Source organism: Siphateles boraxobius, unplaced genomic scaffold, assembly GCF_051911475.1.
Source record: "Siphateles boraxobius isolate OS27281-9 unplaced genomic scaffold, OSU_SipBor_1 6, whole genome shotgun sequence".
NCBI lineage: Eukaryota > Metazoa > Chordata > Actinopteri > Cypriniformes > Leuciscidae > Siphateles > Siphateles boraxobius.
The window spans coordinates 33,352,642-33,640,999 of NW_027509186.1; the positions used below are offsets into that span (position 1 = coordinate 33,352,642).

Sequence of the window (288,358 nt, forward strand, 5' to 3'; positions counted from 1 at the left end):
CCATTTGCCCTCATAATCTTTAATCAAAATAACTTTCCCTCCCTTCTCTTCTCTGTTTACTGGCAAGAGGGGGCGGGGCAACCTGTCACTCACATGAGATCGACCAATAGCAAACCGCAACCATCTAATCAGTTGCCCATTGACAAAATCAAGTCACGTCCTCCATTTTTTCTTGTTTGAGAAGCTGTTTCCCCTGCACATACATCACAATAGAGAAGAAAAGACTATGCCGAATCACATTTACCAGTGCTATTACGAAAGCCAACAAGTCTGTGTTTTTTTCCTCCGCTCGCTCAGCAGCAAAGTAATACAAATGTTTCCTCATGCTGTAGAAATAGTGAGCGTAAGTCTACAGCCACGACACAAAATTATAAAAAATTATATGTATTTGCTTTTACAAACTATTGACTTACGAGCCAAAACGTTTTTACCACTCAGGTGAAGCAAATTTCATTGATTATCTCCTACAGCCACATGTAAAGATCTGGGCAGATTAGATGGTAAGCGAACACTATTTTTTTTTTTTGGAAGCATGTTGGATGCAGGAGAAATGGGCAGGAATAAAGATCTGAGCGACTTTGACATGGGCAAAATAGTTATGGCAGGGCGACTGGGTCAGAGTATCTCTGAAACAGAAAGGCTTGTGAGTTTGTCCTGGTCAGCATCAGTGGTGAGAATTTACAAACAGTGATCCGAGGAGGGACAAACTACTAACTGACGACAGGGTGTTGGACGCCGAAGGCTCATTGATGCACGAGGGTGATGAAGGCTATCCTGTCTGGACCGAGCCAACAGAAGGTCTCCTGTGCCACAAGTCACACAAAATGTTAATAATGGTTATGAGAGGAATGTGTCACAACAAACTGCTGTGTAGCCGCAGAACAAACAGTGCCAAGATGACCCCTGTCCCGCTGAAAGCGTCTACAATGGGCAGGTGAGCGTCAGAACTGGACCTTGGAACAGTGGAAGAAGATGGCCTGGTCTGACGAGTCCCATTTTCTTTTACATCACGTGGACGGCTGTGTACGTGTGCGCTGGAGAAAGTGATGACAGCAGAATGCACTGTGGGAAGACGACAAGCCGGTGGAGGGAGTGTGAGGCTCTGAGCATGTTCTTCTGGGAAACTCTGTGTTCGGCCATTCATGTGGACATACATTTAACAAGTGCAACGCATGAATTCAGACCAGGTATCAATTTGACACGTGCCACCTACCTAAACATTTTTGCAGAGCACACAGCCCTTCATGGCAATGGTGTAACTGAAGTGTCTCTTTCAGCCGGATAAAGCACCTGCAACACTGCACACATTCTTCAGGAATGGTTTGAGGAACATGATAAAGAGTTCAAGGTGTTGCGCTGGCCTCCAAATTCCCCAGATCTCAATCCAGTCAAGCATCTGTGGGATGTGCTGGACCAACAAGATCAATCCACGGCGGCTACACCTCCTAACATACAGGACTTGAAGGATCTGCTGCTAATGTGCCAGATACAGACCTAGGACACCTTCAGGCGTCTTGTAGAGTCCTACCTCGGCGGGTCGGCACTGTTTTGGCAGCACAAGGAGGACCAACAGGTGGTCATAATGTTTTTGCTAATACACAACATGTATTTTGTGGCTATTTATGTTGTTTTATTTACACACCATTATCATATTCTGGCAGCTTTTATTGGGTGGACCAGTCATCATTCATTGGATGGAGGGTAACACAATCATTGGATGGAGGGAAATTTTTTAGATGTAAGATTTAAAAACGAATCCAATTACAGATCAAAACAACAACTTCTATATCAGCATTTCATTTCTCATTGCATTGCATAAATATGCTGCTGTGGTTTCATCAATGATTATATGCGGAGTATCCCTTGCTGTCACTGTATGGCATATTGGCTACACCACTGGAATATTTCTAAGCACTCACCTCATTAAAGACCTTTGAGAGGAAAACAAAACCAAATAAATTTGGAGATCTTTAGTATGCATGGAGGAGGTAAACAAATGGGCTCACCTTGAAAGGACAATTAAGAACTAAGCTAAGAACCTGTCGGGCCACACAGAGTAATTACAACTTAAAAGATAAATGATTGAGTTTTTAATGGTGTTCTGAATCTAGTTAGTTTCAACAAAACAAGGTAAGATCAATACACTCACAGAAGACCACAAACATAGCCAATTGGCAAAGTTTAGCTTTAGAATGACGGAGTCTGAAATGTCAATGACAACTGGCATGGCGACCTTGAACAGATGGACCAAAAGAAAAGGGTTTTTTCTAAAAACCAATGTTCCCTAGACATGGAAGTTTATTTAAATTCAGTGCAGGAGGGCAAACCAAACACAACTTTATCTTTATCTTAATAGGGAGCTTTAAAACAAATTCACTAAGACAAGGTTGCTCAAGATAGAGATTGATCTTCCTGCAAAGAACCAAATTGATTTTAAAGGTTTGGCTCTTTCTAGCAAGCTAAAAACTCCAACCCGATTTTATGCAAAAACTTACAAGGTGGCAAATTCAAACGCATTTCTATGATTGATTTGTATGAAAACATGTAAGATGTAGCCTATATAGTTTAACTGTATGATTTTTAGGGGGAAAGCATGAAGGTTTACCCCTAAAACTTACTGGGCCGTAAGCAGATCATATAAAAAAGCATAATTGAGATTATAAATATTCAAACGAATTTGATTAGTGGAAACAGAATTAGGCTAAGAAGTTGTTGGAGATTCATATCTGTGATGTGGTCTCCAACGCATTTTTTAACAACCCCCCCCCCATATTGTGTCATATGGTAAATGTTGGTTACAGGGAGAGAAGATGTGGAAGCTGACTAACCTGGACTCTACTACCACTTGTTGATGCCAAAAACCCTGGCCCTGTCAGTGGCAGAGAGAAAGGTAGCAACATCTCTGGTCTTCCCATGTTGTTTATTGGATCAGAGTATTTAAACTTGTGTGTGCGTGTGTGAATGTGCTATACATGATTATTCTGACCTCTTGTGGTGAAGTTACTCAACTGCTGACAACCACTGGACTCCATCACATCTTGAGAAATGTTCCATTTGGGATTTTTATTCTGAATTTGGTCGACTCTTTTAAAAACATAAGCATTTGTTATGTCAAAACTGGTTCACTATTGCACAATTTCTCTTATTCGGAAACTGATCATTTGAAACAGGGCTCTGGGGAAAACAGTAAGAGCTTGAGAGGATGGGGAAATCAGTGTGTTTACGGAACCTTACCGTGATCTCACTCAATTATATGCATCAACATTCACCTCTTCAATAGGGACCCTTTCTAAAAACCAAGCTATTCTTTTCCTTAGACAAACTGTGCTTACATGTAGCCTACAGCTATTTCATGCATTAACATTTTGAAAAGGTTCATTTATTTGTTCAGTCTCTGTTAGCACATACTTTTAGAAAGCACCACTGCATTCACACATTTAGTGAAAAAAATTAGTATTGACATTTTATTTGCTGCTATTTGTTAAATATGAATCAAATAGTGGATCATACAGTGCATTCTAGGCTTACATGACAGTATTAATTTGTTTGATTACAGGGTTAAAACAAAAGAAAACACAAATAATAGAACATTTCATTGACGCTACACTGACAAAATGAACAAGTTATATTTTTTAGACTAATCCAGGAATTAAAGTCAACATGAAATGGCATTCACATCCATTTTACTTCCATAATGTGGCGTACAGTTAAACTGCGTTCACACTACACGCGACACGATACCATTCATTTTCAATTCTGAGCGGGCGACTTCCGGCGACACGCGCGGTCGCGACCGTTGGCTACAGGATGGGGCGTGTCTGGCGACGCGACAAAGTTGAGATCAGTTTAACTTTATGCAAATTAAGGGCGACTTTCGGAAGCGACAACCAATAGGAGCGGAGCGCGCATGACCCTTCTCCACATCATTGGATGTCATTGATAAAGGCAACCAGTAGTGGGAACGCCCACTAGAGACCTCATCGCGAGCCACTGGCGACATGCAGCGACAAAGTCGCTTGTAGTGTGAACGGGGCTTTAAACGGTATTTGACAAAAAAAAAAAAACTAGGTCAGAAATTTATTTTATCCTCAGTACATGAAAAGTGAGCATTCTGTACAACAACGTGAGTTAACAATGCCTGAATCTCCATTTGTGATCCGACAGCAATAGGCTGCGCAACCTAGATGACATCAGCTGAAAATGGTATTTGAAATATTACAATACAAACTTTTCATTGAAGTAATGTGGAATGAAGAATCATCATGCACAATAAGACCATAAACATGTATTAAAGTAAATAGGATTAATTGTGATTTTATGTTGGCCTTTTTCAAACTCAGTCCACTTTAGCAAGCAAAAAGTGAACAGTATCTAATTTTTTTTTTTTTTTTTGCCTTACCTCAGAGAGACTATGGATTCTATGTATTTTTCACAAATCCTACATGATATGCATGAAAAAGTACATGGCAGTTATTTAAAATGTTATTATATCTATGACATATGCATATACGGATACTTAAAAAACACAGATGCATTAATATAGAATTCTCATGCCGATAATGATAAAGACGTATTAGGCTAGACTGGAATGTACTTGTATGCTCTACATCGCATAACAAAATCATAAACCATTAACATAATAAAGAGAATTACTATGATTGTCCATAGTGGCAGTGTAAGTGAAATTAATGCTAGCACTGGAAATTAATCCATGAGTCATTCCTGTTATGTGGTACATTTTCAAGTCTCCGTTATATATACACAAATACTGTACATAAGTTTATATTTGGATAAAATATAAAATTGAAGTCATATTAGTTTGTTTTCTTTAATCACAATATTACAATGAATGCCCTAAAAAGCATAAAAAGTCATTAATTAAGAAATTCTCCAGATGTTTTTCTTTCTTTTAATCAAAATGCTAAATTTGGGGATGTTGTTTTAACTGTTCATCTTAGATATTTCCTGTGTCCTTAATATCACTTTCCACCCTGTTAGTCTTTTGAAAAATCCCTTTTAACTAAAATAAAAGCCTGTTCCTTAATAACATTATTGTCCAGGAAGTGACATAATTTTGGGTGGGAAAACAACAGCATAAACATGAGAAAGTATTAGCAGTTAATTTTATAAATTAATTGATGCATTGAGCTTTACCTGTTTATCTTACTTTCCATCCTGTTGGCCAAAAAGAAAATGGTATGACTGAATCAAAATATCAAAAGATGGTTTAAAACAATATCAATATTAATTTGAGTTAACTATCAATCCATAATAAAACAAACCATGTATTTCAACCCTGTTATGTTCCATTCTGTAATTCATCTTTCATCTTCATCCAGACCCTATTTCTGAAATACTTTGAATTACAACACAAGGGTGAATTCATTTTTAAAGTTTAAGAGTTCAAAATGTTCAAAAGTTCAAAATGTGTGCCGTAACAGGAATGACCCCTATGCAAGGAATCAAAGACATAGTAGCATTTCCATATGAAACTCCTGGTAATAGTGCAAATTTAGTCACATCCATACTTAGAAACATTAAGAAAGTGCTCCTAATAAGAAAGTCATGCTCAAAAGTGTAACTGACGGCAGCAGAAAGGTAAGCTCCTGAGTAAAACTGAAATATCAGACCATTCCAAGCGGCTTTACTCTGTTGTACATCATGGAGCTGGATCTGTAACAGTGCTCTGAACGGTGTCTTGCAGGAAGGCAGCGGGCGACCTGAGTGCTACTGTGTCTCCTTCAGGACTAGTGTCTGGAAGAAAGGTGCTCGCAGGGACATCCCGGTCTGGGCCAGCCAGGCTAGGAGAAGCCATGGGGGTCAGGAGGATGGAGGTGGGACAGTCGGAGGAGACGTACCTGGCCAGCGCTTGCAGCTGCTCCGACTGTGGCGAGGGGTCCGTACAGAGGTTCTGGCACAGGCCCGAGAGGTTCTGACGCACATCCTCCAAGCTGAGCTTCAGCTGTTTGCGATCTTGCAGTAATTTCTCCTTCTCGCTCCTCTGATAAATGTGGAAACAAAAGAAGATCCATTTTAGGATTGTATTCTGTACTTTGCATTCCTAAAGGTGGAAAGCATAACACATGCTACTGATTTTCTTAATGTGTGGAAAACATTACATGCTCACAAAAACTGTGTTGATTGAGTAAACCAATCTCCATTTGAACAAAAGGGACAATAGAAGAAACATAATTGTACACTGTATGGCCATACACAATGTGGTAATGGAAGGGTCAATTTAATTATTCTTGTTTCTAATTGATCCCAGTAATATACTTTAAAGACAAAACCCAACTGTATATGCCTACTAAACTCTGATATTAATAAATTATATTTTGAAAACAGTTTTACAACAAGAATATATTTTATGCATATTTGTACATATTTAGTATACAGATGTATATTTTCTTAACATTTAACATTTTTATTACATGGTCATTTTATTTTTACAATGAAAGTATCATCTATTATACAAAACTGTAACCTTATTTTAATTATCAAGGTGATTCCAGGCATCACCGCTTTTATAGTCATATTGTGAAATTTTTGGGTCCCAGTGAGTGTGTAGTGAAAATCTGATGTCTATCTAATCTGTAAATAAAGCAAAACAACAGAGAACAAAGATAACAAAATAATCCTTAGATGCCAAGTTTGCCATTAATTTGAATTCTCTAACAAATTAGTTAGCTGAAGCTATTACTCCACCATCGGTGTGATGTTATTAACAGCTTTTTATTGTTGCCCCAAAGCGGTTCAAATGACGGATGTGAGACAGTTACTACTTTTTTCAGGAAACAGTCGTGACAAGCTAGTTCATTCCTCCAATTAAGCATTATACTATGGTAGTTATGCAGAGCTGCGTATGGAAAACAAGTCAACCTTGAACCATAACAGATTCAAAGCCATTAATTTGACAGCTCAAGACTGAATCTTTTGATTAACTCACTCTCATTTATCTCCGTAAGTAACTCTCATTTATCATTCCTAGACTACAATAATCCTGCTGCATGCGCTAAACTATCAATATATATTCAATACTACATGTATATATAATGTCTGTATATAAGGTGTTTATTGTGTTTAAACTTGTTTTGAGGATGGCACTTGTGACATTGGTCGAGGATCTTGTTGTGTGTGCGCTCAGGCGAGAACGCGTCTTTGTGCCTGGTACACATTGTACGATTTTGTGCTCTCCCAGACGAAAGATGACCAATAATGGAAATTTCTGTGGTCGTGGCTCCTGAACGGTGGTCCTATGTCGTACAGTGATAGAGGTTTAAAGACGACCGTTGTCACGGTCCAAAGAGAGCCTGCGATAATTTTCTGACAGTGTAAGAAATTTAGCATGATCTTCTCACAGTGTGTTTGCTGCTACGACCTACGTCTACGGACTAAAAATGCAACTTGAAATGACGTATTGATCAACACGACATGGCGCTAAAGCTTAAAACTATCAACTTGAGCTCAATTTACAAAATTGGCATGCCAAGTTGGCCTCTTTTCCCTAGCCATGCACCGCATCCATATTCTCCTCTTTTGCTTCCTCCTTTTTTTTTTCAGTGCACATAAAAAACAATTGCCAAACTGCGATTCACCTTACTTATTCGTTTAGATGATAAATATACTTTAATCATCCATTAAGGAAATTCTGGTTTCCAGTAGCAGCAAGTAAAATGTTTACCTAGTGCATGCTGCAGATGAAGTTTTATTCTTCTATACTAACTTGCGTCATAGCCTACGATTCAATAGGTGTCATCATCGTAGAGTCTGGATACATGTCATACCCAAGTTTATCAGATCCATGTCACTCAAATAACATTCGGAGGACATTCACAAAACGTTGATATAAAAATAGATATACCAGTTTCTTGATGTCTCCCTCCAGCCAGTAGATACAGTCTAGCTTTCTCTTTCGGCAGCGCTGTGCAGCCACGCGGTTCTTACTGCGTCGTCTCACATCCTGAACAAACTCCAGCTGTTCCGGGGTTAGTTTCTCACGTTTCAACATCTGCAGGAATGCCCTCCTGGTCATGCTGGAAATTTGCTCCACAGGGAATGGCAAATCCACCTGGGAAGAAAACCTTGACGTCAACACTGCATTATGGAGGGGGTTTAGCCTAGAGGTTGGTTAAATTTTTTTAGTAGAGCCTGAAGCTTTTATTGGAAGCATGTCTGGGAATCTCAACAGAGTACAAAATATTGGTGAAGTTTGCAATTTGGCACAAAACTCCACCTCTAACTTCATGAAGTTTTACAACGTGAGTGCTAGCATGCTCACCTCCTGCACTGGTTCACTGCTACCACATTGCGCACAGTCTCCATCCGATTCACACTCAGAGTTTTCCCTTGAGTTAATTGGGGACATGCAGGAACTGTCTCCAGTGTCTTCATTGGACAGAGTGTGTCCCCCGGAGGTCTGTCTGTCAGTGGAGCTCAGGTCCCTCAGGAAGGGACAATCGTCGGGCGCAGCTCCCAGATCCAGATGCTTCAACCAGTGGAAGTCTGAGCCGTTTCCAGCAGACGACTGGTCGATAGAGTCCAAAGGTAGCGGCTCATTTAACGTGGAGCTCAAATCCGGCCAAAAGCCCTTCGCGAGATGCTCAGCCACTTCCCTTTCCACTCTGCTTCGTTCGGTGAAGCCATCTTTGGGGGACAGTTCAGAGAACGTTTGTTTGTTGGAATCAAAGACCTGGTTGTCGTCGGTGCCAATGCTACTGATGTCTGGAGCGCTGGAAATCCCATCCAAAACCCCGCTTGACTCCACAGAATTCAGAGGACATAGTTGGCTGCAGTTGGTGGGCGGCATTAGAGACCCTTCAAGTTGGTCAAAGTGGCCATCGGTGATACTGGCTATGTTCAGGTCTTTATCAGTAGGTCGTTCACAACGTACCTCCATTGCTAGTTCCTTCTGGAATTGTTCCTCCATTGCTAAAATGTCCCCACCACAGCCAGCTACAGCCGAATGCAGTTTCTCATCACTGGTGCTCGAAGAGGACAGGAAAGGACAAACTTCACCGGCCACCACAGAAGAGGAAGGCAACTGTGGGCCACAGTTCTGCAGGCAAAACTGGTCTTGGCCATCACCCATGTGGTATGAAGAGCTTCTTGCGTACAGAGGGGATAAATCTAACTGCATTTCTTTGCCATTGGAGATCGGTGGACAATCTTTAGGACTTTCTGCAGAGGATGTTGCAGATGCAGCCTGCATGACTGTTCCTGCATCCTGAGGTTCAAGATCTCCTGCAGTTTTAGGGTTTTGGTCACTAGGACTGCAGATGGCTTGGGATTTCTTACTGGATTCTTGGTTCTTGTTTTTCCCCTTCACTTTTTTTGAAGTTCCACCACCATCAGAAAACTTTGGGATGAGGAATTCAAAGCAGGCTTTATCGAGGTTTTGAAATCCAAGAAATTCGGCGCATCTGTGGATCTCCAGGATGTTTTCTTTCGTGAAGTGAAGTTTTGCAGTGTAGGCAAACTGCAGAAGAGGCTCAAATCCCTCCACAGTGACCTTGGGAGATTAATGATCTAGTCATGATTACTGCATGAATAAATTATTTACAAATCACATTATTGGGTTATAGCTGTAACATTGTTTGTTTAATTTAATCTCAATGTCTAAGGCCTGATTTGACAGCAATACACTATAAACCATTTTCCAAGGAATAGTTAACGCAATAATGAGCACTATGTCATCGTTTGCTCACCCACATGTCGTGCAAAACTGGTATGACTTCCATCGTACACTCGAGGAAATGTTACTTAGACTTTTCTATATAATGAAATTGAATCAGGATACTTGGGATTATGAAAAGTAGCAAAAAAAATGTCAGAAAGAAATGTAAAACTTTTAAACCATGTTTAAGAAATTAAAATTGTTTTGTTTTTTACAATGCAAAAAATATTATCATTATTAACAAATATCATGAATTAGCCTATCAATTCATAAATATCTTTTTATTTGGGGGAGTCACACGACATTTAACAGCCTGCATTATCATAAAAAGGTCAAATTATCTGTAATTTTAAGAAACTTACTGATCTTGAGAGAAGTCCTCGCTATGATATAATTTCCTGTTTTATATATACTTTTTCATGCACGTTGGTCAGACCGCATGACATTGGTTTTGTAAAAATATTTTTCCTGACAAATAATAATAATAATAATAATAATAATAACATTAATTTAAATCATTTACTTATTTTAATAAGGCTTTTCTTCTTTATGATTTTAGGACAGTTGCATCAGTATTACATTTTTTTTACTTTTTGCCCCCCAAATATATCAAAATCCATTTTAATTCAGAAATAATAAACATGGCCATCACAGAAGTATGTATGTGTGAATTTTTTATGTATTTCTGGATAAATATAGCCGTGCTCATAAATAAAAATATGCGTCATGTTACTAACCCTCATGGGTTCAATATTTATACATATGTAAATGAGTAAATGATGACATAATTTTCACTTTGGTTTGAATTGTTTGTTTTAGAGTTTGCTCTGATCGTTTTTTTACAGTTATATATATATGTGTGTGTGTGTGTGTGTGTGTGTGTGTGTGTGTGTGTGTGTGTGTGTGTGTGTGTGTGTGTGTGTGTGTGTGTGTGTGTGTGTGTGTGTGCGTGTGTGTGTGTGTGTGTCTGTTAAAAATAACAACAAATCATAAAGAGAAGACTTAAACACAGGTTTCTGAAAACCTCCAGGTTCAACCCATCCATCCACCATATCAAGCATTACCTCATCCGGTAAGCTGACAGTGAGGTTTGGTCGGCTGTGGTTTGTCAGTCTGGTGTAAAAATAGTGGCTGCAGGAAGCCAGCACAGAAGAGTGTGCTCGAAAGCTCCTGCACTCCACTTCAACAGTCACATCACACAAGAGCTCTTTCTGTCTCAGTTCCTCCAGCGAGCGAAGAACATGATGGCTGTGAACAGCGGACTGAAAGGTGAAAACAGAGGTCCGGGGGCCATCCACAGACATGACGCAGGGGTTTAGCTACAAAATAACAGATACATAGACGCAACTGTGTAACAAGGTGGAAATACAGAAAGAGATGCATCAAGTTACACTTGGGTGGAGTGGTTTCCAGCTCAATACATGGTGATGAGGGGCACATACACAGTATGCATTTACAAATATGCCATATAGATAACAAAAAGTCATATATATATATATATATATATATATATATATATATATTATGGTATGTATATATATATATATATATATATATATATATAGCCACCATAATCTTACTTTTCAATGTTTAAACATTTGAGTAACCATTAAGATCAGTAAACAGAGTGACTGAGCATGACTCTGCAAAATAAGTATACATTAAAAGCATGTTTTCAGTTCCCGGCTAGACCAAAGATAGCTAATCTTTCTATATATAATTATTTGTCTATATATGTGTGTGTGTGTGTGTGTGTGTGTGTGTGTTTGTCAATCATATAGCCTAGTTACCGGAATCGTTTTCACTAGTGTGAGTGTTAACTTAGCTGTTCAAACATTTGTTTATGAGCTGGCAAAAATGCTCATTGCTTAACTATCATACCGGGAAGTTCCGACTTGTCAAAATGGCATAATATTTAAGATGATAAAACAAAAATAGGAACTAGCCAGTGGTTTAAAATGTAACGTTAACTGACGTTGTTTAACCTGTCTTAACACACAATAATGTTTTAAAACGCGGGGCTTGTATGTCTGTAAAGGAAAATAAAACTGACCTGACATATCACTGGAGATCAGAAGCTGTCAAAAATCCCGCTCTGTCCATCGCTTTTCTAGTCTAAAAGTAAAAACGGATTAAAGTTTGACAGCGAACGAGCTCCATAATGTCTGTCATGTGACTGTACAGTGCGGCAGTGAGCGCGCGTCACGGTCACACGCACAGAACGTACTGCGTCATAAATCTAATAACCACGCCCATCAAGAGCCACGTCCACTTTTAGGTTATGATAGATAGATAGATAGATAGATAGATAGATAGATAGATAGATAGATAGATAGATAGATAGATAGATAGATAGATAGATAGATAGATAGATAGATAGATAGATAGATAGATAGATAGATAGATAGATCCTGAGGAAAATGTATAAGATTATTCATTAACAAAAATATTCTGACAATTATATATATATATATATATATATATATATATATATATATATATATATATATATATATATATATATATATATATATACATACAGGTCCTTCTAAAAAAATTAGCATATTGTGATAAAGTTAATTATTTTCCATAATGTAATGATAAAAATTAAACTTTCATATATTTTAGATTCATTGCACACCAACTGAAATATTTCAGGTGTTTTATTGTTTTAATACTGATGATTTTGGCATACAGCTCATGAAAACCAAAATTCCTGTCTCAAAAAATTAGCATATCATGAAAAGGGTCTCTAAACAAGCTATTAACCTAATCATCTGAATCAACTAATTAACTCTAAACACCTGCAAAAGATTCCTGAGGCTTTTAAAAACTCCCAGCCTGTTTCATTACTCAAAACCGCAATCATGGGTAAGACTGCCGACCTGACTGCTGTCCAGAAGGCCATCATTGACACCCTCAAGCAAGAGCGTAAGACACAGAAGGAAATTTCTGAACAAATAGGCTGTTCCCAGAGTGCTGTATCAAGGCACCCCAGTGGGAAGTCTGTGGGAAGGAAAAAGTGTGGCAAAAAACGCTGCACAACGAGAAGAGGTGACCGGACCCTGAGGAAGATTGTGGAGAAGGACCGATTCCAGACCTTGGGGGACCTGCGGAAGCAGTGGACTGAGTCAGGAGTAGAAACATCCAGAGCCACCATGCACAGGCGTGTGCAGGAAATGGGCTACAGGTGCCGCATTCTCCAGGTCAAGCCACTTTTGAACCAGAAACAGCGGCAGAAGCGCCTGACCTGGGCTACAGAGAAGCAGCACTGGACTGTTGCTCAGTTTTGCATGTCATTCGGAAATCAAGGTGCCAGAGTCTGGAGGAAGACTGGGGAGAAGGAAATGCCAAAATGCCTGAAGTCCAGTGTCAAGTACCCACAGTCAGTGATGGTCTGGGGTGCCATGTCAGCCGCTGGTGTTAGTGCACTGTGTTTTATCAAGGGCAGGGTCAATGCAGCTAGCTATCAGGAGATTTTGGAGCACTTCATGCTTCCATCTGCTGAAAAGCTTTATGGAGATGAAGATTTCATTTTTCAGCACGACCTGGCACCTGCTCACAGTGCCAAAACCACTGGTAAATGGTTTACTAACCATGGTATTACTGTGCTCAATTGGCCTGCCAACTCTCCTGACCTGAACCCCATAGAGAATCTGTGGGATATTGAGGAGAGAAGAGAAAGTTGAGAGACGCAAGACCCAACACTCTGGATGAGCTTAAGGCCGCTATCGAAGCATCCTGGGCCTCCATAACACCTCAGCAGTGCCACAGGCTGATTGCCTCCATGCCACGCCGCATTGAAGCAGTCATTTCTGCAAAAGGATTCCCGACCAAGTATTGACTATTGTGTGCATAACTGAACATAATTATTTGAAGGTTGACTTTTTTTTTTGTATTAAAAACACTTATTTTATTGGTCGGATAAAATATGCTAATTTTTTGAGACAGGAATTTTGGGTTTTCATGAGCTGTATGCCAAAATCATCAGTATTAAAACAATAAAACACCTGAAATATTTCAGTTGGTGTGCAATGAATCTAAAATATATGAAAGTTTAATTTTTATCATTACATTATGGAAAATAATGAACTTTATCACAATATGCTAATTTTTTGAGAAAGACCTGTATATATATATATATATATATATATATATAAAGAGAGACTAGTAGTAATAGTAAATATATATATATATATATATATATATATATATATATATATATATAATTGTATTACTACTAGTCTCTCTTATTTAAATCTAAGTGTTCAAATTGATGTTTAACAATTATGTGAAATAATAACAATAAAAACAATAAACAATATAGTAAACATTATAATAAACAATAATAACTACTATTATTATGATTATTATTATATACAGAGAACTGTTGCTAAATCAATCAGTTGAATGTTTGATTTTGAAATACAGGAGAACAGGAGATGAAAATCGTAGATTTTGATTTTATTTTATTATTATTTACAAGTATTATTATAAACTGTTGCTAAGTCATATATCCAGCAGCTTATTATGTTCAGATAATGAACTTTTATTTTGAAATACCAGAGATGATTCGCTTAATTTTTACTTGCTGTTTTAACTCACTGTGACATCTTTGGATATATCTTGTAAATAATCAGACCACAGCTGTATTCATTAAAAAATCAAGCTTGATTTTTAAGTTCTTAAATAGTAAAATATGATTTTAGAAATTCTCACGAATTTATTTACGTGTCGAAAGTGCTTCTGTAATATCAAAGTGCTGCTCACTGTCATTGGAAGGAGCATTTCACAACCAACTGCACTGCTTTTCCGTTTGTTGGGGTTGTTCAATCTAGTTAGTTTAGCTGTCTGTTGTTCTGGCTGTGAAGAGTGAATTGAGTGTGGTTGTAGAGTCGCATGTTGACTGTCATCATCTGTAATGTCCGCGTACAGACCGCTGCTGTGTTTGCTCAGGCGCGGGACAGCAGCGCGTGTCTGTAGGACAGTCACCACCTGGTCTCCTGTAGGAGCTGCTTTCAATGCTAAAGTCCACAGGAGACTAGAGCTCTACCAACAAAATGTGGTACGCTCTGTATCTATGTCTAATTTTAATTGCTGTTTGATTGACCTTTAATATCCCAAAGCACTAAACGTTAACTGTGCATGTGTGTGTGTGACAGGGGTTGTTTGGTGTCCCAGAGCTCGGCTCTGTTGAGGGTTTTGAGGTGGTCCAGGACAGAGCCCTGCAGGAGACAGAGCAGCTGGTGGAGAAAGCCTGCCTCTGCCCCCCTGGAGTCCACACTGTGGAGATATTTGACAAACTGTCAGACAGCCTGTGCAGAGTGGCAGACATGGTAAACAAGTTGAATTGCTAACAATACAAATAATTATAATAGTTGAAGATGATAAATGCGAACTTTAGCGTACTACTCTCCTCAGTTGAAATTTCTGTCACAATTTAAATGGAGATATTTTTGTGGAAACTGTGGTACTTTTTTCTCCAGCATTGTTTGATGAATAGACATTTCCAAAGAACAGCATTCATGTGAAATAGAAATCTTTTGTAACATTATAAATGTATGTATTGTCACTTTTGATCAATTTATTGTATCCGTGCGGAAATAAAGTATTAATATCTTTTTATTTTTTTATCTTTGAATGGTAGTGTACCACTGTTTTCTCAAAATATGTTCACAAAAAGATTTCATAACATATGCAGTGAAAACTGTTTTCAAAATTGATCATCATAATAATAATAAATGTGTCTTGAGCAGCAAATCATCATATTAGAATGATTTCTGAAGGACCATGTGACACTGAAGACTGGAGTAACGATGCTGAAAATTCAGCTTTGACATCACCTGAATAAATTACAATTTAAATATATTGGAATAAAAAATATTTATATATTAAAAATACATCTCACATATATTAATATAAATTTTTTTGTAGGCAGACTTTATTAAAGTGGCACATCCCGACCCGTCTTACCGTGAGGCTGCAGAGAGGACTTGTATAAACCTTGGTACTATGGTGGAGAGGTGGGCCTGGATGTATATCCACTTTAATATATATATATATATTTTTTTTTTTCTTGACAGCGATATTTATGGTTTTTATTTTGTCCTACAGACTCAATACCAATGTTGAATTGTGTAAGAGCTTAAAGGACCTGTTGGATAACAAAGAGATCTTTGCCAAACTGGACCCAGAAACAAGGTATAAATCAGATCGTCTGTTTTATTGTATGATAAATGTCAAAGCATGCGTTCAAAGACAAATTCCAATCAAATTGATCTTGTTACTTCATTAATGGAGGTTTGTGGTGTTACTGTGTTTTCTTTGTTTAAAAAAAGTACTTTGTAATATTTAATATAATGTTTTATTGTTGCAGAAGAGTGGCTGAACTGTTCATGTTTGACTTCGAAATAAGTGGAATCCATCTGGATAAAAAACAGGTTTGAATTATTACATTTTTTTGTATTAAATATACTTTTTTGACTCATCTCAGTTAGAGCTGCACAATTAATCATTAAAAAGATTGCAGTCTCGATTCAAACACCCTGTGATCTTATTCCTAAATGACAATGTTTCGGCCATTAAACTTGATCTTGACTTGATCGACTAGATCTCAGCAAACATTCAGATCTGCATTGGCACTGCCGCTGACTCAGAGAGAGCAGTTATCATGTTTAGGTATGAAACAGCTTCACAAACAGTCTTCAGCAACACAGTTTCATTATTTCTGTCTTACAATAATTCAGAGGATCACAGAAGTACTGGGATAAAAGTTTATAGTTCGGATATAAACACTGATGTCAAAACTGAGTAAATCACCTTTTGATAGTATCTTGACAAAATTAAGATTGTATCAATTACTGTACATTGTTACACCAGTATGTGGCGACAAGTGATTGTTAAAAATGAATTTGTCATTGAATCATTCATTCAAGAGATTTGTTCAAAAACACTGATTCATCCAGTAAAGTCTTTTTGAGTGAGTCATTGAATCATTCATTCAAACCGATTTTAAAAAATAATAATAATTCATTCAAATGAATTAAATATATGTTATTTTTGTTCAGTTTAAGCAAACAACTGAGTAAATCTGAGTTCATGACTGAGTTCTTGATGAAAACTGAGTTCATGATTCTCAGTTTATCCAGGATTGTGCAGCTCTAATCTCACTTTACTGGACAGTAGGGTTGTCAAACGTATCGGTAGGGTATATTCGATACCCGCTGATAGACACTGCTGTCAAGCGCTCTCGTTCGTGTTTGTTTGTCAAAGATTTATATTTACAGCATGTGTTTACAACCGTTGAGCATTGTAGCCAATCACAATCATATCTGTTGAGCGCGTGAACGAAATGGCCAATCAGAGCCACTTTTGAGCGAGGATCCACTTAACAGCGCCGAAAAGATTTTTGTTCAATCAATGCACACATTGTGCGCACACTAACACATCCGTTTACTATAACCAACAAAGTGTAAACACAATGTCAAAAAGAGATTCATCGTACAATTAAGACCGAGACAGTGAGAGTGCAGAATTCAGTGAGCTTGCGCTTTAGAGATTGACAGACTTGTTGAATATAAAGGTAGGCTCTTGCTTTTCTGTTTATTACACATTCTGGATTGACAGCCATATTTAAATGCGTGATTGAATCGGAAACTGCGATGATTGACAGTGATAACCAATGGAGGAGACAATATTATTTAAAGTACTTGATACAGTTTTTGCTCTGGTACCAAAATTGGTACAGAGAACTGCAAATTTGACTGGTATTGGTACCGGCTGCTGAAGTTTTGGTACCGTGACAACTATACTGGACAGTAAGTGTGTAAGACACTGCTATGCATCTCTCAGATTACCCTTCCCCTTTTTCACAGAGGAAAGAGGCTGTGAACTTGAATGTGAAGCTGCTGGATCTGAGCCATCAGTTTCTCATGAGCTGCCACATGCCCAACAGAATAGAGAAGAGAGCTCTTCCTGAACACATTCACCAGCACTTCAGTAAAGACGGAAAGCACGTTCAGATCAGCGGCCTGCATGCGGACGCTCCTGATGATCTGGTACGTCACCTTTCCTGAATTACTACAGACTGTTTTGATGTTGTATACATATTGATTGAAATAGTTACAAACTCGTATAATACTGTCATTTTTCCTTTAGACCCTCGGGTGACTTTGTTGTGGTGTAACTAGTGTTTTTTTATGTTTTTTTTTTTTTGTCTGTGCACATATTTTTCAGGTCAGGGAAGTTGCGTATAAAATTTTCCTCTACCCGAACGCAGATGTGATGCACATACTTGAGGAACTGCTGGCCTGTAGAGATAAACTGGCTTGCTTGGTTGGTTATGAATCTTATGCGCACAGAGCATTAAAGGGAACCATGGCCAAAAGCCCAGGTAGAAGACTTTTTTGGAAAATGTGTATATATATATATACAGTATATTCCCTTTAAACTTGAAGTGTGTAATTTCTGCACCAGTAGCTGAACCAAGCAGAACTGCAAGAATAATGATTATTTCTAAACACAGTGCTTATCAAACTTCATGTTCATTTTTTAAATAAATAATTTAATAGTTATATTATATTATGTTTAATGTTATTAATAGTATTTAAATCCAAGTTTATGACCCGGTCTGTTTCTCTACAGAGGCAGTTATGAGCTTCTTACAGCAGATCACAGACAAGCTCTCAGACAGGTTCAGTTTGCTCTCTTCAAAATTTTGTTAGTTGCATTAAGCCACAGGTGCATAATAATTCATATATTATGTGCAAAAGTTACTGTCTGATTTTTTTAAGAAAGAATAAACCTAATCTATCCATTACAGTATTGTCGTTGTCTTTGCAAGGATGTGCCACTAGGTGTCACTGTCTACAACATTATAATGACAACATATAATGAACAACATCGAAGACACTACTACAGTGTATTGTATTGGTTGCATGCATGCGTATTGAAACATATTTTTAATTTGTATATGTATGTATAGTATATCATTTTATAATGTTTATATATGTTATATAATTTAAACAAATTATATTTCTGTAAACTTTAGGACTAAAAGGGATTTTGAAATGATGAAGGATATGAAGACAAAACTCAACCCCAAAAATTCTGTAAGCGCTGCTCAATTATCTTTGATATATAGCTGCAACTTAATAATAGCTGCAAGTTTGTTTAAGTGAGAAATAGTTCATTGTTCTATGCATGCAAGAATTAAAACAGAATGAAATCTTCCTTTGTAGGAATTAATGCCATGGGACCATCCTTACTTCAGTGGTGTGATACGTGCAGAAAGGTAAGTGACCTGAGCTTGAGGCGGAAAAAAATTCTTTTCTTACATCTAAGAATTTCCTCCTAAAGTAATACACTACTGTCAAACATTCAATTATTTTAGTTAAAACATTCTCTTTTGTCAAACTTTGACACACAAAACCTAACAAATACACAGACTACTTTTCTGAAAACTAGTGAGGTCAATTCAAAACAGTGTTACAAAAACCTCTGATTGGGAATACTTTTTCAGATCATCGTCCATTACAGTTTACAACGTAAATGAAAGAGTGCAGGTACAGTAAAACACAACAATGAGCTTTAGGAAAAATGACACTACAGTAAAGTGATGATGAAAGGCACTAGTAAAGCCAAATACCAAAGAATTGATTGTGAGCTCAATATGCAACACAATACAGTATACTGTCAATTACAGTAAAAAAAACAGGTCAGCATCTGCACTTTCGGTCAAATTTCTTTACAGTATAGAGTACTACAGCAGTTTTGGTGTGTTCTGACAAAAGACTTTTTTTAGACAGTCATTTCTGAGTTCTGCAGAAATACTGTAAATGAAAAAAATAGCTAAAAAAATAAAAATGCCTGAGTTTGAGGGTGTATAACGTGCAATAGTTTACTGTACAAAGAATAGTGAAATTAAAGTACTGTTACAGTGTAATTATACTTTATGTGTAAGTAGCATAAAAACCCTGTAGATGATTCTTCTCTGTTGTTAAGATGCATTTTCGAAAACACAATCACAATCTCCTATTTATATTATCCCGAGATTGATTGGTGTGTCATCAGTTGTAAACGTAATGTTGATTCAAGGATAAATGTGTGCTATTTGAGTTCACATTGTGATGCTTGGGTTAATTATGTGTTTGTTTTTTCTGAAGGAGAACATGGTTAATCCTGTGTATTTTTGTGTAGTGTTTTGCAGAAATAACTAAGAAAATTGGAATGTGTGTGAAAACAGGTGAAATGTGATAAACATTTTGAGAAATGTGTCTTTGTTATGAGAACTGAATGAATTGTTGTGGAAAGTGGGCCAACTGAATCCGTTATAGTGCGTTAGCAATCGAGGAAAAAAACTGTTCAACATTAATAATAAGAAGAAAAAGACATTTCTTTTTACGTTCTTGTAATTTCTCTTTTGTAGTCTGTGGTTTTTGTGAAAAAAATGTGAAATGGACAACACTCAGCCTTTAATAACATGGCATGTTTATGTTTTGTCTCCACAGATTCAACATCGAGCCAAGCCTGTACAGTCCATACTTCTCGCTGGGAGCGTGTATGGAAGGTCTGAATGGTCTTTTCACACAGCTGTTTGGTGTATCACTGCTGGCTGAGCAGCCCAGTGTGGGGGAGGTCTGGAGCGAAGATGTGCGCAAGCTGGTGAGATCATGCTTCTGTGCTTGATTATCTTACCCAACAGGCTTAAATGAGAGCTCATCTTCAGGTCTAGTCAACTTCTTTCTTTTTTTTATGTCACTTGCCATTTTTAACTGTTCCCTCAGGCTGTGGTGCATGAAACAGAGGGACTGCTAGGATATATCTACTGTGACTTCTTCTACAGACCTGAGAAACCTTACCAGGTAAAGAACTCAGATAAGCCATCTACGCTTGTTGTCCTTAGCTTGTCCATCTCAAATTAGTATCTGTTATACAATATTATACAACAATAAGTTCCAATCCTCAAATTTGATAAGCTGAGTGGTGGGTCATACTGATATTCATTTACATCATTACACCAGTAGGTGGCAACAAGTGAGTAAGTGTCTTTATGAGTGAGTCAATCACTGCATTTGAAATTGAATTCTTCCCTGCTATAGACCTTATGTAGCCCCGCCCCTTTTCAGCGCTGCACTCGTTGTCTTTTGTCTTCCGGTCTGTATTTTCACAGCGATCTCGCGTATTTATGAATGAACGGCTTGTTTTTAAATCTTCCCGGTCGACTGACATTTGTTAAGACATCTGCTTTAAACATTACAATCCTCATGATAACTTTCGTTACTTTTACATTAAGTAAATCCACTTCAAAAGCTCCTAGACAGCAATGCCATAGAAATATTTTTTTTGCCTGGTGTTTGAGAACGCAATCATGTGAGATACTCCTGGGAGGTTATTATACCAAATCATTCTGATTCAATCATTCAATCAACCAAGTCATATAAAATCGATTAATTGATGAAAAAATCATGATTTATTCACTCAAGCGATTCATTCAGTCAAATGTTGGCTGATTTATTCAACATCAAAATTAAACCAAAGTTGTTTTTTTTAATGCTCAGCCAATCAGTATTGGTTAGTCCAGCTTGTTTGTGTCCCGCTCAGGACTGTCACTTTACCATTCGTGGCGGGAGGCGTCTGGATGATGGCCAGTATCAGCTGCCAATGGTGGTCCTGATGCTAAACCTGCCCCATCCCACACAGTCCGCTCCCACGTTGCTCAGCCCGGGCATGATGGAAAATCTCTTCCATGAGATGGGCCATGCCATGCACTCCATGCTGGGACGTACCCACTACCAACACGTGACGGGTACGGGATGATCACTACAGAAATCGCTTGTTCACATTTGTGGCCTTCAACTTTTACAACGTCCTCAGAGCAGCATGATCATGCGACCTTGTTTCTCTCTTCAGGAACCCGATGTGCCACTGATTTCGCAGAGGTGCCCTCTATTCTCATGGAATACTTTGCCACAGATTATCGCGTGATCAGTCAGTTCGCTCGCCACTACCAGACTGGACAGGTACATTGCAATGTTCATGTTGGTCTTTATTTCAAAAATGATTTTAAAGGGGTCTTATTATGTTTGTGTACTGTTGCTGTTTGAGCATGAAACCGGTCTGCAAAGCAAAAAATGTCCACTCCAAAGGAAATTATTCTTTATATCAGTAAGTACTGTTTCTGAAATCCTTGAAATGCCTCTATTGTAGTCTTTGGTTTTCTTCAGGGAACGTACACATCACAATATGCGCAATTCCTAGTTTAAATCATTTTCTATCAAGGCATGCATAAGAAAGGGGACGAGGTTGAGTTTAGTTAGGGTGCGTCTTGTCCAAGAGATTCTGTTTTTCCACCCCGAATCTAAACCCCCTTTTTCAGCCTTCCTTAGACCAATAAACTTAGGAAACAGTGGTTAAAATGTATTTTTCACACTATTACTTAGCAGTATACAACCACAATCCTTTGTTTTGTAACAACTGTTTTCTGAAACATGCCGTTCGAAGCAGGTCAGTTGTTATAAATAACACAGATATAACATCACATTTGAAATGTAAGAGAGGTATACAAATAAATTAAATTAAATAAATAAAGATACCACTGTGAAAGATCCTGCACAAGTCGTGCCATTGAAGGTGGTTTGGGTTGATCAGCTTGTTCATCTTGACTATCGTTATCGGACTCGGGCTTGAAGTAAAATGGCAAAACTGGCACCACAGTTTGTGTTGTTACAGTAGTGTTTACAGCGCCTCAGGAACCCTCTCTGGTGTGTACTCATCGGTTATGGTAAGGGACGTTAGAAGATTTTCGACACGCTCTAAGTGGTAGAAAAATCACAACAGGCCGGCTGACCAGTCAGAGCAACATCGAAAACTAAAACAGAGATTTCAGACAGAGGGTGAAAACAGGTGCTGCAACAACATACATTTTTAAGAATTTTTTTTTTTTTAACATTAAATGATGTAAACACATTCTAGTAAACTCAATAAATAAAAATAAAGAACTTGTAAATGAGCATAATAGGACCCCTTTAAATTCTTTTCCATGCAACTACAATAAATAAGAATTTATGGTTCTTGTTTTAAACAGGAGGCAAAAGCACCATAAAAGTAGTAAATATAACTCCCAATTCATCTGAAATAAAAAAAAAATTCTGCTCCTTTCTTCCCATAGCCTTTGCCGCAGAGCATGGTGGCCCGTCTTTGTGAGTCCAAGAAGGTCTGTGGTGCGGCTGACACTCAACTTCAGGTACCAGATCTTCTCATTCAACAACAAGGTTTCGAACAAAACCTTTTATTATGGCCCATAACTAATGTGGTGACCTGTTACATAAAAAATAAAACATTTTTTAAATTTCAATTCAATTCATTTTAAATCATTTAGGTAATAATTTTGTTTAATAAAAATATTTAAAAATATGTATTAATTGGAAAAAATACTAGATATAAATCTAATATTGACGATATATAATGCAACATTTTCATAAATGGTTTGGTATCTGTACTAAAAATTTCTGTAAATGTTTCTCTTTAGGTTTTCTATGCAATCCTGGATCAAGTTTATCATGGAAAACCACAAAATCGATCAACGACAGATATCATGATAGACATGCAGAAGAAGTATTATGGCCTGCCATATGTCACCAACACTGTAAGTGTGTTTCATTTGAATTAAAAAAATATAATGGTTGCAATGTGTATTTTTTTCCCCCCAATGTTAAAACATTTTTTGAATGTCAAAGGACATATATGTTGACACATTTTAAATGTTGAAGCCACCATTTTCTGCTTTTTTCTGACAATCCATTAAGTAGAACTGGCAACAAAAAAAAAACTCCCTGTATTTTCAAAACCAGGTTTAGGAAATCTTAAAACAACAAAATACATGATCTTAAGGATAACTTTGAATGATTTATTTAATGCCTCCTAGAAGTTGCTGCACAAAAAGCACATCTCTCAAATGTAGGTGGTCTGTTGCCCTGAAATGAAGTGATCCATTGGCGTTATTGAAGTTAATGAATGTTTGGGAATCGTTCCTTGACTAATCCTTAATAACATCTTATACTCCCCTTCTGAAGTACAAAAACAGATCAACACACCAAGGTAGTTTAGTTTTGGCCCCTTTCCTGCCCTGTGGTTTTCTACACAGACACTGCACGGTTAAAGGATTAAAATGCTTTTCTCCGCTCTCCGGCCCTTTTCGGGGCCCTTTTTTTTTCAATAACAAAGCAGAGATATACTTTGAAGAAGCTCTCCCTGGGGGAAATATTTGAAACTCTTCTTTCAAGAGTCTATTTGGAAGGGAAAACATAGTTTGAATTGCTTTTCTTAGCTCTTCAGCAGCTGTAGAGATGGCCGCCTGAGAACTGGGGCGATCTAAAACACATATTTTATTTTGGAATGGCCTTCATAAACCGTTCATCCTGGGCTGTAATTATGTGGAGCCACTGGGAATCAGGCTTCCCCCCAACTCTAAATATTCCTCTCTCTCTTTAATTGCTTCAGCCGTAATGTCTTTACCATCGTCTAAATCACCCAGCTTCCCCCTTTCTTATCCGTTATTACTGCCTCACGGGAACGCAGCTAATAATATGCGTGTCTTTCATTCCTGTAGGATGCATGTTTTATTGACTATTAAAGGACAAATGAAAGCTTACCTCAGTCCACATATGGCTGTAAAACCCTCGGCATGCAACTCTATTGAAGGATCACAGCTGTTTTGACAAATTATATTGTTGCAGTAAAGATATAAAATTAGATTTTTACCTGACAAAGTTTTGGCCCGACATTTTAGTGGTCCCACCTACAATGTACACTAACCCTTCAAAAGTTTGCGGTCAGTAAGATTTTTTAAAAAGGTTTTAAAAGAAGTCTCTTATGTTCACTAAGACGGCATTTATTTGAACAAAAATACAGTAAAAACAGCAATGTCAAATATTATCTCTGTGATGTGAAAGCTGGATTTTCAGCATCATTACTCCAGTGTCACGTGATCCTTCAGAAATCATTCTAATATGCCGATATGCTGCTATTGATAAAATTATTATCAATGTTGAAAACAGAAGTTGTGTTGTGTGTTTGGCAACATTCACACATTGTTACATTCCTCTGGCCACTGAGATACATGATGGGATGCAAAGAGCGTACATGTCCGGTATTACCGTATTAGATTTAATTAGCTCACGGCCTTTATGCAAAGTACTGTAATTGTGAAATTCTTATCAATGTAGATTTTGAAGTATCTGGTGGCCAGCAGCCTGACAGAACCCATCTCCAGTGAAAATATTTCCACAACCTAATACAGATTTTAGGCAAGTGTTGATAGTCAAGTAGCTGTTCTGTTTTGCTAATGTTTAGCTTTCAGATTTTACATCTCTGCAGGAGTGCGTTTGGGCTTACTGAAGTCATTAGAGGCCATATGGGATATGTCTTGCTGATACTCTGGGGCTTAAGTCTGTGTTCTACAGCGGTTTCACCTTTCTCAACCATAATGTGTCTCTCATAGTGCTGTTTACACAACCCTGGCTCTCTTCATCAACCTCGCAGTGAAACACTTACACACATTCTGCGTAAGAACAGACTGTCCAGCATGTCCCTTACTAATCATTACAGCCAGATGTCTTTGTGGAGTCCTTTATAATCTGTAGTATGATAGGAATGCTTTTATTATGTACCAACTACAAAAGTATATAGTTATATAACACATGTATCTGGACTCCTATGTTCAGGAGGTTGTAACACTGTGACATAAATAATGTATTTAGCGTATAGCAAATAAGTCTAATGTGCCTGATATTGCCCTGGGCCCTGTGATTGGAGAGGAATGTCGTCTATGGTATAAAGCCTTCTTTGTTTTGTTTGTTTCTTGGTTTGTTGATTTGTTTGTTTCCTGCTTTGAATTATTTTGTTTCTTGGTTTGTTTGTTTTTGTTGTTTGTTTTTTTCTCATTTGTTTGGTTTTGTTTCTTGGTTCGTTGTTTTGTTTATTTTTTGGTTTGTTTAGCTTGTTTTGTTGTTTTTTTTGGTTTGGATTTTTTTGTTGTTGCTTGGTTTCTTATATTGTTTTCGTATTCTTTTTTTGTTTCTTGGTATGTTGTTTTTGTTTTGTTTTTTGTTGTTTTCATTTTTTGTTTCTCTTGGTTTGTTTTTTGTTTTTTTCCCGTTTGGTTTGTTGGTGTGGATTTTTTGTTTTGTTTGTTTCTTGGTTTTATTTGACAGATACAGTTGTCACAGGATTTTGGGCAGTCGGGGCAAATCCATGTATGCGTGAGACCCACCGAACAACAGTGCCTTGTTGTACAACAATACATTAAGTTCCTTGAAACGTGCAGCATTATTCAATGTGTTGACGTAATTTCCACTAAAACAGGAAGAGAGGGACATATCGAGCAGCTCCTCCCCTTTTTTTAAATAGCCAATAGGGTTTTGTTTATATCACAGACAGCTCGGCCAGAGCCGATGAGCTCGGTAAAGCTGCAGTTTCCTCCTAATCTCAAATCGTTTCTCCTCCTAATCTCCTCCATATCGCTTTAAATATAGAATTCTGTGCAGAATTCAGATGGGTCCGATACGTTTTCTGGTCTGCGCCGAATCGCACATATGATCCCGACTAGAGCATATGCTCTTGTGTCTTTGGATTGAAGCAGACTGTGTGCATGCTGCTGTGCTCATGTGACACTAGCTTGAAACCAGACTTCATTCGACACAATGGAAAGCATATTAACACTGTCTGAATCGTTACCTATCCCCTATATAGTGCAAGTGCACTATGTGCTATTTACCATGTAGAAAATAGTAAATGTGTGAACGTGACCAATATCAGCCGCAGCTTGAGCGTCTATTTGCAATGCAGGGGCCGGGACGCTTTAGATTCTAAAGAGCATTTTATTGGACAGAAAATCTGATGAGGAGCTGAAGTGCAGAGTGATGTCATCAAAATCATTGATTCATATGATTCATAAACTAGTGAGAGACTAAGTTTTGAATGCTTATATTTAGACTTATAGTTTTGGAGCACACTAGCTTATAGATAACAGAAAGGCTAAAATATTCATAATAGCAGTTACAGTCTGATCATCCTACTTGTTGACTTTTTGAACCCAGCTACAGCTATAAACTGATTTTATCATATACCAACAGGATTGTTGCCCCTATTCACTGCCATATCAAGCATAAGTTAGTGAGCTCGGTTCATTTCCTGCAGGGATAATGGTAACAGCGGGTGTCTAAGCACGTCTCCATCCCTGAGCGATGCGTTTGCACTACTGAGCTTTTTCAACACAAATCTAGCCTGTGTTTTTATGGCCAAATACTTCCACACCTTGCTCTCACCCAAAACATTATCACTGTCTTTAATTTGCCTTGGAGTAAAGTAGCCATGGAAGAAGGCTTTGTGCCATTTGTGCACTGAGAATGTAAATATTTAGTAATGAATTTGGTCCTGAAGGCATTATGTGGCAATACCTTACCTTGACTGTTCCATTTAACTGGGTCAGATATTAAGTGATGTGAGCATCAGCATTTTTCCAGGTTAGGAAATAACTTGGCAGGTGTTTACAGAGATGTAACAGGAATATTCCTACGGCAGCTTGTGATTAGTTCAGCTGCATCTGTCTCTGCAGGCCTGGCAGCTGAGGTTCAGTCATCTCATCGGCTATGGGGCGAAGTACTACTCGTACCTGATGTCACGGGCCGTGGCCTCCATGGTGTGGAAACAGTGTTTCTATAAAGACCCCCTCAACAGGTTTGTGAAAGATTCATTAGTTAAATCACCCTTGTATTACATCTAGTTTGATTTTTTTTTTACCCTAACGTTTAAAAAATAAAGGTTCCAAAAAGTCGTTTTTGCAGTGATGTCATAGAAGAACCGTTTTTGATTCCTCAATGAACCTTTCAATGAAAGTTAATTTGTTTTTGTTTTTTTGGAAGTGCATAGGGTTACATATACCCTATATATATATAGTTATTGGGAACTATATATCCCAATAATAAAAATATAAAGTGTATGCAAGCATGAAAATCATTAAATTTGATTTCGTGAAATGTGTGATAAATGTGTTAACATATAAGAGTGCACTAACATAAAGATGGCCTTACAGTTAACAGGCACGGACTGAAAACCACAAAACTCCTGTTTTCATTTCATGGGGTCTTTCAAAATACCAGGATATCTTAACTACTCCACTGTGGTTTTGTTCTTTAGCACTTCCTTTTGTTGGACAGTTTTGGACATGTCTGGCAGTTAGAGAGGGAACATAAGGGTTTATGGGCTTGGATTGTGGGAAGGATGCTGGTAGTGTGAAGTAAACCTCTGTCTGCTCACGTTGTTGCAGGGAAACTGGAGAACGTTACCGTAGAGAGATGCTGGCTCATGGAGGAGCGAAGGAACCCATGCTGATGGTGGAAGGTAAGGGAAAAAGTCTGCACTTGAGAAAAGAGTTAGTTCAGTCACTGCTATTTCTTTGTCCCTTATAGAGTCAACATCCAAACTGACATCAGTTTCTGGTGTTATAGTGAATAATTATTCAGTGCATGGTAATTACAAAGAAATCATCCCAATGTCAAAATGTCATTACATAATAAAAGCAGACAAACAGATTAAGTTGCTATCAAGGTTGAATATACCACTGTAATGACAGAATAGCAGGATCTCTACTAGATGACAAGTTTCCCAGCCCTGGTATTGCCCCATGTGAGCACCAAATTAATTATCAATATTTGTATGATGCCCCTTATGCCAATATCATAGTCCAATATCTCTGATGCACATTTTTATGGATTTTGATGGTTTTACAGTTACAAATCAGTAAGATTTGACAGTTTTTTTTATGTCATTCATTTCTTAAAAAGCTTGTTTACAAAAGAGTATAGCTCATTAAAGACTGCAATTAGTAAGGAATTAATAAATCCAGTCACTCTGATGCACATTTTGTTGGACTGTGATGATTTTAACTCTTCTAGGACTCTCTTTACTTTTTGGTTGGTTCTTATGAAAATATTTTTTAATAAAGTGAGGATCCAGATTTAGTTTTAGAATCTTATATCAAAAATAAACCTTTTATAAAAACATTTTTTTAATTTGTATGTCATATAGCTTTATTTATATTATATATTATATTTATTTAAACTCGTCATGATTTTTATTTTAATTTATTTTAACTTGATGCGCTAGAATAACTCAAACTGAAAGAAAAAAATTCAAAAATACTGTATTGACATTTATATAAAAACTATTAAAATAACAAAACCACAACAAAATTACTAGCATTTTAACTGAAATTAAAATGAAAATGGAAAATATTAAAATGAAAATGGAAAATATTGAAATAAAAACTGATTCAAAATATTAATAAAAACTATAATAGTATTGCAAATGATACTTAAATAACACTGGTTCACATCATGTTGGAAATACCATAATATACGTTTCCACATAGTAAAAAAAACGTATTAAAAAAACGTATTAAAAAATATATTTAGAAAAATAAATGATTTAATTTTTTTTTATAAATTAAAATAATATAAATATCTATAATATTAGTTGTTAATTAATTTATAACATTGCTTATTTTCCGATTCCTTAACCACATGTATTTTTCATTATTAACGGTCCGGTTCAGAGAGGTCCTCCTCAGTTCTCCACCGCCCCCTCCTTTGTGCCGGATCACAGTGGAACAAGAGCCACCCTAGAGAGAGTCTGTAGCCCGGGCCGTTTTTATCTGCCGGGCTCCTCGCTCCTCGCTGGCCGGATCCCAGGCCTCTGGTGCTGAAAAGTCCAGGCTGGATTAGATGGCATAGCAGAGAGAGGAAAGTGACGGACTGACGGCCATGCTGACTGAAGCCCTGTGTTCTCCAGCCATGGGCGGCACAGAGGTGTCTTTCATGGCCCTCAGCTTTCCCAGGGACCTCTATTTTAGTGGCGAAGGACGGCCTGAAAGAACAATAGCACAGTCGAGCACCTGGGCTGGGATATGTTGTAGCGCTGTAGCACACAGATGGTGACATGCATGAGTTTTAGACACAGGATCACAGGAAGGTCGGGTTCACCTTACTTTAAGACGTTCTTTGATGGGGTTTCAATTCAAATAGTTTTTGGGCTTTACAGCCAAGTACACATTGCATTCATATACATCAATATGCAATCACAATCACATAAATAACTTTAGAGACACTGGATTAGACGGTGAAGGAAATATAGTGGTATACTGTAAGTATACTGAGAGCCACTTAATCATTATCAAGACGCTTAATACGCTAATACACATATCGTCTTCTCAGTCTACTGTGACTGCACAAAAGAATCAGCACATTATCACACGTGCAGTATGCAAGGAAGACCAGACAAATCACAATTTCGTATGCAGATTTTGTGATGAACATTGATGTTGAGTTTTTAACGCTGAGCATTCTTAATTAATGGAGTGGTATAAATTTCTTAAAATATGTTTAGAAAAAAATAAGATGGCACATGTAAAATTTTAATTTTCTACAAAAATTTAAGAAAATAAAGTGCATGATGTCACTTTGTTCTGGCTTAAAGGGATAGTTCACCCAAAAATGACAATTCAGTCATCATTTACTCACCCTCATGTTTTTCCAAACCTGGATGAATTTCTTACTTCTGTTGAAGATTATTTTGAAGAATATGGGTAATCAACCCATCCAACGTTTTCATGCAGACAATAAGCCACATGATTCATGTGCAACAGTGGCATAATCCTTGAAACTTGAGCTTTATTTTTATTCTTTGACAAAGCTTTGAGACCTCCAGTTTTAATTACAGAGTCAATGATGAAGTAATTTCAGCCTTCAGGTAGATCATGAGCTTATTGCTTTCAACTCGTGACATGTTTCAAATAGTTACGAACATCAAAGCCGTGGAGAAACCAGAAAATCTCTTCATCTGCTGGGAGGGAGGCTGTAATTATCTTCTTAGTCTTTAAACATTGCTCAATCTGAGTCTAAGCAGTGCGCATGGAGACCAGGACTACTGGAACTCTTTCAGGAACGCATAACGAAACATTCAACTCAAGAGGTTTGGTTGCATAATTCAGAGTTCATATCGTATCTTGTGTCAAGTCCTCATTTGACCTCTTGATAACCCTTGCCTCTTTCATATGCAATCCAAACCAGCGCTACCTGAGTCATGTTCCACCATGTCCCGCTGTGCCCACGTAACTGCACAACCTCAAGGTGTGGCGTACGGCACAGGTGCCAAAGAACAGCGTTTAGACGGGGATTAATTGAGGAGAGATGAGTCTGCCTCACTTTGATGTGTTTTTAGTTTCATCATCCTCCAATCCCAGTCATGAGTTCTTCTGACCAATCAGACAGAGCCTCCTCATCCTCTTGTTCTCTATGGATGAATGAAGCTCTCTGTGAAGGGAATGTGTTTGAAAAGGCATGTCGGACATTCGTTCTGTGGTTGGACTCCATTTCAAACAAAGAAAGTCCGTTTGATTCATAATAAAACACACAATATGCACCTGCACTGATAAATATGGTGACTTTACTCCATCCATCCCTGCAAATGTTTGATCCTGTTAACCATGTAATCATGTTCCCACGAAAAAATATAAATTATTCCTCCGTGGTAGGGTTGAACATTAGTATACTTTTTTTAATATGTTTTTAAAATAATATTTTTGTGTGTGTATGCATATGTGTATGTATATATATATATATATATATATATATATATATATATATATATATATATATATATACTGTATATATATATATATATATATATATATATATATACTGTATATATATATATATATATATATACTGTATATATATATATATATATATATATATATATACACACACACACACAATAAATAAGATGATGAAATGTTTTATTTTTACTACCAACCAAGGCTTTATAAGGGCAAACATTCTCACATTTTAATTGCTCTAATTTGTTTTGAATGGATAATTCAAGAGCTCAGGAAAAAAAACAAATAATGTAGCCCAACTCTTTAACATCAGAAATATGAAGCTCATTCCTTCACATTTATCTGATATCTTTATTCTCACTGGATATGGGTCTTAATTTGTATATTTTTGGTTTTGAAATCGAAAAATAATGTGAGTCTGGATAGACTTGTAGTCTGAATCCCCTCTAGAGTGAACTTAGGAAATAAACATCATTACAGAAAGTGGCATTAAAGCTGGAGACGTCTAGTCCTAGTGTGATCCATTCCGAGATTAAATAAATAGTCTGTTACATCTTTAGCTCTCTGAACAGCATCTGTGGCTGTAGCATTCAGCTGGAAACGATATGAGGACAGTTAGGTGTACATATTGAGGTGGGACTACTTACTGTAACAGTCATAATGCCAGCATTCCTATGTTTTATTTCTTCGTTTTTTTAGCAGTACTTGTCTCTCTTTATCCTTCATGTCCAGTCCAGCTTGTGCTTAAAAATCCACCAAATTCAGATCACAAGTCTATGGAATCTCCAAAGCGGACATGGTGATGAAAAACTATTTAATTGAAGGAAAAGTTCACAAAACGTTTATGGAAATAAAATGAGGTTGGAGAAAAAAATATATTTCAAAGCTTTTGTGAATGAATGCAAAGTTTATTGGGGGAACGCAACAGTTTTGCGAGAGAAGCAAATGTTTTTCGAGAGAATGCAAAGTTTCTCGTGGAATGCAAAAGTCTTGTGAAAACGCAACGGAATGTAAATGTTTTGAAGAAAACGCAAAATTTCTCGGTGGAACGCAAAGTTTCTCGTTGGAGCGCAAATGTTTTGCAGAGAACGCAAATTTTCTCAGTGGAACACAAATGTTTTGAAGAAAACGCAAAATTTCTCGGTGGAACGCAAAGTTTCTCGTTGGAGCGCAAATGTTTTGAAGAGAACGCAAAGTATCTCAGGGGAACACAAATGTTTTGAAGAGAACGCAAAGTATCTCAGGGGAACACAAATGTTTTGAAGAGAACGCAAAGTTTCTCGGTGGAACGCAAATGTTTTGAAGAAAACGCAAATTTTCTCGTTGCAACGCAAATGTTTTGAAGAGAACGCAAAGTTTCTCGGTGGAACGCAAATGTTTTGAAGAGAACGCAAAGTTTCTCAGGGGAACACAAATGTTTTGAAGAGAACGCAAAGTTTCTCAGGGGAACACAAATGTTTTGAAGAGAACGCAAAGTTTCTCAGTGGAACACAAATGTTTTGAAGAGAACGCAAAGTTTCTCGGTGGAACACAAATGTTTTGAAAAGAACGCAAAGTTTCTCAGGGGAACGCAGATGTTTTGAAGAGAACGCAAAGTTTCTCAGTGGAACACAAATGTTTTTAAAAGAACGCAAAGTTTCTCAGTGGAACGCAAATGTTTTGAAGAGAACGCAAAGTTTCTCGGTGGAACGCAAATGTTTTGAAGAGAACGCAAAGTTTCTCAGGGGAACACAAATGTTTTTAAAAGAACGCAAAGTTTCTCAGTGGAACGCAAATGTTTTGAAGAGAACGCAAAGTTTCTCAGGGGAACACAAATGTTTTGAAGAGAACGCAAAGTTTCTCAGGGGAACACAAATGTTTTGAAAAGAACGCAAAGTTTCTCAGGGGAACACAAATGTTTTGAAGAGAACGCAAAGTTTCTCAGTGGAACACAAATGTTTTGAAGAGAACGCAAAGTTTCTCAGTGGAACGCAGATGTTTTGAAGAGAACGCAAAGTTTCTCAGTGGAACGCAGATGTTTTGAAGAGAACGCAAAGTTTCTCAGTGGAACGCAGATGTTTTGAAGAGAACGCAAAGTTTCTCAGGGGAACACAAATGTTTTGAAGAGAACGCAAAGTTTCTCGGTGGAACGCAAATGTTTTGAAGAGAACGCAAAGTTTCTCAGTGGAACGCAGATGTTTTGAAGAGAACGCAAAGTTTCTCAGTGGAACGCAGATGTTTTGAAGAGAACGCAAAGTTTCTCAGTGGAACACAAATGTTTTGAAGAGAACGCAAAGTTTCTCAGTGGAACGCAGATGTTTTGAAGAGAACGCAAAGTTTCTCAGTGGAACGCAGATGTTTTGAAGAGAACGCAAAGTTTCTCAGTGGAACGCAGATGTTTTGAAGAGAACGCAAAGTTTCTCAGTGGAACACAAATGTTTTGAAGAGAACGCAAAGTTTCTCAGTGGAACGCAGATGTTTTGAAGAGAACGCAAAGTTTCTCAGTGGAACGCAAATGTTTTGAAGAGAACGCAAAGTTTCTCAGGGGAACACAAATGTTTTGAAGAGAACGCAAAGTTTCTCAGTGGAACACAAATGTTTTGAAAAGAACGCAAAGTTTCTCAGTGGAACGCAGATGTTTTGAAGAGAACGCAAAGTTTCTCAGGGGAACACAAATGTTTTGAAAAGAACGCAAAGTTTCTCAGGGGAACACAAATGTTTTGAAGAGAACGCAAAGTTTCTCAGGGGAACACAAATGTTTTGAAGAGAACGCAAAGTTTCTCGGTGGAACGCAAATGTTTTGAAGAGAACGCAAAGTTTCTCGGTGGAACGCAAATGTTTTGAAGAGAACGCAAAGTTTCTCGGTGGAACGCAGATGTTTTGAAGAGAACGCAAAGTTTCTCAGTGGAACGCAAATGTTTTGAAGAGAACGCAAAGTTTCTCAGGGGAACACAAATGTTTTGAAGAGAACGCAAAGTTTCTCAGGGGAACGCAGATGTTTTGAAGAGAACGCAAAGTTTCTCAGGGGAACACAAATGTTTTGAAGAGAACGCAAAGTTTCTCGGTGGAACGCAAATGTTTTGAAGAGAACGCAAAGTTTCTCGGTGGAACGCAAATGTTTTGAAGAGAACGCAAAGTTTCTCGGTGGAACGCAAATGTTTTGAAGAGAACGCAAAGTTTCTCGTTGGAAATCAAATGTTTTGAAGAGAACGCAAAGTTTCTCAGTGGAACGCAGATGTTTTGAAGAGAACGCAAAGTTTCTCAGTGGAACGCAAATGTTTTGAAGAGAACGCAAAGTTTCTCAGGGGAACAAATGTTTTGAAGAGAACGCAAAGTTTCTCAGTGGAACGCAGATGTTTTGAAGAGAACGCAAAGTTTCTCAGTGGAACGCAAATGTTTTGAAGAGAACGCAAAGTTTCTCAGTGGAACACAAATGTTTTGAAAAGAACGCAAAGTTTCTCAGGGGAACACAAATGTTTTGAAGAGAACGCAAAGTTTCTCAGGGGAACACAAATGTTTTGAAGAGAACGCAAAGTTTCTCGGTGGAACGCAAATGTTTTGAAGAGAACGCAAAGTTTCTCGGTGGAACGCAAATGTTTTGAAGAGAACGCAAAGTTTCTCGGTGGAACGCAAATGTTTTGAAGAGAACGCAAAGTTTCTCGTTGGAAATCAAATGTTTTGAAAAGAACGCAAAGTTTCTCGTTGGAAATCAAATGTTTTGAAGAGAACGCAAAGTTTCTCGGTGGAACACAAATGTTTTTAGAGAACGCAAAGTTTCTCGGTGGAACAAATGTTTTGAAGAGAACACAAAGTTTCTCGGTGGAACACAAATGTTTTGAAGAGAACGCAAAGTTTCTCGGTGGAACAAATGTTTTGAAGAGAACGCAAAGTTTCGTAGTGGGATGCAAATGTTTTGTAGAGAAGGGCAATAAAACACTTTTGCAGAAGAACGCAAATGTTCTTAGGGAACTCAATACCATTGTGAGAGAATGCATAATTTCTCGGGGGAACACAACAGTTCTGCAAGAGAACACAAATTTTGTGAGCAAATGCAAAAACATTAAAAACATTTTTGCATCACCATGTTCCCTTAGGAGCTCTGTACAAATCTATATCCAGTGTATAAGTCTGAAGAAAATTGAATTAAATAAAGCCATATTGTGAAGTGATTGTTACCAGATTTCAGATTATCATCTTATAATTTAGTACAGAATCACAATCAATTGATTGTCAGTAAAAATATTAACAGTACTAATTATTCATTGTGAAAGATGTATATACAGGGTTTGAGGGTCAGAGTTGCATGAGATTTTGGCGCAGCCTTTTGCAGTGTGGACTTGCTGTGTTTGTATGTGTTTTAGAGGTGACCTGTGCAGGAAAGAGGGGGAAGGGAGGAGGGCCTATTTACATTGGCAGCTTTACAAGGGGAAATGAGCAGACTTCAAAGCGCCAGCAGAGAGGAATTGTAAATCGAGTGTGCACAGTTTAGCAGGACGGCTCTCTGTAATTGGCTGCACTGTTCACTGAGCAGGGCAGAAGTGCGTCAACCTGTGGAAGACGATATTCTCATAATGTAGCACAGGGAAGATAAAACCTCTGCCCTTTTAGTTACCGCTTTTCTGCTGTAGTAAATGCTGCTCAGATTTACCGTGCTTCTTTGAAGTTAACATTACTCAATGCAAAGTACATGGAAAACATTTACCTAAACAAGTTATTAATGCAGGAAGATCGTGCTGGGTTACTGAGGGAACTGAGTGTACGTAATTGGAATTTGCCCCTCTTGTTTCATGTCCAGGCATGTTGCAGAAAAGACCCTCCATCCAGGACTTTGTGAACGCCCTCGTGTCTGATCTGGACCCTGACTTTGAAACCTTCATCATGGACTCAGAGGGCTGAGGGATGAGCATGTTTCGTGTGGAGTTAAGCAGTGGTTCTTTATCTCCCCTGCTGTAATCAGACTTTAAAACTGGCTGAACAATCAGTTTTAATGTTAGAGAAGGGATGAAATTCATGTAACAAAACTGAATGATTTCACAACTGTGCATTGTGGGATATATGCCAGGGAATTTCACAAAACCTGGCACGTATTTAACCAGAAAGAAAGTCTATTTTGTTTCAAGCAAATATTCCTTTTGTTTGTGTTTTTTTACGCAAGAAATACAGAATAAAATGTAATTTGTGAAGTATTTACACATCATGCAACATTGGTGGTACTACATTTAATTATAATAATTTGAATAAAACGTGATTATTTAATATGTGATTTATATATATATATATATATATATATATATATATAAATGTAAATTCAGTAAAGGTTTTGCTTTTGATATTTTTCTATTAGTGCAATAAAAAAAGTAAATCCTTTCCTGAATTTGGTGTGTCTGTGTGTGTATAAGATATGTATATTGGGATTTTTTTTTTGCATTTTGTTCTATTTGTGCATATTTTATTGAATATAACTATGAAAATGTTATATTCACCTATTCATATGTGATATAAAAGAGGATTAATATAGTTCTCAAAGGATCATGTGAATTTACTCGGGCCTCATACATCTAAAAACACAGTGCTTTGTATATTAGACTTTGTATACTTTTCTTATAATCGTTGCATTGTTGGCATTTGAATGCCATAACATTTTCATTAAAACACAAGCAAATCTTGTAAAGTTTTATTTACAAATTTGACGAGCCACAAAATTCATATGTTTTTTTTTTAAAGTTCACCAACCATCAATATGAAAAGCAAGAGTGAAGGCACAAGATGGGTATCTACATTATAAAAAATATTGTCCTCCTATTTCCTATAATACAATATCTACAATTCACCACACTGGAGATCACACACACACACACACACACAAACACACGCAGTTTGATCTATGGAACTGGAATGTACAGCAAAAGAGTCTGCAAACCATTCAGGTCGACTGCAACTAATACCTGCAGACAAATCTTAACTTCAGCCCTCCTGAACAAGTCATCAGTGCTGGGGTAAAAAACTAAAGGTCTAGTGATTCCTTTACAAAAGAGAGAATCTTTCATCGTATGTGGTTTTGTGTAGACATTAATAAAGTCTCTTTAGGCCGCTGTTGACGTGGTCACACACTGCTGGAGAAAGACGGTGAAACACACGTTCTCAGTGTGTGTGTGGCCTGATGTAATCTGAGCTGGGATCTTCTTTTGCTCTTTCTACCTCCAGAGTGGCTCTCAGAGGCCAACAACAGGTGAGATAAGAGTAGGTCATCCTGGAACAAGACAAAAAGAGCGCAAGAACACACTTGTTAATCGCTTGGCACTGAATCAGTCAAAGTAAATTAAAGCTTGTCTTATGACGTCACTTAATTTATGTGAATTAGCACAGAGGTGCAAGATTCGGCCTGGTCTCTTAAAGGGATAGTTGTCCTAATTTTTATTTTGAACGGAAGTGAATGGGGACTGTGACTTTCAGCTACAAAAGTAGTCTATATGACTTGTGTGCTACATTCCAAGTGTTTAGACAGATTCATTTACAGTTTCGGTTCCCATTCTTTCATTATATGGCTAAAAAACAACGGTATACAACTGTATATCTTCGATTGTGTTCCACAGAAGAGAGACCGCCATACGGATTTGGAACAACTAGAGTTAAGAAAGTAATTTTTAAGTGAATTATCCCTTTAAGGTAAATTTTGACAATGTTGTACTAATTCATTCCCTTGTATTAGGCTTGAACTAAATTAAAACAAGGGAACAAATCAGCACAATGTGGCAACAATTTAGCTAAAATGTGGGAATTTATTAATCAAGTCATGGGAAGGAATTTTTAATTTAGACTATACATTCAAACTACTTTTTATTTTTATTTCGGAGCTTGACAGCCCCAGTTCCCATTTAATTATACAGAAAACAACAGCCATAACTTTGGAATGAGCCAAAATTGTTAATTCCAAAAAAAGTTTGGAACAAGTTGACAGAACTTTTTTTTTAACTATTGTCAGTTTCCTTTTCTCTTCATACTCACGTCAAGAGGCGCTTTTCCACTGCAGTTTAATACCGCTTCAAAGTGGGTGGGATTATAGACTGATCGTTATAGCTGCGCCGCCTCTCCTGCCGTGACATCATCGTAAATGTGACACAAAACAAACACGCGACACAAACGCACAACACAGGAGCAATGGAGCATATCGATGCAATGGTTTTCTTGATTCTCGGCATATGGATATTTTTCACTGCAAGACGAATAAGTCTTGTGTCGCAAACCCAATGACGCTGGTAGTGGCGATTCTCCCTGACCAATCAGTGATCTGCAGTGTTTACATGTCACATTTTAACATTGGTAGTACGGCTTGCTTGGAACCTCAACCGATGTGGTACTAAAAAAACTGAACCCCCCCCCCCCCCCCCCCCCCAAAACTGAGCCGTACCGAGTCGTACCATGCAGTGGAAAAGCGCCAAAGGTTAACCTGAAACAAAAACAGAAATCTATGTAACCATATAATTCCAAACATCTTAATTCATCTAGTTTCAAATTCAATACTATCTGGTGTCACTTTGAAGGGTAACAAAGTAGGAAAGGCATGACTTCACGTGTTACACACCAGCGTGTTGTTTGACAGTCAAAGGGCCCTTTTATGTGTTTCAAAGGAAATTGAATAATTTGTTTCTTTCATGTTGAGCTTTTCTCCATAAGGCTTTTGTTTCCTGCGATCGCAAGTGTTTACACACACCACCTTCGGCTCTTGACGGCATAGACAGTTTGTCAGTCGCTCATTTACTTTGGCTCTCATAAACGAACACAGAAGCGAAGTGTTTCAACATCTCAGTTTCCATTCGGCTCACGTCTTGAATTCTGTCTAAATTCTGTTGCGAAATCATAAGTATGTTAATATAGTTCAGTTTATGAAGCCAATGATTAATCCCTCTATTGCAGACCTCCCTGGATTTTATTGATTTATTTATTTATTAATATTTTGATTTCAGCAATAAGGTTAAATTTGTTTACATTAATGTGTAGGTGTCACGATCTAACAATGAATAATACTTACAGCGATTATTAATCTTGGCTAATGTTAATTTCTACATAAACACTCCCATGTGAAAATGAAAAAAAAAATACAGTAAAAAAAGTGATATTGTAATACATTTTTCGGGATTCTTTGATAAATATAATTTTTTTAACATTATAAATGTTTTTACTGTCACTTCTGATCAAATGAATGTATCCTTGCATGCTAAATACAAGTAATATTTTTTTTTAAACAATACTGACCTAAAATTTTTGAATGGTAGAATCATTTCTTAATTATATAATAAATTAACTTAGAAATAGAATAGAATAATTAATTTGAATAAATTAACATTAGTAATTCCAAGGGGGGGAGGGGGGAGGGGGGGGGCTGGTTTGGGTCCCGAATTTTCTTTTTTCAGCCAATGAGCAGCCGGCGGGGGCTGGCTGCAGGACGACTCAACCTCCACGGACAGTTTTTAACGTTTTATCAGACAATAACTACTCACAATTTTGCTTTAGTATAATTTTCTGGACAATTAGGGCCGGATTTGGGATTCGGGACAACAGCTTAGATTTCGGGACTGTCCCGAATTTTTCGGGACGTCTGGTCACTGTTAAACATCATGGTCTACTTTGTGGCAGCATGAGAATATGATATCAATTTGCCCAGCAATAGACCCAAAACACTTTAAACGTCATAATTATGACTTCCAAACTATTAAATAGAAACTTCCCAGGAATCGAAATGCAGCATTGATTCACAAAGAGTTTGTCCCTGTAATAACTTTTCTGTAAGTCACTCCAGACTAATATAATGCGTTTCACCCCGTAGCATCACTCACCTTCCGTTGTAGACAGCTGTTGCAGTAGAGGCCGACTGTTTGACTCAGCTGGGCTCAGACCTGAGATCTGCGGCTCTCGCTCCTCGTCCTCTTCACACGAGGAACATGTCTCTGGCTGGAGATCGTCTGTGGTTGGCCAGGCCTCATCTGGTGCACCTCCCACATCTGTCAGGCTGGCTCCCAGAGATGGGTTCATCAGTCTGTGACGGGACAAAAAAAGCTTATTGGAGGGATAGTTCGGCCTAAAATGAAAATGAAGTCATCATTTAATCAACCTGGTTTGGTGAAAAACATCACGTTTTTATTCATCTTAATTTATCACGACTTATGTGTGTTTTCCAGATGAGTGGGAGTGAACTGAGGCGCTAATTGGGTTTCATGAACACACACTCTGTACAGAAGATCAACAGCCAAGGTTAGGATTTTCTTTAAATAATACACTAAATTTCCGTTTGTTGTACGAAAATGAAAAAGAAGGGCATACTGCACTAGAACAACACCAGGGTGAGTAAATGATGCCATCATTTTCATTTTAGTGAAATTTTTTGATGGCTTCTTAAAGAAACAATTATCATAAAATACCAAATTATGCAGGTGGAACACAAGAATATGAAAGTCTAATAGCTACCCGGACAGCAACATGGCGTCGGCCCAGATCCGGGCCACATCTGGTACATATGGATTCAACGCGTGCCAGATGTGGCACGGATCTGGGCCGACGCTATAACCCCGTTCAGACTGCAGGCAAAAGTGGCCCAAATCCGATATTTTTGGGGTCAAGTGACCAGGTCACACTTTTTCAGAAGTAGTGTGAGCACTCAAATCCTCCCCAGATCTGATTTTTTCAAATCAGATTTAGGCTACGTTGACACTGCAGGCTGAAACGATCCAATTTTTTTTTTGCCCCTATGCGTCCTGTATCTGATCTTTTAATGACGGTCTGAACGACACAGATCCGATCTTTTCAAATGCGACCCAGGCCACTTGGGTATGTGGTCCAAATCCGATATGTATCCGATCTTTTGGAATTCGACTTCAATCTGATCGGCCAGGTCACATGTATCCAACCCGCACGTCATTGATATGCGACAAACGTCATAATTCTGCGTTGAAGTAGGCGGGAATGAGAAGATAAACAACAACTATGGCGGACGATGCTGAGACCAGTCAATGGAAGGGAAGCGAGGTTTCTGATTTAATTAATATTTGGGGGGACAGCTCTATTCAGGCCAAGCTCGAGGGCTCTTAATGGAACCGAACTCTTCTGCGCATGCGGGTCACTTCTGGGTCATTTCACGATCACGTTCACACAGGAGATCACAAAAGGTCGCATTTAATTGGAAATGTGAACGGCCTTGCAAAAAAATCGATTTTTTTCCAAAAATCGGAATTGAGCATTAAGCCCCTGCAGTTTGAATGCAGCCTTAGACCACTTCCATATGTGGTCCCTATTCTGTTCTTTTAAAATTTCTCATCATCAAAGAATCCTGGGGGAAGGGGGGGGGATATATATTTCGGGTAATCTGACGCATTTGGCTGCCGCTCCTCTCTCCCGTTTGTTTAATTTTTGACTACTTTGAGTTGCCGTGAGGGTTTTGGAGCTTGTGAAGGCTGTTTTTGTTATTTTCTGGTCTTTTAACTGTCCCGCCAACTCGTTTAAGATCTATTGGATCTATAACTTTGGAACTCTCTGCCGTCTGAGATTAAGCAAATGGAAAAGTGTTTTTAAAGCATCTGTCAAAACGTACCTCTTTAGGGTAGCTTTTATTTGATTTATTTGACTATTATTGCTTTAACTATTTTTACTTCTTTTAAAAAGAGTTTAATTTAAAATATATTTAAAGGAGTAAAAAGAGTGTACTACTTTTAGCTAAAGAAGATATTTCTCTTTTATTTATTTATTATTTTTGTGAAGCGCTTTGAGATGTAATTTTTAAAGGCACTATAGAAAATGAAATGTATATTATTTCCACAAAAATAGTAAGCAGGAAAACTGTCTTCAACATTCATAATAATAATAACTTGAACAGCAAATCAGCATATTAGAATGATTTCTGAAGGATCATGTGACACTGAAGACTGGAGTAATCATGCTGAAAATTCAGCTTTGATCACATGATTTTTTTATTAAAATGTATTAAAATAGAAAATACTTATTTTTAATTGTAAAAAATATTTCATAATATTACAGTTAAACTGTATTTTGGATCAAATAAATACTGACCCCAAACTTTTGAATGGTAGTGTATGTTGAAAACCAAGAGAAGTTTGTCAGAATTGGAAAATGAATCTGTTGAATATGACCCAAATCGCCCAGAGCTCCTTTAACTTCATGTAAATGATGAAGAACCCACCCTTCATTGAGACTGCTCTGCGAGGGAAAGGGCCGACACTCAGGGCCACGGCTCTGGCTCCAGGTGTCATCGCAGCACAGAGATGGGATCAGGTGTACAGGACCTGGTAAACAAACCGCACATCAAATATCAAGATGACAATCAACATTCCCAGGACTCTCCAGAACTGTGTGGGATTAATAAAATGCTCATCTGACAGATAATTACTGGCTAACTCACATGTTTGGACTCGTCCAAGAGAAAGCTGTGTGAAACTCACCGCAGGACTGTCCTGATCCGGGACGGCAGTGACAACAAGGCCGCTGGGAAAACTCCAGAACTCGCCGGTCCAGACACGACAACTCTGAACCCACATAAGGACCTTCATGGGACCTCAACGAAACTGAGGCATCGGCACATGAAACAACAGCAAAAAACAGATATAGTATATAAAACTATATAGTTTAAAGGATAACAATTAACTACTTTAAAATAAAAAGCATTAAAACAGTCAAAATCGTGGTCTAAAACCATTTATAAAAACTTTATAAAATAGCAGAAACAGTGACATGGTAAAATACACCAATATTTAATCGATTATTGATATAAATACTGCTCAAATGTCTGAGGTCGGTAAGATTTTTTTAAAGAAATTGATACTTTCATACAGCAAGGATGCATCAAAAGTGACAGTAAAGACTGTTATGTTGTCTGGTGAACTTTCTATTCATCAATTCAGCTTTGCATCACAGGAATAAATTACATTTTAAAACATATTATTAAAAAACTATAATAAACTAAAGCCGTTTCCCAAATGACGCACTTTACAATATGCACTCATACACTATGTACGTATGCACTAACAGTGTAGTGTATGAACTTTATAAGGTTATTTTGTCATTCATCATTGGAGTCTGATGCCCCTCCCCTTCCGCTACGTAATTAAAGCTGCGACAGTCGAGTGCATGAAGTGCACAACATTACACACTTCATTGTTTCGCTTCATTAAGTGCATCATCCAGGGTATTTAAAGTGCTCTTTTTCTTTTTTTGGAATTTTCAGTGTGAACACACACTACTCGCACTATGTATACTACAATGCAGTATAGTACGCGAATTGGGACGCACATATAGTTTTGTTTTTTTTACATCAGAATTTAAGTCAGATCTGTCAGCATCATTGCAATGTCAGCTGATGTATCAACATGGTACAATAGCAGATAAATAAAAATAAAATCCTTTAAAATTTAGAATGGTAACCACCGCTTACAGTAAAATGTAGTTGAAGCACCACTGCTATCAAATAAGTAAATTTGTATGGAGTGATTAGAAATACTTTCTATTATATAGCTATACTGTAATTATAAAATGATACAATTATTGCACATGTCTCTAATCACCTGGTTTCTTCTCCAGCAGTTGTCTCTTACAGTAGATGACACACAGGATGAAGAGTGCGAGCAGGACTGTGGCCAGCGCACTGCAGATCACCGCTGCTAGAGCCATGTCTCTGGGACTGGTCACTGGAGGCTGGAGCGGGACAAGATTCACTCGTCCCATACCTGAAAGATACACACACGAGACAGGAAGTGAGGTCACTGAGCGTCTCCAGTTCCGTTTTTACTCTACTCACCCTTATATTGGAGTTTTTTTCTTCTTCTGTGCAACACAAAAGGCACAAAAAAATATAAAAAAGTAAAACTGTACAACCTCAAATAAAAATAAACATATTATTACTTTTTTTTTAAGCCAAAACTAATATAAACTAAAAATTGCCAGAAAATTAAAATGAAAACGGAAACAATAAAATTAAGGATGTACCCGAAGACGATACCTTATTCGGAAAGGTACGGATAATGAATAACGCTTTCAATGGAGCCCTAGGCCTAGAGGGACATGGTGATGGAGAAAAATATATATTTCAATGATTTTGCATTTGCTCCATAACATTTGCAGACTCTCGCAATTTTCTCAGGGAATGCAAACGATTGCGAAAAAACGCAAAAAAAATTGCAATATAATTTTGCCTTGACTCTCATATTTTTTCACCATGTCTTTTAACTATTATATTATATACATAATACTAAAATAACATTGCCCAGAAGGCTAAAGGCCCCAATATCCTTATATAAACTGCCATAGTTTGAATACGTATGAATACGTAATCGGTGGGTGTGGTCTGAGGCTCCACCTTCTTTGACACGGAAATCTATTCAAGTAAATCTTTTCTGCTCAGTTTGTTCAAAGCATACTGTATTCATCCAAACGCCACTCCTTGTCAGAATGTTTGCAAACAGCAAGTTGATCAGCAAATCTTTAACCCTGAGCAAAGAACAAAGAAGAACTTTGCTGTGAGTATACCGTGGCCTCAATTTGCCATTAGTTTCATATAGGTTTTTATACTAGTGTTATAAAATCCATAAGAGATTTTCATGTTCTACTACACTTTCCTTTTTAACACCATAATGTGACCCAGTCTGTTTCATCTTCCACTGAACTGTGTGTGTGTGTGTGTGTGTGTGTGTGTGTGTGTGTGTGTGTGTGTGTGTGTGTGTGTGTGTGTGTGTGTGTGTGTGTGTGTGTGTGTGTGTGTGTGTGTGTGTGTGTGTGTGTGTGTGTGTGTGTGTGTGTGTGTGTGTGTGTGTGTGTGTGTGTGTGTCACATGTCTCCTCTCGCTGTGGCTGCGGCTGGGAATGTGCTCCAAAGAAAACGGGGTTTAAATAGCAGAAATGTCCTGGAGGTGAAGGGCACATTCCCAGCCTGCCGATAATTTTTCACCCCTTTACCCCGGGCCAGTCGGGCCTTCACTTGCCAGTCTAGCGAGCCCATTATTAAGAGGCAGATCAAGGCCATTGGCAGTCACTGCTATATGTTTGAAGTCGGTTGGGGAATGTGTAATCAGCCTGAGAAAACAGCTGCCACAGTCTGAAGGCACCACAGGATCTCTGATGTCACCGTCTACAGAGCCTTCCCTACCCTGAAGACAACAGCCATCTGAGAAAAAGCTTGGGACTATCAAGTGACTGATCTAGCCTGAAGAAGGGGTTTTACTCTCAGTGTTCTACTGACACCGACTATTAAATCATCGAGATAATTGGGGTTATCATGTTATCTGGTGTGTACATCAATGTATCCATCACTTAGGACTTGGAAAATGGTTGAGTGGTGAGCTTTAAAGTGTGTACGTTCACATAAATGGTTATTTCGCTAGTAGGAGTTAATCAAGTAACAGCTATAGTTAGCTACTAGCCAGAAACACTTCGCAATGCGCTAATAACTACTTCATGTGAAGTGCACAGGAGACTCTGTATTCACAATAGACCATTCATTTTCTTCAAAGGGAAACTGATTTTTCACGATAACTTATAAACATTTAAAGACAGACCTACTGTGAGTTCAGAGGTTGCTAATCGATGGTATATGCTTTTGTTGAAACCTTCAGCCCGCATTATTTCCATTAAGATGTTTTAATTATCATGTTTACCAATGGAATTCCTAGTGAAAAACTACATTACCCATGATGCTGTACAGAAAATTCCAGTCGCCTTCACCTTCAGAACTGCCTTAATTCTATGTGGCATTGATTCAACAAGGAGCTGAAAGCATTCTTTAGAAATGTTGGCCCATATTGATAGGATAGCATCTTGCAGTTGATGGAGATTTGTGGGATTCACATCCAGGGCACGAAGCTCCCGTTCCACTACATCCCAAAGATGCTCTATTGGGTTGAGATCTGGTGACTGTGGGGGCCATTTTAGTACAGTGAACTCATTGTCATGTTCAAGAAAACAATTTGAAATGATTCGAGCTTTGTGACATGGTGCATTGTCCTACTGGAAGTAGCCATAAGAGGATGGGTACATGGTGGCCATAAAGGGATGGACATGGTCAGAAACAATGCTCAGGTAGGCCGTGGCTATTAAACGATGCCCAATTGGCACTAAGTGTGCCAAGAAAACATCCCCCACACCATTAAACCACCACCACCAGCCTGCACAGTGGTAACAAGGCATGATGGATCCATGTTCTCATTCTGTTTACACCCAATTCTGATTCTACCATCTGAATGTCTCAACAGAAATCGAGACTCATCAGACCAGGCAACATTTTTCCAGTCTTCAACTGTCCAATTTTGGTGAGCTCTTGCAAATTGTAGCCTCTTTTTCCTATTTGTAGTGGAGATGAGCGGCACCCGGTGGGGTCTTCTGCTGTTGTAGCCCATCCGCCTCAAGGTTGTGCGTGTTGTGGCTTCACAAATGCTTTGCTGCATACCTCGGTTGTAACGAGTGGTTATTTCAGTCAAAGTTGCTCTTCTATCAGCTTGAATCAGTCGGCCCATTCTCCTCTGACCTCTAGCATCAACAAGGCATTTTCACCCACAGGACTCCCCCATACTGGATGTTTTTCCCTTTTCACACCATTCTTTGTAAACCCTAGAAATGGTTGTGCGTGAAAATCCCAGAAACTGAGCAGATTGTGAAATACTCAGACCGGCCCATCTGGCACCAACAACCATGCCATGCTCAAAATTGCTTAAATCACCTTTCTTTCCCATTCTGACATTCAGTTTGGAGTTCAGGAGATTGTCTTGACCAGGACCACACCCCTAAATGCATTGAAGCAACTGCCATGTGATTGGTTGATTAGATATTTGCATTAATGAGAAATTGAACAGGTGTTCCTAATAATACTTTGGGTGAGTGTATATACATAGATTCATTTTTAGCCCTGGTTTCTATGTTCTATGTGGTTTCTGTTAAAAAATTTTTTTTTTAAAGATTTACAAAGTGGCTGCCTTAAATTTTTAATTAGAATAAACTTGGATGTTTAAGTCATTTCAACTTAAATTTACATTAAACAGATTTAAACAATTGAGCTGGATCTTATATAACTTGCTTTTGTAATCTAGTGCAACTTATTTTGATGAGTTAAAGCAATGTAAAAATATATATTGTCCTAACTCATTGCCCATATAATTTTTACAGTGTATATGTAAGTTATCTGTCATATTGGAAGAGTCAAAGCCTGTCCATGAACACCCGAGAGCAAGTTGACTGTGCGTCTGCAACCGTAGTTTGATCAATATCTACAATAGACTTGGTGATTTTCATAGAATTTAGTTTCTCATTAATACAATACAACAAGATGAAGATAGCTAACACGACATTAAAATGTTACCATTTTTAAACACTTGTAGTATTGAGTTAATACATAGAAAAACACAAGCCAACACATTCTCACCTGTGCAAGGGTATCCCATTTGTTAAATCTTGGCGTTTTTAAAAAACTGCGCAATGTTGTGGCATCTTGGAAAACTCATCTTGAAAAATAAACTGATTTTTACTGTGGGTGACGACAGTATCGGACTGAAATGTTTTGCCAAGCAAGACATGTTCTTGGAACAACATCTTTTGTTGATCCTGGAACAACATTCTTGTCCGAAAACATAGTCCTAACACTATCCCTACCCCTAGACCTTACCCTACCTATAACATATCCCTAAAATCATAGGGAAATGATAGGTGAATAACACTGATGTAGAAACACCTACCCCTGGTTTAAGCTAAACTTGACATAAACTATGAACTTGTCCCTCAAATCCGAGAGGTTGATTGGAATGTTGTTCCAGGACCAACAAAAATGTTTATCCAGAAACATGATTTTCCTGGATTGGTGGAACAAATTCCACTAATCAGTGAACCTTAAATTGGGCCAAAAGAAAACTTTAGTGTTGCCCATATAAAATATTCAATATATTGCTTTTTTATGAAACTTACCCACATTCAATTGTTGATGAAAACATGAATTTATATATTTATTTATTTTTAAGCAGAGGCTTAATTTTTTTTTCTTTTGATATATTGCATGTTCAGATATTCCTAAAACAAAATATTCTGGAGGCCATGAAAATTTTGTGAAAATTATAAAATATACTGCCGCTGGCAACTTTTTTTTTTTTTAACCGCTGGCAGGGAAAGAGTTAAAGCCGTTTAGAAAAATGTTTTTTTGTAATTTTGTCTGTAATGTTTCGACAAAACAAAAGTTTGTCATGTTGCAGCTGGATGGTTTGGTTCATGACTTATAACTCTTAAACAAAGACTTTTTAAAAATGGCTACGGGGAAAATGAATGGGAAAAATACTTCCAGAAACATAGGTCTCTGAAAAAGAGGGAGGGCACTACTACACTATATTGATTTCAGTAGAGACTGATGTTTGCTTGTTGCTAAGCTAACTGCACAATAGTCAAAAATACATAGCAAACAAGTTTTGCACAGACTTCAAAGACTACTACGTGAAAATGCCAAACCGTAGTTTAATGTAAAAGAGTTTTTGTGTTGTTTTTGTTTTTGTAGACTACATCAAAATAAATAGTTAAGTACAGACATGCCTATTGCAAATCCTAGACAGTCAGATTTTGGAACAAAGGCAAAAATACGCAGAAATAAAGCCTGTGGACTTCTTTATGCCGAAGTATTATTTTGCTGTAATGAAGTTAAATATGAACCAGATCTTTGTTTAACATCTTTTCATTGGATGAACACAAGCGTTCATTATTTGCTCTACGGTAAATTAATCATTAAGTAAACATGGGCTTGGCCTTCACAGATACAAGTGCTCTTTGTGAGACAATGTCAACATCAGTTGAGCCCTCAAAAGAAGTTTCTTTGTTGAAGATGTGAGCCTTTGTTCACTTTGTTTGAAGACATAATCAAAACTATAGGTGCAGAGCTCATCATTTAGTCCTATAGTGACAATGTTGAGCAATATTTAGCATTGTTGTTATGCAGCCGCTCAGGTGTTACTATAGTGTTCTGGGTGGCTGCTAGATTTGCTAAGCTGTTATTTTCTGATCCCACCAAGTCTCTATGACTGAGTTTAAATAGTGAATGTGATTCTACCAAGTACAGCATGTTTCTGAATCAACATCTTTGTTTATCCTGGAACAACATTCCAATCAACCAATCAGATTTGAGGGACAAGTTTACAGTTTATGTCAAGTTTAGTATTACAACCAGGGTTAGGTGCTTCTACATCAGTGTTATTCACCTATCACTTCCCTCTGATTTTAGGGAGAAGTGCTCCTGATTTCGAAATGGCGTCATACCAGTTCATTCTTCTACTTTGATTGAATTATATCATCATTTTTTAGATGTTTGCATCAAAACGGAGGAATACTTTGGGCGCTATTGAATATTTTGAACGATTTTATCGTCTGCCAGGAAAAAAAATTATTTGCTTAAGTAACATCACGCATCTCCTCAACAATCCACATGGTTTGAGGAATGATTCAGGATGATTAACATGCTGAGGTCTAATACTTAGGGTTATTGGTTTTTGAAAGCCATGATGGTCAGCACACATTGTGCTTTGGTGCTCATACAGGTTATGCAGTTTCAAGTCCAACCTGCATCATGTCCTGATCCCGTTTCCCAAATCAAAAAATTGCATGTGTATAGAAAGAGAAAATAAGAGAAAGATATGTGAATGAGCAGAATCCCATAAAGAACAAAAACTGCATGAACTTCAGAGTTTGCTCAGAGTTGTACTTCTATCTACACTGTCATGTCTCAGTGCCAGCAAATCTGGCCCAGCTGTGTGTTGTCCTCCATCCCTTCACCTCCCCCCAAAACCAAAGCGTTTCCCCTCTTATCAGCGGCCCACAGCTGCAGCAAACACAGACAAAGGGCGGCCCTTGAAAAGATCTCACCTGCTGATACTATCACAGCACTGCGCTCTGTGAGCCAATAGACTGCTCTCTTTGATGTGTGCGGCTGTTGACTTTAGAGAATGCCACACTGAAACACATGGCCTTGAGTCCGACACAACTGTGGGGCAGGTAACATGGAGGATTGTGTTGATCTAGATCCCGAACTTCCAAGCAGGTTGCTTATTAAACGCTTCATAAAAGAGCGTTATTCATTTCATTAGTTGCCAAGCTTGGGGCATTTAAGCGGAAGGGTAAAATTGAATTCAGTTCTAAAACCTAGAGAGTGACCCTGCGGTCTACCACACAGCCAGCATCATAACCTAAATGGAACCACATAAGTGAAAAAATAAAAGAAAAACTTTTTATGTGAAATGCACAGGACACTCGATTCGCAAGTGATTTGAGTAGAGTTTGAGCAGCACAATAATCGAAAAATAGCACCCTAGCACACACACATATTGAGTCAAATTGTCAAATTGTAAAAAAAATACAATTTTTTGACTATTGTAATTTTAAAATGTTTACTATTGTTATAATAATATTAATAGGGCTGGGAAAAGATTAATCGCGATTAATCACATCCAAAATAAAAGTTTACATAATAAATATTTTTATAATTGTGTTTACATAATATATGTGTGTGCCCTGTGTATAATTATTTTGTATATATATAAATACTTGTGATGGTGATGGAATAGATATGAGCATTGTAAAAAAAACTATAGATTGCATACTTCAACCTCTAACTTATATTTTCAATCTTTCTTTTAGTTCAGGTGTTTTCCCTCAAAAGATGAAGACTGCTAAGATAATACCTATTTTTAAAAAAGGAGATAAACATGAGTTTAATAATTATCGACCTGTTTCAATACTTTCGCAGTTTTCTAAAATAATAGAAAAATGGTTTACTCATAAATTAGATTTATTTTTGGAAAAAAATGATTTACTTTTTGACTATCAATACGGATTTCGATCCAATAGATCAACTGCCCTTGCACTAATTCATTTAACTGAAGAAATTCTTGCTGCAATGGACAAAAAACAGTATTTTGTAAGTATATTCCTGGATTTACAAAAAGCGTTTGACACTGTCAACCACAACTTATTGTTGACAAAACTACAACACTATGGATTAAGGGGTCAGACATATAAATGGCTTGAAAGCTATTTAAGTAATAGAAGCCAATATGTTCAATTTAAAAACTATAACTCGGACTGTAAAACTGTTGTATGCGGAATTCCCCAGGGTTCAGTAATTGGCCCTAAACTTTTTATATCATTTATTAATGATATATTTGAGGCTTCCAAAGACATGAATTTTTTGTTGTTTGCTGATGACACAACTGTGTTTAAGACTGGGACAGATTTAAATGAATTAATGGCCACTAAATTGTTATAATAAATTGTTTCTAAATTGGGATAAGACAAATTATATGGTTTTTGGAAAAAAGGGAAAACAGGGATGCACAAAATTAGTTATTGAGAATGTAAATATTGAATGTGTCTCAGAAATCAAATTTTTGGGAGTTATCCTAGACAGCAAACTTAGCTGGAAGCCTCATATTGAGCATATCAAAGGTAAAGTTAGTAAAAATATTGGTATTCTTTATAAAGTTAAACACATATTGGATGAAGCTTCATTACAGCTTCTATATATAACCTTAATTGTTCCATATTTAACATATTGTATCGAAGTGTGGGGTAATGCTTGCACCAGTTATACAGAAAGGCTTTTCTTACTTCAGAAGAAAGCGATAAGAATTGTGACTTATAAAGGTTTACGAGACCACACAAACAAACTGTTTATAAAATTGCAGACCTTGAAATTAAAAGAGTTGGTCAAATTTAAAATACTACAAATTATGTGGAAGGTGAAAAATAATTTGGTGCCAATACATATTCAAAACAAATTCATGCTAATTACAGACAGTAACAACAAAAGAAAAGGTAATTTTTGTGTACCATATTCACGCACCTCACAAAAACAAAAAGGGTTCCTTGCAATTGGGATCAATTTATGGAACTCTTTGGACATTGTGCAAAAAACAAGTAACACGATTGTTCAATTCAAAAAAATGTATTAAAAAAATGCTCTTAGAAAATACGAAGGCAGTGAAGCATAAGAACCAATGTTTGACAAATTTGAAATTGTTAATTATTTAGATGTGAAGTAATATCGTAGCCTACCTAGATTAAAAAATAAAATTAAAAAAAACGGCGAGCCATCTGTTTTGTGTCAACTAAGATTATTGAAAAAAGGGGCTTGAAATTATAAGACTAGGTCTTCCTCATGCTCCTATTCAGCATTGAATGTTATTATTTGTTGTTGATGTGATTAATATTGTGTCTGTAATAACATCATGACTGAATAAAGAACTTGAACTGAACTGAACTGAAATACACACACATGCATGTATATATTTAAAAAATATTTGCATGTATATACTGTATATATTTATTTATAATTTATATTATATATAAATATAAATTTTTTATATATAAAAATTTTTTTTTTCTTATATGTATACATGCATGTGTGTGTATTTATATATACAAAATAATTATGCACAGTGCACACACATATATTATGTAAACACAAACTTTTATTTTGGAAGCGATTAATCTCGATTGATCTTTTCCCAGCCCAATAATAATTTTATTACTGTTATATTATATCTAATTTAAAAATGTTATATATTGTGTGTGTGTGTGTGTGTGTGTGTGTGTGTGTGTGTGTGTGTGTGTGTGTGTGTGTGTGTGTGTATGTGTGTGTGTGTGTGTGTGTGTGTGTGTAGAGAGAGAGAGTCCAGTATAATATTGTGTAATATACTTATGTATCATTCATTATAATATTAATAATTTGCAATGAATAATTTATTTTAACAATTTAAAAATAATTACAACTAGTATATATATATATACACATATATATACATACACACACACAGTATTATATACTTGTGTATATTTAAATTTTTTATTATATTATATTATTGAATACTTATTTACCATTAAAAATAATAACAATTAGAATTAGTATTATATACTGTATAATATACTTGTGTATTTCATATTTTTATTAAATATATTACATTGAATACTTGTGTATATTTTTATTGTTGTTGTTATTATTACTACCACTTGCACTACTTTTACAATCATTTTTGCCCAACACTTGAATGCAGCTCACCAGTTTTTCACCTATTCTCGTGTGTACTGTTATATTAAGTTATTATCTGCATTTAATCACAGGATTGTCTTTTATGTAGTTCTCGATCAAACTAATCAAATGAGTCCATCAGTGACCCACAACAAGACATGAGACCATACCTGTCAACATTTGGTTTTCAAAATCCGGGTGTACTATACTGCACGTGTTAAGTGTATTATTTACATTGCAATAACCATAAATTATTAATTTAGTAATATTTCTTTATATTTTTTATTTGTAAATAGATGTTAGTAAGCATGTGATGAGGTCAAATGTCCAGTTTGGGACATAATAACTTGTAATAAGTGATAGAAAATATGTTCAATCTCAAAGGTAAAGTGCAACATTGCCCAAAACGTCACCTGCCATCATGTCCATCGGCTCGGTTTCGGGTTACACTTGACCTATAACTGGGTTATTGCCAGGTTGAGGTGACAAACAGGTTGAAATTTTAAATGGTCTGTGGATTGTGTGAATATAATGCATCAAACATTAGACAAACATATTGGTCCGATTATTCATAAAGGAGTTTGGGCCATGCAAATTACGGGAGTTTCCCAGGAAAAATAACAAACCGGGGGGGGTCCGGGAGATAAGGCTAAAAAAACGGGAGAAACCCGGGAAAAACGGGAGTGTTGACAGGTATGCATGACACTCCAAGATGAAAGCCATCGCTAATTATGATCTATGGTTAATTATGATCTGAGCCAATGTGAAGAAATCCCCTTCAGGTCAAAATACCAAACCACTCGTTTTCTATCACACTCTTGCGGTTCAAGCTTTCTTCAATATGTTCAGTACAAAAAAATGGTCGCTTTTCATGCCGGGCTGCTTCAGAGACTCCAAATTGAGTAGCTTTGTGATTGAATCCTAGTAAGAGTTAAATCAGAGGTGTTTCGCAAAAGCAAAAATGCCAGCTTATATTACTCTCACCCATTACCGGCCCAGCAGCCGCCCGGCTCTCATGTGACCCCTTCGTAAATTGGCTTCACATCAGTTCAGATGCTTAGATGGGACAGCTGTGAGGGGCTTAGCCAAATATTTAGAGCTATCCCATGACAAGAAAAGACAGCAGCAGATGAAACACATTAAAGAAGCTAGAGGAACCCATAAAATGCTCTGTTTTCTTCCGTTCGCTCTCAGGATGGGCCAAGGAGACCAGAGTGTTTCTGGATTTATGGTCCTCTCTAAAGACAGACTTCCTCGTGCAGCTGCGTGTTTGCCCCGGGCCGACGTGGGGGCTATTAAAACCATCGGGCCTTTGAGTTTTCACCACCCTCTGTCAGATAATGCCAGAGGACAGGAACGCTCTGGAGTCTTTCACCCGTTTGCACGCACAATGGGTCAGAGCAGCTTTGAGTTCCTGCATCAGGTTCAGTTATGGTCCTGAAGTAAAGCTACAGAAGTGCAAAGAAGTTTCTGATCTTAGCGCATCATAAACAAAGGAGAGTATACAGTAACTAAATACCTTCTTCCCAAGTCCAAAAGGAGCATTTTTGATATCTGCAGATTTTTCACAATTTTTTTTCCAACACATAAAAACCTACAATTACATGTCAACTATATGGCATTCAGACACTTGCTGCTTTGTAAAATGCTGGGGAAAATTTTTTTATTACATTTTTGATAGTTTTAAAACAATAAAAACAATTCTCGATAAACAAAAAATATTTTTAATTTCTCTATGAAGCCAAGAAATCTTTTTTTTTTTTTTTTTTGAATGCCAATGCTCATTGTTTCATTTTAAATTATTTTTTTAAAGAAAATTTTATTTTATTTTATAATTTATGATAGTTATTGAAACAATTCTCAATAACCAAAAAATCTTTTTATTTTCTCTATGAAGCCAAAGCTCTTTGTTTATTTTTAAAATGTGTATTTATTTTTTATAATTTAATGCAGTTTTTAAAAGAAATTGTTATAAACGAGAAGTCATTATTCACTGTATAAAGCCAAAATTATTATTTCTATTCTATTCTATTATTTTATTTTACTTTATAAGTTATGACGGTTATTAAAAACAATTATCAATAACCAATAAATCTTTTTTATTTTTAGTATGATACCTTTTTCATTTTATTTTATTTTATTTATTTATTTTAACCGAGAAATGATTTTCTGTATGGAGAAAAAACCACAAGGAATTTCTTTCATACTTTTCTATTATGGAAAAACATTCCTGAAAAAAAAGCAGCTGCAAACATCTTAAACCTCTGGAAGTCCCACTTCTTTTTATAAGGTATAAGTTCTCTCCCTGTGTAACTGCCAAAGACACAAGCTTCCGTACAATGGCCCTCACCGGTGGGTAAAATGAGCCCAATTAAAGCCACAGACTGCAGGAGAACAATACACTGCTTTGTGAAGCGCTGCTTGTTTAACATACCCATTTGTGTATTTGCAGAAGAGAGCCATGCAGTTTCCAGCAGTTACACAGAGAGTTGTGTTTATTACCTACGCCTATGTTCTGACTTTAAAAAAAGGCATTTATTTGATTGTAAAATATTGCTGTATGAATCACCAAGACTGAGTGGATCGTCATCTCACAGATTATTATTAATGCAACTGTTTGTATGATGGACCCTTTTAAAGGATTACCCTAAAAAAATCTGTCATCACGTACTCACCCGGATTATGTTTTTGATTGTTTTTGATTTCATTCTAAGTGGATTTGATTCACTGATAATCTTGCCCTTCACATTAGCTCTCATTTGCATTTTTTTAAACTATGTGATGCTATGGGATGTGGAATATAGAGCATAAGTCATGTGGAACATTTGTGGAGCGTTTTTGTCCTTTTATGAGGCTCAATGGTCACTTTAATGGTATGGAAAAGAGTGGCTATAGGACATTCTGTAAAATATTTTATTTTATGTTCCATGGTTTAGAATGACAAGAGAGCAGGATTATTATAGTTAACTAAAACTATAACCATAAAAAATGTTAGTTGAAATAATATAACTCAAAATATGTCAACTTAATTGTAAACTTAAACTTAAAACCTGTAAACTTAAACTTAATCTCATTTTCATTTTGTTTAATTTGATGTGAAAAAATGTAATTGAGAATAATTGATGACATAATTTTCATTTTTGCATGAAGAAACCCTTTGAAGACATTATCATTGACATTTAAATCAAACTGTGATCTGATCCTGATTTGGTTTTTTTTCCTGAGTAAATGAATGCACTGGGCATTTTCCTCAAGGACTGAAATACCTTCAAAAACTTTTGTATTTAACATTAATTAATAAATGTGCTTACAGTGCGGTTCATATGGTGGCGGGGGGTCTCCACATGGGATGCACTCCATATCCTGAAATCCACTTAACTTCGTCTTTCTGTAAAATCTGTAAGAATAAAATGCATATTAATTTAAATAAAATAAAAAATAATGCATTTTATTTATTATTTTTATTATATTATTATATTGTATTAATAATTTTGGAGTTGTAAATCAACTCGTTCCGGGTCATTTTGTCAGTTAACTTTTATTTAGCAAAGATACATTATGTTGATTAAAAAAAAATGCCAGTAAAGACATTTATAATGTTACAAAAAGATCTCAATTTCAAATAACTGTGGTTCTTTTGATCAAAGAATCTTAAAAAAAATGTTTCATGATTTCCACAAAAATATGAAGCAGCACAACTGTTTTCAACATTGATGATAATAATAATAAATGTTTCTTGAGCAGCCAATCAGCATATTAGAATGATTTCTGAAGGATCATGTGACACTAAAGACTGGAGTAAAGATGCTGAAAATTCAGCTTTGATCACATGAATACATTAATTTATTAGTGTTTACAAACAGTTATTTTAAATTGTAATAATATTTTAAAATATTACTTTTACTGTATTTTTTATTAAATAAATGCAGCCTTTTTGATCATAAGAGATTTCTTTCAAAAACATAAAACAAAAATCTTACTGAACCGGAATCTATATCAATATTTGCCGAGAAAAGCCACCAACTGCATATAATTCAAAGACATCCCATTCATTATTGTTGCAGATTATTAAACAAGTGGATAGACAAAATCTGGCTTTAGAAGTCAAATACAATTTAAAGCAATCCAATTTACAATCTTACAGGTTGTTTAGCTTACACAGTTCACACACTCTTGTCTGAGATGTGTTTTAGTTGTTGGATTATGTACACATGCATTTGTCTAGCTGTTTTTTAATTTAATGTCTCTGAAAAATCCCTTATTAGAAAATTGGATTAATAATTACTTGACAGCCCTAATTAATTAATCAACTTTAAAGGAAATCTATCCATTACAATGTGAGAAATATTCAACCATTAGTAACAGTCCTAAGAATACATTTTTCTAAAACGACGTGGATGAAGGTAATGTGAAGAGTTGCCTTCAGCATGTCTTACTGTGCCAAAGCACTTAATTATGGGTAATCAAAAGTTATTAAAAACGTATCTGGTGAGAGCAGGATGCTGCTGTGGGGAAACTAGTAACTCTTGCAGCGATAGTGAAACGCAGCTCTTCATAAACCTGACATGTTTCAGCTTCTAGGGCATGTCTGGGCCCAACCGAAGGCCTGGAGTTGATTTCCCTGACCTGGACTTTAAACTGAGCTTCACTTGGGGCTGGAGGGCTAAAGTGTGTGTAACTCATGTCAGTCGAGTTTAAAAAGCTGAGTTACAGCTGCACGTAAATACAGTTTGGGTTTCATGACTGTATGCTCTCAAAAATAAAGGTTCTTCATAGAGTGTATTAGTGACAGCCCACTTTTTCAGCAGTGTTGGTTCCGGAAGTATTTGTTCCATTTATTTTTCCCATAGGGATTTTTAAAAAAGTATTTGCTAAAGCGGTATAAGCCGTGAACCAAATCAATCCGCTACAAGATGAATGACAACATTACAAACTTGTAGCTATTTGAGGCAAAAAAAGTATTTGAAAATTTGACAAAAAAACAAAGGTACAAGACTGCACTTTACGGCTTTAGTGAGGAAAAGAACTACAATCCCATAAAGCACTGCAAATGACATAATGGATTAAAAACGATGGAGAAATATAAAACTATTCATTCAAAGTTGATTATATTTTTAGGAACAATACATTTAAAAAAAAAATTAAATACGCATATACCAAATCTTTAAGTATTTTGAGAGAGTAGGGAGACTGACTTTATTACATCATTTGCGGTGCTTCATGGGAGTGAAGAGCCTTGCAGAAATCTTTTGATACAATTTTGCGTACAGCATCATGGGTAATGTAGTTTTTAACAATGGATTCTGCTGCTATACACAATTTTTTTGAATAAATGGAAAAAATGCAAACAGATGGATTCAACAAAAGCTTATACCAAGTCTGTCTTTAAATGTTTATAAGTTATCGTTAAAAAATGAATTACCCTATGGAGAAAAAGTTTTAATTCCGGAACACGATTGTATTTATGGTTTCATGAAGAACCTTTCTGTCCCTCCATTGACAGCTACACGACTACCACTTTGAAGCTTCAAAAAGACTCAATCGCTTTATATGGTGAACTAACAGATTGAATTTAGGCTTTTATTCACATATAAACATTCATCAACTCACACATCAGATATGGTAAACAGAAGTTCAAGCATGTTCGCTTGATGTGTAAGAACCAATGAGGTTCATTCTTGTGTGTTCGAAAGTCTTACGGTTTTAATGACATTAATGACAGAATTTTTATTTTTGAGTGAACTAACCGTTTAAGGTTTTAGTTTTTAATCGTTTTTTTTTTCTTCGATTTTTCGAACTAAGGAAAAGTATTTATGTTTTACTTGGGGAACAAAATATTCTTCTTCTACGGCATCACTGCGAAAACCCCTCTTTTGGAACCTTTATTTGTGACCCTGGATCACAAAACCAGTCTTAAGTAGCACGGGTATATTTGTGGGAATATGGGTCAAAATTATCAATTTTTATTTTATGCCAAAAATCATTAGGATATTAAGTAAAGATCATGTTCCATGAAGATATTTTGTAAATTTCCTATGTAAATATATAAAACATTTATATTTGTGAGTGAATGCAGCACAATCGCGAACATAAATGGACAACTTTAAAGGCGATTTTCTCAATGTTTCGATTTTTTTGCACCCTCAGATTCCATATTTACAAATAGCTGTATCTCGGCCAAATATTGTCCTTTCCAAATACAGCTTTCATGTGATGTATAAATCTCAATTTCAAAAAAATGACCCATAAGACTGGTTTTGTCATCCAGGGTCACATTTATAAGAGTGTATTATAGATGGAGTTGGTGTAGGAAAACGCCCATCATTATTTATTGTATATAATTGTGCTCATGGCTGACTCACCCGGGCAGGCAGTCTCCGCAGACGGCGTTGTTCGTGGTGGAGCAGTTCCCCTTCTGGAAGCGGTTGAGTAGAGAACAGTCCAGACAGGGCTTGCATTTCTGCAGGCTGCGGTCTTCTTTGAAGCGACTGGCTCTGCAGGGCACACACTGGGCATCCTCCCCATAGCCAAAGCCACATTCCTGTGAGGATTAACAGAAGATATCTCACTGCCGAGGAAGGGAAGGGCGAGGGAGAGCCGTGCTAAAGAAAAGCGCCAATGTGGACTAACAAGAAGCCGAGATGACATAATGTTCACAGTGAGTGTGTTTGTGTGTGTGTGTGTGTGTGTGTGTGTGTGTGTGTGTGTGTGTGTGTGTGTGTGTGTGTGTGTGTGTGTGTGTGTGTGTGTGTGTGTGTGTGTGTGTGTGTGTGTGTGTGTGTGTGTGTGTGTGTGTGATCTCCCAGCTGAACAAAGGCCAAGCTTCTTTTGAGAGAGTCTATCTTACACAGGCAATAATCTCCCTGACTCTCACGGGATCAATGGACAGCCTTCTGCTCCGGGCCCCTGAAGGGCTCCTCATTTGAATCAGAAAGGCCCACGGGGACGCCCATTGTTGGTTTATTGGGAGTTTATTGCAGAGGTTTTGTCAGGCCTGTCTTCGGCTAAAGTGTGTCTGAGAAATATTGATATTGAGAGGTATTGGTATGTGGAACGCAGAAAAAGAAAGCCCTTTAAAATAAAAGATTTACAAAGCATTTTTAACGATTTTTAATAATGCAATCACATGCACATTAAAGTGTTTCTAACCACAGAATTAGGAATGCACACAATATTCTTTTTAAATAAAAAATATATAATTTTTTTTTTTCAATTTAATATTAATTTTTTTTTATAATTTGTATATATATATATATATATATATATATATATATATGTTGTTATATATATAATGTATATTACCATTCAAAAGTTTGGGGTCATGCTTTATGTTCTTTAAGCACATTATAATTGCAAATTATTTTCTTTTGATTTTGGAGTGAAATATAACCCAGACATGTTCTTGACAGGTTTGATGAGATTCACCCAGATAAGCGATCTGTTTTAGGCAAATCCAAATCTCAAAGGAAACTTGAGGAGAGGTCTCAATGTCAAGTTGTGTGGTCATGGAGAATACTCAGCGCTCTTGAATTATACGAGACAACACCCTTTGCATTGTTCCCTAAATACAGGCCTATTTTATTTCAATAAAAGATCTAAAACTGTGCAGTTTGCGTAATAATATAAGGCTGATTTTACTGTACTCATGCCGGCCTAAGAAAACATAACAAAGAGACCACAGAGAAAGTGTCTACATGAACAAAATGAGCAAGCTTGCCATTTTAGCCGATTGAATGAGCAATATAACAATGGAAAAAAATACAGTTGCCTTTAGCTTAGCAACTAGTAACTAAACACCAGAATCTTGCACACAAAAGAGAGAAAATTAAGTTGGGAAGATTTTCTAATGGGTTGGGAACGGTTTTTCTTTGAACGGTGACGAACAATGTTTGTTGGGCATGTTTCTGTACAACATGTTGGACTTTGACATTTTGCCACATTAAGTTTGACATTAAGAAGTGAAATGTAAGCAAACTTTTTTTTCCAGGCTCCAGGATCTAAACTGAAATCTTAAGCGCCGCTTAATTAGCATTACTCAGAAGAGCCTTTTGCCCCTCCAGGTCCACCCACTTCAATAAACAATGCCACAGTCTTTTCAAACCTCTACTGACAGTAATCAATCTGGAATATGCTTGTTTGTTTTTAATCCTTTCCACATTGATATAATTCTTGGGAATCTTGCAGGGATATATTCAGCTTTCACAGAGCCAGATTTCTCAAACCATAATTGAAGCAGAGCTGCATGGAATTCAAATGATGTCTTATGCAGCCATCCAACCCAACAGAAATCATCAATCAAGCAATTTATCAATGGAACCCACCAGCATTATGACACTAATTTAAAACACACAGTTTTGCTTTGCGCTTTAAGTAGTTCTGGCTAAAAATCTTGTGTCCTTTGTTCATACGTGTCAGCTACATGAACAATAGATCACCCAAAAACTAAAATTTTGTCATCATCAACTCACCTTTTTGCATATTCAAACTTGAAGCATTGTGATTCATTATGAGAAGTGCAAGAACCAAAGCAGCATATCTAGATTTTTGGAGAATGACTTAAATTAGAGTTTGTTTCTCATACATAGCAATTCTAAGGCATCAGAAGACTTGGAGTATAGTGCACACAAGTCTTCTTGACCACTTTATGATCTTATATTTCACAATTTGGTTCGATGTAAATTTTCCAAAACGTCTCTTTTTGGGTTTGCAAAGAATAAATATAACAGAACACTTACTTTGTGTTGAACTATTGCTTTGGTGTAGATGCTGACTGGAATATTCATTTCATGTGTGTGTGCAACATATTTCTCAAAAGTGCTATTTTCTTCTTCATGTGTACAACGTTTAATTAACAAAAAGGTGAATGAGTACACCTTTAAAGTGTTAGTTCACCCAAAGTTGAGTTCACTCAAGCCATACAAGCTGTATATGACTTTGGTAACACTTTATTTCGATAGTCCACTTTAGACATTCTACTAACTATAAGTAACTTTGCAGCTACATGTCAACTAAATAAACTGTCTGCTTAATATTTGCTAACACTTTATTTTGTTGGTCTCCCAACAGATGTTCTACTGACTGTAAGTAACTAGCTACTACAAGTCAACTTGTTCTCCTAACCCGAACCCTAACACCTAACCATAACCTAACAGTCTACTCACAGTCTACTACAGCCTACTAATACTCTAATGACAGTTAGTTGACATGTAGTTTAAAAGTTACTTATAGTTAGTAGAATGTCTAAAGTGACTATCGAAATAAAGCGTAACCTGACTTTCTTCTTTCACCCCAACACATCAGAGATATTTTAAAAATATCCTGGCTCTTCCCGGCTTTATAATAGGAGTCAGTGGTACCCTAGATTTTAAAGCCTAAAAAATCTCATCCATCTAACAAAAAAGTTACCAGAAGGCAATGATTATAGGTTATAAAGTTATCAATATGGATATTTTCTTACAAAAACGCATCGATTTGGTTTGCTTGAGAATTGTGTTCATCTGAAAGAAAGTCATAAACCCCTGGGATGGCTTGAGGGTGAGTAAATAATGGGATAATTTCCATTTTTGGGTGAACTAACCTTTTAAGACTTTTTAAATCAGCAAAACTACTTTACAACCACACCTCCTCTAAAAATCACTTTCCTACCAGTCCCATTCCAGCAGAGGAGCGTAATGCAGAGAAAAGTGAGAGGACCTTTGTGGTTTGATATCACCCTGCACTATTGTTGTTGTTTTTTTGCTGCCCCTTCCCTAGTCAGGTCGCTGTTATTCCAGCACACTGAGCTGGATTAGAGAAGAGGCTCATATATCATTAACGTGGAGACCGGCTTCAAACAGGGGACTTCTTTCTACACCACGATCCAGTTTCCCAGCTCCAGCACACATGGATTACTGAGAGGGCCAATGACAAGAGCTCTCCACAAAGCCTGGCCCCGGTTTCAGCCAATGTTGGAGAAGACTGATTTGGCTCTCTCAACACAGGCCCTCTAAAGTCTGTGCCTGAACAGAATGACAGCTGTTGTTGCCTACCCGCAGCCCATATAAGACCTTTCTCTCCAGCAGGGCATGAAGGATTGGGGGAGCGGTGAATAAAAGAGGTATGGTCACTCCGTTTGAAGACATGATTCCATTTCTGGAGAGATAATCAACAGCAGAGCAAAGGGGGAACGAGAAATCTAAGGAGCTCTGGAACCCCCTGTGGTTTTTCTGTTGGAGTTTGCTCCTGGAATCCTCCAGCATTTAGAAGCTCAAACAGAAAGATGAACATCATATAATAGCCAATGAGGCTCCCGAATATGGCATAGCAGATATCACTTTGAGCTGAGGTCTTCATTTAGGCAACATTTACATTAATGCATTTGGCAGATGCTTTTATCTAAAGCAACTTACATTGCATTTCAAGGTACACATTTACATTCTTATCAGTCCTTGCTTTCCCTGGGAATTGAACCCATGACCTTTGCGGTGCAAGCGCCAACACTCTACTGTTTGAGCTACTGTTTGAATCTTACTAGCAACATTTCCTAATTCTAACTGGATGCCAGATGGATACAAATAAGGATTCAGACTCCAAGATAAGGCTCGGACTGTGTCTGCATGTCAGAGCTGTGGCTAGGTAGCTATTACTATGGGCTGGGTGCTCATATGTGCAACAGGAGTTCAAATCGTACTAGCAACATTTCTGAATCTTAGCTGGACACCATGAACACAAAAAAGGATTCAGGCTCAAAGATATGGCTCAGAATGTGTCTACATGTATAAATTGTTATTACCCTAAGCTGTGGTGCTTATATATGAGTTAGAATCTTGCTCACAGCATTTCTTAATCTTTGTGTTTCATTTCTTAAAAAGCCTATGTGGATTCAGGCATCAGAATTTGTCCACACTACTGGTCAAAAGTTTAGAATAATTAATTTTTTTTTTTTAATATGTCTCTTATGATCACCAAGGCTGTATATATTTGATCAAAATCACAGTCAAAACAGTTATGGTGTGAAATTTTATTACAATATAAAATAATTGTTTACTGTTTTAATACATTTTAAAATGTAATTTATTCCTGTCATGTCAAAGCTGCCATTACTCCAGTCTTCAGTATCACATGAATCTTAAGAAATCATTGTAATATGTCTCAGAGCTGTGACTTAGCAGTTATCACTGTGGTGCTCAAAAGGGCAACTGGAGTTCAATCATTCAATCTGGCTCACAACATTTCCTAATCCTGTTTCCCCCTTCATTTCCTGTTATTAAAGTCAAATGGTCATAAAGACATGTTACAGTGATCATTGAGCAGTCATGATTTTTTACATGTTGGGGAACCTCAATGACAGATATGTCAGATTATTACTATAAAATGAGGAGTCAATAGTGCAGCAAAGCAGCCAACTCTATTCTCTATTACAAAAGCCTGTTTTCACAGTCCAGAATCATCCAGGAACATTCTTGCCTAAAAGAACTCACCAAACCAGTACCTGCAAGTACCTTTTTTCCACAATCTCCAGATCAGATTTGAGTGAGAATGCCAAGCAAAACAGCAGGATGGATGTGATAGAGGAGAAAGCTGGATGAATGCATGTTCAGACACCACAAGTGTTTTGAAGTCATCTTATTCAAAAAACCTAAAAACACTCCATTCAACTAAATTACCCTGAACTCTCTAGCTCATAAATACTTCCTATCAAAGCAAATCTTGAACTTCTCACTTAACCCAAAAGGCAAGCTTGAAGGGTGAAGCAAGGGTGAATCTTACAAAACCTGTCAAGAAGATGTCTTAGTGACATTTTACCCAAAAACCAAAAGAAAGAAATGTCATGACAACTCGCTGAGTGGATTATTTCAACCGGCATTTATTGGCATGGGGCATGGAATATACATAGCTTGATTTTGGCGGACGATGATCCAGTCGTATGGTTTACAGCACACTGGATTTAACTGCATCTAAAATTCTTCTATTATATTTCACAGAAGACATCATACAGTTTCTGAACAACCTGAGGGTGAGCAAATGATGACAGAACTTTCATTTTTGGGTGAACTATCCCTTTAACAATTACAAAATGCCTATCAACAAAGCTGTTATCGGCCTTTTCAGGTGAAAGACTGTGTAGGTGGGGATTTTACTTGCTGTTTGACTAGTCATGGATCTTTGAAAAACAGTAAAAGGGCGTCATGTGAACTGTTCTACTCTTGCAAAAACAAACCGTCTGGAAGAGCTTCTGAAGTGTTACACATTAAAACAACAAAAATGTTAAGTTGTTGGTTATGTTAAAACAGCTATTCTAAGTTTAAGTGTAATTTCTATAGAAAAAAAATGACGTTTAAAAAAGAAAACATATTGCCCAAACACACATCCCATCTACCATTGGTCACAACAAATGGAAAGCTACGCCATTGGTTGAGCCACTTTTGCTGTTGTCGGGCAGGTCAGGATGCTCAAACAAACAAAGTAATGTTTTGATAGGGCCACAGAGATAAAGTGTTTATACTTTTTGGGAAATAAACCTACTCATACTATAGTATCTGCATATTAATCTGGGATCAAATAAAACATTTTATCATTGAAATACTGTTTTTTTCCGCATGATATGGTCCTTGCTCCAAAGAATATGGTAAACCACAAGTGTTTGAATGGAAAAAGCAGGCAATCATTCACTACCTCCTCAGGCCCCAAAGCATTAATTGGCCGAAAACATCTGAGGCACTGAGGCGTACAACCAATAAGTGTGTGTTCATGTGTACCAACATGAAAGTCATGTGGTTAAAAAAGCTTCTGCACTACATTTGTATGCATCCTACAGCCTGATGTACCTGCATTTCCCCGAGCATAAACTGTGTAATGATTTCCACACTTCGGAAATATCCCAGACCACCGTTGAGATTAGTTGGATTGTACAAAACCACTTAATTTCTTCACGCCATGTTTACAAGGCCTTGAAATTCTCAGAGGTGGCAATGACATTAAAAGGCTTGAAGAAAAAAAAAACACAGAAGATTGTGAGCAGGAGAGGATAAGAAGTGTGGGTGTAACTGATTAAAGCGTGGCCAGCGCTCTGCAAAGTAGAACAGCGGTTTACCCATTCTCTTCATAAAAAGGAGGAAGCAATAAATAATTGGTCAGGACAAGCTATTCAAAACATTGGCATCCTCTCTCTATTGGTGAACTCTTTGCTTTAGGCCTGTTTGTTCTGGAAGTCTTTCATGAACTCTGTGAAACTGATGGGAACGTGTCTCTCCATCACAGATTTGATCGCATGCATGGATGAAACGGGGTTTGAAGTAGAAGCTAAATATATTTGCACATTAATCTGACTGTGGTAGGTCAACTGAAAGGAAAGAATTCCAGAATAAAGCTCAATGGGAACCAATTCAAAGGAACAGAGTGCTTCGGATATTATTTCTTGATTTAAGATGTAATCTTTTCAGGAAATTAAAAATACAAGTTTTATATGTGCGCCAATGTTGCAAATTAGGCGGAAAGAAAAAAATAATAATTTACTGCAGAACTGGCAAACCTTAGATAGCTCTTGTCCAGCATCGCACTGCCGACAGGGAATACAGCTCCCAAACTTATCCTTGTATTCCTGTTCCCTGCAATCTCTTCTCTCCTCTGCCATAACTGCAAGCTGTGAGGGACATGAGACCAGCACGGTTAATATTACATCATTTTATTTGACGTTTACCAAAGTGGAGTGCACCAAAATGTGGAGATAAATATAATAATAATGACGATTACACTTGTGTTCTCAAGAACAAACAAATACACTGACGTTCAAAAGTTTGGGGTTAGTGAGTTTTTAGTTTAGTTTTTTTATTTTTATTTTAAGAAAGTAATACTTTATTCAGTAATGATGGATTAAATTGATCAAAAGTGATAGTAAAGACATAATGTTACAAAAGATTTCTATTCCAAAAAATGCTGTTCTTTTGAACTTTTTATTCATCAAAAAATCCTGAAAAAACAAAAAAATCTTACCAACCCGAAAATTTTGAACAGTATACTGTAAAAAATATGATCAATAAGTTATGAAAACATATGTTTTTACATTGCTTTAACTCATCAAAATGAATGAACTTTTTTTCAGTCAGTTCAATGTAATTTAAGTTGAAATGAGTTAAACAACCAAGTTGATTGTACTTAAAAAGTTAAAGCAGCAATTTTTTTTTTTACTGAGAGCACATCTCGGGGTAAAAAACAAGTCAAGTATTCATTTGTTACTTCTTAAAGTTTAATAGTAAGCAAAAGGCATTAATATGAACCAAACGTACCATAACACACAGTGGAAGGACGAGTATCCTGTGAAGAGTGAACGCGGAGAGGATCGGTGCCCGAGGCATTCTGAAAGGTCTTTCCCACATACACTGTGAAAGCAGAAATCCTTTGATGAATGATTAATGGAGGACGCTATTTGCCATTATCTCTCAAAACTGTGTGAACGCTAAGAAAACAATGATTATTTTAAACCCATAACCTTTTTTTATATAAATCTCCAGTCTAGAACAATGTGTGTTAAAATCAGACAAGAATAAAAGTCCCACTCTTATTGCTTGTGTATTGAATTAAAATAATTAACAACTCACAGATACTTATAAATCATACTAAGAGATGCTTTTCAACTTATAAAAATGCAGAAAGTTTTCAGTGATGGGTGGGATTAGAGGTATAGGGAATAGAATATACACTGTATAAAAATCATTATGTCTATGGAAAGTCCCCATAAAACATGAAAACTCAATGTGTGTGTGTGTGTAGTTACATATATTGATTCATAACTGTTTATTGTTAATGGTTGAATCAGAAAAAAGACTTAACCCCCTTTAAAAAACACTAATATTGGCCAATAATGATTCATTTATATGCTGGTTAGGTTTATAATATAGGATATTATAGATTATATAGGCAATTCCATGGGTAAATCCATATATGAAGATCTATGGATTTATACATTGCGTTGTGTTACATGTCTTCAAAACATTATAACGTATATAAAATATGGATAACTTTTTTCTGTTACTTTTTGTCCTGGCATAGAACAAGGTTGTAGGCTATACTGAATGAATTAAACATATGCCCCTTATATAGATAGGCACTATGTGTGTGTGTTCTGTAATTAGTTTTCTGAAGATATTGATTTTTGGATTCATATGCGGTCAAAGCAGCTCGGCAAATGTCTTTCTTACCGATAACGCGTCGCTCGTGAGATCCCGGTCTCCTACGGAAAGCTGTTCAGGATGCAGTCTGAGCTCTGAGCCCGTGAACCCGTCCCGTCCCGTCCCGAGACCAGCACTGGAGTTAAAGTTCAGATCAAACACTGCTGTCTGATGATGCTTGCAATCTAATCTCCCATCAGCATGTAGCCTACATCAAAGCTTCAAACACGTCCTGGACCAGAAGCGCTTTTAATCGAGCCTGTTTACTCACTCACACCCCTCCATAATCCGAATACCTGCAAAAAGCACAGGCTATCTGCATGATCCCGAGCCGGACGTAAAGCGGCCAGCAACAGCGAGTGTGTGATCTGATCTCTCTCTTCTTCAGTCTTCTCTGCTGCCTGCGAGTGTTTGATGCAGAATTCCCTTTCATCTCCGTGACGTCACTTGCCTCGCAGCGATTGGCTGCATTGTCTACCGAGGAAACTTTTCACACATCGAGTTTGAATCTTTTGCACTCTTGTGGCTACAAACACGTATTTGAAGACTTAAGTCACACTTAAATAGTAATGTTATTAAGTTAGATAACAGAATATCAAACCAAGTGTCATTTGTTTAAGATTTTTTTTAAGATAAACATTTCACAGAAATAAGGTTGAGTGAAAACGCTGTTACCGTTTGTTTGGATCCGCTGAGTGTTCAATTCAACGCTGTTGTAATATTTAATGTTCGAAGATGTACAAGTACTGGATGCCTTCTGCTGGTCATTTCAGAGAATTACACTCAAATCTTATGCCACTTGTGGCATTTATGCTCTCTGTTTGTAATCTTTTAGATGCAACTGACACCCCATTTTTTTCTGCAATGTTTTGCAATATTTTCAAAACTGGGTTTTAACAGTCTGTGGAAGGAACATAGTCTATTGACACAAGGAAAGCCCTTGTGCAGCATATTCATGCCAACAGAGGCATCGCTGGACATTGCTTAATAAATTGCTTAGTTTTCAAGGTCGCCATGTCTTCATCTGTGCAATGACTTATTGTCTCAGATAGAGGGGCCAGTTTAAACTCACAGATCCATGAATCTGAGATTCAATTTAACTGCTGTTTAAAAACATGAGAGAGTAAAACACATTGTGTCATACATTGAGTCATGCACATAGGATAAAATATTTATAAAAATATGGCTCTTTACTGTCCTCTTTGTTGCTTCTTGCTGTAGCTTCTAATTGTTAAAGTTCTGCACAACATAATGTGTTCACTTGTAAACACAAAGCTAATGTGGTGCACCAGACCATAATCTCACAAACAATGTAACTCCTTGGGGTGAACTTGCAGCAGCGCTACCCAAATGCTCCATGGGACAAAATCCCCATGGCAGACCTGCCCATGCACTGCATCTGAGCTATGAACCCATCTAATGAAAAATCAAATGACAAGCATTAGCAACCGGCAGTGAAATGAAAGGAACAGTAGCGATTTGGTTCCTTGGGGCTCAAACCCTCTGATTACTGTCTCTGAGCTCAAGACATGCACCCACATAACATTTCTGTTAATCATTTTAATGCCATTATAATTATTCATCCTCTTCTGAACATCTATTCTTATCCGTTAACATATAACAAGAATTTCAGATGAGGTTTAAAACTTGTTTTTATGTAGTATTAAACTGTACAACTTGACAGGAAAAAAACACAGAGAGAGAGAGAGAGAGAGAGAGAGAGAGAGAGAGAGAGAGAGAGAGAGAGAGAGAGAGAGAGAGAGAGAGAGAGAGAGAGAGACATTCTCCATCAGCAAGAAGTTCATATTCAGAACAGAGGCATGCCGTGCAAGATGAGTCCTGCTGTACAGTCTGATTTCTTTAGGTGTCATTAAGTTGTATGATATCTATGTGCATAAAAAATAACATAAAGTGGTCTTTTTTTTTTTAGTGAGTAGCTCACAGTGGAATTCAGCTAAAAGCATAATGCATACTGCATGTTTGTCTATCATAGACCTTCTTGGTGTTGTTAATTAATACTGTCCTCTTGTGGATATTAGATGCCAATGACCCCAAATATGGTCATCCTTGTGCGAGGGACCCCCATCCTAAAATTTAAATAGTTACTTGTATAAAGACCGTTTATACTGAATGACATAATATTATTGAAATACATGATTTGGAAAATATTTAGTTTCTATTAAGTTGCATTATCGTGTATTTTTTGTAATGTACTAATACTGTACTGTAAGATGTATTATTTATTTAATTTTGTTTTAACAAATTTTATTTTACTCATTTATTTGATTGTTTTAACTCTTTCATACAATTGGACTACAGTTGACAGCTTTTCAGAAAGCCATTTCTTTCTTATGCATGTGATTGCACAGTTGCACATGTGGAAACGAGTGCATCAGACTGCCACCTATTGGCAAACCATTGTATGTGAAATGTTTTTTTCTCCAAACCAAGATTGCCAACGGCCAGTCGGAAGATGCTGGAATATCCATGCATTCCTACTATCCCAGGAGTCCTCATGGGCGTAGGTTTGGTCTCAGCTTTGGTGGGGACACCCCCCCCCCCCCACCCCCCCCCCCACCCCCCCCCCCCACCTTGTGTAATGCTGAACAACCAAACATTTTATTTAACATAAATTAATATGCACATTAGTATTTACACTAACAAAAAATACTGTCACAAGGAAGTACTTTCAGAACTTGTGGAGCAAAACAAATCTAAATAAATAAATATAATAACCTTTTTCTATTATAAACACTTTTTTACCTCTAACAAATACTCACACTCACGTTAATACCTGGGAATGTGAAATGCTGAACAACCATACGGTTTAACAAACAAACATAATTTACTATGTACGTCAGTAGCCTATTTATACTTACAAAAAACACTGTTGCAAGAGGTAGACTTTGAGAACTTTTGAAGCATAATAATAAACCAAAAAACAAAGCAAAAAAACATCTTTATTCTACTATTTGGCACCCAAAATTATAACTGCATTATGGCTACTTTCCACAATTTACTGCATTTTCTTGATTCCTTCCTTTTATCTAAACTTTCCAAACAGATGCCTACGTCTGTCATTTACAGACACAAACTGTTGGCCTACATCGTTAAGGTCCACTGTGTCAAGGGCCTCTTGATGTACATGACATACAGTCACATTATTAAGGCGCTGCTGAGACATGGTAGATCGTAACCAAGTTTTCAGTCTCGTCAGTGCACTGAAGCTTCGTTCAGCTTCAGCTGAGGCCACAGGGACGACCAACAACAAACTAACAAGCTTCTCAACCTCATCAAATAAGCCTCTCACCTCACTTGGCATTGCTTTCAGAATGCATGCAGCTTCATCACTTGATGTGATTGTATACTTTGAAAGAAACATTGGTAGCTGAACCTTCAGAATATCCCTAAATATCCCTTCAAAATATTATTTCTGGATACTGTACAATCACATCATCCATCTGCCCAGTGAGGAGAACATTCTCGATCTGTTTCAGTTTCTGTAAGTCTGGTTGGTTAAACCGTTCCTTGAACTGAGTGCCCAAACTGTCCAACACCTTGAAAAATTCTATTCTATAGTATTCCTCTGATGTTTTTGGCTTATGCTGACTAGCCCCGCCAGTGAATCTTTTGTGGGGATTTCTTTGATGAGGGAGTTGAATAGGTTCAATTCCCATGGAGTCTACCATTGACACTGCCTTCTCAAACACTTCTGCAAACTTTTCCTCACTCCTTTTTTCTTGAAGAGTTGAACTAACATAGTCAACAGCAGTTTGCATGCCTTCAACTGTTTGGGACTGTTTTTGCAAAGATTTGTTTAAAGGGTTAGTTCACCCAAAAATGAAAATTATGTCATTAATGACTCACTCTCATGTCGTTCCAAGCCCGTAAGACCTCCGTTCATCTTCGGAAAACAGTTAAAGATATTTTAGATGTAGTCCGAGAGTTTTCTGTCCCTCAATTGAATACATAGGTATTCTATGTACGGTATACTGTCCTTGTCCAGAAAGGCAATAAAGAAATCCTCAAAGTAGTCCACGTGACCTCAAGGGGTTAGTTAGAATTTTTTTAAGCATCGAAAATACATTTTGTTCCAAAAATAACAAAAACGATGACTTTATTCAGCATTGTATTCTCTTCCGGTTCTGTTGTCGAAAGCCGGTCTTTAGTCTGGGACTGTGAAAATCCTTTGGTGTACACCCGGCATAAGGAGTCATAACAAATTCAATGTTAAATTTTACAAGTATTGATTTTAGATTGGTAGGAAATTCTAATTCATCATCTGTCAACTAATGCCGGGTGTACACCAAAGGATTTTCACAGTCCCAGACTAAAGACCGGCAGTCTTTAGGAATCTTACTGGAGTCTCGGCGCGCTCCCGTCGTCTCGATCGTTAAATGTGAGGTGATAATCTGCAGTCGGCGACCCGATTTATGCCAGTCTTTCTCTAGTCTTTCATATCAAACATGTTTGATATTATCGCAAGTCTTTAGTCTGCGACTAAAAACTGTGAACCCAAGTCTTTAGATGTGAGCTGATAATTTTATAAAGTCTTTTCTAAATCTTTTCAAAGTCTTTAGGTGTACAGAAAGCATTAATTGTACTCATCACTAGCTATATTTAATATCTATCTTAAATTCATACTATTACTGTGACTGTTGTTCTTGAAAATACATAATCTGCATTAACTTTTTTGTAGTAAATAAATGTATTTGTGTTATTAGAATGTAATTTACAGTTACGTCAAAAATGCACGTTACTTGTAATGTTACTTTACTCGTAATATCAAAAAAGTAAACTGATTGCATAACGCATGTTACTTTTAATGTGTTACTTTACTCTTTGCATCAAAAAAGTAATCTGATTACACAATGCATATTACTTGTAATACATTGCTTTACTCGTTACATCAAAAAGTAATCTGATTACATAATACATGTTACTTGTAATGTGTTAATTTACTCATTACATCAAAAAAGTAATCTGATTACGCAATGCATGTCACTTGTAATGCATTGTTTTACTTGTTAGATCAAAAAAGTAATCTGATTACACAATGCATGTTACTAACTTGTAATGCAATACTTTACTCGTTACATCAAAAAGTAACATGATTACACAATGCATGTTACTAACTTGTAATGCAATACTTTACTCGTTACATCAAAAAGTCATATGATTACACAATGCATGTTACTAACTTATACAAACATATACTCTGGACTGGAGGGAGCATCAGCGTTTTCTACAGAGTTGTACCTTCAACAGATCTTTGATGGAATCACATCCTCATGTTCTGATAAGTGCAATAAAAACACATAAAGGGAAAAAATCCCGACTGAGGTTTTCATAATTCATGCATGAAAGGGTTAATGTCATTTTTACCTTTTTAATCTTATTTTTATTTATGAAATGTTTTTCTCTAAACTATATATATATATTGCATTTCAAACTGGGAAAAGAGCTACACTTTCACAAGCAGTTTAATGTGCTTAAAGGCTAATGCAAATAACAAAAAATATTAATAAGATGTATTAAAATTATATTCCAACTTAACGGTTGAGTGAAAATGTAGACGTGCATCCTGCACTCTTCAGCGTCCAGCTGCAAGAGAGCCATGACCTTGGCATTGGTTTTGTATCCCACTATAACAGCTTGAAGATAAGTGCGTGTCAGAAAACAGGCAAACAAACAATATAATGACATGTCCTTCATATCTGTTTGCTTCACCATGACCATGTCTTTTATTAGCATGAACAAACTTGAAAACAGATAATATGCCCAATAGACCAAATCATAACCAATAAAAGCATTTAGACAGTTATCAATGAAAAGTATAGCTAACTTAAAGTTTACTACTTAAAATGTCTGAAAATGCCCATATGTTTTTTTGTTTTTTTTTAGAAATGTATGATATTTTAGCTACTGTTATAGTTAAGTGCACATCTCTTTCGTCTGTTGCGTATACATGGATTTTAATAATTTGTTTCTATTGCTTCCAGGCTGTTTATTCTGTTTTACTGTTTACCAATATGACCAATTACATAACAACATTTGATAAAAGGGTTTGTTCTTGGAGTTTATATTTATATCTCAAACACTCTAGAGAGAGTGATGATGACCTGCATTGGTGGGTGGGTGTGTGTGTGTGTGTGTGTGTGTGTGTGTGTGTGTGTGTGTGTGTGTGTGTGTGTGTGTGTGTGTGTGTGTGTGTGTGTGTGTGTGTGTGTGTGTGTGTGTGTGTGTGTGTTTTGTTTTTCATAATGCCTATAACTGCTTTTCAGACTTGACGAACTTGGTGAGCTTTTACAGTTGAGCAAGTGCAACGTGCAATATGGCGGAAAAAGTCCCGCCTTCTAAATAAAAGAGCCAATCACCAATTAGTAAAGTCATTGCGTCACTGCAGCTGCTGTTCGAAGCTCCGGTTGTTGCACATGTACATTGGCTGGTCCAGCCTGAAAAATGCCGGGGGATTTTGTGATGATTTAAGCGTATAGAAAGTAAATGCCTTAAACAGTTGTGTGTATTAATTGGTGATTTCAAATATGAAATTTAATCATAAGCTTGGTGAACACCTTTGGAGAATTTGATGTTTCCCCATTCAAAGAGATAGGAGCTGTACTTGCGTGACTGAAACGGCTGCCAGAGAGGCGTTTCAAATATGGCCGCCGAGTTAAATTTCTTGCCTTAAAGAGACTTTAATATGGCACACAAAATTGGAAACACTTCGGAATTTTGAAAATGTCATCTGACACGTGTGTTGCGTTCTTTTATGGCCGTTGTGACACCAAAACCCCTCATGGAAGAAGAAAGCCATTGTGTTCACAACTTTGACTATGAATGCTTATCATTATCAACTAAATGCTGGATTTTCAGAAGTATGTGAAGCTCACGACTCTTTAAAATACGTCCAAGAGTTTTACAAGTTATGGACATCGACTTTACATTTCAATGCCCTAAAAGAATAGACTTAAAATAAATAAATAAATAAAAAAATTAAAAAAATAAAAGGGGGACATAACATTGTCCAAATAAATGTCCATAAACTAATGCTCCATGATAATAATTCAAACAGAAATTGTTATAATTTATCCTCTATACAAATAATAATTTCATACTTATTGCGGCTATATGTCCATTTATCGATTTACACAATTATGAGCCACTGTTGTTATTGTGGAGCTCAGGGTCACGTGATGCGAATGTGCGCACGTGTAAGTGACAGAGCGGCTCATGGAGAGAGTGAAGGCGAGGGAGGGGCGCGCTATCACACCCGGAAACGAGTTTACTAATCCTACTATGGCGAAAACTTGGACCATGAATATTAATTAGGTTGCCTGATTGGATGCTTCAAGAGCATCGTAAATTAATATTAATTAGTCAGGTTTCGGCCATAGTAGATTGTGTAATTTCGCTACCCGCACAGTGTTAAATCAGATACGAAGCCTACTTACTCTTTGTTCAGCAAGGATTGTATGGGCAGAAATTACAGTGTTGTCTGTGAAAACGTTGGTTTAATTATTTGTATCATCTGAAATGAGCTTATGTTTGATATGGACGAGAGAACACCGGAAATTCATTACAATCGCGGCTGGTCTATAGTGACTTTATCATTTAGAGGTAAGTAGTCTAAAATATCCTACGCCTATTTTTCATTTTCGTTTCAGCCTTTGTATTTAAGGTCTTGATTGATAACTTTATGAACAGACGGCTTATATATTTAACAGCTTTGATTGGTGGTATATAGACTACAAGCTTACATATTTAAGTATTAAACTAATGAATTGGATGCCCGATCATTTCCCTGGTTTAATATTCTTTTCACTTACAGCTGAAAAATAGTTTTTATTATTATTATTTTGGTTAAAACTATATTGTAGAGCGTTATATTAAGCTTTTGGCGTTTAAACTTTGTCGCCATTTGTCCGTTTATTCAGTAGCCTGAATAGTGTATAATAAAATAAAGATTTACAGGCTATATGAGCCATATTTTAAAGAACACTACTTAGAGTAGATTTTATCCTGTTTTTCATCTATACATTTATTTCATTAAATTGTATTAAACCATTTTAATCATATCTTGTTTAGCCTATAATTATTTTAGTATTTTTCATTTGTAGTAGGCTAGCCAATTATATAGTCTACACGTCATTATTTAATTGATCGCTTTTATTTTAGGTAAGTTTATGAAGAATGTCTGGACTTTGTTCTGAAGATAAATGGATTTCTGTTCATTCGAATACTTCAACCGAATTAATTGTATTCATTGTTTCATTAAGCTATAGCCTACCACGTTTAATTTTTCCATAATACATGTGGTTGACATATAGCTAGGCCTAACCATTAAAATTATAGAGTGTGACTGGGCAGATTTACGATATACAGTCCGTTTTAACGTGTCTATAAATGTTTAAGTGATTTGACCATTGTTAATCTCTGTCTTCAGACGCTCATAACCCCGTGTTCTGGGAATAAACAGCCATGGAAAATAGTTAATGGTCCATTCTGTATTAAACAACTAAGGAAAGCACCGTATTCGTGTTGAACTGTGGACGTTTAAAACAGCGCCACTAGGCAGGCATGAACAGAGCCGATTCTGCAGAAAATGAGGATTGGACGTGAGCTACGTGAGCATCCAGGAGTAGACGTCATGACATGGAGAGACTGGAAAACACGGACCTTTTAAAAGCACACGGGCGCGAGAGTATCTGTTCACCGCAAGAGAGAGTCACCAGTAGCTGTTGTGAGTCTCGCGCTGTAAATATAATGGGTCTGAACGCGACCACTGCGGAGGAACTGCTGGCTGGACATGCGTCTAGATCTGGATCCAGGGTCACGCTTTTGAAGGAGTTAAAGAGTGGGTTACCTTTATATAATGGTGGAGGAGCGGTGTCCCCTTCACCTACAGCTGAAGGAAGTTATAATGATGTCCCTGCTCAGAAGCAAAGCGGGTGTTTACATCTGAATGGACTGGTGGAGACTCCCAATGGGGGCCTCGCTTCTCACAGGGACACGCTTTTGAAGGAGTTAAAGAGTGGGTTGCCTTTCTATAATGGTGGAGGAGCGGTGTCCCCTTCACCTACAGCTGAAGGAAGTTATAATGATGTCCCTGCGCAGAAGCAAAGCGGGTGTTTGCATCTGAATGGACTGGTGGAGACCCCCCATGGGGGCCTCGCTTCTCACGGGGATAGGACTTTGGACAGGACTTCAAAAAGACCTTTTGGAGATGTGCGATTCAGACAACTCCATCACCAGAGGAGAAAAGATGAGGAAAACAGAGACTTCGGGGCCCATAGTGGTTGTCCCGGAACGGGCTCCTCGGAAACACCCAATGGATTGGACTCTCCTTCACTTGAATGCAAAAGGAGGAGGTTTGAAATGGGCCTTAGAACAGACTCAAGTAAAAGCACACAGGCTGTTGCTCCCCTTGCAGCCAATCACCAACACAACAACAGCTCCCTGTCATCCCCCAGTTGGGTCCATCACAACGGGCAGAAAGCTGTAATGAACCATGCGGCCCCGGGGCAGGCCGAGTTTCGATTGGTGCCACCTGTGGTGGCCACCAGTGCAGGCTGGTCCCCAGAGCACATGGCTCAGCAGTACATAGTTCCCTGTATGAAGTACTACGGCATTTGCGTCAAAGATGCCTTCCTGGGCGATCGACTGGGCGGTAGGGTTCTGGAGGAAGTGGTGACACTAAATCACAGCGGAAAGTTCAGAGGTGGCCAGTTAGTCAGCCAAAAGAGCATCCCCTCTAAGAACATCCGTGGAGACCAGATTGCCTGGGTCGAAGGCAACGAGCCGGGCTGCGAGAACATCGGAGTCCTCATGGCTCACATCGATGAGGCCATCATGCGCAGTGCGGCCAGTGGGCAGCTGGGGGATTATGTCATCAATGGCCGCACAAAGGTGAGTGCTTGCAAATTTGTACTCGCACACTTTATGTTTTTAATTATGTTTGCATCTACTCACCCTAATGTCGTTTCCAAAACTGTATGACTTTCTGTCTTCACTCTTTAAATAGAGGTTCCTTATTTGGAATGGTTCCATGAATTGGAACTGCAATTCATTGCACGAAAGATTCTTTGCAGTGGAAAAGGGTTATTCAGATTATTGAAATATTCTTCTTACTAAGACAACGTGGTTATTTTCAGAACTGTTAACAGAAACATTCTTTGGGGAACTCAAAATGTTTCTTGTATTACATCGCTATGGAACCTTAGCGCCTTTTTTGGATCCCTTTTTGTAACCTTTTTTTTATATAGTGTTTTGTGGAACATTAAAGATTTTTTTTAAGTCAATGGTAACCAAAACAGAATATTCCAAAAATATGTCTTCAGCAGAATAAATAAACTCATACAGGTTTGGAATTACACAAGGGTGAGTAAATGATGGCAGAACTTTCATTTTTGGGTTTGTTTGGACCTGTATGGTACCAGTGAAATTTCGGAATGTCAAAATCCGTATAGGCAGCACAAACCTTAAAGGAGAACTCCGGCGCAAAATGAACCTGGGGTGTAAAAACACAGCGGTACCGAGTCGACTGTTCTCTGGGATTTGTTTTCATGATAATCGAGTGTAAAGAGTTTTATCTCTAAAAACTGTTTAGCTTATAACGCTAGTATATGGGGCATATAATAAGTAAAAAGAGATCGCTAGTTAATACCACTAACAAGGCTCAAAATAGCCCCACACTAACACGGTAGCTTAATGAGGGTCTCTACATACAAACCGAAGCACTGAGAACTTTGTAAGTGTACAGAGAATTTAATAATAATAAACTTTATAAAGACAGTACTTCAGTAATGACTTCTGTGTGAACGGTTCTTCGTGCACCACTGCACACTATTGACAAGGAACCTTTTTTGCTGGATGAAATTTCATTGAAATTCCGCTATGCGTTCATAGTTACTGAAATCTAGTCAACATCAACGTGTGACAACTTTCCCCGGTTTCCCCTTTTTCAATATGTTAGTATCAGTAGGCCTATATGCTATAGCTTTAAGGTCCAAACTGGCAAGCACTGTCACCAGCAATGCAAACCTGCATTCAGGAAGTTGTGGTTGGGTGTATCAGACAAAATATTTTCTGTCTGTTTTGTGTTTCTCACATTGCCACTGTTCTCAACTAGCAGCCTGAGAAATGCCGTTTTATCAGATACCAGATCAGTGTTTCTCTGGCTTTGAAGACTCCTCCGTCAGTCTCTATCTCCAGCCCATATACAAACAACATATTCTTACTGTCACTATAAGGTGCAGTGCTTGTGTGCGTGCTTGTATACCGAGTGTTCATTGTGTGCGTGAGACAGTATCAGAGCTTATCAGACGTATTTACGTATTTATTTACAAAACCAGACCCTGGATCTTAAAAATGTATTGCCAGGTTGGTCTGAGAAAAAGTATGACTTTCTGATATTACAGACATGTAAGGAATAATGTCATTGCTCAGTTAGTGTGAACATTGACCCGTATCTGAGCAGGGTGCCACATCAGTCCTGTCAGCGCGTCAGAGCAAAGCGGCCCATATGACGCAGGTTTGGTTATTTGAGCTTGCCAGGTCAAACCAGAGTCCAATAGTATGAGATCGTCCCGCTGTGGTATTTTCCACACAACGAAATCATGTACACTCCCGTTTTAGAAATAAGTCTCTCATCAACAAGACTGCTTTTATTGGATCAAAAATACAGTACAAACAGTAATATTGTGAAATACGATTGCAATTTAAAAGAACTGTTGTCTATTTGAATATAATTTAAAATGTAATTTAATCCTGTGATGGTAAAGCTGAATTTCCATCATTGTTACTCCAGTCTTCAGTGTCACATGATTCTCCAGTCTAAATGATTTGCTGCTCAAGAGACATTTTCTAATTATCATCCATGTTGAAAACAGTGCTGCTTCATACTTCTGTGGAAAATATGATACAGTACCATTCAAAAGTTTGTGGTAAGTATAAGATACAAAAGAGAAAACAGAAATGCGGTTCTTTTGAACTTCCTATTCAATTTAAAATCTGAATAGAAATTCAATTCTATTCAAATCAAATCCTGAAAAAGTCACAGATTCCACATAATTAAACAGCAAAAACCATGTTTCCAACACTGATGATAATAATAAGAAACATTATTAATAATTGAGCTCCAATAATAACTGATAGCAATTAAGCAGCAAATCATCATATTAGAATGATTTCTGAAGGATCATGTGACACTGAAGACTGGAGTAATAATGCTGAAAATTCAGCTTTGCGTCACAGGTATAAATTACATTTTAACATATAATAAAATAGAAAACTGAAACAGTGAGCATTCAGAAGAGATTCTTTCAAAAACATTTCAAAATTTGCATTATTCCAAACTTTTGACCAGTAATATTCTCCATTCTAGCTGAACTTTTTCAAATAATTTAGCTATTAAGTCATTTAATCATTAATAATTTAAATGAAGTCTTGTATGTAGCTTATTGAGTCTCTGAATGCACATTAGTTTTCTTGCTGCTGGAGTGTCAAGACTACAGCTCAGGACCATGTGGACATTCTTATTGTAATCACAGCCTGTCCATTGCTATAGTGGTCAGAAACCAGATGACCTTTTAGTGAATCTCCGGACAGGACAGTGTTAGCATGGCTTTACTGCAGTGTGATTGAGTGAGGAGAGGCTTCTGTTCAGTGGGTCAGATCGGTCACACTGCAGTCACTGTCCTCACGCCAGCCTTAATCTGCAGGGAATAGTTTTTAATCTGCGGCGAGGGGAACACTGGATTAGTTTTGAGTCTTTTCCTCTCATTGCGGCTTTTAAGACATTATGTACATTATGACATATAGGAAACCGTTTGCCGTTTATGAAGTCCATGTGTTGACGTGCGACTTTACACGTGTTCAGTCATATGTTTACGTCTGAAGGATAAATGTCGTAGCTCAACCCGTGGAATGGGAACGCAAGCACTGCGGTGTTCACATACTTTTGCAAGTGGGTCATGAAAACATCTTGCAAGAACGGTTGAGGTTTGAGATTTAGTGGTGCTGCAACTTCTGATAATCGGTTGATCTTTTGTTTATTTGTTTGTTTGTTTGTTCATCTTGTTCAATGCTATCCTTCAAACAATGATTCAATGTGTAATTTCGTGCAATGATTTGTGAAATAGGCATTTACAGAAACATCTTAGCAATGTTTGAGGTTTCAAATGATTAATTTCTCCATCTGTTCGATTAGATCAAATAAAGTGGTGGGGGGAAAAAAGATTTGTAATGTTTTTGAAAGATGTCACTTATGCTCACCAAGGCTGTATTTATTTGATAAAAAGTAGTGTAGAAACAGTAACAGTTCTGTGAAATATTACAATTTCTTTTCTATTTTAATATATTTTAAAATGCCATTAATTTCTGTGTCACAAAGCTCAAATGTCACATGATCCTTCAGAAATCATTCTAATATGCTGATTTTCTGCTCAAGAAACATTTATCAATGCAGAGAACAGTTGTGCTGCTTAGTATTTTTGTGGTAATCGTGATGCTTATTTATAAATGTTTTTACGGTCACTTCTGATCATATTAATGTGTCCTTGCTAAATGAAAATATTAATTTCTTGGGGAAAAAATCTTACTGACTCCAATCCTTTGAACGGTAGTGGAAATAAACTAAATTCCATCATTGATCAAAATCATGTTATTCCACAAAACAAAATACATAAATATGCAATGTACATTTTGTGAAAGTAATGTTTAATATATAAACATTACAATATAAACCCCAAGTACATACCTGACTAATCAATTAACTGATCTAAAAACTCTTTACATTATGTTTTGTTATTATCTTTCAATTTTAGATCCATGCTTACGTTGGTTATTGTCTCATATGTTTTATGATTACTGTCTGTCTGCCTGTTCATCTTGTTGTATCCTGACTGTATATCTGTATCTCTTAACATAATGTATGGTGTCATTGGGTTCTTGAAAGGCGCTATATAAATAAAACATTAATATTAATGAACGTGTTTACAATTTAGTGTTTATACACAATAACACCAGGTTTAAGGTCATGAAAATGCCTTAAACGTTTTTTTAATCGTGCAAAGGTCACACATACAGTAGCTTTTAGGCCAAAACCATGAATAAAGTCTTAATTCTAGTGGCTATTTCAGTGTGTACATGTTTAGGGTTTTGACATCAAAACCGGATAAAATATGCATGTAAACACAGATTACCTGTATTATGGTGTCTTTATTATAAGCTGATAGTTATCAGCGTGTTGCTATATATCTGAATGCACTCAAAACTGATATTAATTATTTATTATGTTTATTATCATTATTAATTAGTTGTTGCAGCCCTAATATTTAGGTAATTTTAGAGTGAGAGCACTATTAGGATTTTTTTAGAAATACGTCGAACCAGTTACAGCAAGGTGATGTAAATTTAAAGTGATGAAGCCAGTTTAAAAAAAAAAGTTGCAGCATTTCCCATTGCATTAGAATGAGTCTTGTCTCACGACTCTATTCCACAGTGGACACACAACTCCCTCCTCTTCTCGCTAGTGCTTTTATTGTCCTTAATCAACCCTCCCATTAGTTATTTTTCCTCTCCGTCTCCTCTCCCGAGCTTTATCAGACCCTTTACTTTTTAGTTGGCCAAAATATTTCTCTCACTGTTGCCCTGGAAACAAGACACGTAGCATGTTAATACTGCAGGAGAGAGAGTGTGGGTATCCATGCCCAGCTTTCTCTCTATCTCTAAACCAGTGCTTTCAGAGACGGACCTTGGTTTCATTCTCGTACGCATAGAAACCATTCGATCTCGGCACAACGTGGCAGATGATAAAGCAGAGGGAACAGCGTGTTCCAGCCACATGGCATCTCTCATGCCCCTCCCGGAGAGAGTAGCGCGTGCTCGTACCAGACAAACACAATATCACCAGCACAGAGTATTGCCTCTTATGCATTCATCCACTTTATAGGTACTGACATGAGGTCAGGGTCAGACATTATGGGGAGCTTGAGGCAAAGACGCCACAGCAAGTGAAAAACTGATAGATAGATAGATAGATAGATAGATAGATAGATAGATGTATTTTTGGTAACGCTTTACAATATGGGTGCATTAATGGCTTGTTTCCACCGAGTGGTACAGTACAGTACAGTATACAGTAAAGTATGATTCGGGACGGTAAACCCTGATCATCCGGCTTGCGTTTCCACCACCAACAGTTCCCTTTTTGATAGGCGTGGTGTATGCCGGAAAGTAGCGATCAATGTCATTCTCATGCGAAGAAGAAAGCGACACAGTAAACAACAATGGAGGACATACAGCAGATCTTGTTCTTGCTTCTCGGCATGTGGCCGACAAAAGGCAAAAAAAAACATTGTGTTGCAACGGTATATTAAAATTCAACTGTATATTAAAAAAATGGCGCCTCTTGTGTTGTCATTCCCATAAACATAATAAATAAATACCCGAGACCTGTTTTCAATTGTGTGGCGATTTGTACAGCCCCAAGCAGCACACGAAGCAGGCATTTTTCTCAATTCCCGTAATGAGAGGTATGGCAAAAGTTGCCCTCCGCAATATGGCGGCGCCGTTGACGTACGCTCCAGCGGCCAATAGGGCGTCTATGTATTTATTATGTCTATGGTCATTCCCCTTTAGCACGCGCAAATGACGAATCTCTGTCAACCAATCAACGCTATGCAGGGAGTCTAGCTCCACCCTTTAGGGGCCGGACTACTGTGCTAGGTTCCCCAACAGAAGGGTCCCAAAAAAGTGGTACAGTTCAGTATTTTTGTGCCAACTTCTGACAATCGAAACGGAAATAATTGCGTAACATAGCATTCGGTGGAAACGAGCCATAACTTAGCTTTTAACTAATGCACAGATAAACATGAGTCAATGTATGACTCATGAAGAACTAAACCATTCATTAATGATTACCACATCAGCAACTAATAAAGTCTATCAGATTAATAGATTAAGGAATCACTATTATTTGTGTCATCATTAGTAATTCCTTAATAGTGTTAACTTATAGTGTTTATTAACTCTTTCCCCTCCAGCATTTTTTTTTAAAGTTGGCAGCCAGCGCCAGGATTTTTGATCATTTTCACAAAAATGTATTTTGTTGTATGAATATCTGAACATGCAAGATATCACAAAAAAGAACTAAGCCTCTGCTTTTAAAAAACAAACAAAAAACGTTTTATTCTAGCTTCATGCATTCCTTCCTTATCAAAATGAATTGAATGTGGGTAAGTTTGAATGTGGGTGAAGAAAAAGCTGAAAAAATGGAGTATGTCAACCATAACCATTACCGTAATGACATATTACCTATCAAGGAGTTATTAGTCATATGCCTCAACAAGTAAATGTATAGTATAATGATATATTTGCAAATCGTTTGCTAATGATTAATTAAATCAGACAACTGAAAGTTGAAATACATATATTCTACCCATTGTGGTAATTAACACATTAATTTACACTATTAGTTAATACTATATGTTCTTATTGAATTAATACATGATGACACATTTAATTAATAGCGATTCATATATTCCTTAATCTATTAATCTGATAGACTTTATTAGTTGCTGATGTGGTAATAATAAATGAATGGTTTAGTTCTTCATGAGTCATACATTAACTCATGTTTATCTGTGCATTAGTTAAGCATATATTAATGCATATTAGTGCACCCGCATTGTAAAGTGTTACTGTATTTTTATAATATAATAATAGATCATTCTCGATTCTCTAAGCCTGTCATTATGTAAGGGATAATTTAGAGCGAGGCGGTTGTTATAGTGAATACAGCCTGAAGGGAGTTGTATTCGATAGAACAACCGTCTCGCTCTACATTATCCCGCTTATTACATGGCTACCTACCAAAGAAATCAATAATTTGACACAACATATTGATTTAAAAAGGAGTTTATTGATTTAAAAACAATTGTATTGCTCCAGAGTGAACAGAACTGTGTCCATGGCAACGCTCTGTTTTTCATGGCAACGGTGTGTTATACTTAGCAGCGGTCTGTTATCAAGAAATAACAGACCGCATTCTACATTCGAAGAATTCAACCAAACCATGTAATAATGCAAAATAAACTGTCAAGATGAGTAACCGACCACCCACCTAACCATATAGCAAAAATCTGGAAACTACTGTGCCTTAGCAACTGCATAGCAGTGCCCTAGCAACCATCCACAACACTCTAGAATTGTAGTTATGAGTCTTGCATGAGCAAACAAACACTCCTCTTTTAAAAAAAAAAAAAGATATTTCACCCAAAAATTTAAATTTTTTCATTTACTCACCCATATGTCTTACGAAACGTTTCTTTATTCTGTGGAACACAAAAGATTTGATTAATAGCCAAAAGTTTAGTGACATCTGACTTTCATTGTATGGGCAAAAAAATTTCTTCTTTTGTTTTCCTCTGAAGTAAGAATGTCATGTTTTGAGTACATGATGACAAGTTTTGATTGAAATATCGATTTAAGAAAATGTTAAAATCATACTGTTTGTATGTAATAACAGTGTATTCATTTCAGTGATTTGATTCAGTTGACCTGTTTGACATAAGTGGGCGCATTTAGATGTTAGAAAAAAAAAATAGAAAAACATTTTTAGACAAAAAAATGGCCTTGAAAACTCCAGCATGGAATTATTGCCTCAGCAACATGAGGTATGATTCACAAACTCTTGTATAGACTCAAATATGAAATGTTTGCTATTGAGCAATGGAATTATTTCTCACTTTTGTTAAGATACTACTTAGTCTTTGGCTGGGAAAAATTGCAGGTTAATAGAAGAGGTGTACAGAGAAAATGAGGTATCAACATTGTATCAGCACTTTCTGCAGTGAAGTATGCAATTCCAACATTTCCTTCCACACAACACTGACATAAATTGCAGATGGAAATATTTTGGAAATTGTAGGTACAGATGACACCAATATTCTGGTGACAAATGCATGTATTAATCAGAATTTGGTAATATGCTGATTATGTAAGTATAATATAAATGCATTAACCCGAATGACACTGCTAGATTAATTCAATATTCTGGTTTCTAGAAATCTGAATAAGACAACTGGCATATGACTGCATTAATCAGAATTTTGAATATTACGTTCATGTAGACATCTCTATATTAAACAAGTACACTTTAATATACTTTAAGTGTACTTTTCTGAAATAATATATTTTAAAAGGATATACTTAAGTGTGAAGGAATGTAATGTTTTTGGATGCTAAATTGGAATAAAATTAAAATGTTTTATATAAATTTATATTAAATGCATTTAGCTGAACTTGTGCTTTTCTGACCCACTTTTGTAGTAGTCCATATTAAATTATTAATGCAGTTTTATAATTCCATTGTCTATGAAATATGGTTAAAGTGTACTACTGAATATACTGACAGACATTTATGGTAAAATAGTGAATATTTTAATGTAATTTCTACTGAAACATTTACAATATATTAACTTTAAATGCAATATTTAATAACACACTGAAGTAAAAATTATAATCAAGTACTTTACATATATGCTTTATTATAGTCGTATAACATCCTAACAAGTGTACTTCTTTAAAGCACGTCAAAGGATTATTAAAACAATGATTTAAACTGTACTTTAAAGGAAAAGTTTTAATTTGTCATTATTTCAAAATGTACTTTTAAAAAGTGTACTGTTTGTTGAGAAACAGTCATGAAAGTGCAGTTTTTAAAAAATCTACTTTTAAAATTGAAAGTACACTAAAAGTGCACATTCAATACAATGAACTGCTCTTCTTTTACACAAGGGTGAATATTCATTTCTACCTGCGCATGTCCAGACTGAGAAGGAGATTCTATTGAGAAGGAGAGTTTTATAAACATTGGGTTCTATTCATGACCAGCAGAATGAATTTGAAAATCATTCATAAATCTTTTTTCTTCTTCTTTTTTCTTCGGAGTCTTGTGACCTACATTATGTAATTCATCACACTCTTATGTGTTATTAATTTGGCACTAGTTTATTGAGAATATGCCAATTACCTGGATTACACAGAAGCATTTCAATCGCTTTTTTTAAATTAGAATATGAACCTGAATTGGATAATAATGTGCATGTAAAACATGGTCAATAAGTTCCAAGTCAAAATCCATTTTAATTTCTTCTAGCTTGTATTCTGAATTTGTTGTTGTAGTCCTGATGTCCTGGTGTGTGTGTGTGTGTGTGAGTTCTGGAGTGTGTGTGTCCTTATCTAACCCCCATGTCCTACTTATCCTCCACCCTCTCATCATCATATTTACACTCATTTATCTCAGCACACTCTGTGCTCAATATCTACCTGACTATCAAGGCATGAAAGAACCTTACATGATCAAAACAATATTGTTTTAAAGGAACCGTTGCCTGTTTATCATAAAACAACCAAAGAATATAAAATAGCTCATAAAATAGGACATCGTGACATCAGTTAATTTGATATTTTTTGTTTTAGATTGTCTTGACCCTAAATCTCTTGTGGGAATTGTGCATCTTGTTAGCTAGAACTTGCGTAACACTGAGTGTGTGTGGTTTTTTTTTTGCATTGCATTGGCTTATGTGAGTCAGTGAATTGGGAAACAATTTATTTACATGAATCATCAGAATCAATCATTTGACTAGAATGAATCAGACTTCGTAATGCTAAATAAGTTGAGAAACAGACACTTTAATTGAGTGTGTTTGAATGTTGGCTGTAAAGCTGCTTGCACAATGCACTGGTACACTGATGAGAGTGCTTGTGTTTTGGGGCATTTAGCTGTTCCTCCTAATTGGATAATTTGATTATGTCTCTGCACAGTAACTTTAATGTGGGTGTCATACTAGTTGGCTTCCTGTGAACCCTTCGGTCTGCCGGTGGCGGTCATGTCCTCTATTCTGTTATGAGAGAAGCCAAGTTATAATCTAGTCAAATCAGCTCTAGACTGCGATCTGTGGTCATCAAATTTACAAACGATAAACCTTCTAATCAACATGTCAAAAGTATGATGTTTTTAAACTTCTGCTGTTTTAGGCCAAATGTTGCGCATTCTTGAAAAGATTCCACACATAGACCTTTTTGACTAAAGTATTATGCATGTAGTCAGATGTAGTCATCTATCTCTAGAACATAAAATATGCTAAAAACCTAAAATGTACTTTATTTTTTAAGTGGGGCCAGTGGATTTTTTTTTTATCAGTGCAAGGAAAAATCTAAATTACTGGCCAAAATAGGAAAAAGTACTTAAAATAAAATGCAATATGTAACAAAATTGGGCAGATTTACTAAACGGCAAATTAGCGTGAGAGTACAATTGTAAAGCAGCCTTGATGGGAGTGGAAAGTTCTGTGTGTGATCTACTTACAACGCGCACATTAAAGAAAACAGACACAGCGGATCATTTCCATAATGACCAATGCAATCTACCAGGTGGCATCTGGTTTAAGATTTGCTTTTTGGTTGGTAAATAATGGCGCAAATACCAGTAAATTGACTAGCGCAAACCTTAGTAAACCACCTTGTGTGATTCATTTAAAAACTCTCCTCCCATAAATTTTGCATCTGAAAAGGAAACTCCTACAAATGCATATTCAATAAGGTCATCCGCAAAATTGACTGTCCATGCCTTTTCAGCGATAATTTTTCACTGTGCATCTTTAGTAAATCCTGACAGTATTTTTTAACGCCAAAAGAGGGTTTGCGCTGGAGCGAGCAGTTAGTAAATTTGGTTATTGCATATTTCCACTGCCAATTTAATAATTTAGTGTAATCACCAAAAACATTTCATAGAAATAGTTATTTAAAAAAAAAAATAAAGGCTAGTTTAAAATTTGCATTGTCATTTATGCCAAACAAATAGTCATCATTTACTAATTTCGTTCCCTAACTGTTTGACTTTCTCTTTTTCTGTGGAACATAAAATAATTTTTTTTGTCTCAGTCTCAGAAATGTCTCAGTGTTAATTTGTCCATACTCCATACAATGGTCACCAAAACTAACTTTGGTTCCCAACATTCTTCAGACTATCTTATGTTGTATTCTGCTGAAGAAAGAAAGTCATGCAGGTTTGGAACGACATGAGGGTGAGTAAACACTGACAGAATGATCATTTTGGGTGAACCATCCCTTTAAGAAAAGTGCACAATCACTATTGTGGATCGTCAAACAAACCTGGTGCCGGAGTGCATGCTGGCTGTGAAAGAAGGTGAGCTGAAGAAGCCCCTTCTGCCGCCCACCCACGTGCTCCTGTTTAACCCATGTGACACACGCTGTGTTTACTGCTACACTGTGATGCAGTGATAAGAGTCAGGGGGAGGTTTCTCTCTGGGGCTTGATAAAGTACTGACCATATCATAGTGCCGGCAGCTAACAGTGCACCCTGATGACTCGCACGCTGAAACCGACCCGTTACCATCTCCCCCATCATCATCCAGGCCCAGGAATGCCTCGAATCATCCACAGCAGCAACTGTGCCAAAACTGAGCTCTACAGAAGGCAAGCCAGATGCTGTCGGTGGTTGGTTGGCCTTTTTATCAGGCATGACAGTCAAAAGAGGATGGGAAGTGATTGAGGGTGGGGATCAGGAAATAGTAGAGCCAAATTCGAACTGGCGTTGCCCGTATGAGTGCCGCAGCTCAACATGTCAAAGCATGTGAACTAAACTACACTCTTTCAAAAATATATTCGTATAATCTAATTATAATCTTATTTATATACACTACCACTCAAAAGTTTGGTTTGATTTTGTATTTTTAATAAGTTATTATTCTCATCTTATTCTCAATAAGCATGTGTTGTTTGATCAAAAATATAGAAAAACAGTAATATTGCGAACTATTATTACAATTTAAAATAGGGGTTTTAATGTATTTTTAAACTTAAGTGTAATTTATTCCTGTGATGCAAAGCTGAATTTTCAGTATCACAACTCCAGTCTTCAGAGTCACATGATCCTTCAGAAATCATTCTAATATGGTGATTTGCTGCTTATGAAACATTCATTATTGCCCCGAAGGTGTGTTGGAACCTTTTGTATCTGTACAATACAAAACCTATTGCAACCCATGGCAGTCCATAGAACCGCTTGCGGGGAAATTATGAATTTTGGCAAGCAAATAGAGCATAATCTCATCATTAACCACAGCAATTTTGGAGTCTCTAATTCAATCCCTATAACTGTCTAAAGTTGCACTACGTTTAACATTATGCTAATAACTTTTGAACCGTAAAGACTAGAAACAAAATTATTTTCCCCCTGATTCCTTTCCTCAAGACAATTGAGCCTGAAAATGTTCTTCCACTTATATATATAAAAAAACTACTTTTTCAAACTAGTGTTCATCCGATTTCACCAAAATTGGCTCAGATCCTCTTCAGACTGTGATGGCAAAAACTTTTTCATAAACTCAACTATTCTCGAATAACGCACAAACAGATTTGACAAAGAACTAGGGGTGGGCCGTTATCGGCGTTAACGTGCTGCGTTAACGTGAGACTCTTATCGGGCGATAAAAAAATATTGCCGTTAATCTATTCTCAAAGTTGGGTTGGGAGCTGAGCTGGGTCTATAGGCCCTCGACGTTAACGATTCCTCTTATCGATGCTCCTGCTCCGAGTCCCAGCCTTAATATACACTACAGACCGCGAACTCAACTTTCCCTTTTGTCCTTTATTGGGCACCATAGCGTGACGTCCTATACGCATCTGTGCATCATTCGTGATGCAAAGCGATTTGAGCAGAGGAGGTAAACATGGAGGGGAAAAGACGATCTAAAGCTTGGCTTTATTTTACTAAACGAGACAAATTATGCTGTTTCCTGTTTGCATAAACAGGGTTTTTCCTGCATTAAATTCGGTGAGTAATGTAGATGAACTGCTGCGCTTGTGACCGGGCACATGTTTAACTGAAAGAACGAGCAGAGAGAGAGAGACCCGGTCGCGCGCGCGCACTCTCTCACTTCGGAGCCAGGCGAAAGTGTAAACAAGACTTCACCATCTCCACACTAAGCGCTGTCTTGCTCTCTCTCCCTCACACATATTAACCAAAATAAATCGACACAATGTTAAAAAGGTCGGAAGACCAAAGTTTCATGTGGGGCATTCGGAGATTTTGTTTTCCTGAATTACCGCTAGGTGTGAATTGTGCAAAAATAAGTTACCTTTTTTTATCTTCTCTGAAAAGCGTTCCACACATTCAGCTGGCAGTCTCAAGTACCACCTAAACGCGAAGCATCCCTTAGCTAATGCGGTAGATGCCGGGCCAAGCACTGATGTAATGTTTGAGTGCAACCGAGGCAAGCCCGTCAGCACAGCTCTATCAGTTAGATATAAAGATGTATCCAATAGTAAACACAAGTACATCTGATGGAACTTGATTTATTTTCATCACAAATTATCATAGTAGAACAGCTTTCTCAAGCAGTTTGTGATGCATTTTGGAAACAGGAGATGAGTCCCTGGTCTAATGCGCCACCTGGCTTGAGAAACCCGTTCTCAAAGACAGGCCTACTGGTAGCACACATATTCTGAATGCCTTCGACAGAATTCAAATGAGCCATTTTAATCTAGATTAATTCCAAGATTACAGTGAGATTAATCTAGATTAAAAAAATGTATCTATGCCCACCACTACAAAGAACACACCAACATTGATTCTAGGTTATATCTCTGCAACACTTTAGCGTATTGAGATGAATCTTGGTACTTGTCATCACAAGCATGACCTGAGGCAACATGCAGCGTTTCGGCACAGCTCCAATATTCATTTTTGTTTTTGAAATGTTTTTACATTTGTTTTTTTTTTAATGATTTTTTTCAAATGATTTTTTAAAAGTAATAGATCTAGACACAAAAAGTAGCGTTACATTATTGACCCAAATAGAAATGTTTATTTTAAGCTGTGTCAAATGTATATTATGAAAGAAGCTTACGTATCTTATTTCACCTTACCATGAGTGGTTGGCATGTCATTCATCACCCTGAATTGTGGTCATAAACCCTTATAAACAGCAGTGATAATGGCGGGCTGTGGACGGCCAGGCAGTGGGTTGCTCTGAATAGATGTATACCATACAGTGTGTGCTATTTATAAGTATGTGTGCGCGTGACCTTTGGCAGGTGCCTCAGGAGAGCTTCATCATTCCAACACCAAGAACAGTGGTTATTGACATTACTGGATAAGAGATTATCAAATTTTTCGAGATCCTCCGAAACAACAAAGATAATTAATACGAATATATCTATCCAGTTGTCTGTCTGACCATCTATCTATCTATCTATCTATCTATCTATCTATCTATCTATCTATCTATCTATCTATCTACCTATCTATCTCTTTTAGAGCTATGGATGTGTGCTAAGGTGCTATGGTGAATAACAGCTAGCTTGTCATAGTCAAATGTCTTTTGTATGAAACCTACAGAAGTCAACATTACAGTTAAAATGTTAAAAATGAATGTTATTTCTGTTCCTTTTTCATTACGTAGGCGGTCCTTTGTTGTTTTTGCATCAGGGCACATTAGCATGGCTTGTCATTGTCAAAGCTGTCTCTTTCAAAACCTGAAATAAGTTAAAAATAGTTGATATTCATATAGGTATTCATACGTTTATATAGGTGTTTATCAGTTACTTATGACTTTTACCTAGATAGATGAAAACCCTTGTTTTGCTTCAATTATTACATGTAGGGTGACCAGATTTCTCAGAGTGGAATACGGGACAGATACAGAACGCATTCGTATAGAGGGAATGCACGTGACGTCACCGTTGGCCGGAGTGACTGCAGTTACGCCCACAAGTGGCAAAAAGACTGAGCGGCAGCATTGGTTTTCAGTGTGAATGCTGCGGAAAAACACACAAAACGCGTCTAAAACGGGAAAGAGCTTTGAGACTGACTGTACAACTAGATTTGACAAGAAATATGAGGAATATTTTTACAGACTACCTAAAGCTACAGAACAGAGAAGCAAATAGATCGCTACAATTCATAGAAACAACTGGACTCCAGGCAGCGAAAGGTGGATTTGCAGTTATCCTTTTTGTGTCAATATGCTGAATTTAGTGGTAAAATCATTCTCTATATATTGTATTGTTATATATTGCAGTGACAACTCATCAATCAAATATTTACCACTGTATATTCTGTATAATTTGACATTTTTAAATAAACACTGACAAAAAACTATACAAGTTTTAAGTCTCTAGACGATATGATGATATATATAACATTGATAAGTGATCACCTGGATTTAGACCTGCCTATTTTGTATTTATATAAAGCATTCACAGGCAAATTTGCTGTATGTATTTCCCTGGTGTCGAAATCAGGCACATATAAATGTCAGGAAACACGATTCCTGGCTGCATGTTAATATCCATGGATCACTGGATCTTTAGTAAGTTGTAAGGAACACTATATTGAGTCCAATCTTTAGTTTAAACTGATAATCGTTTGTTTTACTTGCGTTTTCGCAGTTTCCCCTGCTCTTCTGCCACTCAGTCCGGCTGAGGGGGCGTGTTCCGGCGGGAAAGTGACGTTAATGCATTCCCTCTATTAATGCGTCTTACATGCGCTTCATTAGGCACACTAGCACACACACACACAAGGTCTCTCCCTCTCTGTCATGCGCGCGCTACACGGTTTGAACGTAACATATATATTCACTTAGCCTTTCGGAAACGAAACCTATTATATATAAAAAATATATATATATTAACGATGAAATAAGGGACAAAACATGATTTTTTCAGAATAAGTCGGGACACTAAAATTAGAGTGGAAATACGGGGCTGTCCCGGGAAAAACGGGACGTCTGGTCACCCTAATTACATGTAATGTGATTAGGTCCTTTTAGGTCCTTTGATCCTTTTAGCATCTACACTATGTGCTCATATCCCTTCTGAATGTGTATTTGAGTGATCAGTTCACAACGTTTTTTCAGAACGCACTGATTTTAGTGTTGTCTGCTTGTGATTGGAGCACCCACAGTGGATTTTAATACCTGGGCCTTAGTGAATAATGCCACAAAATGTCCTCATTTAACAGTTTATCACCCCTAAATCTAATGTTTCCTAAATCCCCTCTCTTCTGTACGACCAGGCCATGGTGGCATGTTACCCTGGCAACGGAACAGGATATGTTCGACATGTGGACAATCCTAACGGCGACGGACGCTGCATAACCTGCATCTACTATCTGAACAAGGACTGGGATGCGAAGGTATGCTGTGTTTATTCTTACTGTGACTTGATCGGTCAGGAGGAGAGTCTTCTCTTACCCATTTGTTTTTTTTGTGATTCCCCAGGTTCACGGAGGTTTATTGCAGATTTACCCCGAGGGTCGTAATGTTGTTGCCAACATCGAGCCTCTCTTTGAACGTCTGCTCATTTTCTGGTCAGATCGCCGGAATCCACATGAGGTGAAACCAGCTTTTGCCACCCGGTGAGTAAACACTGTTTACAGTTAAAACACACATACCCATTTTCCACCAAGGCAGAGCTGATGCTGGTTCGGAGCCAGAGCCTAGTTTCAAATCAGTTCTCTGTTTTTCGACCACCAAAGCACCAGCTCCGAACCAGTAAAAGTGGTTCTTAAGTAGCACCAAATCATTGCTGGTCTAGAAGTAAGAACCGTTTACGTCAGCGGCTGGGGGCGGGGTTACCGTGGCCAACAAGACAAACAGAAACTTGTGACCGCCATTTTTTAAATAGCAGCTAATCGTGCTAATAGCATCTCGATTGTAATCTCCGTTAATGCAAGTTACGGCTAGCTGCATGAACGTGCTGGATTCGCCGTGTTTGGATACCGATGTAGGTTTGCAAAGCCATAAGCATAAATAGTAATGCAACGACCGCCATTGTTGATGGAAGGCTTGTTCGAGATGCATCGGAGCGGCATGGACTGATCGGAGCTGCGGGAGTGTTTGGAGAGCATACGACTCCTTCTGCTTTTGGATCGCTCTCGCAGTTCGAGATTCGCAGTGCCAAACCATCTCGAAGTAAGCCTGGTGTGTTTGTGTGTGCCGCGCTAGCGTTGCTGGGTAACATGAGATGTATACAGTGACGTAAGATCTGGCTCTGTTATGGCTCTCTAGCCTGTGGAAAGGCAAACCGGTTCTTTGAAAGCTCGTCAGTCGAAACAACTCCGAACCGGCACTAGCTCTAGCTCTGAACCAGCACCTGTTTCTTGTTGGTGGAAAAGGGGTAACAGACACACACACTCACACTGATAACACTGGTAGCCTACACTTAATTGAATACACCTTTTCTGTGATGGTCATATTTTCAGTTTATTAATTAAAATTATTTTGGGGAATTGAGTCAAAAATGTCAGGGTGGTACATCTGTCGTTATCATAATGCTAATTATGATAAAACAATTAAATTATTTATAAGAACACTTCGGCATAATCTTTTCTTATTGTTATTTAATAATAATTATCTTAGTATCAATTAATAATATTTGAATAATGCTTGTAAAAAAAAGCATGTCTGTCAAATCAAAGTCATGTGGTGCGACCAACATACAGAAACATGTAGGGTCCTATTAAACAACGTTCGGTCCGACCTTCGTGGCCTTTGAAGGATGCAGCCTCCGGGACACAGCTATCTACAGTTGTTTTTAACGAATGTCTTGAATGAATGATTCAATGACTCACTCATAAAGACTTCACTTGTTTCATTACTGGATAAATCAGCGTTTTTGAACAAATCTTTTTAATAAATGATTAATTGTCAAAGAAAAAAAATGAACAGTCATTTGTCGCCACCTACTGGTGTGACAATGTAAGTGATACATACAATATTTATTTGAAGCGTCGTTATTTGCAAAACGTGATTTGGTCTATTTTGATCAAAAATATTTGATGACAAAAAAATAATGATACTGTGTTGTTCGAAAGACTGTTTTTGAAGTTGTTTCATACCTAAACATGACAACTGCTCTCTCTGGGACAGAGGCAGTGCCAACGCAGATCTGAATGTTAGCTGAGATCGTACTTGTCAAAGATTTTATAGATATACAGCCAAATCGTTGTCATTTACGAATAAGATCGCATGGATGTTTGAATCAAGATCGTGATCTTTTCACAATTAATCATGCGGCTCTGGTTCAGGTTGTAAAACGTCATGTGACAACAACCACAGTCCTTGTTCTTGTAACCTCTTATCTATTATACTGGGATCTTTCTCAAAACACGTGCATGCTAGTGCACTCATCTGAACCCGTCCTCTAGTCGTCCACCACCATTGTTCTTCCACCACTACAAACACTACGGTTTGATTTGATCCTGCTCTATAAACACCACACCTGCAGTTTTGTCTTCCTCAGGAAGTGGGTTTTTCTTGAAATGAGTTTTGATGAAACGCCATATTTTTGGTGTAGTAAAACAATTGCCGTTTATGTTTTACATTATTCTAGATTTAGGATGAGGGTAGGTGTGTATCAAGCACCATCGCAGCTGGGGGCCGAGGTGGGGCACAGGAAGTACGTGCTTCCTGAGTGTTAGCGGCCGTCGTTTCAGTTTATGCGCTCGTGCCGGTAGAACAGAGCCAGACATAAACAAACCAGCCGCTCAACTAGTGTTGACTTAACCCTTTCTGTGCTTTGACCTCACAGTTATCCACATGACTCTGCACATCTCAAACTCCATATCAGTTTCTAAACAGTCTTGAGTTCATCAGATCAATACACACTAGTCAGACTGTCTGACCCCTATCAATTGTGGCTGTAATGATCTCTCTCTTCCCACAGCTATGCCATCACCGTCTGGTACTTCGATGCAAAAGAGCGGACTGAAGCTAAGGAGAAGTACAGACTGGGTGAGTTTCATACCTCTCAAAAGAAACTTGTGGCTTAGGCTGTTTTCTCACTACATGTTTTCGGTAGGTTTCGAGTTCAGTAGGTTTGGTTGGTGGGAACACATTTTCTCACGGGGTGATACTTATGTTAAAGAGAGGAAGAGTCCCACGTATCACAACCAATGAGTACAATGTGAAAGTGACCTGTGAGGGCACTGGGCAGGGAGAGAAATTAATACTTTCATTAAGCGAGAAAGTTCTTTTCAATTATATATCATTATAAGTGATTTATAAGCAATTTTAAAGGTAAAACCAAATAAGGTAAAGGATTTTCAGCACAGCACAAGGGTTAGAGTATTGCTTTAGTTCTCAGTTATTTTAATTCACCTTCTGTCCATCATTAAATATCGTCTCTCTCTCTTTCTCTTTCTGTCCTTCACAGCTACAGGACAGAAAGGAGTTAAAGTGCCTGTCACACAGAGCAGCAAGACCTGAATTTCAGCCAGTCGAGTGAACACTCAAGTGTGTGGCGGCCTGTGCTTCTGCGCGATTGGACGTTTCCAAGAGGAGACGCAGGAAGCCCAACAATCACGGCTTTTTCTGTGGCCTCAAACATCCAACAAGTTTGATTTGATTGGATGAACACAGGACTGTTTTTAAATGAACACCACGGTGTCTCAAACTTGATGGTCATGGCACTGAAGGGCTGGCCGGTTTTCCCTCATCCCGAGGAAAGTTAACAACTGTAACATCACGAATGGACTTCAGCTAATAGTACACCCCTGCGTGAAGTGACATTTTCCAGTGGCCTTTGTCATATCTTGTTCAGTGAATGTGTATCCAGCTTAACACTGATATCTGACCTACGCCAGTGCTCAGCTAGATCATGAAAACTGACATAAAATACCCAACAATCATATTATACATGAAGGATTCAGTGGACAGAATCCCTTAAGATTGAGCCCGAGCCCTAGGAAACGTTCAGGGGGAATTCACTCAGATTAACAGCGCCCTCTGAAGGTGTTAATTTTCACGGATGGCTTTGCTGCAAGAATTATGCGATTCTGGTATCAACCAAACCTATTGTGCAGAAAGCAAATTTGAATGCTGCAGTTCCCCAGTTTTCAGGAGACTTTAGGGCCGTTCACGTAGTATGCATTGTTGTGGTTTCTCTGCGCTGTTTTTTAAATTGTCTTTGCTGTTGCATCACGTCTCTGAATATTTTTAAAAAATTTCAATCCACGAAAGCCGCGTTTTTAAGATGCTCTATCAAGTTAAATGCAATTCAACTTTGATAAACGCATCCAGAACGTGTTCTGTGTGAACAGCCCCAACCTTAATTTCTAATGCTTTTCTGGGACTGTATTGTACTTTGGGATGCACCGATATTAAAATTCTGGCCGATAATGATAAAGGAGAATTAATGTCTAAATATTATTCTATGTTATAGGCGATAACTGATAAATTAACCATATTAAAATTAAAAATAAAATACTACATAAAGTGAATTTAAATGCTACATGTTAATTTAGGAACCACATCATTATGTACACTGTGAAAAATAATTACATTTAATAGTGTTATAAAATTTGTGTGTGTTTTTAAAGAAGTTTAAGTGTTGCAACAAATATAATTCAATCTAAAAGTACAGAAAACGAGCTTCACAAATAGACATCTAATGTCGATAAATTAAATGACTATACCCGATATGACACCGATATATTGTACATTCCAAACTGTGACAATTGAAGAAGAAAAAAATACATTAAAAATGTTATCTATTTTGGATTACAGTTTTAACAAACTAATAAACTTAATGTGATGCATATGTGTCAGTCATACGTAAATGAAACTGGTAAGAAAGAAACAGGTAAGATTTCTGTAATAGTACAAAAAAATTGAATGGGCTGAATACACAATAACCAGGTTTATATATTTATCACCAATGAATCCAACTGATTTCAATCTCATACATTTTTAACTAAATGAATGAATTGTGCTTCTTCCACAGCTAGCCATATTTTAACCATGATTTTTAACTGAATACATTAAATTTTCAAAATGAAAAGATTTTTGCTTATTCTAATCATTTTGAGAAAATGATTCTTTAAATAAAATCCAATAATAATATATAATATTTTTAAAATTGAGTCTTGAAATCTTACCTGCTTTTTAATGCATAAATTTAAGTGTATTAGTTTGTTTTAAAAGGATTGACATTTGATAAGCAATTCAAATACATAGATCTTAAATTTAGGCCTAATTATTTTGCAGCATGCTTCACTGGTGCTGGATTGAGGAGAGATCCCCTGACATGATAGTAAAGCGCTTTGGGTGTACAGTAGTATATGAAAGCGCAATATAAATGTCTGATTCATTCACTTCTAAAATCCATTTAATCTGAATCAGCTGTTTAAAAAGCTAAACATCTCTGGATATATACCGGATTTTAATGCTCCTCATCCACATTGATGAAATACTGCCTTTTATTTTTTTTTTAATAAACTTCACTTCACCTGTTTTCCATAGATGGCAATATAGTGCTACGTTAAGTGCGCGGCCACATGGTATGAATCTGGCTATTTCTACAGCCTTATTTGCATAGAAAAACTGAATGTTTGCCTAGAAAATAATGACAAGGATGTCGTTTTAATGTGCATGGCACAATAGCATACCAGCACACGTAGAACATTAATAAATTGGCCTATATGTGCAGCTAGCCATGTGCTGACGTAGCCTAGTGCAAGTGACGTTTTCAGCGAATAGTATACAACCAAGAATTACATAGCACAATGTATGTTCTGTAACAAAAGGTCATACAGGGAGCTGTTTGCGACTTTTTTTAAAAAATATATGTGAGCATTAGGCTGCATGCTATCTTGTCTTTAAAGTGTCTTTCTCTAGAGATGCCTGAGATCTGACAATCTCCTTCCTGCCTCAGAGAGGCGCTGTACAACACAAGAGATAGACATGAGGCTCTCCGCAAATGATTATCCACTATAAGAGCGGGCCGTTGTAACTTAAATGCATCCGAGAGGATTTATTTTACCTTGATATTGCAAACGGTTACTTGTTATCATATAATTTTGATGTAGTATCGTAATCATTAACACACTGGTTTGTAGCGCAAATTATTTGACCATTTTGTTATTCTTCCAGTTTCTTACCTCCAGCGGCAAATGAATCAGAAGTCTCCGCACATTCACAGAAATAGCTTACACGCGCGTTGAAATATAAGGTGGATTATGTGACCTGGAAAACACAACAGCCTCATTCTATCAGGTGTCCACACATGCACTACTCTTGCCTTGTGCCTACATTTCCCAGAGGGCATTGCAAGTTCATCAGATGCGAGGCTATGTTCAGAATGAAACACTAGCATACTGCACGGTGTACATTTATACTATTTATAAAACAGTATGCAAAGGCTAAATGTTTTCAACAGTGGGATGTTAAACTAATTAACTCATTATCATGTCAAAAAGATACAAATAATTAACAGTTTGTGAAACAATGTCAAGTAAAATGCATATTAAATATGAATAAATATATATTTTGACATTTGTAAATGTATTAAAATAGACCTGATATTACTTCCTGTTCATTCGTCACTCTGAAAACAGAAAGTCAAGTCGAGCACAGAGCATTGTGGGGGCAGTGGTCCATCCAGTGTGCTTTGGTTGTATACAACACTACAAATTTTGGCAAATGTTGCATGTCATCCATTTATTCCATGTAAACATGTGCATAGTATGCACAGTATACACAATATAGAAACAGTACAGTAGTGTTCTGTTCTGAACATAGTCTCAGTCAGCAGTTTTCCCAGCATATCCTCTGATAGAGGGAGTGTAGTTTTGTTCTGTGTTTGAGTGCCAGATACGTAAAACGGTAAAGCACTTTATCATATGTGTGATTTTTGAATGAGAAGCTACAGAAAGAAAATGCTTTGTGCTGTGTAACAGTATGACACTTAAATCAACTGAGAACAAAAAGATGTTCGCTTAACCTTTCTGAGTTTGGCCGTGTTTAATTAAAATGTCAGATTTTGTACAGACCACAGTGTTCTTTTTCTCTTTAAAATTGCTTCAGTAAAATATGTACTTACAACATCGCCTAGACAAATAACTAAAATAAAATAAAACTTAAAAATAAAGCTATATGGAAATATATATATATATAACAAAGAATCACAAAAGCACATAACAAAATGACTTAAACCTAAACTAAAATAATACTGACTAAAGTACTATAAACTGACTATAACTAAAGTACTACTTTTAAATGACACATCAAATAAAATTACACATTTAATTATGAGTCTAATAATCTATTAGGGTCTAATAATCCTTAATAAATAATTATTATTAAAAGTCTAAAAAAAGTCTTATTTTTTAAGTCTTTTTTTACAACATTTATAGATATACAAACGTATTCTAATGTTTATTTTATTTTCTATTTCTAAATTATAATGGTGATGTATGAGGACATTAAAAGTGGCTGATATTCTGATTTTAAAAAGTTTTTGCATTACACTGAAAAGTTGTTTTTTACAAACTTACCTGTCAACTGAGAAGGAAAATTTATTTTTGTCTCTATGTAAATACGAGAAGAAAAAAAATATCAATACATCACAGTCTTTGGATACACGTGTAACCTACTACTATTACTTGAACTAGTACACTGGCTTGATAACGCTGAGAAGCGATTGATGTCATGTTGATAAGCATCTGTGTTTTTAAAGAGGAACTGGCCCCAGATCAGTGTCATCTCAGCTGCAAGAGAGATATTAGTCCTGGAATGTGTCGACAAACAGGAAGTGTTTTTCCTTATCCGGAGGCCCGGGCTCTGATTGAGTGGAAACCTCCTGCTCATTCAATTCAATCATCTTCCCCGTGTGTGTGTGAGTGTGTGTTCATCAATGCGGCCTTTGCTCTTGGATCCATCTCAGTCTGTCTAGTGCTGAGACTGACCTCCAGCTAAACCAGAGCGAGCTGGGTTAACACTTCTGGAGAGACAACAGGAACTCAAAGGAAAAAAAGATTAAACAAACACAGGGACACAATGAGGACATATGCCTCCAGACGAGAATAACTGAACATCTACAATTTTTCGAATTATTTTATAATTATAATTAGCTTACACTTTATTTTCAGGTGACGTAGTACTTAAATAAGTACTGAGTAATATTAATTAACTACATGTACCATAGAGATACAGTTAGGGTTAGTTACTTGAAATTAAGCATAATTTATTGTAATTTGTTATTTCTAAAAGTACATGTAGTAACGTAACTACGTCATCTTAAAATAAAGTGATACCTATAATTATTTTACATACAATTTTTTGTTAATACGTTTTTTTTTGTACACATTTTTATGACCTCATATAATATACTTTAGTTTTTTACTGGCTATTCGCTTATTTTCACTAGTCTATGTCCCTAGTCATCATTTCTAGTCTCAATTATAACCTAATTGAGTTCAATACAATTATTAATCATTCTAATATGATGATTTGCTGCTTAAGAAACATGATGAAAACAGTTGTGCTGCTTCATATTTTTGCGGATTTTTTTTTCCAGGATTCTTTGATGAATAGAAACATCAAAACGAAAATCGCTTTTAAAATAGAACAAAATACATGTCTTTTCTGCCACTTTTGATCAATTTAATATTACTGAAAAAAGTGAAAAAATTTGATGATCCAAACATTTCAAACAATTATGTTATTGATGTTACATTTATTAAGCATTTAAAGGAAGTTCACCCAAAAATCATCATTTAGTCACCCTCAAGTTGCTCCAAACTTGTAAAAAATAAAATAAAATAAAAAAATGCTGCTGAAAACAAAGGAAGATATTTTGAAGAATGTTTGTGTTCAGCAGAACGAAGACATTTTTACAGGTTTGGAACATTTTCGGGTGAACTATCCCTTTAATGACTGTACAACAATAACTGTAAAAGTGAGAAGAGCCCTCGAATGAAGAAAATGCAAAGCATACATTATTCAGGAAGATGAAGCATTGAACGCCTTAAAGGTGCTCAAAGTGATGTCACGCGTTTTTTAGGCCAAAACATTTTTTGTCACATACAGCAAACCTCTCCTCACTATCCGCTAGCTGCCTGTCCCCTGAACACACTGTAAAAAACACGGTCTCTGCAGACACCCCAGGCACCACAAACGGCAACAAAAACAAACTGGGCTAACCCGCACCGCGAAACATAACAAACTGTTCCAGACAATAACCGATAAGAAGGGTTTGGGGGTGGGGTTTGGGGGGTTAGTGCGCGGATGAGGAGGAGGGAGGGTCTAGCTAGCCTTCGTTTTGTTTGACAATACTTTAAACGTAAACAAGAAGTGAAGTCACCCGACATCGCTTAGAGCACCTTTAAGTCAGTCTACTTTGCAGTTGAGTTTTAGCACTCAGATCATTGTTTAAATATGCACATGCACACTTAATGAACATATTAAATTGCCAGCCATAATAAAACATGCCTTGACAAGAAAACGTCTGCAGTCTTCATGAGGAACAGCATCATAGCGTGACAACCCGAGCTTAGTTACTGTTTATATCAAAGGCGGTCCTTTCCTTAAGGCATTCTTCACGTACATACAAATACACACACCGTCCCGTCTTTCCTCTGACTCCCTCCTTCCTCTCTGCGCTCCTCACGCTATATGACCATCAGGTTGCTGAGGCGTGGCGACACACGATCCCAGAGGATCACATCAAGACAAAAGGCTTCTGCGCTGGGAGAGAGGAGGCCGGAAGGGGCCGCTCAAACACAAGCATACAGTACATGTGCTATAAACAACAGCAGCACACACTTTAAATGACTTTTCTGATGTTACACTTACTATCAAATCAGGACAGTACAGTGGCCTTGCTTAGAAAGCATTTTGAATTTTATAAAGGGTTTCGCCACAACTAAACTTACGCAGATTCTTCCAGCTAGTTATACCATCTTAAGGTGGTCAAACAGGTATTTCAAACATGGTGAGTGGTTAACTTAAAACACCAATAGGAAAAGACCAACAGGAAAATATCTCACTGTAAAAAAATATAAATAAATATTTAAGTGCAATTAGCTTGGATGTTTAAGTCATTTCAACTAAAATTACATTAAACTGACAAAAAAAATTGTTGAATCTTGTATAACTTAATTTGATAAGTTAAAGCAGCGTAATAAAAACATATGTCGTCATAACTTATTGATCATAATGTTTTACATTATACAACCTGGATTCTCCAATTTTATACATATTTTAAGTCTGATTTATGTAAGCATCCAAATATTGTCATATTAACAGAAATCATTACATAGTTTGGACTTTGTTAGCTAGTTATTTGCAAAAATCTTGTTAAGTTTCCACCAAAATATAGAGCTGCTGGGTAGAAACTGATTATATGTAATCTAATCAGATTCCAAAAATGATTTATTTGTAATTAAATTACATTACATCTTTTAAATACTCATAATCAGACCACAGTAAATTTTTTACTGATTACATGATTGCTTAATATTAACAATATGACAGTAAATTAGTCAGGATTTATTGATTCACTATAGTGGAGGTAAACGGCTCCAGCTAGCATACTGCTCGCAATAAGTGACAAAATAACACCAACATTTTCCTATTTACATATTGGGATGTGTATAGTCACAGAGTGTACAAATAACAAGGTCACATGAGACACAGCCATCTTCTAACCGTATACATACTGGGAGCTATATTCTCAAAAATGTTATTTGTACACGCTGTGACTATACAAATCACAACATGTAAATAGGAAAATGTCGGTGTTATTTTGTCAGTTATTGGGATTAGTATGCTAGCTGGAGCCATTTACATCCAGTCTTTGTGCTAAGCTAGGCTAGCGGTGGGTGCGTCAGACAGAGTTACGGCTCGCACGGAGATGAGAAGGGTATGTATGGACTTATCTAACTCTGGGGAATACGGTGAAGGAGCTAAAGTCCCAAAAAGTCGGCGTGTTCCTTTAAAGGGTTATTTCACCATCGTTGCACACACGCAAAAGACCTTTGTTCATCTTCTGAACATAGATAAATATTTTATTTCAAACTACCAGCCTTCTGTCCCTCAGTTTAGAATAAGTTTTAGAATGTTATTGGCCTTTTTTTTTCAAATGTGATTTTTGATGATTTTTTTTTTTTTTTTTTAAACTTGTATTTGGAAGTTTTATAAAATATTAAAGTGTAATAAAACATTTTGACATACTGAACCTTTGCAGTTTTTTATTTATTTGATTTTTTAAATTGCACCTTTCATGTTTTGTGATGTTATAGATGAATGAACAGTGGAATATTTTCACTGAAAACTGACATTTCCCAAACTTAAATAATGTTACTTTTATCAGTTATCAATTCTAAACAAATAAATTCATCAAATAAATACATAAGGTAAATTACAAATTTTCACTTTTAACTGTAAAGCTTCTTTGAAGCAGTCTGTATTGTAGAAAGCGCTATATAAATGAAGGTGACTTGACTTGACTTGACTTGACAATCAAGCATAACAAGTATAATTAATACATAATTACACTTTCTAGGCCAGATGCATCATAAAACCTCATCAGTAAACACATACATTATGAGGGGCCAGTCCAGCACCCAATGAAAAACCCATACTGGGCCCTGGTATTTCACACGTGGGCTTCATAAAGTGGGGGCAGTATGTTGCCCATGTATGTTGCCCAGCTGGGCCCCACATAAGCCCCATTCAGAGAGATTCACGTTGGCTAATCAAGGTGGGGCCATTGTTCAACCCGTGGACAAACCCATCTAGGACCCATATTTAAAGCCCATATCTGGCCCACATTGGCCCCACCCTGTAATGCTGGGTAATTCTTCTTACACCCTAATGCTTTTTTATGTTCAGAGAGTTTTCCAGTTTTGTGCAAGTACACGAGTTAAATAAAACTTTTTTGTGCTTTATTTTGATTGCTTTCATTTGAAGATTTAACATATGATTTAATTTTTAACTTTCCCTCAATTCACGAACCTCCTGCAGTTCCTTCACAAACCCCAGTTAGGGAAACTGGTTCAAATACCATGGAAGCCCATTTCCGCCACATAAGAAAAAAATCATGCTTTGGTAAATCGTAATTAATTATGAAATGAAAAGAGCCTAAATTATGATAAAAAAAACAAAAAAACAAAACTCAAAGTCATAATTATGACATGATAGGTCAATAACAGCACGAGATTTGTTGTGTTCTGGCGCCATCTTGTGGACACAACGTCGACTGCATCTTCCTACGATTTTACATTTAAAACCCCTTAAAATTTGACATTTTAAAATATATTACTGCGTAACAAAGATATATAACTAAACGCATCATGGACATTAAATACGAACTCATTATAATATATAAATAACATCATATGACGGGGAAGTAATGATAGATGGCGCCACTGAATTCAACGCGCACTCCTGCGAGCACGAGGCTTGAGTCTTTACACACACTCACCGGCAGTGTCAGAGTTCAGAGGTTGGGTAAAGGTCGTGTTTTGAGTTTTCCCAGTCCATTGTAAACGATGGCTTCCATAAGTTGGTTAACGTGCAGGCGGTTGTCCCGTCTTGTGTGCCCGTTCTCGCAGGTCGTGCGGCGGCCGCTGCTTCAGTACGCGTGGACCCCAGCGCGCGCTCTTCACCGGGGGAGCGCGCGCCGTTCGGCGGAGAAACCCCCGGTGAACAGGACACGAGCAGTGGAGCAACAGCAACAGTACATCTTCACTGAACTAGATAAAGCCGACGCGCTGGTAAACACTTGTAACACCTGATCCTCTCACTTTAGAAGTTTCATTGACGGGCGGTAGCTACTCTAGACTGGTACACTAGTAGCCTAGTATGCAATGATGTTACTATATTAATGCACCATTTTATTCACATCATGCTAATCCAAAGAATATGGTTCTACAATGGTAGGCTACTCGTACAAAATCGTGTTAACATGGTGTCGTGTCCAGAAACCATGGCATTACCTTGGTTTAATGTTACATTATTATTATTATTATTATTATAATAATGGTACCATATTTTATAAAATGTCTTATCTTTATTGACATAAATACAGAATGATTTGGTATAAACTCTGTATAAAAATAAATTACTTTATTTTCTAGATGCTGCGGAAGTCTCATGAAACAGGTGAGATCATCTGTCCAAATTAGGCTTATTGACATAGAAAATAATGCCATAATTTACTCACCCTTATATTTTTTACTAAATATGGCTGTTCTCTTCTGTAGGACTTTTTAATAGAATATTTTGGCTACTATTAATGTACAGTAGTTGAACTATTAGTGTACTCGGGACTGCTAAGCTCCAAAATAACAATAAGTGCGAATAAAGTCTCTATTATACTTAATCTTCTGAAGTTGCCTGATAACTTGTTGTGAAGGACAAGTTCCTTCCAATGTCGTTGTATGTCCTATTTGTGAACAAATCATTATTTATAGTCAGGTCTTTTTCTAATTAATTGCTCGATCCATTTCATAAAACCATGATGTTCAACTCATTGATTCAATGATCATCAGCACGCTGGAAAAAAAGTTCATCAGTGAATAACATGTTAAAATTTGGTATTTTCCTCACACAAAGCTCTAGTGCAATTGATTCCAAGTTTTCTGAAGTCATTTAGGCTATAATTATTCTTGAATGGTATTTTTTGCATCCTTTTTTGAAGCTTGAGATTTTCAATTCATTGTAATTTCATGGAAAAGAGCGACAAGCACATTATTTATATGTTTCACTTTGCGTTGAATGGAAGACACAGACAGACATAAGGTTTTGGAATGTCATGAGGGTGAATAAATGATGCAAGAACGTTCATTTTCTGGGTAAACTATTCCTTTACCAACCAAAATGTGTGCTGTTGTTATAAAGTGCGACAGTGCTGAATCTGTTGTTTCGTCGAAAAAAAAAATGAATGGGAGATTTTTACTTCTAGAACCTGTTTTAGATTTTTCACTCCATACAAACAAGTGTTGAAAGAATGTTTTAGATATTTAGGCAGATAAACAGGGTAACTTTATTTCTTTTTTGCAGGATTTTTGTCCTGGTTCCGGAATGGTCTCCTGGCGACAGGGATCGGTGTAATTGCGTTTGTACAGAGTGATGTGGGCCGAGAGGCTGGATATGGTACTACATCTCTTTCTTCTCAGTCCCTGTTTTATTTTGTTTATGCATGCTCTCAGTCTTTTCCGTCTCTGCTCTGTCATCTGTTTGTGTGTGAGTGTGAGAAACATCTCATCTATCTGACTCCGACCTAAATCCTTCTCCTGTTCTGAAAGGTTTGTTCCTTTTGTCCCGCAGCGTTCTTCATCCTGGGCGGAGTGTGTGTGTCGTTCGGTGGAGCATCATACGTGCTTAGTCTCCTGACTCTGAGGAGGATCATGCTCCTATCTCTGCCCGCTGTGCTGCTCCACACGGCGGTGGTGTCCAGCGCTGCCCTCTTCTGGCTGTGTGCCGTATCGCTCTACATCGGCCGCCTGGAGGTGGAGATCATTCACGACGAGGATGAGGAAGAGCACGGGGGTGATGATGAAGGCGGGGAGTGCTCGGAGTGCAGGGCCCGGAGCGAGAGACGAGGTCCTGACGAAAAAGGCCAAGACAAGTGAGATGAGAGGAGACTTTGAGTTGAAATGCCTTTTACACTGACCCAGAGCCGGAGTTCTGTATTCATAAACTGCTTTAAGACAAAAGGCTACACTGGGTTCAGGTCGGTGTGGAGTCGTGGCTTCCACCAACATTATTGTGCAGTACTTATTGGGTTGAGTGAGCTTTTGAGCTGTCCCACTGCTTACAAAGGGACATAAATTCACATTTTTCCTCTGTAATATTTTTGTTGGTTGTGGGATATGAGTGCTGGAACATTACAATAAAAGTTAATTTTTTAACTAGCACTTACCGGACAACTAGTTCAGCATCTTGGTTGTTCGACTGTAATAAATGGGCACGTTCGCCATTTTATATAGTGACGTAATTTAGAAATAAAAGTTCTGATATTTGTTTGGTAACACTTTACATTAAGGTTTGATTTTCTAGCCTTAGTTAATGCATTAAGCAACTGATAATAACAATAGAGCATTCATTTAAAAATATACTATTGTTCTTTTTGATAATACATTAGTTCATGGTCATTTATAATGTATAACAATTAGAATTTCTCATTTATATTTTTACATCTATAATTTAAATGTATATCTATAATTATGACTTTAAAAATGTATTTATCTGTAGAAATGAACATTAATCAAGGCTAATAAATGCTGACACAATATTGTTCAATTTTTGCATTAAATAATGCTATCAAACTGAACCTTACTGTAAAGTCTTCCAGCTTTTATAATATAAGTGCTGTTTTTTTATGGTACATAGCAGTTTTCATCATGCTGCATTTTTCCATTGTATTGAACTTATTCTTTGAGATTTATTTGAAAATGATTACCTCACGTCTCTCACGATTCCCTTCAGATTTCCTGATCTAGTCTTACTCTGTAAAATTACTCCTTGTAGATTTGACAAGAACTTCTAGACTTCATCTTCCAGCTCATGGCTTTCTCTCAACAGAGATGAAAGCGCGACTTTTCTTTTAATATGCATGAATCCAAAGGATAAATTTTTTTTATTAGCAGTTCCTGTCTTTGGTGCAATTCGATGAGGTGAGATGTGTAGCATAGGGTGTAACAGCTCTAGTGGGGCAAAACACTTCACTAATATAAACACTATAATACACAATTTTGAAATACAATCGCATAAAACGTAAATAGTAATTTTCTAAACGACACTAGAGTGAAAGAATCGCATATTGAATTTGTTATATGCCATTCTAACTCCTGTAATGACCAAAAATGTCCACGTGGTTTTGACAGTAGATTAAATATTCCATATTGCACAGATAACGTTAGTAAATTATTTGATATACAGTATAATGTTTAAGTTTTGTGGTTATTCTTTTCAAACAGTGCTCTGTAAAAAAAATCATGATCAATAAGTCATGACAACATTAGCCTACATTAAAATAAGTTAAGCAATTTTCTATTTTTTGAGGCAGATGTAATTTAAGTTTAAATGACTTATACAGCCAATTTAAGGCATGACCCTTTTTTTGTAGCTACAGTGTAGGTCTATGTGTTTAGTCTAATGTTTATTGTATTGAGCGTTTTGCCCCATTGACTTACATCACTTTGGGGGTTAATTAATTACAACTGTGAAACTGTAATGACAAAAAGTTGTTAAATGGTAAAAAGTTAAAACAAAACGTGAGAGGAGGTAGTGTGAGATATCAAGGGCAGGTGGCGTCTCTGGAGGAAGGGATTCGCGGTAAACAGACAGAAGTGTTGATCTGTACGCGTGTGTGGTTTGTTAATGGCGCCGGGGACCCGGAAACATGTGCGCTGCTTCTTTCATTAGTCGATCCACTTCTGTTTGTACATCTTCAAACGGATGCGCGTTTATTTGATTATATAATTTAATTATTGTCATCCCAAATTTTTTTTTTTCGTCGTTGTTGATTTCTTGTCACTGTGGCTGTTGTTGTTATCAAAGACTTATGAGTCCTCAGAGAAATTACGGCACTTATCTGTCGGCATATAAATGCAAGTATTGTTGCTGCCTGCTCGTGTTTTTGTAATTTTCGGAACACATGTAGAATTTTGTCAGGTTTTCGTTTTGTTGAGCTTTTAGTATCAGGTAGATGATTGTCTTTGCTATGCCTGATTGGCTGATGTTCATAATTCCACCTCTGTCGTGCTGCTGTTTTTCACCCGTGTGTGTGTGGTGTTGTTTTTTTAATGCATATTTATGTTAATGTGAAATGCAGAACATTCTATAAATGTGCACCTTATAAATCAATGACATTCATTGTATGTTGATTGGGAGTGTTTATCACTGGTTACAGACTATTTGTTTATGCATGACCTTCAGTGCTATTTACAGTACATAATTAGTCTATGAATATGTACATAAACGGGGACTATGCAAGCACATTTGTCTCCCGCAATTTCTGAGAAGGACAGGCTTGATGCTTAAGGTGGTGTGAATTCAGCGCTGCACAAGGTGGAAATGTCATGTTAGTGGCCTTTAGAGGTTAACAAGCTGACAGTGTTGCAGAAGCTGTAGCTTTCCAATCGACACACTAGTTAAAGTAGTTTACAGCCCAGCAACTATTTTAAAGAAATTGTTACTTTGGGCAAATGACAATTACCAGCAAAACAAACATACCATTTTTAAGTAAATGTAATTAGTTATTATATCTAAGTATCTTTTTGGCTACTTAGTTTTACTGAGTATCATAGACATCAACTTTTACTCTCTGCTTGACTACATTTTTTAATAAGTGTAGGTACTAATGTATCTGATATAGTGTATGTCATGGAATCACTCATTAGATTTTCCTAGTCCAAAATCAGTGCCTGACCTCACAAATGCGCTTCTAGAAGAATGGTCACAAATTCCCATAAACACTCCTACCTTGTGGAAAGCCTTCCCAGAGGAGTTGAAGCTGTTTTGGCAAAGGGTGGGCCAACTACATATAAAACCCTGCCGATCAGGAATTGGATGTCATTAAAGTTCATGTGCATCAGTGCATGCAAAGGCAGATGTCCCAAAACCTTTGGCTATATAGTATAGATGGATAGATAGATAGATAGATAGATAGATAGATAGATAGATAGATAGATAGATAGATAGATAGATAGATAGATAGATTTTTATAAAACATCTTTTAATTATGTATATGGTTAAATCAAACGACCATTTTTTTTCTTTAATTGAATATTGCAGTATCCATTATGATTTATCCGTGCAAATAATTTAATATGCTCTCATAATCTTTAATCAAAACAACTTCCCCTCCCTCTTGCAGCAACATCTCTTCTCTTCTTTGATGATGTGTTTACTGGCGAGAGGGCGGGGCAACCTGTCACTCACATGAGATCGACCAATAGCAAACCACAACCATCTAATCAGTTCGCATGGACAAATTCAAGTCTACATTTATCTCATTTAAAGGTGCTCTAAGCAATGTCAAGTGTTTTTTAGGCAAAAAAATGTTTTGTCACATACAGCAAACATCTCCTCATTATCCGCTAGCTGCCTGTCCCCTGAACACACTGTAAAAAAACGCGGTCTCTGCAGACACGCCAGGCACCACAAACGGCAACAAAAACAAACTGGGCTAACCCGCACCGCGAAACATAACAAACTGTTTCAGCCAATAACAGACAAGGATTTGGGGGGTTAGTGCGCGAATGAGGAGGGAGGGTCTAGCTAGCCTCCGCTTTGTTTGACAATACATTAAACATCAACAAGAAGTGACGTCACCCAACATCGCTTAAGCACCTTTAAGGAGCCATTTCAATCGCGTATGTCACAATAGAGAAGAAAACACTATAACAACTTCAGTTTCATGCTTACTTTAATCTAAAAGCTGTTTAGAAAACTGCTGTGCTACTATAAGACTACTAATAGTTCCACTTGTTGTGTCACTGCATTTAGTTATTTACTCCCCAACATTGAGGGCTCAAAAACAAATGAAATATGTCTGACATTGTCCATGTTTTTCTTGCCTATTCTCCAACTCGTCCTCGTTCTCTGGTGTTTTGGTGCAGTTCGTTAGTTACTGATTCCGTGCGTGTTTCAGTGCAGTTGGCCCGCGGTCTGTCTGTCTCTCCCTCAGCGCACGCAGCTCTGCTTCACATTCAGGGCATCTACAGGGGCCGCCACACGGCTAAAGGGCACAGCGCCCAAACACATCCCCACAAGCCAGACTTCACACACCTGCGTTACACGAACTGAGTTCATAATCGCACAGAGCTGCATCTCCATCATGTGGAACCGGTGTGTTAATCCGAACTTCATTTGTTATTGTGTTAATTTGTCCATTTGCAACACAAGATCACTGAAAACCACAATGTTCCCCCTATTTATTGCCAAAATGACCCATAAAAGAGAACTAACTCCTGTTTATATGTCAGTCTGCTCTTAAAGATGGCCGTGGAAGATATTTTAGAGGAGAAACTTCGGGTCACAGTCGAGTGATCGTATGCGCAAGCACACGGCCCGGCCATTCGCCTTTTCCTCCCAACAACTCAGCTTCTTTAGTATGCAATTCCTTTAGTCGTCAAGAGGGAATGATCCTCACACTAATGAACTGAGGCCTGCCACTTGAATGTAAAACAGGTTTTAACCCGTCTTCAATGTCAGAGCCCCTCCCTGGGGTTTCTTGAAACAACACAACACCATCGCTAACACCAGCACGCTCCACGTTTCAATCACAGCGTCTGCCTTTGTCTCGACCCTCCGGCCTATTACTCTGACAGCGGGCCGCTCACCGACTCCGCTTCAAAGACACGGAGCCAGAGTTATGAATCTGTACACGGATTATGATGAACGCCAATCAAAAGGCTTTATTGTGAGCGGAGCGGAAGAGTTGACAGAGTTGGGTAGCTTACATGTGCTCCCAGAGGGAGCTGTTGTTAAAGTAGCTTATCACATCAATCCGATCCATGTTCTTTCATCTTTCCTTTCTTTTCCTCTTCTTTTGAACTTGTTAACATGGACCGATGTGGATTACAAAATTTACACAAGATAATAGCCGATTGATAATCCCTTTTGAATGTTCACTTTTCAAATCCAAAAGCAACCCCCTTCACGTCATTCAAAGACAGAGACTTCAAATATTTGAAAGTTTCCAAGCACGCAACTGGTGTACTTTTTTGCCATTGTATTTTTCATGCTATTCTTAGGGTGTGTTCACATTGCATCTAACGCATACAGACTGCGTCTTTAGCGTCCTTGATAGTGCGCCTGCCTCCCATGCCGGAGACACCGGTTCGAGTCCTGTTCGGATTGGGGCAAGTAGAACCAGAGGGGTTATATTGGTGCCGTGACCCGGGTGAAAGTGAGGTTTAGTTGGCCAGCTATAGTCAGATCTGTGCAGGTAAACCTCGCTCCCCTGATCTGAAAAGGTTTAGCAACTGATGCTAAAGGTTGCGGTCTTTAGTGTCCTTGTTAGTGGGCCTGCCTCCCATGCCGGAAACATCAGTTCGAATCCCGCTCAGAGAGGTGGGAGAAGAACCGGAGGGGTTATGTTGGTAGTGATGGGACAAACGATAAAGCTTTGAGTCAATTAAACCAATTGCTTCTCAAAATGATCCACTGTTTCGAATCATTCAAAATACCACAATGCTGGTGACGCCTGCTGGTCAAAACAGTGTAAATGCAACAAAATTCAAACCAAATATGCATAAAAACAGCTTTTACCAACCAATTGCAAATATTTATTAAAAATATAATTTATCAAATGCAATTAACTAATCATCTTATATCATTAAATATAAGTGTCTATATAATGTGTGTTCTTGTATCAATTTTCAGGGCTTGTTTGGATTGCTTAGCTAAATTGGCCAGTAAGATACTATCAACTACTATTATTCCTTTTTAACTATCCAAATGTCTCATTAAAATGAACAAATGTATAAAACTGATCAGAAATCATGTAAAAACCATAGAGTGTTTCAATGGTTTACTACTGGGGGCGATCTCAGTGAATCCAAATGATCCATGGGTTCACAGAGATCATCATTTAGACTAAATAATCATTTACATTTAGTCTGTTGTATTCATATTTCAGTTCAACCGCAGCAGAGTTCGTTTGTAAGTTGACCATGCATGGCTTAGATTTCAGCGTTCACACTTATTCAAATGAACCACACAAACAGAGTAATCACACCAGAGTTTGTTTTAATTGAACCAAACATGCCAAGTGAACGTACCCTTAAAAGGGATATCTCTCTTAGAAAAGAATTCTGGGAAAATTTTATGTCGTTCTAAACCTGTACATGCTTTCTTTTTTTTGAAACACAAAAGCTTACATTTTGACCAGTAAGCTAGTGGTACATTTTTATTTATTTACAGTGAATAATGACTTTCAAAGCTTCAAAAAGAACGTAAAAGTACCATGAAAGTGGTCCATGACTAAAGTACTATATTCCCAGTTATATGATTGCTTTGTGTGAGAATCAGAGTGAAATTTAAGTTGTGGATGTTCTCTATAACTCTTAATAATCCTCCTCCTTGGTGCAAACATAGTGATGTATGAGTTGTGAACAAATGATGCTTTTCAGTCATATCTTTTTTTAATTAATTGTTTGAACTGGTTCACAAAACTGGTCTACTGTATGGAACACTTTATGACCTTTGAGGTGTTTTTTTGAAGTTTGGATGTCTTAGTCCCCATTCATTGTAAAAAGAGTGACCTGATATGGACATTCATCCATATTTTCTAAACTATGAGCAACCAGTACAAATTTGTCAAAAATGATCTTTTTTGTGTAACGAGGAGGAGTCATGGGTTTGGAGCATCAGTAAATAATAACAGAATTTTACTTCTTGTTTCAACTGGCATCATTTATTCACCCTCATGTCGTCCCAAACCCCTTTTAATTTCTTTATTCATGAACCACTGGCATTTGGTGACATTGACATCAAACTTGATGCATCTTGACGGGTCGAGTTCGAATATGCAGAGAACAAAATGACATGGCACAAAGAAATGCTCCATTATTGGAATAGAGTTTATTATTGTGGTTTGGATTATCATAATAATCATTTTTTACAGTGTATCATTTTCATTCAAAGCTCATGGTGCTGTATTTTCACAAACATCTGATCATAAAGAAGTTAGAGTCACAGTGATGGCAAAGGTTAAAGAAACACCAACTCATGTGCTGATGTTTCACGACTGATTCTCACTCTCAACTATTTACACATTCATACACAATCACAAATACAAATAAAAACCATCTCATATCAATTAATGCTACTGAAAACCATCATATCTGGTAATACTGCATGGGCAGAGATATACGCATACACAAGAAATTGAAAAACCAAGAAAAATTTTCACATGGTGAAGCTTGTATCTGCCCTCTTGTAATTAGTTCTCTTCGGTGTGGTTTCATGAGCTACCAGAACTTGATATTGTTTTTGTGGTCCACTTACAACATCCATATTTTTCTTAATAAAACTATTTTAGTGACTGCAATCTGAAAGGAACTGAAATTTATGTCATCTATCCATCCTTGTGAAAGGTACCTACATCTGAGAAAGCTAGCTCTGGATCTTTAGACACATTTTTGTAGAATTAAACACCGGCATATTATGGGTTTATAAAGTACTAAATTGGTTTAATTCCATTTTTTATTTATTTTATTAGGATATTATAATAATTATGCCTGTAAATTACATAAACCTTGTTGTTTGGCACCCTGACTCTGTTCCATAATCTAGTGAAGTGCCTCGCCATTAATTCCAATAATTTGATGTTTCCATGTTGCTAACAGTACTTTAATGGGTACAAAGAATACATACAGTATATACTGTATGCACAAATATTGCTGCAATGTATTCTGGGATCCACGATGAAATGAGATGCTATCTTAGAATCTGGTCAAAATAAGGTATCTTAGTTTTACTGTCTATGGAACAGCCTCACATCAGGAGCCCATAAAATGCATTACAATGCTATAGGCACCTCACTAGATTTGGGAACAGAGCTCCTGTGCCTCAGCTTTACATAGAGGGGGAAATCCTACAATGTCCAGGTCACATTTAATCCCAAACTCAAAAGACAAAAAATGAAATTATATTTTGCAAGTAGAAAATTAACATATTTCATTAGGTTGTATTACAAAGCCTATTTTTAGGAACATGTTCCTTGCGGTATTATCCTCTCCGCGCATTCTGTAACAAATCCTTCCCTCGCGGGTCAAAATGACCCGAAGCCCTAAAATTATACTTTTTTTTTTCTTCAGAAAGCTTATTTTATTTGATATTTTTTTTGCAATTTTTGGGGAGATTTTTTATTTTATGTACCTTTAAATGAGGTTTCATCAATAAATATATTTTAAGCACATTCTTTGCATTCTTTCAACTTAAATTGAAAATAACTTTTTTTTAAACATGCATAAACTCAGATCAGCTCAAAATATCTCACATTGGGTCAATTTGGGTGTCTTTGCTGACCTCTTGTGGAAAAAATATGTATAACATGATATTTGATGACTTGCCAGTAGATGGCCTTATAGCACTATATGGAGCAAATGAGCCGTTCTGCTGGGTCCTAAAGTAAGTTCTTGAGTTTATCTCTTCAGAATGCTTTCAAATACACATGTGGACATTATTACATTATTTTTTGAAAAGTTTTAGCATTTGTAGTTTTAATTTAGAGCATTTTTCTTGCATTCCATTAATTTCTAAGAGGTTAAAATTGACCTGCGAGGGAAGGATTTGTTACTATTTTTTTATTGCAACCACAAACTCCTCAAATCAAGTAAAAAAAAAAATGTGTGTGCATTCGTGGTTCAAGTGCGACAAAGGACCTAAGGTCTTGTATCCCTTCAATGAACTCAATTTAAAAAACACTTTTTGTTTTTTGTTTGAGACCTGAGAGAATGAAAATTGGGTACATTTTTTTGTTGTTTTAATATAATTATTTTTTGTAATTCCCATAATTCTCATGGTGATTTTCATTACTGTAATACTAATTTTTAACTGTATTACAATAAAATAAAAGTTTATGCTTTTTTTGCACCACAGTAATGATAATTTGGAGGGAACATGCTTTATTCACATTAAAATAATTTCAGAAAATCATAAGTCAAGCAAAATATAATTTCTTACTTTCTTTGAATTTTTGAGTGAAATGTGACTTGGTTAGTGATATTCTTCCAATGAGCATTTTACTTTTTTAAAATAAAACATTACACCTTTATATAACAGGCAATGTTCTACACACTTCGGTTCCACAAAAGCTGTAAACGTATTTCCTGTGGTTTTAGAACTAGAATGTCTGGCCATGGATGAAGTGCTACGTGTATGCAACAATATACTATAAGTGCTTGGACATGATACATGACAAAGACACACTTAACCACACCCACCCCACCCACAACCCCCAAAAGCCCCAAAATTTCTTATAGGAAGATTCAGCCATGATATTTGCTCATGACGTGTGGGAAAAGAAAAAAAATCTTTTGGGGGCTTTGCACGTATGAAGTCTTTCAACTCGTTGTTGTCTATATATGGCTATGACCTTGAATTTATCATTTTTCAAGAGATTCTTTTCAGATGTTTAAAGACAATTCTTTCTTTTTTTTACAAAAATGAAAATTCTATACTTTTCAAAAGTTCTAATCTTTATTTTCACTGTGATCCCTCTGTCAGTCAAGGACCCGTGGACTGTGCTTTCTTATGTATTGTTTCCTTAGGAATGTCTTATTTGGGAATTGCTGCCACAATACTTTTGTCCATGCTTGCATATTCCTGTGTGGTTTCTTAAATTCAGTGGGACTTGGAAAAAAATATATAGGTTGGCCCATGTCCTGGGGGCCAAAAAGGTTAGTAGTACGCGCAACCCGCCTCTCATTAAAGAGCCTCCTACCCAATGTTGGTCCTGTATATTCCAATGGTTCGGGCCTCAACGATGGCCCCTCTGTGTAAGTTGCATGATGTCCTTCATATGTTCAGTATGGCTTTGACTGCTTGTCCAGAGAGAGGAAGACACACTAACATAATAACAGGAAAGTCCGGAGAGGATTCTGGGAAGACTGTTTGAAAAACCTCAAGTTCTTCTGTAGTTCCTCTCTCAATGTTGTGCCGTCCTTTATAATCTCTTCCGCCTCTCCTTTACATATGTTTTTTCTGTCTTTCTCCCTCAATCCTCGTCTGTCCCTGCCGCCCCCCTCAGTCCGTTCATACAGAAGGGCAGATTTGGAGGAAAGGTGGGTTCGGCTGGAGAAAAGCCACTAAAAGGAGGCAGAGACGCGATCCTTTGCAGGTGGGGAAAGAAAGCGGGAGTTTTGACCACGTGGTCTGAGTGGTGTCCGTCACCGTGAGCTGTAGGCATCTCAGGTGGGGCATAGCGGATGGTGCTGGGAGCGTAGAGACTCTGAGGCCCCTGTGGGCCAAGAGCCAGTGGGTGAAAGAGCACACGTCCCGCGGCCCCACTCGCAGTCAGTCTCTGCAGGAGCTCGAAGTCTGGAGCACGTCCTCCATGGATGGACCGCTCATCTCTCGGCAGGGATGAGGCTAAGATTGGTGGAGACAGAGTCGGGGACGGGGGGTTGAACAGACCCTTGGGTGGAGCTTCTGTTGGGGTGGAGTTTGGAGGTTGGGAAGGTGGACTGCTGCCATTGGTTCCTAAACTGCTGTGCTGAAGTTGGCTCCAGCGCCTCCCAGAACCTGCACCTAGAGTTGTTCCTATCACTTCTTGTTCAGTCTTAATATTCGACCCAGAACTGGTCACCACGCTCTTAAGATGCTGGATCACAGCGCGGGCGTTATGGATCTTGCCTGCTCCGTTGGCCCCATTGCCTTGTTTCAGTGCTCCCTCTTCGCTCTTCACCCGTTTGCTGGTGGGGATGTGATCCCACTCGCTCACTCTCTCATCGTCCTCTTCCACCTCGCTGTCGCTGGCTTGGTCCGAGGAGGTACATGGGCTGTCTTCTCTCTGACGAAACACTTCAATCCGCCGCCTCGCCTCGGGAGGACCACTTTCAGGGTCAGGCTGATGTGATCTCTTCCTGGTGCTCTCTGATTGGCTGGCAGCAGTGTGCGAAAAGGGTTCCCTCCCTTTGTGGTCTGTCTCGGACCTGCCTTTCAATGGCTGCGTCGCCGTGGAGCCTGGAGAAAAGAGAAGTCTGCTGATTCGGGCTGTTGAGTGGCTTATTACCAGTGTATGGATAGATAATTGTGTGTGGGGCTAAGACCATACCTTGTGCCTTTGGAGAGGTGTCACGTGGGGAGGAGCTTGCTTGAAGCCGCTCTGCCCTCAGGCTTTCTGGGAGTTGTGATAAGTCCAGAGGCATGTCTGCCAGCTCTGTTCGACTGAAAATACAGATAAAGAGTGCAAGCAGTTTACCTTAGGGAGCTTTACACATTTGACAGTCTAAATGCTAAACCCTGTGCCACAGGTTAACAGTGATTCTCCAATCATTTAGTATGGCTGATTCACAGGTACTGGTACCTCATATAGTGCCTGTTCCAAAATTTAGATTAGCTGCCTACTTAGGCAGCGCTTTAAGGCATCATATAGACACTCCCAACACAAAGGCTTTTCCAACAGATAGGCAACAGCATTAAAGGGACAATGTGTAGTTTTTTAGGTATTTTATTATCTAAAATCAATATTTTTATTCATAAATATGTCCTCAATGGTGTACAACTACCTCTGCCAATTATCTTACTTATCCTCGTAAACAAAGAATTTATTATCTTTATATACATGTGACGGGTAGGTCCATGGAGGCTTCCATGTCGTTCCGCCATCTTGAAAACTATAATAGCAGAGAGGGTCAAAAAGTACCAGGCAAACGCGTTTCCACAAGGCGTTTTCGTTCAGAGCCAGCGTCACGTAACTCAAAGCAGCAGAAACGGAGGAGCAGAGCAGTGAGAGGCGCTTGTCACTGCCCCGGCAAGTTTAAAAGGCTGCAATGCACTGTTATTATTCATAATGTAACATTCGTTTGTTCGTTGTGTCAAGTTACAGTTTGTTTGAAATAACAAACCTGTTCACCCGAAGGAAAACTCGACGAAGTGCTATTAGAAGACATCCTGTCATAGCTTTGTGGTACATAACAACTACCGTAGATGCAACACGCATTTGAAAAAGCGAGGCGCTGGAGAGCACAATTCGTTTGAATGCAAAATACAATTTCACCGCTAGATGGGAGAAATTCCTACACAATGTCCCTTTAAAGTAGGCATGTCATGATCTTATTGTCAATGATTCACCCATGCATGCACGCATTTCATTTTTTTCTTTAACTATAAAATTACTTGTTTGTCAAGTTTTAAGACAGCATCTCATGTATCAACCTGTTACACAGTGTGTTTATATGTTGTATTTTTTCCTCATCTTGTTGTAGTTTATGTATGGTCCAGCATTTGTCTTTCTTTTTTGAAATCCTCATACAGTACAACTGGTCAACTGTTGCTTTTATTTGTGCTCTATAAATATGACAGTGATATTGTGAAGTGATATTTTCAGTGAAAACAAAATCAGTGAAAAAATGATCCAAGATGGCAGACAGATAAATATAAAATAGTTGTATTTGACCCAAAATTTGTGTGTTATGTATTTTATACTTAAATCGTTGTTGGCTTAGAAACATATGCTTATGGAAAAATCTATTGGGATAAATTGTAAACATAACCGAGTCTCGTGCTTTGCATGAGAACTTAGTTTTGTGCCAATAAATGACCTTTGCTCACTATGTAGAAAGTTTCAAATCAGTCACAGGTTTCATGACGGTTAGGAAGATTTTGGAACATAGCTATAATAGAGTTTCTTCCTCACAGAGAATAACAGCGTGGAATGAGAGATACTCACTTGTGATAATGCTTCCAACACACGCACACACACACAGCTTTGTTTTTGTGATTTGTGAGGACATTCCATATGCGTAATGGTTTTTATACTGGACAAACTGTATATTCTATCCCCTTACACTGCCCCTATCCCTAAACCTACCCATCACATGAGACATTCTGCATTTTTAAATTTTTAATAAAACACTGCTTAGTATGTTTTTAAAGCAATTTGAAATATGAGGACTAAGGAAATATCCTCATAAATCACATTCAAGTTGTAATACCAGTGTAATACCCATGTCATTATACGCATTGTTTCCTCACAAATCACAAATCACAAATACACACACACAAATCACAAATACACACACACACACACACACACACTCACACTCACAGATACACACACACACACACACTGAAAAGCCCTTCTGAACATGACTCCAGCAGGGTGCTGTAGAAGTTAATTAGCTATCGTAATTACAAAGCTAATTAACTAAAACACCATTCAGCCAGAAAATTTTGACATCCATTTGGTGTAATTATATATCACCAGTCCAATTATCACTGAAATTCAGCCAATTTTTTTCTTGTTTTTGTCTGACTTCTTTGAACGTGTGTGCACTTGTGTGATGAAGATTACTGTAGACAGATGGAGAGGAAGAGCGTTTACAAGAGCCACTGTGGAAACTCTCATCACATTAACATATTTTTTATACTGAAACGCAACACTCAAAAACACAAACACATAAGGTCCCTAGGAAGCTGACCTGAGCACATAGTTGACCCAGATGACGTTACGCTCATGGGGCGCTTTGTGGTTAATGGACACGGTGGCACAGGACTGAATCCACAGATACCCTCCTCTCTTCTGCAGCCACCGATAATACCCCGTCACAACCTGCCCTTTCCGCAGCACTAGAAGGAAAAGAGTCAGTGAAGGAGTCAGATTAAATATTAGGTCTGAATATCTGAAAACCACAATACATTTCTTAAACCTGGAAGTGGAGAAGAGTTACACAATTTGTTTATTTGGCTAGGGGGCGATGTTGTCAAAATGTAAACAGCAGCTTCAGGCTCTTAAACTGTTAAAATAGATACAACTGTTCTTTAAATGTTGACCCGTCCAAACTAACATTATTTTCTTTTCCATTCATTTTATGCTGCCACCATCACAAAAGATCTTCATATTTCTTTATCGTCCTACAGTACATTACAGGTAAAGGATAACAGTTTTTTGGTCATTATGACAAGATAAAACCCAAAAACGTGATCAAATTCATGACATGAAATGCATACTAACAAATAAATATAAAAGAAAATGATGAAAAGAAAAAAGAAATTTGAGAGAGCTGTGTAATAAGCTATTTTAGTTTATCAAGATCAAACCCAGGATTGCAAGGGAGGTAAAAAAAAAAAAAGCTAGCACAAATCCTGACAGGCTTACAGTCTTCATGGCTCAGCCTGATGGTGTCCAGGTCTTCCGCATGGATAAAGTTGTAGCAGGTTTGGCCAACCACCTCAGCTGGACTCAGGTCCATATACTCTGAAATCCTACAAAACCCACACAAGGACACATATAAAGGCCAATTCACACTGCACCGACAGACACTGACAATACCTCAATACAGTACGTCACTTCTCAGACATTCCACGACCCGACAAGTGACGATTCAACATGTCCAATCAGCGAAAACAAGCTCGGACAGACATCAAAAGTTGCTGTCAATGTGAATTGGCCTTAAGAGTGACTCTCTACAACACTTACTTCCATTTATTATGGTTGATTTTTTAAATATTTACTTGGTTGCACCTTATTTTACAGCAGGTGTACTTACTCCAAAATACTGGGTAATATAAGGTAACTACATGGGTTCAGGTTAAGTTCAGGGTCAGTACCAAGTTATTACCCAGTTATTGCAATTACTATAATAAGTACATAGTATGTACATGCGGAACCAAAAAAGTGCTATTTATTAAATTTTAGTTTGCTTCACAGACACTGAAAAAGTTGAATTTTGAGTGCACATAAATTTGAATTTTCAAACCTTCGGCCATGAAGTGCAATTCTATTCCACAGGCTTGGGACACAGTCTTAACGCAATAAAATATGGTACACATTATTATTTACAATAATTATGGGCAAACACTCTGGCAAAGGTAGCTACTAGCTAGAGATAATGTAATTGAGACTAAAAGGCATGCTGGGAGGTTACCTGTTCTCGCAGTAGCTGATCTGCAGGTCCATATTGACACGGAAGACAAACATGTTACTTTCCATGCGCACCTCATTCAGCGTGGAGGGCGGAAGCGTGTGCGCAAGAGCAACCAATCCCATTGGCCGATGCAAGGGGCGGGGGGAGCCTGGCACGAGGGCTGGCCGACACCGAATCCGACCTGTCACATGAATTACCTGAATTCACCGGAATTAAATGAGCAGTTCAGTTAATGAAATCATTCAAACACTCATAAAAATTATTAAATGCTAATATTCTAGTCAAACACTGTTGAAGCCAGTGTTATGGGCTTCCGTTTTAATCTCTCCTCACATTCAGTTTCGCTTTAAATTCGTTTAGGCTAGGTGTTTATAATATATGTTGTTTATAATGAATGCCAAAATAATTTTTATTTTATACTTAATATTTTATATTTAACGGTATACAGAACAAAAATAAAAAATATAGTCATGGGGTATGGGGAACTTGAATTTTATAATGTTTGTAAACACTTTATATTATTTACCATTATTTTACATGGATGTAATAATAAAATGTGACTTAAACACCGTTGTGACTTATCTGTACTTTTTTCTTTTAACAATGCAATTTTGACCCGGTAAGACTTTATTTATGGAAAATATGGTACAAAAGTAAAGAGACTAAGTCATAGGCTGTGTCCGAATTGCCCCCTATAAACTTAAATAGGGCCTTGTTTGAAGGGACAGCCATTTGTAGTAGTGTCCGAAACCATAGTGGACGTTATCGAGTGCACTCATTTAATCCAACAATGCACCGCAATAACGAGTGTACAACCGACGTACAATCAACGGCTAGAAAATACCCATAATGCACTGAGAGTCGTGCGGCGAATGAATTTCCGCATCTGACTAAAAGATGGTGCCGCAGCTGAATCATCCATGCATCCAATACCTTTTTATTGATTATTAAATTGTATATTGATGCGAATGTTCGCACAGTTCTGAACAGATGCATTAACAGTCGCTTATTCAAATTAAGTTGTTTAATCGCACTGAATTTTCGCATGAAACATTAGTCTTGGTGTGAACAGGCCTTAAGACTACACAAGAAAATCCTTTACTTTTGTTGAACATTTTACAACCCTCACACATGTAACGTTCCACATGAAGGACTCACTTTATAGCCTGAGGATTTAACATGGAGGCCACGCTTGGTGAGGGTGGATTTCATCCGGATGAAGAAGCCACGTTCTGAAAACTCTCTAACTGGAGAACAGGGGCTGGATGGAGCTACAGGGCAAAACACACACCACAATGATGAACCTTCGAACAATATTTCACAGTCCACAGATCTGATATGATAACAAAAATGAACAGCTGGACAGCCAGCACACTCTCATGGCAAATCCTAACTAGTTTATGTTTTGGCGAATCTTTTTTTATTTTTACGATCTTATTTGTACGTTTTTGTACGATCTGCTTATGCTCCAGTGAGGGTTCAAGTGTTAATTCACCCAAAAATGAAAATTGTCATATCATCATGTACTCACCCTCATGTCATTCCAAACCTGTAAGACTTTCATTCATCTTCAGAACACAAATGATGAAATTGGAGAGCTTTCTGTCCCTCCATTGACAGCTACGCAACTAACATTTTAGCGATTCAAAAAGTTCATAGATCGTAAAACTAATCCATGTGAATTGAGTGGTTTAGTCCAAATTTTCTGAAGAGACTCGATCACTTCATACGATGAACAGGTTTAATTTAGTCTTTTTTTCACATATAAACATGGATCAGCAAACATAAAGAGAAGCTCAACCAAACATGCTTGATGCGCGAAAAAAAACCTCATTGGTTCTTGCTGAAGCTCAAACGTGCTGCGTAACTGTCACATGCCTGTCCTGTCTTGTGTTGCACATGGTTGTTTTGTTATTTTGGGCCATGTGCTCTTGTCGTTGTCTGATCCCTCCCCCTCGTTTCCTGATTATTGTTTGAGTTCTTCCACCTGTCCCCTCTTGATTTGTTCCCTTCTTAAGTCTCCTCTTGTTTGCAGTCTTTGTTGGATCGTTGTCTAAAATGTCTCCCGTTCCCCGTGATCCCCCGTTCCCCGTGATCCGCTTCATGTTAAGGTTCAGTTGTTGTTTCATTTTTATTCATTGTGTTTTTCCCCCTCGTGGGTTTTTTGCTTTGTGTTTGTTTATTTTTGTAATAAATTACCATTCTCCTGCATTTGAGTCCTCACACCTTTTTTGCCTTGCACGTTCCGTGACAGTAACACAAGAATGAACCTCATTGGTTCTCGCACGTCAAGCAAACATGCTTCCGTTTACCACAACTGATGTGCGAGTTGATAAATATAATTATATGTAAATAAAAGCCTAAATTACATCTGTTTATCATATAAAGCAATTTATTCTCTTCAGAAAGAGACTAAACTGCTCAATTCATATGGATTAGTTTTACGGTCTCTTTATGAACTTACAGTTACACTTTATGAACAAAAGTCTTACAGGTTTGGAACGACATGAGGGTGAGAAATTAATGACATAATTTTTGGGTGAACTAACCCTTTAAGGTTAGGGGTGGACATTCATGATTCATTTTTTTTCTTCCATTTAAAAAAAATAATAATTTAGTTTTCAAATAACTCAATTCGTACAAAATTATATGAATTTGCCAAAATATAAATAGTTATGTTTTTTCATGAGTTCGGGTTGGTGAAGCTCAGAACAACCAATGTAGAGAAATATGCAAAGAACTATAATTTTATTTTTTCCTGTGGTCCACTTATAATGCTTGTCAAGGTTTTTAGCACCCAAAGCAGTGATATTTTTGTTTTTCATGGTCCTTTTCCACCCTCTCTCTGACCCTTTTTTTTTAATGCTGCTATGCTTTAAGCCTTCTATGCAAATACCCTCTTGACAATGAGAAACAGCACTCTGCTGCAGAACAGCTGGTCTTCTTCCCAGGATCAGCAAAAGATCTGATGGGTTTTACTGTGCCAACACTGAATAGTTTATGTGGGTGATCATGTGTTAAAATGTATGCATCATACTGACGACAAAAAGTTACTGCTGCACATTTTTTTGTCGTTACAGTATACTTTTAATATATAATACAGGTAAAGGTATAGTATACCTTTGTTACAGTAAAGTTACTGTATACTCCATAAATGCCAAACTATTGAGGAAAAAATGTAAGTTAAATAAAGCTAGACCTCTAAAGGAGCATTACCTGGTTCTGGAGTGCCAGCCAGTGAGGATGCAGAGGCGGAGCTTGAAGCACTCTCATGGGACGTTTGACAGCCTGCCTCGGCTCGGAGGTGTGGCCTAATGCCGAGACGCTCTGCCATCTCGACATGATCCGCAGGGTGGATGTAATCGAACACGCTACTGCCAGTCAACTCCACCTGAGCAGGCAGATACACACATACATTCACATGCACACAGATCAATACAGAGTAACATTCATTTAAGAAACATGACATAGATCACAACATATTATCTAACAACCAATGAGAGAGAGAAAAAAAAGATTGTCTATAGCTATTCCTACATATGTAATGCACAAGTATACTCAAGCACACACAAAGCTAGACTAAAAACACATCTCTTTGACCTAGCATTCACATAACACTCTATAGACTTCTATAATTCAATATAAGGCTGCTTAGATTAGGTCAGCCGGAACTGGGAACACTTCCCTCAAATCCTGATGTACTCGTTACATCATAAGAAGAATGGCATCTACGCTAATTTTAGTGTCTTTGTTTATCCCGAGGTTTTCCCGCAGCCTGCCGGATCCAGGCCGTTTCCAGATCTGACGAAGGACTTTCGCCTGGACCCGATGACAATGCAGTGCTGAAGTGCCAACTAGCCTCTCCCTATGGAGGATCCCTATACCACTCTACAGATAAAGCGTTGTGAAATTTTTCGGTTCGCGTACCTACCCAAAGTGATAAGATAAAATAAAAATTCTGCATCAAAATTTATAGACAAGTAGTTTGTTTAGGCATGGTTTGTAAGGATTTATAAACCTGCGCACATTTATTCAAACGCACATAACTATAGAATCAATTCTTAATGCGCATGTGAACGCCATCAGCGTCTATCACAGGTTCACGTTTAAAGTCTGTTTAGAGTGTCATCTTAGCGGCCCCTAATTTAATAACAAACTATCATTTAGATGGAAGTGAATCAATCAAAACTAACTTTAGCTGGAAAAAATTTTTTTCAAGAGCCACTATAAAACCAAACCAATCTCTGTTACCTTAAATTATATCTTTATCTCTGTAAAGCTGCTTTGAAACAATCTACATTGTTAAAAGCGCTATATAAATGAGGATGACTTGACTTGACTTGACATATTCCTAAACCCTTACACTGGGGAAGCAAACATCAGAGAGAGATAAAAGCAACGCTACACATAAAACATTAATTATAGTGTACCACGACCTCGAATTAATATTCTACCTGCTGCATTTTACAAAACGTATAAGAAACTCAAAACAGGCGAGCTTCGTAAAACTTAAAATCACCAACCATGAATAGACTTAATAATGTTATAAAAATGAACAAAAGAAAAACCTACAAATCATTCTTAAAAGAAAGGTTGAGACAAAAATGTCATCATTTATTCACCCTCATGTCATTCAAATCCGTTTTCCTCCTCCTGTGGAACACAAAAGCATGTCCAAGCGCTTTTTACCATACAAACAAAAGTGGAAAGGGGACCAAGATGGTCAATATCCTTTTGACTCCAAGGCTCCCCATTGTTCGCTACAATATTCAGGGGCCCAACATTCCTAGTTTCTGTCAATTTAATTTACAGAAGAATTTTTCATTTTAAGCTTCGCACTCTTTTTAACCATGACTCTTCCAGTTGTTCATGATTTAATGGATAAGATCTAAGGATGAGGATTTAAAAATAATAATAATGTTTATTTTCTATAGCACCTTTCAAGAACCCAAGGTCACTTCACAAAATAATACAATCAGTTGACGGACAAAGAGACAAGCAATCTGCTTATTATAACAATCAAACAAGCAGAAAAGCAGAGACAACCAATATGAGTTATAGAATCCAAGAAATACACATTTCGATAAAGTAAACATGTAACATAAAAAATTAAAAAGTGGAAGACAGAGAAGCAGAGAGATATTAAAATATTTAATGTCATAATAAATAAATATTATATATTTTTTATATTATATAATATTTATTATATAATATCACCTATAATATTTTTAGTCAATTTCTACATGCTAAAATGCTTAAGAGTTTTGCTTAACTCGAAAAATAATAATTTGCTTATGGATTTTTAAGATTGTATTAATTCACATGACTCCTCCAGGTCTAGAAATCACACTTTTAAAATTAGGCTACGTCATATATCCATGTTTTCCAAGTAGGAATCCTGGTTCTTCAAAGAAAAACTAAGAAATATCTTGATTTTTATTTGCTTTAACTTATTTCAATGCCTCTTTTGTCCTTTTGGACCGTCTTGGTCCCCTTTCCACTTTTGTTTGCATGGTAAAGAGCAGCTTATACATGCTTTTGTGTTCCACAGAAAGAGGAAAATGGATTTGAATCACTATATTATTTAATTTATATAACATTGTTAAATCTATACATGGTTGGTGTGTTAAGTTTTATGAAGCTCAACTGTTTTGAGTTTCTTATACAATTAGTAAAAAGCAGCAGGTAGAATAAATTACATTTAAAATGTTCTTTTTAAATCAAGTTATCTTGAGGAACGCTTTGGAAATTTGCTGAGGCCCCCTAGTAATGAACCACTGTCCAATACAACATAATGTGATTTTTTTTAAATTGCAAGCATGAAAGAGATTTGACAGTAGTGACTAAAAAAAAAAAAAAAAAAAAAAAAATTCTTTAAAATGCATTTTGCATTTTCATATTATTTTGCACATTTATTTTATAATTATGGCTTTAGAAGACTACAGGAATAATCATATGGACTTCTACTTTGGACTTCTAGGGTTAAAAATAGCGTAATTTGCATTTCTTCAACTCCTGGATCTATAAAAAAGTAATCTGTGTGGGTCAGATTTCATTCTACAGTATCCTGATAAAAGGCCGGTTTCTCCCTCACACCCTTGTCTGTGGGACACAGCCATTTATTATGGGATTAGATCCATTTACGGAGGGATTTTAAAGGATTTTCCGCTGGCCGTCAAGGACACTAATGTGTGTGTGCAAGGCAGGTTGCATGCAAACAGAGGGAAGAGCAGAAAGGAGACGGTGGCTGAAAAGCGGGGCTGTGTAATTGGGGATCAGTTGAGGGATGAATTGAGAAGAGTCTGGGGTTTTAAGCCTGTGTCGGCTAATTGAGAGGTAAAGGTGGAGGTAAATCCAGCAGACAGGTGGTCTGGCTTGGAGAACTTAATCTGATCCACAATGCCTTGGAGAGGGTTGTTTAGCTTGTTGGAGTGGCGCTGATGGGATCTCAGATTTTTGTTGGAAGCAAGTAGACACCAAAGGTGCATGAGGGAGCTTTTGGGAAATCTCAATTAAAAGGATCCACTGGAGGACACTGGGTCTGTAAGAATGAATGTAACTGTGGAGTAAGCATGCACTATAGATTATAGGGCGACTAGAACAGCATTTGCAAGTCTTATTTACTGCAATTAATCCGTTCATTCGGACAATTAGTTTCAAGGAACCAGTTTTTTTTTTAACTTGAACTTAACCTGCAATATTCATTTATATATTTAATTGTACATATTAAAAACATTGTCCATCTTACTGAGATTTTTTTTTATTTCAAAATATATATTTTAATTTATTTAAAATTGGATGCCCATGGTATCCATTTCATTGCATTTTTAAGAGGTTATGTCATGTCAAAACAGTGAAACTTTAAAGAGTAAATCTCAAGACACCTGCATTATATTCCATTTGGTTGCTCTCCTTCTTACTGTTTTTGAAAATAAAAACACGTCCTGTGTGAACGGCTCCTTACTTATTCTGTGCTGTTGCCTGTGTGGTGGCCTGTAGTAGCGTGTCAGGGGCCGTTCACTGGACACGTTCTTGCGTTCAAAATCAGCTACTGTAGATGCAGAGAAATGGACTAGAATGCATGTGACTTTTAAGCTTAACTGTGTTTCTATTGACAAAGTCGTGCTCATGGTACAACACAGATATATGTACACACATATATATATATATATATATATATATATATATATATAAATATATATATGAAACATCATAGATCTGGAGGGATTGAAGACTGATGCAGAGATTGCTTTTTTATATATATATATACTGTGTGTGTGTGTGTGTGTATGCATTTTTTATATAGATCCTTATATTTGATCATTAATTACCTGTATAAAATTAACATTCTAACAACCATAAAAAGAACCCAAAAGAAAATCAGACATCATTAGAAAGGCTCTTCAAAGAACCAGAGGGATGTTGAAAGAGGAATGAGAAATAGAAGAAGTGCGAAAAGGTTGTTGGTAAGTGTTAAGAAGAGGGTTAAGAAGAGAGGGAGAGAGAGAGAGTGGGAGAGAGCAAGAGAAAGACATGATATAAATAATAGCTGGGATTTAATATGTATGAGGCGTCCGGGCAGTTGTCCACAACACTCTCTCAGTCTGCTTCTGACTGATGGGAGAGGAGCAAGAGAAGAGGACGAGGAGGAGGAAGAGATGGGGAGGAGGCAAGGTGATGGGTCTGCATACTAATCAGCCTAGGATCAATTTCCCACCCCATACGCCCCTCCATATTTCCCAGATGCTGTGGCTCTGGCCGTGGAGAGGAGACGAGAGGCTAAGCTCCTAGACCTCCATCTTGGCCTGAAGCTGTGGCTTCTGTAGGGCAAGCAGTCTGGAAGCAGGCGTATCATCCCCCTTTCAAGGTTCCTGACCCTGCGTAATCCGCCTAAGGAACCCTACTGTCTTTTCAAGAGGTCACAAGGATTAACCAGAATGGATGGCTCTATCTACGATGGCGTGTCATGACCTCTGACACAAGGTAACAAGTGGGGTCTTGTGCTTACAGTTAATGTATTTCCTCCCGTGTTGACCTTTAGAGACCCAGACAGAGGCCAGAGTGAAGGACCGTGGCCGTGTAAACTCGACCAGCCAACAATAGAGTGCTACAGTGATGGCATAATTTTGTAGACCAACCTGGATATTAGCATCACACTTGTTCCCTCGACAGAAACCCAATAGGCTTTTTCTATTGGCTTTTGGGTTATCGCAAAAAATAAGCTCTGTGATCAACAAAAGTTTATGATACTGACACGTTTTGTCAATCAAGACAAATTTCGCAAATGAATTCAAAATAATAATATACGCACAGCCAAAAACTTTAGGCAGGTGCATGATCAGATAAAGAACTACACTAAAGAATTTAAAAAATCCTTTTTCCAACATGAAAAATGTTGGAAAACTGCTGATCCCAAAAATCTATTTAATAAAATGTATCCAAATCAAGCCTAAATACAATTGCCAGAAATAAGCTTTAGACTATAAACACACTACACTGCGGTTGCTCGACTTCAACATCAACACCACTAAGCTTCCGACAACTCTTTCAGTCTTTGTTATAAAAAAATAAAAAATAAACATTTTTTTCACTAAAAGTTTGAGAAGTAATAGTTTGCAAGAGTGCAGACTAGTGAGTAGATAAGTTTACCTGTTCGGTTGATGACGTTCAATGTCTCAAACAACCCCTATAGTCCCATTAAGCCACTTGTTAGTAACCACCTTTTTCAAGACACGTAAAAGCACACTTGACTGAATTGATGTTTCTCATGGTTCTTAACACCTTTTGAATAAGTTTGAAAACAGCCGTTGCATTTTACCGTGCATCATTGGTCAATCTATCAATTAGAGTAAAAAAAAATCAACTACCTCAAGGCCCCATCCACTCTACAACGTTTTAGTTTAGAAACGGAGACCTTTTGCTATGTTTGCGTTTTGAATCTCCGGAGGGCGTTTTAGTGAAGATGGGTCAAAACGGAGGACTTTAGAAATGATGACGCAAAGGCTTACGCTCGGCTCTCTTATTGGGTGTCATACAATGGAAGAAAACGCACAACAACAGCCTGGACTACCAGTTACGTTAGTGCAAGTAAATTCTGCATTTTACAATGCTATAACTGCCTACATGCACCGGAGGCAAGCTATTATTCGAGCGATCTGGGATAGTTTCCGTCTGCAACGGTGGTATCAACCGTACATGGAGTGTCGGTTTTGGGTTAAGCCGGGAAGATCCAGCGCATGGTTGGATAATTTTATCAATGAAGTTGTGGTTCCTGAGGAATAGTGCGAAAACTTTTGAATGTCCAGATCGGCACTTATCAACCTCAGCAAAATCTGAGGAATAGTCAATCTGTTTCCTGTTTACACCGGCACGCGCATGCCCAGTGTAGGTGAATGGTGACGTGATCCGCGTTTTCAGTTGTTTTACTGTGGACGGAGATCAATTGTAATACGCAGCTAAAACGCTGGTGTGGACGGAGCTCGTATTCGTTTGAATTCTCCGTTTCTAAACTAAAACGCAGTAGTGTGGATGGGGCCTAAATGCCGCTAGGTGAAAAACTGTCAACAAACGTCAAAGAGTTGCATGTCTTGTGCGTTTCGTAGCACATTGTAGTATTAGTATTTTGTAGCACATTGTAGCACATTGTAGCACATTGTAGCACATTGTAGTATTAGTATTTTGTGTGGCATGTTTTTTTTCTTCTGTGAACTGTTACAAAATAAGTCATGTATGAATAAATCTTTTTTTCAATTTGGACGCTGCCTAAAGGTGTGAGGCTGAAAGTTTACACATATTCACACATATTTCGCAGAAGTTGGTTAAATGAATTCGGTGTGTTGACTAACAGAAAACTGCTTGGTTTAAAAGTGACTTTGTGTGAGCTGTGCTTCATACATCGCTACCAGTGTTGAGTAAGTTGCTCAAAAAAAGTAATCCACTACAAATTACTACTTTAAAATGATAATTTGATTACATTACTGATTACTGCATGTAAAAAGTAATCAGATTACTAATTACTTTACTTTCAAGTTACTTTGAAAACCTATTAAAACTACAAGAATTCAGTGAAACTGAAAGTACAAACTCAGTTCATTCCGTAATTTAATATTGCAGACATCCCAATTCTCCCGGAAGTTTCGGTAGTCTCCCGCATATTGATAGCGGCTCCCTGATGCCCGCAAATTAGTTACAATCTCCCGGAATCTAGAGCGAGCGAGCAAGAGCGCGCATGCGAGACAGAAGAGACTGTGCTCCAAACCGTGTAGCGCGCACGGCGGAGAGGGAGAGAGCGAGAGACCTTGCATGTGTGTACGTGTGTGCCTCATGAAGCGCGTTCTCCGGTAATTCATTAAAGCGCATGCTCATTCACTGACGCAGCCGGCCAAACGTGATTAGAAATGCATTTTACTAAATATTTTTTTCTTAACAATACATTTTTAATTTTATTGACATCAGTAACTGTAATCAAATTACATAAATTTTAAATGTAATGAGTTACATTACTGCGTTATCACGAAAAGTAACTTTTTAACACGTTATACACAACTCTGATCGCTACACTATTGAAATTAGACAATAGACCTTTTTTTGCCTGTGAAATTTCACTAAAAATATGCTAATATGATGCACCTTTAGAAGGTAGTTCCTTGTAAGCAGTGAGAATTGAAAACTTCTTCTGAATATGCCTCCTGCTTGTGCAGGTATTCAAGAATCAGAATTTGTCAATAATGAAACAGCAAGACGCCCATAAAAGGGTCGGCCACTCACAATTCCACTTGTTTTCCTCAACCAACCAAACTCATTCACATCTATTTTCCCTCCTAAACTCACTATCTGTCTTCCCATCCCCCCTCAGACCTATCCGAGAGTGTGTTTGTGTGTGTATTCTTCTTTGCCACACAATCAATGTGGCTTTTAAGATGTCTATCGATTTGTTCCCGAGACAGACCCCGGCTCGCTGGAGCGACGCTTTGATTGCTGTGCGAGTAATTACTGTTATTATTTATGCATCTGGGTGAAATGGCAGGACTTAACATTCCCTGTACAAGAGGCCACAGGCAATCAACAGAGAGAAAGCACCTGGAGAGGCGAGAGGCTCACGAGAGGAAGAGAGCGGGAGAAATGAGCACAGGGACACGGAGAAATTCACAATACGCAAAAAACACAACCATAGATGAACACAAGTGAAAGTATATCGCTGGGGTTTTAAAGCATAAACTAGGACTGTCAATCGATTTCAGATTTCAATCGAATTAGTTACACAATAGTTATAACAATAACTGCGTATTTCAATATTTGTCCAAGTTAGATGCATATTGATCTTTCACACAAAAAGCGTTAAATACACAAAATACTAAAATGTATTATGTATATTAATTTTTAAAGTCCCCCTGCAGTCAATAACTGTATCCTTTAAAACTAATCTTCTATAATCAAAATGACATATTTAAACATTCTTTCCTGTGATAATAATTTCTTCATGCCTTAAAATAGCTTGAATGTAACTCTTGTACCCTTGCTTCATATTGTGCATGGATTCATGAATATGCATATTAGTCCCCGCCTCCACTCAAAGCAGCTCACACCACCTGATCCACTTGGTCTGTTCTACCGACACAAAGTGCCGAGTGGAAATATTGTTTCGATTCAGCCGTACTGTATATGTTTGAACCAGAAACTGATTCAGAAGAAGAGGAGGAAGAGGGAATTATACAGACTCGTCTATAAGTCGATGTATCAGAATGTAAATGTGTTTTATGTATTGCTCTATACGTCGGACACATAAGGGTAATTGATATAATTGGCCTTTGGCTTTACTATGTTGTCAAACAGCTAATAGTGTGTTCCTAATGTTACACAAACCATGATCCTGTTCGCCATCTCAGATTCGGACAGTTTCCTTCTAAATATCAGCATATAGTTCACATAACATTGTAATATACATCATATACATAATTAACCCACTATATTGCTAACTGTACACGATTTTTCCGGTCCCTTCGTAAAGATGTTATTGTGCTCCCTGCGGAAAACCCCCACTCCGCACATTGACGCAGTTAGATACATGTTTTTAATGGTAGGAAACAATGTTTTTGAGACTGTCTTTGGTTCACTGTAGTTTTAAGGAGAAAATACTCAGCAATGGTGTTGACTTCTGAATTTGCACATGGTTTGTCTTAAAAGCTACTTTTTTTTTTAAACACATAGACATAAACAACATTGAAGTGTTCCAAAATAATAAGTTGCATTAAATTAACATTAAATGAACAGCCCAAGCATAAAGTATGCTACAATGCGTAAGCATTTCCGTCTCACCTGTGAAAGGCCAAGGTATATGGACACAGTCTCTGAGATATACAGAAATCTGCCTTCTTGACTGACCACGAACACAAATCCATCCAGAGACTGCAAAGAGAAAAACACACCTGTAGCTGAAATGTTACATGTACTTTAATATGTTACTCAACACATCAAAATAAGTGTACTTCTTTAAAGCATGACAAAAGATTATTCAAACATTTAAAATGGACTATAAAACGTAATTTGACATTATTACACAGTGCACTGTTGTGCACTCAAGTGTGTTAAGTCATGAAAATGTACTCTAAGTACACTTAAGTGAACTTATTTAATTAATATTGTATTATCTGCATGTATAGATTTTCTAAAAAAATAAATAAAATAAAATTCTTTTAAGATTTGAAGTACACTAAGTCCACATGCAATACAATTAAGCATACTACTTTTTCCACAAGGATTGACTGTTTTGCACAACACTACTCAATCACAGCCAGTCAGAATATATCTGATATATAATGTCAACATGAAATCAATCGATTGAAATGACTTTCTTCTTTAGCTGATGTCAACAGACACACTTATTTTCAATTTATTTGTATTATTTTTTACATATAGACACCACTTTTCATGATGCAATGCCTAAAGGATAAAATAAAAAATATTCCCCTCATTAATTATCCTCTTTCACTTAGAAGTGTCACGTTGCGGATGTAAAATTGGTTGTGAATGCTGTTTTATACAGCGTGGCAGAAATATGAGAGATGTCGTTTAATACTTCAGTGGTGTAACACTTCAAACTTACCAACAAATAAACCCTGAACCAACGAAATCAATACTGCATAACAAATCTCAAGATTTTTATGGAATCAAGTCTATGGCTGTAGACATAAGCATCGACTTCAAAGTGAAAACAACATGAGGGAAGAATCAAATTGATTTAGACAGAAACCACAACAGCTTCCCCTGACTTCAAAATAAACTGGTACACCAGAACAGCGCTTGGCAGATAAAAAGCATACAGTCACCCAAATAAAGGACTAATTTAAAGAATAATATTAATTGTAATAACACACAGGCACAAGTGAAGCAGAGTGGGCACTTTAGTTGAGAACGACTGATGTTGTTGCAGCGGTAATTTATGCAAGTGACGAGTTCACTATGCAAATGAGAGTGGACCGGAATGACGGGAATGGTGGAAATAAAGCGCAATTATCTAGTTATTACTGACAGAGGACGAGACAAAGAATCATAAGGATTTTCAGAAGTTTTAATTTGATTTCTATCAGCGGCGCCCCTCTTCGAACATTTTACTTTTTTCTCAAGGTAACCCTTCTAAAAAAAAAAAAAAGATTCTCTTACAAAATACACTTTTTTTTCTTTTTTTAAAAGCCAGACTGCAAAATTCCATTCCTGATGACATGTTGCTCATCATTTTAAACAACAAGACATATTTACAAAAGCGACCTCAAAACAGTTCTGACACAACAAGACATTTATGCATGCATGAATGCAGTTGCATTAGAAAATGCAGCATTAGACTGCATTTATTTGATACTGTAAAAACTGTAATATTGTGAAATATTGTTACCATTTAAAATAACTCTTTTCTGTTTTAAAAAGTAAGTTATTCCTGTGATGGTAAAGCTGAATTTTCAGCATCATTACTCCAGTCTTCAGTGTCACATGATCCTTCAGAAATCATTCTAATATGCTGATTTGATGCCCAAGAAACATTTCTTCGTATTATTATTATCAAATGTTACTTTTTTAAATCAAAATTTCAGCATTTATCTGAATAGTATTGTAAACAGTTTCCACAAAAATATTAAGCAGGAAATAATAATTAAACTGTAACAGTCACATACTGTAAAAAGATGCACATCACATGACTAAGATTGATATCTGTAAACGCACATAAAGGAAACTCAAATGTACATATGTATTTTATGAGTCATATTTACCTGCAGTAGATGAGCTCCCATGTGCTGTTCAAATATGTCGGTGACCAACGAATGACTTGTTCTTCGTACTGCATAAAAAAAAAGTTTCAAAGCTGTTTAAAGCCATTCGTCTATCATTTCTAAAACAGGATAAATGTACAATGAACTACAAAATAATAGTATCTATATTAATACAATGACACCCACAACAACTTGTAACAGATCAATAAATCACTTAATTTAGTCTTAAATGTAACTTTTAAATTAAAAGTAGTATTACTGTGATGATATTCTCAAACATATTCACAAGCATAAAGAAGAGTTTCAAGCTCTTTAACAAAACAAAGGAGAACGACTGTAATATTCTCAAACATAGACACATCTTGACAGTCACACTCTTTGGTTACTACAGGAGGAAACAGCTGATAATAGCATTAAGCAGCTGTTAATACACCCTCCCAGTTCTTTACTGGTATTTCAGAGAGACTATCAAAGACAGCGAACGTCAGAGCCGCTGAGGTTTATTGGGCTGATAACACAGACAGAGACATGCTAATTCATCCTCAGCACACAACTGCATCCTGGGCCGCCTGTCATCACAAAACAAACAAATTTACAAATCACACAAATGACATTCGTGGTGCATTTCAAACATGCCTCGCTCTGATCTTCCGCTGTGGAAGCGCAGTTGAAATTCCCTGCACTCACAGCAGGACGTGTGTGTGTGTGTGTGTGTGTGCGGCTGGGATGCTTGTGGCAATCAATAAGTGTTTTGAGAGGATGACAGCGTTTGTCTGAGTTGCTACTAAACGGAAGACGGACTGTGAACTCACTTCTATAAACCTTTTTCCCGTGGTACTCCTGCCACAATACAAGTGTTCGCCTGACAAAATACACACCTTCAGAAAAGCGACGTGAACAGATACAGAAATGAAAGGTCTAGTACACCTACAAATGCCATTTATTCACCCTCTTGTCAACCCTTGTGAAAAACAAGTACACTTTAACACACAAAGAATTAGCCTCTTAGAAAGAGTACTCACTACTGAAATGAAATACTATGAAATAATATGAATTATACCATGGTCTTTCTGAATACTCGATTCTGATTGGCTGGAAGGTGTGCATTAAAACAGTTTAATGCACAGGTAGTTCCAAGTCAGTTTAACTTTCAGTAATAAAATAGCTTCGCTACTGAATCACTACATTATATTTCTTAGCAACGAGGGGGTTAGATCACTGTTTGGAAGTAACTAAAATCCCAGCTTTGTTTTCTAGCCTAATAGAGATATACTGAACAGATGGATGTATGAATCTCTCTCTCTCTTTCTCAATAATTAAATCAAATAAATGTAATCCTACGCACTACTTTATCCCTGTGTCTGATATAAAGCTGACAGAATGTTAGCTCTAACTGTAGCCGTAACTGATGAAAATAATACTATGATAATAATAATAATAAAAATAAAAATGATAATAATAAAATAATAATAATAATAATACAATGTATTATAGTTTAAATTTATATTAAATGGAATTAGCTTAACTTTGAAGTGCTATTTTACTCGCTTAAGTAGGACTTAAAGGGGTGGAATAATTTCCTTTTCACAAGATGTAAAATAAATCTCTGATGTCCCCAGAGTGTGTATGTGAAGTTTTAGCTCAAAATACCCCACAGATATTTTTATATACCGTATTTTCCGGACTATAAGTCGCACTTTTTTTCATACCTTGGCTGGTCCTGCGACTTATAGTCAGGTGCGACTTATATATCAAAATTACCAAGATTTACTCGTCACAGGATCGCTGACGGCCCCAGATTATTATTTGCGAGTTTTTGATGTATTTGTGGTATGACGTGAATGCATCATTTGCCGAAATTGGGGGTGACATTACCGTCTACAGCCACAAGAGAGCGCTCTATGCGCTCTAGACTACAGCTGGTTTTACCGCTGAAAAAATCTCTCTTCAGCGATGTGGAATCGCGGGAGCTTGGTGAAATTGCTTTAACGATAACTGTTCGACTCGCTGTCTTGTTATGTTTTTTTTTTTTTATTTGATCCTATTCAGCCTCTCAGGTATGTTCTTTATGCTATTGTGTAGCTAACTGTTGATGTGTTACGTTAACAACATACCGGACACATATTCAGCCTGTTGTTCTTTGTGCTATTGTGTGTAGCTGAATAACTTAAATGCCTTCTGTTTTAATGAATTAAAGTCTGTTTAAATAACTTTTTCTTGGTCTTGGATTTTGTTAAATAAATTTAGGTTATAAAAAAAAAATCCAAAAAAATATGGACTTATAGTCCAGTGCGACTTATATATGTTTTTTTCCTCGTCATGACGCATTTTTGGGCTGATGCGACTTATACTCCGGAGCGACTTATAGTCCGGAAAATACGGTAGCGTGTTAAAATTGTCCCTTTTTGAAGGTGAGCAAAAATGCACCGTTTATGTGTCTATCCCTTTAAATGCAAATGAGCTGCTGCTCCAAGCACAGAGGGCGGAGCTTCAACAGCTTGTGTCCTTTTACCTCACACAGACATGCACTGAAAATTTCAAAAACTTTCAGCCTTTTATGTTCAAAATGGAGTCAGACAATGATGGAGAGACTCTAGAAGAAATGACAACATGTAGAATGCAACAGGACATTTCTGAATGGTTAGTTGATGAATTTAGGTAGCTATAGTTATCTTCTAGTCATTGATTAGCATATGTCATGATAATCTATAAATCGTGTTCCCGGGGTTGGGGTTTATGTAAATTTTAGGGTTAGTGATGTCACTAACCAGGGAGGAATGTCATGTAGTCCCTACCAGCCGTTTGTTGTAGTCCATAAAAAGCAATTTCTTTAAAAGAAAATATCTCCTTTTGCTTTGAACTTTGAGCGTTGTAACTTTGCAGATGTTGTTTGTGATCAAACAGCAACATTACACACTAACTAAAGTTAAAAAAGTGAAATCATAATCAACCACCCTTTTAAGTACATCTTTATATATAATTTAATAATTACTTCTATAATCGTTGAAATGTGTTTACTATCAAATATACTGATAAGTATTTATGGTCAACTAAAATAAACTTTAATGTTCCATGTAAACTTGTAAGTTAATTATTTACAAATATTTGTAATTACACATTAAAGATCTTATGTGCCAGAGAAATAAACACAGAATAAACGCAGAATCTTGAGAATGTTGTGTTTTGACCTTCTGTTTTTTGCAGAAGCTTTGTATGGCATCGCTGTCGAAGAGTTATTAGCTGGTGGATTTACTTATTGTCGAGTTAAAGTATTGTTTGATATGTTTGAAGCAGATGTCAAAATAAAATTTAGTAGACCGGAAAGTTTTTAAAAGGAGTGGTTCATTCATAAATCCGTAAGATCTTAACTTCATGCTGTGGACATACAAACTGCGCAGTGCTGAAAAAGGGCGGGGCTAATGTTGCAATTCAGGAAATTTACAATAAATTAATTTTGAATTAAATAACAAACTACAGATTAAATCAAATCAAGTACTTGTACTTTAGTATGTTAGTCAACACATCAAAATAAGTGGACTTTAAAGCACAACGAAATATTAAAACAATTATTTAAACCGTACTTTAAATTATAACTTTGCATTTGACGTGAAGTGCACTTTTTAAAACGTAAGTGTCAAGAAACAGTCATGAAAGTGTACTCTCTTAAAGTGGCCTTTAATTTTACCGTTTTTTTTAAATGTACTATTTGAAGTACACTACAAGTACACATTCAATAAAATTAAGCTCACTTCTCTTTCACAAGGGAATCCAAATCTGTATGACTGTCATTATTACTCATTTGATAATCTTCCTCTCTTTTGTAACTCACGCAAAAAACGCAATCGAAATTTAACATAATTTAATATAGTTGTATGATACTTATTATAGTGCTTTTTTGGTCATTTTTCGAACAGCCCTTGTCCCCTTTTATTTTCATGTGGAAAAAGAGCAGCCAGAACATTTCACAAAATAGCTCCTTCTGACTTCCACTGAAGAAAAATAAAAGTGTACATTAGAATGACATAAATGTGAATAAATTATGGGAGTTATATTTATTTAGTTTTTGGTAACAATTCTTTAAACATTAGAACACACTGAAAATAACACGCATAGATGAATCCCTGCACGAAACTACACACCCCAAAACTCAGTGGCACTTTAAGAATGGGGTCCCCTCACAGGAATATCAATGAGTCTGTCCCATTCAGAGGCCTGAAAGGGGGTCTGGCGCAGAAAGCGGGATCACCACTCAGTACTTGTGGGTACACAGAGCACTGCTTGTTCGTCTTTGGGGGTCACATGCGTGTTGACGATTGAATAGTTAAGCAACCAACCCCCCTCATCCAAACACCGTGGGTCTTCCCACAGGGCTGTGAGTGATGCAGTCGAGCTATAGGGCAGGGCTGACAGGAGCCATACTGCCTGATGGATGGACAATAGTCGGCCCTCATTTCCCAAAGTCAGTCGCAACAGCAGAGGCTAATGCGAAGTCGAACCGGCCCAATAGGGCAGAGGATGAGAATGATGGTGATGTTCCTCAAACTGAGGGTCCAGAGCAACTGTTAGTATTGGATACTGATTTGTCTTTTTCATGTGTATATTTTAATGATTACAATTCTGTCATGACAAGATTGGCATGGTAATAGAGACTGGCATGGTAATGGATATGGCAATGTTAATGTATTTGGTCTTGGCGGAATAGATCTGCTACGCTGCTGCTGCTGCTAGTACCGAGACTGGCTGCTGCCAATACATTCACAGACATTGCTGTGAGCATATAAGACATGCTGCTGCTACTGCACATGTAACATACATGAATTAACCCCCGTAGCAGATCTATACAGGTGGAGCTGGGGAAGTTGGAGGGTTTCTGGAAGCGCGCTGCAGACTGTTAACCGGTATTTGAATGTTGAGCCGCAGCTCATTTGCCGCTGATGCAACAGCAACCAATCAGCTGTGCCATGTAGATAATGATGTGATCGCTACCAAAGAAGTAGCCTGTGTCATCTAGTTTCACTGATGATGCATCCCAGCGCATCCGTAGGACGTATCTTTCAACTACTATAACATTTATTTATATTTATTTAAAATAAAATCTTGTAATTGATTTTAATATTTATGTGTTTATATATATATATATATATACATATATAAAAATCTTGCAATTAATATATGACAAGATTTAAATATTACAATTATAAACAACTACAATTTACAACTTTAGGAAATACTTTGGATAAAAGCATCAGCTAAATGAATAAAAGTACTTGTTTTCAAGGCCTTTATTGATTAGGTTTTGTTCTGAAAATTGTTTTTAATTGTTTTAAGCATAAACCTCACAAAATTGTGTTACATTAAACATGAAAGATTCTCAATATTTAATTTGAACAAATGTTTTATCATCTTACACAATAATTTTACAAGAAAACAAGGTCAGCTTTCATCTCATTTGGTATATTTTCATTTTCCTCATGGATTTTTTAGAGAAACATTTTAGAGCAAGTTTTAAACATGAATCCTAACTGAGAATGAGAAACCTCTGCGTAATAACAGGTTCGTGTTAATTCCAGCTTGACTCGTGGGTCAGCTTTGAGGGTCTTTGGGACGTTGAAGCACAATAATAAATGAAATAAATAAAGTCATTTGACTTACTTCTCCTCCACACTCAGCTCATTTTTACCCTTTTATTTCTTTCATCTTTTCCTTCTCCCCCTCCTTCAAGCTGACAACCTTTTAACAAAGTTTGAAGGTTACTATGGAAACTGCAAGGTTGGCCATTCATTCCATGTTTGCTTGCTCAGGCCAGTTGGCTGATGGGAATCGTAGGCCGATCGCCTAGCAACTTGTTTACAGGGCTGTGGATGTAAAGCGGTCTGTGCTCCCCCACCTCTAACCTCACGTATGAGACAGGAGGAAGGACTCTCAGTCAGACGAAAAGAGGCAGAGAACGCGTCTCCAGTCGCAATGTCCCTCTTTGCTGCAATTATCCTTTCACTCTGCCATCCCTCCCTCTCTCGCTCTCCCTCTTTCTAAGCTGTTACCTCTCTCCTAGCACGGTCGAACATAATTTGAGTGCAATTAACGTCCCTTAAAAGCCCTCAGTGCTTTAAATGCTTGAAAATAGGAGAGACAGACAGACATAGAGAGCTGGCAGGAGGGAGGGAGAGTAAGAGAAACAAGTGAAAAGGAGAAAGAGAGAGACAGTGTGAAAGTCAAAAACAAGACTGTGTCACAGAGAGTGCGAGACCTGGACAAAAGGAAACATGTGCGAGTCAGAACTTAATTAAAATTACAAAACTAAATGAACATTGCAGCACTGATCCAAGCTGACAACATTACCTCTTCACAGTTAAAATAATATCTGCATTTTTACTATAGCTGAAGACAATGTGATCGGTGCTTGCCAATGCAAAACTCAGCACCACATTATTGAATCATAAAAAGCTTTTGCTTTTGTCTCATTTCACATTAAAAACATCCAAACATCTTTAAAATATGATACGTGTACACGAGAAGCAAAATTGTGAAAAATAATACAACAAAGAATATATTTAAAAAAACATGCAAATGTCAAAAGATTCTTTCTTCTTTTAACAATAAACCTCCCTAAATGTATTTAAAACTATATTTAATTATTTCAATTTAATTTAATTTTAAACAAGAACATTTTAAGTAAATGAATCTTGTTTAACAATGTTTAGACATTTTTAATGGACAGCAAGACCACAATCCTATCTTTGCTGGTGTGACTGACATGATCATTTTAATTGAAAAACAAATATGTGTAATATAATAATTTTATATGAATTAAGTTTATTTTAATGATCTTATTTAAAGATTAAACCTAATTAAATTGTATTTAAAATATTGTGGTTATGCCTCATCAGCTCGTATTCAAGTCTTGGTGACTTAATAATCTAAATAATTAAAAAGGATTGGGTTTTGTGCTAGTCTGACGAAATCCTCCAGCGTCCGTCCTATAATTGTTGTAATCGTATCGATCCCCCTCTTTGACTCGGTTTACACCTGGTATTAAGATGCATTTTGGGCGATCGGATCACAAGTGGAAGACGCTAAATACAGGTGTAAACGAGGTCTAAAACGTTTTGAGCTTGTCCACTTTCGCCCACTTCCAGAGGTAGTTGAAAACGCATTCGACCGGATTGCTTTCGTAATGTAAGCGTTCTTGTAGTCGAATGCGTTCAAACAGCCACAAAAAAACGCCTACTCTCTGTCTGCTGACCTAATACTTAAACATTATGGGACAGATTTAAACTTTGTCAACTGAAGACCCAAGATCGGTTTGAAGACTAAAAATGTATCAAGCACAATGTTCTCTCACCATTCCTCATTTATAACACACACTCACTGTGTTCGGCTGGTCTCGCGGCTGTCAGAGCAGAAACCAAAGCTGATGTTCTACGTGTGTTTTCCGTCGTCTCTGGTCGCGTCAAGGTTATTCCGTCAATTAGATCGAAAGATCTGAAAAAGTCCATACATTTACCCACCCATAGATGCCCCCCTTGAAAAAATCAGCAGAGAAGTGGTTGAAAGTGGACAAAAGAAACAGTGTAAACGAGAATGTTTCCCTCGTCCACTTGTGATCCAATCGACCAAAACGCCTCTTAATACCAGCTGTAAACGGGGCCTTTTGCTGTTTTCCTCTGCACCTTGAACCCTCACTCTTTCAAATCATAATATCCTTTTCCAGTGATCTTTCCCTTCGAAATGTGTGACCAAAGTACGACAGACACGTTTCATCGTTTGTACTTTGAGTGGCATTTCTGGTTTGATATTCCTCTATGACTGACTTGTTGGTCCGTCTCGCTGTCCAAGGCTCACCCAGGATTGTTCTCCAGCACCATCTTTCGTATGAGTCAATCTTCGAGTAAATCAGTGGTAACAAGGGCACCTAAAAGGTTCATACTCGAAACAATCTGGATTTCTTCTCCATCAAGCTCAAATTTATCAATGTTATCAGTTGGCATGATCTTGGACTTTCCTCAGCAGATGGTCCATATCTTCCTTTGTTTCAGGCAGTAGTATCAAGTCTTTGGCATTGTATATCAGTCTTTCACCTACACATATTCCAATGTTATCCCCCACTTATGACCGGGACACATTATAAGGTTTTGGGCTGTCCCAGACATCTTTCAGCGCACATAAAAAACCACAATTGCCACAGTGTGATTCATCTTGCTCTATTTGTTTACCACTACAGTGGCTAATGCTGATGATGTTTTATTCCTCTACACTAATGATTCAATAGGTGTCATCATCGTACAGTCTACATACATGTCGTACCCAAGTTATTAGATCCATGTCAAACAGTGTGATTAGTAATGATCTTATATGATTGCCGAAATCGCACAGTCTGTAGCAGGCATTAGGGATGCACCAAAATGTTCTGCCTTCAAGAAGCTGCATGATGCGAGATATCATTCAGGTCTGCAGAACAAATGGTTATGCATGAGTTATGCACCAGAGTTTCATACTTAAGGTTGACCCTAAAAGTGAGCAACAGTAATAGTCATGCTTGACTTAGCAAATGCCACTAACTAATAACAAACTGTGCAAAAATAGTTTGGAACTGGAGCCGCTCGTTTTGTACTTGATCTGCTGATCCGCATGCACTGCGGGATAATATATGTGCATGTATCCTTTTAAGGGCCATAGGTCTGACGGTCAGACATAAAAGGTTTAATCACCCCATTATCCATAAAGACTGTCATTCCCCTGCAGAGCCTGTACAACTACACACTCACACGCACATACACACACACACACACACAACACATGCATACGCACATGCTCATAAAGAGAGATAAAATATCACTTTTTTTGTGTCACAGCCATTTTACTTTTCCTCTGGTCCCTCATCGTCCCTCCATTACTCCTCGTCTTGCTCTCCCCGTCTTTTTCCCTCTCTCTTCCTCCCTCTTTCACTCTCGCCCTGTGTGAAGGTCATGCAATTGATTTTCCTCTGTCTATTCATTTTTCAGTCCTGGTTTTGAAACGTGGGAAGCAGACAAAAGCCATACCACCCGTCCCCCCCCCCCCCGAACCCCCCCACCAGCGCGCACAGCTTCCCCTCCCCCACTTCACGCCACTCGCACCCGCCGTCAGCGTCCGCCCTGAGAGGAGCCCGACCCAGACTCACATTCCAGCGCAGCAGTTTTAGATACGCATCATGGCCGTACCGGCTCAGCTCATTCCAGCAAACGGCGTCACCAGGACACATTCACTGAACATCTGCCGCTATTTCAGTGTGAAAACCTGTGCCGTACCCACTTATCACTCGCAATTCATGTTAATCAGGAGCTGAATGTGCTAAAATAGCATTTTGCTATTTTTAATTTACAATATTGTCTTTCTTTTTAGTGCAAATGGCTACGTCCATTAAGTTTATTATTATTGTGGCTTATTTAAAAAACTCTAAGCTGTAAGCATGTCTAAAGGAATTAAATGATTAAAGGAATTAAGGGATTTAAGGGAGAAAGAAAGTGAACAGTAAAATAACTAGAATTTATCGAGTAATTAATTTGAACTATTGGCAAATAATAAATATTTTTCAAAGGGGTCATGACATGTATTTTTCATTTTATCTGAATATGTACCTTGAGGTTCACTTTTCACTTATAACGCTAATAAAAGAATTTAAAAATAAAACAGATGCCCTCTTGTCTGAAATGATCAGTTTAAGGTTTGTCAGTAAAAGGCCACTGTTATGATTGGCTAACATCAATGCATAGGAAACAGTTTTAACACCCACTCGCTATTGCATGTGAGTAAGTGTTTTGAAAACATTATCCATATAAAACCGCCATTTGCAGACTAAGCATTATGAAATCATTTACTATGGTTTTTGATGGAGCTGCTGTCAGATCCAATAGAGCTGACTGCTTCATCTGTCAACAAACGTTTCTTTGTGAAACCTCCGTTACACTGTGGCTTGTTTACTAAATAAAATGCTCCGAAACAAACATATAATCCTTCAACGCATCTTTCACCGTTAAAACCGCTGCACTTGAATTTGCGCTGTTTATGTGAACAGTAAGGCCTGCCTTCTTTGGCTTGACTGGCCATATCAATGGGGGTTATATGTGTGCAACAAACTTCCATATTCTGTAAAATGGGTTGCATCGCTTACGGTTCAGGTCTTTTGAATGTGCTTCGCTAAATATAGAGCCGTTTTACTCAAGATACTGTCAAAAAAGCGAGCAAAGATGATCATAACGTGTCCATTGTATAAGCAGATTGATTTCTAAAACTTTTTAATTTTCTTCTTCTCACTAACATTAAGATATTTATTTAATTATTTTAATTTAAGTTAATGTGCTTTTGTCATTTTTATTCATTTCTGTTTTTTTATTTTTATTTAATTTATTTTTTATAGTAGTTTTAGTACTTTAACTTGTTTTACTTCAGTTAGTTGCCAAAGTAACGTTTCTATTTTTTTCAAATATTTATTATTTTATTTTTATTTTTATAATTTTTATTAGTTTTAGTTAACTATAGTAACCCTGCCCTGTACAGTAAACCATCCTGTACAGTTTTTTATTAATACTATACTGTATATGTGTGGTGGGTATTCACAAATAACCTTATATACTATACTACAGCTGAAAGTACGGCATGTAGTTTCTAAAGACATTTATTTATTTTAAAACAGAAGTTTGTTTCCTGATTGTGTGGGTTAATGTATGATAAAAGGGACGGTTTGCCTTCAGCAATCTGTTGCAGTAGATATTCTCAAGTGTGACGATCATGAAGTGAGACTCTTGTCTGTATCATATCCTTTGGTTTCTCATAGCTGTCTATATTCATCAACTCTCAGATGGCATTTGAGTCTACACACTAACACACACACCTATATCATAGTCTGGCCCTGTTCACTTCCTCATAGGTATGTTTATCTACTACACAAACACAAATACACTCACATCCACACACCTAATTGTAGCCTAGTTGTTTCCCCTCAGTAATAATAGCAATTAGACAACCCTTGTAATTACGCTCTCCTCGTTATATAGTTAATTTCTGTAATTACAAATCACACAGATAATTTCTTCCACCCTTTGTGTGTTTTTTCTTTCTATCCTGTTATACTATCCATTTTATTGAGTGGGTGTGTGAGGGACATTAGCTCTGTTCCAAAATCTTCTGAGCTGCCTATCTAGACAGCACTTTAAGACAGCACACAAACCTCTTGTGAACTCACTGTGCATTTCTCGTGAGGATTGAGCTCTATTCGTGTGTCACATGAGTTGCTGTCTATATTGAACACAGTGCTGGTGTGAAATGATGCTACATTTTTAGAAAAATCCAGCATAAGGTATGTTTTGCATGCTGGGACCAGCAAGGGATGCTGGTTGCTGGTCACCAGCATGGGAAGTGGGAGTGCAGGAGGACCAGCTGACTAGTTTATCACCAGCTAAACAGCACTAACCAGTATAAACCAGCCCGGACCAACATGGAATTGATGCTGGTTTGGAACACAAACAATTCAGTTCCTTCTGCATCTTTTTTTTTTTTTTTTGTAGCAAAATATTTATATAAAAAATAATTCTGTTCATTACTATACTTATAACATTTTCGGGTCTGTAAGATTTTTTTTATGTTTTTTAAAGAAGTCTCTTCTGCATTTATTTGATCAAAAATTCAGTAAAAATGGTAATATTGTGAAATATTATTACCATTTAAAATAACTGTTTTCTATTAAAATATATTTTAAAATGTAATGTATTCCTGTTATGGTAAAACTTTTATCTACATTTATAAATGTAATTTATTTATGAGATGGCAAAAAATTTTAAATACACTTTATGTAATGTACTCCTATGATCAAAGCTGAATTTTCAGCATTATTACTCCAGTCTTCAGTGTCACACGATCCTTCAGAAATCATTCTAATATGCAGATCTGCTGCTCAAGAAACATTTCTGATCATAATCAATGTTGAATACAGTTTTACTGCTTTTTATACTTCAAGATTCTTTGATGAACAAAGTTCAAAGAACAACATTTATTTGAAATATACATATTATGTAACATTACAAATGTCTTTTCTGTCACTTTTGATCTATTTAATACGTCCTTGCTGAATAAAAGTACTAATTTCTTCCAAATAAATACATAAAATCGTACTGACCTTTGAACAGGAGTGTACTCATTAATATTAATTAGTCCGTTTGCTAGTTTTGATATTTTAATATTAAATTCATCTGTTATCAGATAACCCTGCTATTAATATATAATGTGTAATATACATTAAAAAATCTAAATCTCCCTTAAATAGTGTAATTAACAACATTTTGGTGGTAGTTTACTTCATTTTTAAAAGATAGACTGTTAAACGCTCCTAGTAAGTCACAGTAGACAGCAGACAGCAAAGCTTCTCACTAGGCTTTGAAACTGAAATAGAGACCGACAGACAAAAACAGCAAGCAGAAAGAGAGACATTCGCCCAGGTATTTTAACAGGACCGAATCGCTTTGATGCGGCAGGTATAATGAGGCTCGCAGGCGGGCTACAAAAGGACCATCTCTCAGAAACAGACTTCCTTGGTCTGGCCACTTGTTAACAAGCTTCAGCTCTGGCTCTGGCTCTTTTGTTCATCCCCGCCGGCTTCCACACAGGCAGCGGCTAATTGGCTGTTAGATCTATTGTTCACTTCACAATTGAGATGAACCTATCAGAGGACGTAATGAATGACTGAGCGTATTTGAGAAGCCAAATGACCCTGCTCTCAAATAAAACTCAAATGACAGAGCGAGCCTCCCTCAGAAAAGAGACGTGAGAAAGGAATATGTATTCCGATGACGCCTTTGACAGTGGATTTTGCTCCTGCAATCCGTATACGGTCTGTATGCTGCAATAAGTTGGCAGTGAACTAGCAAACGCATTATTTCAGATGAGCCGTGTTTAACTCCGCATGACTGCGAGTGATTACTCTTGTGGCGCAATCTCAATTACTTTTCTGTGTGTGTGTCGTTCTGTGTGTGCATGTGTAAGCGCTCTCTCTGCTTCTCCGGCAATTTTCGACGTGAGTGTCCCAAGCGGCGTACACGGGCGACCTATAAGACAATAATAGCCTATTCCATTTAAATTCATAATTTAAATTAATAACACATTTGTATTCATCGACAGGCTGCCACCGTAATGTTCGAATTGAGTTTTGTTGTGGTTCACTCAAAGTCATCTCCTCTGTTAATAGCACATCAAATACAAATCGCCGTCAGGGTTGATGCCGTCGATGAAAGTCTCATATAAATCCGGCCTCAAAATATGTGAGATGTAGTGAGGATCTCACAATTTCTCATCGCTTATCTTTTTTGTGTAGCTGGGGTGTCTTGAGACAATCAGTCCTGCGGTTTCAAATATTATAAAAAGGAAAACACCTGTTTACCAAGCAAAACAAAAGTATTTTTATGTGAAATGTAGGCCTAATTTAAAAAAAATAATGTGTCATACAAGTTTAACAAGCACAAACAAACAACTTTTCCTAAACTAGTTGCCAATACTGATGATAAAAATATATAATTATTAAATATATGAATTACAAAAAATATTAATTAGAAATAATAAATAATTTTAAAATAACTTGCATGATTAAAATTATAAATTGACGAGATTATGTTTCACATAAATTAAAGAAAAATATTTGTGGTCATTATTTTCAATATCGCTTCATAAACAGGTGTTTTATAATTAAAAATGTTACATTTTTTGTTTATGAAGCAATATTGAAAAATTGCCAATATTGCAACATTTGGTGTAATTTATGTGAAATATAAGTTAGCATAATACTTTTTATCATACAAGTTTAACTACAAAAAAACAATACTGCCAATACTGAGATTAATTTGGGCTAAATGTATAACCATGTTACTGTTTTTTCTTTATATATTATCATATTAATGATTTTTAAAATGATTAATTATTAAAAAAGTTGTCAAATATATTTCAACCTATATATGTCCCAAATTCTGGTAAAAGGATTGAAAAACCCGAACCTGTTCGTCCATACTAATTTCTTTGGCATATTAAGTATCCAGTCTAAACATTCCCATTCTCTAGGTGTAATGATCACGCTTACCCTTGTTGCAGCTGTTCTCTCCCTCCATTAGAGGGCTCCAGGGTGGGTCTCCCTGGCTGGCAAAGTGTCTCATGTGCAGGTAACTGATGGTGAGGCGGATGATGGAGGCCTTGTCCAGCTGGCTGGTAATCGCCCCGGGGAGGGGAAGCATCTTCGCCAGCTCGAAGAACTCAAAGTTCTCTTTACCCCGCCGAGAACGAGCTGCATTGCGAGACTTCTCCTTCCTCAAATTCTGCAAGCTAGTGAAAAATAAGACAGGACAGAGAGGAAGAGAAGGAGAAAGAAGACAGTGAATACGCAATGATAATGTAAAGGGTGGTGAAGGCAAGTTAGTGTTGTTCGACTACAGTATCCATTGATGTTTTATTGCGCATAACATCAAGGGTGCGACGTTAACCAGAAATAAGAAACTCAGATTTTATAAATGCAATATATAGTGATAAATATTTTTTCACAATGTTAGATTAGTTTTTAGGAAGACTATCTAAAGCCTTGAAAGCTATTAGTCATCAGTTGAAGGCGCCTCAACCTCTGTGATGTGTGGCAGCAGAGCAAGATATCTCAGGAGAATTATCAAGCAGACACAGAGCCAGTGTAATACCATAACATTCTCAAGTTCATTAAAGAAGAGAGGGTCATATTTATAGACAAGATCAAGCAAAATCCTTCACAAGGTCCAGTCCATCCAATCAGAGTACTCAAAGTACTCATATATGGCATATTAGAAACATAATAATAAGTAAGAGAGTTTTGATATTCAAATGTTTTTGGAGTGTATAAGTGTGTCCAAGGCCTCGTCCTTGTTATGTCTAGAAACGTCCATGGTGTGCACATACTGTAACATAATGGAAAGAAGGTAGCCTACACAAGGGCAGTCTTACACAAGAATAGACAAAAGTGGAGACTAAGAAAGAAGAAAATATTAACATACAATAATAACAATAATGTATATTGATGTAAAATATAATTTCAACAAAGATTTAGTATCTACAATCCTCACCAAAAGACAACGGTTGATTGGATGAAGGCGGATCTGAATGCGAGCTTGCGTTCGAGTGTAAGAAAGGGGTGGAGTTTAAGAGGACTAAATGATTGGAGAAGTCCAGCATATGTCACCAATAAGAAGTCTGTTGTTTTACTGGTTACAACATCTTTTTGATTACTAACATGCATTTAGAAAATAGATTTGCATTTCACGCCAACTTAATTAAGGTCGTGTTATGTCATTTCCAGCAGAAACCTCACTCGAGATCGACGATAAGCAACAAGGTGTCACTCTGGATCTTTTCTGATTCCATCAGCTGCACTCCACACTTTTTCTAAGCGCCTCAGAGTGTGATGACTGACCTATGATCTGGTTCACTGTAGCCGGTAGGAGGCCTGATCTTACATCAGAAGTCATGCACCAGCGTCCAGCCCAAATCCAATCGCTGCGTCTCTTTCCCAGGCTCCCTCCTGGGTGGTGAGCCCCAGTCTTGATTGAGGGATCAATGGAGGGAGGGGCTGTCGCGGAGGCAGGCCCAGGTAGCTGTCGCTCTGATTGGATATCGACTCGCTCTCAATGGGGCCTGAGTGGAGGAATTATGTTGTCACGGCGACTCTACAATTTGTGACTGCACTGACAGACTGAGCCGAACGCGCCTCGCTTGCTCTCTTTCTGTGTCTGTGACATTGATTCTCATTCATCCTGCAGATGCAGGGCAGCATCAGCACGGTAGCGAGGGATGGTGTGGAAAAATGTGTGTGTGTGTGAAGAGGGGGACCCACTGAATAAAAGGGAACTGCCAAAAAGCACACACAAAAGAGTCAGTTCCTCAAAATGATAAAGCACTCATTTATTTGTTTAGACAGGACTGTGTTGTGTTTTAAGGGAAGGAGTGTGTAAATCAGCAAATGTATTTGATTCAGCTTTTTAACAATAGTTAGTTTATGACCTATATGTGTGTGCGAGGGAACGGCAGAGGGTTTGAGAGTTGATAAAAACGAATAAAAATGATATCCAATGTAAAATTGAAATAATGGGGCTGCACGAAGAGCTTCGTGTGATTATCAAATCAAAGGCTGTGATTTAATTAAATAACTGTATAGTCTGATGCACTGCGTGTTTCAAAGCGAAGGACGGCATGCAAATAAACGTGACCTGGTTTATTCATCGTCTGAGAGCTTCCCGGCACAGTAAATGCAGCGAAGTCCATCTCTGCATGTGCATTTGGGAACACAACGTGCTCTAGGTTCACTTTATTTACATATTTGCATAATTTACAACATTTTTGTGGGCAGAAGTTTACAGCTATTCAGCAGTATTCTATCGAAAATAAGAGCTCAAGGATTGGAAAAGTTTAAAGCTTGAGTTTGAACTCCTGGAGCCTGAACCATGATGGTAGTTGAACAAACTCAGGGTTACAGGATTAGTTACTCGGGACACATATGTAAGAGCTCAATTTGAAGTCATTGGCCACTAGGTGGCGCTGTAACATAAAAAAAAACTTAAAAAGGGCTATGACCACCTGACCGTTAGCCCGATTGACTTGAAAATTGGTATGCAGTGTCTTGGTCCAAGGTGGCATGTATGTCTATGAGGACATTGTCGTTTCTCAAAAAACATGTCCGCCATCGACCAATGAAATTTGAGAACCTTTTAGACAAGGTTAACGAAGGCCGATCGGAACGAAACTCGATGGGCATGTTCGATTCATGGCCCTAGAGGTCTGTAAGAATTTTGAAAGAAATTGGCCACTAGTTGGCGCACCTATAATGTCAGTGGTTAAATGCTTGCTAAAAAAAAACTTAATATGTTTAATGCTTATGTGCTTAAATGCCTTAAATGCTTAAACCCCGCTAAATGCAGCTTTAATTATAATTACCATGATGGTAGTTTTGAGTTGACAAAAACTAACCAATCCAACCAGGCTTTGTTGGTACCATGATGCTGATCATCAACTTTCTCTGTCAACTCAGGCTTTGATCCTGAGTTCAGCTGTGACATCAGTAGCGAACAACCAATCACATGCTGAGAAAGAGTGAAACTGAAATTCATTTCTCGCAAGAGAAGCAGCGCGATTCACTACAGAATATCACGAGATTGAAAAATATAAAGAATTTAAACAAATTTACACAGAAAGAAGAAAATAAGTGTCTATGAAAGGACAACTAAAAGAAAAAGTCTTTCTATATCAGTGCAAGTAAAAGTTGTAAAGTTAGTTTATACATTTGATAAAGGTAGAGAAAATTTAACATTTAAGCTCACATGTAGTCATTTTATAGCTTTATCTATTGATTCTAAAGCGTATTTATATTACCTTTATATATTTATTCAATTAAACTGTGCGTAATAATAATTTAAAACTAAAATTGTACATGTGTAATCAATTAAGGGTACAATAATTCCATAAATAATCTGCAAAATTATTATACTAAATAAGCATTACTAAAAGCCGGACTATTTTGCTAAAAATCATTTGCTGTGTAGTGATCTTTAATTTGGAGTGGAAACAGGTGGAGTGACTTTATCGCATCAGACATGTGTCACTTTACTCACAGCTGATTGGTCCAAGTTCAGTTTGAAAGCCAAACCACTTTCATAGTGCCTAAAACCCAGGGTTGGCGCAAACTAAACTGAAACATATCGGGCTAGCTACCTAAACCGGCTTCATGGTATAAGCCCCAGGTCTTCAGAAAATCACTATACTGTATGTGTCACGTTAAATCAGTCAATCAGTGTTTTGGCCCTGTGAGATTTCTTGGTGTATAAACAGTATTGTTGCAAGTAAAAATTCTCCAAGCTAGAACATCTCATCGTTGTAGTAAGACGACCCTGGAGGGTTCAATCAATACAGAGCCATTGATTCTGTTTAGTTTTATATCCTCCACAGCTGAGCGGACATTAATAATTCTACTAAAATTTAGTTAATCTCATGCTAATGGATCCAAACCAAAGGCTTACATTGAGCCAAGGCAAAAGTAAAAGCTTGAAAGAAAAATTGATTTGTTAGCTGTGTGTTCAGGAAAATTCTTCATCAAGGTGTGTGAGTGTGAGTGTTTGTTTATCCTCACCAGGGTAAGGTGGGTGGTTTGGCGAGTAGGCCCTGTAAGAAATCCCACTCCACACTCACACACTTCCCCTCGCTGACGAACGGCATGGCCGCCATCACGCCCCCTATGGGCCGCCACCTCTAACTCAGGCTGTGATTGGCCGAGGCTATGTCAGTCCGAGACCACCAACAGAAGAGCTGAAAGACAAAAGAACAGTCAAATAAGTATTGAAATAAACTACAATGATGCTAACGAGATGACATGATTTGTTTCAGTGTGAAGATATGACAATACTAATGTGTTCTGACTGTTTTTTAGCACAGTAATCTGGGTGATTAATGTTTGAAAAAACTCAGTTTACTATTATTATAATAAATATATACATTAGAGTATAGGCCTATACTGCACTGACATTTAGTACATTACATAATTACGCAATATCTCATGCAAGAGTGTCAAGCTTCAGACGATTTTATTATTAATTAACTTACATTTTAAACACAATATTGTCAGTTACTCAAGACTGAAGACCTCTTCACACAGGCATGTGTGTTCTTAATGAAAATTTGGTCAGATTTATGCATGTGATTTGTCTTTACATACCAATGCGTAAAAAAAAAAGTGAAAACGTGCTGATTCCAAATGCAAATTTACTCTCTTTTTTCAAATTTACTCTGGCAGTAGGTGGTGCTTAATCAATATTCCCCGGTTTCTTCGGTAAACAAAGCTCTGCGGAACTTTCCGTTTCTGACCCCCAACTTGTCATGGAGAATAAAGGAAGTGTTTTCAAACAGCCACTGAGATTTGTGCATTTGCGATGGTTTATTTGGAACACCAAATATTTGAGTACAGTCACAAGAGAGCCATTTCTTTTATATATGCCTTATAGTTGCATTTTAGCAGCTTGTTGATAATATAATTGACATTTTTACAAAAATACAAGCAATCAAGTAGTTGAGATATGCTTTAGTACATACCGCTTAACGTCAGTGATCGGTACTCGGGTAAAGTTGGATATACAATGTTATTAATGTTCCAAAATACAGAGCAACAACAACTTTCTCTCTTTAAATCCAACGGCTTGTGGCCATACAGCAAAACCCTATTAACACACAAACACACACACACACACACACACAATTCCATGAGTTTCCAGGGCTGTTTGGCCGCAGTGCTTGTCCTGGCCCCATCTCTATGACATTTAAAGGGCCAGCTTGCCCTCCAGCAGCATGATGCTATACCCACAGGCGTGAGATGCCCGCTGGCCAGCTCTGAGTAAATCACAACACAGTCATACTGGCTACATGCCACAGCCCTACACTTACCCTCTGACCTGACCTGGCACGGTAAACAAACTCACACAACTAGCACAACATCAGCGGATTCATCATATGGGTCGATGACATGACACGAACTTGTATAAAGCCCCGTTAATTTCAGGTGATCCCATGACAGGCACTAGCAACATCATCATGACTCACAAAAGCTTAGTCATGAGCTGGCGAGACTGTATGAGATGTGCTTTAATGTGCTAATAGCCACCATACATCACTCTGACCATGTACTGTTGCCCATAGGAAAGAAAAATCACATGACATCTCTTCAATGTCTAAATTGTTTAAATGAGATATAATGGAGAGCAAATGGAGACTTTTGCAAGACTTTTTTGTCTCCCGCTTCCCAATCGATATGTCTCTTCTACACTGAAAAAATAGGTGTATACTGTAAAAAAATATTTTCAAAGTTTTTTCAGTATTTCTACTTTAGAATTCCAATGTGTTCCTTGCTTTTTGTAATTATTTGTGAAATTTACTAGTGAAAATTGTTTCAGATTGAACCCCACAATGAAAAACAATTGGTGAACAAACAATTATCACTAGTAATTACAAAGAAAGGGAAAGTAACATCAAATTAAACGTGAAATGTTTAAGTAAAAAGATTAAAATAGTATTTTCTTGAAAACATTTTCCAATGTTTTATTCACCACCTTTAAAAAATAATTTATTACAGTGTAGTGTTTCAGATAAGATCACAAAAAGGTCTGAAAATGTGTTCAGATTCGCAAGATACCAAACTCAGACTCAAGCATTTCTCTCCAATCTGACCCGAGCGTGTTCCACATTTATTTATTGTTCTTAAGAAACATTTTTGAGACAAAGTTGATACCTAAATGAAGCTGATAAATTGTATGTGATGCATCATTTGCTCAAAATTTGCCACATATAAGAGATCAGAAGCACACATGGACAAACAAAACACGTTTACAAGTGAAAGAGTGCAATTAGCATTAGCAACTGTACCACACACACATAGTGATTGATGGTCTTTAGCCTATCATGCTTCATCTAATCGCGTGCGGGATCTCGCTCAGCATCCTCACTATCTCCACACACATAATGGAGGTCCTGTCCACCGTAATTGTTCAATTAACTCCGTAACCTTGATGTGAGGTGTGCTGGTATTCATGCCCTTCGCAAACGTACAATGGCATCAGAGAAGGTCATGTTCTGCTCTGAAAGTCAACTATAAAGTAAAGAGCATCACATCTACTAGACTGAGAACGAGAGACTTATGCTGTTCATTGCCAAGATTGCTATTGTGCCTTGAAAGCTGGTCTAAAACAGTTTCCTATCGCAATTGTGAGAAAAAAGTCAGTATTGCGAGGTAAAAAGTCGCAATTATATATTAATTGTTTTATTCCGTGGCTTCCATTCAAACCTGTATGACTTACAAAAGAAGATATTTAAAAAAAAAAAATTGGATTGCGATTGTGATTTTGGATTGATTTAACTTTCTTTGAAGTTTCAGAAAATTTCTATTTTTGTTTCAGTTTTAGTCATTTTAATACTAAGTTTAAGAAACGCTTTATTCCGAATAGAAAAACAGAAATAGAAATGATTATTCAGCCAACACGTTTTTCATTTAACTAATATTTAATTTTATTTCAACTTTATATTTAGAAAATAGTTTTTAATTAACGATAACAATGTTTTGGTATAACATGAGGATGAGTCAAATTTAATTTTTTTACTGCTAATGTTCTTCCATGTACCAAAAATGACTTGGATCCTAACTGCATGTATGGCTTGTATGCGTTGGGATTTGGCTCAGGCCGGGGTGCGGGAGCAAACCAAGCCTGGGTGTGTGTTTGGCGGAGCCTGTGGCTGTTTGTTTTCAGAGGGGATCGTTAATTAGGGCCTCCAGCTGTCAGAGGTTCGTTAGTGCACTCCGCCCCTCCCTATGGAGCTGCCAAATGGGGAAAATGAGCACATTTAAGCCAATCTGCACGGAGACAATACACCACGTCTATTACCAACTCTCTTTCATGCACACACAAACTCCCTCTCTTTTCTCTCGCACAACATTTATTGGTCCCACATTTCCAGGCCAGATATAACACTGCCATTCCGTTTTAAATGTCACATGCAGTGGTATGAGGATGCGTGAAGGACCTCTGGAACGTTCTGGATTATTCATTTTTTGTAATGCAGGGTGACTCTGGTGACTTTGACCTTTGAATGCCTTTAACAGAAGAAGAAAACAATTCCTGTATGTGGCCATCGGGCACTTTCTCTCTCACTTTCCTGGCATCCGTTTCCTTTCCCCCTTTTTCTCTTAATAAATCTAAACAGCAAACAGCTGTGGTGGGCCGGTCACGTCACACAGATTTCCAGACTTTAATCGGACACTGAGGGATTGACAATTGACGTTACAATTTCAAAGTACCAGCACTAACCCAAAACTGACAGTTCAGTCATTACTTACCTTACGTCATTCCAAATGAATTACTTTCTACAGAACACAAAAGGAAAAACTTATGAATAATGGACTGGTCGTTCTTTTCCATGCAGTTAAGATGAATGGTGACTGAAGCTTTCATGCTTCAAAAAAGCACAATAAATTGCTAAAAAATATTTGATAATAATTCAGACAACTTGTGCCTCAAGTCAAAAAAGTATTCTCAAGCCATATGACAGCTTTCATGTGAAAATCATTTGTCGAACAGCACTTTTTTCTCTGATTTATTGTAAATGCATGGAAAACAATTCACAAAATGTTTCCGTTTCTGTTTCTCAGTAGAACGAAAGTGATACGGCTTGTAACTATCTGAAGGTGATGAGAAAATTTTCATTATTTAAAGTACATTTCAGTAATTTTTACTTTAGTTATGTAGTCGTTTAAAGTTGCAATTATTGACTCGAAATTACGTTTACAATATGTTGATTTCCATTTTGTGCACCAATAGCTTTACTTACCATTCCTGGTCAAAAACGTCTGACATACGCAGTAGCTGGTGAACAGCCGTTTCATAGCAAAGCTGGGTTTTTTCATATTTTTTCATATCACAACATATTTTTTCATCCAGAGACTAAAGTAACCATATTATAGTGTTGTTTTTAAACTTAGAATATTCATTTTCAATTGTTTTTTAATATTTTTGTTTGCTCATATGCTGTCTCCCTGTCCTTTGAGTGCATCTAGGATGCATTTTATTCTACAAAAGCTATATGAAAAGAGAATTGATACCTTCTGTATTTCATTTACTTAATGTTGACTGCACCATGTTACCCAAACATCCAATTTCACTTTAAATAGTTCAATGCGTTGGTTTTCAATGCAATTCTGAGGTCCAGTTTGTTCTCTAGTAAAAACGGTTTATTTTCCGGTGAACTTGGCCTTAATTGATGGCAAATTTGCAACAATCTTCACCAGACGTTTGCCATAACACTTTATTTCTGGAAGGGTTTCAAAAGTTGAAAAGACAACTTCAGCCATGTGTTACTAAAATACATCAGAGAACAAAAGTCGACTTTAAAAGATTATCCTGGAGTCAAGCATTAAAGAAAATGTCCATAATTTTACCTCCTCCCTGTCTTTGATGCACCTATAAAGAGCATTTCAAATGACCGTTTAATAGGGATAACTGCAGAAATCATGTTGTAGCATGTAACATGCAATTATATTTGCTTTTAGAATTATTAATCCAACATCTTTGAAGTGCTGTCTATACTGCAACATCTATACTGCATGTAGTTTTCCATCAATATATGGAGCTGTTTCAGCAGAATACTAATTTCTCTTCACATCTCTCTGCATTTGAAGTCCAGCATTAGGAAGTCAGATGTTGTCTCATTTTCTTCGAACGCTGATAAATCAGCTCTGGTCAACAGCATTTCTCTCTCCCTATCTCATTTAACTGGACCTCTCTTGCTCTGCACTCTTGTGGTTTGCCACTGACCTTGGCGGCTTCCCATCACTCCTAGTCCAAGGTTCTTCTCAAATCCTCAGAGCTGGAGGCTGCATCTTCATCTTCACCTGGCCCATTAATTATCAAATGAAATCAATACCCCATTTGATTAGATCAAACTGACCCTACCCGCCTCTGACCCGCAACGGTAAAACGGAAAGCATAAAGGATACTGGAATGGCCCCTGAGATCTTGCATCTCGCATGAAGAGAAATGTTACGTTTCGTTTTCAAATGCCATTTTAAATGGAAAAATAGTGACTATAAGGATTAAAAGATTTGAGAGCAAAGCATCAATAATTGTTTTGCTTTTCTCAAGGACCAAATAAGCAATCCTTTAACAGTGACAAAAGACTCCAGTAATCGTCACGTGTCTCTTCCAGAGTTTCTACACAATAACTGTGTCTCAATTCAGATATGCCAGCACAGAAAAAAAATGCATTTCAGAATAGTAAACACTTGTATTGTAGTTAACTGAATCCTGCTAAAAGAAATACACAATGTATATCTGAAACGCACAGTATTTGCCCCTCAGGCAGGGAACAGATTCTGAAAACACACAGGGTCAAATAGCCACAGAGAGAAGTCTAGAGTCTATATGCAGACACATCACATCAGAGCATTATAAACGTCCCATTTCACTGGCAAAGTACAACACCATTTGCACACTAGTAAGAATTAGAGGATTTTGCACTATGAAGAATAAATTTAATGATATGTATATGTAAAATGTATATAGTCTATGCATGTTTCTTGTTTTTTTCGACACGGAAAACTGCAGGATAGAGTGTGAATCGCATAAAACCTTTCATGAACATGTCTGGGTCATATTTCATCCTAAAATTTAAAGAAAAATATAAGAAATGATTTTCTCTTTATTATAAGATACAATTATTGAATTGATGCAATATTTTAACTGCAATTAATCATATTTCCCCAAGGTTACTGTAATGCAAATATAATAAAAATATATATATATATAATTGTGTATATATGATTTTTGTTGTACTTAATTATTATTAATTATTAATTATTAATTATGTAATTATTGCTGATGTAAATTAATGTAAAAACACTTTTTATACCATTTTAAATGTGTGGGGAAAATAATCTTAATCACATTTTCCCCCAAACTCTTGGTACTTTGATGTAGAAAATTACTGTAATGTAATATATATATATATATATATTTTTTTTTTTATTTTTTTTTATTTTTTTTTAAACCATATAATATTTTATAATATTTATTCCTATTTATTTTGAGATGAAAAAATGGCCTAAAAGTGTTTCCATGAGAGTCATCTATCTAGTTTCAAATATATACCGACAATACATGACTGTCGTTAGGCAATCTCTGACACTTGTGTGATGCTTGTGACCAGATTATGGATGATAATAGAAAATTAAGGATGCAAAAGGTCAAAATCAGTGAATAAGATCATATCTCCCTGACTGCAGAAGACTGAAGGGTCTGTATATCGACAGAGGCTCTTGTTTGTTTGTTTGTTTATGTGTGTGTGTGTGTGTGTGTGTGTGTGTGTGTGTGTGTGTGTGTGTGTGTGTGTGTGTGTGTGTGTGTGTGTGTGTGTGTGTGTGTGTGTGTGTGTGTGTGTGTGTGTGTCTAAGGCCATATTGATGTGTGTGTGTCTGTATGTTGAGTATATAAATATCCGAGCGCGTCCCTGCAGAGCTGGGTGTGAGTGGCAGGAAGTGGTTATGTAAGGAGTCACAACGGGCTACAGTGGACAGCCTGACCACAGATCAGGTCAACCAAGTGTGACACCAACAGCTTCTCACTGACACCTTCCTGACACTGTCTGTCACCAGGCCTGTCTGTCCCGCTCTGAGAGTGTGTGTGTTTGTGTGTGACTGCTTTTATGGTCCTATAGCTCTCTTGTACATACCTGCATAACTTCTATCAATTCTCAATTCACCCTCATTTCCAAGATGCCCCTAATGTCTTACGCATATGCGGATATAGCCTTTGGATGTGCATGCTTTACTAACAGGGCGGCTTGCTTTCAATAAAACCGCCATTGAAATGTACTAACACTGTGACGTAACATTTTCTTTAGAAAACACTGTCTAGCCAGAGTCAAAACTACAACAAATTTATCCTCGTCTGGATAAGCAAATTTTTTTTAAAAATGGTAACCAAATTGCGATGTGTAGTAACATCTAAATAAACTACTTTTATTTAAGTGAAAAATATAAAATGGCTGAATCACTCTGACTATTACATTGCACCAATGAAAGTATTTTTTAACAGGCAGGTCAGGTAGACCTAAAGCTGCTTAAAGCTTCAACAACTGCTCATTTTCACTTGTGTTCAAAAAAATACATTTAACGAGCAACAGGTAGATTTCCAGACTAATATGAAGCTATTGATTGAACCACTCAACCAAACCAAAACGATGAGAAGAAAACAGCAAACAAACTTCCACCACCTCTTAAAACTAAAGTCCCAGGAAACTTTTTCACTCACTTTTTGTTTTTCTTCCTGGTTAGGCTGCCATAGTAAGTGTGAAAGTGTCAAAATAATTCCTGTCCTATAATTCCGATTGTCCAGCATAGCCATGCGACAAACTCACAGTATGAACTTTCTGTTCATGAAGGAATCTAGCTGAAAAACAATTTATGTTACACTTAAGTAAGTACACGATAACTACTGAGTAATAATAAGTGAAATTATTCTGTGGACCTAATTGAAAATACACTTTGTCATTATTATTACTGTAATATTTCTTTATATCCACATGCAATGTGTAACATTAACATTGTAATGTTGCCAATATGAAGAGAATCCCAAAAAAATGTATAGGATGTGCAACAAATTAGGAATCGTATTGTGACAAAATGCTATCATCGTTATTAAAATGATCATTATAATACCTTTGTTGTTACAATATTAATTATACATTTTTTTTAAAAGTCTTTTTTTTTTCTTAGCACTATCATTTAAAAAACAAGCAGAACTGAAATAAAACACATTACAATAGCAATTTCGTTTCTTTAATAATCCCCATGCTAAGACCAAACTGACTGATGAAGGAAAAGGTTAATATTTACCCACCCCTTTCATTTCTAATACAAATCCAGTCATTTAGAAGAAGCTGTTAAATCCAAAGACATCAGATAACAGAAGACAAGCGCCTCGCGCTGCCATTAACTACCTTCCACAGAACACGCCGTCAATGCAAAGCGCACTAATCTTGTAAAATCCACTAATTAAGTGAGAGATGATGTTTGAGAAGGAGCCAAGGTGATCCGCACAATTAACCCCAGCGTTCCCCCCCTCCGCTCCCCATACCTCCATCATTAAGGGGAAAAGACGAGCGTACTTATGAGCAAAGTGTCTTTCCCAAAAAGTTTCCCAGGAAGCCAAGCCTCCCGGCACGAAGCCATCAACAAGTTTGAGGAGAAAGGAGAAACCCACCGCTCGGATCTTAAAACTGTCAGACGTGTGACAGTCTGACATGTGTGTGTCAAGAGCAGTTGCGTGACTCACCTGATGTGCATGTCCACCTCTGAACAGCTGTTTCGAGGGCAGATGTATCCCTCCTCCTCCTCCTCTTCTTCTTCAGTTGTCTCGGACCCGTCCGAACCGTGACCCTCCCCTCCGCTCAGTCCACGTTCCAGGACCCCTCGCTCTCCCACACACACATACAAACACTCACACGGGGGGGTGACAAGGGGGTCAGACGGGGCCAAGAACAATCCCAGCTGCTGGCACAAAAGAGCAGGCGAACACACAGCGGTCTGCTGCCGCAAGAGCGTGTGTGTATGTGTGTGTGTGTGTGTGTGTGTTTGTGGGAGCACGGTGGCAGCGACCGTGCTCTCGCTCTCTCTCCTCCCTCACTTTCCGACCGGGATCGTCTCAGATATGACTGGAGTTAGAGGATGCGAGTCTGTTTCCTTCTCTGGCGTGCTCCCCGCTTTGGCTCTCTCTCTTTCCGCGTTGAGCTTCTTTTCTTTTCATTTCCTCTTGGGAAAGCTGCACGCACCGGCCGTCTCTTCACTCGCTCCCCCTCTATCTTGCTCTCTCTCTCCTCAATCGCTGGTAAATATAAAAGAAATGCTTGTACGGCCCCTACCTCTCTCTCTCTTTCACTCTCTCTCTCTCTCTCTCTCTCGTTCCTTTCTCGTTTACACTCCCTCCTCCCCACTGCCCTCACTTTTCTTTCTCACTGTCAAAGCTGCCTTTCAAATGCTGATTAGCACACAGAGTAAAAAAGAGAGAGGGAGAGTGGAGTTATGGCTAGTGTTCGGCTGAGATTCCGTCACATTCGACTTGAACACCACTTCTCTCAGACAAACACACACTTGAGTTTCCGTTCTCAAGGTAACTGCTCTACCGATATCATCTCTCCCCAACGGGCTCTCGCACTAGCAAACACTAAGCGAATAAACCTGCTCGGACTGTTTCGCGCACCCGCGCCCCTCTCCCACCCCTTCCCGGTTCGTTCTTCTTGCCCTCAAACACTACTCAGAATATTGATACATCACCCCCTCCTCCTTCTTTCCTCCGTTTCTCTCTCTCCATCACTCACTTTCTCTGCTGAATACTGATAGGCTGTCTCGTCCGTGGTCTGGGTTTCAAATTCTCATTCTCTCTCGCTTTCCTCCGTGCGCTTGCACAAAAGCTCTGCGTAATATAAAGGCAAAAACGGCAGAAGTTAATGCACTGAGCACAACATAAATTCACTTAAGCACCATTTCAGATTATGTCAAGCCAGAAATTGGCGTAAGTGCTCCGGAAGGAGGGGAAAAGAATGTGTGCGGCTGTAAACGCAGAAACTGATGCGGAGGCGACGGGATAATAAGAAAACAAAGAAGTGCGTGATAAATGAGGAAGAGAACTCTTACTTTTGCTATTGTCAGTGAGAAAGACAGTGAGCGAGGGAGAGAAATAAAGGACAGCGGGACAGCCCAGACCATTGAAGATTGGAGAAGTTTAAACAGCTGACTGAAAAGTTGTCAAACACACATCCAGTCACACAAACACACACATTTAGCCAGATATCTGAATGTGTCACGGTAGATGTATTCGCTGGTTCCTTCTAGTCTTGTGTTTATGTTGTTGTATGAGTGCACGTGTGCAAGGGGCGTGTCTGTATGTCATTACCTGATCCACTCCAGCTGTTCATCATTACAATCACCAGCTGCAGTTCATCTCACCACGCTTCTTAAACTCACCGCTGTTCTCTCACCTTTGTCAGATCGTTGTTTGATGTTCCCCTGTCTTCTGGTTCGTGTTCCTGCCTGGTGTTTCCTGTTCGTCGTCTTCCGTGTGGATTTGGATCGTCTCACCGTTTGTCTGCACGTCACCGGTATTGACCATCGAAGTCCCTGCGTCACCTATCTCCACCTGGCTCACTGCACCCTGGACTTGTGTGTTTTGTGCTAAATAAATATTGTATTATACTCGCGATTGCTTCCTGTGTTTCTGCCTAACATGACAGAACGATCTGACCATGGTATGGAAGCAGCGAGCGCCTCGTCATCCTCACTCGAAGAGTTCATCCATCACAGCATCCGTAGAATGGACTCGCAAGAGAAGGAGATTGGAGATACGGGCCGTGCAGTTCAAGCCCTGGTGACGCAGGTGTCCGAGCTCACCCAGCAGATCCAGCGCCTACGACCTCCCACTGCGCCACCCACACCGGCCGTTCCTCCCGCATCATCAGGAAGCCCCTCCCAGTCAGAACCCCGGCTACCCACCCCAGAGGCATACTCAGGTGAACCGTCATTTTGTAGAGCCTTTTTGACTCGATGTTCTATGCACTTTGCCCTGCAACCTCATACTTTTCAGACCGAGCAAGCCAAAGTGGCGTTTGTGCTCACGCTATTGACTGGGAGAGCGGCACTCTGGGGAACGGCGGTGTGGGAAAACCAAAATCCATGCTGTGCCTCGTTCCAGACCCTCGCCGCCGAGATGAGACTGGTTTTTGACCGTGCGGTCACTGGAAGAGAGGCGGCCAGAACATTGGTCGAGCTACGGCAGGGAAGAAGATCAGTGTCCGAGTTTTCCATCGAGTTCCGGACCTTGGCGGCAGAGTGTGGATGGAACGAGGAGGCGCAGTGGGACATGTTCCTGCATGGGCTGGCTGACCACGTCCAGAAGGAGATCTACGCCCTGGATCTTCCCACTACCCTCAACGGACTCATTGATCTGGCCCTGCGGGTGGACGCTCGGCTGTCCAGAGTCGAGCGTCGAGCCACGCCCACCCGCACACTTGAGGCAGCCAACGGGCTACGATCCAGCGGCAGGGACGTGGTCAGCCCCGTCTACGATCACGAGCCCATGCAGGTGGGTCGAGCTCGGCTTTCCCGGGAGGAGAGGGAGAGGCGGAGGTCCCAGGGCCTTTGCCTGTACTGCGGAGGAGCCGGACACTACGCCTACAACTGTCCGGTAAAAGGCCCAGCCCGATAGTAAACATGAGGCTACTATCGGGTGGGATCTCCGCCAGGAAGACCTCATCCACGACAAGATCTACCTCCACCCTCCTCTCGGTAAGACTAAGATGGTCAGTCCACCAGCACGATTGTCAAGCACTGTTGGATTCGGGGGCCGAAGGTAATTTCATGGACCATAATTTTGCACGCAGATTTCAGATTCCCATCAAACCCCTCCCACAGCAGATTGCAGTTCATGCACTCAACGGACAAGAACTTCCCACCATCTCATTATCCACTGAAGAAATCACTCTCATCACCTCTGGCAATCACTCGGAAACTATTTCATTTTTTATTCTGGATTCACCCCTGGCACCCGTTGTTCTAGGACACCCATGGCTCATTCAACACAACCCCCGAGTGGACTGGATACATAGATCTGTGCTGGAGTGGAGTCAGGAATGTCATAGGTCTTGTCTCGTCTCTGCTTGTTCGTCTGTACCTGTTTCTGTGTTTCAGGAGGAAGCAGGGGATTTGTCTAACGTGCCCGCGGAGTATCTGGACCTGAAGGAAGTGTTCAGTAAGTCTCGTGCTGCTTCTCTCCCTCCGCATCGTCCCTACGACTGTGCAATAGATTTACTCCCAGGTAAGTCTCCGCCTAAGGGCAAGTTATATTCGCTTTCGATTCCTGAAAGAGAGGCTATGGAGAAATATATTTCTGATTCTCTAGCAACCAAGTTCATTCGCCCTTCCTCTTCTCCAGCGGGGGCGGGGTTTTTTTTTGTGGGGAAAAAGGATGGTTCTCTGCGACCTTGCATTGATTACCGAGGGCTGAATAACATCACGGTAAAGAATACTTATCCTTTGCCGTTGATGTCTTCAGCCTTCGAGAGGTTGCAGGGAGCATCCATCTTCACCAAATTGGACTTACGTAACGCTTATCATTTGGTCCGCATCAGGGAGGGTGATGAGTGGAAGACTGCGTTTAACACCCCTAGGGGGCACTTTGAATATTTGGTCATGCCGTTTGGGCTGTCCAACTCCCCAGCAGTTTTCCAGGCACTGGTCAATGACGTGTTGCGAGATATGATCGATCAATTCATATATGTCTACCTGGATGACATATTGATTTTTTCTGCATCTCTCCAGGAGCATGTGCAGCACGTCCGACGAGTGCTTCAGAGGTTGCTAGAGAATGGGCTTTTTGTCAAGGCGGAGAAATGCGATTTTCATGCACAGTCTGTTCCTTTTTTAGGATACATCGTGTCGTCTGAGGGGATGCGGATGGACCCTGAGAAGATTAAGGCTGTGGTGGATTGGCCAAGTCCAGATTCCCGCAAGGCCCTGCAGAGGTTTCTGGGGTTCGCCAATTTCTACCGGCGATTCATTCGCAACTTCAGCCAGCTGGTCGCGCCTCTGACTGCCTTGACCTCCCCCAGAACTGCGTTCAGGTGGTCCGACACAGCCGAGACTGTGTTCAAGAAACTCAAAGGCCGCTTTGTTTCAGCCCCCATTCTAATTACCCCTGATTCATCACGTCAGTTCGTGGTGGAGGTCGACGCATCAGAGGTGGGAGTAGGGGCGGTGTTATCTCAGCGTTCACCTGTAGACGACAAGATGCATCCTTGCGCGTTTTTGTCCCATCGTTTATCTCCAGCCGAACGTAATTACGACATTGGTAATAGAGAGTTGTTGGCAGTCAAGTTGGCGTTGGAGGAGTGGCGACACTGGTTAGAAGGGTCGGGGGTACCTTTTATCGTCTGGACTGATCATAAGAACCTCGAATATATCAGAACTGCTAAAAGATTGAACTCCAGGCAGGCTCGGTGGGCACTTTTTTTCGGTCGTTTTGATTTTTCTCTCCAATATCGTCCGGGTTCTAAGAACATCAAACCCGACTCACTTTCTCGTATATTTGATTTTTCCGGTCGCCCGTCCACTCCCGAGTGTATTTTACCCGAAACCGTATTTGTTTCAACACTCACATGGGAGGTCGAAGCGAAGGTCAAAGAGGCCTTGGAAGGGGTAACGCCTCCGCCCGGGTGTCCACCGAACCGATTATTTGTGCCGGAGGGCTTACGGTCTGACGTTATCCAGTGGGGTCACAGCTCCAACGTAGCTTGTCATCCAGGAATTAATCGCACTGGATTTCTAGTCAAGCAACGATTCTGGTGGCCACTTATGGCTCGTGACATTCGCGATTTTGTTTTGGCTTGCTCTGTTTGTGCCACGGGTAAGTCTTCCAATCGACCTCCAGATGGGCTACTTCAACCGCTGCCGGTGCCTTCGAGACCTTGGTCCCATATCGCTCTAGATTTTATTACCGCCCTCCCACCCTCCCAGGGTAACACAGTAGTTTTAACTGTGGTGGACCGATTCTCGAAGGCAGCACATTTCATTCCCTTACCCAAATTACCTTCAGCTAAGGAGACAGCGGCTACGGTCGTAGATCATGTCTTTCGGTTACATGGCCTCCCGATAGACGTGGTCTCCGACCGGGGACCCCAGTTCGTGTCCAAATTTTGGCGAGAATTTTGTAGATTACTGGGGGCGACGGTTAGTCTGTCATCTGGGTTTCATCCCCAGAGCAATGGTCAAACAGAGAGAGCCAACCAAGATTTGGAGAGAATGTTGCGATGTTTGGTTTCCAGAAATCCTTCGTCTTGGAGTCAACAACTGTCTATGGTGGAGTACGCACACAACACGTTGCCAGTGTCAGCGACGGGCCTATCTCCGTTTGAGTGTAGTGTAGGTTACCAGCCACCAATTTTTCCCAGTCTGGAATCCGAGGTTGCGGTTCCCTCCGCTCACGCCTTTGTCCAGAGGTGTCACCGCACCTGGACTAGAGCCCGGGAGACTCTACTCCAGGTGGGGGCGCGCACCAAGGCCAAGGCCGATCGCCACCGGTCAAAGCCTCCCGTATACGTCGTTGGTCAAAAAGTGTGGCTCTCAACTAAGAACATTCCTCTTCGCACCGTTTCTAATAAACTTGCTCCCAAATTTATTGGCCCGTTTCCTGTCACCAAGATTATTAGTCCGGTGGCAGTCCGCCTCAAACTACCTCCTGCGTACAGGAGGGTTCATTCCGTGTTCCATGTATCTAAAATCAAGCCCGTTTTTCATTCTCACATTAATCCGCCTGTCCCGGTTCCTCCCCCACCGCGGCTCGTAGATGGGGAGACCACATATTCGGTCAACCGTATTCTGGACTCTAGGCGGAGGGGACGCGGATTTCAGTACTTGGTGGACTGGGAAGGTTACGGTCCGGAGGAGAGAAGTTGGGTTCCTGCTAGGGACATCCTGGATCACTCCCTTATCGATGATTACAATCGGCAGGTAAGGGAGTCTGAGAACGCCAGGAGGCGTTCTTAGGAGGAGGGGTACTGTCACGGTAGATGTATTCGCTGGTTCCTTCTAGTCTTGTGTTTATGTTGTTGTATGAGTGCACGTGTGCAAGGGGCGTGTCTGTATGTCATTACCTGATCCACTCCAGCTGTTCATCATTACAATCACCAGCTGCAGTTCATCTCACCACGCTTCTTAAACTCACCGCTGTTCTCTCACCTTTGTCAGATCGTTGTTTGATGTTCCCCTGTCTTCTGGTTCGTGTTCCTGCCTGGTGTTTCCTGTTCGTCGTCTTCCGTGTGGATTTGGATCGTCTCACCGTTTGTCTGCACGTCACCGGTATTGACCATCGAAGTCCCTGCGTCACCTATCTCCACCTGGCTCACTGCACCCTGGACTTGTGTGTTTTGTGCTAAATAAATATTGTATTATACTCGCGATTGCTTCCTGTGTTTCTGCCTAACATGACAGAATGAGGACAGACCATAGACCAGTAATGCTCAAATGTTGGGTCAGAAGTCTGTTCTGTTGTGAAATCTTATGATAAAATAAAGTTCAAAAAGTTTTTTTTTTTACAGGGATGCCATAGAAGAACCTTGTTTTTTTTGGTCCCCCAAATAACTTTTCAGTGAACAGTTCTTAAAATAACCTTTTTTTTTCTTACTGTGAAGAACATTTTTAAAATGTAGGATTTTTTTCCCCCAAGAACCATGTGAAATGGAAAGGTTCCTTTAACATGGATGTTAAAGGTCCTTCATGGAACCACTGATGCCAATCAAAAAAACTTTTTTTAAGGATTGTGTGTCCTAAAAGCAGTACTAAATGCAAATAATAAAATGCTACTAGCCTAAGAAGCAAAATAAAAATAAAATTCGACCTGAATTTGATCACTCACCAACAGTTGGGAATCTGTTAGATCGTATGGGTAAATTTCATTAAAACATGTTTATGTTTCACCACAAAATCTAAATAAATAAGAAATTATTTTTTTACCCCAATCTCATGACTTCTGGAACATTTACTTTTGAGTTTTTTATAATTCTCATTGTTATCATTAGATAGTCGCTATTTTCGTACCCCATAAGTATTGTTCTTAAGAAATATGTTTAATTGTCATGAAAATAATATTAAATGTCAAAAAATAATCTTAATTTTTTTAGCTAAATATAATTTTATTTATAATTTTATAAATTCCCCCTGTCATCAATAATTTTATCCCTTAAAACTCATCTTTGATCATCAAAATTCAATCACACCAGCTCAGAATACCTGATCCACTCAGTCAACTTTACTGTAGTAAATACTGCCTGCAAAATAGCAAGTGGAAATATTGGTTTAATTCAGCCGTATACTGTATGTTTGAACCAAAAACTGATTCAGAAGAAGAGGAGGAAGAGTGAATTATACACTCTCGTCTACAAGTCGATGTATCAGAATGGAGATGCGTTTTATGTATCGCTCTCTAAAACGTCGGACACATAACGGTAATTGATATGATTAGCCTTTTAATTGACTATGTTATCAAACAGCTAATAATGTCTTACTAATTTTATACAAACCATGTTCCCGTTCACCATCGCGAGTCGAACAGTTTCCTTCTAAATATCAGAATCCTTAAAAACGCTTTGAACAACTTAGAACGTCGTTGGAGAAAGGCATATAGTTCATAATAATGTGGTAATATACATCATATACATAATTCACCCGCTATATTGTTAATGTATCATTTGCATGAGCGAAATTTTTTATATCAACATTTACCCGGATAACCTGGCTTCTCTTGAGACTCCCTTTTCAGCATAACATAGTTATTCTAAGCCTAATTTATTTTTGTGCAGTTTTAGAATAAAAAAATGAATAATGACCAACTTTAATTTTACTTAATTTTTCCCTTTGAGGACATCCCTAAAGTGAAATTTTGTGAAGAGTAGCTAAGGACATATACAAGAGACAACAAACCTCCAGTCCACAGACGTCATTATTATTAGAAAAACAAAAGGAGAGAATGAAAAAACGATATGAGCAGAAAACTGTAGCCAATAGTGTAAAAGAGAAAGTCTACAGTCCAGTGTCCTTGAAGCAAAGATTTGGACAGTGTTATAACGCAGAGAGCTTTATTGTCTGTATGATTTCACACACACCCACACATACTCACACACAGTGCAGTGTCCTCTCCTGATGTCCTCACCTGGACCATTTCAGTCCTGGCACAGGCCCAGTATTCACTCACTGTATTAGCATCGGCTTCTGCCATAGAACAACTGTGCGTCACCATTACTGATCCATGATAAATGACCTGGACAGGAAAAATTATATATATATACAGTATTATGTTAATTATAGAGAATATTATATATATACCATACTGTATGCATCAGGATCTGTGTCCATATATTTTATTAACAGTTCATATTAGTATTGTGTGTTTACCATGGTATCTATAGTTTCTGTAAGTTTACCCCAAAATACCACAAATTCTATATTTTTGGTGGATTGTGCCAACTTACTAACTAGTTTGGGACTGCTATTTAATAGCCTTATAGTGTTAGTGAAATTATTACTCTTTATGTGAATGTTAAGTAAAGTGGGACAGGTGTGGGTTAATCATTTTAGAGAAATACATTTGCTTGGTTCAAATGCATAAAAATTTGCGTTGCGGCTGAATGACCATGAGAAATATTGGGTCCCATGGCCAAACCAGTTGAGAATCACTGTCCAATTAGAATGACCAACAGGTTTACACAGTTTGCCTCAGTTCTCCCCTGAAAGACTGAGATGAAGAGATTAAGTTATGATGTTTTTTTCTGATGTGAAGCTGGTTTATATCTTGAACCTTAAATTCTCCTGTATCAGATCTTTTTTTTTTTTTCAAATGTGGGGCATCAGATGAACAAGCCTTTGAATTCTCTGACTCAAAGCCATGCGTTTACAGCTGGTGTGGGTACTAGCGATGAACTGATAAGGCATTAAATGCTTCAGGAGGGTAAGACGTCTAGGCATCAGCATGACAGATATCATCTTTATCCCCCCGCGAAATATAACAAACTGTTCCAGCCAATAACCCACAAGAAGGATTTGGGGGTGGGGTTAGTGCATGAGGAGGAGGGAGGGTCTAGCTAGCCTCCGTTTTGTTTGACAATACTTTAAACGCCGACAAGAATTGACGTCACCCGACATCGCTTAGAGTAGCTTTCATTTGGAAATGGATCGAGACCCCCTGAAAAGGTTTGGATGGCAGTGTTCACACTTTCAGTATTCAAGTGTACTGCACTAACAGATCAATGTCACCAGAGTTGGTTTTAATACAATCAAACTTGCCAAGTGTGAACACACCCAACGTGCGTTCAATATTCCTGCTACGGTCCCAAAAATACCATAATTTACTCACCCTCAAGCCCTCCTAGCTGTATATGACTATCGTCTTTCAGCCAAACACAATCGGAGCTATATTAAAATATATCCTGGCTTTTCCAAGCTTTATAATGGCAGTGAATAGTAACTCAGATTTTGAAGCTCAAAAAAAGCTAATCCATCCATCATAAAAGTAATCCATACTGCTCCAGGGGGTTACTAAAGGCCTTTTGAAGCGAATAAAAATATCCAGATTTATATAAACTATAATCATTGGCATGGCCAATGGTATTGATGAACAAGGATGCACAGAGGATAATGCAAAACAAAAAAGAGAATCACTTACTTGACAGAATAAATATCGTAGCTTTAATAATAATCAGTGTATATTTAATTCAGTTTTACAATTGATTCATTCATTTCTTACATGCAAATACAAATAATGTTAAATAGACATACTCTACCTGAAAATGTAAAGCACTGTTTGTTTCAGTTGTACCATTCCTGCATAAGTTTTGTTGTTTGTAATTTGCCTCTCATCTTGTTTTTAATGATAAAGATTGAATAAAATAACAAAAATAAATGTGTAATGTATATTGTTATTGTGAAATGAAATTATGAAATTAGTATGAAGTTATTGTACATTTCTGAAATACATGAAACAGTCACCTCTGATAACAGATCACTCTAAATTGTAATGTAGACATGCATTTTCTGTAAAGCTACTTTGAAACAATATGTATTGTGAAAAGCGCTATACAAATAAATATGAATTGAATTGAAATTAATTATTAAAATCTTATCTCACAATTTTGACTTCTTTTCTCTGAATTGTGAGTTATAAAGTCCAATTCTGAGGGGGAAAAAGACGGACTTTTAATCTCAGAATTGCGAGTTTATATCACGCAATTCTGACTTTTTAACTCGCAATTGTGAATTCATATTACGCAATTGCGAGAAAAAGAGTCAGAATTGTGAGATAAAAAGTTACAGTTACCTTTTTTATTCTGTTGCGTAAACAAGCTTCCAAAAGAAACTAATTACAGTCAGAAGAGAGAAGTCAAATTTCCATCATTCCCTCAGCTGTTGTACTACAGGGTTTTTTTTGTGTGTTTTTTTTTTGTCATTTAATGCCAAGGTCATATAACAAAAAATATAATGTTACAATATGTGTAATTTCATTTTCAAAAATGAAAATATAAAAAATAAGTGAGATTAAAAATGTCAATTACAGTTGAGTCTGTACAACCCGTCTATAACATTTAACCAGTGTGTTTTGGATAGTATTTTATTCTTATCAACTCTACCTGACCTGTCCTTCAGCTTGTCCATCTGTCTGTCTCTCTCTCTCATTCTCTATTCAGCATTGAGCCACAGCTGTCTTATACAGCATCTCTCAACCTTTCTCAGCTCTGACAGCACAAAAAGTAATTACCTCTCTAATTTACCTTGTCCACTTATAGAACATGTCTCTGTCTGTGTGTGTGTCTGTGTGTGTGTGTGTGTGTTAGTAACCGTGTCAGCTAAAATGTCACTGTGGAAATGTGTGTGTGGAAACACTCTTTTGTGGGTGGTATATGAGAATGCATTAACGTGTGTTTGTATTTGCATTTAAATGTGTGTTCATGTGGAATGCAATGTGTTTGTCTGAATGTAGCCTCCCCTTGGTCCAATTACTTCCATCCTCCCTTCCTCATCCTCCAACCCTCTTCAGCTTTCACTCATCCCTAAATCCCTCTCTCCCATGTGGGACGCCCTGCTGTACCTCTCCCTGACCAGCCAGACCTCCTCTACCCTTCCCCTCCTCCCAATCCTCGTCCCAGGTGAGCTGACGACATCAGGAGTGCTTAATGATACTGGAATATTAATTAGCTGTTTAGAATACTAATAATATGAGCAATTCAATGAGGTGGAAAAATGCATGAATGTCTGATCCCGTCTAAAACATGGACAGCCTCAATGTTATAGACCTGATTGAACAACTGTATTTTGGACTCTTAAAAAAAGAACAAAACATTTAGCTTATGCAACTGAAACAGAATATTCATTGATTAGAAATAAAATGAAATAAAACTTGATTTTATAAATGAATGGCTGTCGGACTCAGTGATGTCAATCAAAAAGGAAAGTTGTTTAAGAAGTGGAGAAAATTATTCGATGTCTCCACAACTTTGTATACTTCTGTGTCAGGGGTTGATTTTATTAAAGTTTATTACGTTTTTTTAAAATACCGGTACATATATATTCTTCAAATGGCTTTTATTTATAGATTTATTCCTAGATTTTGAATCTAAAAATACCCTAAAATACTATAATCTTTCAAGCTTTTTATCTTTGAGTGAAATAAACTTTTAAACCATTTCAATAATTATTTACAGCTTCTTTTTTTTTTTTTTTTGAATGACACGCAACACATAATTATAACCTTAATAAAGTTGTAGTGCTCTTGTTTAACCTGGATGAAAAATCAAGATAAATATTTATTACTAATTTAATTAATTACTAAATTAATACTATTAAATTGCTTAGTTATAAATATTAATTCATAATACAATATTCATTATGAGTATGAACAATATTTCAACAGTGCATAATTTCCAATTAAAATCTAATTGTTAAATTATTTTTCAAAAAGTGTGAATTATGATTTAGTAATGTGTGTTACCTGCACCAAGATATCCCTGTTTATTTTTTTGGCAACATCCAACAGATGTTTGACAGCTCCTGTGCTTTTTTTAAAACATATCAAACTTCCACAATGGACAGTCGGGATCAACAGAGGGACGCCTCCATCAAAAGTGCATTATGGGTGTTGATGTTTTTATCATCTTGCCAGCGGTGAATACCTCTTTAAGAAAGTTTATTTTCTAAAAGTGCACATGGCCAAAATGCCCATAGTTGAAGCCAAATCACATTTACATTTTGATGAAACCATATTTTTGGAAATTAACGCCTAGACAAATGATGGACAATAAGATCAGAAAAGAGTATGAATGAGTAAACGGGGTCCATTTGGACTTTAAAGTTGACATTGCCTTTTCTGCAATGGCTCCCCTCTCCTGTTGATCAAATTCTTGTTTTCTTTTTATCTGCTCTGCCATGATCGGAGTCCTCTACATCTCCTGTCCTCCTCCTCCCTCTCCCTTCCCCGGTCTCTATCTCTCCCTTCCTAGCGCTCACTCTCTCTCTCCCTGCTCACCTACTCGATATTCCAGCCTTGTTTCCCTGCAGTCTCCAGCACAACTTTCTGACCCACTTCCCATTTCCTCCCTGGCCCTGTGATCAAAGCCTGCAGGACGGCATAGCCTTGGGCAGCGGAGAGCGGGAGAGAGGGATGAGGAGATTGAGGAGAAGGGCTAGAGGAAGAGATGGATAAACAGGGAATATGGCACTCGGGTGGAAATGGAAAGATCACAGAACGAGGGAAGGGAGTTCGTACAAGTGATCTCTCAGTCCAAGGACAAAAAGATGGCAAGATCAGGTCAGCTAAGCTACTGGAGCAAGTTATGGTCATCCAAACATGTTCCCTGAAAAATGTCCACCTACAGTGGGTCTTCATTTTCACTCTCCACTAACATAAGAAACACTTTTTCGTATAATTACTTAAAGTGCCCCTATTATGGATTTTTTTTTAAATGACCTTTAATGTAGTGTGTAACATAGCTCTAAGTTAATTAAAACATCCTGCAAAGTTTTAAATCTGAAAGTGCACCATATAAAGTTATTGTCTTTTAAGAGTAAGACTCTAAGTCAATGAAATGAATCGTTTTTCAAACAAGTCATAAGCCGTTTCATTGTGACGTCAAGACGAATTAGCATATTGCCCGCCCACTTAATGCGCGCGCAGACACCAGGGAAAACTTGAACCTCAAACCGCCAGCTGATTCCTGTGGATACTGGATAGCATCATGTCGAGATGACACTGTTTTCTACAATGTGAAGGTAAAGCCAGTTTTTTTCCACTGCCCAAGGACGAACATCTGAAGAATCAGTGGTTAAAATTCATCTTTACCAGGATACCACAGCAATCCTAAACGTTTGCTGTTCCCTTTATTTTACTGACGACTGCTTCTCAAATCTCAGAGTTCAATGCAGGATTCGCAAACCGCTTGCTCCTGAAAGATGGTGTTCAACATATTTAATTTTGAGTTTTATATTTAGTAGGTCTCCTGCTAACTGGTTAACTCACATTATTACTGTCTTACTGAAATACTTCTGCTAATCAGCTGTGGGCCACTATTACCTAAAACTGTGTCTATTAATGCAGATTATCTGTCCTTCTCACTCCTTTGAGGAAAGATTAAGCATGGAGCAAGATTTGTTCTACCAACGTAAATAAGTAACTTACAAGTCAAATAATCGGTTTTGTTGATGGGCATGCTGTTGTTAATGCTGATGGTGAGGAATTACAGTTGCAACATCTCATAATGTCCCTCAAACTGAGTAGCGTATCACTGAGAAACGTCCTGATCGAGTCGTCCTCGCGATGGAGATTCGGGTTGAATAACTAGTTCTTCCAGTGTTTCATCATCGGACTCGCACTAAAATTGACATGGTAAAATCGACATCATTATTTGTTACTGTGTTTAGTTTATGTTGTAGGAAGCCTCGGGACAAGCAGAGCTGACGTTGTTTTGGCAATGAGCGTTTTCGTTTTTGACGCGCGCTGTACGCGGTAAACCAATCACAACAGACTGAACTGTCTGGCCAATCAGAGCAGAGTACCTCGCGGAAAGGAGGGATTTAGAGAGATTGATTCATCTGACGAGTCGTTTGAGAATTGAAAATGTGGTGTGCAAATGTATATTATGAAAAAATTAAACAGTTATTTGACCTTTGATGCATGTAAACCTGTTGTACAGTAGGAGACTCTAAAACAACATTAGGAAACTTTCAAACAGCATAATATGGGCACTTTAAAGCACTAGGTTACACAGAAATGAAAATTGCCATTATTCATTATTTACTATTACATCATTTATTATTATTTACATTTTCAATCAGCCTTTGCTTTCTCCAACACATTCATGAGAGTTCATTAAAAATGGCTAATTAATAAATAAAGCATCCTTTTGAGTCAAAAATCTTTTCAATAAATTCCGTTTTCACATTTACTGACTCAACGTTTAAAAAAAATGTATCATGACTGTAGTCAAATATTAAGTATTTTTATCACTTTGATTTTATTTAAATAATAATCTTTTTTAAATGTCTTTATTTTAATTCCTCCTCATAAATCTGTTAATTTTGAAAACAATTCAATTTAATCAGTTATTAAGCTGTGGAACAAGCAATAATGAATTAGTTAAAATGTATATTGATTTGTTTATGTATAATAAATTGGACTTATTGATAATAAATATACACCTGGTTATTGTGCGTTAAAAACACATTTTGGTTTATAAGTACAACTACATAAATCTCATTCTTACAAATTTGCATCACATTAAAAATTTAGTTTATGTTAAACCTATGTAATCTAAATGGATAGAAATTTTATATGCAATTAAAATACATAAATCTTAAATATAGGCCTTTTTTGGAAGCATTATATAGAGCAGTCAACAGCTTTCTGGAGGAGACCTAAATTTGTCACACAAAGCTATTGTTTGACCTGAGAAGACTTGTAATATGGTATATGGACCACTTCTATGACACCTTTATTAAGGTTTTGCATGTTTTTGGAAACTTGAATGCTCCAGTCTCCAATTCTACATGCAGAGAAAAGCATGAAACTTTATGAAACTGCATTTTATTTTGTTTTTTTTGGTCCTTTTCAGCTAGGCAGATTTTTGGTCACTATCTACTCTCATGGAAAAATCATATAGATTGCCTACTGTACATACAACATGAGGGTGACTAAATAATGATCATTTTTAATTTGACACGGTCTATATTACAATACTTCATTTAGTAGGTATTTAGATGTTTTGTTTGAATGAGTCTCTGACTTTCTTCATATAGCTAATGATGAAGAGTTTAATAGAAGAACAAAGATGTGGAGAGAGAGAGAGAGAGAGAGAGAGAGAGAGAGAGAGAGAGAGAGAGAGAGAGAGAGAGAGAGAGAGAAGGGAAGACACTGGCCCATTTGTACCCAGACCAGAGCATCTTGTACTTTAACATTCTCCCTGCATTCTGACAAAGAGCACTAATTATAAATAAATTAGGGACACGACACGGTGAGCCACAGAGGGACAGGGAGAGGCGCAAGAGAACGAATGAGAGAGAGGCAGAGAGATTGAGGGAAAAGGTGGGGGTGAAAGGAAAACGGGGAAGAAAAGAGAACAGATAAGAGGAGACAGGGATGAGCAAGGAGACACGGGCCGAGAGAAACGAAGAGAGAGACATGGATAAACAAGACTGGAATTACTAATAAATGGCTTTTGTGTGGATTGCAAAGGAGAATCAGAAACAAAATATTTTAATTAAATAAGCTGTAGAGACAGAAATGGCAATTTCCACATTTTCCAGAGAAACAGTAACTAAATTTAAAACATTTGTTTGGGGAGATGAGAAGCACCAAATCAATCATATTACAGTTTAAAATTCATGCAATTTTATAAGCATTAAAGTGGTTTCAAAATGAGCTGCCTCATCATACTCCTGAGACAGTTGCCTTTTAAGGTGGAATCCTACCCCAAAAGGAGTCGCCATGAACTAGAAGTAGCAATAGATCTTTTCTAATGTATTGTAATGTACATTCACAAATTATCATACATTATGGCGGGGACTTCTATTCATCGATTGTTGATTGGTTGAAGGAAGATTTGAACGTGAGTTTACAGTCGATTGTAAGAAAGGGGTGGGGTTTAAGTGAACTAAATGATTGGAGGAGTCGTTTCACCGCAAGATCGTGTTTTTTTTTTTACTAAAAATCATTATATCAATTTTATTTTTTAATTGAAAATGATACAAGGACAAAATCAATAACAAGCATCTAGAAAATAGATTGACTGTAAGTGACTGATTTAACTTATCCTCATGGAGCGTATCTTAATTACATCTCTCAGTAAATTTTCAAAAAGCAGCTTTTCCTACTTAAAATCACCATTATTTGTGCCCTAAAACGCAACTCCCATTCTGAAAAATAAAGTAGGCCTATATAATTTGATAATAATACATTTGACAAAGTATCATTTAAAACACTTAAAATTTAAGTTTCAATAAGCAGAAACTTTATCATTCTTAGTAGTTAGTTAATCTGGGCTCTCTTGTAATCATCTGTGGTTGTATTATAAAATTGAAAATTCACTGTTATATGGTAGGGGCAGAGCTGGATTTGTATCCCCAGGGAACCCTGGGCACTGAAGCTCAAGGGGCCCCCTCCCTTACCTGACAACCACACCACGATAAAAAATATAATGACAACCAGCAAATTCGATTTTCTAATAACTTCAAAAGCAGTAAAGGAATAACATAATGTACATGTTATTCTGTTGTATATGCACAAACTGGCAATGATTATAAAACCTCATCCTTAATGATCATAGAGGTAAGTGTAAAAAGAGAAATACAGGCGGAATAAAATTGTGTCCGCACTTAAGATCGCTTCCATACGTTCATACTGTGACAAGTGACATTCGGCATTATCGCTCCAAACATAGAAAAACACAAACAAAGAAAACACACACACACACGTCCTTTGGTTTGTATAATAGTAACTTATACAACTACATTTGTATTATTAAATCACTGTCGAAATAAAGTTGACGTTTGTCTGTTATAGGACAACTTGGTTTGAATAAATGAGCAGTGATTAACTACTTGCTCTACGTTTATTTAAAATTAACAGCAAGACAACTAGCAGTGAATGTGCTTTCCATTAAATGAATCACACAGAGTTAACAAATCCTTAACAAAAAAAAAACAGGCCTATTCTGGTGGATGCGGTGGTGACGCGTTCATGTAACATGTAAGGGTGGCGCTGCCAATAAAGCACCAAAAATATGTCACAAAGAACCGGCAAAAGTAATGATTATGAATATGTAAAATATAGCAAGGAGATAGTTTAATTGTTTATTAATAAACAAGTGTTTTCTTTGTCAGTGTCGGCCAAACATGAAGTTGACGATGCTGACTCGCGATCTTCGCAGTAGTGAATGCGCCAGAGAGAAATGCACATTTCATAGCCTACATATTACATAAGCAGAGAGCAGTCTGTAGTCTGTTTTCTTTCGTTTTGAATGGTTCTGTTTAAAAGTAGACATGTCTGTGAGGCAAGTAGGCTACCTTATAGGCCTACGCTGAGTTTCGGTTCATTTATGAGACGAGCTCCAGTTCACTCGCCGGCGCCTCCGTTTCATGATTATCTATCATCTGCTATATTTATTTCTTATTTATTAAATCCAGGCAATTGGTTGATGAAACACTGATTAAAATTAAGATACAATTAATACAAAACGAAATTCACTTTAAAGAAAGGTTTTGTGCTTTCTGATTGATGTCTCTGTGAAAGTTTTAAAGCATCTTTTAGTGCCGCTTTCAGAGTGGTCACGCCACAACATTGTTTTTTTTCTCATAAATGCGAACACGAAAAATAAAATAAAATGAATAGACCTTATGTTCTGGGGAGACTACAGTTAGGCTACTCATAATTTGTATTCTGAATACGTAACGCCGGTAGGCCTACATGTATTCCGTTACTCCCCAACACTGATATTAGTAGCCTATATAACCTTATCTGCCAGATATTTTAATAACGTGGTTATAGAGTTCTAATGACGGTGTTCAACTATAACCGTCGGTCTCACGGACAGCTACTAAACACGGCCACTTCATCCAACGCTCATGAATGATGTTCTTAAATCTTCCTGTTTCGACTGATATAGCTTATGTGAAACCGCTTCAGACGATTCAGTGCATGCAGGAAACTGAACAAATCATACAAACTGATTCGCGAACCGATTTAGACAGTTCTGCCAACTTGTTTGATTAAGTCTTTGAACAGAATCTTTTGTAAACAACTTTTTAAAAATTCTGATTGGATAATTATCAAGAGCGAGGCCAAGCCTTGTGTATACTATTTTTTTGTAGCAAAAAATAATAATAATACCTCCGATCACGGAGGGCCCCTCTCTGCGCAAAGGCCCCTAGGCACGTGCCCAGATTGCCCGTATGGTAGATCCGGCCCTGGGTAGGGGGCGCTGTTATGCATCTTCTGAAAGAGTACTGAATCTCCAGATGAATCATCTTCAATGTCTCTTTCATTAATGCAGAGTTCACACTGCACGATTTTCAAACTCGTCAGATCACTGTTCTTTTTACACTGCATGATCATCTGGGGTAGCATTCAGTTTCTGCTGTGTGTGTGCACTGCACACTGGATCGGCGACAGGGGGGTTCACACTGCATGACTTTACAATTGGAAGAATCGCAGACAACAGTCTGGTCAAACTACTTTTCACAACCAAACACACGAGAAGTGATAAGGAAATAACACTAGATCACGCGTGCCTGAGACTAAGACTTTATTAAAAATTATAGCCAAGGACTGTGTGTTCTGCAAAGAATTTTAATAAATAATTTTGCAATGTGCTGCTGTTGCAAAAGGTTAAGCAAATATTTGTGCTTTGTTTCGGTTTGATATAATTGTAAATATATCTATTAAAATACTGATATTTTACTGATAATACTGAATACTGCGAGTCTCTCAGTTCACACTGCGTGATTGTCACTCGCTTGAACAAACAACAATTTGCCTCTGATTTCGGCATTTGTCTGTGATTTCGCAAAAACTTGTCATGAGTGAAAATCGGGCCTAAAATCGTACACTGTGAACTCGGCATAAGTCAGTCACTTGTGTCATTCCTGAATTAATCAATTGAATGATTCAGTGACTCACTCATAAAAACAGTATTTTTTTTGGTTTCTGATTGATTCAGTGTTTTAAAATAAATTGGTTAGTAAATTATTCAATGACTCATTCTTAAAGTTGGGCAACTGTTTAAATCCTGAAAGAATTTCGGTTTGACTAAATTATTCAAATATTTAATTTATATAGTCACTTGCCACCAATAATGTAACTAGCAGAAAAAGTCACTAAAAAATACCCACCATTAATGAACAGACTGGCAGTCTGTCTGGAACAACAAACAGATAGGAGAAGTGATGCAAACAGTAAAAAGTGCCACTACTCAACCAGACTGAATCTGATATATCTAATATATTCAAAAAATAATATAATATACATACAACATTGGGAACTGCCTACCTAGACAGCATTTTAAAGCAGGGGCAGGGCCAAAATGTTTTGGGAATTAAGCTATACACTTTTTTCTTTTCTTTTTCTTTTTTCCACATCTAAACATTTAAATGGTAATAGAATGGTTTTTAACCAAAGTCACTGTAAACATAAAATATTAACTTACTGTCATTCAAGCTTATCAGCCCTGACTTTCAGACGAAGGAAAGAAAAGGCCAAGTTATCTAAATAGATCACACTTCAACCCTTTTGGCCCTACAGTCCTTTCTGTCCATACAGCATGACCAAAGAGCCAGAGATGCTGGACCCGAAATGCCTGGATCAGTTTTTATACAGCATATCCTGAAGATGATTGACAACATCTCATTCATTTCTTTTGTGCAATCATATTAGAGGTAAGATATATAATAGTACCGAATCCAGTGGGAAGGGAGAGGTTGATGCGCGACGTTAGAGGTGAATGGCAGTAACACAGACGGCAAAGGTCACAAAGGTCACCCGCGTCTGCCCCTCGCTGACCTTCTCTGGGCAACAAGGCTATAACCATGGCAACTGACTCACAAACATATGTGATGTCATCTATTATAAGAGGGTGTTGCTAGGGGGAGGGGATGGTCACACACCAACAAACACACACACATTGTGCTGTATGTGCCGGTGACCGAGTCATCAGCGCCTATGCCATATCCAATGATCGCTTCAACTTCCCAGACAGCCATAAAAAAATGGAAGCCGAATCAAAATAATTAGCATTCTCGTAACGCAGGGACTGTCTGTGTGCCCCCTGGCAGCGGTGAGAGGGGCTTTCTGTCTTTCTCTCTCTTTTCCCTTCTTCTTTCTGCCTTTCCAGCTCTCTGTCTCAGCCAGTGTCATTTCAGCAGAGCAGCTCTGGGTGAATGAGGTGGCATTATGGAGGATGATGACGACATATAGGCAAATTACAAGTAAACCTAAGATTGCTGTCAAACACAGTAATACAAAGACAAATGTATAGTATGGTCCAAATGTCAGAGAGCACTTGTAAAGATTGTCAAATGATAACATTAATAGTTATTAAAATATTCTTTTTCTAATCAATACTATTAAGTAGGGGTGTAACAAAATCGCAATACAAAAATGCAACAATATGTATCGTGGATAGTGGCAGTATGTATTGTTACAAAAATCATGTTTTCAGAGTTTTAGTGTCAGTACTACATTAAACCACTATATATAATGTTGAATATAATGTATAATAATGCAATGGGGGAATATTTGTGGGCCCTGATAAAGCCAAATGTCTCATGTTACCAGTTAAAAGTGGCCTACATTATTTTAAATCGATCTATTCAGTGACAGAATGCAAGCATATTAGTCGAAATAATCTGTATTTTCAGCTTCAGAATCATTAATATTTTTTCTGGTGTCACCATTGTCATGTGCATTGTCCAAGTCCAAGCCTATTAATTTACTTTACCATTCTATTCAATTTAATACCAGATTTAGCATTTTGATCAACAGTACATTTTTTGTTAACCTTTTACTGTATTTCAGTAAATTTTTCAGACAAATTTACTGTTTGTCTTGGAATATCGCAATAATATCATATCGTGAGTTCAGTATCGTGATATGTATCGAATCGTGACATGAGTGTATCGTTACACCCCTAGTAATAAGACTGTCAAACTACTGTCAACATCTCAATTGTGTTTGCGAATTTATGCCCCACAAAAAAAAAATTGAAATTAATTAAAATAAAATGGGAAATTAAAAACATGCTCATCATAGAATGTGTATTCAAGTCATTGTATGACATTGTTAATGTGTTTTAGACTAGCTTTTTAGTGCTTTTTGTCATTCATGGAGCTTGACCGCTTCAGTCCTCATAATTTCTTTTATTGTTCCACGGAAGAAAAAAATAAAGGGATAGTTCACTCCAAACCCATGATTTTCTTTATTATTCCATGGAAGAAAAAACATCTTATGGGTTTCCCCATAACTATCCCTTTAAAGGTGGAAGGTGAGAAATTGGCTAAGTCACCAGTGATCAACTGATCTCAAAAGCACATCTAGAAACACAAAAGCATGCATGGAAAGAAACACGAACATGGATCTCTGATCAGGATGTCCCAAAGTCATCTACAATCAGTGATTTGCTGTGAATTAATGACTCTATCCTAAAACCACACTCCGTCCTACACACATGGAAAGGCCCTTTCTAATTGGACATTGATTGTCAAGGCCCTCCAATCTCGTTTGAATATCTAGAGCATGTTAATTGAAGAATGGGATTGGGTGTATCTTCACGCTTAAGGGGAGGAGAGTGACATAGACAAATGAATGTACTATCACAGACACAATTACAAGAGCTCACCCATGAGCAAACTTACTCACCACAGCATAAACATGAGCTCACGGGGACTTCATCAAGGCTTCATCCTTTTCCATTTAAAAAACCCTCACACAGAAAACTCAGATCATTTTATGGAGAGCTCAGAGTTGTCTGACTGTAAAACATCAAACCTTCAGGTAATCCAAATGGTTTAAAACAACAAAAGACTGTTATTGGAGGAATTTACAGCAAGATTTACAACATTTTATGAAGTATATGGCACTTTTTTGCCTGTTTTATCATTCACCAGGTGAAAAACATAAGTATGATTAATTTATATTTATTTTTTAATTATAATTATTCATTTTGGGTAAAAATGTCAGGGTGATTCAATTGTGTATCAAATAAAGAAATAAAAGTATGAAATTAAGCAAAAACAGTAGTCTGACAATGTTTTATTTTAGCTCAATAAGTCTTAAAATTCATGACGACAAAGATATATTTATAAATTAATTCATGATTTTCGTCAAATTGTGTACACAAATGTATTCAATGAAATTCAAGAAAAATAGGTTTTACTCTTTTCTATTTTTTTTTACTCTGAATTTTTACTTTTCATTTTAGATACAGTTCAGTCAGGTTTTAGATATCTACACAGCACTAAATATGCATTTTTATAGGAAAATAATTACATTTTTCTTTTCTTGGATTCAGGCTCATGTTGTTTTAGTTTTATTAGATCTCAGCTGCGCATTCCCCACCATTGATCACAAAATTATTTTAGAGTGTCTGCAGTGTATGGTTGGCATTCAGGACACGACCCTCCAGCGGTCTGCCTCCTGTCTAAAAGATAGGACATTTTCTGTTAATCTAGGAATATTTTTCCTCTACAACAGCTCCTTGATTATGTGGGGTCCCTCAAGGGTCGATTTTAGGACCCTTACTATTCTCTGTGTATATGCTTCCACTGGGCTCAATCATTCAGAGACATGGTGACATATGTGTTATTGTAATGCTGACAATTTTATTTTCAAGTATGCTTGGAGCAAATTGCTTTGCTGACATGAGGTATTGGCTAGCAGACAACTTCTTACAGTTAAATGAGAGCAAAACTGAAGTTTTGATTTTCGGTTCCTCCAAGTCCTCTTTACCCGGACTAGTCGATCAACTAGGCCCTTGGTAGATAAATGTACAAGATCATGTAAGGAGCTTTGGACTGATTTTAGACTCACCACTGCTTTTGCTCATCAGTGGTATTGTAAAAATCATAATTGGTCCTCTTTAAATGAGTTTCCCTTCTCTTTATCATAGACTCTTATTTGCCATTGACCCACAATTTTTACAAAACACTTTTAGGCTGAATACTTAGAGGAGTTTTGAAAAATCCCTAACCTTAGGTATGAGCAACAGTAATAGTGATGCTGGCTTTAGAAAACACAACTAATCAATGCCACAAGCTTCGGCACATCAGAGTAAAGAACTTAACCTGCCAGAAACGCCATTAAACACCTCAGTTCTTTTCATCTCTCTCTCTCTCCACATGCACATCAATCACAGCATCATCAGAAAGAGTACATCTGAAATCATGATGGATGACAACTTCCCCCAGAATTCCCCTCCTGTGCCAAAGCCATTAAACTAAAGCCATCAAAATGCTCGGACGAATAAGAGTCTCCTCAGTCTCGTGTCCGTCCCACCGAAACCGTAGACCAGAGACGCTTTCGTAGTTTGACTGCGTGTGCGTGCTCACCATCATAATCCAAAAATTATTTTTGTTACAAACCCTTACAACTTACTTACTTCTGTGGAACACAAATTGAGATTTATTTATTTATTTTTTTTAAATCTTGGCTGCTTTTCCATAAAGTGTCAAAGTGTTTAATAAAGGTAAATGAGGATAGGTCTGTGCGACTCCATAATGACAAAAAATAAGTATCATACAAGTATTTTAAAGTGGCCTATATTAGTCATGCACAATATTCCAAACCTTCTGAAGCCAAACATCAGCTTAGTTTGAGAAATAGACATAGAAATAGAAAGTTGTTATTCACTCAAAATATTGATTTCATAAAATTCGCAATCATTTTAAGTTTTGGTGTTTTGTTGGCGAGTTCCTACAATCTAATTTGTACATTCATTTTCACAAAACCTGAAACCTTAATTCTTTCTTTATTTTCTAAAAAGCATGTTTTCAAAACAAATTTTATGAATACGCCACCAAAATAGTCGGTTGTCTTATGAAATTGGGTTTTAATGATTCATGATCAAATGGCTCTTTTGAATGAATTTCAGAAGCTTTTGTTTTTTTGCAAATTCAGAATGATTCAATTTAAATCATAATATAATTTCCTAAGATTTGAATAATGAATGTAAATGCAATTAAAGATTTTTAAAAAATACATTCTCTAACGTGTCTTGAGCAAGAAAAACCAACATAATTACCTTTAAAATAATAAAAAATGTTGTTCATTTAAATTTGCACATAACACACAGAGCACATTGGACACACACACACACACTCTCTTTCCAGGCTCATATTTTCTGCCATAAACACACGCTATCAGGCCAAATGGCATGGGGCACAGGACGCAGCTCGAGTCATTATTAGCGGTGCCCACCGTATTGTGTTGGGAATGAGCTGTGATTGCCAGTTATGTGTAATATGCTGTGAATGTGCATTGACATGGCTGACTGCTCAGCAATATACAAGGCAATTAACTTGATTGCCCTATCTCAGACTAACGCTACCAGTCCGAGTGAGTGTATGAAGACACAAAGAAATACGGCATCAGACGCTCAGCTAAAGCTAAAGCTATGAGTGCTGGAAAAGACAGTTAAGCAGGAGACAAATGCTTGCCAGTCATTTTGCTGTGCTTTGTCAATCTGTAAGGCAGGGAATGCCTGGACAGTTTGAAGCACTGATATGAATCTGTGGACTGTTAAAGTGTCTTTTTAAGTTGGCATTATCAGAACCAAACTGCAACAAAAAAAATTTACTTCTGAAGAAAATACATTTACATTAACATTTACATTTAGTCATTTAGCAGACGCTTTTATCCAACGCGACTTACAACTGAGGACTACAGCAAGCGAGTCATCGTGAAGAGGCAAGAACAACGCAAGAAGTGCACAAAATAGAAAGCTCAGGTATTGCTCAGAGTAGCAAAAGCCAGACAAGGGAAGATTTAAAAGGGAAGGAAAGATTTAAAAGAGAAGGAAATTTTTTTTTTTTATGTTAAGAACTCACGGAAGAGATGAGTTTTCAGTTGTCTTTTGAATGCTGTCAGGGATTCTGCATTACGGACGAGGGTGAGGAGATCATTCCACCAGCATGGAACCGTGAATGAGAATATTCTGGAGAGTGATGTAGTGCCTCGCTGTGATGGCACCACGAGCCGTCGCTCCTTGGCCGATCGTAGGCTTCTGGAAGGAATGAGGACTTGTAGTAGGGAGTGAAAGTAGGACGGAGCTGAGTCTGTGGTACATCTGTAAGCAAGCGTCAAAGCCTTGAATTTGATGCGAGCAGCGAGTGGTAGCCAGTGCAGTGAGATGAACAGAGGAGTGGCGTGAGCCCTTTTGGGCTCGTTGAAGACAAGGCGGGCTGCAGCATTCTGGATCATTTGTATAGGTTTAGTAACACATGATGGAAGTCCAGCCAGAAGAGCATTCTAGCAGTAATCAAGCCTAGAAATAACCAGGGCCTGGACGAGAAGTTGTGTTGCATTCTCAGCTAGGAAAGGCCTGATCTTCCTGATGTTATACATTGCAAACCTGCATGATCGAGCTGTCTTTGTAATTTGGTCTGGGAAGGTCAGCTGGTCATTAAATATTACTCCAAGATTTCTGACCGACCTTGATGGGGTGATTGAGGATAACTCTAGCTGGATAGTGAAGTCGTGCTGTAGAGACGGTTTGGCAGGGAGATCGAGAAGCTCAGTCTTTGCCAGGTTGAGCTGCAGGTGATGTTCCTTCATCCATGCCGAGATGTCCGCCAGACAGCCTGAGATACGTGCAGCTACTGTGGGATCATCTGGTTGAAATGAGAGTTGGAGCTGTGTGTCATCAGCATAGCAATGGTAAGAGAAACCATGTGCCTGTATGATGGGTCCCAATGATGTGGTGTAGATGGAGAAGGGAGTGGTCCAAGAACTGAACCCTGAGGAACCCCTGTGTTCAGTTGATGTGTTTCGGATACCTCGCCTCTCCATGTGACCCTGAAGGACCTACCTGTGAGATAGGACTCAAACCAGTGGAGGGAAGTTCCTATGGTGCCCAGTGATGAGAGGGTGGACAGAAGGATCTGATGATTCACAGTGTCAAAGGCAGCAGAAAGATCCAGCAGAATGAGAACTGAAGATTTGGAAGCAGCTTTTGCGATCCGCAGGGCTTCTGTGACTGACAGTAGTGCAGTCTCTGTTGAATGGCCTTTCTTGAAGCCAGATTGGTTGACATCTAGCTGGTTGGTCAGAGACAGGAAAGATGACACTTGGTTGAAAGTTCAAGTGTTTTCGCAATGAATGGTAGGAGAGAGACAGGTCTGTAATTCTCTAAAAGTGATGTGTCTAATGTTGTTTTTTTAAGCAGTGGAGTTACCCGAGCCTGCTTGAATGCTGTAGGGAAAATGCCAGTGTGGAGGGACGAGTTGATGATGTGTGTGAGTGCTGGTAGAAGTGTGGGAGAGATGGCTTGTAGAAGGTGTGAGGGGATGGGGTCTAGAGGGCATGTGGTAGGATGACTGGAGAGGAGAAGTTTAGATACTTCTTCCTTCGGTTAGCGGAGAGAAGGTAAAGAGAAGGTTTCTGGTAGTGGGAGAGGATGGTTTGGGTTCCTGTGTGTGTGGAGTTGAGAATTGACTGCTGATAGTAGTTGAAAAAAAGAAAATAACCAGAGAAATGAAAACAACCTTACCTTGTGGTAGATACTACACTGAAACAACAGGAGCACTGGATATTCAGAAAAACAACTTGCACGCTCTTGTCTTGTCCACGGACTGACCGCTTGTCCTGGCCTTGTTCTGGATCTCCTCGAGTTTATATCTGTTTTACAGTTGCTGTTTCGGCCCAGCAACTAACACAGCAAACGGAAATTACCCGAATAATGGGAGAAATCGAAACTAGCTGTTGGCCAGCGCTCACTTAAGTGCTATAAAATTTAAACTGCAATACTATTCAGAGCGGCTGTTATATAAAGTGGGAACGCGTCTAATTAAAATACAGATTTGTGAGAAGGTAAAAAAAGAAAATAACCAGAGAATCGAAAACAACCTTACCTTGTGGTAGATACTACACTGAAACAACAGGAGAACTGGATATTCAGAAAAACGACTTGTGCGCTCTTGTATGAGAGAATATGAGCGCTACAAAATATGAGCGCTATTTCCTGTGTGTTTCCTTGCTGGCATAATGCTATGGTGTTGTGGGTGTTTGCCAGGGCATCACTGTGCATCTATTTCACTGACAAAAATGTGCTGTATGATTTAATTTGAAACAATTTTCATTCAGAAATTTCAAAGAGTTTCAAATAATTACAAAGAAATGGCAATAAACACATTAAATTACACATGAAAGTAGAAAGACTGACTTAGTATGTTCTTGTAAAATGTACTAAAATTATAGTAGTTTCTTGTTAGTATGACATGTGGACTTAAATAGATCATGCTCTTGAGCAAAATACAGTACGCAAGCTAACATGCAGTTTAATCTACATCTTCCATTCTATATATATATGCAATATTATTTAAATATATTTAATTCATTTCAATAAATAAACTAATGAGCGATCTATGTACACATATCTATGATACAATATCTCGCACACCGCTGTTCACGATTATTGATTGGCGTTGGCGAGTACAGAAAATCCCCAAAAAATGTAAACGTAGATCAACTGAGGCAAGCAGGATTTGGGACAAACAGAGAAATAAAACAAGGATCAATATCGTCGTAGCATTTCCGAGAAATGCTTCCATTGTCCTTCGCGACAAACTTGGACTTGACAGAGACTCTGCTCTCGCATGTGTTTTAATAGACAGGTGGGTAATCAAATACACTGAATTATAAACACAGCACTTGTTTTTGCACCCATTTTCCTAAGCTGAACTCAAAGATCCATGACTTTTCCTATGTACACAAAAGGCCTATTTCTCTCAAATATAGTTCACAAATCTGTCTAAATCTTTGTTAGTGAGCACTTCTCCTTTGCCGAGATAATCCATCCATTTACATTTACATTTATTCATTTAGCAGACGCTTTTATCCAAAGCGACTTACAATTGCTATATATGTCAGAGGTCGCACGCCTCTGGAGCAACTAGGGGTTAAGTGTCTTGCTCAGGGACACATTGGTGTCTCACAGTGGATTCAAACGCGGGTCTCTCACACCAAAGGCATGTGTCTTATCCACTGCGCCATCACCATCCACCTCACAGGTGTGGCATATCAAGATGCTGGCACCATGATTATTGCACAGGTGTGCCTTAGGCTGGCCACTCTAAAATGTGCAGTTTTACTGAATTGGGGGGTCCAACGACATTTATGGTGTAAACGACATCTCCCATCGTTCCACTCTCCTTCATAGCATCATTAAGCTACATCAGTGGTTCTCAAAGTGTGGGGCACAAGGATACTGCAGGGGGGGCACGGGAGATCAGCAGAAAAAAAAAGACAAAAAACAGCCGTTGCAACGACGTTCAAGTGCGTCAGCGCTCTAAGCGGCATCGAACTGCAATTACACTAAATCGTTCTTCTTCAGACCGTTGACTTGTCACCGTTGCAACAAGCCTAACATAGAGGTTGCTCGCCGTAAAAAAGCACCTCTTCAGCGGACCGAAACTCAAGCTGCTATTTTGAACGCACCTCTCTGTGCTTGTTCTGGTGAAAAGACGAACATGAAGCTGAGCTCGAGGCGCTGTAAAAAGCAGTCATATATCTGCGCTGTTATATATTGATCATCCAAAGCATCACTGAAATATTTAACATTTTTTGTTTATTTAAATTAAAAGTTAAGTTCTGTATTATTATTCTCTCTTACTGTTGTATGAAATAATGACATTACAAAGTGAAACTATTGCTGGTGTTTTTCATTGCACGTTTTTTTTTTTTTATCTTTCCGTTTTTATTTATTCATTTTTTTGGGGGGGGGAGCAGATTTTTTTAAAAGGTTTAAAAGGGGGAGCGCGATGAACAAAGTTGAGAACCACTGAGCTACGTCTTTGTTATTGTTTTGAAAATGCGACCTCTGATGGTGAAAAAATTTGATTGTAGCCTACCTTTAACTTTGATTCATCATGTGTTTTTGGTGTTTGTCAGTGTAGCACTTCAGTTTTATACGTTTTTAAAAAAAATGTAATTGTCAATTTAAGTTAAATCCTTAAAATCTAAAATGATGCTACTTTTTTTTTTTTTTTTTTACTAATGTTCTGGCAACCACAGATGCCAGTTTTTACCATAAATTTCCAAATTTGATTTTTTTTTAAAGTGAACGGAAAACGCACGCATGGTTGCCGATATAGGTGGTTGCTTGATTAAAATAGTTGTTTCAGAGTTATAGATTAAAATTTTCGCTTCCAAACCGGTTTTACCAAAAACTCTAATATACAATTCTGCCCAAACTGTCTTCCAATGCTCTATAAAAAAGGGAGTCCTGCTCCCAACAAACGGCATTGATTCGGACAGAATTTGGCATATTGTTTTTAAAAAAAAAAAAGAGCAATATTTGAAAACACCACAGAGGTATTCACTCTTCATTTGGCTTACATTATCTATGCATTTTTCATTTATTATCATCTAAAAAAACGAAACTTTAAATAACACTATGTTTAGGGAGATGGATGAAAAACAATCTCCGCAGTGGGGCTTTGAGCCCACAATATCACATATCTGGCCAAGAAACAGATACAACCCACAGTTGTTTTGTTGAATGAAAGCCTGAGAAAATATGCCATGCCAGGAGCCAACTATTACATGCAAAACACATTATTAGATAGGGAAGGGGCCGACATACAAACGTTGAACAAACAGGAGATGGGAGCGAACAGAACATCCCGAGGGATGAAACCTGCCACGTGCGCTTTCTGACTCACTCATAAAGCTCATGACTTTGGCTAGTTGACTGAAAACCACATTTCAAAAGTGGGAAAAAATAATTCTATATCTATTTCAATTTCGTATAAATGGCAGAGAGTTGATTAGTTTTTGTAAAAATGTTTAGCTGTCAATAAATTAATTTTAATTTTGCATTTTGCCAGTTGAACTTACTGTAATACAACATTCAGTACATTCCTACTACTTTCCTACAAGTACACAGTAGGAAAAAGGTGCGTTCCCACCATGTCGTAATTACCGCAATTACAAGAATCCAACTTTGTGTAATCTCTGAATTTTCTGAGAGCTCCAACTTTGACCACCTGCTGCAATGTCATACGGAAGCACTCAAAATGGCAGCTGCTTCAGTGGTATAATGTAGTTAAGCAGTTGTTTCGTAATATTTCAGTTTAATAATTTCTATAATTGACTTTTGTTAATGTCTTAATAATGCAAGAATAATACGAAAAATATACAATACAGATTGTTGTGAAAGCAACAATCATTTAAAAACTCATTTATGAAAGCAATGTGTGAAATCGAGCTTGTGTGAAATGGATTTTAAGTTCACGTTCTTGGGAGAAATGCGCTTCGGGTCTTTCAATCTTTTTTGTCAATAACCAGTTCATTCTTTTACTCTTTCCAATCCTATGTGTGTGTATTTGCAGGTCTTTCTGTTCATGTACGTTTCAGGTTACAGTGTCAACGCTCCCTAGTCGCTCTCATTGGCTGCTGTGATGGTGTCAGTTGCCCCGGGGTTTGCCCTCTCACTGATCAGTCTCTAATCCTCACTGATGAGGGTCTGCCTGGGTCTAGCGCTGGGATTAGGGGGGCACGGGACCACATCCCTGGGGCAGCTGGCCGTTCCCTCAAGAGAGAGGAAGCTCAGAAATATATGCTGACACAGGAATTCTGAGAAGTTGACTGAAAAGATATGCAGGCAAGACATTATTAACGGTACTCATTAAGGCAAACATCACAATTATGATTGTTCACTTGAACAAACTCTGAACCTTAAGTATTAAACTTTGGCACCAATGGCACGTAACTCATTCAACACTGTTTGCGATTGATACATTTAGCTTTTTGGTGAGAAGAGGTGTATATATTTTTGCTTTGATGGCCATTCAAAAGTAGTGTGTTTTGCAAGAAAATGTACACGACAGTTCAAAACTTTGAAGTCAGTAAGATATTTTATATTATATATTTTTTAATTATACTCATTAAAGATGTTTTTAACTGCTCAAAACTGACAGTAAATATATTTATAATGTTAGATTTCCATTTCAAATTAATGCTGTTCATTTTGAACTTTCTATTCAACAAAAATCCTGAAAAACGTATCATGGTTTCCTCAAAAACATTAAGCAGCACAACGGTTTTCAAAATTGATAATAATAAGAAGTTTTTAAGCAGCAAATTAACAGATGTGAATGATTTCTGAAGGATCATGTGAGTAATGATGCTGAAAATTAAACACTACCATCACAGAATTAAATAACATTTAAAAATATATTCATTGACAGATAGTTATTTTAAATTGTAATATTTCACTGTTTTTACTGCATTTTTTTGATCAAATAAATCTTACTGTCCCCAAACTTTTGCGTGTGTGTGTGTGTGTGTGTGTGTGTGTGTGTGTGTGTGTGTGTGTGTGTGTGTGTGTGTGTGTGTGTGTGTGTGTGTGTGTGTGTGTGTGTGTGTGTGTGTGTGTGTGTGTGTAGTTTACCACACCACTACAAACCAGAAGACAATACATTATTTTTGTACATTCTTCTGTCAAAACATTTTTCTGTATTTATATAATTAATATTTGGGCTGCAATTCTTGCATCACACATCAAGACTGTGTGTTGTTGTTTTTTTTTGTGTTGTGTTGACTGTCAAAATGAAACGAAACCGACCGTACAATCAGACAGAACAGCCCAGCTCAGCTCTTAACATAGAGAAGGCGGGCAACTCGAGGATTTAAGCGCTCTCCTCCCCCTCTCTCTCCTCACCCCCTTTCATGAATTAAAAGAACAGTCTGCAGGGGGAAGCATAGTTAATTCTGATCAGATCTCTCTCTCCCTCCACTTCCCCTGGCGTCTCTCTCGGCCTGACAGACATAGATGGGATCTGACAGTAAACAGCCGAGCGGATGCCTTGCGCGTGATTGACACGCAGGCAGGTCGCCGCGCGCCCGCCCAGCACCTAATCCTGCCCTGTCAGGTCTAATTGGAGAGGTGGAGCCCCGTGTCACCGGGGCAACTGATTGGCAGGACCCCAGCTTTGCATAGATATGAGCCGTAGATGAGGGGTGCAGTACTACTTCACTGCTAATAGAGATATGGAGACAGATATAAACAGACACGCAAACATTTATGCATATTTTACACACAAATGCACATTTACTTACCATACTGGACGAGTTATAAAAATATACTGACAGAAATTACAGACCACATGCACACTATTAAATGCACAACATACTATGATGGGCCGCACTATGGTGGCCTGTTAGAGGTATACGGTGAGTTAATTTAGAAGTGTGAAAGTGTTTCTGGCCCTATTTACACCTGGTTTTAAGATGATGACACTAAATACAGGTGTAAACGGTGTCTAAAAAGTTTTGAGCTTGTCCACTTTCTACCACTTCTAGAGGTAGTCGAAAACGCATTCGACCGGATTGCTTTCGTAGTGTAAACGTTCATGTAGTCGAATGTGTTCGAACAGCCACAAAAGTCCGCCTGCTCTCCGCCTACTGACCTAAAGCTTAAACATTATGGGACACATGCTAGCCAGACGAAATTTAAACTTTGTTGGCTGAAAAACAAACCAAGCACAATGTTCTCTCACCATTCCTGATTTCTAACACACACTCACTTGCGGCTGTTAGAGCAGAAACGAAAGCTACTGCTCTCCATGTGTTTTCCGTCGTCTCCGGGCACATTCTTATGTAAATTGCGCAAGCTTATTTTGTCCATTAGTTCAAAAGATCTGAAAAAATATATATAAAAACTTGCCCATAGACCCTCCACTCGAAGAAATCAGGACAGAAGTGGTTGAAAGTGGACATATTATTCTAATTTCTAGTAATATTGCTTACACAGAGAATATAAATTATTACAAGGGTATAACTATATATATATCTCTGCTATTTAATATTTGAAAAACATTTGTCTGCCAAATCAAAATAAAGTGGCAACAAACATGCAGAAAAACACTGAGTCAAAATCACCAAGTCTCTTAAAATATAAGCTAAATTGACCTTTTTAGTCAGTTTAGATTAGTTCCGGTTATAATGTCATACGATGTGACTCCCCAAAAATTATGACTTAATATATAATAATTAATAATATTTATTAATTGCATTTACATTTTTATCCAAAGCGACTTACATTGCATTTGAGATATACATTTGTATCAGTTCTTGCTTTCAATGTGAATCGAACCCTTGGCGTTGTTATTGATGTTGTGCATTACTATTTGAGCTATATTCAAAATGCATGATATTTGTAAAAAAATATGACCTTGAAATTTTTAATAATTTGCACTATTTACAAAAAGATGTTTATGTACTCATCAGGTCCATAAAGATTTTGTCCCAGACCCTGTGACATCAAGTGATGGCCTTGTAGTTGTGTCATATGGTTAATGTGTTTAAGTGCTTATCATTAGCATTTTTTGTTCATGTTTTGCATGTGTGTTTTTTTTTTTTAATTATTATTATTCATCAAATCATTAGGTGCGTGTTTGTCATTTTCATCTGCAGGTGTACGTTGCCTCCAGAGTTTAAATCTAAGGGTGTTTGTTGCATGACCCCACCGTTACATGTGTGTCTGCTGTGGAGTGATTGACAGCTGCCACTGACCTGTAATAGTCAGAAAGCCATGGTAGAGGTCACCGGGTCAGACAGAGCAGCGTTGCTCTAGAGACAACCTCAGCCCCTCATCTGCATACAAGCCTTCATTAGTAGCACCACGCAGCCTGCATAACAGCACCATAAATTAATAAGGCAGCTATAGGAGAGGGTGCGGTAGAGAGCACACTTAATTAGGGCAAGGTACAGTCACAGGGGCCAACTTTAAGTGTGTAAAAATATTGTAGATATTCCGGAAACAAATGTGTTTGAATGTGGCATTGTTTAGTACAACAGATGCTTTTACGATAAGCTTATCTAGACTCAGAGAATCTTATCAGAGAAACAGTCTACCTAATGGCTCGTTTCCACTGAGCGGTACTTTACGGTACAGTTCGGTACGGTACGCAATTATTTGCGTTTCCACTGTCAAAAGTTGTGAATGGTACCAAAAAGCCGAACCGTACCACTTTTTGGGTACCCTTCCGTTGGGGTACCTAGCACAGTGGTACGGTACTAAAGGGTGGAGCTAGACTCACTGCAAAACGCTGATTGGTTGACAGAGATCGTCACTTGCGCGAGGGGAATGGCAACATAAGAAGCGCCATTTTTTAATATACAGTTGGAATATAATACTACGGTTATTCTTTCACGAAATGTAGTTTTAAGAGTTTTTGAGGCGAGAATGTAGTTGTTTAAAGCTCAAATCTGCGGTTTATTTATAATGATTTATGATAATTTGATCCATTCTAGGCGATCACCGGGCGCTCGGCGCTCATGTTCCCCGCCTGGAACAGCCTTTCCTCGGCTAGTCGTTCTGACGTTTGCCGCTGACTCTGTAGCAGCTAGTGGTAATTCGTCTTGTGTATATCTAACGGGTGATCTTTGGTCTCGTGAATCGATAATTCGTTCCCTGGCCAATCGTTTTGGCTGAGGGCTAAGTGAAGTTTCATATATTTAGGCTATAACTTTTCTGTTGTAAAGTTAACATTAGACTAGCGCTGAATTTGTATATTTGTCTGAATTGTTTGCTTTATTTCTTATTGTATAGCTTCTTGTAACGTTACCTTTTACTTATACTTTTATAATGGCTATTATTGATAGAACTGGAATTTAACAAAAAGAGATAGGGTTGAGTTTTGTCATTTTTTATTACAAGATTATCACTGTAATGTTGTTTATTGCAACATTTGTACAAATGCACATATTGCCTGGAATATGTTTAATATTTTTTTTAATTTAAACGAAAAGATGCAGGGTTGTGTTTTATATTTCGTTTTGTTATAAATAGGCTAACGTTAAACATGTATATAATCAGGTCTATACATTGCCTGAACCACATTTGTGTGCCTATAATGTTTAAAATTTATTTAAATGAAAACGAAAAGAGGCAGAGTGGTGTTTTATAACATATTTCGTTTTATTGTTGCCTAAAATGTACATGCAGAACGCGCTGTTCCATTTGGTGAATTACCGGACTCGCGTCCTCAGGAGTCCTTCTGCTGAGAACTTTACATACTTGGTATTGAGAAATGCCTAATGTCGGCGCTTGTATTCTTGTGACAAACATGACGAGAAGCAAGGACAAGATCTGCTGTATGCCATCCATTGGTGTTTACTTTGTCGCTTTCTTCTTCGCGCGAAAATCACGTTGATCGCTTCTTTCCGGCAAACACCACGCCTATCAAGTAGGGTACTGTTGGCGGTGGAAACGCTAGCTGGATCATGGTTTACTGACCCGACCCGACCCGAACCGTACTGTACCGTACCGTACTGCTCAGTGGAAACGAGCCATTATGGCTCGTTTCCACTGAGCGGTACGGTACGGTACAGTTCGGTACGGTACGGTACGCAATTATTTGCGTTTCCACTGTCAAAAGTTGTGAATGGTACCAAAAAGCCGAACCGTACCGTACCACTTTTTGGGTACCCTTCCGTTGGGGTACCTAGCACAGTGGAACGGTACTAAAGGGTGGAGCTAGACTCACTGCAGAACGCTGATTGGTTGACAGAGTATCGTCACTTGCGCGAGCTACAAGGGGAATGACAACAAAAGCAGCGCCATTTTTTTAATATACAGTTGGAATATAAAAGTATGGTTATTCTTTCACGAAATGTAGTTTTAAGAGTTTTTCAGACGATAATGTAGTTGTTTAAAGCTCAAATCTGTGGTTTATTTATAATGTTTTATGATAATTTGATCCATTCCAGGCGATCACCGGGCGCTCGGCGCTCATGTTCCCCGCCTGGAACAGCCTTTCCTCGGCTAGTCGTTCTGACGTTTGCCGCTGACTCTGTAGTGGTAATTCGTCTTGTGTAAATTTAACGGGTGATCTTTGGTCTCGTGAATCGATAATTCGTTCCCTGGCCAATCGTTTTGGCTGAGGGTTAAGTGAAGTTTCATATATTTAGGCTATTTAACTTTTCCGTTGTAACGTTAATGTTAGACCAGCGCTGAATTTGTATATTTGACTGAATTTTTTGCTTTATCTCTTATTGTATAGCTTCTTGTAACGTTACCTTTTACTTATACTTTTATAATGGCTATTATTGCTAAAACTGAAATTTAACTGGGTTGAGTTTTGTCATTTTTTATTTTATTACAAGATTATCACTGTAATGTTGTTTATTGCAACATTTGTACAAATGCAAATATTGCCAGGAATATGTTTAATATTTTTAAAATTTAAACGAAAAGATGCAGGGTTGTGTTTTATATTTCGTTTTGTTATAAATAGGCTAACGTTAAACATGCAGTAAATAATATAATCAGGTCTATACATTGCCTGAACCACATTTGTGTGCCTATAATGTTTAAAATGTATTTAAATGAAAACGAAAAGGGACAGAGTGGTGTTTTATAATATATTTCGTTTTATTGTTGCCTAAAATGTACATGCAGAGCGAGCTGAGTGACGCTTTCAAGAACGCGCTGTTCCATTTGGAGAATTACCGGACTCGCGTCCTCGGGAGTCATTCTGCTGAGAACTTTGCGTACTTGTTATTGAGAAATGCCTAATGTCGGCGCTTGTCTTCTTGTGACAAACATGCCGAGAAGCAAGGACAAGATCTGCTGTATGCCATCCATTAGTGTTTACTTTGTCGCTTTCTTCTTCGCGCGAAAATGACGTTGATCGCTTCTTTCCTGCAAACACCACGCCTATCAAGTAGGGTACTGTTGGCGGTGGAAACGCTAGCCGGATCATGGTTTACTGACCCGACCCGACCCGAACCGTACTGTACCGTACCGTACTGCTCAGTGGAAACGAGCCATTAGTGTGAACTGTACTAGTCTTGATGGTTCTTATGGAGGATTTTGTCAGTTGATGAAAAAAAAAAAACCAGAAAACGTTTTGTTAAAATATTATAAACATTTGGAAACAATATTGTCTACTAAGTCAAAGTCATGTGGTGCAACCATCATGCAAAAACATGTAGAGAAAAAAAGGACATGATATCATAAAGAGACCTTGCAGACCCTCATGACTGTGTAAAGGTCAATAAGTCTCTTAAAATATCTTAATAATTTGGCCTTTTTGTGACATGCCAAGGTTAGTTCAGGTCTAAAAGTCATGCGGTGTGACTCCTAAATATGTACTATTCATTAATTACTAATTTATGATATTTTTAAAAACATACTTTTTTGAAAATAATGATTAATAATGATTTTCCAGTCGTTTGTGCTCATTATTTAATCAAAAATACAGTAAAGCAGTAATATTGTAAATTATTATTACAATTTAAAATAACTTTTCTATTGTAATATATTTTAAAATGTGATGAAGAAACGGTTATATAATGGTTTTTTTTTAATTATAACCATTATAACCACTCAATTCATATGTTAGTTTTACGATGTCTTTATGAACTCTTTGAAGCATCACGTACGGGTTTAAAACATCAGAGTGAGAAATTAATGACGTAAAAAAAAAAATTTCCGGTGAACTAACCTTTTAATCCTACCTTGCTGAATAAAAGTATTAATTTCTTTCCAAAAAAAAAAAAGTATTGCTAACTCCAAACTTTCGAACAATAGTATATGTAAGGAAAACATTTTTACTTACACCACATGACATTTTTGGACTCATCAAATTAAAAATTTTGCGAAAATTCTATAAAGGTTAAAAACAAAACACAAAAAACATTAGAAACCAACATGAACACGAATAGTACATTTCCACATGGAATTCACTTTTTTCTTTTCTTTTTTTTTCTTTATAATAGACACTTAATCGCCATCATCTCAAGGAGACCCATGACATGCTGATTTCTAATGATCACATTATTGTCTGTTAATCCTGTTTCCTCTTTAACCTCTGAAAAGAGAGGACATTAGCTCAGTTGTCACAGGAAGCAAGACTCCGCCGGTGAAGATGGACAGAGTGTGAGAGGAGGCTGACTGGGCCGCAGCGGGGCTGGAGCGCTGGGATGCCCGCTGTGCTCTGGAGGAAATTCTCAGGGCAATCGATGGTAGGGATTAAGGCTGGGTTTTGGGCTCAAAGGCCTGGATCTCTGCGTTATCCTCTAGGGGGACCGTTGGGAGCGCAAGTGGAGAGGCGAGGAGCTAACCTGGAACTGTCAAGTGCGCATGAAGGGCTTCTGAAAGCCAGGCAGAGGAAGATTCGCTGGGGCCGCTTCAATCCACGGAACCGCTCGCGCGTGCTCACCGTGCCATGGTAACCTTATTCAATATTCTATGGAAGACGGAGCTACTCGAAGTTTGAACTTGGAGAAGAAGAAAAAAAGCAGCCTCTGAGAAGACTGGATGTGCTTAACTCACTTCTCGCTACTTGCTTTAGAATCATGCCAGGCATCCATATTGATTCTGAATGGTCAATGCAATCATCTTCACTCCGAGCTCCCCGGGGTGAAACCGAACTCGACGCTTGAATTCACGACTCATTACAAAACGAGACTGAAAAAAAACACATGCGCACAAGAAGACCATGGGGAAATTACAGGAGAGCTATGGTGAATCTCAGAATTAAACAGCATAATTAATCATAGCGGAAAAAAGACAGCAAGAGAGGGGGAAAAAACAACCACATTGCTAATAAACTTAATAATAATTGCATTTCTTTTCCACATCAGAAAATGCAATCAGTTCAACCATGAACTGACTAACTAATCTGCATCAGCTGTCTGCCTGGCCTTCAGTGCCAAAAACCAGAGACCTGAACACATGACATAAGCACTAAATCTATCAGAGGAAGTTGATTTCATCTGACACACAGTGCTTAGCATTAGTGAACACACCCATGCTAAAGTTGACTAAAAAGAGGAATAAAAAAAGCATCTTTTGGAAATTGATCTTAATGCCTTAATTTAAAAAATAAAGAAAAATCCAACCTTTAAGGACACTAATTTTTTTTGTGAATGAATAATGTATCGTAAATAAATAAATGTTCTTCGTTAAGGTTGCAAAAGTTAGGACACTCCTATGTTAAATTCCCATAGAGGCAGGCAGATTTTTAATTTTAAAGGCCAGTTATTTCATGGATCCAGGATAATATGCATCCTGATAGTTTCCTTGGCCTTTGGAATTGAAATATCCCACATCATCACACAACCTTCACAATACCTAGAGATTGGCATGGTTTTATTTCAGTTAGCCTAATAGCTGGTTTGATTTACATTGAGAGAAGATCTTATGGAAAGTACTCCATTTAAAATTATTTAAAGTTAATAATTTAAAAAGTGATACTCATAGTAAAGACATTTATAATGTTACATAAGGTTTCCGTTTTCTATTTATCAAAGAAGACAAAGTGAAAATGTATCACGGTTTCCACAAAAATATTAAGAAGAGATTAAACGGTTTCATATCAGGATTATGGTGACCAAAATGATAACGGTTATCAATATTATCACAGTATTATTCAAATGTGCTGGAAATTTTTTAAAAAGTACTGATGCACACATTGAAATAATTTTACAAAGTTTTATAACAAACCCAAAGAACAACAAAGAGGCCTAAAACTAGCACCACTATGCACTTTTTTGTTTACCTAACTTAGTTCAAAAGTTCAAAATCAGTATTAATGTCACTTGTATGAGCTTTTCTTGCAATGACTTTTAACCAAATGGTTTCAAGGTTAGTTTTAATGGATAAATGAAGACAGTTATCCTCAAATTCAGAGTAGTTTTTAACAACTACAAAGTGTGTTTAATTATTTAAAAGTCTTTTTGTGACATTTGTTTTACTTGACTACTAGGCCTACTACATTTACTGTTTACATCCTTCTTTCAAATAAATGCTACTGTCTCATGTTAGCATCAGTTCTTTGTGTAACTTACCGATACCGTTACCACAGAGTTAACGTTAGACCCTGATCAAATCGTCTCAGTTTTGTTTAATTTATGATAGTGAGTACAGTAGGCTACTAGTGGGTTATAGAGAGTGTAACGTTAGTAATTAATTACCTTACCTGTCCATCAAAAAGAAGTAGCCTAACGTGGTCATTCCAACTCAGGATTTTCTCCGTCATCGCTTCTTTCAACCGACCTTCATACCGATGTTTACGCTCGTTTTTTGTGTTCGTCGGTCTTTCTTTCTGTGTTCTTGCTTCAGACAGTCTCTGCTTCTTCGGAAGTACGGGTACAGATTATCCCGTTTTATCCGCAGGTGAAGCATAATAAAATAAGTGTGTTTCGTTTGTCTAATTTTCGCACTTTCGCATCATCAAAAACACTTCGCTACTCTGGCGTTTAGTAAAACGCCGCGCGCGGCTCACGTAATTACAAGTAAAAAAATAAGTAGGCCTACATAAATAAAAAACGTAATTACAAGTTTCAACATGGCGAAATAACCACGGCGTAATAAAAAAAAAACACATTTTATAGACAACTATTTTGAGCTATTTTTGAGCTCATTTCACACCAGTATTAAAGCGCTGGCTAAATAAAGGTGTTTAACTAGACTATATTATATTATTATCATATTATTATTATATATTATTACAATAACTTTAGTCTTCATCTTAACTAAAGGCTACCATTCAGATGACTCTTCTCAAAAACAAAATATATTCCTATATGCTAGGCCTATATAGGCTATTTTAGCCTACAACTTTTTTTAAATTAGCTCTAAACTGTTGAGTGCACCTTAAAGTGTCCAAATACATTTTGGGGACACTGAAAATAGCCTACTTTTAATAACAATTTCCAAATGCCAAATGAAAGTTGGTGTGCGTGTAAGAGGGGAAAAAAGAGATTAAAATCTAAGCAAAAATAAAATAAAACAAATTAATTATATGCAGTAACTGGAAAGCAAAATAGAAAAACTAATCCAAGTCTTGGGTGTTGCTAGCTGAATTTGACTGTTTTCAGCTGATAGTGCCAGTACCATTTACAGCAGCATTCATCAATTTGACCATCAATCATGATCAATAGCAGCATCCTTACTCCCAGCACTGCCATCAATCGAGGTATCAGAATCGAAACACCCACAGTGACCCGGACAATCGATGTGTAGTCTAAGGACAAACATGGACCTGAGGAATCAGACTTGTTCTGGAAATAAGAGAGATAGCCAGGGGTTAGTTGTCACACATTTTACTATTCATCCCTGTTGGCCAAAACAATGTTTTTATATTTTTATATTTATTGTTTCAGAATTGCTTAACTAATTCAATAATGAAACAGAATTAATAAAACAGCAAACAAATATTTAAAAAATAATAATAAACAGCAACAAAATATAAAAAATGGCGATATTTACACAACCACAACATTTAAACAACTTACTTTATTTGTATGGACATTATATATTTATGAACAATATTTTTTGTCCCACCACAGTTAAACAATTCAGATTTAAAATCTACCTTGACCATGAGAGAGAGAGAGAGAGAGAGAGAGAGAGAGAGAGAGAGAGAGAGAGAGAGAGAGAGAGAGAGAGAGAGAGATGATTTTAGAATTTATTAGAAATTTGGAGAATAAAAATCGTGGTAGGCCTATTCAAATTTAAGACTGATCATAATGTTAAAACCATCAGATAAATCCAAATAAGCATTATTTTTTATCTAATCAAAACGTTATTGTTTGCAGCAGTGCGGTTAAAGTAAGAATTAGGATGCTGGTTACAGGTGTAGATGCTGGTGTGTTGATATCGATGCTCCACCTGTGGCGGTGTTGGAATCGTTTGGATTCGGACGCATCTGAATTCAACACTCGGAAAGACACGGATGAGCAGCGATACGTGCCTCGACTGATCATAAGACGAACCGGACATATTTACTTTCAGACTTTGAAACTTTCCGGAAAGTTGTAGGCGATCATTCTAATCTACCGAGACAAAAGAATAATCAAACAATGAATCTTTCTATTTCCTAAAAATGAGCACATTTAGGCCTATCACACAAGAACGTTTAAATGAAGTGTTTAGTAATTGAATGTAGGCTATTATAGCCTATCTATAGGCCTACAGCACGTGTGTTCATAGCATTTATTCTTTTAAAAACTCAAAAAAGAGCAGAAACATTAAAGGATGAATATGTATCTCTAATGAAAATAACTCATCAGAGTTTACAGGCGTTGGTGTGAGTCAGAAGTCCGAATGATTCAAATGGACAGAATGTCAAAGGTCCAGTATTGAAAGTTCAACAAGCGAGACACCTAGTGGTCAAATTTTGTCATTGCATCTGAAACTCCACACGCAACTACTGCTCAAAATGATTATGTAAATAATAACAAAAAATCAGTAACCCCAAAATGTAATAATTATGGTGACTAAAAAGATCAAAACAATCCAACAATCCACAATCCAATATTTGTTGCGCAGTAGGCCTACACGTGGAAGAATATCGGAACATTTCACGCTCAGTTTTTATTAATCTATTAGAGGGGGGGGGGGGGAATTTCATAACCTACTTTTATTATGAGAGATCTTATTTATTAAATAAACTATTATCTAACATAAAAATTAACCTAAGATTAAAAGTAGCTAGATTTAGCTTCTTTTTTTTTCTTTTTTTTTGGACAGAAATCCGTTAACGTCGTTCTTTTCAACTAATAGCCTACGCTATTGCATTCATTCATTTTGGAAACTTTTAAAGATTTAACTTAACTGACTAGTTATTATTGTAAAAGAAGAAACGGGTAGGCCTCCTTACATACAGCCTCAAAAGAGTCGGAATAGCCTCAAAGATAAACTGTCTGATAAACATAGGCCTACTCTTTAAAGTTTGTAACAAGGTTAACCCTGAAATTACATACTCGTATTGGGGAACTCATTATTTACAGCTCAGATTCCCAATGAGCATTTGTAGAATTAACCCTGTATGGACGACCATATTGTTCTGAAATGAGACTTTGATCAGCATACTCTGGAAAGAAAGTAAATGGTGCAGTAACTGGGTGTTTTATGTCAGGCAATTATATCAGTGTCCAACTAAACAAGATATAATCTAAAACTATTTAAAAAAAAACATTTTATTATGCATATTTTATTATTCTTCCTCAAATGCACCATCACCACAGAAACAGCAGAATTTACGTGACTTGGAGTGCAAAATAAAACCTGGACAGCTATTCAGACTGCATTTATAAATAGTGGATATAACAATAGTAAGATAAGACCAATATAAGAAATAACAGTAAATAAGCAGGCAAAAAAATATGTAGGCCTATATACAGTAATGGCCAAAAGTGATGTCCGGAGGGGAAATTTGTACAATATTTGCTTTTAATGTTACTTCAGGTTCTATTAATCAATCAAAATATGAGGAGTATGTTACATTGAGAAGAAGAAAAGACCAAACTTGGTTGAGATATTTAGGGATCTTGAGCCCCTGCCCCTTTCGTTTTGTTGTGTTGGTTTATTTTGTGATCAAAGTTATGTTTGCCGGTTCCTGTCTAATTCCCTGATCTTCGTTACAACCAGATTTAGTCATTTCAACATTGTCCTCCTTGGTTGCTGAGGACGGCTCCTTCCATCTGGCCATTTTCACTAAAACCTACAAAATAACATCTAATGTAGCTCATACTTTCCACATAGTGATTTATTGAATTATAGGCTGGGAATGAGTTTGGTATGAGCACTTGGCCAAAAAAGACATCCACAATATTCAGTAGCCTGCGTTTCATTGCATCATGACAAATGATCACATCAACGTGAAACACATACATTCGTTTTACTCTTTCTCTCTCTCTCTCTCTATGCATGCTTCAGTAATTTTTTTGTGTTAAATTACACATTAAGGATTTTGAATTAATTGCATGAGTTCACGTTGGCATCCCTAATATTTATACGTATTTGACAACCTCTTTAATCAATTTAATGCATCCTTGCGGAATAAAGTGTCTCTCTTTGTAGACATTAGTGAAAACGATTGACATTGTGAACAACTTCTGGTGTGTAGATCATTATAGTCTGAGTGAGTTTTGCGACCAAAAAGCACAGATGTAATGGAATTTATGCACATTCAGCAACTATTAAATAAAGACATGAGACAGATTTTACAAGATTGATTTATTAACTATAATACAGGTCACAGAAGGCCTTTACTGTTTATACACCATTCCCATTGAGACCAATTACCAACTCCTTGGCAAATGACGACTTTTTTTTGTTGTTGATGTAACTTCATTTATTTCATTATTTTTTCCATTCTATTTTTTTTTCAAACTTTTTTTTCTTCCTTTTATAATACTGAGAGTGGTAGAGCCCTCTCCCTGACCTGGTCTTGAATCATGCACTACATCATTGTGGCCTTTACACCATTCACAAAAAAACTGTTAAAAAATGTTTTGTCTCATTTTTTAATTATTAAAAGAAAACATAAAAAGAAAACCTTTTCTATCACCATTGACTATAGGGCAAAGTGTCAGACCCCCTAACGTACAAATAAACCATTCTGAATATAGTTTTGCTCCTTTCTCCTTTAACTTAACAGACAATCTGTCACCATTGTTGAAATAATTAAATGAAACAAAATATAAAGTGATGCAGCCAAATCTGATTGCTGAACCAATATCACATTTTTAATACACGTTTGTCATGTCGCTTTGCGGGTTTCAGGTCTCCCCTGCCCTTTTTTAAATGATTTTTTTTATTTTTTATTTTATTTTTTTGCACAGTCTTTGGCTGCGAAGGACAGTTGCCTCTGAAAGAATATACATTGAAAATACACAGAGAATGCAGCATTCATACACAAAGTACCAGGGGCGTATAGGCCACACAGCTCCCGATTTCCCAAAATATACCGTTACTTCTGCTCTCTGAGGGTAAAAGATGTAGTGTTTAAGCAGAGTTGCTCATCACAGCCAATCAGAAGTCAGCGTAGATATTGACTGACAAGTTAAAAGGGGTCAGGTCAGTTGTAGTTCACTTACTAGTGGTGAGAGTTAACATGTATTACAGGGAGAAATATGCACAAAAATGAAGTGAAATCTGTAGTGGGATACATTCGTTTATCTCCATAAACGTGACTGATTCACAGTTTCACAATGTCTGTTCCACTTGAAAACAATGTTCAAATCAACACAAAAGTCAGAAAATGATCTGATTTGGAGCAAGTAAACAAGGTATAAGTGCAGAGGAATATTGTTACAAAACCATTCCTTGAATGGCAACTGATTTCTGCTTTTTTTTAGTCTTTCTTTTGCTACATATATTGAATCTGTGACTTTAAATGCATCCAGCATTTTCTAGTAAAACAAACAAAAATGTAGCATTAGAACGAAAACGAGCTGAGATTTAACATGCAATACCTGCTTTGTCCACTGGGTGGTAGTGTTGCGCTCCAAGAGCCGACAAAGGGAAAAGTCTAGTCACAAGCTCCCACGTTAACTTTCCTGTTTCCATGCCCACCTTTTCTTCCGCTAATCTTGCTTTTTGAAACTTTTGGGATTTTATAAACAATGTCATCCTTCTGAGGTCAACTCTGAAGTACAGATATTTAGTTAGTCTTGACAAAAGCCACTAACTGCAAGCTCATATTCAGCATAAAATCGGCCTCTCTGATATCAAACACTAAAGTGTTATCTTTTCTGAAAGCCATTATTTCCATCCAGCTATACCACTATCGTCTCTATCTTCCTCCTATAGGCTTCCAGTTCACTGATTCACTGCCATCTGAATAGGTACAGATAGACAGCGTCTCCTCTAGTGCAAACTTCCTTTACCTTCCAGAACTCACATCGTGAGGCAACTCTTGATTTAGTGCATACCTCCCATCCAAATGCAGGTGGACCACAACCTAACCCCATCCTTAAAAGTCCCCTCTCAATTCGTTTGCACAAAAAGTAGTCCACAAATCTAACATGAGCTAGAAGAGAGGGACTTCCTGCAAACGTGTAATAAGAAAAATTATACAGCTCCCAAATGAACAGACACTGAACAAAGTCAAAGACCCTCGTGGAACAGGAAATCGAGGGTTGTGTGGTTGTGAGGACATTCTGCAATAAAAGAAGCATTAGTCTTCCAGCATGTTCTGGAGGCTCATGTGACAAGAGATACAGGCGAAGAAAAGACATCAAATCTCAGAATGCTGTGCAAAAGCATTCCACACACATCCATCCCAGCAAAACTAGATCCAGTTCATCAAGTTCTAGTTTTGTCTTGATTTTTGTCCCTCTGTAAAAGGCTGTTACAAGCGAAATAAGATAAATAAGGGGTAGGAATGTGGTTGTGTTGCTACGTGAGAAAAAAACATTTCTATTTAGTAATTAGATAGTAACAATGGTCGAAAGCTGAATGAATATATAGGCCACCCTGTTGGCCCGATTAACCTTAATCGTACTAGGTTACGTACAGTGGTCACCTGAATATGAGGTGGGGTTCAGCCTGTTTGTTCATGCGCGCCATTGGCTGACAAAGACAATGCAGAACCAGCAAAAGTGCGCCATCTACGTCACATGGACCCATAAGAAATCTGAGTTTGGGGGTACCACACTTCATGTGTAGTTATATGTGCGTGTGTGTGTGGGGGGGGTGTGTGAGGAGCATATAGGGACAGAGCGCCGCTGCAATTTATGGAGAAGCGAAGCAAGATGCAGAAAGAGGGCGAGGAAGTGTGGTTGACGCAGCTCATGGACTCTTGACCTCTTTCTTTCTCCTTCCTCTCAAGTCAGGCACAGCCGTGCAATCTCCTCGAAAATTTCTTCCATTCAATTAATCTCATTCAGTGCTCCCAAAGTTCTCCTCCTCGTCTGCAGGTTCACAGCGTGTGTTGTTCTGTAGGGGTGTGATGAGGGTGGAGTGGAGGGAGCAGGCTCTGGATTGGGGATTGAGGGGTATGGGGTGGGGAACGAGGCGGGGACTGTTGGCCGTGGCTGAAGGATGGAGCTATGGGGTGTAAGGGGGCGTAACAGGCGGAGTAGGCAGAGCTTGGTATGGAGGAGGCAGAAGACAAGGTGGCGCTAGGAGAGGCGGGCTGTCCGGGAAGGCCGCTGGGTGTGTCGGCCAAGGGTTGATTGTAGAAGAAAAAAGCACACTGGTGGATAAAGGTCTCGATGATTGTCTGGTAGGTACGTGTGGCCGTCAGCGCATCCATGGTGGTGAAATCGGGCCGCATTAGCGTCGGCCAGAAACAGATGGACAAATTCTCGCTGGTCATCAGGTTCAGCCGGTTGTTTTGACTCACCCTGTAAGACAGAGAGAAAAACGGTGAGAATGGAAAACATTTGTGCGAGCGAGTTTGATCGTGTGTTGCCCTAGGGATGGCTCCCATTCTCACTTGTTCAGGTGAGTGATGACGTATTTGAAGAGGTCGTAGTTTTCTCGAGGGAATCTGCGAAGCACGTCCTTCATGGTGTGGAGACGATGCTCTCGATCATTGATTTCTGCAGGGGGCCGAGAGGGAACACAGAATGAGACACAAACACATTTATTTTCTTCATGCTTCACAGGTGTCCAACTTGTCCCACAACACACAAATAGTTTGAGGGCGACAAGACACACACACAGGAGTTAGTCTTGACAATGGCTTTAATGTTTAAAGACCATCAAGACCAGAACAGTCTGTTTGATGTTCTTACTGGAACATCGTCTCCTATTAGTTTCTGTAAAGCAATAAAGGCACAAATCCCATGTTTTTTAGAGAAAGAACGAGTAGATATGTTTTGAATTATTAACAATTTGGTCAAAACATATCTAGCTATGTCACACACTTACGATTTCAACCCTGTTACCATAATGAAGCTTTTAGTTTCATTACGTTTGATACATTTTGGAATCACAAATTAGACTCTTTCTACGGCATGGCGGGAATACAAGTAAACGCATATTTAATTTTTTAAATTTTTACACAAATTTTAGATTTCACAGTATTTGCCAAGCTGAACCTTCAACCCTGTTACCCAAGGTTACAACTAAGCTTAGACTAATAAAAGTCTATTAATAACTTCATATCAACATTTGATTTGTCTGACGGACAACTTAATTCAGGATAAATTTACAAGCCTGTTACCCATTGTGGTATATTTACAGTATATTTTATTGGAACCTAGATTTATTAGACCTAAGATTTCATTGTTTTGCAGTAGTAAATATTAAACATTTTTTAAACATCATTAATGAAATAAAATACAACAGAGCTTTAAACTCTTCAAAAATCTCATGTTTTTTAACAGTTTATTCACCTCAGGAGGTAAAACTGAATTTTGTATTTGCTGTTTTAATTTACATTTATTTTAGTGTGGTTTAAAACCGCACTAAAATAAATGTAAATTAAAACAGCAAATATCAAATTTAATTTTACCTCCTGAGGTGAACAAAGATTTTTTGAAGTTTAAACAGCTTTGTTGCAATAAATAAATGCATGAAGAGACTATTTTAAATATTGTGTATGCAGGACTAGGAGATTTACTTACAAAGAAAATGAAGGAATGAGTTCAAACATAAAAATACTTTTTAAATGGACATATTAATAGATAATAAAAGTGTTATTTTAATTCATGTTTTAAAATGTAGTTATATAAAACAAAGCAATAAATTATTCTATTTTAAATTTACATTAAATGTTATTTTTCAAATTTAAAACAGTTTAATTCAAGGTTTAAATATTTAAATAAAATTATAAAACAGTAGTTAAATAACAAAATAAAATGGTAAATAGCCTCCTAGTCCTCCATAATTTTACCTCAGACTTGTCAAATGCTGGAAACGAATTGAGACTTTGAACGAATGTGTGTGCAGAAATTTAAATCACCCCAGTTGCTCGAGATGAAATCAGTGTGTTGGGGGGGCTCTTTCCTAAAACACTGTCTACATTTGGCTTTGGGACCTCAGATTGCTTAGAAGCAATGCTTGAGGAAGTAATTCAGGAATAATGAGTTCTAATATGCACAAAGGAAGCAGCATGCTCCACCTAAATCAATAAACAACAACTCTAGGGAGGAGTAACAGTGAAAAGGTGTGTGTGTATGTGTGTGTGTGTGTGTGTACTAGACTTCCCATCAGTCTCATCTGGGGTGACTGAGGGATTGTTAAATGAAGCACAGTGTGTCACACACACAAACAGTACATGTACAGAAATAATTGTGTTGCGTGTGCAGTCACACACAGACACACACACACCCTGGGTGCAGCGAGCTGGATGGTTGCGGTGAGTCAGAACGGCTTACATCAGCCCTTAACGCTGTGAGCCCTGTGTTAGAACATGTGACCACTACGGCAGATGTGTTCCTCCCTGGTCACACACACACACTCTCTGATGTCAGCATTACACACTTTCACACACTGACATCAGCATTATGCATTGTGGCCCCAGATGCAGAATTACTGCAGTAACTACAGGGAAAATGTGCAAAACCACCATGATGCCAGAGCGTTGCTATATGGCTGCTAATAAGGCTGCACGATATTGGGAAAAAACAACATTTCACTCGATCACTTGAATAGCTTTATTTTGGAAAGAATTAATAATTCTAGAATAGATTCTAAAATTATGAAAACAGGCCTAAACATTTTATTTACTCAAGACTTTTTTGTGAATGCAAATTAGGCCAGCACGATTATGACAATCATAATTGTCAATTATTTCCCTTGATAGTATAATTGCGATTACAAATGTTGATCCATAAGATTTACATTAAAATACTCTTTTATATATAGACTATACATCCAAACCGGTTCATAGAGGGCACCATTGAAAAGCAGTAAAACTGCTGGACGTAATGCGTCTCTGGTCACTTAACATTGTGAATGCATACTTACATATTTATAAATGCATGTATTCTGTATGCTCAGTTCATGCATGCGCCTTGAATTATTATGCATTAATTATTTGGTCTACAATGTAGACCTATTATTCAGAATGATATCTGCCGATGCCGCTAGTTAGATTTTCTTCAAGAAAATCTCTCTCAACCTATACAGAGAACCCTCTCATTTGGTACATTATGATAATATTAGAGGTTAAAATTAACAACAGAGCCCAAACTATTCAATTCAACTGCGATTTATTTTTCAGATATAATAATTACACCCAAATAAAAACTCAAATGTTTGTAAACAATTCAGTTGCACATAGATAAGGTAGCTTTCATAAACACTTGTCTTCATGACAAATTTATACAAAGATACATTTATAATTATCAGTAAACAAGCTCCTCTCTATTGTTTTTTAATAGGTAACTAACAAACAGTGCACAATGGAAAACTTTCCTGAGGTAAATGCAACGTTAAGTGACATTGTTATTGGCGTCTTTCCGCAGCTGAAACACAGATTGAGCGATTACATGAGACATGATCCTTCTCAGCATGTTGTACTGTCTCTTTCAACATACATTAATAACTTTTAATGTTCTTGCATATTTTTTCATTCTATAACGTAGTAAAGTGGAAGAAAAGACTTGCTCCACGCTGCCACTTGAACTGAGGCCCTACAGCAATCTGTCAAGTCACATTTTAGAGTGTCAAAACGACATTTATTGTTTGATGTTAGTGATAAAAATTGACCGAATTTGAAAGCTAAGACTGTTTCTTATCAGAAGTTAAACACACGCTCTTTGCGATTAGTGGACGGGTGGCGTTCTACAAATAATGGACCTGGCAAACCTGGCCTGAACTACGGGTGATTTATAGGATTAAATAGAGCCTGCTTTAACGTCACTATTTTTTTAACTGTTAATGTGTTCATTTTGCTTTAACATTGACAGCCCTAAATTCAACACAAGAGACATTTCCTTCAACAGTATGAGCTGCAGTTTTTCTGCCCCCAGGATATAATCTGCCATCAATGGCTGTTTTTAAACAATCAATGGTGAAAATAATTGCTTTTATCAGCCGACACAGATTATTGGCCGGTACGTCGGTGCATCCCTACTTTCCAAGACTATGCTTTTGGTTGTACGCATATGCTAAGTGCTCCCATCAAAACTTTGGTATTTGAACGAAACCTTCACCTCAAGTACTAGCAATAGTAAAGTGATGTCAAAACATCAGTATGAAATCCTACCCAGACGTTGTTGTAAATATTATCTAATCAATCCGAATAAATAACCGAAGCCATTGGCAATCAAAAAAAGCATTAATCTAAATATCCCGCCGAGACGTATAATAGATGGCAGATCAACAAAGCAAAAGAATATTCAGAAGGCCTTAAAGCAGTGCAGGTGCTTCCTGCGCTTTCAGAGACTAAAAACAGAACAAGCCTGTCGGGCTGTTGCCACGGCGTCCAGTGACAGACGGACAGGAGTAAAGCCCCGCCCACCACCTGTGGAGAGTGACACGGCAGTCAGGTGACCTGCTGTCTGTCCTCTCCCTCCGTTCTCTCCTCATTCTTACCCTCAATGTGCTTCTGTAATGTTCCTGCATTAAAGCAATCTTCTAGTTTGGGCTTAAACTACTACTAGAAAAGCATCACTATTACTGAATATTGCTAGTATTTATTGTATGTTTAGGAGTTTGTTCAAATCCATGATCCACCTAAAAATGAAGGTTCGTTATCATTTGCTCACCCTCATCTTCTGCGGAACATAAAATATGATATTTTGAAGAAAAGGTTTTGGTTACCATTGTCTTCCATTGTATGGACAAAACAAACCATGACATTTTTAATTTTGGGGTGAACTATCCCTTTAATCTTTACATGTCCAGCACATCAGAAACCACTTAGAACACATTAGCAACCGAACAGCAACGTTTAGGCAACCATCCACAACACTCTATAGCATAATGACATTATCCCCAACAAATCAAAAAATATATATATTTTGAAAACGCAAGTATAAAATATTAGCGGCTCGAATTTTAGCCTCTGATTATGTTGGCATTTGATAGATTCAATGCACACGCACACGAAAAAATGCAACTGACTATGATTATTTTCCATGTATACCAAATTTTTTTAATTATATACAAAAATTATATCACTTGCAAATTGAGTGACACGACATCATGATTAGATACTAAATAAGTGAATCAATCAAAGCCCCTCTTGTGTGTTCTACTACACCAGTGCAGGTTTGGGTGGTGCGATTAGTTTTCTGCTGAATCAGGCCTTCCGTTTGTGAAACTATTTAAAGCATGGTAATACTTGAGAGGGCTTGTTTATTGAGAAACAGTCTGGAGTGTAGGACTAACGCCAATCTTAGGCTTAAGTCTCATCACTTTGGATTGGAGCAATGCCCGGAGTAGACAATGCTGAACTTCACACTGAGAGAGTGAGTGTGTTGTGTAGTCTATAATGCCGCAACAGGAAAATGCACTCAGTCCATTTCTGCCAGCGTGTTTCTTAGAGTAGATTCTATTCTACACACTGGTTTATCCCTTGTTTTTCTTTTTCTCCTTCTAACAAGAGCTCTCTACTCACAGCGAGTTCACCGGAGGAGATCTCCAGAGCACACTAACCTCCGAGGACTACAACCAAGCATATTGCTTTCTGACAGTAAACATCTGGCCATGGAAAATCTTCCCTGTATAAGTAGCTGTGTTTACATGGAACCTTATAATCGGATTGACGGCTCAATCGGACTAAAAAACCTTCATGTAAACACCTTAATCGATCTGATTGAGCTCGATCGGATTGGAATTTCGATCGGATTGGAAGAGGTGGTTTAATAATTTTGTAATCCGATCGAGAGAACATGTAAACACTTGATCGGATTGAAAACCGAAACTGAAAGGATTGCGCATGTGAAATGACGTTGAAATAGCGTAATGACGTATGACGCGCTGAACGAGCTGTTCTTCCTGTTGAATAAAGTCTCATCTAAATTAGTGTCCCGTTATTCTAAAATTCTCAGTTTACTCAGCGTCTGAGAAGTGGAGCAGGACAACGTCCCACCAGTCCTTGTTTCAGACTCTCATACACACGACTAGATTGATTGTGAGTCTTCATAGGTCTATATGTACATACCTATGAAGGGGGAAGTCGTGGCCTAATGGTTAGAGAGCTAGATACAGGTAAGCCGAAGATTGCGGGTTCGATTCTCAATACCGGCAGGAAATGACTGACTTGACCCTTGAGAAAGGCACCTAAAAATGTCTGCCCATAGAGTGTGGGTGTGTGTGTCCACAGTTTTCAGTGTGTCTGTGTGTGTGTTCATTACTCACTGCTCCTAATGTGTGTGTGCACTAACTTGGATGGGTTAAAAGCAGAGGACAAATTCCAAGCATGGGTTACCATTATTACTTGGCCTTAATGTCATGTCACTTTCACTTTTATCTGCTCCCTCTCGTGTTGATACTCACTGAAGGCCTCCACCAGCTCCACCTGCATACTGTAGGGTACCAGAGGATCGGGCAGCTCCGAGAAGAAGCTCTTCATTGCTCCAGCCACTGTGTTCACAGACAAGTCCTTCTCAATCAGGTCAATGTTAGGGTCTATAATGTAGAGAAACAAAGATAAACTTTGGTTACACTTTCAAATGGAACTTTGTGAATCACAGCAGCTTCTCAAGTTACTTGCAATTTAAAGTGGTTAAATTACAGTCAAGCAAAAAAAAAAAAAAAAGTCCACCATGATCATTCTCAGGGTGTGACCAGCTAAGGGAACATTATCTCTCATGTGGGTGTTTCTTTTTTATGTGCCAGGGGTTGATTTTTATTAAAACTAACAGATTTCAGAGTGTTTTTCTTTCAGTGTGTTGTATGATCACATTAAACAGATCTTACCTATGCATGAAAGGCACATGAAATTCTTTTTTTACTTTACTTTTATATATTTGTTACTTTTCACACAAATTTTATTGTTCTATCCTTGTCCGAAACAGTCAGTCAAAAACGGTGCAAATTATTTAAACAGACATCAATTATTAGTTAAACTATGATAATCTAAAGAAAAAGTGTAATAAACTTATTTCAATATTTGCTGTGTGATTTACACTACCATTCAAAAGCTACCAATCATATATATTATTAAAAGTATTTTGAAAGAAATCTTAAATGCTCTCCAAGACTGCATTTATTTGATTAAACAAACATTAAAAACAGTAATAATGTAAAATATTATTGCAATTTAAAATAAATGTTTTCTATATTTCAAAATGAAATTTATTCCTGTGTTCAAAGCTGAATTTTCTGCATCATTACTCCAGTCTTCAGTGTCACAAGATCCTTCAGAAATCATTTACATCTGCTGATTTGCTGCTCAAGAAACATTTCTGATTATTATCAATGTTGAAAACAGAATTTCTCCGGAAACAGAGATATTTTTATGATTTTAATCAGGATTCTCTGATGAAAAGAATGTTCTAAAGAACAGTATAAATTTTTACATTTTAAAGTTTTGTGAAAAATTTCATGATTTCATTTCATCGTGAAGCTATCATGCCACGCCCTAGCAACCATTTAGAGCACCTTAGGAACAAGTTCCATAGAATTCCATTGAAAGAGATCAAAGGGACATCTTTGGATAGAAGTGTCATTGGAACATGAGGATGTCTCGTTTGACTCGAGACAGCAAAGAGCCAATCCTGAATCACCTCAACACCTGCTGGCCATGCCCTAGCAACCATTGTCAAGCACCCTTGCAACCAAAATCCACAGAGGGATAACTTCCATTCTGAATGTCACAGAGTCATGGGAGTTGGTTAATATCATTCATACTGACAAGCAGCCTTTGGAGCTTCATCATTGGCAGCTCCATAGCAACCGTTTATCAAGACCTACATCTCTGCTTCAAAACATCGTATAGAGATGGGGGTTTGCTTGTTTGTTTCGGTTGGGAAACAGTCTGTATATATAAAAATGGTAACTGTGTATTCACACCCTAGCAACCATTTAGAGCCATCTAGCAACCATATTGCAACATATAGAAGCCATATTACAACTCCACAACATAATACAGACATGTTGTTGTTGGCTCGTATGCAATCATGTACAACACCCTAAACTGTCTGTTTCTTAAAATCAGAGGGATCAAGGACACAGGACCATATCAACATCTTTTACAGTCAGCTTCTTCCAAAATGCAGCTCTTTCATTCTTCGCGTCTTCCTGAAATCTTCTGTCCCTAAAATCAAACCTTCCCACTCTTTTAATCTCTCGGCTGATCCAGCGAAATGTGTATCTAATTTAAGAATGTGTGCTTAGCGTGCGGGCGCGAAATTGGTGCCTGAGAGAGGGTGAGAAGGTTATGAGATTCAAACAAAATAAGAGATGATTAAAACAACAAAACAATTTGATCTCAGGTTCTGCCAATATGATTAAGAGATAAAGCTATAAAACATTCCCCGTTTCACTCTACATGCGCATTACTATTGTAATCTTTCAGTCTAGCGTGTTAAATCCAGTTGACCCCAGATGAGTTAGTCTATACATCCTGATTCTATTTTATCAGAGATCGATAATGGCTGTGTAGCACCTGATTGTGAATCGTCTGACATTCCTCCAACTGCTCGCTGGAGTTGTCTGAGATGCTGTCGAGCACATACCTGCGCAGTAATTTCCACCGTAATTGTATTGTCACCTGGCTGTGCGGGGTTCTGATCGATCCGACACGAGCCTTCGCCTTCTATTAGCTCATGCCGATCCGAACCGGGCCCGACCAGATCAGTGGAGCGTGTGCGCTCGCGGTTCATTACCCAAACCAATCTGCTGGTAATTAACTGACCTTCTCTTCCGGCGCAAACACACACAAACACACACAGACACAATGTCCTGTAGTGACATACACAGACATGCATCCACAATCAAAATTAGAGATTTTTTTCAAATAAATAACCTTCTAAAAATACAGAATATATAAAAAAAATTATAATATTTATCAAATATTTATTTAAATTAATATATGTTATATCCACATACATTATATTACTGTTTTGAATTGTAAAAGCAATATTTTAAATATTATTTTAAAATGTATTACAATATTTTAAAATGTAATTTCCTCTTGTGATGCAAAGCTGAATTTTAGCTCCAGTCTTTAGTGTCACATGAACTTTCAGAAATCATTGTAATATGCTGATTTGCTATCCAAAAAACATTCATGATAATTAAATATCAAATAAATGTTGAAAACAGTTGTGCTGCTAAACATTTTTCAGGATTCTTTGATGAATAGAAAGTTCAAAAGAACAGCATTTATTTGAAATATAAATCTTTTGTAACATTATAAATGTCTTCATTGTCCCTTTTGATCAAGTTAATGTGTCCTGACTAAAAGTATTATGTAACCCTTTAGTTTAGTTTCCAATTATCACTATAACAAGTTGCTTATTAGCATCCATATTACTAGGATATGTTTATCAGTGTTTATAAAGCACATATTAATGCCTTATTCTGCATGAACATTCTACATCCCGTAAATCCTATCTAATACCTAAACATAATTACTACCTTACTAACTATTAATAAGCAGCAATTAGGAGTTTATTGAGGCAAACGTCATAGTTAATAGTGAGAATTGGAGCCTAAACTAAAGTCTGAACAAGTATTATTTATAATCATTGACTCCAAACTTTTAAAATGGTAGTATACATTGTACATGACATCAAATGATGTTCTATTATAGTATATTATACACACATACATATACAAGTCTTGACTATATGTTTCACGACTTAAGCAAAAACAGACGCTGTGCTGCCTCTTCTCAAGTATGCACATAATACAAGCATTCTCTATGCGCTCTGACATTATGCTTTCGTAATGGCCCTCGGTGGGCACTGCAGGATCAATAGCTGTGGATCAGTCCTGGTTAATTGAGCTTATCTGCTCTACAATGCGCTCATTGACGGAAATGTGATCCATGCACCGAGGAATAGCAGCCATTTCTTTGAAAGCAGCGAGGTCAGTCGGGTCTACAGTGACTGGTCCCACTCAAACTTTTCCCCAAGGCAAATATGAGTAACAGAGTTCTGCATGTACTATGATATCCATGAGATGTCTTTAGATTATGCTGCTACAACAGCAGGGTAATGTGAGAGTGTGGAAGTTAATGGGGGCCAGACAAGTAGAAAAAGAGAGAGAAAGAGAGGAGGAAGGTGGAGGGTGTCATTGATTATAGTTTGGTTATGTTATTAGCTTCACTAGATTTAAGTTAGCGAAGCAATTTTGAGTCATTTGAGCACTTTCTTTGCAATAACAATGAAAGCATCAAACAGCACCATGGTATTACAATGACATTTACCATATTATTTTGATGTACTGTGTAAATCAGACATATTATGATGTAATATCACATTATACATCAAAGAAATATAGCATTACCCTCTAGTATTACACAATTAGTTGTGTTATAAAACTCAAAAAGACTTTTATGTGGAACTGAGTGCCCATGACATGGTAACCAAGCAACAGATTTTCTCAGATTTGTGTGATATAAACACATGCAAGTTATAAAAGTACAGATAGCAAGATACAAACACTAAATTTAGAGAGAAAAAAACAGAATTGTGAGACAAAAAGTCTTATTTCTTTTATTGTGGCAGAAACAAGCTTCCATACTTGTTAGATTAGTATAGTGGAGAGTGGACAGGAATCCTGATCAGAAAGGACCACGAGCCGGGATTCAAACTGCGATAAATGCCAAAGTCCAGGCACATTTTGTTCTTAGCCTCGATGATATGTAGCACTGTCTGCAAGTTAGGGTATTTTGTATCTTTAGCCCTCCTTTTTGCTCTTTTAATCACATAACTTCTACGTCTACATTCCACTTCTGTTATCATGAAACCCAAGGCATACAACAAAAACACAGCTCCGAAAACACGCTGTTAAGTTGGTACTACATTTGGTTTGAAACTTGCTTCGTGACCATTAACAAAAAAAAAAGTATATTCCATGCAGTATGAATGAAATTCGCAATGACTACATTTGTTATGTTGTCACTGTCATGTGACCAACAGCATCAGTAGTGTCGCTTTGCTATTCACAACTCCTCTCCACATAGTAAGAGTTCATCGAATGCTTACTTCAGAATTCTGACATACTCATCTCACATACAGCTTTTCACTTACTATATAGTATGGAAGTAGACATTCTTCTTTTTTCTGTTTTATGGCAGGTATCAACCAGCATTAAGGTACAACACTGCCACCTACTGTTTTGGAGTTTCAACCACATAGTCACTGGTGCTGGATTATTTACGATGTTATCGCATACAGTATTAACTCTTTCCCTGCCATTGATGGAAATTTGCGGCTTTCTGTATTTTCACTGTTGTATAATAGAGAATGCTATTACACATCTTCTGAAAGAGTACATAATCTCCTGATTAAAAGACAGGCGAAGAAGCAGAAACAAGCAAAAACAAATGTAAGCAGATGCATATGTAAAATTACGAGATCATCAACATTAAACCACATTTAAATCAAAACTGTCTAATGTTACTGAATGAAATGTCAACCCAGGACGAGCTACAGGACTGTGAAGTTTCGAGGGTGTAAATGGACTCGATCTACTCCATCTATGTTTGATCATCTTTCTGAATCACATCCAGACGTAGTCTTTGACAAAAACGTGTTTTTCTAAGCTTTTGCTTAAAATGTTTTTTATGAAACATGCCCACATTCAAGGAAAACAAAAATGCATTAAGCTAGAATAAAATGTCTTTTGCTGTTGTTGTGTAAAAGCGGAGGGTCTGTCCTTTCTCTTGATTTTATGCATATTCAGATATTCATACAAAATATTCTGGGGGCTCATGACATTTTTGTGAAAATTATCAAAATTGCTGGAGGTGGCTGGCAACTTTCTTTTTTTTTTAAAAGAATTAAGTTTTGTGCTATTCATATATATTTGTCATGCCAACAAAGCACACTAAACAGAAACTTGAAGAGATTGAAAGAAAAAAGAAAGTTAAAGAGACAAGTCATGTGACTCACCCTGGTCAAACTGCCGCTGCATGCTTTCCATCTCCGCCTTATTTCCACTCACCCTGTAGATTCCCTCAGTGCTCAACCCTGTGAGAGAGAGAGAGTTGACATTAATAAATGAGTTTTGCACTCCATTCAATTTGCACAGTCTCAGGGTTTGATAAGAGCCACAATGGTGTTATCTCCAGTTTAGAATGTACAATGAATTTCACATATTTAATTTATATCTGAGGTTGCTAATTGTGCAACCACACTCCGACTGTCAGATCTTCACTCTTTGACTTATCGGTCATACATAAAGAATGAGCGCTGCCACGGGCAGAGAGTCTTGTGTCCCACAGATACAGACGGAGGCAAGAGCCAGAGGACGGCTCAGCTTGGCCCATCTCACACAAGCAGAGAGAAAACAAGTACATCGATAAAGAGTAAGACAGCTCGAGACGCAGAGAGACACTCTCGGAAATGAGTCGGCGCGTTGCCGAGGCAGACCGCATTGATTGCCTCACCTCTCCCGATCTATTATCCATAAAAGCTTTTCTGTAGAGCTTCAAGAAGGGAAATGTGTGTAAAGAGGGAAGGGTGTGTTTACGGCGGAATGTGAGAACATGAGGGAAAAGAAAAAAGGAGAGAAAAGGGCTATAAAACTCATGAAAGATCAACTTTCATACTATGTTATAGATTTTAGCTGATCACAAAATTCTACTTTTGACATCCAAGAATGGCACAATGCACCTGGGACCGGATGCACCAGCTGTGCGCAAGTAGCCTAGTTTTGGGCACTGAGTTACAACTTACTCACTGATAAATATTGCACCGTTTTTTGCACCATTAAACTTAGTTGAAGCATACTACGTAGAAATGGAATATTTACGAAAGCCTCCGAGTAACGGAGCCTGTAGTCCTCAAGCCCAGGAGTAACGGTTGGAGTAAAATAGCAGACTGACTGAACTGCATCAATAAGCTCTTGTTTTACCTGACAGACTTCAATAATTTAGACATGTATGATAATGCAGCTGACATTTTAAGAAGGAGAATATCATTTTACTTTGTTAGTGGCTCTTCAATAGGGCTGGGACGGTATGGATTATTTCTAACCGCGGTTGAAAAGCAAGAAATTCCCGCGGTATAGCGGTAAACAGCTTTAAATAGTTCATTTAAATAAGAATTGACTGAGTGTAAAAAAATGCTGCTCCTAAAAGTTAGTTATTAAGCATCTCAGTTGTAATTTAAGTGAAGTGTGCGACTAAATCTTAAGTGTCAAGATTTAGAGATAATTCAAGGGAGTCTTCAGAAAAGGCTCGTCATAGTCGTCAACCCTGACATGACAGTGCGTAGAGTTAGTTAGAATGACTTATTTTATTCAGGCTTGCTTTCTTTTTGCAAAAAAAAATTGTGCAATAGGCATTAATTAGTAGGCTAAATAGCAGCATGTTGAAATTGTGTGACAAATTGCGTTTTTTATTACAATGATAAAATTGCAGAGTAGCCTAGTCAGGTAAGGTCAGGTTTGCCAATGTGCGTTTTATTTAGGCTAATTATTTATTCTTGTCCCTGCGTGCCGATCGGAATTCTGGGGATACAACATAGCCAATAGGCTATACTAGGGACTAAAGCCTTTAAATATCTTTGCTGGATTGGATCAGTCTCCTTTCTAGAACAGCCAAGAGCTATCTAGCCTCGCGACCTTACATCGCCCATAGACCTTAAAACAATCAGCGGATGGCTGCCATTCACAAGGCATGAAGCACACGTACAAGATCAACAAATGTTAAATAAAACATAAAAGTGGCCCATTAATGGCAAACGAGAGTTTCATTAGCTGGTCTGAAATTCTCAATCTGTCCCCAGGCTAATAGATCAATCTTATGAAAAGCACTGAATTTGCTTTTTATTACCAGTAGGCTAGTGTATCTATGTGCTACACAACTTGCAAGTATAGAAACTCACATGTTTTTATGCTCATTTTAAGGGCAAGTTGATCATAAGGACCAGATGAGCTTTCCAATTGATAAAAAGTATCCATTCATAACAGAAGCAACAGGAATATTTGAGGTTGAACGGAAACATCCTCTGAAGGACAGTCAAGGACAATACAAGGAAGTCACCATATTTCCAGTTTATTATAAAATTTTTCTCATGCCTTTAAATGTCCATCCCTCTCAATTTTTTGGCCTTCATACTGAACATCCAGTCCATTAGCAAAGTCAAGAGAGCATCATGTTAAGACATTTTAAGAAACGGAGAGCACTTTGAGCCTCATGGGCTTCTCTAACTAAGACTCACCATGACCTTTTTGCTTAAAGCCCTACTAATGCACAGCTAACCCCGCAACATGTCCAAACAAACTCCTGCCGCTTCCTGCCGTCATCTTCAGCATATCCTCCGGGGGCCAGTTTCAGGAAATTCAGCATTTCTCCTCCAACAGCTGTCACATTCCCTTCTATATACCCTCTCTATAACTACAACTATTTCTACTGTACATTTCATACTGAGAATTATTTTAAAATAGGGTCTCCTAAGTTACCTGTGGGCTGAGACTATATATGGGTATTTCCTGTTCCCATACTCTATCTGGACTAATTCTGGAACTGGTACTGTCAACGCTCAGGTGAGTGTGGTGAACCTCATGGCCCTAAAACACACAACACTCATTTCGCATACCATCCCATTGCAACAGTAAGAAAAGGACTGACAGATAAGAGAAGTATAGAAGAGATAAAGAGAAAAGAGAAGTAAAATGTTGAGATGTAAGTGGGAGACAGATTTACCTAGAAGAATGAACAGGAAATGAGAGGAACAATAGAGGAATGAAAGCATTTTTGGTCCAGAGGACAGAACGGAAAGGATAGAAATTGGATCCCTATAGAAACTACATAAAAGTGAGGTTACGTAACAGGCTGTGACTGTGCTTTCATTTCTGCCCCATCAAACACAAGAAGAAATAGGAGAAAACGATGTGAATCCTTCTCCAGAAATAAATAAATAAATAACGTGGTCATTTTAGAACTTGACAACCCAGCCGTTCACTTTATCACACTGAAAAGAGTGGGTCGGATATTATTCAAAAACTCCCCTTCTTTGTTACAAAGAATGAAAAACAGGTTTGAAACGATATGAGGGTGAATAAATAATGCAGAATTATTGGATGGTTTTTGGATGATCTATGCTTTAAAAAAATTAAGTGATTTAGACTAGGCATCCACTAGTTTTTCCAAAGACATTATTTCTTTTATTCAGCAAGGATGCATTGAATTGATCAAAAGTGACAGTAAAAACATTGATAATATTATAAAAAGATTTCCATATCAAATAAAATCTGTTCTTTTGTACTTTGTCTATTTATCAAAGAATCCTGAAAAAAGAGTATCAGCGTTTCCACAAAAAAATATTAAGCAGCACAACTGTTGTCAACATTGATATTAAGAAGTGTTTCTTGAGCAGCAAATTAGCATATTAGAATTATTTCTGAAGGATCATTTGACACTGGAGTAAAGATGCATGAAATTCCGCTTTGATAACAGGAATAAATAACATTTTGAAATGTATTAACAGAGTTATTTTAAATTGTACTGTGATTTTAATTCAATAAATGCAGCCTTGGTGAGCATAAGAGACAACCAGCCCCAAAATTCTGAAAAGTGTACTTTGATAATTGGTTAGTCAACATTGGTTTGAACAACTAGTCGTTCTTAAAGGGATAGTTCACCCAAAAATGAAAATTCTGTCATCATTTACTCACCCTCAAGTTGTTCCAAACTTGTATGTTCCAGCCTGTCTATTTACTTACTTTCTTCTGCTGAACACAAAATAAGATATTTTGAAGATTGACGGTAACTAACCGAACAGTTGTGGGCCACCATTGACCTTTTTTTCAATACTATCGAAGTCATTGGTGTGCCACAATGGTTTAGTTACAAACATTCTTCAAAATATCTTATTTTGTGTTCAGCAGAAGAAAGAAATACATACAGGTTTGGAACAACTTGAGAGTGAGTAAATTATGACAAAATTTTCATTTTGGGTGAACTATCCCTTTAAGTAAACCTATATAATTAGTCATGTTGTTTTAGGCAAGTCCAGGCTCCCAGGCAATCTGAACTTGAAGACATCCACAAAAAAAGCTCATCAGAATTTGTATGTCTTTCACATAACTTATCTTCACATAGCCTTCCACTTGTGATTTAATTCATATTTTTACTTATTTGATAATGCTTGAAGCTATAAACTAATATGGTTTATAAACTATATATAAACTAATGTATCAATTAAATCTAAATAGATGACCTTATAAACCAACTACTTGGTTTTTACATGACCACCGTGACTATTCCTAATGTATAAAGCTAAATGTAATTTTAGATATTACGAGGCAGTGAAAATCACAGTGTCGCTATACACCTATCTCACGATTCGATACTATCATGACACTTGGGTGCCGATATGCATTGCGATTTGTTTAAGAATTGCGATTCTACAAGTGTTGCGATTCGATATTGCAATTTTTTTAACACTAGACCATCGGGAAAAGTTAAATCATACACTTATACAGACTGTACATGATGTATAAGATGAGTCATATTTACAAAAACAAATCATCACATCTTTCTGACTTTTGTTTCAGATGCATCATACAATACTACATTCTCTTGAATAAATGATTCAATAACAAATACATTTTTTTAACAATGTAATGGATAAATGTGTTATTTTAAACACCAAGTTTCTATCAAAAGCTGATTTTGATCGCTATCGTAGACATCAGTGTTTATATTTGAACTTTAAACTTTTATCCAAGTACTTTTATGATCATTTTTACAATTGCATCACAGAAATAATGATACTATGAGGATGAAAAGACTGTTTGTGAAGCTCTCTCCGGGTGTTTGAATCGAGATCACCATGCAGCTCTATTGTCTTATTTCTCTCTCAGCATACGAGTGGCGCGAGGGCTTTTCAGTGCTTTCAATCTCACGTCTCTTCCACACGTCCACTTGGGATATTACGTCGCTCAACACTCATAGATAACGACACTTCGTCCTCTGTTGGAACGAAAGTGGCAAGGACTACAAAGCACAAGCAAGGACAAAAATAAAGCAATTGAATTTGAATTATTATCGAATCTGGAATAATAATTTAAAAAAATCGCGATAGCTAGGTGAATCGATTTTTTTCTCCCAGCACTACTTTTACTATATGTAAAAGACTGAGCCGGCATGACTAAGCACATCTTAACCGTTGCTGTTAGCAGGGACTTGCTTGACATGTCAAACTGACATTTTTCTACAAAAATCTTTGTAAAAGGCAGTCGGTGTAATTCTGATAAGGTTGTGAGGTTGTATTGCTTTGTCGGGTAAGGTACTTTGAGGGAGCGAGTGCATATTCTCTAGTGTTCACACTGAGAGTACTATCAGCAAATCACGCTGTAGGCTGTTGTAGAAGGCAGTTCCACCCACAGAGCACAAAAAAAAAGCTGAGCCTGAAAGATTGTTCACCATTTCTGCTATGTGATATCGATCTCAATGAGGGAGTTATCAGGCAGAAAATTACCGCAAGGGGCTTGGCAACTTACACACATACACAACAGAACATGAAAAGGGTGGGAGAGGGGCGGGATGAAAAGGAAATGAGGAACAAAGATCAGGAGCTGACTTGAGAAAACTAGTAATGACAGGTCCATTGACTCCACTCTGCCCCTAGTGGTTCACACACATGATCCAAAGGGTGGGGGTCGAGTGCTCTCCTCAAGGGTCAGGGCTCTGAAATGCATAGACTTCAAGTAGTATGCATGTAATAATACATAAGAGCATGTAGTGGATTCTTTAGCTATGAATTTTTTTTCTTTTGGGCTACCACAGAGAATGATAGGAAACACATTTTTGTCACGTTTTCTAGGTTGCGCAGTGTTGAGTTTATCTAAACTACAGATGGACTGATGCATCCCAGAGAGAATACTGATGTGTTCTCCCACACTCAGCATTACAGAAAACATCGGCCGGAGCACATGCACTTCCTCTCAGTTGATGAGCTTAATCCCTGTAAGCTAATGGCGCTAATGCTACCGACCCAAATCACAGCTGCGTAGATACGCGCTTAACAAGCGCACATACCTCCATAAAGGCATTGCTTTACCATAATGCTAGATATAAGATTATTATTATTCGCATACTAAGCTTTGTGGGATCATTTAATATGTTAAAGTTAATTAATTTTAACATACAGGTTAGGTATACACTCTGTTGACAAAAACATCAAACCAGCCTCGGGTTGGTCTTAGTAGGTCTCCCAGTCTGGCCAGACTGGTTTGGTTTGCTGGTTTTAGAGGGGTTTCTGGTCAAGCTGGGAGACCAGCTAGATCAAATTAAATCAGCTAAGATTTCTACTTGCCCTGCTTTACAGACGGATTTAACTTCAGCCTCTAGCATCAGTTACTAGCACACCTCTTGAGGACAGGAGAGTGGGGTTTACTCACATAGCTCATACTAGCTTGCCTTCATTACACTCAACTCAGTAAACCTCACCCCCATCCAGGTCATAACACCATTGCAACTGTGCTATTAGGATCACTTGCAGTGGTGCCTTGACTCGGATGCCAAGTGGGATTTGAACCAGCGTCAAACAGGCATGGGAAGCAGGCACACTAACAAGCAGGCTAAAGACCACAGCCACTAGCTTCAGAAATATACATACTTTGTTGTTACCATTACTCTTCAGCAGGTTAATCTATCTGTACACATTTTGTGCAAATGTAAAATGTATGTACTCCACTGTTAATAGGAAAGCACATTATTTTGAGTTGAAGACAGTTCACCAGCTGTCAGTTCACAACTACCATTTCATAAAAAGGGGTCACAATGTTTATGTTTGCATGCAAGTGTTAGCATCTAGCTAATAAGATGTAAAGATAAAACATCAAAATGTTGCCTATGTGCGACTTACCTGTAATCTCAATGTAACGGATACACTTTTCGATGAAGAGTGGAATGGGCCGCTCAGCCGAGACAACGTTGGCCAAGGGAACTCCAAAGTAGTTACTCTCAGGAGGTTTGGACAATGATGACTGACGACCCTTTGGCCGTGTTTTCTGCAAGTCATGAGAGGAACACATTTTGTTTTGTGGTAAAATGACAAGAGCTAAGCTAGGTTAAATGCACGCATACTTGAGTCACACGTAATTGCATACAAAAGCATATCAACAGGCTTTGAAAAACAACAATAGTTATATTGTTCAAATTAAAAGACACAATGTATTTTAACATCTTAACATTAGTGGAATATGTTCATAGTACTACATGTATTTACTAGGGCTGGTCCGAATAACATTTTTTGAGCTTCGAAGCTTCGGTAGTAATGAACATCGAATATTCGAAGCTTCGGCGAGAGGGGGCTGAACATATTCTTTTCACTAATAAAGGCAGGAATCTCTGTGTTGGTCTGTCTTTTTGCATTTTGATTATTTCGAGAACCGTTCATCCAACCGACTTCACAAGGGAGTGCAGTGTTGCATTTGGTGCAAAATAGATGGACACGCGAGACGCGACACATTCAGAATTAATAAACTTTTAGTCAGCTACAGAACAGCGCGAGCGGGAAGCAGCGCACCTCACGCGGGCAGGGTTTATATGCTCCGAGAACGGACACTCCACTATGATATAAAACGCACACACACAGGTCTGTTAAATTAAGCAATACTTTTAAGGTAGTCTAATATTTTTCTGACTAACAAATTACTGACACAGTAAAGGGTAGATTTAAATAAAGAAAAACGAAATTTAAATAAAGAAAAAAATTAATTTAAATAAGGAAAAACAAAATTTAAATAAAGAAAAAAATAAATTTAAATAAAGAAAAACGAAACTTAAATAAAGAAAAACGAAACTTAAATAAAGAAAAACGAATTTTAAGTAAAGAAAAATGAAACTTAAATAAAGAAAAAACGAAATTTAAATAAAGAAAAATGAAACTTAAATAAAGAAAAAACAAAATTTAAATAAAGAAAAACGAAATTAAGTTAAATTAAAAACGTGATTAATTTAGATTGATAATAACGGGTAAAAGGCTAATACATTTTGTTTCTATTATTCTATTTTCCACAATGTCAAAGCAACGCAGCTTAACCCAAAACACAAGCTCAGGCATGCACTTCGGTCCATACAAACTCCGCTGTTCTGCGCTCTAGCCAGAGAACACTCCCGTTGCAGTTAGGCGTCGGTTCTATTTCTAGCATGCACACATTTTCCGCGTGGCTCGAGCCGCGCCTGAGGCGCGTGTTTCACACAGGCAGTGTGCAAACTCCAACCTGTTAACATGGGAGCTGAAATAAAAACGTACATGCCACACAGCTGAGACGCTCACGCCATGCAGCCAGTGTGTCGCCGGCCTTATTCAAGCGCGAGTGAGAACCGTTTCGCGGGGGATCCCAGGTGTGCAAAAAAAAAAAAAAAACAATATTCGAATGTCAAATTTTCAAATCGAATACCAACCCACCGAACGAATATTCGAATATTTGAATATTCTGGTCCAGCCCTAGTATTTACTCTTGAGGAACTTGAGGAGAACTGACTTCATATATCCACAAAAATCACCTTGATACCAGTTCATGACTAATTTTTGAGAAAAGGTCTACCATCATTAGTTGCCACTTGGTTTTATATTTTGTATCTCATGCAATGGAATTCATTTGTTTTTAAGTGCCATTCAATTGTCCAAATATTTACTGGGGACAGGGTGCATAAGACCACCCTAGACATGGTCAAATCATTCACGTTATTCCAGCAATGTGACATTGTATATTGAGGTACATTGAGTTTGACTTTTGAGTTTAGAGTTCTGCAGGAGAACACACTGCTCATTCCTCCCTCCCCGACTCCTGCCTTCCCATAACGCTCTGCAGCAGGGCATCATGGCTCGTTGGCCAGTGTGTCTGCGGTACTGTCAGACGAGAAAAAGCCATGACAATTATTAGGCCCAAGTCTGTCTGCTCCATAGCTAAAAGGCACCCCAGCTTCCTGGTACATCCGCAGGTCAAAACTCTGCTTTTCACACATTCAGAAACCATGCATATTTGCCTCCCTCTCTTTTTTTTTCTTTTTTTTTTTTTACATCTCCTTACATTCCCCACTCCCCTCCTCATTTTCAGATTTCACCTAAATCCCTACTGGCTCCTCTCAATAGACGTTTACATAATTACTACCCTCCCCTCTCCAAGCTCTCTGTAAAGAATCTGTGCTCCAATTACAGTTCACAGAGAGTAGTACAGGGATGGCAATGTTATGCAAAAGTAATGCGCTCACCCTGCAATGCAGGTCACACAGCACAAGGCGCACAAAGCAAACCAGTTACATCATGTTAATAACTGCTACTCCACCCATTTGCAACTTTAGACATGACAGGATACTTTAGTGTTACAATTTGAATGAATACAATGTTTAGCTGTTTTATGCCTCACTAACCTGAGCATAAAGTACTCAGTTTTGGAAAACTTCTCATTTCAACTAGTCACCTGCTATCTCTACCATGTAACCATTTGCTTTGTAAATGCTGGTGCAAAGTCATGGGGGCATTAGAAATGAAACTATGTGATGCTGGAATTTAAAACATTCCACTTGTTGGGTGAGGAGATTTTAAAAGGCTGAGTTAACATTTCCGGCCTCGCAGTCTAACATACTAAGAAAGAGAGAGAAAGTGCGGACAAAAACAGGAAAGGCTTATTCTAACACCTTTAACATAAAATAAGGGACAGTCTTTGTTGAACAGAGCTTAAACCAGTACAGATCCCTGGGGCTACTAGGCTGCTGCTTTTTTATGGGTTCCTTTATGGATCAGTCCCATAAGGCAATTAATGCAAGCAAGGTGATTTAACCCAATGGCCTCATTCTAACCCTACCGAAATAATAAAGACACTGCTGTTCAATGAGAAGAACTGGTGGCTCAATGCTTTCATAAGCCCTTTGGCTGTCACATGCTCAAAGAGAACAGTAGTCACTAAAATTTCTGCTTGTGTGAATACAGTGTATTATGGGAGTGACGGCTATAGTAGTATTCCCAGCAAAAAAATCTAAAATCGAAAGCAACCTACAAGGCATCGTTAAGGCCATGCTGTAGAAGGAACTATCAAGTGAACAGCACTCAACCGCCATTAAAAAAAAAAAGTTAGACTTGACTTAATTTCTTGGCTTTGTCTTACTCTTTAAAATAAACCACTATTTAATTGACATGCACCACAGCATAACCTAAATTCAACTTTGAACAAAGCTTGGCACACAGGCATCCAGATAAACTATAGGATCAAAGTCTGTGCAACCATGAAACATTAAATAAAACAACTGGGTCTTCTCAGCAAAACACAGCCTATCAGGCTACTACACCAAGTCTGTAATTTGCATTTAGAGCATGGGTCAAAGACTTTCGCTAAGCAAATACTTTTCAACAAGAAAAGAAACAAGGCATACCACCATACCTCAAAATTGTTTAGACAAAAGACAATTTCTGTAAAATAATCTTTCAAATTGACTATATCTTACCTGAAAAATCAATTTAAAGGGTTGTGAAAACAAATATGCATTTCCCAAGACATTAAGAGTTAAAGGGCATATTGCAGGTTTAAAAAAAAAACAAATTTATTAGCTAATATATAACCTTGTGCGAAAATACCATGTGAAAAGTTAATGCAGGATTTAAAATTGTTTTGCAAGACAAGACAGCTCAAATTTAGTAGAAAACGTGACAGTTTCCTTGACCGTGTTGAAAAAACGCTTTTTCATCATCGCGTCATATTACGTCACGAGAGGGAGTCGTTTGCCGGGCACTGGACTCGCTTAGTGCAGAGTAGGTTGGAATTCTGTAGGTGCAGTCGTGATTCAGTGTGTTTTCGGGGTTATTGTATTTCAATTTATCATCGTCGTGGTAAATTATTGTGAATTATGGCCTGTCAGGACTTCGAGTCCACAAGTTTCCAAACAAGAAAAAGGGACGGTGCTATCTTCCGTGCCTGGGTGCGTTATGTGCAGGTGAAAAGACTTCTCTTCAGACCTGCCTGAAAAACGGGGTAGTGTGTAGCGTTCTCTATAGACCGGATGATTATAATCCCTGCAATATGATGGAGTTATATGATGACGGCGATATGTGCACACTGTCACAGCATCTTCATCGGGTCAGCTGGTCCGTCGTCAGCATGTGGTTCGGCCACCGGCAGTGAACATGATGGTCATGGATCTGTCAGAGATCACTTATTGTACATCTGTTTTACAAAATGTGCCTTGTCTTAATTTAATTCATGAACATATCCTACATAAACTTGTATTGTAATGCATTTATGTGTTTGTTATTAGTCTGCAGCCGAAACTTATTATTATCATAAATAGTTCTATAATTAATTTTCAATCTGTACAAAACCACTTTAATGTTTGTGTTGGCTGTTTCTACATATAAAGTTTTTATACAGTAAGACAGTTGTGATTGTGATTATTTTTTTATTCATTGTCACCAAAATGGGGCCATTCAAAGCTTTTATAAAGTCCCTCTTTCTCTGTCTCCTAATGGCTTACACAACACATGCAGGTAAAGGTCCAATACTTTTTCTATTGCCTGATACATGATAATAATCTGTAGCCTACAATATTGTGATCTGAGCATAGTGTTATACATCATCGGCTAACGTGGATATATTCTAACACTGGTCTCTCACCAAGACGGTCTGGCCTGTTCTCTTCCCATCACAACTCAATTTGTTTCATCTGACCTGTTCTGTCTAATCCTGGCCTGTCCCTGCTCTCTTGGCTGCATAGCAGGCTCATAATCAACATATATGGCTGAGGTCAGTCATCAAGTAAACATTCAAAATTTCCTTAGTGTCCGAACTGTCATTGCGATCAATTGCCTTCCTATTGTTTACTTTGACTGTACTCCCTCCCGTTACGTCACTTTCGGTTTGGCAGTTTTCAGATGCGGAAGTAAAATTTTCTCACAAAAACGACTTTAGAAGCCTTAATAGCGTTTTATATGTATATTTATATGTAAATCTAGTTCCTACATTATTTTTCTATACATTGACTCACTGGGTACTCTAACCTGCAATATGCCCTATAAACAGTGTTGGGAAGGATACTTTCAAAACGTATTTCGTTACAGAATACAGAATACATGCCCAAAAATGTAATTTATAACGTATTCCGTTACGTTACTCAATCTGAGTAACGTATTCTGAATACTTGGATTACTTCCACATTGAATTCCATTTTAAAAGTGTAGGAATGCGGCCATCCAATCCTTCTTACTAAACAGGCCTATTCTGGTGTGTTTTTCTGTTCCAACTGGCTGAATGTGCTAGGCCCATGTCTTCCTGAAAGTGCAATATATTATAATTTGCTATAGAAGAACAAAGACTATAAGTGTATGTTGCGGTCACCGGTGCGGTGATGAGGTGGTGATGCGTTCATGTAACATGTAAAGGTGGCGCTGCCAATAAAAGCTGTCACAAAGAACCGGCAAAAGTAATGACTGAATATGTTAGTGTCGGCTGCAAAGATGAAGTTGACGATGCTGACTTGCGATCTTCGCAGCACTGAACGCGCCGGAGAGAAATGCACATTTCATACAGATTACATAAACAGAGAGCAGTCCGTTTTCTTTCGTTTTGAATTGTTCTGTTTAAAAGTAGACATGTCTGTGAGACAAGTAGGCTAGCCTGCCTTACACGCTAAGTTTCGGTTCATTTATGAGATGAGCCCCAGTTCACGCGCCTCCATGCCGTGATATCTATAGTCTGCTATATTTACTACTTATTTATTAATTCCAGCCAATTTGGTTGATGAAACATTGATTAAAATTAAGATACAATTAATACAAATCGAAATTCACTTTAAAGAAAGGCTTTGTGCATCTGTTTGATGTCTCTGTGAAAGTTTTAAAGCAGTCTTTTAGTGCCGCTTTCAGAGTGGTCACGTCCGTAACATTGTTTTTTCCTCATAAATGCGAACAAGAAAAATAAAATAAAATGAATGTTTTATGTTCTGTGGAGAGCCAACCCTTCTTAATCCGGTGGGTATTACTTTTGGTTTGCGCCGTGTAGCCTAATTCACAGAAGTACTAAAAAATATTTGGCCTAAAAGTTAAATATTTTTTGTGTCACGCATGTTTATTTTCCCTCATATTAAATATAAAAAGCATGTGTAGACAGATATTTTTCTAATGTCTGGACTCCTTTATTAAGGGAGTATGGACATACAAACAGACGTTTCGGTATATTGGTATTAAATGACATTTGCAGTCAAAACTTGAAATATACATTCTCAGAAAATGCATGTCCATAACGCGATTGCTAAATTTTAAATAATTATTCCGCAACTAGTTTTGTGGTGTATGTCTACGTATTTTATAATCTTAACTTCAAATAATACTAATAGTAATTTAAAGATGTGGTATAGCATTGGATCTGGACGGGAAGGATAACTCTGGGAGTTGGAAGGGGTGTGTCGCAATTTTGCCTTCTTGCATGCGATACAGGTTCGTGGATCTGAGTGTCGCAATTTCGGTTTCATATCGAATATTATTACAGCCCTGTAGCTAGTAGCCTACCTGATACAACTATAAAATAGCAAGGTGACCAGTAAAACTACAGCAGACGACTACCCCTGGCTAATTTAAAAAAAAAAAAACTAAGATGCTTCTTCAGGTTGGAGGTGGAGTCTTTGGACGCTTTGGTTGCTTGCAAGCAGAGGTTGCACTGCACAGTTATATTTGTTCTCCCTTCTCTTTCTTTAATGTGAAATGCTGTTTGAATTTCCAAGATAGAAACGCATTCTTGCCCTGGCTCTGTTGTTCCGGCTCCATCTCCACATCTAGCTCCCGCTGCACCTCTTCCGAATCCATTGTGACTGATCACGCAAACCGCACATTTTTTTTTTTCATATTGGGGCTTCTGGGAAATGCATGGAGTTGCCTTAATTTATTTAGAGAGTGAATAAACTCACGAAACAGAAAAGTATCGTCATGTAATCCATTGATTTCAACAATGTAACTGTATTCTAAATACCAACTATTTAAATTGTAACTCTAATGGAATACAGTTACTCATAATTTGTATTCTGAATACGTAACGCCGGTACATGTATTCCGTTACTCCCCAACACTGCCTATAAAGTATGTGTTGTGAGTTATTTTTAATTTCATAAAGTAGTATCTGGATTTGGGTCATTTTCTAATGGGTTCAAAATCAAGTGAACGTAAGAAAGATGTCACAAAGAGAGGTTAGATTTAAATATTTGAACTCCGTGTCAGCTGTCTCTCACATGCGACTGGTGCTTTTTTAAGACATTGATTTTGTATATTTAAGCTCAAATCAAGGTGTACATTTTTCTGTTCATCTAAAGTTAACAGAGTTGCCACTGTGTTTTTACATCTAAACACAATCTAAAAACACACAGTTTCTACTAAAGAAGTGGAAAAACAACCTCTGAAATAAGGTGAAGTTAAAAATACCAATCGCTATGATAATCACTCACAATACTTGAGCTCACATTCAGTGTAAAGTCTAGTTGGGCCCAAACTGACTTTTTAAATATATGATGTATTTAATAAACAGATAGTTTTGAATCACCTAAATCAATTAATATCATCTTAAAGCATAAAGGTAGCCAGTAAATTTGATCTTTACAATATATGAGACCATGAGGCATAATTCCACAATACAGTATATACGTTTTAAAATAATCCCATAAAATTTACCTTTGTAGTTCTTCTACCAAGACTTCTCAAGATATTCCTCCTCTTTGGGTCCTCGCCTTCTTCATTTAAGGAACTGTCCCCTTTCTGTGCACCGAGCTCATCCTCTTTAGTCTTGGGGAGACCTCCAAGCTCATCATCACTGCCAATAAAGCTTGAGCGGAAGTTGCTAAACTTTCCAAGTCGTTTGGAGCGATCACGGTAAAGCCTAGGTTTAACTCCAAGAGCAGACAGCTTTCGTCTACGCTCTAATGAACTGCTATCAGCCTCGCTGTCTGATCCATTTCCTGCACCATTTGAATGACTCTTGTTTGCATTGCGAATAGTGATGATCTTGCCCTGTGTGCTGTCATGTGGTACAGAATAAATATTCTCCTCCTCTGTGGGACGAGGCTTTGATACTGCATCCATGGGCTCAGCATAGTCAGATGGATCATAACCACCTTCATTTCCTGGTGGCCAGGTTACTAATGAGCGCCTGTTAGGTCCATGTAGGCCCAGGTCCATGTATGAACTGGTGTTTTGGGGTTTGGGAATGTCAAAGGTGACATTGGGCTTTGGTCGCACCTGAGGTGGGACTTTGTTGTTAAGCTTGTTTTCAAAAGTGTTGATGTCAGACATGAGCGAGAAGGCATCACCCTCCAAATCAGGGAGCTTGAAACCTCCACCATGGGTCAAGGTGCCATCATCCCGTAATGTGGGATAAGGTGGGGAAGGCTCAATGTCATCCTCTGAATCCAACAACGTAGTGCTTGGAGAGCCACATCTAGGTGAAGAAACATTTTCACTGGTGACATTCTCTGCAACATTTTCATACATATGTGTTGCCTCTACAATGTTTTTTTTCTCCAATACCTCCTTAAAGAATGGCTGGAATTGGTCTATCCGATGCAAGCCTCCCACCACACCACCAGGTCCACAGATAACAGAGGTGAAACGTGCATCAATTTCAAGGGCCAGTTCCTCCCCTTGGGCAAGCTGCTCTCGGACAACCTCAGAGTCTGCGAGTTCCGATTGAGTCTCTGTAACAGCAAGCAACTGCACTGGAATAATGTCTTGGACCTCACAAAGGAAGGCACAAAGGGTTTCCATGGAAGCCTTCCGTTTGCCTGAGTACACTGCTATGTAACCATGCACCAATCTGCTTTTACGTAAGGAAAAAGATGAGTGGTAAGATAGAACAGCAAGATCAATGCTTTGCCTTTGGCCACCAATAGATAAATCCAACAAAACTGATGTTCCACTGGATAAATTGGAAGAGGGCCGACAGTGCTGGGGCAGCAAGAATGGGGAAAGAAGCTGGTCAACATCATAAGGATCTCCACACATTAGACACATTACAATTCGTAAGTCAGCCTCTGTGCTCTGCTGAGAGTCTCTGAAACCTGCAAGTGCAGGCAACAAGGGTGGGGAGCTACTGCCAAGACTAACTGACGGTCTTCGTGTGTCTAACAGACCTTTGAGGATCTGGTTTACATGTTTTTCATGTATATTGCGACCATAGCCGACACCTGGGGAAGCAGGCTCTAAATAACTGCACTGAAATTTGCTAGCCACTTGTTGACCATGTTGGATGAGGCTTTGTGCTGTTTCACCCCCAATGTCAGAAATGGAACCAACGCCTCTTTTGGTGACCAACAGGAGAGACAAGGGAAGCTGACCTAGATTAGTGTCCCTTCTGCCTAAGGTTGATTCTCGTAATTTTTCAATACTGTCGACAACATAGGATAAGGATTCCTTTGAGTTGTAGAGGCAGATGCAACCATGTGGGGTAAAAGTGGGGGTATGGAAGGAGTTTACTGGAAGGCGTACATTTCCTTCTATAGGTCGAAGAGCCAGTTCATATGTCCTTCCATCTAGAACGTACCGTTCATCGTTGATGCACAGTGCTCTGATCTCATTAGCTAACTCTCTTGCAAGTCCATCTTTGCCAAGAATTACAAGATTAATTCTATCGACCTTTCCCTCACCAAACTGGGATTTTGAGCTCCCATCAAAGGAATATCGAGTGGGAAAACGAAGGGCTAAGTGTTGTTCAATTTTGCCATCCACACAATGTAGACTAGAAGGACAGGTTTCCTTAGTTGGGTGGTATACGAAATGGATATGCTTGAGCACCAGGGCATCTCTCTCAGCCTGAAGCTTTTGGAGGGCCTTGAACCTCTGCTCCTCTCCAAGAACCTCTTGGATGGCACCCATTTTTTCTTTACTGGGCTTAGCATCAACTTCAAGCTCATAGAACAATTCAGAGTACTCCAGTAAAAGTTCTTGGAAGTCCTCTTTGGCTTGGTCAATAATAATCTTCTGGTATTTGTTATAGATATCAAGGTACTCTGGCTCCTCCAGCCACTGATAAAACTCCTCGTTCATGATAAAGCTTCGAGCTTCCTCCCAGGGTTTGCCAGGTGTAACAAATGGTGAAGACGCAAGTTTCTCTTTGAACTCCCAACGCATTTCTGCTCTCTTTCGCTCATTGCGCAGGTGTTCTAAGTGACTCTCATAGATTGCCTCTGCTGCAGGGGTTTCCAAAAGGTCCTGGGGAATGCGTTCATCCTCCATGTTGTCAATGTGTGGTGTTGTTTCCCATGGTGTGTCATCCAATACGACAAACCAGTGGGAGAATTCCCGCTTATTCTCAAGAACTTTCTGTACTCCTGACCAGCTTAGGTGATCAATCTCATCCAGGCATGGAACCAATAAGTTGAGAGCCAGTGGGAGTGTGCTAAGATACATTTTACGCCGCTTTTCTATGTGCTCTTGCTTGAGTCTGTGTACATGTTGCTGGAATAGTTTCTTAGCCTTGGAAGTACCCTCAAGGAAAACATAATCTTTGTATTCAGGTGATGTCTGCATTCTACGATTGGTGTTGAGCCATGTTTCATTATGGTTCTTCACAATGCGGCTAACCAGCCACTCATAGCGGTCCTTAGCGGATGCTATTTGCTGACTCTGCTGCTTGAGGGCTTCAAAGTAAGGAATGATCTTGGGCTTCCCTCTACTCTTATCTATCAACTGCACCAAGGTAAGGAAAGCAAGGTCAACATTGACGTTAGAGCGTGCTGAAGTCTCAACAACCTGCAAATTCTTCTTGGTCAAGGCAAAGGTGTGAGAGTCTTTAATGTACCGCTCAACCCCTTCATCACACTTGCTCAACACAAGTACTACTGGCTTCTTGGTCTTAGCTAGCTGGTTATATAGATTGTTGACAAACTTCATTTGGTCATCAAAGTTTCGGTTCATACCCCTGCTCACATCTACACAGAGTAAGAATCCATCCACTAAAAGCTTGCCTTCAGGCATTTGCTTTTGCTCAAAGTCTTGCTCTAGTCCAAGCTGATCTGTGCAGAAATACATAAGCTTCTCAGCAGAGGCCAGTTTGTTGGAAGCTGCCCGCTTGATATAGGGCTGTAAGGCAGTACTTCGATGTGGCTGGAACGTTTGGTCATCAATAAACTCGGTCTGTTCCACCACATGCATTCGACACTCAGCGCCCTCCTCCAATATTCGTACCGCCTCACCCCAAAACAGGAAGTGGTCATTGTTTACCACTCTACCACCAAAGTCACTTGTGCTTAAAACAGATGTGTGGTCCAAATAAAAGTCATCAGCACTGGGGCGAACAAAGCGATTACAAAGGCAGGACTTGCCTACCCCACATTGCCCCTTCTCTTTTTCAGTTCCGGACAAACCTACCACAACAAGGTTGTAGGTTGGTGCCCGGGCATCTTGTTTTTTTGCCATCATCATCGAATGACAGCGCTCATCTTGCCATTCCCAGAAGCTCAAGTTTGAAAGCAGCTGGGCTGAGGTTCCATCCAAATGATTTCAGGCCTGGAAATTGATTTATTTCTAACAATCCTGAAAGTTATTTTATGTTTTTTTTTCCATGTAGGGTCAGTATGTCCAATCCCCTTGATCAAATTATAAATCCACAGTCATCTGGCCATTCATGATTTTGGCAGAGGCTTGGGGTTTGAGGGTGGGGGTGAGGAGTCCCTTCGGATTTAGGCGGGTGTGCTGCAGGTGGTAATATTCCAGCCCATCTCTTCTTTTCCGGGGCACTTTGACACAGAAATATTGTAGGTTTCAGGTTTCCCCAGCCTGGATCTGACCCTGCAAAAAATAAAATACATTACAATTACATTTAAAAAAATAAATAAAAAAAAACAACTACAATATAAATACTTTAAATAAAGAAAAAAGTAAAATAATGAATCCACTACATTTTCATCTATGAAACATTAAGAATATTGTTCAAGTTTGATCAAATATGATTATAAAGCTGTAAGTTTTTGCATCAAAATGAATGACTTTGTATTGGCTGTTGAAATTTACAACAGTACAGTAAGGGATGTGATATTTGATTAATATGGCACAACCCGTCCCCATTTAATTTCATAAGCTGCCCAGGGTTGTTTATGATTAACCTAAAAGGTTATCAATTCCAAGGAATAAGAGATGCTGGTATCATATCAAAGTCAAATGTTTGTATTGATTCAACACTATAAGGCATCACATTCTAATCCCTGAACATATACACACACAGATGAAAGCTGTGGTAAGTGCTTCAGAGATACAGTTTTAATTAAGGAACCAGGGAAACAAAAAATCACCCTTAATAGGAAGCACTGGATATTGGCTGCTTAACAAACATCATCTCAAAAAGTCTAAAAAATGATTTTCAAAAAGACTTTAACAACTCCATTAACATTAACTGGGTGAAACCTTGTGGATACCAAAACAAATTAGTCAAGGCCTGTAGAAGTCTATGAAAGAGACAGAACCCTCTAGACAATAGATGACGACGAGCTCACAGGAGCACTTACACTGCTCTTGAAATTCAGGGACAAAACAAAAAAGATTTGGCTACTGGAATGGAACTCCACAAAATGGAGTTAAGTGTAAAAAGTATCCTCAACCTGTTAATAGTTATTTTTCATTTTGTTAAGGAAATACTATCATTATTTATACATACATGCATATATATATATTTGAGGTGGGCATAGATTATTTTTTTAAATCTAGATTAATCTCACTGTAATCTTGGAATTAATCTAGATTAATCTAGATTAAAATGGCTCATTTGAATTCTGCGAAGGCATTCAGAATGTGTGTGCTACCCAAATAATGACTAAAAGTAAGTCTTTGAGAATAGTTCGCCTCGCGTAGGGATGTGAATTTCTGCCAAAAATGGCATTGGACAATAGAGGAGCAAAAGTCGAATATCGTTCGAAAAAAACAAACAAAAAAAAAACGCACAATGACAGAAAGGGAGGCCAATTTCATCTTTAGCGATTTGTCATCAAACAAACTGTTTATTAATTGAACAAGTAACATGTTTTCGTCGTTTTTAGTAGGCATAGTAGGCTAATTGGAAGAAGAAAAAAAAAAAACAGATGCTCGTTAGATCAAAAAATAATGTCATATGTCATAATGATTTTATGTGAACCTGCCTTTACCGGCAATAGCCTCCTCCTTTTTAAACAAATTAGTTTTCAATCAATGTAAACTATTCTTGTGACTATGCCCCTGCGCAATACATTACCGCGGGATGGCGGGTGTTCATTTCATAAACTGTACACTACACAATGGTAGCTTATTTAACCTGTTAACCTTTGCCAGTGCGCCAACGCTCCGAAGCGTTTTTTTTGTAGCCTATAAATTAATGTATATGTCCAAAAAACGGATAATGTCATACTTTTTAGTAGTGCTATCGTGGCGTAATAATCTGTTTGGTTGTAAAATGTATTAACTGAATGAAATGAAATCGAATGTATCGTCCTGTGGAATCATTCATTCACAGACATCATACAAAGATGTTCAACTAATAAATATCTTCATCGCTGGCAAAAATATGATGCATTTTCAGATTTGCTTTCACTAAACTGTAGAACCACTTCCTGTTACGAATCCGAGTCGAGTGTGATTGAACGCGTTTCAGACGATTCAGTGCGTGAGGAAATGAACAGATGATTCAGACTGATTCGCTAACCGATTTAGACAGATCTGCCAACTTGTTTGATGAAGTCTTTGAACAGAATCAACTCAAAAGAGTGATTCATTTGTAAATTGAGTATCCCTCATGCCCATAAAAAGATACAGCGGGCTTGGAATAAAATCATTTAACAACATGTAATTGCATTAAAATAAAGTAACGAGAGGAACGTCGCCCAAAGTAACATGTAAAAGTATACACCTTGTGTCCCTGACAGGAAAATACCCTGCAGCGCGATCTGTGACAGTAGGCGTGGCGTCAATTATGTCAAATATACTAGGCTACACATGGAATTGCGCGAAAATATAACGATATTCGAAAAAGCTATTTTATGATCCCACCCAACATAGAGAATAGATTAACGGCGATATTTTTTTATCGCCCGATAACAGTCTCACGTTAACGCAGCACGTTAACGCCGATAACGGCCCACCACTAATATATATATTTGTATTTTTAGATCAAGGCACTTCAGTGTGGACATAAACGGATTGTCATAGTGGGAGTCATCTGAACAAAGAATTGTTTGGGTCTACGCCAAGGACAGGCACTACAGAAGAGGTGCCACAGACCTCCATCTCCCAGATCAACAGCAGCACATGGGAGGCAAAACTAGGTAAATGTGCTGAGGCCAGCTCTTCAAGCACTACATCTAGCAATCACAAGCGACACATGATTGCAGTTGCAGATGTCACTGTCACAGTCTGGGCCAAATGTAATGATTCTGCTGTGGTGAATTTGCTCTGGCGAAATAGCTTCTGTATACTGGCCCAGCATTCTTGAAATCACAAAACATGTAACAGTTGTAAAAGGTATCAAAGTTTGCATGTCGTTCAATGTGGGATTGGTGATAAGACCAGTGGAATCATGATCATATCACTCTCTCAGAAACATTTTCAGCTTTTGCTGCAGTACGATTAGCCAGCAATCAATAGATACTTGCAACAGAGTAAAAGTGAGGTATGCTGGCTTACCCAGAGAAAAAGGTCTGAAATGTCAAGAGTGGATTTGTCATTGTACCACTACAGTAAAAACAAGGTGGAGAGCCACTGAGCAATGTAGTGCTGTGGGTGTGGCAGTGTAACATTTGTTTAAACATTGACCAGCTCCCCTAACATAACATCTTGGAAACATCTCAATTTTAAGCTATATATTAAATATTACACTTGCACTGTTCAGGACACAGGTATCTCACAGAGGAAGACCCAATAATCTCACAGAACCCCAAAAGATCATTGACTACCATAATTAATTGAAAATATTTTACTAAAAAATTATATATTTTGTAAAATACATAATATCATTATCCTTGCTTTTGGGCAGAAAACTTTTTTCTTCATATATTATTTAATAAATAATACTTCTTGTCACCCTTTGCGTCTGTCTGTGGGTTTTGCTATATATATTATATGTAACAAATATAAAATGATTAAAAAAAAGAGACTGTGACTAAACATGTTGTCAGGTAATAGCCAGTACTGTCATAAATAGCCTGTGCATACACTTCATCTTTTATAACATAACATTTTTGCCAAATCACAGAAAAAACTGAGCACCCACATAGCTACAATAAATTTTATAACCAGTAAAATGAATAAAATGTTATGCGATGCACTTAGTGCCTCAAATACAACCGTTTTAAATGACAGACAAAATATGTCCGACATCGACTGGTCAAAAACCTCTTAACTCAATATAAGCTTGATTTCAGTAAAACTTTAATATATTAATGGCACATACAAGTGTCTGACCACATACAGTATAAAGCTACAATATCAACTTTTAAAACAGTGTTTAATTATTAAAAAATATAGTTTTTTTCATTTCCTGCAAAACAATCTAATACTGCCATTAAATTATAACAAGTTAATCACAAGCCAATCACAATCATGAGGACATCGCTGAGACCATCAAATGTAGTTATCAGTTAGTAAGCTATGAGGGAGTAATTATATCATATAATTATATCATCCATGCTGATAGAGGGCAGGTAATCAAGTAATCATTCTCAAGAACGGGTTGCCATAAGTGGGACCCATAGTAATGCTTTCCATATTAAATATCCAAGATGTAACAACGAGGAAGATACGAGGATGCATTTTGTGGCTTGAAAATTAATTTTACCAGAGAAACACTTGAGAGCTCTCAAGTACAAAACAATGACAGCTGCCTGGATACAGATCAGCAATGATCCATGTGTCATTGACAGACACATGAACATGCACAACCAGGTGGTGACTCCTGGCTTCTGGGAACAAAAGAAGAAAATCAGTGCATCTATTCTGTTGGGTCATCAACATGACAAGTGATGCCATGCTAGCTGGTTCAAGACCAATTGTAAAAGTAATTAGTCTAATTAAGGAAGTCCTCATTATTTCTCAGCTCTTCAGGACCTGGCTCTCTGAAACACTCACTTTGCCGCCAGTACAAGAGCCACATTTGATCTGTCCCATCTCTGTAATTCTGTCCATTGCTTTGTCTTTCCATGTTCAGTATGCAATTGGTGCTATGGACGAGATAAAATTATAAGAACTAAAGGTGAGAGCCAAATCAGCCTGTGTTTTTCCACTGATGGGGTAATGCAGCAAAAAAAACAAATCATAGATAACACAAACATGAAAACAGATGGCTAGTATAGTTGATACAAAATCAACTAATAAAAATTCAAGCACTTCAAGCAGACATTCAAGCACTAAATAACTGTTCCTGTCAATGCACAGTTGTCGAACAATTGCTCTGGTCTTCAAATTTGGCAATAATTCCAATTTATAATAGTTAGATTTGGCTACTATAGCAATAAAATGTGATAATGCTCCTGCTACTTGTGTCGTGGAAAAAGCCTTCTCTTCTTTAAAAGAAAGTCACTCGAGTCACGGAGTTCCAGATGCCAAAGCTTATGCGTGTGCGTGTGGCCGCAGTGGCGCCTGCAGCTGTACGGCTATACGCACTGTATGTACCATGAGCGCTCCGACTGACCTGAGAAACGTTTTCAGTCCAAATATTTCAGCAGTTATAATGTGTGTGTCCCGTATTTCTGTCGACTGAACCAGCGATATCAATCATTCCTGAATTAATCATTCTTTGGTTTGATTATTTCCTTTCCATGAATTGGCCAAACGTGCTTGCAAAACGGTCTGAAACGATTCGGATTCGTTCTGACCGTTCTGTCACTGAATCATCTGAAGCGGTTTCTCGGTCAGTAACAACAAATACAGAACAAATATTGCTGTTTTCCGTTGTTTCACTAGTTTACTTTGAACTACGCAGCGCGGCCCAGTGGATAACAGAACGCAAGCTTAAAGGAGTTGCGTTTACTCCCAGTCCCGGACACTATTATTAAACAGCGTTGCGCAGAGGTGTCAATTCCAGGGGTCAGAAAGTAAAAGTCCTGCCATATGATTATTCCACCCATGAAATCAGCCAGATGATTTCACTAATTAGTTCTATCTCCTGACTGAAAAACTGTGCTAATTAGCAAATCCAGGTGATTGGAACAAAATACTGAGGGGGAATTTTACTTTCTGAACCTGGACTTGACACCTCTGGCGTTGCGACATCCAGTGAGAAGCGTTTCAATCTGACAAATCTCTCTGTTACAAACCACAAATCACTCCATGATTTTAACTAGTTTTAAATCGGATGAAACAGCCTCAACATTCCCAACACGACTGATGAGGTAAATAGCAGAAACATTGTGCCATGAACGAAGTTAGAAGACTAAATCCCTAATCACCACCCTTAAAAACATTTACCATGAATGTACTGTAGTAATTTACCATGGTTTGGGCAGAAATGTGGAATATTTATATTGAATACTATGTTATAGTCATTTATATTGCATTCGATTTATTAGGGGGCTAGAGAAATATATAATTAATTGTGTGTATAGTTTTTACCTGTTTAGGCATTTATTATACAGTGTGAGTGAGTAGCCATGCATGGTTTTACCTATGATCTCACTGTCAGAATATTTTAAATTAAGCCTATAATAATTAATAATAAAATAATTCTTACCAATAGCTATGATCTTGTATAATTCATATATTTGTACATAGGTGTAAATAAGTTATGTATTAGGGTCTGATAAATCTGCATACTGTTGGGTTCCACATTTCCAAGTAAATACAAAACTTTTATGTATACCTAAGCTTACTTATTGATACTGTTATGGTTCAATAAATAAGCTAAACCCATCGGCCCACCTCAACTTTTCGATTTAATAATCCGGCCCTCGAATGAAGCAAATTGAATAGCCCTGGTCTAAGCATTTCTTAAACATTCATTGGCTTATCTTTCATTTTTATAAACCCATCCTTTGTCTGATTTAATTAATTCCTTATCTTTTTTTGGCTTCTGTTTAATAGCTGGTGTGCCACCAAGTTGGTCTATTTTTTTAAAGAAACATTTTATCATTATGGAGGTGCAAGCTCATGGCAAGTTCAGGTTAAATGAATCAGACCGTGAGTGTGAATCACAGAGGCCTAATATCATGGTATCACTCATATAATTATGCAGGCTTATCCTACAAACATATCTTAAATGTCTAATAAAAATGTACTATACTTGCACCTTTGCTCGCTATGAGTCTGCATCAGTGTGAATTCAAAAAAGTGTGCATCGAGGGCACATAGTGGCTAGGAGTGCCTTCTGAAAAATAAAATAAAATGGAACACCCTACAATCTTATAGACAACCATGGCAACTCTGCATAAAATTGGGAACCACTATGCTAAAGTATCATCTAGCAGAAGGCAAAGACAGATGTTCCTGAATCCATCACTCAGAGGTTAGATACAATCATATCCATTGCCATGTTTGGATAAGACATGATTTGGTCCATCAAGCCAAAGCTTGGCTAGTATGTAGCCTGCAGGCTTGAGGACTTCACCCTATCTTTCATGATGGGACACAGTCACTAATAGATGAGGATATGCCTGGACTTGTCCTCAAACATGACCTATAAAAGAGTAGAAGTGTGAAAAAGGGAGAAGGGGGTCCGGCTGGCAGGCTTAAGAAAGATCATCTGAGAGATGGTCGTTAAATAAACCAAAAACAGCATGTACGGTGAAAAGGGTGCGAAGTTCGCATTTGCTCTTAACGGTGGGTTACCGCTAACTAAATGACAAGGGGCAACAATAAGGGATCAGGGCATTCCAACGCTTGTTTAAAGAGTAGTTTAGTCTTTTAAGGGACAGTTAAGGTTTAAACCCCACAGCTTTAGGCTACTGTTAAAAACAGATCACATTCCTCTGGCCTTTGGCCTGACCTGCCCATAAGCTAAGAATCCTGTTAAAATGTCAGGAGCCAAACTGATAACAGGGAGGAATCCATACAATAAGGTCTTATAGATGTACTGTAAAGCTTTGGATGACTGTTTCTTTCTGATCTTAAGGTTATGGTTGCATCAGATAAGAAAACGCTATTTTAAGAGAAGTGACAAGGCATTTTTTAGTACACCTTTTAGATTTCTTGAGTGCTACAAAGGCCCCCTGACTTTTGATATGTAAGCCAGACTAAAAAGACACTGAAAATACAGGCTAAAGTCTTGGATGAAGCCAGAACATCTCTTTCTGGAAAAAAAGCCCATTGTTAACTGATTGTTTAAGTCCCATCAGCCTCCAGTAATGAAAAACTCCACAGTCAACACAATCAAACTCGAGAACAATACAGCCCTTCTGAATGTGTCTTAGGACAGTAAAATGCAGCAGACAAAAGCCATTTCAAAAACTATAATTAATACCAACCAAAATGAAAACTACAATTTGTTTCCTGTCAAACTACTTTGAAGAAGCCTGTCTAAACAGACAGTCACACACATAATCAGGACGACAAGCTGTAAACATCCACTTACACACCCTCACAGATCAATTGGACTTTTATATTCCCTTCAAAAGAAGCGAAGATTGAAAACGTTGCTGAACATCAGTTAATCGTAGATATGTATTGTTTGGGTATTGAAGACATTATTGTTGAGAGAGTATTACCATGCAAAAATAATGTCCTGGTGTTTGTATTATTCCTAATGATGTACCACAGCGCTAAATTTATAAGGAGAAATATTGGTTTATATGAAAAAGCAGATTTATATGAAAAAGCAGTCCACTACTCAAGCGTATTATCTTTACAGTAGGCACGCAGCATAGAAAATGAGAGGTCATTCATACGGTATCCCACAGGGCTAATGCCCAGGCCCTTTCCATTTCCAGCATGTCCTCGTCAATGCCACATTTCATAAAAGAATTATAGCCGACAGAGCTAGCAATAGTGACAAAGCAAGGCAAAAGCAGAGTAAACATATTTTAGTTTGACTGATGCACCTCACAAACTCATTCCTCCAACCGAATCGCCACTAATATGGTCGTAAAAGCAGATAGTCTACTCATCCATTCCCCCCTCCCCACCCGGATCCCTCTCGAGACCTGGACTCCATTAGAGCAATGCCTGGGGCGAAGAGGAACAGAGCCTTTGCACGGACAACACTTCCAGCTTGGGGAGAGAGTCTAATGCTGCAGTGGAGAGAGCAAGAGAGAGATTAGAACAAGGGTGGGAGGATGAACAAAGGGGAATGAAGATGTGTAAAATATTAAGCTAGAATGCCCAGGGAGAGGGAGAGACTGTATTCTCCATATCCAGAACAGAGAGGCTAAAATAAATGTTGCTCTCCTGCTATAAAATAGGTGATCCAATAGGCATAAGGCACACCAACCAGGATGTCAGAAAGCAAAAGACATGTCATACATATGAATCCCATTAAACGTAAATGTACCAGCTTCAATCACATACACAGTGCATTAGTTACACCAATACACCCATCAGGAAATTTAATATTTGATCATTTTCCAACCTTAATCAAAGGAGAGTTGGAATTGAAGTCTGCAGGAAGGTAGCCCTCCAGAAGCAGGGTTAGATACCCCTGGTCTAAACCAGGGATTTCAAATCTAGAGGCTCCACAGCATTTACTTTTTTGGACACACGCAGCTCAGGTCATGGATACTCTACTATATATCAGCAGATGAGCTAATTCAGCTGGTTAAATAAGGGGAACATCCAAAACGTGCATTGTAGAGGAGGCTCAAGGGATAGTTCAAGGGAAGTGGCAGTTCACCTTTGTGTCAGTACTTGTCAGTTGACCACTACTGTAGTAAAAGAAAGGCAGAAAAGCCCATGACTCAAAGCTTGTACATCATAAACAGCCAGGCCACTACCCAATATTATAATCTCACCGTGGCTGGCAAGAGGTGGATGCAAAGCACACTGGATTACTCTGGATTAATATAGCACTCTTTGCATCTTAACATTTCCAGGATTGCTAGCTTTTCAGGCATGATTTAATCCAGTTAACCACATCCACATATATTAGGGGTGGCACGGTTCAAAAAAACCCACGGTTCGGTTTAAATCACGGTTTTAGGGTCATGGTTTTCGGTTCTGTACAGTTCTTGTTGTTATTTTTTCTTTTAATCTTTAACACCCCAGAATTGTACTTCAGCATATGATATAGGCTATAGCTTAATTATCCACAATTCAGGATACAGTATTAAAAAAAAATTATATCATGTAATCATGCACAAACTGAATTTGACTTGACTTAGCACATTAAAGACCATATTGAGACCATCTCTGAGGAAAGCTAGGTGACATTTTGATACAGCAAGAGAGAAGACATTGATGACATGCTTTTGTTTATTTGGCAAAAAAGGTGAATGTGTATTGCTATCTCTACAGGTACTTATGTGCATTTTTAGCACACAAAGATTAAAATTAACTTGCATTTATCAAACTGTCAATGTCAGTGTAGCTCTTACAAAATGTTTATCTTTTAAAAGAAAAAGAGAGAAACTCTTAAAGCACTATCTTTTAAATAAGTCAAAATATGTTACACATTATTGCCTATAATAAGGCTATAACAATAGCAAAGGCATAACCATAAAGTGAAACATAAGTTCAACCTCAACACAAAAACAGTATTAACAATCCTTCTATTCCCTGAGAGTGAGGATACATTTTTTTCACTTGAAATTAAAGTGCAGTATTTTGGAAACATATGACTGGAGTTCTTATCTAAACTTGGTGTCACTGTATTTAAATATCATAGGAAACATGAAATCCAAAATGTTCCCACACACCGGACTTATATGACGCTGGCGCATCCTCCAACTCCGGTTAGCCTTCCTTATATCTCCCACTTGACATTTCTATATGTGACGAGACCTGCAGCACTCCATACTCCACTTTTACTGTAGGCATGTTCGACTTGAACCGTCGCTGCACAGACCGATCGGTTTATGACATGAAAGTACCGCGAGAGTGATCGAAAAGCATACGGAACCGTTGCTTGAGCGGTACTTTGATGTTATTCATCGATCGGTCTGTGCAGCGCCGGTTTAAGTCGAACAAGCCTCATATGTATGTCGCTTGTCCACACATCTCTTATTTCGCGCGAAAAGTTAACACACTAGCCATGTTTCCATCCTCTTGTCAACCGAATTAGCTGAAGTTCGGTAAAAAAACTCATGCGAATAAAGCTGGTGAAAGTGTGTTTCCATCCAACGGCTTTAAAGCGAATAAAAACCTGTACGTAATGACGTCACATGCTGTTTTGCGATCAAATTGGTATATCGAATTGATTTGAGACATTTTAAGGTGTTTCCATTCATTTTCCCACTGAATCGAACAACATTGAAGCAAACTTTTGCGAACAAAGTTTTGCTAGACAAAACGGAGCCTAATAGTGCTTATGTGCCAGCTGATAGCGACATATGTAAGGGAAAATGTATATGCCAGGCGGTTGTTAGCCTGAAGGGGTTGTATTCGCTAACAACCGCCTCGCTATACATTATCCTGCTTATTACATGGCTACCTACCAAATAAATCAATAATTTGACACAAAATATTAACTTAAAAAGGAGTTTATTGATTTAAAACGAGTAGTGCTTCTGCTAAAGAAAATAGTCTGTTCCGTCTCTGAACTGCGTCCATGGCAACGGTGTGTTATACTTAGCAGCTCCGCAGTCTGTTAACAAGAAATAACACACCGCATTCTACATTAGAATTCAACCAAGCCACGTAATAACAAGCAAACCTAACATAAGAAAACAGCGACTCTATAAACACATTGCTATGATGATGCAGATGCACGTAAATGCCCGACGACAACGGAGGCAGCCTGTGGTGTGGGAACGACAGCGCTCCATCAGTTCTGGGAGATCGTGGTTCAGAGACACTTCACGGAAACCCTTTGGTTGAAGCATTTTTTTGCTTTGTCCACTTACATCTGTCTTTGTTGACATCCGCCATGTGTGCGCAAACAGAGCGGGAATACTGGCCGGAAATGAACTCGTCTTCTTCTATGTTTTGTGGCGTGTTGCAACCATAAAAGGGCCTAAAACTTAATCGCAATTCATTATTTATTCGGCAAATAACGTTTCCATCAGCTTTTATCGCATTTGCCGTATATCGATCAAGATAAAATCCGATGAGACCGAACGTATTTCATTTGAGTCGATATTCATGAAATTTAATCGTATTTTACTGTTTCCAAAAGGCATTTTTCATTCGATATCACTTAATTCGGATAAAAAGGTGTGGATGGAAACATGGCTACTGTCTGAGGTCACGGGCACGAGGTTACATTGCGCATGCGTCGAACCGTGTGACGCACACACGCACCGAACCGAGACAAGCGAACCGAACGGTTCGGATGTTTTTTCATGTACCGTGCCACCCCTAACATATACACACAAAAAGCAACTATTGAAACCATAAAGCCCTGACCTAGATCATATTACTGCCTGGTTTCGCTGTCAAAATTCGTTATTGACATGTTTAACCACATCAAATATCATCATCCTCTGCTCAACTTAAAAAAAAAAAGACCTTTTGGCTGCAGAGTTTTGTTTGTGCTAGAATCTTGTAATGGCAAGGTGAGCAGGGGATTTCTTATTGAAGCTAGATTATGATTGTGTCCAATGACAGCTTCCCTAAGTAGGGAAAAGAAAAAAAAGAAAGAAAGCATGTGTCTGAGTGTCAGAAAGGAAGGGTTGGAGAGAAAGGAAAACAGAGGTTAGCTACTGTAACTCTTTCCTAACACCATGACTCTCTCACGATAAAGACTAAATATTTCTCATCAGGGAGCCGCACGTGATGACAGCTATTAATTCCTCACACCAGCAGGCATGGTGGCAGGTTTGACAGCGATAGGGGCTCCCACTTTTCAGCCACACACAAACACTGCAGTCCACGCCAACCTACACAGTTTACAACACCTACTGTGCAGCCTTTGCAAAAACAGACGACCTTCATTTGAAAGTCCCTCATGGAGTCACTCTTCTAAATATGATTTTACTCTTGCCTTCTCTTCCTACATTTTGGGACAGTTGACAACAGGCCAAAAAACTCTGGCAAGACCAAATCTGAACTTGAGGATGCTGTAGCAGGTATTCAAGATGGACGGTGTTGGTTGGGGGTTAGTTATTTTGGGTATATTTGTATGGCTTCCCTCACTTGGTAGGGAACATGAAACCTTTATCTAAATCTGCTGTCTCCGGCTCTCAAATGAAAATGAATGACTTCCAGTCACTTGTATCACTGCTGGCAGTGTGAATGCCCCCTTAAGGCCAGGAGTAATCAATCTGCAGAATCTCCTACCTTTATCAAACATACCTGAACCAGCTAATCAAGGTCTTCAGGATTACTAAAAACTTCCCAGGTGGGTTAAAGCAGGTTGCAGCTGAAGTGAACAGAAAGGTGACCCTCCAGGAGCAGGATTTAATACCCAAGTCTAAAAAAATGTATACACTATACTGTATCCATTCAAACACTAAAATGTGTACAGACACACCCTCAGCACTCGCATAAACAGGCAGGTGCAAATATACACAACGTTACCACACAAAGAGATAATTGTAAAACTACACAATGCCTCCTTCCTTCAGGGCTGAACACTCCCTTCCCAGCTGCCAATCTATCCCACTAACAGCAGAGATTTACAGGCTAATTGGCTAGTTAATTGTGCTAAGGCACAGGTGTTGGGGGCTGGTGCTACAAAAAGAGGCAACAAGCCTCGAAAGTCCTTAGATCACTCTCAAACCATGAACCAAAGACCGATACTTTGCTTGAGTGAAACTAGTTTTGTCAAAAATCTTATGTTGCATAACTAGATAAAATCTCTGTCAAACCTGAATCCATGTTGTAGCACCCTGGTTCACACTCTTTGACTAATGAATTTCCATGACTTCTCCATGACCTTTCTAGTTGTTCGTGATTACTGGATAAGGATTTTGAGAATCATTCCAATTGAGAGTGATTAGCTGAATCTAGTCTGATTTGTCAACCGGTTTGACTGATTAATTGAAATGTCTACAGAGCTTCCATAACTTCTAATACTCTAAGAAATTAATTCCATGACTTTTCCAGGCCTTGAAAGTCCCTGATATTTTCAGGTTTTCCATAACCAAGGGAACCCTGTTGGTTCATGTGTAATGATATATTGTATATGAGTTATGCAAGCATGTGTTACATGTAAACACCATAACCTATGGGACACCAGCACAGAAGGGTTACTCCATTTCAAACAGATGGTTCTTACACACATACACTACACTTATAATGTACCATCTGCTCGTGCAATGATAGTGAGTGTCAAAGTCTCTAATACACACACACACACACACACACACACACACACACACACACACACACACACACACACACACACACACACACACACACACACACACACACACACACACACACACACACACACACACACACACACACACACACACATTTGCACTCACTCATTAACCAGTCTGGTCTCTTCAAATGAATCTATAACATTAAAACACTTTCTTCTTTGATGTAGGCGAGAAATATGTTCTTGCACTGCTGGATTATGACACCAATTAAAACAAATGACAAGGCCGCTGATGTGAGAGCTTCAAGTGTGAAATCCTACATTTCTATGTAGATGTTTACATGGCCAGCTATGTTTACATGGCCAGCTATGTTTACATGGCCAGCTTTTGTTTCAATCGGAAATGAATTAATTCAGATTGATGAATCTGAACATAGTGTTTACACGAAAGCTAAATAAAGTGATCGTGATGATGTGTGCGTTTATATGTCACTTTGTTGACATATAAACAAAGTGACATGTTTTAAAGAGCAGACATAATATTGATCTATTTCGGGTCCTAATTAGAAAATAAGCACATGAAGCTTTGTGTTGTGCTGCTTATTTTAATAAAGCAGTAAAATGCCCCTTTCTGCGCCCAAAACAAACAAGGTGTCTGTGGATGAGAGTCCAAACAAGGATTGGTGGGACGTTTCCTGCATGCTCCACTTCACAGACGATGAGTTGAAGAAGAATTTTAGAATGACACGACAGTCATTTATCACACTTCATTCAAAAACAACAAGCTTTTTCCATGCGTCATATGTCATTACACCATTACAACATTTCTACATCATTGCACATGCACAGTACTTTCCAGTTTTGGTTTTCAATCCGATCATATGTTAAACATGTCCTCTCGATCTGATTAGAAGAGGTTTAAATCACCCCATACAACCCGAATGATATTAAATCGGATTTAGCCAATTTATTCAGATTGACGTGGTTACATTGACATTTTTATTCTGAGTGTGCTATTTGTCCCATAACAATTGGATTATTAGGGTCCTTGTAAATGCAGCTAGTGTTTGGGATTTACAACTGTATTTAATAACAGGTGTGACTCTTATATAACATTTTATAGGAACAGAATATAATCTTTACGAATGAATAACCAATGTCAAGCATCTTTTCTATTCTCACGATAGTCATGAATAAAGCCTGTAACATTGATGACTGACTAAAGTTAATAAACATGGCGACTAGATACGCACAGACCACAAAACTGAGCACCTTTGGTTGATGACAGTGACTGGATCTAAAACCTTTGGATGAGATATAGCTAATATTGCCATTTTGTGTGTGATTGAAATATTTCTTAAAAATTATTCCTGACAAAAAAACAATTGTAGAAAACAAGTTTTCTTCTTGTTAGTTCCCTGACTGACATGGCCCTGTTAAAGCACACTATCAGACACATTTTTAGTTTGCACTTCCTGTCAGTTGGCAGTTCTGCTGATAACCAGAGAGAGCATTGGCATTGCAATAAACCTATAAATTCCAATCCTGATACAACCAACGTGAACCAACAAGACAAAGTAAGAGAGAAAGGACTATACAGAATAACAATACAGTGATCTGACAGGTACTTAACTGGGCTTGGTAGCAACAGTGGTTCACTCATGGGGCATGTTCACTTCACATGTAAAATTCTCATATAAGCCCAGACATGCTGCTAGCTCCTAAAGCAGGAGATGATGGTGCACTTTCCCCTTCTGATTAATTACACTGTGGAAAACATGGGGCGGAAGTTCCCCATGAGAAAGATAGGACAGAAAAAATCATTCAAAACTAACAAACAACTCAAGGCAGAGGAAGTAAGTGTAAGTAGAAGGGAGAGAAAAGGAAACCAAATGCTAAGCGAAGACAATACATCTGACTCAGTCTCTAGAGAGTGAAAGCAAACTTTGAAAACACCTGAACCCGCCATGGTGTCAATTAGATATAATGACTTTTTACTTGTTGCCACAGTAACTAGCGCTTGCAGCAGTGGCGGAAGGATGTGAAGATTTGTTTCTGCTTCTTTTCTTCAGAAAGGACAACTCAAAAAAAAAACCAAATTAATCAAATACTTTCAGCCTCTTTAAGGATTAGTTCACTCTAAAATGAATTCAAATCCAGTCCATTCTCATGTTGTTTCAAATTCCATATGACTGACTTTCCTTTGTGGAACAAAAAAAGGAAAAATAATGAAGAATGTACTGGTCATTCTTTTAAATCAATTACAAGGCAACTGAGGATTTCAAGCTCCAAAAGCTGATGTGCAACAAAGTCTTCTGAAGCTATATGTCAGCATTGTGTGCGGAACAGATTGAAAAGTAACAAGTTGTGATGAAAACGAAGTAGCGATAGATCTTTTCTTCAGTATTGCGACGTACATCCAAGTGGAGTGGATTATAGAAATAAAAATTAGGGTGGAGACTTGGTTCTCTGCATCAGTTGTTGAAAGGATAGAGGTACATCTGAATGCGAGCTTGCAGTCGAATAGATGTTCGGAGTTGAAGCAGACTTAAAGATTGGAGAAGTCCGGCATATGTCACCAGAAAGAAGTCTGATGTTTCATTGGAAGATTGGGTTATGCATTTTGTTTAATAATTTCAAGGTCAAAATAACGACTTAAGGGGTTAGTCACGTGGTGCAATACTGAGCCGGCGTTCTGATGTAGAACCTGGAAGCGCTGCACTGTGTTTACCATGTGAACAGCATCAGAGACTGACACGGAAGATAATCAATTGTTTCGATTGTTGAATAAAGTCATTATTTTTGCGCACAAAAAATATTATCATCGATTCAGGTTGAACCACTGTAGTCCCATAGACTATTTTAACAATGTCTTTTCTTCTTTTCTGGGCCTTGAAAGTGGTAATAACATTGCAGTCTATGCGGGGGGTCAGAAAGCTCTCAGATTTCATCAAAAATATCTTAATTTGTGTTCCGAAGATGAACGAATGTCTTACGGTTTTGGAACGACATGAGGGTGAGTAATCAATGACAGAATTTTATTTTTTGGGTGAACTAACCCTTTAAGTTTCAGTCAATTAATATAAAAAACCTATTGTATGACTTCAGTAGATTTCAAAGATAATTTTTTGCATCCTTCTGAAACTTGAAAGCTCTGGTCCAAATTTATTATTGCATTGAAAAGAGCGACCAGCACAGTGTTCAGAAGTTCTCCTTTAGTGTTAGGCCTACACAGAAGAGAGAAATTCACGCGTTTGGAACATGCTTTTTTTTCATTCATTTCTGTAATACATCACTTTCTGTTTTGCCAAAACCAGATACCCAAGGAAACAGTTAATTGCCAAAAAAGAGAGAGAGAGAGAGAGAGAGAGAGAGAGAGAGAGAGAGAGAGAGAGAAAGAGAGAAAGAGAGAAAGAGAGAGAGAGAGAGAGAGAGAGAGAGAGAGAGAGAGAGAGAGAGAGAGAGAGAGAGAGAGAGAGAGAGAGAGAGAGAGAGAGAGAGAGAGCACAAACAAGAGAGGGAATATGTGTGTTTTTCTTCCTTGGTCAGATTGGCCTCTGGCTTTGGCAGTTGCAAAAACAGCCCTGAGGCAGCCAGAGGTTGAAGGGTTTTGTGCTTGCTCTTCCATTTTAAATGGGCATTCAGACGGGGAATGCCATTAGCCCCATCCTGCCTGCACTGACTCAGCCATGGGCGGCAGTAACCTCAACTCCTCAGAACAGCAGATCAGCAGATGTCCAACATTGCACTTAATGTGAAGGGCCTATCGGATATACCTGAAGAGCCAAACGCCTATTTACACCAACACATTTAAATTTAGAATGCCACTAGCAACACCAAACAACACATGGCTATCTGTTAGCATTCCCGGGATCTTAAGAGTAGTTCCTCTGAAATCCATCATTTTCACATTAAGTATCACAGAACTACTACAATATTTACAGCCAATCACATGAGCTGAAAATATCATTTAGCACTGACAAGTTGTTCAGTTTGGTTCTGATGACACTATGCAGATTTAGGGAACAGTTTCCCAAAAAATAAAAAATGGGAATGGTAGATTTTAAGCTTAAAAAAAGTACCATAAAACAACCTAAAAATACTAAACTGTCCCCTTTAAAATGATAATCGTATGATATAGTGAGTAGTTAAAAGTGTTAGCTGTTTGACACACAAGAATAAACCTCTTTGGTTTTAATAGATCAAATGTGCTTGTGTGACACGCAAAAAGAAAACCTCATTGGTTAAACAAATGAACTAGGCCTAAATATGGCTTATGGGTTTGAATTGACATGTGGGTGAGTAAATGACAACAGCATTTTTACATTTTGGTGAACTAGCCTATACCTTTATTCATTGAGTCAGTTGAATTCATTTTAAAAGATTTGACTAAAAAAAATTATTCATCACAACTTGTTTTACAAAGGAGATCTAGGGTGGATGTCGAGATTTTCAGTAGGCTAAATGAGTGACAAGTGCTGAAGTGTTTACATGACCATCAGGTGTCAGAATCCACTAGAGTTCAATTTAAGACACTCTGCAAGAAACTAAAGCACCCCACGATCCCTCATCTACCCGCAGAAGGTAGTGCAAAGTTTGAATTGACATGTGGGTGAGTAAATGACGAAAAAAAAATTATATTTTGGAGGAACTAGCCTATTCATTGAGTCAGTTGAATTCATTTTAAAAGATTAGACTCAGGCTAAATGAGTGACAAGTGCTTACATGACCATCAGGTGTCAAAATCCACTTGAGTTCAATTTAAGACACTCTGCAAGAAACTAAAGCATCCCACTATCCCTCAGAAGGTAGTGGATTATCACCATCCGATTCACCACAGGTGGTGGGGACACGGCCACATGTCTCCAATGTTCTGTTCCAGTCCCAAACAGCGTGAAAGCAGCAGAATAAACTATCTGTACGCAAGAAAACCTCACACATTCACAGCACAGTGGTACCCTCTGCCAACGGTGCGGCCAAGCAGAAGAATAAACAGCAGCTTGAAGGGCTACGGAGGCTGAAAGTGTTAGCGCGGGTTCCGCTGGCCAGATTGTTAAGGGACCTCGGAGGCGTCTGCCAGAGTAGTTCTACGAGGAGTCGTCAAACACACATGCATATGACTTTGTTCGAAAAAGGCGAATGAAAACCTTTAGCTTGTGTTAATCTGATGCCCTCCTGTTTGAATTTCTTCGCTCTGCTTCAACATGCTCCTGATCTCCTCCGCTTTCAACTCCACCCCCACACAATGTGCATTTTCACAACCTCATGACTGGCACAACCTCTCACTGCCACCACTTTTTCCCAGGCTCTCTCAGGCTCGAGCTTGACCACACCTCCCGCCACTTTACAACCAATCTTTATCCAACGACCAATTGAGACACTGTGACATCTTTTCCGCCTTCTGCACAGAGGATCACTCACTACACCAGGGCTCCAGACTGCGGCCACATGGTCGCATTTGCAACCTTTTTTCTTGCCGGTACGACTACATTTTGTTGGAGGTCGGACTGGCGCAAATGATAGAGCTGTTGCATATGAAAAACATAAAAACTGCAAACTAAACGAAAGCGGAAACAAAACCGCACTTCTCATTTGAGCTGCGCAGCGCGGAGAGTTTATCAACTCAGAGCAATAATAGACCGCACAGAGCGAGCTCAGAACAGGTTGGTCTCGATCACGTGATATGTTACTACACAGCGGTGGGAGATCTATGGGGGTAGAATTGTTAAATTATTCCAAATAAATAAATTATGATCCACAAATAAATGTAAAGAGATTCACAAAAATATATCAAATTCACAAATAAATAATTAAGATCCACAAATAAATGTAAAGAGTTTAGACAACTCGGCCTGGTATTTATTTGTGAACCGCTTTCTGTGCATTTGTAAACCCCCTCACGCGTTTGTGAATCGGTTCCTGTTCATTTGCAAATCCCCTCACACATTTGTGGATTTTGAAACGCTTCTAGCGTCGACGTGCAGACAAATCCACAAATAAGTGGACTCCACCCACCCTTTACCTAAGCCAATCAGATAACGGCACATTGAGATGATCAATCGTAGCAAGTTCTCGCTACAACGCACAGGAAGCGGTTCACAAATAAATACCAGGCCGAGTTGTGTTTGTGGCATAAAACACATTTGTAAATATATATTTTTATTTGCAAAGCTAATTTTATTTATTTGTGAGTTATATATTTTTTTGTGAAACTCTTTACATTTATTTGTGGATCTTAATATATTTATTTGTGAATTTGATATATTTTTGTGAATCTCTTTACATTTATTTGTGGATCATAATCTATTTATTTGGAATACTGAAACAATTCTACCCCCATAGAGATCCACTAAGAAAGCGTTTGTATTAAAGGGATAGTTCTTCCAAAAATGAAAACTCTGTCAGTATTTACTCACCTTCATGTTGTTCCAACCCCGTAAGAACACGGAACACGAATTAAGATCATTTTGATTAAATCTGAGAGCTGGATCACTCCTCCATAGGCTTCTGACACTTGTTCCCAGAATAGTTATTAAAGACATCGTTAAAATAGTCCGAGTGACTACAGTGACTCAATCCTAAATTTATCAAACGACGATAATACTTTTTGTGCGCAAAAAAACAAACAAAAATTACAACTTTATTTCAACTATTAATTTCCTTCTCTGTGGGCCTTGAGTCAGTTCACTAGTGATATAGAGTAAGCTTATGTTGTTATACGTCACACGCATCACACACACGACCAGCGGCGGCCAATAGTGAGCCTACGTGTGACGTAGCTCTACGCAATCACACAACGTTAACTGACTAGAGCTATAGAAGGCGTTTCAGTCTACAAATCACCAACATACACAATGGATTTAACGTAGTAACGCTAATTATAACAGAGCTAGTGTAGCAGAAGTAGTTGAATGTTTTTATACTATGCATATTTTAGGTTTATTTCAAGCACTTTAAAGGGTTAGTTCACCCAAAAATGAAAATTAAGTCATTAATTACTCACCCCCATGCTGTACCAACCCCGTAAGACCTTCGTTCATCTTCGGAACACAAATGAAGATATTTTTGATTAAATCTGAGAGGTGGATCACTGCTACATAGGCTGCCAGAGGGAATGAAACTTGACGGCCCAGAAAGTCATTAAAGAACATGTTTAAATATTCCATGTGCCTACAGTGGCGCAACTATAAGTTTATCAAGCGACGAGACTACTTTTTTCCGAAAAAAAAAAACATAATAACGACTTTATTCGACTATTCCTTTTCATTCCTTGTGGGCCTGAGACGAGAGTTCAAGAGATTTCCACGACGCATGCGCGAGAACTGAACAAGAAGTATTAGAAGAAGAACGTTCTCTTCTCAGTTCTCGCGCATGCGTCGTGGAAATCTCTTGAACTCTCGTCTCAGGCCCACAAGGAAGAAAAGGAATAGTCGAATAAAGTCGTTATTATGTTTTTTTTCGGGAAAAAAGTATTCTCGTCGCTTGATAAACTTATAGTTGAGCCACTGTAGGCACATGGAATATTTAAACATTTTCTTTAATGACTTTCTGGGCCGTCAAGTTTCATTCCCTCTGGCAGCCTATGTAGCAGTGATCCACCTCTCAGATTTAATCAAAAATATCTTCATTTGTGTTCCGAAGATGAACGAAGGTCTTACGGGGTTGGTACAGCATGGGGGTGAGTAATTAATGACTTAATTTTCATTTTTGGGTGAACTAACCCTTTAAGGACTTTCAAATGTTTCACACTTTTTCAAGCACTTCAAAGATCAAAATATTATCCAGTTTAAATGTTATTTTTAATGTTATGACCAAACAAAAGTTAAATCAAATATTACAATTTTTCTATATAAAAATTAGGGTTTTACTTGTTACTGTTGTCAATAAAAGTTCGTTTGTTGTGCATCTCAACTCAAGCTCAGTGCAATACGGTCAAATGCCCATTTCAAAGAAATAAACATGTAATAATATTAGTTACTGCTCTTATTAATGCAAAACAAAAGTAATTTTATGATTAAAAATCATAGAACCCTTAATGGCAATAAAGAAGCTTTTATTTTAAGAGTGTTAAAGGGCTACTTTACATATAGTAACAGAATAACCGAATCAGATACCCGAATGTGGTCACTTAGGTCAAGCAAGCCACAATGAAAATATTAGTGTTTGCTTATTACAAAAATTATAGTAATTTCATTGAAAAACAGACACCGCTTCCATCCAATACTGCTGTTAGATACCTGCAAAAACTTCAAGAACTGTTTACTTTATTTGTATCTTACTCTTTGCCCTGTATTTTATTACAGACTGTTTACTTGTCTTGAATAATCAACTGAAAGCTTTACTTTAATTTAACTTTGTTGTATGGTTTATAAACTTTTTTTAATATTTATATTTATAATACTTGATCTATTCCTTGTAATTTGTTTCTTTTGTCATTTTTTTTACACACTGAAGGCTTCAAGCAATTGATTTTAATTTAATTCATGATAAAAGTATTTTAAAAAATCATATTCAACTTTAATAACTTTTTCGACTTGTTAACTTGATCTATTGGTTGCAATTTATTTCTCTGCTCTTTATTACCCACTGAAGGGTACAAGCCATTGTTTTAATTACATAGCTTTGTTGTATGATTTTTTTAATATGTATAATATTTAACTTTCTAAAATACATTTTCCATTTGTTTATTTGATCTATTGTTTGTGTTTTGTCTGTTTGTTCTTTATTACTGACAAACTATTCAAATTTCAGTGTCAAGACAGCCCAACATTGTTGTTGGATAACACCCTATAATCCTCATATCTATGAATCTGGTTTCCTTTGTTAACAACACTACCCCGTCTTCCTCTCCCTCGGCCCACCTAACATCCATTGATTCCCACCTGAGATCTGTTGACTGATTTAGCTGAGTTTTTACATCATGGAGATATATTTGAGTGCTATATAATCATTTAACACAAGCTTTGACAAGAGGCAAAAGGGCGACTCGACGTGTCTTAGATTTCCCAGCGAGATAACGTAAATTACACTCAAGCTCTTGAGACTCTGGAAGGCAAGCTGACATAACGACCTTCAACAGGGTTAATTCATAATGCCCAGTACACCAGAGAGGAATGGAGTGGACTTGGATAAAAATCTACTCTCAGACAAGGGAGAAAAAAGAAAGGGCTGGAGAGAAAGGAATAAACGAATTAGGCCAGATAACCCACCGCTCGGACTGCACTTTGTGAGCAAACGCTATGTCAGAAATAGGTAGACAACAAGAGCAGCAGAGCCCTAAGTGCACTTTCATCCATTACTGCATCCAGCTGCACAAATGAGGAACTTTAGAGAAACGGCACAACAATAATGTGAAGGTTAAAGGAAATGAACAAAATATAAGCTTGCACAGAGGGGAATTTCTAAGAACCAAATCTCCAAATGTACAAGTCAATATATGTTGCGTCAGAAATTGTTCTCGGCGGTTCGATCCGGGAGTCTCAAATTTAAGAAAAACCACTAGCTTGAGTCAGGTTTCTAAAAAGAGAAGAGCATCAGATCAATAAACTACACCGGAAGAATAAAAAACAGAAAAAGACTACAAGCAGTGAATGAATGACGTTTTCTCAGACCCATGAAGTATGTATGAAGAAAAACCCTAATTATGATCAATGACAGATCTTTTATATGAGTGATTTATAACTGACAATATTTCTCTCACAGACACACTGTAAAAAAAATATTTTTCTAAGTTGTAAATAGAACAAAAATTATTGGAGTGCATTTTTCAAGAAAATACTAATTTAGTCTCTCTACTTCCCAAATTCCACTGTTATTTCAGTTTTACTCGTCGTTTCTTTGTAATTATTTGCAAAATTTACTAGCAATCTCTGAAAGAAAATTCCAATTTAAAAATAAAAATTAAACTAAATCCTACATTTTTTCCATTGTATTTTACACATAATTAATCAAATTAATCAAACAAACCGAAAACTTCACTATATTTAAATTATTAAAAGAAAATGAGAGTAGTGCTTGGCTGCGCAAAATATGCAAAGTGTTTTGGGTGGGCTATGCAGTCGCTTAAGTCTTTACCGTGGGATAATACAGTTATGCAATATTCTGGATTGTTTTATCGCCTGGTCACAAGTAACATCACACCTCTTTTCAACAAGTCGGATGACTTGATGTATTAATAGCGCAAACTGTGTGGGATGAGTTACGCTCCGAAGATTAATACTTAAGATTAAGGGCTTTGAGGAAATGAATGATGTTTGCATTTATAAAGCACTACTAAATAGGCAGCACTTGATGTTTAGACATCTCTTTGAGCTAAATGCCCATCTATCCCCTATGAGCTTGTCCAATTTATCCACTCAAACGCTCTGAGTATAGCAGCAGACTCAATCTTGATTAACAATTCTACTCCTCCACATACTCTAATAAGCTTCTTTTTTGCTTCTCAAGCAAACTGTAATTACTCTATTCAACATCACTTTACTTAATAAAAAAAACTAACAAAAAAAACTGGTGGTCTGAAAAGACTGCACACTGACTCATAAAACTACAGTAAAGCGGAAGAAGGGTTTTCCATCACCTTGGCATGTAGCATTTCAGGGTACAAGCCAAGGACATTTTTACACAGGTTTTACAAATGCAATTAAATCATGAATGCCTCACTTATCATTTATAGCTCTGCTTGGTAGGTAAGACACTTTCTACTGAGGAAGTCAAAGGTTAAATTAAAGGAAACAGACAGAATACATAAGCCCCGTTCCATAGGCAGCATTTTAGGTTAGTACACTTTTGATGTGCTGTTCTAGAAAGTAAGCAACCCTCTTATGCTGCCTTTTAGGATAAATTGTTTGGCCAAAATAATACGCAATAGCATTACTGTGCAGTATAATGCATTATAATGAGCTCATATTAAAAAAAACAAGATGGAGGAAGATGTGAAAGACAGATTATAAATATGCATAACTCATGTACAAATGTTTTGATTAAAATAAGCTGCCTTTTCTACTAAAATATTTGTGATATGTATATTCATTGTTTTTTTACCATCTCTGTTTTAATTGGGGTTCTGAGCTTTAGCTATTAGACAGTTTGCATTGTTAAACTTTCTCTGAAAATTAGCGACTTAAAAACAATCTCCATTAATGAAAATTCCGTCAAAAGCTATACATTTTTAACATGAAGTAGTTCAAATTTTTTATTTTCAATTTTAATTTCATTGCACCATGAAGACAAGAACACATCACAAGTTTGGGATCAGTAGGCCTAAGATTTCTTTTTTTTAAGAAATTAATATTTGTATTTAGCAGGGATGCATTAAATTGCTCATAAGTAACAGTAAATTATCTTGGAAAAGTGTCATGATTTCCACAAAAATATGAAGCAGCACAACTGTTTTCAACATTGATAATAATAATAAACAATGTTTCTTGAGCAGCAAATCAGCATACTTAGAATGATTTCTGAAGGATCATGTGACACTGAAGACGGGATTAAATGTTGGTAATGCAGCTTTATCATCACAGGAATAAATGACATTTTAAAATATACAAATTTTTGATCAACTAAATAAAGCCTTAATGAACATGAGACCATTCCTACACAACGGTAGTGTATGTGAACACACCCTAAAAACGTGTCTGATCACGATAAGGTCAACCTAAAAACAGTCTGATTATACAGGACACCCTTAAGGCCGATTAGACAACTAGTCGTTTATACAACTCACCGACTAGACGGTTTTGAAAATAGGTACTGAAACTTTAGTAGGCGGTATGCAGCAAACGGCAAACTAGAAGGTGCCATAGTCCGGAATGCATACATCGCAATAAACGTGACTGCATATGTATGCTTTTTAAAAAAGAAGGCCTGTTATTTTTCTTTATGAATCAGTAAATTCACATTACAGATTCTGCTGCTGCAGTGCAAGCTTAATGTTACTCAGGTGACCCTATCGTGCCCCAAGAACACACCCTATTACTCAGCTAATTGTGTGAAACAGACAACAGCATCCGCCGAAATAGTCCTCTTAAACGTCCGCCAATCGTTTATCATTATCAGTGTTCTGCAGTGTTTGTGGTTTAGTGAAGCTGAACTAGAGGATTCAGTGAAGAGTCTCTAAAGCACAAGCAAATCTGTGTTCCTGAGAGATGTAAGGAACACCTCAGGGGCTTCTCCATTTTCATACAGCTGATCCTGTTCGACCGCTCAACTCAAATGTGCGTGTACATACCTGCTCCTATTTCGCCATCATGGAGGTTGTTGGCACATATCATTCTTAAACTACACATGTTAACAGGTCCGACAAATATGGATTTTTTTAGAGCTATATCAATTACAATATTATGGTAAAAACACCGCATCTTCTGAAATCCTGAGTTAAATATTACATTGCCAGGGTGAATTACACCAAAATCTATATTTTCAAGATATAAACTTTCAAAAACAAATTTTGTACAAATGACAACACATGCGGTTTGCCAAGGAAAGAATCACTGTTAAAATACTGTTGATGATCATACTTTAACCTGTAAGACTACGTATAAAACGTAGAAACATAAACGGATCACTAAAAGCAAGCTGTTTGACAGATATGCTTTTAAGTGATCAGACTTTTGCCTGTCAGACAAACAATAAAATAAAATTAAAATTAAATTAAAAATTATTAAATAAAACAAAAATATGTTGGCGCCGATAGCCTCGTGGGCAGCACACCGACATATAGCACTGTTGTGCTTAAAGTGAGTTTTAGTTTGTAAGATTTTATTTTAAAAGTATCTTATTCTCACCAAGGCTGCATTTATTTGATCAAAAATACACAAAAAAAGTGATATTGTGAAATACTATTACAATTTGAAATGCTTTTTTAAAAATATTTTTTTATTTCCTCAAGTGATGTCAAAGCTGAATTTCCAGTATCATTACTCCAGTCTTCAGTGTCACGTGATCTTTCAGAAATCATTCTAATATGCTGATTACTCATGAAACATTTCTTATTATTATCAATGTTGAAAACAGTTGTGCTCCTTAATATTTTTGTGGAAACAGTGATACTTTTTTTCAGGATTCTCTAATGAATTGAAAGTTCAAAAGAACAGCATTTATTTTAAATTGAAATGAAACATTATACAGTTAACATTACTTTTCTTATCAATTTGATGCACCCTTGCTGAATAAAAGTATTATTATTTTTTAAAAGTACTGAACTCAAACTTCTGCACTGTATATTTATTTATACACGCACATAAAAAACAAAAACATTATTTTTGATTAAAACTAACGAGAGAGTGAAACAATTCTATGGCTCACTACAGTTCATGTTGTGTGAGAATTACCAAAATCATAAAATGACAGAATGGAGATTCGACTGAGCTGATCACGTCCTCAGACTCAGAAATTAGTTGTTTCTATAGCAACGCTCATAACACCAAACAGATCCATCTGCAGCTTTCTTGTTGGTCACAGCAAAACACTTAATCTTTACATTCAAAAGCCTTCTATACCTCAGCTAAATCTTGCAACAGCAAAATTATTTATTGACCAACTTTTTTTCTCCATAAAGTAAAATAAGCATTCAGCAAGTACTTGCGCTAACATACAAAACTCGCATATTGCAAACGAGACAAGATTCAAAATAATTACAGATTCATAACCCCATCCAAAGATAATCACAAAACTCATCTAGTGAAACAGCGCGCCGAACAATACAGGCAGACAATGTTTCACGCTTTATGAACAACTGAGCCCTCACATCTCAATGTTGTGTGAAGTAAGAAAAGCGAGGGAACGTGAAGGAAAGAAAAACTTTCACAGGCAAATGAACCTTACGTCTTATCTGATCGACCGAAATGAGGCTAGAAGTGGAGGACGGAATGATTGCTCTATCTAAACGGTCTTGCACAGGCATAAATAAACAAATACGTGCGGAGGAAAACACAAACACACACCCACATGGCATTCTGGGCATCTGCTTTGTGTGAGGTGCGGGCGCTACACACCGAGCACAAAAGAACTCAAACCTGACTTCAGTGACAACACAGCCACGGCATTTATCAGCCATGGCATGTCTGCCTGACAGCACCTCCCTCCTCACACACAGACATTAATGCTTTTCTATCCGGCTGAGTGTGTGTACGCGCGCGAGAGGAAGTGAGCGGAGCGGACACTGAATATATATTCATTTGCATGCAGGCACATGAACGAAGTGTCTCTGGTGAGGAAGATAAGGGCTTCTTTCTTTCAACTATGTGTATGTGAGTGACAGAAAAAGAGACAGAATGAGAGAAGAGAGATGTGTTTTGTGCATAGCAAAGGACGTGTCGCTGTAGGCAATCATTGGCCGTGTAAGTGTGTGTGTGTGTGTGTGTGTGCGTGTGTGTGTCTGTGTGCGCGTCAGGAGCTAGGATGCACAAAGCAGTTCTGCGACTGACACGAACAAAAGCTAGGCAGCGTAAATATCAAAGCGGTGCTCTGCGGCTAAGTGACCAAAGTGAATGCAAGACATACATTTTCTTGAAGAACGCAAGCTCTCGACGCAGCCATTCACAAATTGCGCTCAAAGAAATCAAAATTGTAACTCCGTGACATTCAGTCCTTGTCTGATAGTTTGAAAACATCCATACTATAGGTATACATCTAAAAGTTGACAAAATTATCATTTAGCAACTAAACGCTTCAGTAAACCGTTTTTTCGTTCTTTCAGGAAGACACCAAAAATATTGAAGTCCCATTCTGCACTGCACAAATATTTGTCCAGTCAAATGCTCTCTAGATTGAAAAAGTCCCTCCTGGTAATTCCTGACGACTAGCATGTAACAAATTATAAGGCTGTGATGCATCATGGCAAGATCCTATCTCACTTCCTCAATGCCCGATAAAAAACATAGTAGCCTACACCATTGTGATATATTGCTCTAACAAATCAAAAGAGTAACCCGTTGCCACTATGTTAAGCTAGTAGGCAGAGCTGTTAGCTTGTTAGCTGAAGGCTAATTGACAACACTAATAAAGATAAATGTTTAATTTGAACCTTTGAACATTATAATGTAAACTGTAATTTAAAAAGCGTGTTCAAGCTAATCAAAAGAGCTCTGCGAAACCAAATACCACTATGTTAAACCAGTAGGCTAAGCTGTAAGCTTGCTAACCGAAGGCCAATTGAAAATACAAAAGGCAAATATTTCAATTGACGATTAGGCTTTGGTAATATAATGTGATATTTAATTTTCTAGCTAATCAAAAGATTGCTAGTAGTCTAAGCTGTTAGCCTGCTAATCAAAGGCCATCTGAAAACAAAAAGGGAAACGTATATTAAGACCATTTAGCTTTGGTAATATAATGTGACGTTTTCTAGATAGTCAAATGAGCTTTCCTGAAGCAGTTAATGCTATGATAAGCTAGTAGACTAGAAGGGGGGAGAAATGGAACTATTTTAGCTTTTGGTTATGAACTTTTTTTTGTCATTTAAAAAAAAATCTTGTTTTACTTAATAAAAAGCTTTTCTAAACCAGTTAACCTATGCTAGTCTGCTTAATACAAGGCAAATGTTTAATTTGACCATTTTAGCTTTAGTAATATAATGTTGTGCACATAACTAAAGCCTATTATCAATTTAAAACAAAAAACTACCCGCTTTAATTTCAACAGGAAATGAACTGCACGGAAAACTGCAAAAGAGAGCTCAAAGGATCCTTAAGGAACTGCACTAATGCATTATGCTTGTCTTTTACTGTCATCCATAATCAAAAAGTGTGCCAAGTCTGCTGCTATAGCCAACAGCTATTGAGAGTAGCAGGGACAAAATGGCAATTCAATGTATCTTTCTCGGCAACGATAAACGGCAGCACCATTCAATTTCTGGGACAGAGCTGCAGATCTAGGGAGGATAAAGGAGGAGCACAGACTGAGAGGCCGCGCTGATCTTGGCTCGGTTCAGGGAAGGTTCTGTGGGGCAAAAACAATCTAGAGACAGTAAGTACAGCTTAGCAGAGCTAGCGGGATTTGTAGTGGTCTTTAAGTGAGTCTGGGCGAGGGACCGTAATCCAGGGGATGATGGGATACGTTAAGGGAGGATTGAAGAAGAGGTAGAGGAGCTAGCAGTGCCTCTGGGCCAAAGGAAGCTCAAAAACGAGTCATTTTGCATAGGCCTACAAAACTTTGGTAGATCTGTCCCATTCTGATACAGTGTCTGAATCCTGGTAAACCCAACGTTCATTGTCCAGGTCCAGAAAGGCTGATTTTGAAGGGAAAATTATGGATTTAAACCTTGTAAAATGGATTATACGGAGCAGAGCATGATACACTCTCATTGGTAACTTGAAGCCCAATTAAATCAACACACAGGGAAACGATGCACAGAACTTCTTGAGCGTTGGGCATTCTGAGGATTAAACTGGCTTTCTATTTAAACGTGCACTAGACTGACGTGTTTGACTGTTGCGCTCGCATCTCGCATCTTTTGCACGACACAATGTTCTACAAGCACAGCATCTTTACACCTTGCGTTTCTTCCATTCCAGTGCTCCAGTTTGTTTTTTGAAGCATCCTTGGTTTTTGAATCCCACTGCTCTAGGTGTCGTGTTGTTGCACTTCCCATGCTTTTCCATGTAAGCACAATCTTAATGGAATGAGTTTTGGGCGTGATGCCATTCTAGGAGTGCAGCGTCTCTGCACCTTGCAAGGTTTTATTTCTACTGCCCTGTGTCTTGTGTTGTTACATTCCACCGCACTGAAATTCCCTTGTTTTCTAAGTAAGCATGGTCTACGCTAGATGGTCGTGTTTGACCCTTGCACTCATGTCTTGTGTCTTTTGTAGCATCTCGGAGGGTGACATGCCGTTCTAAGAGTGCGCCGTCTCTACACCTTGTGTTCGCATATTTTGTAGCATCTCAGGAGTGACACAGCGTTTTTAAAGTGCAGCGTCCCTTCACCTTGCATCCCATGCTGTTGCATTCCACTGCACTGCATTTCCATAGTTTTTCATGCAAGCATGCTCTAGGTGAACATGTTTGACCGTTGTGCTTGTCTCGTTTCTTCTGTAACGTCTTAGGAGTGACACATCATTCTAAAAGCGAAGCGTCTCTGTTTAAAAAAAAAAAATCAATTTCACTGCCCTGTGTCTTGCGTCGTTGCATTATAGTGCACTGCTTTTGCATTTGTTTTTCTATGCAAGCATGCTCTAGATCAGGGGTACCCAATCCTGATCCTGGAGATCTACCTTCCTGCTCCAACTCGGATCAATCACAACTGAAGCAGCTAATTAAGATCTACTTGATAATTAAAAACAGCTCTTTTGGATCAGGATTGGATTTGAACTGCACATAGATATGTCTCCAGGAACAAAATTGGACCCCCCTGCCCTATATGGTCGTGTTTGACTATTGCACTTGTGTCTTTTGCATTCATTTTGTCTAAAGCATGACACGCGTTCTAAAAACCCAGCTGAGATGAAAGTGCACTAGCATGTGAGCTGCAGTGTTGCACAAAGTTTGCTCTGAGAAAATTTGATCAAATTGGTCAAGGCCACACACACATGCAGGTAGATCCAGCTAATACATTATTAACTAATCCAGCTAATACATATTAACCTGAGCAGGCGGTCAGAGCGGCAAGTAAACATGTTGTAATTCTGATTAAACAGGGCATTCAGGGTCATGAACACCGCTAAAAGACGACTGGACTCTAATCGCAATAGAATTTTTTTTTTATTAATACTTCAAAAACTGCACTGTAAACACACACGGTCTGACTCCTCCATCATAATAAGACTGTAACGTTTGAGGAATTCTTTATGAGAGAAACCATAAAACCATTTTTTTAGGGATGCACCGAAATGAAAATTCTTGGCCGAAAACGAAAACCGAAAAAGAGGAAACCAAGGCCGAAAGCCGAAAACCGAAACACCGAAAGAAATTATGCCAATTACTAGTACCACTGCATTTATGGCTATGACTGTGTACTAACTTTACTAAAATCAAGGCATTGCAATTGCATAAATTAATATTAAAGTTTCAAAGAATAAATCAATTACAAATTATGCCAATATTTATTTAGCACATTGCAACAATGCACAGTATAAAATGAAATTCAAACTAAAATGTTTAACTTGACCCCACTCATGTGTACATTAAATAATATTGTACAGGCCTACTGTCCTGCAGAAAGGTTTTAAAATTAAATGTTCTGTCATAAAAACAAAGTGCATTTAGGTCAAGTTCATTTAAATTTTCTTGCAAATGTTTAAAAAATTGTGCGGTTAGACTGAGCATTCTGGTAATGGACGTCTGAGCTCCATAGGGTTCCCCATACGTTCATTCATTTGTGGCGGCCCGCTTTGACTAGCTTTCATGAGGCACACACCTAAGTTCTCTCGCTCTCTCCCTCTCTGCTGTGCGCGCGCTATACGGTTTGGAGCACAGTATGTTCTGTCTCGCATGCGCGCTATAGATTCCAGAAGATTTGAACAAATTTGCGGGCATCAGGGAGCCGCTATCAATATGCGGGAGACTCCCGGAAGTTATTAGGTAACTTAGGAGCTAAGTTATTGATAGAATACAGCTGGATTTTTGAGGTTAGCACGCTGTAGCTGGTAGTCAATATCGATGCACGCGCGCATCAGATTCGTTTTCCTTTTCTGTGCCGCGTTCCTCTCATATTCAGCGTAGCGATCGGAATGTTTGGATTTCAGGTGATAAATTAAACCCGACGTGAAGAAAGTCTTTGCAGATGCTCTCCCTCTTGAAATTTCGGCATTACATGTTTTGCAAATCGCTGTCCGTGGATCTTTCTCAGATATACTGAAATACGTCCACACCACAGAAATGTTGCTTCAGACAAGCACTTGCAGGTCGCGGTTTCTGTTTGCGTCATCACAACATTTCGCCCGTATTGTTTCGGTGATAAAAGTCTTTCGGCCGAAAACCGAAAATGCACTTTTGGGTCATTGTCGGATGAAAGTTTTCGGTCGCCGAATATTCGGTGCATACCTAATTTTTTTAGAAACATACTTGCTACACAATTTTATTTTAATTTTGAACCGTGGTGCTCTGTTTCTGGATGATACGGTTTTGGCATTTGGAAATTCAGCTCATTCCTCAAGCTCTGTGAGACAAGACAAGAGGTCACTTTCTCCAAGCTCTCTTTGAACCACGACTCTTCCCAAGCCCGCAGTCCATTCGCAGCCAAAAAAAACAGCCCCTGAGCACTCTGGATTCTAATCAACAACTTCCACCCAGCCATCACACTTCCAGACTCCCTGCAATAAAACAGGCACAAAGAAACTTTGGGTAGGAAAGAGAAGAAACAGGTTGAAGAGACGGACAGGCTTGCAAACAAAAGCTTCAGGTGAGAAAGAGCACAACAGAAAGCAGACAGACCGTTAAAGAGAGCGAAGCTGGTGATTTGAGGTTTCAGGAAAAGGAAGGAAGTAGTGGGAGAGAGAGGAGCCATTAACATTAAGAGCTCATTTTACCTTTAGCAAACACTTTGCCCGAGCACGACCCTGATGTAACAACCAAACGGATGGCTGCAATTAACCAAGGCCACTTACGTTCTGAATTAAGGCATCATCTAACCTACAGCGGCCTATCGATTAAACGGCAGTACAATGCCTGCCTCACTGAAACGCCCAGGGTTGCAATAACACAAGAACTTTGAGCATCACTGATTGCATAGACCATTTCTTTGTCTGTTGCTTCTACTAAATTAGCCTGTGAAACTTGTGGGAGATGAACTTGATAACAGAGGAGTTGTAAGATAATTAAACAACGCAGTGCGGGGATTAACATGGCACAACGTAATTGTGGTGCATGCATGTAATTATCCAAATTACTTAGAAAAGCAAAGCAGTGTGTAATGACACATCATGAATGTGTATGACTGTAACGAATGCCTGTTTTATCATCCAATCAGACAAAGTTTTGTGGGTCAATGGAAAAATAAATATCTTAATCTAGTAAAAGTGCCAATTTATAACTTTTACACTATTTTCAAGAAATAATAAAAATATGTCAAGTGGTGTAACCAAGACAAAAAAAAGTTTAATTCACCAAGAACACATGTTAGTGTACACATGTTCTTTTAGATTAAAAGGATAGTGAGCCCAACATTTTTAATTCTGTCATCACAACATCCCGTGTGTCATTCTAAAACTACACGAATTTTGGGTAACACTTTATTTTAGTGTCCTTGTTACACTTTACATGTAGTTACTATAGTAATTACAAAAAAATTGCCCATAATTATTTGCTACTAATCCTAAACCAAACATAATCCTAAACCTACCCGTATGTAGTTGATTATTATTAGTAGTACTTAAATGTATAATAATTACACTGTAACATGGTCACCTTAAAATAAATTGTAACCGAATTTTGTTCATCTTTGGAACACAAAAGATGTGTACATTTTTAATATAATTGCAGTCTTATTTTTGTCTATCTGCAGAAAGTCCACTTAACTTTCACACGTCAAGACGTACAAAAACACACTGTGAACCATTTTTAGTTCAAGTTCAATCCCTTCAAATTTCAAAATAAAGTTTATATTTTAATAATAAAAAAATCATGTGTTATATAGTAAAAAGTAATATATTTTCCTTACAACTGGAATACATTTGAGTTTACACATCTAAATCATTAAAAAAAAAAAATTCTCAAGGTAAAAAGCAATTTAACATTAAACAAATTATTTATTCATGATAAAAACATGAATTATGCAGAAATATCATTAACCTTTTGGGTAAGTCATATTATCTCATTTTTGCTGATATATCTGAAGATATTTACTGAGAGTCATCATGAGCCCAGTCTATAATGATATAATTTCCTTTATGTTTTTTTTTGGTTGTACCACATGACCTTGATTTAGCGGAGAAAGTATTTCAAACATTAATAAGAATTAATGAGAATAAAAAAAACATTTCTTCATTATAAAATCTGAAAAGTTGTTTTACCCTGACATTTTTTATTTTATACCACCAAAAATAAAGCAAATTGAATTTTAATTGAGAAATTAAAAACATGGTCATCATATTCCAATCAATAAGTATGAGCAATAGCAGTAATGACGCTTGCCTTAGCAAGCACATCTAAATACGGGTGTTTGCAAAGGCGTGAGCCAATGAAGAATCTGGATTCACACTATAACACTTTCTAAGTGTTCTGGAGAGCATTTGATAGGCCTGGTGAATGTCATTACGTGAGACTGAGCATTCCAGAAGCTCAAAAATCACCCTGGGGTCTCAGGGGTGGAACATCTACACATATACACACACCCCACTGCTCAGTGAGCGAGCACATAGTCTAGGGTTATGCACATACAAGGGCACTTGGATGGCTCCAGGCTGCAGGAACTGAGGAATGTGGGTAAAATTCAGGGGGGATGGGTCAACTGCAGCTAACTGGAGCAATAGTGTGTCAGCGAAAGAGGAAAATAGAGAGGGCGAGATACGAACAGGCAATGTAGGAATAAAAAGCACAATAGGAAACCAAGAAGGGAATCTGGTGAAACAGATACTGGCTGCAGTTCATGCAGGGGTCGTTCAGAAAAACATCTATCCACTGTGATCAGCAACTTAAAGGTGGTGTGAAAGGTTCAGCGGATTAAAAGATAGGCTACTTGTTTATCAGTAATTCAGTAAATGTTTATTAGCAGTTTATTCAGCTCTTGAAGCACTTACAGAACACTTGCTGCAGGGAAAAACTTTACGGCTAGAAAATTGCGTCTAGAAGTTGACTGGTATTGCTTTATTCAGGACCAATGAAGATTGTTTCCAATGAACAATGCGGAGAACTTTTGTTGTTGTCGTTGCTGCTTTATGACAATTTTGGGGTCAGTAAGATTTTCTTTTTAAAAGACTATACTTTTATTAAGCAATGTATGATTATGTATATCATTTATAATTATTAATATTAATGCCATGTCAGTCCTAAAAGGGCCTTTTATGTTTTTTAATGTAGAAAACAGTGCTTTTAAGTTCAGTGACCCAAAAAAACTGAGCATGTAACAGAAGAAAATAATTGTTTTTAAATAAGATGATGCTTACGTAATTATGAAATTGAAATAAAAAAAATATCAATTAGAGATCAATTAAATGTTTAAGGTTTGATTTTATTTAATTCACAAATTAATTATAATCTTTATACCTCACTGGCACATTTTTTAAGACAAATGTAAATTAAATGGGCGTTTTTTTAGGTCCAACACTCTCAGTAGATGACAGCTGATTTTACAAATGCCAGTAACTACCAATGAAGTGCATTTTAAAGGGTTAGAATTTGTCTTCTCACACACAAATTGTTAATATGCATGCACAGCCCTGGTGAAGTATCTGGGAAAACATGGCCCTCTGCCCTGCCATTGCCATACAGTCCCGCACTGTGAAAGCTTGCGAACCACTAATGCCTTCCAAAATGAGGAGAAATCACAGAACTCCTACACTCCTCTCTGAAAAAAAGCTCAAAAACCTCCTAATTTTCTGCACTTCACCCACATGCTCCGTTCATTCTGCACGTCCTCTCAATCATGCAGACACTCTCAAGACTGTCCATCTATCGCTTCCATCATCATCCAATTCCACGCAGTGAAATAGTGGGATGTGATTTGGGCGCTTAACTTTATTAGCTACGCCTCAGTCTGGGGCCCGTAGATTATGACTAATTAATCAGCTTACAGTGGCTTAAACACCACTACACAGAAAGGATGAGCCTTATCTGTCAACACGCTAAAAAGATTTCACTCCCGTCATCTTTTCTTCCCTTAACGCGCTCGACACAAATTCCTCCTCCCCGCATCCTTTGTTGCACAAAGATTAGCTTGACGCACACAAGCGACAGCAACACAACCAGCTGGAATGGACGCTGCAACTTGGCTGAACGTGTGTGCCTCCGAGGCGGAGATGTGAGCCGCATTGTGTGCCGGAGGTTCTCTTGTATGCTATGATATGCTGTGTTAAGAAAGAAAGAGAACAAGGGATCAAGCCGCTTAGCTGAGAGACTAGTAGGGACCTAAGAAATCGGTTTTGTCTTTTACCCAAACTCCATGTTTTCCATTTGAATTTGTCTGGATTCCATTTTACCATTTAATTTAATCTAATCTAACCAACAACATTTATTAAATTTGACAAATATGATGCATTTATCCCCGAAAATCCATTTTATGGTTTACCAATTTCAGTTGTTCCAGGGCATGTGAGTGGAGCGGTAATATTTCCTCTGGAGAAAATAATGTTTTAAAAGCTGTATTATTATTATTATTATTACTTTGAAAAGCATATTCTACTGTACAATAGTAATAAATTTCAAGTTAAAGGGTTTGTTCACCCAAAAATGGAAAATTCTGTCATTTACTCACCCTCATGTCATTCCAAACCCTTAAGTCTTTTGTTCATCTTCAAAACACACATTATGAAATTTTTGATGAAATGTTAGAGATTTCTGTCCCTCCATTGACAGCTACATAACTACCACTTTGATGCTTCAAAAAGTCCACTTTAAAGTCAAAGCAAAGACTTTTTACTCTGTTCAATTTGTACACTGAATATGAGTTGGAGCTCTTAATTTTAAATTCTCAAAATGCACCAGATTGATATGATGATAGTTTTATCAAACTAAATAATGAAATGCTGGTGAAGTGACTCAGCAATACACAGTAATACAATTTTTACGACTGGATTCCACAAATACGTCTGTGTTTTCTGCATTGCGGAAATCAGAGAGCCCTGGAGTATGTGTGACGCACAGCCATTTCAGTATTGAATGAAGTTAACATATCAAAGACGTCACAGAGCACTAATGGTAACGCTAGACAGAGGTGGTATTTACACACAACAACAGGTGAATTCAAAAGACCCGAGGCAGAGTAGGTCTGTAATTAGATCAATTAAATGGGAGGCAGTAAAAGGTGCACCTTGTGACAGTAGAGGCGGGAAAGCACGGGGTGTCTCTTGCGCCAGTTGTCGTAGTTTAACCCAGACGCATAATCATGGTGTTTTTATGCCTCGGCTGAAGTTCATTGACAGTGCTTCGTCATCGGTTTGGAGTCCGCTTGCAGCGCTAGGTGAGATTCCTCGCTCTGAGGCGGGGCAAGGCGAGGCATGCAGAGACCCCACATAATGCAAAACCCATAGTGTTTCACAGTTGGACGATAACTGTTGACATCACCCAGCCCTGCTGAAACCAGGAGTAGCTGCTTCCTGTAAACTGGTCTGTCCGGTTCATCCACAAAAAATTAGAAAGGCTTCCTATACTCCGTATTCTCTCTGTGTTCCCCATTTAATCTGATGGGGAGCCACAGTGTGAGCTAAAATCAACGCCATACAAGAGTGCCCATGATAAAGAAAAGGAAAAATTATAAACTTTTTTTTAAATCTTTAGTTCTTAAAAATGTTTATGTTGGTTTTAATAGGGATTTTAAAGACAATTTCAAGAAAATTTTAAATTGAATGGCTCATAAAATGTCATGTGGTGAAAACATTTATACACAACATACACACGAACAACAAGTTTGTAATTTTTAAAGAAAAATTGTCACAAATCCACATGATTATATTTTATCTGAATAATGGGGTTTCTTCTCATTTTTTTAATCAGTAATGTATATTAGAGTGTTTTTTTCTTACATTTACTGTTATTTAACTCATGTCTATTGCACTGTTTTAGTGTTGTGCGTAACCATGTTTTGTTTTTGTGTGTATGACTGGACCGTATGCGTCTATATACGAGTATTGCTCATAACAATGGGCAAATGTCCAATATCAAAATCACCTGATATTTTAAAAAGACAGTTAACTAGGGCTGCAGCTATCGATTCTTTTTGTAATCGATTAATCTAGCACTTAATCGATCGATTAATCGAGTAATCGGATATTTTTTTGAGTGTTTTATTAACAGAATTGTTATATTAAACTTGTGTCTATTTCAGTTAAAGCTGTTATAAGTTATATACTGTAAGTTATATAGTATGCAAGTTATAAAGCTATCTCACATGTGAATTTTCCTTTAAGATGTTATAATATAACCACTTTAAGCATCTAAGCATATTTGTGTATTCTGGTAGTTTAACGCTGAAGAAGAGCTGTAACGTGACTTGTTGAACATGCAGTAAAAGCTGACGCACTTTTTGTTCCGTGCGTTTTAACTGGAAAATGAGTACTCCGAATCTTTATTAAAAACCAACAGGCTGGGGACTTTAATTTTTTGTTGTTGTCTAACTATTTGGCAGACGTGAAATACAAACAAGGTCTCGCAAAGACTGCAATACAATATTTGTTCCTCCATCACGTCCCGGTGTGTAACGTTACAGTGAATGCATGCTGAAATTATTGTTGCGTGGCTACATAAAAGTTTAAGCGTATGTGATGCATCGCTGCAATTGGTCTGACTGGCGTGTGTGTGTGTGTGTGAAGGGGTTCTTTTTTTAGGCTATACTCTCTTGCAATTGAACGTGATAGTTACGTTTACTACTTAAAAATGTCTTCAAAGCTGAAAATCATATCTAGTCAAACCGCATCACGACATCGCTACAAATACAGTATGGGATTAAAATCAGCGAACATCAATAGGCTTAGACTACGTTAACTTGTTTCAGCGAGTTAAGTGTATTAAGTGAATTAAGTGTGTAATGATCCCACACTTTAGACAATTTCTGCTGTTTATTTACATATTTATTCTCCGCCATCGCGCCAACTAAATTCAAAATATATGCTTCCTGAACAGGTCCGTGTGAATAAACGGTCCGTGTGAAACAATCAAATCCCTGCGCCGCGCGTATAGTGCGCGTCATAGGAATTTAACGAGGCTTTGAGACAGAGTTTTTGCCTCGAGGAATTTTTGTAATCGAGTAACTCGATGAATCATGTTAGCCCTACAGTTAACCCTGACACACTCAGGAGGGCCTGCAGGGTTCCTTTCTATGATGTCCATATAGGTCACACCACATGACTTTAGAAGACATATTTCTCAAATATTAATAATTATTATTAAAGTGTATCTAGACACTTAAACAACTTTTTTTACTTAATGATCTGTAAGAATGGAGCTTCATAAATGCTGTTCATTGATTCGAGTACATTTTTTGACATTCGGGTTTAAAGTGTTTTAATTCTACAGTATATGGTGTAAAAACGTCTGAGTGCTGCCTTCTTCAGGTTGAACGGTGGGTACTGCAGTTGAATTTTCCTATTGGACGTTGTGGTACCCTCTGACGTCAGAGGGTACCAGCCAACCACGCCCTTGCCTACAGAGAGATGCGTCTCAGGTGCACGCCCCCCCCTGAATCATCTGTCTGAACCATCTGTCAAACAGCTCACTCACATAGTGAATCATATGGAGACGTTTGTGAACAACTCTGTACTGAACGCATTTCTATGTATTTTTGAATAAATTAGATGAGACCAAAAAAAAATTAGCTTAATTTCATTGACTCCCTCAACAAATCACAAGACACCAGATACTGAGCAAACAAGTGTTTGAGATGCTGGACGAGTAGGAATAGATTGAGGAAGGGAGGGGAGAAGAGAAAGCAAACAGGATCTGTAATAATTTACACATTCATGCATCAGGGCTTATGCCAATTTGTCAGATCACTGGATGGACGCTGAGCACAGTTCATCAATCTCGCCCAATGCCAATGAAGACACAGCTTGCAGCGCCAGGCAAGACCGTCATAGACTCGCACACTCCGCCAGGCCTTCAGTCAACCTGTTCAAAAAAGCAGCACATCTGCAAAACACAGCACTGACGACACGAGAACCAAACAGAAGGAGAGAGAGAACATCAGATAAGAGGGGATTTATCCTACCCTGCAACAGTAATTTACCAAACCGATTCTCCTGAAGCCCATCAGTCCAGATCTGTTCGAGATTAGACGAGTCAGACAGTGCCCGGCTTTTACACGGCCAATCGCAGGCTGCCTCTCTGCGCTGACTCTAGACTACCTCTTCTATTCAAACTCGAGACAGAAAGGGAAAAAAAAACCAATGAGATTAAACTGAACACCATTATTCTCGCGTTTCCCTCCAGGAAAGCACCAGACTGTTGAGTGTGTGATCTGAAGATCTGCTGTTTGTAATCTCTTGCGCTCGCACCTCTTCCTCTTTCAATCCCGTTTACGTTAGTTGCTTTGTTTGGTTTCCTTGTTCCACCCTGCAGGTAGTCAAGTACCCATAATGCCCGTCAAAACTGTCTCCACAATCCTCTCTGCGTGCAGGATTTCTGTCTCGCTGCATACATGAGATTACCTCTCTTTTTTTTCCCAGTCAATGTCAAATTCTTCCTGAGGCAGAGAGTCGATCATTGACAAACAGATCTGGACATGTCGTTTCGAAAAACGACCAGAAACCAGGCCTTTGGATATATTCTCCAATAAGTGAAACTAGATTTTGACATTTTCTGAAGTAAATGTGTGGCGCTGGCACACGCAGCTCAGCGCCATGATGCTACAGTGTTATGTGATCGCTAGTGTGTTGCTAAATTGCTAACTGGTAGTGTTAGGCGATAGCATTGCTGCAAAATTTGAAGCTAGTAGTTTATTACATTAATAAATAGCAAGATGTTAGCTCTGCTAGTTTTTAAATTATGTAGTTTTTCAGGGTTTTAATGATTAAAGTCACGATGTAACAAGTACCAACAGATCCATATTTTAATGTACATCTGAGTAAATGGATTATTGAAAAAAAAGGGACTTGGTTCTATTCATTGGCTGTTGATTGGGTGGAAGAATATCTAAATAAGTAGAGATAAATAAGAAAGAGGCAGGGTTTGAGCCAGATTCTCAATATGTTAGTGATTCCGTCTGACTCAAACAGCTCAATCACAAAGTATTATAACTAGCAGATTCTGTTATCCCTTTTGTAGAGTTTTTTCATTTATAATTTATTCATTTTAATTTATTTTCAATTTATGTTGATGCATGGCATCTATGTTATTTCCTCAACTTGTCAGTGCTGTTTCTAATGTTTCTAAAGGTTTGCGTGACACTAACGTGAAACCAGACTTCATTCACCCCAATTTAAAGCATATTTGCACTGTCTAAATCATTCCCTATCCCCTAAGTGCACTATGTGCCATTCACCACATAAAAAAAAAATAGTACATGTGTGAATAGGTGACTGATTTTAGCTACAGCTTCAGCGTCTATTTATATAGTAGGGGGTGGGAAATTGGCAGAAGTTAGAGACTGTAAGATCTGAGAGTTTGAATGCTTATATCTTCACTTAGCATTATGGAAGCATATGGGCAATAAAAGAGTGATGCTTGCCTTAGCAAATACCACTAATAATTGGCAAAGTGGGGTGTAAAGCAGCTGCACAGCCAGAGGAACAGAGCGATGACATCACAGGGCGGTGATTTCCAGAACTGGCACGACGGCTACAGTCGACATTACAAAGGTCAAGGCATCGCAGCAAAGCCAAAGGTACATTTTTGCAAGCTTTGCCCACACCAAAGGGAATGATTAACAAACAAAAGCCCCACGCTCCCCCAGGGCCCAGACAGGATCTCAAAGCAAAACTGCAGAGATCCTGCGTCTGTCTTTTTTTTTTTATAACAACAAACAAAAACAACACCAGGGCCAGTTTCTTCCTGGACTGCAAATAACCCAACGCAGACTCAATTCTCCCAAGGACTCCTCACTCATTGAGGGCCAGATCAGGGTTCCTCCCACCCCTGACCCTATGGAGAGAGAGAGAGAGAGAGAGAGAGAGAGAGAGAGAGAGAGAGAGAGAGAGAGAGAGAGAGAGAGAGAGAGAGAGAGAGAGAGAGAGAGAGAGAGAGAGAGAGAGAGAGAGAGAGAGAGAGAGAGAGAGAGAGAGAGAGAGAGAGAGAGAGAGAGAGAGAGAGGGAGAGGGAGAGGGGGACACAGGGGTCTTGGATTTGCTTGGGTAGATTTCCACAAAGCCTGCTCCATGGGACACTGCAGGAAATGCGAGATTACAGTGTGTTTTTGCTCTCTCTCTGAAACTTACTCGTTTATTTGGCTTACATGGAGGCTAGTTACAAACGTAATGAGGAGAAATGCATATTGACAACATGTCTCAGAGTTTTCATATTATGACTCATCCAATCTGGATTGGTTATGTCAACAGAAAAAGCAGGCGTCCCTCTTCTGCAGTGCCGTCGTATTTCAGTTCTCATATCAAACATGCAGCGTAGAAAAACAACAAGACCAGGGCAGTACCGGACCAACAGCATTCCTCCGCTAATGCGCTTTAAACTGACATGGTACCTGCATTTCCCTGAAATTCAGCATGGTGTTCCATCAAAACTAGATAGCGCCTCTTGACAACAGCATATAACCAAACTAGTATATTTCTCTACAAACCCTGACCATATTTTGAGTTCTAGGGTTAATGAGCGTCATAGATTAGAGTGTAAATGATTAGAAATCTAACTTACAACACAGGCATTCATGTTGGATTCATATGGTTTAAAAAAAACTGTTTTCATACATCAGTTTCAATTAAATGACTATTAACGCCATGTGGTGTAACCCCCAGTTAGAAAAAAACTACAACTAAAACCATTAAATATTGTTTTCATTAATTGTGAAATAAAGCTGAAATAAAAGTAGATAATGAAATAAAATAACTAACTGGCTTGGCAACTAACACATAAGTTTAATTACTATACTAACTGAAATAAACTAATTAATGCTAAATAAAAGCTTGGTAACCACCAAATAAAGTAATAACATTTTCCTTACCCTTTAAAAACAAGTGTATAATTATTTTCAAATTAACATTTTTGAATATATTTTTTGCAAATATAATCAAATATTAATTCATAAATATCATTATGCTTCTAGAGAGTTGCACCACATGACATTTTAAAACTGAATAAACATAAAAAGACATAATTGTGATATTTTAAGAGACTTATTGACATACACCCTACATGTTTTTTATGGTATTATTTCCTATTATACCTTTGTTCCTATTTTTAGGTTGTTAGGTTGTTTTTTTCCCCCCATTATATCAGGACATTTGTATCATCCTGAAATGTTTGATCTTATGCCCCTCCAAAAATAAACGTTTATATTACAAGAAATAATCATAGAAAATGTTTATTCAAATCAATGCATATTTCAAATAAACATAAGATCAGGGTGTCAAATCATTAACCCCTTATATTGGATTTCACTAAACAGGTTCTTGCCTTAGGGCAATTATTTGGTTTATAGACACTCATTTCCCCCCTGAACCGTTTTTAATTTTGCTCCCACTTCAGCTGATTCTCAAGATAAAGATCAATCCCTACAACCCAACATAAAACAAGGCCCTAAAAATTGATTCAAGTTACATATAGATTTACAAAAGGTGCAATAACTCTCTCGTTACATGTCTTAAAGTTAATAACTATTATTACAGTGGGAGTGAGGTTGAGAGTGCTCCTGACATTTGAAGTAATTGTTCTTCGAGCTCTAGTAGTCCCTGAAGCAAAGGTCGTGACGTTCCTGTGCGTCGCCTTGGATCCTGACAAGCCATCTGCTTGACACCGAGGCCGACTACGATCGTTTTTTAAATGCTATACGTGGAGCAAGAGATAAAAGTATCAAGGACGGATCGCTAAAAAGGCAACAAATCAACCTTTTGCTGTACAAAAGCATCTAACGTTTCAAAAAACTATGCTGGTGTAATGATACGACAGCGCTGGAGGGTTCCATTTCTAGCCAGATTGCACAGATTACCATTTAGCAACTGGAAGTGGAACTAAATAAACACAAATCTATTTCCTCTTGTGAGAAGCCATATGGAAGTGCTGATATAAAGTGAAGGCCCTTTTCCGCCAGCCTGAGAAGCACTTGACTCGCTGTCTCATATGAATCTCATCCATCTTCCCAGCCATGACGCTGCTTGTTTTATAGCTCCTCTCCCGCTTGCCGGCGATAGCACGGGCATCATTAGCTAAGTGTGACCAAGTTGACAACCCGTTGCAGGGGCGCTCGATAACACCAGGCCCAGCACCTTTAAGCATCGCAGCACTTACTCATGAGCAAGCGGCCGGCACTGTTGCCAGATAAGGAAAGAGCTGGCCAGTGAAAAAAGGTCCCAGATGGTTCTCTTATCGCATGATGTAAGGAGATGTGTTTGTCATTATGCAGCAAGACATGCCTCAAACAGGAATGTCCAATGATAGTGACCAAAGCTAGTAACTTATATATGTATACACACATTATACATATACATATATATATATATATATATATATATATATATATATATATATATATATATATATATATATATATATATACACACACACATATACATACACACACACACACACACACTACCGTTCAAAAGTTTGGGGTCGGTAAGATTTTTAATGTTTTTAAAAGAAGTCTCTTCTGCTCACCAAGGCTGCATTTATTTAACTAAAAATACAAAACAAACCCAGTAATATCGTGAAATATTATTTTAATGTAAAACAGCTGTTTTCTAAGTGAATATATAGTAAAGTGTAATTTATTCCTGTGATCAAAGCTGAATTTTCAGCATCATTACTCCAGTCTTCAGTGTCACATGATGCTTCAGAAATCATTTTAATACGATTATTTGATGCTCAAGAAACATTTATGATTATTATCCCAGTTGAAAACAGTTGTGCTGCTTCATAATTGTGTGCAAACCGTGAATTTTTTATTCAGGATTCTTTGAAAGTTCAAGAGAAAAGCATTTAAATAAAGAAATATTCTGCATTATTATAAATGTATTTGCGGTCTCTTTTGATC

General features: G+C 37.8%; 7 protein-coding genes across 12 annotated transcripts in view; 3 read left to right on the plus strand and 4 right to left on the minus strand.

Moving 5' to 3' along the window:
* Positions 1-3,436: 3,436 nt before the first annotated feature.
* bach1a (BTB and CNC homology 1, basic leucine zipper transcription factor 1 a) lies at positions 3,437-11,901 on the minus strand. Of its 3 annotated transcripts, none has more exons than XR_013195989.1 (6): positions 11,727-11,901; positions 10,738-10,992; positions 8,279-9,508; positions 7,862-8,068; positions 4,052-6,001; positions 3,437-3,723 (listed from the first exon to the last, which is right to left on the minus strand). XR_013195989.1 is itself a non-coding variant. In XM_077208971.1 (5 exons), the coding sequence occupies exons 2-5, from the start codon at positions 10,975-10,977 to the stop codon at positions 5,660-5,662; spliced, it is 2,019 nt and encodes a 672-aa protein (XP_077065086.1). In that variant the 5' UTR covers positions 10,978-11,020; positions 11,727-11,864; the 3' UTR covers positions 3,437-5,659. The 3 variants fall into 3 exon arrangements, 1 of the variants encoding a protein (XP_077065086.1); XR_013195988.1 differs by having other exon boundaries at positions 3,437-3,712; positions 4,042-6,001; XM_077208971.1 differs by having other exon boundaries at positions 3,437-6,001; positions 10,738-11,020; positions 11,727-11,864.
* A 2,381-nt stretch (positions 11,902-14,282) lies between these two features.
* mipepa (mitochondrial intermediate peptidase a) lies at positions 14,283-36,527 on the plus strand. The gene is made up of 19 exons (XM_077207019.1): positions 14,283-14,738; positions 14,836-15,009; positions 15,608-15,696; positions 15,788-15,874; positions 16,050-16,113; positions 17,548-17,730; positions 17,909-18,065; positions 18,317-18,365; positions 18,723-18,783; positions 18,913-18,965; positions 20,182-20,335; positions 20,458-20,535; positions 21,275-21,479; positions 21,584-21,693; positions 22,842-22,916; positions 23,202-23,318; positions 27,288-27,409; positions 27,999-28,072; positions 36,121-36,527. Exons 1-19 carry the CDS (start codon positions 14,595-14,597, stop codon positions 36,219-36,221), a joined length of 2,097 nt encoding a protein of 698 aa, XP_077063134.1. The 5' UTR covers positions 14,283-14,594; the 3' UTR covers positions 36,222-36,527.
* Positions 36,528-36,985: 458 nt separating this feature from the next.
* tnfrsf19 (tumor necrosis factor receptor superfamily, member 19) lies at positions 36,986-69,223 on the minus strand. Its single transcript, XM_077207069.1, has 10 exons — positions 68,537-69,223; positions 67,625-67,717; positions 66,871-66,981; positions 59,723-59,901; positions 56,672-56,757; positions 43,892-44,053; positions 42,773-42,895; positions 42,514-42,616; positions 40,160-40,359; positions 36,986-37,575 (listed from the first exon to the last, which is right to left on the minus strand). The coding sequence occupies exons 2-10, from the start codon at positions 67,712-67,714 to the stop codon at positions 37,571-37,573; spliced, it is 1,059 nt and encodes a 352-aa protein (XP_077063184.1). The 5' UTR covers positions 67,715-67,717; positions 68,537-69,223; the 3' UTR covers positions 36,986-37,570.
* A 6,666-nt stretch (positions 69,224-75,889) lies between these two features.
* egln2 (egl-9 family hypoxia-inducible factor 2) lies at positions 75,890-101,368 on the plus strand. Its single transcript, XM_077207042.1, has 6 exons — positions 75,890-76,126; positions 76,953-78,415; positions 94,614-94,733; positions 94,819-94,955; positions 97,265-97,332; positions 97,754-101,368. The coding sequence occupies exons 2-6, from the start codon at positions 77,162-77,164 to the stop codon at positions 97,804-97,806; spliced, it is 1,632 nt and encodes a 543-aa protein (XP_077063157.1). The 5' UTR covers positions 75,890-76,126; positions 76,953-77,161; the 3' UTR covers positions 97,807-101,368.
* Positions 101,369-101,460: 92 nt separating this feature from the next.
* tmem160 (transmembrane protein 160) lies at positions 101,461-111,192 on the plus strand. The gene is made up of 4 exons (XM_077207087.1): positions 101,461-107,096; positions 107,460-107,484; positions 108,385-108,477; positions 108,652-111,192. The coding sequence occupies exons 1-4, from the start codon at positions 106,872-106,874 to the stop codon at positions 108,954-108,956; spliced, it is 648 nt and encodes a 215-aa protein (XP_077063202.1). The 5' UTR covers positions 101,461-106,871; the 3' UTR covers positions 108,957-111,192.
* Positions 111,193-115,898: 4,706 nt separating this feature from the next.
* On the minus strand, positions 115,899-199,223 carry npas1 (neuronal PAS domain protein 1). 4 transcript variants are annotated; one of them, XM_077207014.1, is made up of 14 exons: positions 199,105-199,223; positions 173,497-173,604; positions 165,076-165,624; positions 156,342-156,517; positions 152,289-152,527; positions 138,191-138,258; positions 136,245-136,334; positions 127,146-127,320; positions 125,088-125,200; positions 123,930-124,126; positions 123,161-123,267; positions 122,484-122,631; positions 120,116-120,228; positions 115,899-120,024 (listed from the first exon to the last, which is right to left on the minus strand). In XM_077207014.1, the coding sequence occupies exons 4-14, from the start codon at positions 156,434-156,436 to the stop codon at positions 119,057-119,059; spliced, it is 2,313 nt and encodes a 770-aa protein (XP_077063129.1). In that variant the 5' UTR covers positions 156,437-156,517; positions 165,076-165,624; positions 173,497-173,604; positions 199,105-199,223; the 3' UTR covers positions 115,899-119,056. The 4 variants fall into 4 exon arrangements, with proteins under 4 accessions (XP_077063129.1, XP_077063128.1, XP_077063126.1 ...); XM_077207013.1 differs by having other exon boundaries at positions 173,464-173,604; XM_077207011.1 differs by having other exon boundaries at positions 165,076-166,590; positions 173,464-173,604.
* A 10,325-nt stretch (positions 199,224-209,548) lies between these two features.
* The window catches only part of arhgap35a (Rho GTPase activating protein 35a), a 90,820-nt gene continuing 12,010 nt past the window's right edge, over positions 209,549-288,358 (minus strand). The window contains exons 2-7 of the mRNA XM_077206978.1: positions 239,014-243,123; positions 231,229-231,373; positions 224,302-224,379; positions 218,732-218,863; positions 212,772-212,877; positions 209,549-212,679 (exon numbers count right to left, since the gene is read on the minus strand). Coding sequence (XP_077063093.1) covers positions 212,253-212,679; positions 212,772-212,877; positions 218,732-218,863; positions 224,302-224,379; positions 231,229-231,373; positions 239,014-242,757 — 4,632 coding nt within the window. The 5' untranslated portion in view covers positions 242,758-243,123 and the 3' untranslated portion in view covers positions 209,549-212,252. The remainder of the gene's footprint in view (positions 212,680-212,771; positions 212,878-218,731; positions 218,864-224,301; positions 224,380-231,228; positions 231,374-239,013; positions 243,124-288,358) is intronic.

What these genes read in the sequence shown, in the direction of transcription:
- bach1a (XM_077208971.1), bottom strand. Translation starts at nt 10,977, where the DNA reads ATGTCTGTGGATGGCCCCCGGACCTCTGTTTTCACCTTTCAGTCCGCT. An exon ending in GCAGTGAACCAGTGCAGGAG is followed by an intron (nt 8,069 to 8,278) that starts GTGAGCATGCTA and finishes TTTTCTTCCCAG; the next exon opens with GTGGATTTGCCATTCCCTGT. An exon ending in AGGGAGACATCAAGAAACTG is followed by an intron (nt 6,002 to 7,861) that starts GTATATCTATTT and finishes CACATTTATCAG; the next exon opens with AGGAGCGAGAAGGAGAAATT.
- mipepa (XM_077207019.1), top strand. Translation starts at nt 14,595, where the DNA reads ATGTCCGCGTACAGACCGCTGCTGTGTTTGCTCAGGCGCGGGACAGCA. An exon ending in GCGAAGATGTGCGCAAGCTG is followed by an intron (nt 20,336 to 20,457) that starts GTGAGATCATGC and finishes CTGTTCCCTCAG; the next exon opens with GCTGTGGTGCATGAAACAGA. An exon ending in ACCCATGCTGATGGTGGAAG is followed by an intron (nt 28,073 to 36,120) that starts GTAAGGGAAAAA and finishes TTTCATGTCCAG; the next exon opens with GCATGTTGCAGAAAAGACCC.
- tnfrsf19 (XM_077207069.1), bottom strand. Translation starts at nt 67,714, where the DNA reads ATGTGGGAAAGACCTTTCAGAATGCCTCGGGCACCGATCCTCTCCGCG. An exon ending in CTGGACAAGAGCTATCTAAG is followed by an intron (nt 59,902 to 66,870) that starts GTTTGCCAGTTC and finishes TAATCCTCACAG; the next exon opens with GAATGTGGCTTTGGCTATGG. An exon ending in TGCGGAGACTGCCTGCCCGG is followed by an intron (nt 56,758 to 59,722) that starts GTGAGTCAGCCA and finishes TTATTCTTACAG; the next exon opens with ATTTTACAGAAAGACGAAGT.
- egln2 (XM_077207042.1), top strand. Translation starts at nt 77,162, where the DNA reads ATGGAGAGACTGGAAAACACGGACCTTTTAAAAGCACACGGGCGCGAG. An exon ending in TCATCAATGGCCGCACAAAG is followed by an intron (nt 78,416 to 94,613) that starts GTGAGTGCTTGC and finishes CTGTACGACCAG; the next exon opens with GCCATGGTGGCATGTTACCC. An exon ending in ACAAGGACTGGGATGCGAAG is followed by an intron (nt 94,734 to 94,818) that starts GTATGCTGTGTT and finishes GTGATTCCCCAG; the next exon opens with GTTCACGGAGGTTTATTGCA.
- tmem160 (XM_077207087.1), top strand. Translation starts at nt 106,872, where the DNA reads ATGGCTTCCATAAGTTGGTTAACGTGCAGGCGGTTGTCCCGTCTTGTG. An exon ending in TAGATAAAGCCGACGCGCTG is followed by an intron (nt 107,097 to 107,459) that starts GTAAACACTTGT and finishes TTTATTTTCTAG; the next exon opens with ATGCTGCGGAAGTCTCATGA. An exon ending in GGGCCGAGAGGCTGGATATG is followed by an intron (nt 108,478 to 108,651) that starts GTACTACATCTC and finishes TTTGTCCCGCAG; the next exon opens with CGTTCTTCATCCTGGGCGGA.
- npas1 (XM_077207014.1), bottom strand. Translation starts at nt 156,436, where the DNA reads ATGGCGGCCATGCCGTTCGTCAGCGAGGGGAAGTGTGTGAGTGTGGAG. An exon ending in TGGGAGCTCATCTACTGCAG is followed by an intron (nt 136,335 to 138,190) that starts GTAAATATGACT and finishes TTCTCTTTGCAG; the next exon opens with TCTCTGGATGGATTTGTGTT. An exon ending in TTAAATCCTCAGGCTATAAA is followed by an intron (nt 124,127 to 125,087) that starts GTGAGTCCTTCA and finishes CGGTGAATTCAG; the next exon opens with GTAATTCATGTGACAGGTCG.